Here is a 274,721-nt window from a genome sequence, read left to right as displayed (position 1 = left end):
TGTGTGTGTGTGGCTATATATGTGCGTGTGTGGGTGTGCGTATGTGTGTGTGTGTGTGTGGGGGTATATGTGTGTGCGTGTGGTCGTCGGTCGGGAGTGCGCCTGCATTTCTATGAGCGCATTTCTAGTTTATTTGTTTGTTTGTGTGCGCGATTAGATTTTGAACGGTGTGGGCCCACGTTTGAACACAAGCCGTCGACATGCACTCACACCTCGCACTCCGGCTCATGGCATTTTGGTAAGAGCCCCACCTCCCAGGTTTAGAGAGCTAGTTTGTTTGTTTGATCCTCCTATAATGGGTTTTGGTTGTGTTCTCCTGTATAGAGGGGGAAGTGTCTGGAATGGAGAGGCGATGCCCCCCCCCCCCCCCCCCCCACTGTACACAAGGGGGTCCCGGTGAACCGTGTGGGTGGGCGGGTTGACGTGTGTGTGTGTGTGTGTGTGTGTGTGTGTGTGTGTGTGTGTGTGTGTGTGTGTGTGTGTGTGTGTGTGTGTGTGCAGGGTCCCGGGGATGGGCCTGTCGAGTCGGGAGACTGTCACCGTTCAGAGGGTAGGGGGGGTTGTGGTTGAAGGGTGGTGGTGGTGCTGGTGGTGGTGGTGGTGGTGGTGGTGGGAGGGTGGGGGTGGCACATTATCCTTCTAAGATGAGTCAGAACCAGGCATGGCCCAGCAGGACACTTTCACAGCTTACACACACGGTAGAACGTGTGTGAATAGCACACACACAATCACACAGAACACACACACACAAGAACGCATGCTTGTCTTGAGGTGAGCTGTAGATTGCCCACATGCAAAGTGACAGGTTGCTTATGTGGTTCAACCCCCCTCTCTGAACTCCCCCCCCCCCCACACACACACACACACACACACACACATACACACGTACACACATGCACGTCACACACACCTTCTTATTCACTCAGTATATTTGTCCCACTCTTTTAATCCCCCTTAACTCTGAACGATTCAATTCATTCATTCATTACTCTGTTTATGTTGACGCGATGGGGTGTGTTCAGTGCCTAAAGTGAAGTATTTACATGACATCAAGCACCAGTTTTGCAGCAGCATTGAATGATACAAGCCAAAGATATATTTCTGTTTGGCTGGGGGACATCTATCCAACATGTGAATATTTTGGTCTTCTATCCTTGTCTACTCTAAGTTGTCTGACATCTTCTCCTTTTAGAAAGTGACATCACATCACTGTGTGTGCATATGCAAGTGCGCGTGCCTATTTATGTGTTTGCCTGCACGTGTGTGTGTGTGTGTGTGTGTTTGCATGTGGGTGTGTGTGTGTGTGTGTGTGCGCTTGTGTGTGTGTTTGCATGTGTGCATGTGTGCACAGTGTGCAAACCCAGAGAAGAGGCTGATGAAGAAGCATCAGACATATTAACTGACAGATGGGGGTTGATCCAACTCATTTATTACCCCAGAGGAGAATGCCACAGCGAGATTGGGCTTCATTAATTTCAGATTTAGTTTTCATTTCAAGCTGTTGCGCCCTGAGATAAATAAAATGGCGCATTATGTTTTTGCCAAGATATTTCTTTTTTGTTTTCCTGCAATAGAAGGAGTGAAAGTAGAGAAGGCATAAGTTCTGTGTGGCTGGGGTAGTATATAAATACAGACTCGCCTGGAGGAAAATAACACCTCAATGGTTGATGAGGTGAAATGGGATGACTGTAATTTCTCAGCTCGGCTTTAAAGGCTCCCACACAGATGGCTCATTTGTCCCTGGGAGTCCTCAGGCACACATAGCAGGGAAACTTTTTCTCCAGTTATTCTAACGTACTGTGTTCACCGCCTGCGATTGAACTCATCTCCTCCTTTTCTCCTCTTTGTCTCCCGTTTTTCTCGCAGCCTATTCTCCCGAGGATGGACCTGAGCCCGCTGCAGGTGACGAGGAGGGGAAGGCAGAGGGCCCGGTGCCGGCCCCCCGGGGTGACCCCCCCGTGACTGATGACTTGGTCGAACATGGCAGGGAGGCGACTAAAGAGCCGGGGTGTGACCGTGAATCAGTCGGGACCGCGGAGTACTCTGTTCCCGAGATGGACAGCGACTCGCACGTGAGCGAAGCCAGCGACCGTCTCTCAGACTTTGAAAGCCCCTCCGGTAAGGCCGAGAGCAGCCCGGTGGTGGTGTCCACCAATGGAGCGGCGCCGCTGTCGCTGCCTCCTGTGATCGGCGTGGACACTTTGGAGCAAATGAAGGCCATCTATTCAAGTTTCCTGACCAGCTCCCTGTGGTCACCCCTGAACTTTGTCCCCACGCCGACCCAGGCGCCCCCCACAGTTCCCGTGGAGAAGCAGTCTCGTAGCAACAGCACCAGTAGCAGCAGCAGTTGCAGCAGTAACAGCTATGATTGGCACCAAACCGCCATAGCCAAAACACTTCAGCAGAACACTCTGCAGAGCCGCATCCCAGCCCAGGGCTCTGAAGGCAGCCTGTTCAGCACGGTCCAACTGCACAGACAGAACCCCAGGCTGTTTGGTTCCATCTTCACAGGGGCCAGTAAGTTCCGCTGTAAGGGCTGCAGCGCTGCGTACGACACCCTGGTGGATCTGACGGTGCACATGAACGACACTGGCCACTACCGCGACGACAACCACGACCGGGCTGGGAACGGTTCAAAGCGTTGGTCCAAGCCCCGTAAGCGTTCCCTACTGGAAATGGAAGGCAAGGAGGACGCCCAGAAGGTCCTGAAGTGTATGTACTGCGGCCATTCGTTTGAATCCCTCCAGGACCTCAGTGTCCACATGATCAAGACCAAACACTACCAGAAAGTGCCTCTCAAGGAGCCTGTGGCCCCTGTGGCAGCCAAAATAATCTCCTCAAAGAAAAGGGGATACGTGGGGTTGGATCTCACTGCAGCCCCGCGGTCTAGAGAAGGAACCCCGAAAGGAAAGCACTCACAGGCGGATCACAGCGAGTCAACGCAGAGGGCCTCCCCTTACACTAACACCAACAACCGCCACGGACACCAAAACGGTGCCAGCTATGCTTGGCAGTTTGAGTCTAACAAGGCCCAGATCCTCAAGTGCATGGAGTGTGGCAGCTCCCATAACACGCTGCAAGAGCTGCGGTCACATATGATGGTGACCGGTCACTTTCTGAGGGTGACTAGCTCGGTCGGCAAGAGAGCCAAGCCTTTTGCAGAGTCCACCTCCCCTAGCCCAGCTAGAATTGCCACCCCTACAGAGGAAAGGGTGCAGTCGGTCCCACTCGCACCTTCCACCTTTTCCCCTCCCCCACCCACGACTGCTGGCACTTCCCCTGCCGCCTCTCCCCCTCCTCTCAAAGAGATCAAGAAGGAGGAGGTAGAAGAAGAGTGCACCTCTGATGAGCCTTTCATAAATGAGAAAGAGTCAATTAGGGAGGAGAAGGATTTTGACGGAGAGAAAGAGGAAAAGTTTGACATCACTAAATATAATTATCTCACTGAGGAGGATCTCAAAGGAAGTCCCAAGGGGGGGTTAGACATCCTCAAGTCCCTAGAAAACACTGTAACAACTGCGATTAACAAGGCCCAGAGTGGTAACCCTAGCTGGGGAGGCTACCCTAGCATCCATGCAGCCTACCAGTTCCCCAATGCCCTTAAACTCCCCCATGTCAACACTGACAAGAGTACCCTGATGAAGTATATGTTCACCGGGGAAGGAACCCTTTCCTCCCTAGCGAAGAACCAGCCTCTCATTTCTCCACCCTCAACCCAGTCCTCCCCCCTCCCTAATAACAACTTCCAGGCCATGGAAGAGCTGGTTAAAAAGGTCAGCGAAAAAGTGGCCAAAGTGGAGCAGAGGGTGAGAAGGTCCTCACCGAAGACAGAGCTGCGGCTCTCTCCCTGCAGCAGTGAAACAGCAGAGTCCACAAAGGGAGTGGGAGCTGACTTGCCTCACGACTGGAGATCCGTAACTCCAGCAAACAGTGAAAAGGGAAGCTACGACGACCGTGCCTCCCCGGCAACCGAACCCAAGCGGGACGCGACAGTGAAGTCTCCACCGGCACCCGCCCTGAACAGCAGCACTACTATTATCACTGGTCATCCTCCCCCAGAACAGCCGTTCGTCAACCCTCTAAGTGCACTTCAGTCTGTGATGAACATTCACTTGGGCAAGGCGGCCAAGCCTTCGCTGCCGAACCAAGATCCACTGAGCCTCCTCTCCAGGCTGAGCCAAAGCATGGCTGAAAGGGCAGCTGTGGCAACTCCACAAACCCAGCCCAAAAAGCCTGAATCCATTGTGGACCGTAGCATTTCCAAGCCCAGTGACGACCAACCAATGGATCTGACGAAAGGCAAAAATGACAGAAGCAGCTCCCTGGGTTCCACCCCTCTGACCCCATGTTCAGCCGCCTCTTCCATCTCCCCATGCTCAATAGTGACCCCTGCTAAGCTAACAGTGGTGTCTCCTTACACATCCAGCAGCCCTCTACACGAGAACGCCTTGTCCGACATCTCCGACATGTTGAGAAACCTGACGCAGTCCCAGGATGTGGCTAAGCCACCGTCAAGGTCACGGATCCCGGACAGGGGTCCGGTCGTGGGCTCCACCGCAGAGGATGCGGAGGGGGCTCTGCACGGCCACAAGCGCAAAGGCCGACATTCCAACTGGAATCCCCAGCACCTGCTCCTCCTACAGGCCCAGTTTGCGTCCAGCCTGAAACAGACGGCAGAGGGGAAGTACCTCATCAATGACCTAAGCCCACAGGAGAGGATGCATGTTTCCCGTTTCACAGGCCTATCGATGACTACTATCAGCCACTGGCTGGCTAATGTCAAATACCAGCTGAGAAGAACTGGCAGAACCAAGTTCCTGAAAAACCTGGATTCAGGGCAGCCAGTGTTCTACTGCGGCGACTGCGCCTCACAGATCCGTACCCCAGCAGCATATATATGTCATTTGGAGGCTCACTTGGGTTTTAGAATCAAAGACCTCGCCAAGATGTCCCCCAAACAGACTGTTAGGGACTCCCAGGCTCTGACGGAAAAACTCTTGCCCATGGAGTCTTTCATCCCTCCCCAATCACTGGATGACAGCAGTAGTAATGGGACAGTGTACCATTGCCAGCTCTGTATCCGTAAATTTGCCAGTAAGCACGCTATCAAGCTCCACCTCAGCAAGAGCCATGGGAAGTCCCCAGAGGACCATCTGCTATATGTGTGTGAGCTAGAGAAACACTAATTTACATTCAGCTTTCAAAGTACAAGACATATATGTAGAATAACTGGCAAGCAACACCCCCACCACCACCACCACCACCCACCCACCCAACAGATTATTTGTATGAAAATGCACAACACCATGAACTATTTAGCACAAGGTGTTTATATCCATTGGCCTATTTCAACTTTTTCTTTCTCTACTTTCTTTACACATTTCACATGTGTGTGGCATCATTTCAATGTATGGGTTAAGGATATATTCCGCCTGGAGGGCATTATATCACCAGTGTTTTTTTTATCTCCATTGCTTTGTACACCATTGGTAGGGGAAGACAAAAAGGACAAAAAACTTGACGATAATGGCGACTGTTTTGACTAGAAGGTTGACTAGTTCCTTGATATCGAGTAAACGTATTTATTTAAAAGATTTTGTGTATTTTTCTTTATTTGCTGATAGTCTGCATGTAAAATCAAGGTTCACTGCAAATGTTTTTTTATAGTCTTGTCCACATTATTAAATGTCCTAGGTATTTGAATTTAACATTTTGACACTTAAAAGAACATTCAAATGCCTGGGAAAGCTCTTAAGAAGGATCTGCCAGACAGCAAGATAATTTAATCACCTGTCTATATAGTTTACTTTGTATAGCATTTCATTTTCTTGTTGATTGTAAAGGCTGCCTCATTCTTTAACATTTAGTAAGGGGCAGTGTATCTGGGTCTCTGTAAAATGTACATACAGTATATAAGCTTACAACTTGCTGTTCAATTTATGCATACTTGTTATATTTCCTAATTTAAAAGGACTATGACTATCCACTGGTGCAGAGCCTTTGAAGAAGACAAAAATGACATTGTTTTGCACAATAGTTTTATAAATGTTATTTGATAAAATAGAATACAAATATGTTAATGCCTTGTGCTTCTATGATTAAATGGACTTAACTGCTGCATCAAGCTTCTGTGTTGTATTTTATATTCATTAGTTAAAAAATGTGCTCAGAGTACATATACTGTGGTTTGCGCTGTTTTTAGGAAGATAGGTCAGACAGATTGTGAGTTTGCTGTTTTATCCAGAAAATAATAATTCAAGTGGCACATGCTCAGAGCATATTGATAATCCTCCACTGGGTTTAAAATGATCTCAATGACGCATAACACAATAATATATTCGTATGGATACCTTAAATAGCTCTAGCTCTGGTGAAATGAATATCTCTAGCAATGCTTTGTTCTAAAATGAACAAACCTTTGTTCTAATGCTGATCAAACTACATCTCCACCTCACCAGAAACCATACAACATTAGGGAGGGAAAAACCCATACACCAAGCTCTTTTAAAACCTACTCCCCTCCCTCTTGTAAAGGTAAACCAAGAAATCCTATGAAACAAACGGCAGGCATTTACGTGCATCACAGTAATTAACCCCTAGATTATGTCTGCACCCGACAAACGCCGCTGACCCCGACAAGTGCAGTGTCGCCCATACGTATATATTCTCTGATCTCCGTAATTGTTGGCGCATTGTTACCGCGGTAGCACGGTTCCCCGCTGCCTGTGTATGCCGTCTGGCAGGTGGTGTGTACTGCATGTAAACAACCAGATGTTACTGAAACGAGCCACCAGAGAAAGAGGAGGAGGGAGGGAGGAGGGAGGAGGTGGGAGGAGGAGGAGGCTGCTGCAACAGCAGGTAGTGGGCTGATTACCACAGGGGGCTGGGATGCCACCAGGAGCCCTGGGCACAGACAGCAGCTTCGGATCCCACCTGGACTGCAAGGCTGTCCGATGGAAGAAATAAAAAATAAAAAAAAGCCAATCAAAAAAACTAAGGCAAATCTTATACGAGCGCAATGAGACAAGCTGACTGAAACATGGACAGATGTTATTCGCTCCGTGCGGGCCTTTGAATCTTAACAGTGTGGCTGGCAGGTGACGAGGAGGCAGACTGCATTTATAGCAGGGAACACAAATCAGTTCTATGTTCTACAGTTAACATGGAACAAATCCGTTCTGTGTTAAGACAAGAATTTAATATTAATGATCATTCATAATGAATCAAAGACGATGTTTTGAAACGGGATCGTGCTGCTGGTGGTTTAGGCTCCCCCTAAACACATGCAAACACCCATGCATGTACATGAAAAAGGCTATCGTATACATTTGTCTTATCTAAACACGCCCGGGGACACCATGTTCTTTGTGTTTAATGTTCCTTGGGCCAGCTTGTCATGACTGACTGACTGAGTGACTCGGGGGCTCTCAAGTTATCCGGGGGTTGCTATGGAAACGGCCATTTGCCCAGCCTCTAACCCTGCTCACTCACTCAGTGGAGGACAGCTCGAGAGCAGCGCACCCATTTACTCTCTTAAATCTCATCATCTCGCTTCAGTTCCTCCCACCCGGGAACAGATTAATTAACACACACACACACACTGTGTCCTGACCCCGTCTTCTCACACAAACTCATTACCGCCAGAGACTCGCTCCCGGCCCTCCGTCGTTTAGGATACATTGGCGCAAACGCTTTTGCCAGAACCTAGCGATGACTCACGTGTGACAAGCAGAATAAAGCCTTTAACAAAGGGTGATAATTGAAAGACGTCCAGATTCGGACCGCTAGCCCATGATAATGCCCAGAACCTTTTTTATTCCCCCCCGCCCCTGAATGTCTGGAGTGTCCCTAGACCTCATTGAGTCCGGAGACATATATGCCCCTCTTTATTTCTCAGAGCCGCCTTAACGGCCATTGAGAGGTTGCTGTTGTTTTCTTCTTCTTCTTCTGCTGCTGCTGCTTGGCCCTTTCTTCTTGTGTTGTGTGTTTGGAAGCAACGGTTTCCTAGTGATGGAGCCCGGCAGAGGAGGGAGGGGAGGGGGTGTTAATGAGATGGTTGACACTTTGGGGGTTAATGAGGGGCTGTAGGGAGAGGCCTAAATGATTGGACTTCTGCTTGAATGAGCTTTATAGACACGGCCAGAGGAGAGTAGGAGCAGGAAAAGGAGGCTCGGAATACTGTAGCCAATTATTTAGAATGGAGGGTGGGGGAACGAAATAGGACTCCTCGAGATGGTTGTTTTTGCCGAGATAATAAAGAGGAGATTAGATCGGTTGTCCGTTGTTCTTGTGTCTCCAGCAAAAATCCTCGAGAGCAAAGTAGAGCAGCGATACTCGGAACCACTCCTCAATCGAGGAGACTAAAACAGAACAAAGTCGGCCAAGCAAAGAGCAGAAGAAAGCAGGCGGACAGGACAAGAGGAGAGGGATACGAAGGAGAATAACCCCACCACCACCACCACCACCTTCCCCTCTACCCCCTGCCTCCCTCTCTCCTCCCAATATCCCTACACACCCCCTCCCCCCACACACACACTTCTCCCATCAACTCATGTCACCCCTCTAATGAATATCAGTTAAATTGCTCCGTGGATCTGACGACTTTTGGATGTCAATGTGATTTGTGTGAGTGTGGCGGATGGAGCGGCCCGGACTAATGAAAGGCGAGCCGGGCCTGACAGAGTGATGAGCTTCAAGCCCATCAGAGCCATCACACACAGCGGTGGCTGACAGCGGCCCCACACACACACACACACACACACTCTCACGCACACACGCAGACATACACACACCCACACGGCCAAGCACAGACTGTGTTTAGAAAATGGCCGCCGCCGCTGCGCTACAGTGCTGGTTGATGTCCTGGGAAGACAATGATGAAGACCCTCATTCCAACCGACCCACCCACCACCACCTCCATCTTTATTGTGAGTAATATCGTTTTCTAAACATACAACCCCCTCTGGTACCTTGATGCTTTACTGTGTACCAAACTAGTAGCAGTATTAATATGTGTTTCCCAACCGATAACCTGGTATTTTATTATCCGCAATATCTCTTTAAGGACTTGAGGTTGGACTAAAAAGCGAGGCGTTGCGTGCCTATAGGGTTTAGGAGACGTTGTACTCAGCATTGTCTTGCGTTTGCATTCCTCCCTTTCAAAGATGACGTGATGTCTCCTGACAGATGCAAAGAATTCTCGCCGACTGAACTAAGACCACGCTCCACCATCGGAACCCAGGCCTGCCGTCTCCCTCCGCCACTGTACAGGGGGGAACTGGCTCGGGAGAATCCAGCCATCGTTGCGGTTGTGTTGTTTTGATTCGCTGTACGTGATTGTCATTTGTCAAAGTCCATTAACTTGAGCTGAAGGAGACGGCGTGAAACCTTTTCCTTCAGAAAAATACAGAGAAGGTTGAGTGTGGGGGACAGTCATGGGGGATTTGGGAAGGAGATTGAGGGAGTGAGAGGGAGTGAGAGAGAGGTGGAGAGAGGGAGATTGAGAGAGAGAGAGGCCGCAAGAGAGAGGGAGAAAGAGAGAGGCAGAGAGAGAGAGGCAGAGAGAGAGAGGGAGGCAGAGAGAGGGAGGCAGAGAGAGAGAGGCAGAGAGAGAGAGAGAGAGAGAGAGAGAGAGAAAGAGAGAGAGAAGCAGAGAGAGAGAGGCAGAGAGAGAGAGAGAGATGCGTTTAAGAAGGCCTGATTCCCAAACACGATTTCACTAGTGGGTAAAGGTTTTATGCCAGTGGGCTGCTGCAGCCTGAGATACCTGTCAGAAGCGTTTTGGTGTGATATCTGACAGATTTGCTAAAGACACTCGTCCCAGGGCATTACTCTATATATCGTTAGTTTAATGCACAATGACATGAGCAATTATGGTGGGGCTGGATGCTCAAATAGCATGTCAAAACCTGTGTATCAATCCATTAGATCCTGTCTCGCAGCACATTAAGTGGTACCTTTAGCTATCTGTTCGGCACGTAAAGAAAAATGCTGACGGAATCGGAAATCAGCCTGCGCCGCCACGCACAGTGCAGCTGTCCTTTGAAGGCACGAGGTTCTCTCTTTCTCTCTCTCTCTGGCGTTCTCTCTCTTTATTTCTGTCCCTCCCTCCCTCTCTTTGTCTGTTCCCCCCCTCCTCGCTATATTTTCTTTTAGAAACGATTTCCTCCGGTATCTCTGTGTCTGTGACGGTGGCTGTCCTGGCTCATCCGTGGGCGCCTCAGAGCATGAGAGGTAAACATGAGCAATGCCTCCAGATAATGGCCTGCATTGTTTACTCAGGGCCCCGGAAACGCATTTACGCAAAAACTCTAAAATGCATTTAGGAGGAATCACTCACCCGGGGGTTGGTGGCGGGGGGGAACGGGCGGGGCGGTTCGCGTTGCCGTGGTGTGGTGACGTTGTTTCACTGGTTCTCTCAGACGCAGGGAGGGAGTGTCACAACACCCTCATAGATTACGCTATCACGGGCGATAAGAGCGTGTGATGTATGCAGTGTTTGGAGGAAATACATTGATACCCTCAGAATACACACACGGAAAACACATGGGGTCCGAGCGGACACACACACTCTTTATGGTTTTCTTTCTTTATCTTTTTTTTTCTTTTTCTCTCCCCCCAGCTCGGTATCCACCTGCTTTGTCTGCCGTGTCAGTAGGGGGGCGGTTCTCCGTGATATAGTGGCGCCTGTCCCAACGACCTCTCCTGTCCTTGCGCTGAGAACACAGCGCCTGGGGGCGTTGGCATGGTGGTAGGAGGAGGTGTGTGTTTGTCCGCGCGCGCGCGCGCGTGTGTGTGTGTGTGTGTGTGTGTGTGACTGCCTGGCACATCTCCTGGCACCACGCGTGGCATCGCGTCCGTGCTCTGCCACCACTCGTGATGGATGTGGCTGTCGCTGGTGCCACCTTCATGAAATCACTTTTTGATTTGTTGTCATGTTTTTCCTTCTTCCTTCGTTTGCCCCCCCCCCCCCCCCCCCCCCCCCACAACCTCTTAGTTGGGTTTTTTATGGCTAATAACGGCCTCTGGTCAAGAGTGATTCAATTAACCTTCAATAAATCTGGGGCAATAGCACATCAGCGCAAGTTTGTTGGGTTTATTTATTTGTGTACGTGTGTGTGTGTGTACATGTTATGGATGTGTTTTCGGGTTTTCTTTTGCGTTTGCCTGCATGTTGCTTCTCAAGGGTTGAAGGTGTGTGATTGACGCAGTAACATTGGATGTCCATCTCTGGCTCCATCATATGAAAAACAGATGCCCATAGCTGATAGGATGCTAGATACTAAATGTGTCATTTCGCAGAAAACACACATCAATAAGCAGTGATTATAAATCTGACAAAATGAATTTCATCTGTCATTTCACAAAGCCGCGCACTGGAGTGCTCTGATCACGTTGCATTAGCGCAGAGCTGTTGAATGATTTCAAATCAAATTAAAATCCATTTAACTTTCCTTCTGTTTCACAACCACTTATTATTCCAGAAGAGCCCGAGTCTGGTCAAACAGAAAAGGCGTTTATTTTGTGTGTGGAAAACTCCAGGCGAGGTTAATTTCCCTCTGACTTCAGCGGGTAGCAGATGGCTAGGCTAATGTCAGGCACAAAGCCCAAATCCCACACAATTTACTTTCAACATGGATGCAACAATTTCCAATTAAACAATCCCAGTCTATAAAGTGGAGGAAGACTAAGACTAATTGGAGCTAATTAGTCCCTTTCCTGAAATATGTACTGGCTCCCACGTCCTCCAAGTCAAAAGCCTTGGCACTCGAGTCCAGGGGAAGGGAAAGACAAACTCAGGACATCTGCTTCCTCCGCCTCACCGAGACAGCCTCTCGACACGGCAGACATTTTGACAGAGGTTGTCAGGGCGATCTGACAAGACAAGCCTCATGTTTTATCAAAGCTGTACGGAAAATGTGCCGCCGCAGACGCCGCCGTCGCTCTCGCTCGCGTCTTCCGTATGTCAGTCTGTCTGTCTTCTCCCGGCGCCCGCCGATCCAAGGTGTCAGCCCGGGATCGCCCGGGAAAAGCAGAGGGGGCGAGAGAGAGAGAGAGAAAGAGAGAGAGAGAGAGAGAGAGAGAGAGAGAGAGAGAGAGTGAGAGGGACAGAGAGAGAGAGAGAGAGAGAGAGACAGACAGACAGACGGATATAAACAGACAGACAGACAGACAGACATACATATAGACAATGAGTGAGAAAGACAGAGAGGCGGATTTAAAGAGAGACCGACCGACAGACAGACAGACAGACAGACAGACAGACAGACAGACAGACAGACAGACAGACAGACAGACATATAGGCAGTGAATGAGAAAGAAATAAACAGGGCTTAAAGAGAGGCAGACAGACAGATATTTAGACAGTTAGTGAGAAAGACAGAGACAGGGGATAAGGAGACGGACAGACAGACAGATTGGAATACTGTGAGTGAAAAAGACAGATCAAGACGGAAAGGGAGGGTAAAGAGAGAGCAAGAGAGAGCGAGAAAGACAGATAACAGACATGGAATGAAAGAGACACAGAAGGAGAGACAGGGGCTGAGAGAAAGGGAGGGCGGTGACACAGGGAGAGAGAGAGAGAGCACAAAAGGAGAGAGAGACACAGGGAGAGGGTGAGGGGGAGAGATAGGGAGGGAGAGAGACACACAGGGAGAGACAGAGACACACACAGGGAGAGAGAGGGACACACACACACATACACACGGGGGGAGAGAGAGAGTGACACAATCAAACACAAACAGGGGGAGAGAGAGAGGGAGGGACTCACACAGAGGGAGGGAGGTAGAGAGAGACAAACACAGGGAAAGAGAGAGAGAGAGAGAGAGAGAGAGAGAGAGACACACACACACACACAGGGAGAGAGACAGACCCACACAGTGAGAGAGGAGGTAGACCCGTGACCTCTTCGGCCGTGTGATGCGTCTGAAGCTGGCAGGGGACGCAATTGAGAGTGACACTCCTGGTTGGAGCTGCCAAGCTGCCTCTTCCTGTCCTCTTTATTCACACATAGCGGGAGCCTAAGCTGGACGTTTGAAGAGTACAGAACAGACATGTGTCTCCTCATGCAGCCGTCCTCGCTAAATGTCATTATTGTGGTGGAGAACCGCTCAGTCAAAATCACAGCGGCCCGCATCACTGACAAAAAAAGAAAATGGTCGGGATGTTTATTATAGGAATTACAGGATATTATGAGTTTTGCAATGATTGGGTTTTTCTTGGGTTTAACTGATGGATGCATGTAACTTCCTGTGGTCTCCAGGCGCCTGCTTCTCCCGTTTAGCCCCGGCTGTAGGGGGAGGGAATTCAACATGGCTTGTCACAATTTAATTACTTGTAAAAGGGGTAAAGATTGGAGTCATAATTTTGATGTTTTGTGGGAAATTCGCCTTTAACTTTGTTAGTATCAAGTTTGTCAAGCGTGCTCCTGCCTCTTGCTCCTCTAATGGCCTTGTTTTTCTCCTCACCAGCCTCTCTAATAATACCGCTGGCAGAGACAGGTCCCTTTCACCTATACAAATAAGATTCAAAGTCACATGTCCAGCGTCAGGTTTTTCATTGAATTCCCTTTCTCCCCCCTCAGGTCAAGTTGGTTTTATTTCACAGATATTGCCATCTTTTCTTACCAGTCTCGGTGCTCTCTGTCTCTGTCTCTCTCTCTCTCTCTCTCTCTCTCTCTCTCTCTCTCTCTCTCTCTCTCTCTCTCTCTCTGTCCACCTCTCTCTCTCTCTCTCTCTCTCTCTCTCTCTCTCTCTCTCTCTCTCTCTTGCTCCATCTATCTTTCTCTCCCTCTCTATCTCTCCCTCTCTCTCCCTCTCTCTCCCTCTCTCTCTTTCTCTCTCTCTTTCTCTCTCTCTCTCTCTCTTTCTCTCTCTCTCTGCCCCCCCCTCTCTCTCTCGCTCTCTCTCCATCTCTTATCTCTTTCTCTTTAGCTCACTCCCTCCATTGCTCATTTTGTCTCCTCTTTCTCTTCCTGTTGCTCAGCCTCTCCACATGCGGACATGCACGCACGACCAGGTTCGCTCTCTCTCTCGCTCACACATTATCCTTGGGCCATTACCAGGATAAGTCAATTTGATCCATCCAAGGCAAGACGATGTCATTTTATTCATATATTTTCAAGCCTGGTGACTTTATTAAAGGCTACTGCTTCAATCTATTCTGAATGGATGAATGCCCCGGCTGATGAAACAGTGAGGGAGAAATGAAAGGCCCACACACACACACACACACACACACACACACACACACACACACACACACACACACACACACACACACACACACACACACACACAGTGGGGCGAAGAAAGAACAAAAACAGAATAGAACCAATCAGCACGTCAATTTCAAAACACGATTGTAAATGTTCGACAAATTCCAAAAAGAAAACAGAGCTATGCTGGCTCTTTTCTTGGCAACCATGTTCTCCTCTATTCATCCATGAGCGAAGAGACAGAGGACTGCCCACCCATCTTCCAGCGACAAGGGGACGGCTGTTGAGCCTTCCAGACTGGGGGGTGGGGGGTTGTGTGGTGGTGATGGTGGTGTTACAGTCATTCGAAGCAGGGGAGAGCGCAGTGAAAGTTGGAGCCGGGACAAAAATGTGTCTATTCATGCCAACTGGTGTCCTGACACTCCTCTAGGCGGCCATGGCCGTCTGTCAGGAGAGGGGGGAGTTAAAGGGGCCCCTCACTTCCACTTCTCTCCCCTCGCACTAAGCCAACTCCTTCTGGCATTTCCCTCTCTGTTGCTCCGATATCCACGTTTTTGAAAAGGAATCCCGTCCAAGCGGGACACATTGAGGTGGAATGAAAACAGAAAAAAACGGGAAAAACGAGAAAAAAGAGAGAAAACTGTTGCCTGTCTCTTTAAGGAGGACATGGAGATGGCAGAGTGCAGCCAGCCAACCAACCAGCCGGTGTTCCACAGAAAAGGGGGAAGGTCATAGAGAGTTCACCGCGAGGGTGATGACTGATGTGTGTAGTGTGGAGTAGGGGGGGCTGGTAGGGGGGGCTGGTAGGAGGGGCGGTCGGTGTGTGTTGCTGCACCTCTCTAAGAACCTGGCTGCTTTATTAGCTGTGAGGGGGAGGGGATAATTGTTAGTAGGGGTGTGTGGGGGGAACGAGTTATAGGAATAATAAAGTGAGGAGAGCGGGGAGCAGGGAAGAGACGGAGGCTGCCGTCAGACCCGGGATGATTGACAGCGGCTGAGGGCTGACCCCCTGGGGCCTTACGGTCGCCTTCTAAGTGCCTCGGAGCTCACCGGAACAGATGGAGGAACAGGACGTGAGGACGCACGTAACGGGAGTTGCAGTCAACGCACCGCCCGGACCATGTCCTGGGACCAGCAGTAGAGCTGGGTCCCTCTACACATATCTATATTTAATGGATATAAATAAATATAAAAATAGATACTTTTCTTTTACTTTTGTGCCCTTATGTGTATGCGTGACTTCTCCTCTCACCGATTGGCTGTGGGAAATTTAAATGCAGAGCCTGTTGCCTCCGTATTCCCCCCCCACCAGCCCTCCCCTCCCCTTTACCTCAGCTATCAGAGCTGTATCATTTCCCCCCAAACCTCGGCGGCCACGTTGCTGTCAGGCCCCTCTCTGTGAAGTGGTCGCGGCCATAAAACAACAGTGACGTGAGTGATTGATCCAGCAATGAGGATGGCAATACTCCTCTGCATCAATATGAGGGCAGCCTGCGGGACTGGAGCCTTCTCAGACAGCTCCCTGTTTCTCCTCAAACAGGAAAATCCATACACAATTGATGGCAGTTCAAAGAGAGGCTTTATTGTGGGATATCAAATAAAACATCAGAGAAACACAGCGGCAGGGAGACGGCTTGAAAGAGAGAGAGAGAGTGAGTGAGTGTGTGTGTGTTAGTGTATTCGTGTGTGTGTGTGTGTGTGTGGGTGTGTGTGTGTGTGTGTGTGTGTGTATGTGTGAGTGTGTGCGTAGCACGTGCTTGCCTGCATGTGTGTGTGTGCGTGCGTGTGTGTGTGTGTGTGTGTGTGTGTGTGTGTGTGTGTGTGTGTGTGTGTGTGTGTGCACGAACAAGCGAGCCGTTGAGTGAGTGAGTGAGTGAACGAGTGAGCGAGCGACTGAGAGTGAACGGACTGAGCCAGAGTGGGCGAGAGAGAGAGAGAGCGCTTCCGAGCGAAATAGTGGACGAGTGCGCACTTCTGTTTAGGAACAGAGGCACGCACACCAGGAACGATCCGCATTTCACTTTATCTCGTCTCCCGCGCCTGATTGGATAGGAGGTGGCCTGGGTGACGCCAAGCCAATTGACATCCATCATTTACCAGGAAGAGATAAAAGCAGGAAGTAGAGTCGGAGTGCACCTATGGCACATAACACCAGATATATGACTGCAGCAGAGAGACGTATCCCCATGCAGAAAGCAGGTGATTGTCTGTGAAGAGAGACACTCCAGATAGGGCCTGTATGAGTGTTAAGTATTTATGGGGTTATTTCAGGCTATAGCTGAGCAATATGACTTGGAGGATGGAGGGGGAAGAAAGAAGAAGGAAAAAGGAAGAGAGAGAGGGAGAGGGAAACATCAGTCGTTTCCTGTCTGTTCTCTGCAGCCATGCCTCCAGCCAATCCTGGCATGATTTCATCAGCCCTGCTTCTAATCCAGTTACTTAATGAAATACATAATTAACACAGCTTAATTGTGGTAAGGACAGTTCTGACAGAAATCATTTCCCGTGGCCAGCACCATGGTAATTGAATGGGCTGCTAGCACACCATTTGGGACCTTTGGGTGGAGGCAGAGGTCTGTTGATTGTTCCTTCAACCTGTTATTTCCTCTTGTTTTATTTCATCATTACCAGTCTCTCTCTCTCTCTCCCTCTCTCTCTCTCTCACTGCATCTCTCCCTCTCTCTGTCTCTCCTTCTTTGTCTTTCTCTCTCATTCCCCATTAGCCGTTGTCTTTTTTCTTTCCCTTCTTCCCGCACTCTCTCTGTCTCTCTCTCTCGCTCTCTCACTCTGTCTCTCTGTCCCTCTGTCCCTCCCTCTCTCTCTCCGTCTCTCTCTCTCTATCTCCTTCTCTGTCTCTCTCCCTCGCTCCTTGGCGGTGATTGATGGATGAGTGAGGTGTGATGGGGCGTCATGGTGTCAGAGTGGGTTTGCAGAGGGGGTCACATGACCGCAGCAGATGGCACAGCCGTGCGCCGGTGCAGGTTCACCTGCTGTTTGCTCTCCTGTTTTTACTGCGATCAAACATCACCGGGGGGGGGTTGGGGGTGTAGCCAGGAAGAGAGAGGCAGGGAGAGGGAAATAGAGGAGAGCAGGAGGGAAGATTTGAGAGGAAAAAAGTTGCGGAGATGTAGGAGGAAGTTAGCGGCGTAGCGCGAGTGGAGATCCATTTAATATCGCAACGGACAGATTTATAGAGCGGTCAGGAGAGGGGAGGCGATCAAGGCGAGGGAGAGCGCTCCCCTAAGCAATTAAAGTACAACTTATTACAGAGTGCTAGACTGGTAAAGCAAGATGACCTAATGGCATGCATGTACTCTGCCCCTGACTTCCATGTAATATCCATAATCCATCTTCCCCCCACCCTCCTCCCCTCCCCCCCACTCCTCACTTTTTTCCACTCCTACTAATAAGAAAGAAAGTTGGAGCACGCTAGAGGGATGTCGGGCCGAGAGCCCCTTTTAACAAGACGCCGACCAGACGAGCAGCGAGACTCTGCATGAAGCAGAGTGCCCCCCAATCCCCCACCCCCCACTATGCCCCCAACCCCCCCGCGTAATGATGAGTGATGGTCCAGCCGGGTGACTCCAGGGGACATCCTCCATGTAATTCTCTTAGTGTAGCATAATGTCATTTGTCCCACCAATAGACGTATGACCCCACAGCGGCCGGTGTCACCCAGAGTTCAGGACCCAGGAGTTCACCGGAAGGATACCGCCGCCGATTCGGACTCCCGTGTGTGTAGTATAGTATAGTAGTAACCTCCACACACACACACACACACACACACACACACACACACATACAAACACATACATGCACACACACGGACACGCACCCACACAGATATTCATACAGACACGTATGTACCGAAGTAAACAGGGACAAACACAGATAAACACAGACACACACACACACAGCAACTACACATCTACATAAAGATCAAAATCAAAACACACACATCACAATAATACCCCCCCCCCCCCCCCACACCCATTGAAACACATAGGAACCCCCAGTTCCATACGCTTAACCACCACAGTGCATAAAGCCCATAAGGCGTTTGCTGACTAACGGCGGCACTTTACGCGGCCGGGACACAACGTGAGCAGCGCCTTATCAGTGAAGACTTTTCACCACACCCCGCCCACCGTGACAGCCAGCCTGCGACAGCTTCCTCCGCTCCTATCTGCCCTCTGCAGCCCCCTTGCTCCTCCTGGGCTGGTCGGGAGTGAGTGGCAGGTGCGTGTAAACGCCGGCGCCAATATGTCACAGGCACCAATCTGCAGTCCCCGGAGATGGTGGGCTGGGAGTTCAGCCTGGGTATCACATCGGGAGAGAGGGGGGGGAGGCAAGAGAGAAAACAATTTCTGCTGCCAATAATCCCGCAACAACAGATGAGAAATGTTTTAATATTTGCCCGTCCGCCGTGGCTCTCAGGCTGCTGGCCGTGACAGTGATGGAGGAAATGTCAGCGCTGCTGCAACCTTAAATGCCACTCTTTGTCTCCGCCTGTTTCTTTTCATTGATCTCCGTCACGGAGCCCGGGAATCAATAAGGTCCACCAAAGAGTGTGCTGTCTGAGGAGCCATCTCCGATCTCTCAATCCGCTCAAGGAGAAATCATGTCAGTGTTTACGACATGGTTTCTGTCCCTAATTAGGCTGAGCCCCCCCCAATGCACTCTCAGATCAGGGGGAAGAAAGCACCATGGACAAAAATAGGGGACCTTTCGAATATGTGTGATTTTAACCAGCTATGGTTTCTTCAACTGTCGGTGCTATGTACTATTTAGTATTTTAGCATTTAGATGCTTTCATCCTCAACCGCTTACTATGTTGTTGTTTTTTTGTGTAGATACATGTCCTTAATTAGCAGGTGTGTGTAAGGCATGTTGCTCAAAGATTACCCAATGGAAACCTCGGATATGGGGTTCAAACTCAGAACCAAGTTGGCTGGGTAGCAGCACCCAAAACCACTAGACCGGTACGACTACACTAACTCCCAGGGCTAGGAAATTATGCGGTGTTATGTTTATACACGGTGGAATACCTTCCCATTACCGCAACAAGTTGCCCCGGGAAAGCAGCGACAATAAAAACCACATCACACCATAACACCGACATAATAACCAACTTAATAACTATACTTGCTTTCCCCACTCTCAGCCTTCTTCATAACTCTGCAGATGCCTCATCACTGGGTAAACTGACCCAAACGTGCACTTTGCTTCTGGATGGAAGAGGTGGATGTGGAGGGGGGAGGATGGATGTGGGCAGCTCTATGGGTCAGCATCATCCAGATATGAGACTACACCGCTGCTCAACTGCGCTACCGCGACAACCGCCGTGGCTTTAAATCCATGACAGCAGAAACGCAGTATTTATGACGTTAATTGAATAGTCTGCGACTCTGCGTACGTACAAGAGGGGGGAAACGTGATGAATTTTTAAACAAAATGAAACTACCGGCAAAGTGAAACGGCTCCCAGCACATTTCATGTAAAGCGGCCGCATTCCTTAAACAGTCCCATACATATTTCAACAGGTGAGCGTGAGCCTGAGATCGGCGTTGGCCAACACAAGGTCCATTAAGCAGAATGCCGGATTCAGAGGGCCGGTCACTAGGGGGGAAGTCTGCACCACAGAGAGAGTGATGATGTAATAAAATGCATGGCTTCTTTTAACACGTAGACGGGGCGGACAATTAAAGGTGTGTTCTCACCAGAATACCTCGTAGAAGCATCGGACGTTGGGAACACGTCAAGGCTCTTGGGGGGGGGGGGGGGGGGGGGGGGGGGGGGGGGGGGTGAAAACAACGGCATTGTTTTCTATACGCACACGTAATCGCACATAAATATTCAGAATGTGTCCGCTTAAAATTGCAAACACAATATGGGGTACGTGCCCCACACACACACACACACAAACACACAGATGCATACACACACACGCACGCATTAGTGTTTATAGGCACTCCATCAGGAGCGCACAAACACACTGGAAATGAGTGCGACAATAGATGCACCGCATATACATAGGAACAGACAGCCTATATCTTGCCAGTGATGTTTCATGCTGAAAGGAAACAGATGCACAATGCCTGGAAGAAGCAAAATCTATACGTGCTGCGGGCAGCCAGGAGGTAATGTTTAGAGAAAACATGCCTTTTATAGAGACATATCCTGAACTCTGATAATTTGCATGATGTCCCTATAGGGCCCAAGACAGCTAGATCAATATTTATGAACATGACCAGCTGTGTCCTAAAGCCAGAGATCTGAGAACTTTGTCTGACCTGTGATATTATCCTGATAGACAATTTACAAACAAACAAAATGTAGGCCTGGAGCTCAGCATAAATGCGTATCGACATAATGAGTTGGAGGTTGTATGCGAGATAACTTGTTTCTCCACTGCTGCCCCTTTATAAGCAGATCTATCTCTCTCACTGTCCTTCAGTCCGTCTGCATGTCTGTGTATCCCTCTATCCCTTCGCTTAGCCATCTAGCCGTCTGTCTCTCTAGTTGTCTGTCTGTCTATCTATCTATCTATCTATCTATCTATCTATCTATCTATCTATCTATCTATCTATCTATCTATCTATTTATCTGTGTGTCTCTCTGTCCGTCTGTCCGTCTGTCGTCTGTCCATCTGTCCTTCTGTCTGTCGGTCTATCTATTTTTCTATGTATGTATATATATATTGATCGATATATCTATCCATCTATATGTCTCGCTATCCATCTGTTTATTTATCCATCTAGCTATCTACAGATTGAGCTTATTATCCATCTATGTGTATGCTTCTGTCTGTGCATGTACAGACATTGTATTTAACAGGACTTCATTACGCTTGTATCTCGTACGGATATACAAACAGGCCTGCAAATTGAAAACAATAATATTTCTCTCTCTCTCTCTCTATATATATATATATATATATATATATATATATATATATATATACATGTATAAATATATAATATATATACCACAAACACACACACGCACGCACACACACACACACACACACACACACACACACACACACACAAACCCACACACACACACACACACACACACAAACACACACACACACACACACACACACACACAAACACACACACAGTTAGAGGCCTGATATTACACAACGAGCTAAGAAGCTAACAGTATGATGCAGGCACGAACACATGGCCCTCAGTTCCACGCTTGTGTCTTCAGCAAGACGCTACATCCCGTCACGGCCTACAGGAATTCCCTGCTCGTGGCTGGGAATAACCCAGTAACTTCTCAGGCCATGAGCCAAGCCGGAGCTTTGTGTTGTCTGTCATCACAGTCTGAACGTCTGCTGATGAATCCTCCCCGCATACACGACCACCTGAACCGCATCCCTGCCCTGTGGCCTCCGTTCCACACAACCATCGCCATTGGATGGGTTTCTTAACAGATTCACATCGTCGATTCTTTATATTTACATTAATGGGTCTAGCTTTTATGATTTGATGGGAGCTAGCTTGCTAGCTAGTGTACAGCTAATGAAGATAAAAATGTAAATCTACAATTTAAATGTATATTTATATGGTACATTGATTGAGTGGGGAAGTATTGGGGACTGACATTCTTGTAATTTAGATTAATTGATTCATAAACTCATACACCTTTTTCGAATCTCTATCATTTTGAATACGATAAAAACACTCTTATGGGACAAAACCGCCCTGGTTGATCAAACAATCGTGACCGTCTTTCTTGGCTCATTAAAACACATGTTACTTTTATCATTTGTAAAAAATGACTCTTCTTCTGTAAAAGAGTATTGCACTTTCGTCTCTTGGAATCAATGTACTTTGGTCCGTACAGAGTTTACGGACAGCATAAACTACAAGTATTTTACAAATGTCCACAAATTGCAATAAATTTCCGGCAGGAACGTTTTTAATTTAACTTTAATTGATAAAAAAACGTTTTAGTAAAGCCTGGAGAGTAAGTAACGATGCTCTGATCACCCAGACCAGTATTGTCCTTTAATAGGCCTATTTAAAGATTGTAATTCGTCTTACTATTACACAGTTACCCTTTTATTCCTTTGAGAGAGAGAGAGAGAGAGAGAGAGAGAGAGTGCGAGAGAGAGAGAGAGAGAGAGAATGAGAGAATGAGAGAGAGAGAGAATGAGAGAGCTCGAGAGAGAGAGCGAGAGAGAGAGAGAGCGAGGGAGGGAGAGGGAGGGAGGGAGAGCTAAAGAGCACGAAGGGTGTAGATAAACAGAGGGTGAATGACGTGGGTCTGTCTTCACCGCATGGCTCACTGTTGCTGTAGCCATGAAGACTGCATGAGTGACAAATCCCAGAATGGGCCTGGACATAAAGTGACTCAAATCAACCGCCAGTCATGCAAGCGCGGGAGTTGACAGAGGTATTACACATAAGAAAGAGGTCTTCCAACTGTTATTCACCACAGCTGAGGAGAAAGTATAAAGAAACCCCCCACACGTTTGGCCAGTCGATGATACTGCGGGATACGGCCGGCGTCAAAGTCCTTCCTCCACCATGTGACGTAGAGCTACTCAGCCCTGCGGTTCTGTGTCGGTATCCTGGTGGATGGAGTAAGAACAGCAACCATTGGGCAATCATTTACTCCCAGACTTAACCACCACACGAACCACGTCAGTGATTGCACAGCATTCTTTCCTTCTGCCTTCTGTAAGTTAATCTCTCAATAATACTATTGTATCCGGCTTTGTATGTTTGTGTGTGTGTGTGTGTGTGTGAGTGTGTGTATCTGTGTGTGTGTGTGAGAGTGTGTGTGTGCGTGTGAGCATGAGTATGTGTCTGTGTGTGTGTGTGCTTGTGTGTGTGTGTTTGTATGTGTGTATGTGTGCATGTGTCCCTCTGTGTTAGTGTGTGTGTGTGTGTATCTGTGTGTGTGTGTGTGTGTGTGTGTCAGTGTGTGTGTAAGTGTATGTGTGTGTGTGTGTGTGTGGATGTGTGTGTGTATGTGTGTGTGTGTGTGTGTGTGTGTGTTTGTGTGTATGTGAGCTATTCAACTATGTACACTAAACGTTTTCTTATTCCACATGTCTCTGAAGTTTCTGTGGATTCCTGGCCCTCTAGTTCTGTGTCTCTGTGTCCTCCCTAAGCTCTCTGGGACTGTTTGACCTACAAGACAGTCCCTCTTCTGTGATCCTCCTCAGCCTGTTTGCCTCTGTGGATCAGGTGTCCTTTGTCCACACATAAACAGTAGTTGTTGCCATGGTTACAATGGTGGACACAATGGATCGCGATGATAGACATTTTTTTGCTAGCGTCTTCTCTCATTACAATCACACTATGAATCAGATGCTCGAAAAGATGTATGTTTGTGTTATTATGGATAATATGCTACATGCTTTATCTTCCTATAGCTACGAGCTATGATTCATATGGTTACTGTTTGATTTTTGTGATTGGCCGTTACTGCTGTTCATCCTTTATATTTAGGCATGCAAGGCCCGTGGAGACTGTCAATTTGACCAAGAGCTACATAAACAAAGTTGACTCGAGCAGACATATTTATTCATTGTGAAGATAAATAAATCGCCCGAATTAGACGAACGCTGGAAAGTGGATCACAAGGGCACAAATAGGCACTGTTATAGATTTTGCGTTTGGCAACATTTTTAATCAAGCAGACAACAGCAAAGATTGGATGAAGCACCCATCAATCTCTAAGTCATTTTGCATATCGTCATACTGAGAATATAACTTGACAAATAAGCTGCTTTTGATCTACTGCCACACAGTAAACATTTCGGCAGAATGTTTTATGGTTGTTCATCATTATTTTTCTTGATCATTTTCTGAGCACATTATTTACGATATATTTTCAATGATATGTTTACTTATTGTTGCCATAGACTTAATCGCTGTGGATTGAATTGTTTGATATTTGCAATATTTGCTCGAATAACACAACACATTTAGATCGATAGAAACGGAGCCTCCTCTGTTAAAGTGAGTAAATATTTTTAGGCTTTGAGTCGGATATGCAAAACTGTATTAGTATTAGTACACATTATTCAGAAAATTGCACAAAAAAAACTCACGGCCACCAATGATTGTAACATTTTGTTCAGATAAACAGATTAACGTGTGACTAATGGAGTAGTCATCAAAGACACAGAGTGTCCTCCATCGTAGAACATTGGAAATATAAATTCCCTCATCAAGGTCTGCTCAGAGGAAGAACCACGAGTACCATACAGTACAAACATAAATAAACATGTTGGGCCTTATCCGGATCAGAGGAAGACAATAGCCTCACTCTTCGGCGTCTCCCACGCAGCAGGGGGGTGGGGGGTGGGGGGGTGTAGAATGTCTTCCTTCATGACATCAGCAGGCAGGTGGCAGCTCCAACACCTTCAGACAGTTGGACATATGAGGGAGGGAGGGAGGGAGGGCGAGGGGGGGGGGGGGAGACCGGAATAAAACATAAAGCAGGAAGAAAAGAAGGAATGAAAGAAAGAAAGGAAAACATTATTCATCAAAACGGACAGCGACTCTGTAGCTCAACCCGGATTGGCCGGATCCCTTTGTCCCCACCCATGTGATCCTATTCTTCCAATGTCATTGGATTGCGGGGGGGGGAGGGGGTTGCAAGTCAATGTGTGTGTGTGTGTGTGTGAGTGCGTGAGACACGATGAATGTCACCCTGGCTCCTCTCTCAATCATCCACTTTCAATCCATGGCTGTCCCGTGGTTCCGAGCGACGACGGGCTGACAGCGGGCCGGTGATGCCAGTAAAATAGGATCAATAGCATGGGGAAAAAGCCAGCAGACAATCTCTTACCCCCTTGAACTTCTGTACCTATGATTGATTTGTCCCCTGCCGCCGGGGAGGGGACGTTGGAGACAAAAAACATGTGTGTACTGCTGCCGCTACTGCGTGTTCCTTTGTCCCTGTGTGTGTGTATGTATGTGTGTGCGCGTGCGTGTGTGTGTGTGTGTGTGTGTGTGTGCGCGTGTGTGTGAGTTAGTGTGCACACGTGCACGTAGCGACGACGCTCTGCACATACGCATGACCAATGCTGTTCTGTAGCAGTACATCTGTGTGGTAAACATGTTCTTGTGATCGTTGTGTGTGTTTGTGTGTGTGTGTGTGTGTGCGTGTGTGTGTGTGTGTTTGTGGATGGATGGTGTGTGTGTTTGTGTGTGTGTGTGTGTGTGTCAGGGGGGAGGTGTGTGTGTGTGGGAGTGAGTGTGTGTGTGTGTGTGGGGGGGGGGAGTGTGTGTGTGTGTGCTAGTGTGTGTGTGCGTGTCTGTCCGGTGATTGATGATCTGAAGCACATACACATCATCAGCAAGGCATTTGCGATGTGTGTGAGTCAGGAGCTGTCGTCCCCCTCAGTCTCCCGCAGCAGAGGCCTCAGCCTCTGATTTATAGTTAATCATTAAAATCTGCTTATTATTGCAGCCGCTCATCACCTCCCCCCTCCCTCGGTCCCCATAAGCAGCCCCTCCCCAAAACTCTGCCACACCACTGCAGAGAGAGAGACGGAGAGACAGAGAGAGAGAGGGAGAGACAGAGAGAGAGAGGGAGAGGGCGGGGGAGAGGAGGGGAGCAGAGCATGTCTGGTCAGCTTAAACACTAACCTATGCACGTCCATGTCCCTCTCCCCACCACTAACACACACACACACACACACACACACACACACACACACACACACACACACATTCACACAGGCGCACATACACAAAAACACATACACACACAGACACAAACACACAACCACACACACACAAACTATGTTTCACTGTGCACACACACAAACACACACACGTCATTTTTGACTGCACACAGACACATGCGCGCACACACACACACACACACACACACACACACACACACACACACACACACACACACACACACACACACACACACACACACACACACACACACACACACACACACACACACACACACACACACGCGGTGGGCTGGTTCTGGCACATTAAACACTATTGGATGATATGGGATGCGTTTTTGCACTGCTGCATTTCTCCGTCGGAGGTAGTTCCACACAAAGCCCCATTTTGAAAACATTGATGCATTATCGTAAGGTGTGTCACAAGAAAAGCCCTTAGCATTCTGTGTGGCACGCTGCCAAGCCAGCCTCAAGATTCATATCAGAAGGCATAATGAAAATGGACACACGTTGAGCAGAAATGATGGGAAAAGCCATTTTTCTCATTCACACATGGTGGCACTCACAGACACCTACACACATAAATAAACCTGCATACACACCCAGATAAGCAGAACTCCGCCATGAAGACACACACGGACACACACAAACACACACCCACACACATATACAAACACTAGCACACAGAGAGAGAGAGACATGCAGAACATCTTCTATCTATGGAACTGAAAATGTGATGTGACTTGAACCAATGACAGGTGTGTTTGTCAAGGATGTGGCTGTCACTTCCAATCAGCAAGGAGGACGATCCAGTCGAGCAAAGTTTCCACTTGTAAGGGTTTGACCCGTTACACATTCAGAAGCATGCTTGCTGTAGTGCACTTGTACTTGTTTTGGGCACTGTTGTTTATTATTTGAATTTATTTGAATAAGAAGACACACTTTCAGTGTCATTTGGTTTTAAATTTACGAGTCAAACTTTCCGTAACATTCGTTTTATCCATCTCATAATCATACAAACCTATAGCAACAAAAAAAACGACGTGTTTATACGTTTATTTATCATAGTATCATTAAAAAGTGGGAAAAAAAACGACAGCATATTACACCTTTCCAGTGAATAAATCAAAACCGGAGACCACAGCTTGCCTATTGTCGCTTAGCGGTGTGTGGTTTGTCAAATGTATTTCAATTACATACTTTTACTTAAGGCAAACACATCTCTGTGATGTGATGTTAATGGAGTTTTTGTGGCGGCCCTAATGTTTTATACACAAGACACGGGTCTCAACGGTGACAAGCCGAAACTCCCGTTCAAATAAAATGTGCGTATCTATCTATACGCTTCGAATGGCTGCGCACCGGAGTAACTACTTCACTTACTGAACTACTTTGAACTTGTTTACCCTACAAGATAGAGGACTGGATTCCTCTCAGATGGACGTGCCCAGAATTAAAACAATATGAAATTGTTCATTATTTTAAAATCAAGTGTCTGGCACACTATCCAGAGACGTAACTTATTTCCCTGATGAACCTCTTACTCCCACACACACACACACTAACACACACTCTCCAATCACAGCGTGTGTGACGAGTCTTCACTATCGCTCTATCTTCTTCATCCCTGACGCGTGCTGTTCTGTCTCCTCTATTCTGTCCTCTAAGCCCCTGGTTCTGGGGGGGGCACAGGTGTGTGTGAGAGCAAGGCCTCAGCCTGTTAGTTTCCTGGCACCGGTGCACTTTGGTACCACGCAAAGCCCACTCGGTCCTCACAGATACTCAGGATCCTCACCGCGCCCGCAGTTACACGGCCCCGCCATAATCCCAGTGTTTGTCCGCTGTAATTCTTTTTATATCTCGGCCTTATGTTCCTTGGCATCATTTCAATCCTCGCCTCGGGATGTGCTGTGGCCGGGGCGTCCGTGTGCGTGCCTTGCTCCAGTTAATGCGTGTTATTTTCCGTGGAAGTGTGACTAAACTGGCATGTCTCAGTCGAGGGGGGTAAAAGAGCCGCCTCTGACTGACAGCTCGTGTCTGGATCTGGTGCTTGGGTGTCTGGCGCCGACTTGTCAAACATGCGTTCTTTCAAAGCTTCCTTCACTCTGCTGTCATCCACGGCCGCCGCCGTCGAGAGTGGCTTCACCGCTCTGACCTTATGTCTCCCAAATTACCGTGCATACCGCTACACCGCGTGGGTGTGTGTACGGGGGTACGGGTGTGTAATTATCGGTGAACTGGAATGTGTGTGTGTGCGTGTGCTTGCGTATGCATATGTGTGTCACTGTACTGATTATTTATTTTAATGTCTGCATCAGTGAGTCCACAAAGGCACGTGTGTGTCTGTGAGTGTCTGTGTGTGTTTATCTGTGTGTGTGGGTCTGTGTTTGTGTGATGCCTGTGTGTGTTACTGGGGTAATTGGTGTGTTTGTGTGTGTGTATGTGTGTGTGTGTGTGTGTGTGCATGTGTGTGTGTGTGCATTTGTGTGTGCGTGTGTTCGTGTGTATTTTTGATGTGTGTGTGTGGCTGTGTGTGTGTTTGTGTGTGTGTGTGTGTTTGTGTGTGTGACTGTGTATGTGTGTGTTGTGTGTTTGTGTGTGTGTGTGTTTGTGTGTGTGGCTGTGTATGTATGTGGTGTGTGAGTGAGTGTGACTGTGTATGTCTGTGGTGTGTGTGTGTGTGTGTGAGTGAGTGTGTGTGTGACTGTGTATGCATGTGGTGTGTGAGTGTGTGTGGGAGTGAGTGTGTGTGCGGAGGAGCATTTTATCAGGCAGAACCTCAAAAGTGTGTTTTCTGGCACACCATTAACTCCTTGGAGTATAAAAAACATTCAACATTTCCTTGGCATTCATTTGTAGAGAAGCCGTGCCGCTGATTAGTGTGCATAATTTCCTTTAAAAAATCATATGAGAGAGATTTGGGAAAAAAACAACTTAATCATGTGTGGTGTGTTGATGTATAAAGTCTGCAATAAAAATATGTTCCGTCTGAGGCTTGGGACACCAACAGTCTTAAATATTGTTTTCGCAACTGTGCAAGCTAATTACCTTTAATTTTTCATCTGTGCTCCAAGGGTTGTAAGAGGCTGTGATTAGTGATTCATTACTTCTCATTACCTGGCCTGTCAAAGTGTTTCCTTTACTTATTCACGCTGATTAGCAGTACATGACCCGCCTATTCCGATGAGGCTGAGAAAGACCTCAAGTAAGGTCTTTGGGTAGCCATTTACGGATCATCATCATCATAATAAACACTTTGATAATATTAATAATAATATAGTGTATAGTGAGCCCAGCAGGCCCTGAAGGAGAGTATGCTTGATAAAAAATGATTCATCGCAAGAGAAACTGAGCAAACCGAAGAAACGGCGAGAGATCGGAGAGAAAGCGGAGAGACAGGGGAGAGACACGTGAAGATGGAGTCGAAAGGTGGAGCAGGTCTGAAACAGCCAACGTGCGCATTGTCTTTGCATGCGACTGGCATATGTTACCGGCTTATCAGCCAGAAGCAACTGGCAAACAGCCAGCCGCCGCTCCTGGCTGGATCTCAATCCTGATTGTACTGAATAAACAACCAACGCCCACACCTTTTTACTTCCAATCTGAACACTGTCTATTCACCGGACTCTAGGAGGAGAGAGAGAGCTGCCTCAGGAAGGTGTAAGACGCACCATTGATCCCCAGATAAAGAGACCAGCGTTTCCCTCTTGACAAACAAAGGTCAAGGTGGGAGACCAAGCGCGCTAAATGCTCATTTGACATTTCTCGTGTCTCGCATTACGGACATCGATCACATGCTGGACTAACAACAACCAAAAAAAGGTTTTTCCCGGCCGCCTCCCCCCGGCTTACACACCCTAGAAACACTTGGCGTCTTGAATATAATTGGCACGTGACCGTCGGGGTCACGGCGGGACTGTCAAGTGTCCTTCCCGTACTGTCTTACTCCAAAGCAGGCATGTTACCCTCATGACACCCCCGCCAGAACGCCAAGCAGCCCTTTGGAGACACCGCCAAAAGCCTCCCTCTGCGTGACATTGGCCACGTAGCGGGGACGTCAAGCGGAACATTCGTCACAATTAGGAGTCATTAACACAAACTTCTCCACCTTGAATTAATGGGAGCTGCTCTAAGGAAGAACTGTGCTTAATTAGAGGAAATGGAAATGATCCCTGAATCCAGAGGATTCGAAAAAAAAAATTAAAAAAGGTGGGAATAGAAATCAAAAGCTTGCACTTTGTGAAAAACTTCTCAACGCAGTGCCCTTGGTCATGGGAGAGAGGCCTGCTATCGGTCAGCTCTGCCCTGTCCTGTCTGAGCCGGGGACGAATATATTGGCAGGTATGACAGGCTTCTGATTAGCTAGTCTGCTGGAGGCCGGGCCCCTGTCATATGTCAGGAGCAAAGATTGAGAACACGTGTGTGTGTGTGTGTGTGTCTGTGTGTGTGTCTGTGCATACGTGTGTGCGTGTGTGTGTTCCTGTGTGTGTGTTTGTGCGTGGGTTGTATGCGTACCGCAAGGGCCTGCTCCAAAGAGGCAGAGATGAAATAAAAAGGGGGAAATAAGTGAGAAATAAGGCAGAAGGCAGTGTGGTATGAATGCAATGCTGTTACCGGGGAAGGTATAGATGCATAGGACGCCCGGTGATAGAACAGCAGATTGAGCGGCAGGCACGGGGGTCTCCAGCGGGGGGGGTCCGCCGTGGGCTCCATGACATCCCGAGGACCGCTTGGAGATGACGAATGTAACGCGGAAAAATCGGTGATGGGATGTGGGATTAAGAGGGCCCATTGTCTCCGAGGAGTGAGAGAGAGGTAGGACAGAAAGGAGTGAAGATGGAGAGAGAGAGAGAGAGAGAGAGAGAGAGAGAGAGAGAGAGAGAGAGAGAGAGAGAGAGAGAGAAAGCAGTAAAGGTAAAGCGAAAAAAGCACGGTGGGCAGTAGATACAGAGGGAGATAGACAAAGAGATTGAAAACAGTACTAAAAGAGATGTGTGGAAAGAGAGAGTGGGTAGAGTTGAAAGGAGAGAGAAATAGAGAGAGAGAGAGAGAGAGAGAGAGAGAGAGAGAGAGAGAGAGAGAGAGAGAGAGAGAGAGAGAGAGAGAGAGAGAGAGAGAGAGAGAGAGAGAGAGAGGGTACGTCAGACTGGCCAGGCAGGCAGGCAGGCGGGTGGGCAGGCAGACAGAGTGGGTGAGAGTGGGTGGGCTTTGACAGACACGGCTCACATAGGCTGACAGCTCCGTCAATAGCCCCAGGTTGGCTGTCCTGATTGACAGCTAGCAGGTGGCGCCTGAATGGAGTTGTCACGGCGACTGTCAGTCAGGCTCACATCGCCGTGGCTACAAAGCCCTGACTCCACAAGCACACAGCTGCCCAAGGTGATCTACGGCTTGTACAGGAAGCATATTGGCACAGACCGGCACGTCGGCAGTGGAGCTCAGCCTGTGCTAAAATTACCACATGTGTGCCATGGCAGCACACAATAGCTAAGTCTTTTAAAAAGAAAGACTTTAAAGCCTTTGTTTTTTTATAATATATAGGTGCACTGGGCGATCCAACTCTACGCACGCACATGGGTGCTTTCCCATGAAAGAAACCAAAAAAGTCAACGCTTTACCGATGCCTTTGTACTACAAATGAATCTCCTCAGTATTTTTCCATTTCTCCTGGTTTCCCCTGCCTAATCGCGCATTGTTCCAGCACACACACAGCAGCAGCATGCTGCATAGCAGTTAATGGGCGATAATGATATGTGAGAGAGGCTTTCTCCCTGGAGTGGAATCCACGACGAATGGAAGCTCCGATGTGCAACATTCTACTTCATTACATCTGCCTCGATTAAAGCCCAACATCTGGCAGCGCACCCTGACAGATAGACAGGACTTCTGGACTGGAAGGAGACCCGTGGAAATATTCACAAGGAAATAAAGACAAATACGGTTCTTATAGGCTTGGACGGTCTTTCCCCGTCGAGACGAATGTTGAGCAGATAAAAGTGCGTCAGAGCTCAGTAATGGTTCGATTCCTGTTGTTTCGGGGTTAGAAAATGAATGGCACTAAACACCCTTCTCCGCACTTTTCACGTCACAATAAGCTTTATTATACCGCTTCCTTTCTACAGATAAATACGTACTGCGTCTGCTCAACACTGGAATGTACATTCAACACCTTTTCATTGTTTTGCTCACCTTTAATTCAGCAGTAACCCCCCCCCCCCCCCCCGCCCTGGTCCTCACTCAAACTACAACAACGTCCAACAGTTCGTCTGGCGCGGATTCACTCCGTCTTAGTCTCTGTGTTTCAGTCTCAATATGACGCTGTCGTCGTCGTCGTCCACGCTGTCGTCGTCGTCGTCCACGCGCCGCCATCACGTCCTGCAAAGCGACGCCAGCGTGCTCCCGTGGTCCCTGGCGGGTAGGGCGTGGGTGCCTCCGCCTCCCCCTCCTCCTCCTCCTCCTCCTCCTCCTCCCACGACGCCCACCCGGGCCGGGGGGGGCGGGGGCGAGGGCCGCAGGTGGGCGTGGTGCGAGCGGCGCAGGCGGCGGTCGGGGTAGAGGCTGTTGTCGAAGGGCTTGCGGTGGACGCACACCACATGGGTCTTCAGGTTCCCCTTCTGCGAGGCGCTGTAGGGGCAGAACCTGCACTGGAAGGGCTTCCGCGCTGCGAACACAGTGAGGCAGAGAGTCTCAGTCAGTACCGGGGGCGCGGTGATGGGGTGGTGGTTGTTGTTGTTGTTGTTGTGTGCGTGGAAGTGTCGTCTGTGATTTGCATTCCGGCGTGGCGGGGAGAGAGAGAGATGCAGTGTGTTCTGGGATGTTCTGTGATGTCGTGTTGCCGCGTCCGCGTCGCCACTCCCGTCCCCTATCTTCTAGCGGTAGGCCCTGCCCCCTGGAGCGGGACGCCAGGACGCCCACCTGCTGCACTACGACTGCAAACATTATTTTAGAAGTCTAACCCTAAACGCTGCAGATTAGATTTAAATTCACCACTGCCAGAATTCATCCCGCTTCCTGTTTATATCCATTTGAGCTTGTTTCTTTTGTAGTTCATTTCCTGTTTGTTTTTTTTACACATGCTTCTGTTCTGTGCACTCACACACGCACACACACACACACATGCCGTGATGGTGGGTGCATAGGAGGGACTGAGGGATGACAGGCTGCAGCTGAGAGGCCAGGCTTGTCTCAGTTTCCTGTCGGCTGCTGGCCTTGGCTCTCACTATAAAGCTCCACCACAACTAATAATACAGTCGCATGACACAGAGGAACCACAATATACCCATAAAAGACTAACAACTGATACAAAAGCTTCTTGGTGTGTGTGTGTGTGTGTGTGTGTGTGTGTGTGTGTGTGTGTGTGTGTGTGTGTGTGTGTGTGTGTGTGTGTGTGTGTGTGTGTGTTTCTGTCAAAACATACAAAGGCAATAATAGCCTTACCCCTTTAACAGTTCTGGTCAGTATTATGGTTATGAACAATTGTTTGCATATTATAACATGTAACACTGTTTGTTATCCCAATGATCACTACTTCCTGCCGTTGCCCCCTGCTCTTCTTCCAAAGTCTCAATGATTCACAAGTTACAGTAAACCAGTGAGTGCTGATGTCACCGGAGATCACTTCCCAAAAACCCTGCCGCCCCTCCTCTTCCTCTCCCTCCCCCTTCCAGTTTATTACACACCAGCCATCAGGGTCGGAGGAAGAGGAGGGCGAGCAGAAGACTGAGCATTCTTCCCTTCTCATTTACAAGTAAACTCTTTTTTTAGGAGGGAGGGGGAAATGGAGAAAACTCACAGAAGGTGTGAGCAATAAAAGGTAATGCTCCATCTGTCGGTGTATAATAACCTGATGGCTGTAAATGACATCTGCATACACACACGCGCACGCACACTCACACACACGCACACACACCAAACATAAAAAATTAACACATACCCACAAAATACACAAAATAACTGCTACAGAAAAATGGAGATAGGGGGACCATGAAAAGAGAGAGATAAAAAGAGGGAGAGAGAGGGGGAGGGGGGCTTATCCGTCAGTGGAAGCAGGAAGCTGTCAGAACAAGAGTAAAAGAGAAGCATTGTCTACTGCCAGGTAGCGAGCAGCTTGCATTATGGCCAAACGAACCGCTCCAGCCCTGGCGGCCTGACCAAAGGAAAACCCAGACCAATCATTTATTTTTAAGATTAAACAAAGTTCAAAGTATAAGAGTTCAAGTATTTCATATTAAAGAATGGCAAAGACACAATGATCACAGCTGGTTAGCACCCTGCCACTCCTGTTGTTAAAATACAAATTGTGACTCTGATGGAAAGGATTTGTCTCACGCATGACTCCGATTTCGGTCGAAAAAAAAAACGAACAAAAAAACAAGTGTGCTTTCCTGTAATAAATAATCCGGTGGTGGTCACGCTTTCACTGAACGTACTGAAAGAATGCAAGAAAGACTCAAATCTACAACGGGGCCTGCTGTATGCATTCTCTCTCCCTCTCTCTCTCTCTCTCTCTCTCCCTCTCTCTCTCTCTCTCTCTCTCTCTCCGTCTCTCTCTCCCACTCTATACGTTTCTCCGATTTCTCTGCGGTTCCTCCCCCTCCTCATTGTCCCTTGTCGCCCCCTCCCCCTGTATGAGAGGGGAGGTCCGGCAGAGGGCAGCCTCCAAATAAGTTCCATTAATCACAGGCCAGGTTCTAATGTAACTAATATTTTACAATTAGAGGAGACAGCGGTGGGCTCCACGCCATCCATCTCCCCAACACATGACCATCCCTTCATAGGCCCATGCAGCCAAAGACTCCTCCCACCTGGCTGAACCCCCCCCCCCCCAACTACACACACATTTACACATACTACCCACACACACACACACACACAAACGCACACACCAATGGGAGTGCTGGGTATGTCCACAAATATATGGGAGCTGGAAGTGTATGTTTGTATGCACTGGCAAAACCCCAAGAAAAGCCATTGTCGCAAGATAAAGAATATTGTGCGTTTTGTGCTATGGTGATACGGGGCGTTTGTGTTTACGTGCACCAAACCCCCCACATTGATCCTCCACCTCTTTGTGGAAGTGTGTGTGTGTGTGTGTGTGAGTTCGGGGGGGGGGGGGGGGGGGGGGGGGGGAGGTTTACGAGTGTGTTTTTACTGACGTGAGTGGGCTTTTACGTGTCTGTGTGTGTGTGTGCGAGTGTGTGTTTTTTACGGCTGTGTGTGTGTGTGTGTGTGTGTGTGTGTGTGTGTGCGCAGCGTCTCACAGGCGGAGATAATGACCATGATGACAGTGGCGCGGCCTCGCGGGCCAGAGGAGCTGAATGGTGACGGATGACACCAGCGCCGGAGCTCTGATGGCACACGGACAGTGAGTGATGAGTGCACGTCCTTCCCGGGTGCTCCACCCTTCATTATCTCTATGGGGAGAAACGCGCCACAAAGGCAGGCCGCGCTGCCCTCTCCCTGCCCTCCAACGACATCTGCTCGCAGAGACGTGGGGCCCGGTACTGCTCCTCTTTCACCCCGCAGTCCCGCCATCCATCTCCATCTACGCTCATCTCGCTCTCTCTCTCTCTCTCTCTCTCTCTCTCTCTCCCTCTCCCTCCCTCTCTCTCTCTCTCCCTCTCCCCCTCTCTCTCTCCCTCCCTCTCTCTCTCTCTCGCCCTCTCTCTCTCTCTCTCTCCCTCTCTCTCCCTCGCTCTCTCTCTCCCTCGCTCTCTCTCTCTCCCTCGCTCTCTCTCTCTCTCACACTTTTTTGCCTTCTTCTTTTTCGCTCGCTCTCTGTCACCCCTCCCTGTCAGAGGGGTGTATAGCAGCCCCGGTCAGACAATAATGAGATAATGGCCCAAATCAGGCGGGGGGGGGGGGGGGGGGGGGGGGGGGGGGTGTCTGTCTCTCTCTCTCTCTGGCTATCTCTCTCTCTCTCTCTCTGTCTCTCTCTGTCTATCCGTGTCTCTCATCACACCGCTTTCTTTCATTCTTAATCCGTTCTTTATTGATCTTTTCACGTTCACTTGCTCTCATGTGTCTCTATGAGAGTGGCTCGGTCGGATTTCTACCATATCCGGCTGAGGTGAATTCTCACCAGTCACAATGACTTTTACACAACAGTTCTCCAACACTTTGATTTTTATTTACAATGGCGTCAGTAACCCAGCATTCCTGTTTTTCCCGAAATCACGTGATTCGATCACCAACAGTGCAGACCAGAGCACCGTTTCATCAGGGGCAATTGAAGCGGTATCCGTCGCCATCTAGTGGCCGTGTGCCATAAGTGCAGAAAGCTGCTCTCGGTCTAAAAAACCAAGGGGACGACTCTGAGACTAATGAGCATGCAGACAGGTTCAACCAGGGGTCACCATCTGGCCAATTACCACTACTGGCAAAGTACAGCCGATCTGAGCTGCCATCGCAAACACATCACTCCATGTCCAAAGTGCCCCGCAATATGTCACCGTGCCACGGCGAGTGTGGCACGCTCTACCGAGGCGACGGGGGCGACAGGAGACAAGCCCTTGACAAAGCCACCTGGTCAGCACTGCAGATAAGACAGGCTGGCAGAGTAAGTGTGGTGGTTGGGGAAAAAAAGAAAAGAAAAAATAAGCTGTGACCACCTGCTTTGTTTAGAGGACACTAAGCATACTCTCAATGTCAGTTTACCGTCGCCACTTCTCGAGTCAGATGTTCCTCTCGTCACGAGAGCCGGGAACAACGTTCTCCCTGGAGGGGAACGGAGGCAATTAAAGTACAAAACATAAGAGTTGAGGAGGATAACAGCAGGATGATTATACGACGACAAACTTCACTTGTACTCGAGCACTCAGACACTTCCGAGCTGAGCAGAAAGGCTTGGGGAGTCATCAGGTTGACTTAGATGTTGTTCACGAAAAAAAAGGTGGGGGTTTTGCTCTGCCTAGACTCCTGATTAAAACCTGGAAGTCTTAGCTTTGCTTGATTCGTCCAAGAAACACCACTAACACTTAACATGAAGTATGCGCCGCATTTGGGACTCAGATGTGGGTTGCCACCAGACAAACTTTAAACCCCCTCGCTTTGTGCTCCTTCATCCTGCAAAGGAGTGAAAGGAATCACGCAGTTGAGTAATAGCCGCCAAAATAACAAAAAAAAACAAATGAATCGAAGAGGATGGATCTTTGCCATATTATAATAACCATCTGTACATCTGAATAGGACAACTGCATCTTTCTGGTTGAATCGTAAAAGGGAAGGAGCAGATGTTTGTTGATCTCTAATGGACTTGACAGGCACTTTCCCTGTCTTTCACATGAGCATATTGGGTTTCCCAATAAGAGGGTTGGGGGGGAAGGGGGGGATCAGAGGGAAAGGTGTATCGTGTTGCACTCATAATACATGCATATCAAAGACCCCAGCTGTTGATTCCCCACTCTGGGAGCCGACAGCATTATTAAATCTACACTAGGAGAGCACTCCGCACAACACGCTGTGTGTGTGTGTGTGTGTGTGTGTGTGTGTGTGTGTGTGTGTGTGTGTGTGTGTGTGTGTGTGTGTGTGTGTGTGCGTGCGCGCATGTGCATGTTTGCGTTTGGGTGCCGGTGCGTGCGTGCGTGTATGTGTGTGTGTGTCTGTGTGCGTGTGTTTGCGTGTGTGTGTGTGTGTGAGAGAGTCTAAGGGGGCTGATGTGTAACCCGTCCAATAGGGAGATCACATCATCAGTTAAAGTGTAGAGCGCTCATAAACGCATCGCACCTGCGACTTCATTCCTCCTCGTTTGAGGGGTTTCGTGAGACGGTGTGGTGAAAACAGAACTTTTCTCTTGTTCTAAATCATCTCGATAATTGGTGGGATTTGTTTTGGGGGATCAGATATCCAATGTAATGCCGTGTAATGTCATTGGCTCTGGCCTGCTGTCGATTGTTGTCCGTACGCAGCTGTTGGCTGCTGTCATGACAACCGACCATCAAACACTGGCTATCATATTTGACGCCTTGTTAATGTTATGTTAATGTGACTACACAACATCAACCCTAATTCATCTATGGTTGTGTTATATTCGGATGGTATGGCTGAACACATCCCGACAAGCCATGTAAGAAGGGTCTATGCAGGATCATATTTCTCTCCACTGGGTGGCAGTATTCCCTTTAAAATGCCAACACTGGCTGCGTTCGCATTTCGGCTGTGGATGTGACAATGAAGCAGTGGAGATTACTTTTGGATGGATCTCTTGTTCATTGACATCTCACCTGCTGCCGCTTCTGTCTCCAGGATTCCTTCACCAACAGAGCTGAAGCCGTACCCATTAGTGGCCATGTTCTTTGACCCCCCGGGGCCCCTGAGGGCAGAGAGCAGGCTCCGGTGCTGTGGGAGCAAATGATCGGCCCCAGGGGTGAACTTCTCCAGAGACGCGATGGGGGACTGGGTCTGCTGCTCCCCGCCCCACAGACCCTCCCCTGGCTGGGGAGGCTGAGCGGCCGCTTGGGCCCCCTGGAGATCGGCCTTCCTCTGGCCTCGGTCCTCGGGCTGCACGGCCCCACTGTTCCTCAACATCTTCCACTTTTCAGACTCTGCTTGTTCCCCTGCCTCGTCTCCCTCCTGGTCACTCCCGGGTCGCTCCAACGCGTCCTCCTTGGCCGCCGGTACGAGGAGGTCAGTGTGGTAGGCGGGCATCACTGCCAGGCCCTCGGCGTAGCTCTGCAGCCTGGGCACGGTGCCTGAAGGGAGTCCGTTACCGTGGACCAGAGGGCCGTCTGCGAAGCAACTGCTGCTCTCCGGACGGACAGACAGATCCAAAGGCTCGTTCTGCTGAGGCTTGCCACGGACGCGTCGGAAGTCGTCCGCGAGCTCCAGATCTCCGGCGAGGTGGTCGGGGCGCTTGGCGTGGAGCGGGGGGCTTCCGTCTTGGCCCTCCGGCCCGAGGTGGTGTGCCGGTGCCGGGCTCCAGTTTTCCCTGGACGTGGGTCTGGGCTTGGGCTTTGGGTTGGGGCTGGCGGAGTGCGGGGCGGTAGTGGGCCGCGGTGGGGACTTGAGGTCCCGGCTGTTGGGCCAGTGAGGAAAGGGGTAACGATCCAGGAGGAAGCCCAGCGAGGCCGGCTGTGTGCTAGGGTAGTCGCTTGGGAGCAGACACCTGTAGGCCTTGTCACCTGTCACAGAGAATAATAGCACAGAAAGCATGTGAGAGATTGATTGAACTAGGGGTGTAAGAGTATGCATATGGGGCGGAATGAGAAATTCGTCTTCAAAACTGTGTGTACATTGCAGGGCATATGACTCCTTTCTTCTAAACATGAAAAATGTTGCAATCCCACACAAAGCTGAGTTGAATGATTTAAGCCCTGCCCTGCAGTAAATCAAGCTTGTAATCAGCTTTCTGCTCCAGTGATTCATCATTTTACAGTGTGGACGGCACCATGTGCAATAAATACACTCAAAGATGTTAACAGCAAACAAGATTCTTCCGAAAATAATTATCCAGTCACACTAAGAAAGAAGGCTGCAAAACAGGACCCCATTCCATCAAAACCAATAACATAGTTTTACAGTTGAAAACGGAGTGTTACATGTAAATCGTTGATGAAAAAAAAAAGATGCACCATGTATCTGAGTTTATTTTTTGGTTTCATATTAGAAAAATGGGGTTGGGCTTAATACGCTGGGTCCATTATTCACGTTGTACCGAATGTATCAAAGCAAACGATAAAAAAAGGATTTCAGTCTTTTTTTGTGATGACATTGTTCATTCCGATACAAGACTAGATATTTCAACCCCCGTGTTAACATAATTTTTGCTGTTGCTTATATTCTTACACTTTACCTCCATTTAAATCCTAATAATGGCTTGCAGCGGCAATCTACAGGGTTAAACACACTCTTGGCAACGGTGTCGAGTTAGTGATTGTCTGAGACACCAGCTTTGCACTGTCTTTAAACAGCCCAGCTGTTTCGTCGCTGTTCCAATTACAGTAAAAGTCATCCGATGCCATTAAGCCACAAATATTGGCAGTTTATTGCCCAACACTCTCCTGGCATTTGAAGGTCAGGTCATACATTATACTGTGTCTTTTAGGGACCCGTCTGGGGTAGAGAGATAAACCTACCACCATTAATTTAATTCTGTGCATATTGATGCCTTATTGTTCTTATTTAATAGACTAATATCTGACGCACAACAATGATTCATCCACACTCGAGAAATATCAATTTTGTGTACACCTAAAGACCTGACCCCGAAGTAAATCTAAATCTGTAAAGTGATCTCAAGGGGTGCCTGTTTCTATCAGGAACTCCAAAGTAGCTGCCATATAATGAGACAAATAGTGAAGAATTATTCATGTTTAAATTACACTTCCAAATAGTAACACATATTAATTAAACAGAGCTGAAAACTGATACAAATTATGGAGAAATAACAGCTAAAATGCCAAACCTTTTATAGTGAATGACCTTGAACTTTAGACGTTTGTGTGTGTGTGTGTGTGTGTGTGTGTGTGTGTGTGTGTGTGTGTGTGTGTGTGTGTGTGTGTGTGTGTGTGTGTGTGTGTGCATGCGTGCGTGCAAACATGTGTACGAGTGTGCGTGTGCATGCATGTGTGTGTGCAAATGAGCTTGCATGATTGTGCATGTATGAGTGCAGGAAAGTTGATCTTAACCATGCCACACCCTGGCCTCCACGCAAAAACAAACAACAACAACGCAATAAACAAAACATCTTAATGGAACTCATTCAGTGTCAGGAGTCAGGACACACTCTACATCTCAATTATGATTTGGTGTAAATTACTGTGACATTACCAGCCAGCTCCCAATGCAGTGAAAACACACACACACACACACACACACACACATACACACACACACATCTGACCTCATCCTTCACCGTGGAGCTTCCTAAACCCATTTGCCGGCTTGCTTGTGTGTGTATGTGTGTTTGTATGTGTGTGTTTGTCTGTGTGTGTATGTTTGTGTGTGTGTATGTGCGCGTGTGTGTGTGTGTGTGTGTGTGTGTGTGTGTGTGTGTGTGCGTGCGTGCGTGTGAGCAATAAAGTAACACAAAGACCATAGGCTTTCCCACCCCCCCCCCCCCCTTTTCCTTTCCTTTGGACGTTTGCCATCTTTGTGATTGCCTGCATGGTTCATGCTAATCAGTTTAGGATTTACCTACACTATGGAGGCTCACATTATATGTGGGAGTAATTTTAGATCTCATATCTATCAACCCCAAACTCCAATTACGGCGTCATTACAAACCCCAGCCTTCTCTCACCTACGGCACACAATCTAATGAAGTGATGCCTAGGAGTTAGCCACCCATACTGGATATCCGTGCCGAGACAAATATCAAAATAATGTAATAAATATCCCAAGGAAAATGTATCTATAGGGTGGGGAAGTGGGGGGGAAAACATGCAGCTGGGCAGAGAGACAGAGTCATTTGTATCGTATGGAAATAGCTTTTTTGAGATTTACCGCCATGCATCACAGTCAATGCAATCACCGGCTCACATGCTGTATGCGTATGCCAACATACGCGTGTGGCATGCACGTTGTGGAAGTGCTTAAAGAATGTTCAATGTGGGGTGGAGACTCTTTCCTGTTCATATGGGATGCAGTTGGCAGAATCCAAAATGCTGCTATACCGTGATATATTAGTTTAAGATGAAATCGACTGAAAGAGAGAAAGGGAGAGAGTGAGAGAGAGAGAGAGAGAGAGAGAGAGAGAGAGAGAGAGAGAAAGAGAAAGAGAAAGAGAAAGAGAAAGAGAGAGAGAGTCACATACAAGAGTGCCGAGAAAACAGGGACACCAGATGTTCTTTGATGTTTATAATAGCATATATTATTAATATTAATTAGACCACATAGTCAATGACGCATTTGGGACGCTTCCAAGTCAATTAAGCCAAATGGCATTCAGGAGATGGTGGAACAATATTTCAAGGCAGGTGTTCAGAACTCCCTGGGTAAATCTTTTTATCTCCATGCTAGGAAAACAAGCATTTTGAGCTTAATTTGAGCCTCATATCTGCAATAATAATTAAAAAGAGGATTAAAAAGACACAAGTGAGAAGAAGCTGAGAAGAAGCCAACAGGTAATCCTGTTTAGGCAAACCCATCCAAATGGCTCCTATATCTGTAAATCCCATCTCTGATTGAGAGCGTTATTATTTATGTGAGAAATATATTGCGGCGACTTAGAGAAGTAGTGAGTTTAAGACCGGTTGAGCTTTTTCACTACATACACAAAGACTAATGTCATCATCAATCAGCAGCAGTGATTTCCAATTCATCAGCCAGACTAATGTGAGCGTTTGCAATCTAACAGGGTTTGGTCTTTTTTCTCTTCAACGTGGTTATCGTCCGAAGTTATCGGAGGCTTAGCGGCTACAGTACCCCGAGACGGGAATGGGAGACAAAAGACGAGTGGGGACAACATCATCACATACTGTCTGCTCATTGACCTTGGGGTTAAGAGTGCTGAATGGGACTAATTAATAACTGTCAGGCCGTTTTGTGTTTGTCGGCCGCGTTTGCGTTTTCCGAGCGGAGACCCAGCCGGTCTTATGTAGGTCAGAAGCCCAAAGCACGTTCCACTTTCATGAGTTGATCCTTTTTAAGAAGATGAGTTATTCAAAACCTCATATTAAAATGTCAGTCATCATGGCGAAATAAATAAATAAATGGTATGTCTTAATAAGATGTACAAGGGAGGGGGGGGGGTGGGGAACCATTTCAATACCATCCATCTATTGAACCGACACTCAAGCTCTGATGTTAGGCCTACTTTGTTTACTTTGTGTGTGTGTGTGTGTGTGTGTGTGTGTGTGTGTGTGTGTGTGTGTGTGTGTGTGTGTGTGTGTGTGTGTATTTCGATTTAAAAAATCCAACGCTGTGTGTAAAAGAAGCTGTATCTATCTGTGACGCGGTGTGATTTACCATCCGCGTTGAGTCCATCGATAACTGCTTGACCACCAACGTCTGCCTTAACCATGAATAATGCAGGCGGCTCATACTGGGGCTAATCAATGTTCCTCAAACCACCAACATCTGGCACTGGTTATTCCTCCTCAGCATCCCCTGCTCTCCTGAATTAGAAATTCCTCCATCTCCCAAACCCCCAAACCCCACCGCCCCTCCTTACCATCACCACTCTTTTTCCCCCTCTCTCTCTCTCTCTCTCTCCCTCTCGACCGATTCGGCAGACAGACAGCCTTGATCACCAACACCGCCCCCGCCGCCTCTGCCACCAAAAAAAACCTCCACCCAGCCTCAAACTTATCCCTGTTATTAGAGCCCTCATCAAGTGGTGCGTCGCCGCACTGCGTGTGCGTAGGATTTACCTATCTGTCCCGCCGCAGACCTGCCGTGTTGAGCCCGGGCCAGCAGCGTGTGATTGTGTTAATTAATCTGTCATTGTGAGCACCGAGAGCAGCTGCAGAGGTCTCTGGGATATATTGTCAGAGCTAAACAATGCCGCGCTAAGCCCCCAGAGTGAGTCTACCATTACACAGGACTAAGAACAGAGAGAAGAGACGGCGGAGGGACGGGAGGGAATGGGGGGGAGAGGGGAGGGGAGGGGAGGGGAGGGGAGGGGAGGGGGGTAAAGCTAGAGGAGGACAAGGGGGAGGGGGGGATCCATCATTGACTAAAGCAATGACGCCTGACCTTTACAATGAATTAGCTTCCATGCTTAATATTGACTGAAATTACAGTCTGATACTGAATGTAACATCCCAGAAGATCCCGGAGCTCTTAAACCCTCGGCTATCCGCGGCTATCAGCGAGTGTCGGCTCCATGGCGACACGGTATGGTCTCCGAGATACCGGGAGGAGAGGGGGAAAGTATCAACAACAACAACAACAACAAGAGTTTCCTTTCAAAAAAACGTTTTTTTTCTCTTTTTGACGAGGGGATCCAGTGTGAGGTTTCACATTAGACTGTGAACATTACTATGTAAATACGCAGATACCCATGAGTGTGTACAATATGGAAACAAAAACACATAATGAGATTAGCGCTGATCCATTTATCTCTGGTGCACGGCCATAATTCAAGAGGATACTCGGTCCCACGGGAGTGTCAGCCTAACGGATACACATAGCAACAGACATCCTCTAACCTCCGATGCCGGAGTAATAGCTCTTAAAGAGCAGGCACCAAAAAAGTAAGGCAACCCCGAAAAAGTTTTCTTTTGTTCTTAACGGCACTATTATAACAGCAATTTAGTCTCGTGATAACATGTTAGCAGGGTGCCATGACGAGAGAGGCATTTAGCCAGGGAACGGAACCGCCAGGTGGAGCAGAAGACAATCAATAAAAATACCAGGTGGTAGATCAAATCATAAAAGTCACTGGGTGGTATATATCAAATCATTAAAAGCACCAGATGGCATGCATTAACATCTTGTGCCCCTGTAGGCAAGGGGTGGGGATGTGACTGATATAAAGTAGAGGATACTAATTATGTCTGCACTTCAACACAATGCGGCTTTCTTTATTTAAAAAGGAGCAGAATCAAGTCATGCTAGTTGGGGGTGTCATACGGTATATGTGGAGCTGCGTTATTAGTGGTTCACATCAGACGTGATACTTGAAAACGACATGTTAATTGTTCGCCTTCATATTATTTCTTTATCTGTTTTCCTACATCATAAATAATGATCTAAGTAAATGTTTCTGTCTGATATCAGTCGAGAAACGTGATGCCAAAACAGCATAGGTTGAATATTTGACATCTAATCTACATGATAAGAAGCGCACCTTTTGATTAGTCTTACAATCCTAATAAACTCTTCTCAAAACTCACCTCTTCAAACTTGCTTAATGCCTGTCCCCCCTCCCCTTGCTTGTTTGCTCATCTCTTTGTGTATTTTTGATTAAGTTATTTAGTTTTCTATGTTGCTTCCAACATTGTAAAGTGTCTTTGAATTATTATTATTATTATTGTTATTGATATTAATAAACAGTACAACTCTGTGTTGCGTTAAAAAAACATTGTATTACCTGCGATTGGGGATGAGCACGGTGGATGTTGTTCCTGATCCCTGATAGGATTTGCTGAGTTGGCCTCGGGGGGGACCTCTGTGGCGCCGTGATGCTGGAGGCTACCCGGGCTGGTCGGCCTGCAGAGGGGGGCCCTAGCACCGCTTTCTCTCACACACACTTTCTTCTCCTCCCCAGAAGGACACCTCTCCGCCAAGTAGGAGCACTTGTGCTGCTGTTGCTGTTGCAAAGCTGTTTCATTAGCCGCAAACCCTGGCTCTACTGCCTGGCCTGGTGTGCTCATGACCTGCCAGCCTGGGTATGCGCTGCCGTTGATGGTGTCTGCCTCAGTCATCGCCTTCTGAAGGTATTCCATGCTGCTTAAACCCAACGGTGGGCGCACATGATTCATACCAAGCAGAGATCGCTCCTCTCCCTCGGTGCCTAGGGCTGGCTGTGATGAGGCCATCATTCTCCCGAGCATCTCCCTGACCTTTACCTCGATGCCAGCTGTGGCCAGGATGGGGTTATAGTCCTGCTGCTCCGCTCGGTCTGCAGACAGGAACCTGTTGTGTATGTTGGAGATGTACTGGGTGTACAGGTTGGCGGGGGGCTCTTGCGTTAGGCTACTCAGCTTCGCAGACATCTCGTGGTCGGCAGAGAGCTTGCTCTTGGCTGCCAGCTTGTTGAGGTGGACCTTCATGTGGTTCTTGAGAAACCACGGCTCTTTGAAGCGCCGGCCGCAGATCTGACAGCAGTGTTCGAACGACTCCTTGTGTTTCCTCATGTGACCTTTGAGAAACCAAGCCTGGCTGAAGGTCTGGCCGCACACCTCGCAGGGGAATTCACCTGCGGGTTTCGCCTTGTCACCGCCCCCTACGGCGGGCTTCTGTCCCTGGGCCGAGTCTGCGGTGATGTGAGCCGTCTCCACGTGGCCGATCAGCTCTTCCTCGTGTGTGGCGGCAAACTCGCACAGGGTGCACTTATAGGGTTTGTGTAGGATTCGGATGTGGCGCTCCAGCTCCTGTTGCTTCCTGAACTTGCCTCTGCAGAAAGAGCAGCGGAAGCCGCCGGTTGGGTGGGGCTGCGTGGCCTCAGTGTGGACGCTCGACCCCGTGGTAGGCACGGAGGTGTGAGACAGGCCCTCGCCTGTACCAGAGGGGGTGAGAGAGAGCTGCGGGGATTGTGTAGGGGCATTCTGTGGCAGAGGCTGCTTCTGCAGCTGAGCTAGGAGGGATCCCTGCTGATGGCCAACGTAGCTCCCTCTCATCTGCATGTCCCTAAGTATAGCCCTCTCCTCAAGCTCATGAAGCAACCTATTCTCCTCCCTGATCCGTCCGCGGCCTTTTCCCACAATGCCTTGCTTGTGGGTGCGGAGGTGGATCTTGAGATTGCCCTTCTGCGCGGCCCGGTGGTCACAGTAAGGGCATTTGAAGGGCTTCTCCCCTGTGTGTGTGCGCATATGGAGCGACAGGATGCTGTTGAAGCGAAAGCGCTTCCCACACAGTGGACAGGGGTACTTCCGGTTCTTGTGGGTGTCTTCGTGGCCAGAGCTCACCTGCGTGACTATGCTCTGGTTGGCGACGCGCATGAATTGGGGAAGCTCCACTCTTCCATTCATGCTGCTCAGAATTCTGGCATCCATTATCTGATTGGCCAAAAGCGCCATCTGGCTCTTAATTGGGTGGGTTGCCAGGTTAATGAGGCTCTCCTTTTGAGGATCAGGTAATGTTTCAGTGTGACGGTCAGAAATGGCTATCTGGGACGGGCAGAGGGCTGGAAGTTAACACTATGCTGATTGTTAACAGCTACTTAGATCAGGTAGAATTGGTTTTAGTTTGCTCATCTGCTATATTTCACTGTAGAGATGAGTTCTGACCTAAAAAGAAATAAAAAAGGAGAACAGATCTTAGTAGAGGACAAAGTAAACGTTTCAAAGTATTTTTAACAGAAGTACAGTACATTGATTTGAATGCAAAAGGAAAAAAATGATGATGGTGGTTAATTTTACACAACAATGCTATAAAGATTACCATAACTGGCACTTGCTAACCAGGAAACAAAGAAAGGCAAGGTTTGACTCTCATCCTGTGTTCAGTGCGTCTGTGGTTTTTAGATCATTGTTAGCGATTGAAAAAGTGCTGAATAAGTAGACCTCAAAGACTTCCTTTACAAATATGAGTGTTTTTAAGTGCGTGTTAAAACTGTTGTCTCTTTCACAATGTACTGAAAGACAATACAGAGGCAGCATAAACATCAAAGACTTGCTTCCTCTTGCCCTGACGGTTGCATTTCACAAATTTGTGGAAAAGTATACGTAAAAACCCAATCAAAGTTAAGACTTTGGCAGGCCTCATACGTATTTAAATCAAACCTTTTATCATGGCAAATTATGTCACCAGATTAAACAAACAATTGAATCTAACAATAAAATCAAACCAAAGGGAATGACAATTTAATAAACAGAAAGCTAAAGTATGCCTTACATTTGCAACCAGAGCCAACTCCCTTTAGCAATTCCTCTGTAGCTACAAACAAAGCTTCAAATTCAGAACGCGCTACAATAGCAGAGGTCACATAAGCCAGCCCTGCACGGCTCTAGTGCAACACCAAAGGGCATGGAACAAAGCCTGCACTGTCCACCATGAATTAACACTGGATTACATCATCCTGGACTGCAACCTCAGTCAGTCAGGAAAAATTATGCGTACAAAAACACAGCGATAAAGTGTTAGCCTGTTCGCAGCAATTGGCCGCTCGGGTCACATTTCCATTTATGATGAATGTGCCGATCAGGCATCAGTATAGCTGAAAATGAATAAGTAATCACTTGCATGAACTTTTCTGATATACAAGAGAACAAAACACTGTTTTTATTCCAAGCTTCGTTGGTCTAATGATGTATTAAAGTGTAGGAATACAGCAAGACATGTTCAGCAGTGCGTATGTGTGTGTGTGTGTGTGTGTGTGTGTGTGTGTGTGTGTGTGTGTGTGTGTGTGTGTGTGTGTGTGTGTGTGTGTGTGTGTGTGTGTGTGTGTGTGTGTGTGTGTGTGTGTGTGTGTGATTGTATCGTATGCGGGTGTGTCGGTGTATGTGTGTCAGTGTGTGTGTGTGTGTGTGTTTATGCGATAGCCAGCAGGGTGCATGTGTATGCTTTGAATGTGTATATGAATGTGACTGTATTTCCCTGTATGTCTGATAGTGCCTTAATGAGTGTGAGGGCGCACTCATATGGGTGGTTGTGCACCATGCATGGTTTGCATTGTTGACACATACAAGACTGTCAACGTGTATGAACTGACAGCTGCAGGGGGGGGGAGAGCCGAACACAGTGCAATGCCGTCAAGTGTGTTATCTCCGTCAGATAAAATTAGAGTCTTCCATTTCAACCCGAGATGGAGACTGATTGCGGTAAAGCGTGAAGGTGTCAAGGTAGCTGCCATGTAGGTGTGGTTTGAGGGATGCAATGCATTGCACATGCAACTGATGGTTATGACTGAGTTACAAATATTGGAACCAAGCCTCTTGATCGTTATTGCTGTCAATACAGAACGTGGGTATTATATTAAGAAGTACAATTGATTGTCCTGTCATTCTACTTTCCATTTGAATATATGACTACTATCCTAAATCCAAACTCAAATAATACTGAAGAGACTGTTTCTGTAAAAAAAAAGAGACTATTTTACTTTATTGTCACAGCTGTGTGAGGAGAGAATTCTATCTGGGCCAGAAATGATTTCACCTCATAGCAAATTGCATTCTAAGCTACCACCAATAGTTTCAGTTCACTTCTAATGTGACCTATATACAACATTAACACAAATGTATCTAAATGCCTGTTGCAGTAAATATTCTACAATTGGTATTCAATCTGAACATACCTTAAAACAAGCAGTATTCTATTTCAGATGCGTTCTATATATTTTTGAATATTTGTGTATAACAATGTGCTTGAAAAGCCTTTGGTTTACAACAGACTGATAACAAAAGAAGAATTGATTATTGACCATTCTTGTAGGACTGCCATGCATGCCAGCCACTATGCTACAGCCAAAATACATATTGATAGACCAAAAGACAGACAGGCAGACCAGCATTCCAGTCTATACACTGACCGGTTAAGGTATAGCAGGCAGAGGGTAGAAGCAACATGCTGGTCCACCATGACCCAGAGCCAAAAGATAACACCATACACTTTCAGACAGGCAGATTAATGAAAGGCAATGGTAGAGTTTCTCTGCAGACCCCCCAAAAGCCTGACGGAGACAGAATGGTCTCACCCACTACATTCATTACTGCAGAAGCACAAAAGCACAGAAAGAGCCCACGCAGCACTAACAAACTAGCTCCTTGTGAGTAATAGCTAAAACACTCATAAAGGAATACGTACACATTTGTTGTGGATAAAGTAAATATATGCCACTCTTTTCTTTTTTTTTTCTCATCACGATAAGAATGTGGCTTGATGCTTGTTAAAAAAGAAAAAAGAAAGTCTGGTGAGCACATGAGTGCTCGAGTGATTCACTGTTCCTGGGGAGTCAGCTATTCCCTGTTATATTTTCATGGAGGTCTCCTGATTAAATTTGGTTTTGTTTAGTGCAAGAATGCTTATTACTGGCCTTAAATATAATGAACACTGAGAGAAAATAAATCCTCACGGCCGGAAGGAATATAAAAAAAAAGGAAAAGCTATAGGGCAGTTAGTTTGGAATTAGACTCAAAGGAGCAGGATAGCTTAGTGGTGCCCAGCTGTGTAGACACCAATGGGACTGGGGCTATATTCAGGCTGGAGATAAAACTAGCCCAAAACTGACCGAGCCACCCCAACTCCCAGAAAGCCTCCCCTTCACACACACGTGTCTAAGTAGCCACTGGAGGACCAACAAAAACACCACCAGGATGATTGATTTTTGAATGTCGTTTCTTTTGGTGATCTTCTTCAGATGTACAATATTTTCTATAAGTGGTGGATGGTATGACATACAATCTGAATATTTTATGTCTGATTGGGATTTTCTCAGTTGGAACAAGTCACATATTTTTGTACTACAAATAAATAGTAAAAAGAAAGTCGATCACTGTGTAAAGGAAGTGGACGACATGAACATTGAAATGTGTGTCTTCTCTGGTTCCCTGCTTGTGAATACCGGTACACACTGTTACACTGGAAATAAAGCAGCCGAGGATATATATATGAAATCACTTATGTGTAAACAGTTGCTCTTGTTTGCCAAGACCACCTGTTCTTTCTGGAAGGAAACAAAGCTTGGGCATATTACGGGATCTGTTATCAGTGTGGCGTGCGTTGGGGATGCCTTGCAACGGAAGATGTTTATCCACATGGCGGAGTCAGTCTCAGATGGTTGGACTCTGCAGGAAGGCAGCCATCTCCAATGGAACTCCAACTGATTTCACAGAATGGAGCTATTCCAACATATTGACATATTTCCCTATCTTGCAGTGTACACATATCCAGCTGTGCAAAAACAACCTCCACTGTCAATAAAGTTGTATAGATTTAACTTGCCGTGAAAGTGCAATGTGTAAGATGAAGCCCCTCCCAGTAAGTAGGCGGTAGCAGACTTTTAGAAGTCAGCAACAATGTTCTGACTCTATCTGGCTATGCAAATGCGGGAGATGAACTAGGGTAGCTCTGTGTCTGGGTGCCGTGAGTGGGAGGGGTTTTGTGAGTGTTGATATTCTTGTAAACACAGGTATGGGATCTCTTATTTTTAGCATATATCCATTATAGGATGGGATTTTACTGATAAATTATTGAAATCGCCATCGATCAGCACAGACTACTGACACGTCCATGTTATTTTAGGCTACGAGCAAGTTGAAGTGTTACCCAATGCGACTTTAAATCAGTTTGACAGCATATTATAGGAGGGAGGTGGGGGTGTGCAAATACTATTGTGCATATTACTTTCATATTTTTATCTCAAACACACTCTGAGGCATTAAAACAAAAGTCATTAAACAAGTCATCACAAAATCACAGCAGGAGTTTGGTAATGCCCCTAACAGTATCTCATTAAGCTATGACTTAGAATAAAATCCAAGGCACATTAACTGGGCTGATAATTCAATGAAGTTACTCATTTGGCAGCCATCTTGTTGTTGTGATGATCTTCTTTCAATCCTGCTAGTACAGCATAGGACGATCATACAGTGGCACTGCCCTCACTCTCATATAGAACATGTGATTTATAAGTGTGGATATCTCCCCATCCCCATTCTCCCCATTCATCCTCTAAAAATGTTCTATACATCCATCTCTTTATCTCTGCCCCACTATCTCTCTCTCGCTTCCTCTCTCTCTCTCTCGCTCTCTCAAACACACACTCTCGAAAAACAGCAAAACATCCACCATTAGACAACGGGGTATCAGCGTAATTAGAAAATGACTTCCTTTGCAATCCTAGCTAAGTAGTTTACACACTGTAATTACAGGGACAAAAATCATCTATTAAATCATTTCATTGATTGAGCTCATCAACCCAGTAGGATCCCAGGATTGTGTTCAGGCAAACATCTGGGCTAAAAGAATTAGCCTTTAGTCTCTCAGGCATCACACAGCAGCCAGCACCATGCTGTTGACGCCGGACATGGGAGGAACGACTGTGGGTTCTTCATAGTTATGTCATGAGTCGTACAAAGGCAATGGAACAATCCAACCCTTTCTGTCCCAGTCTCATCTCCACATCAGCTGTGCTACGGCTCGGAGGAAGCAGAGGGCATTGCACCGGCACGATGTCACGTCTTGATAACTCTGAAGACATTGGTCTCTCATCCTATACGACGTATGAGGTCCTCGTACGAGTATATCGAAGCAGTTGTGAAAAACACCTCGATATGTCAACCTGCTTTTTTGTCTAGAGTGGGCTGGTCCCTTGTTGTCCCTGTGACCTCTGCCCTGACTTTCTAACCAACACACGCAAGCGTGCATCTGAGTGTGTGTGTGATTGTGTGTGTGTGCATGGGTGTAGGTGGGTGCCCACAGATGAAGGTGAAGTACTTCGTCTCGTGTGCCGTGAACGCGCCCTGCCACTGTGTGTTGGCAACAGAGGCAAGTGTTTAATGTGGCAGCTGTTGGCCTTGTGGATTCTCACTAATCACTCTCTCCTGATTACTCTGATGAGTGTATGATGCTCTTAAATAATCAACCCGCGATGAAAAAAGATCAATAATTATCGTCATCTCCCTAAGTAGTGCAGCTGCACCCGCCTGCAATAATTACAACTAGAACCAGGGCGCCTTCTCCCGTCACTTAGCACCACTTATTATTAGAGATAGCGCTAATTGGTGCGGTAGTGGCCGACAATACTTTGCAGGGTTCATCATAAAACAGCCATGCCTGGAAGGTTACGACAGATCAGAGACTTGGAGCCAAGGTATGGTATTAAACATTGCATGCTGAGACAAAGAGATGATGTGACGTGGGGGAGCAGTAGACATTCTATCAGCGAGCCCCTCGGATAGCGTTTGCCATGTTTGCCCCCTCGCCATCCTCCCAGCCCCCTCCCACAACCGACCCCCCAACACCCCCACCCCAACCCCCTGCCTCCCCCCCAAACCTCCATCACCACCACCACCACCACCACCACCACCACCACCACCACCACCACCCTTCCTTCCTTTATATCAGCCTGGCAGACACAATTAACATTTTCATAAAAACAATTCCCTGCCTCCGATAGTCCAATGTAATTTGTTTTCCATCTCTGTTCATTAATCATTGTTTAAATCGGTGAGCCATCCGCTCCACTCTGCCATCTGCACTCAGCTGTGCTACAGATATGACACCTTCCCTCTTAATGGGAGCTGACAGGCAGGAGAGGAGGCCCGTGGAAAATAGCTTCCTGCATGTGCGCTGTGTCTCCATCCCACATCCTGCCAGCAGGTGAAAGTAGGCTATTTAATGGGTTCTGATAAATCCCAAAGGCAAACACGATTACAATACAACGCAAGAACGTACACAACCGCTATATACTCTGCTCATGCATCACACACACCGGCGCTATTTTAGCGAAAACAAGCAAGAAGAAGCAGAATGTGAAGCAAGGTTCACACAGAACAACACACAGACATACTTTGCAACAATGGCAATACATTCCACAATTTGTCGAAGCTTTTGGGAGCCCCCCCCCCCCTGCTAGTTAAATTAGTGCAGTGTTCCTACAATATGCTATTGTTTTCCTGGAATTGGGAGCAAGGTTATTAATTATTCACTGTTGTGTTCTCATACGAGGGGGGATATGCTTTTCACTCTATTGCCTCATAGCTCAAACACTTAGGGCCATGGTACCCGGGCAAATTTCACCAGGCAACATCATAGAGATAAAATAATCACAAGGAAGACATTCAAGAGACGAAAAGTTTCCAAGAGTTTTGAATGATATGTTCTGATTTGCTGCCCTCGCCCAAATTGAACATTTCCTAGATTGCCACACACCACACCAAAAATCATTTGAAGGAACTTCCCCCTTGTTATATTTTCAAAATGATTTTAAGCCATTGACAAATAGCTAAGACTTTTTCTGAGAAATCCTATTGCATGTGGTTGTGGGGGTGCCAAAAAGTTCATCTGGTCTGTTGATTTGAGCGTGGATTACAGAAATTAAAATCATGTGTTCCATGTTCAAACAAGTGCTTCCTTCGGGGGAGAAAGTTGCCAAGCAGAGCTTTGTCATGTAAGCCGTGTGACTTTCTTGCAGGATAATGAGAAAAGGGCTGTGGTGCAACATTTGATACAGTTTCATTCACTCACTCTCTCTCACAACAGCTCCCTCTCTCCTTATGGCAGCAATAAATTCAATGGGCCTTTCTATAGCGGCCAAGAAGGATCCTGATTAAATCAGTTAACCTCTTTACAAACGCATATTCACTTCTAAATAGTGTCACTAACTCCCTCCCATAGTTATGAGAAAAAAATCCCGACACACTCAGGGGGCAAGGGTTTTTGGTTCAACAAAAGCAGCCGCTAGTATAGTAAATAACTAGTAGGCTATGTTCAGTATAAACAAAATCTGAATATTTCATGTTGATTGATCGTACTGACTGCCACCCACCTGCTCCTCCTCCTGTCCCACTGGAGCTGGCAAGAGGAGAATTCAGTAATTGAGAAGAGCAGCGCATGGTCTCTTTTTGCTCACATATGACAGATGGGGCATCATCGCTTCAAAGGAGAGCATTTGGAAAAGGAGGAGGGGGGGGGGAGGGGAGCAGAGGATGAGGGGCATGGCTTTGCAGCTAGCTAAAGAACACCGCACAGGTGACCACGATTTAGGGACAGTCGTCTAACACACGTAGTTTTGTAGTTAAGTACAACAACAAAAAAGGCCGATGCCATGCTACATTTAAATTGGCGTACTGAGTAATACACCCATCAACAGCGAGGCAAGCTGTATAAATAGGCACAACGTTATAGGCCTGCAGTTAGACACAGAAACTCCCAATAGGTTGTGTTTTTGTAACAGACTCCCGAATTAATACAGCACTAGAATAGGTGTTACAAAAACCCTAATGCATGTATGCTTCAAAGAACTGAGTTAATTACAGTGATAACGGATTCAATCAAATTTGAGAATAATTTATGAAAACGAGAAGTCAGGATTAGTTGACCAGAAATGTGTGCACTGTGCACCGCTTTATTTAAAACGAAACGAATAATTGGTCACACGCAAAGCCCTCCTCTGAGTTAAGACAACATGACACTATTTGGTTGATATGTTTTGACAATAGGACAAACACCTTCCAACAGTAGAGATTACTTACTTTTAGCAAGAATCAGACAACGGGATGCAAAAACATGCGTGCCTATTCACTCCGAAACTCCGCTCATATCATGAGCAAAAAATACGACTTGTTTGAAACTTATTTACTTCCGCAAATAGCCAAACTAAAAGAAACTGCTCTAAGAGTGAATCTTACCTGGGCAACGCGAGACGTAGAGGACGCGGAGTTGTGACAGCCGGAGTTCAGTGACGAGTGATGAGCTGCATGACTGACTGCTGTACGTACGTATGCATGTGTATTTCTGTGCGTGAGTATGTGTGTGCGTGTGTGTGTGTGTGTGTGTGTATGTGTGTGTGTGTGTGTGTGTGTGAGAGAGTGTTGAGTGTAGGCTCACGCTGGCCAGCCGTGTTCAGATTTCCGCTGTATTCCCTTCACTCAAGCTGCGGGCACGTCCGCGAGACGCAGGCAGTGGCGTGTTTTCTGCAATAATTCCAGTACAAACAAGCGCTAATGAAATTTTCCGACATTTAATTGGGATACTTGGGTGGTGATGTCCTAAAGCGAGATGTCTCCCTCATCTGGCCACAGGTGGAGAGTGAACTGACACCACGCGTGTTAAAGGGACATTAACCGCGTTTTGAAAGTCTCCGGTATTCTTTTTCTTTTTTTTTACGATACATTTAAAGAACTTTTAAGGGAAGTACATTTTAAAAGTGCGATCCTGGACGTTGTCCTCGTTTTTTGTAATTATAAATGTTCATTTAGTGTGCTACTACAAATGTTTTAATATAGGCTACTCTTACATTACCGTTATTTACGAGACGTAGGCTATTACATGTGTGACCTTCGTGCAAACGTCATATTGAATGCTATTTGATGTATTAGTAAGCCTACATGTAAAGTGATGCTGAAGCTATAGGAGCGTATTCATTTCCGAATGTCAATGTACTGATCATTTAGTCAATCATAATTGAATCAACTGTAAAGACATTCCTCACATAAATATAGCCTAATCGATGTAATGTAATAGTCGAAAGAACCTATACAAATATCCAAGGCAGGAATGACAGGTCCCAGACATAGATTTCGATTTTCTGCAATTTATATTTCATTATTAAATAAATATACATATGCCTATATATATAGATCACTGTAAGATACAGCAAAGCACCAACAACTTTTAAACATGTTTGATTTTAACTTGAATTTGAAATTGACTCTACAGCCAGCACACTCATGACCCAAAAATCCCAAAGAAAATACTTAATAGTAAACTAATTGCTCACCTGATGCACTTGTGCATCAGAGACGAAGAGTTAATGTCAAACGATAAGCCACTTCGGATTCATGTTTGTAGTTGGATTTATAACCTGGGTAAGGTGCAGTTTAACAAGTACACAACATGGCTTATCCAGAAGCCTGAGATCAGTAGCCAAGAGTGACTCTCTCTGGCCCTTGCACCTGTCCGGACAACAATACCCGCTTGGATCCTTCATCGCACAGCACTTAAAATCCCCTCTAATCCCTGCATGTAGATTTTCTGTTGTGTTCCAGGCTATTACATCGTTCACATTCTAGGTGTCTTTGAAATCCAAATGGTTCTCCTGTTCCAGTACAGCCCTTCACATCTTAACCCACATTAAGTCTACTGATTTGTGTCTCGACAACCCAATGCTACTAGGTTCAGCATTGGCTAATCTGTCTCATGCTACCTGGATTTTCATATTGGAGGAATAATCCTGATGAGGGAGGAGGTGGGGCAGGGGGAGGCAGTCACCTCAGGACAACTTTCAAAGCTTCTTATCAGAGTTCGCACAAAAAACACTTGATAAAAAAGTGAAAAGATAGTCTTTTAACTTGGTAGCTGCAGCTTTAATTAAAGCTACTTTGAAGAGTGAAGTTGATCTACTTTTATGTGCTCCTTCGCATACACATGTCAAATACAAAACACCTGTCAAGATTCTTGATTTTAAATATTGTCACGCAAGAAGAAACCGCACAGATTACCAAAATTATTTATTTTCTTACTAACTTGAAAACAAGAAATATTTTTTCCATATATAAAGCTGTTCACATCAGTGGACAATACATTCAATCGACATGTCACAAGGAATAATAACCATTCATCACACGATCCTGTGTTATAAAACCAAAAGGAAAACGATGAATCTTAAAGTTGCAAAGCTTTTTTTTTTGCCTCAATATTGCAGACAACATAAGGGATCAAACGAAAAGCGGTTAGAACACGGACATGTCACAACACACGTTAAGGCTCTGCCACAGGAGCGACTACCAACCAGGACAAGCACTAAGGCAGGGGTGACAAGTGTTAAGTGCCATTATAATGCAGAAGCAGGTGATCTAAAGCAAACAAACAAAAACATCTAAAATAATTGCCATATATGAGTTGCCGATTAAAGTGTTTCCCATTAGGAGTTCTACACAACCCCTCCCCCCCCCTGGCCCAGCCCCCCAGAAAAAACAAAGGGTGTTGACGAGCAAAGTATGGATCACCTCAACTTCCTCGTAATGCTTCACCTGTTCTGCCGCCCTGCTTTGAACTTTGAAACCCTCTTGGGGGGCTCCACAGGGGGGGCCGCGTCCGTGGTGCCCTCTTCCTGTTTCCTCTCAAGTATCGTCGGCAAAGCAGGTGGGGCGATGGTGAGGTGAGGAACGCCTGTGGGCATGGGATCCTTCTCCACCACTGTGCCTGAAAAAGCCTGGGGGAAAAAAAAGCTTCTCTGTCACGGAACAGTCGAAAAACACGAATCAAGAAACTGGTGCGAGGGCCAAAGCCGGGACCGGGTCAGACCTCGAAGCGGCTCGGTGTGCGTGGAAGTGCTGTGGGGCTGTCGTCCTCCGTGTGGCCGTCGCTGGTGTCGCTGTGTGGCGCGTCGTCGTGGCTCGCGCTGCGGCAGACCAGCCGCCGCTCGTCAAAGTCGGCGGCGCTGCTCTCGCTGGTGTCGCTGCACACGCTGTTCTCCCGGCTGCGCGACTTCAGGATGGACTTCCTCGGGACGGGCTCCCCGTTCTTCACGTCCACAAAAAGCCTGAAAAAAAAAACACCATATCAACCGGCTTACATCCACAGTAGAGTAGAGATAGCCTTCTTGGTCAGGAATAAGCCAGGAGCGGTCTAAAGCCTAGATGTACTCGCACATTGGTGGGCACAGACAACCTGATATAGATATTCTCACAGTCGATTTCACTCCAAAAAGCTGACGGATCATCAACCGGCAAGCAGTGTCCTGGTTGTTTATCAGGAAATGCTCCCAATTCTATTAACCTTCAACCGTTGTTGGGACCCCTGTGGTACAGTGAAGAGAAGTGTTTGGATGTAATTGGTGGGCCGTGTTGCCGTACCTGTAAATGTCCACCGGCGAGGTGATCTTGTGGAGCTCATGGTGAGAGTGGCCGTTGGTGCCGTTGTTGTTCTTCTTCTTCCTCTTGGAGTGAGTGAGTGAGTGCTCTTTACGCTCGCTGAACTTCAGAGTTGTGTTCTTTCCGGTGCATATTCTCACCTGGGGGGGGGGGGGGGGGGGGAGCAGAAACACTGTGATGGATGGAAGAAGATATTGCTATATACTTGATTTTTTCCGGTAGCTCAAAATACTGTTAAGTCAGATAATGAACCTCCATCGACAGACCTTTTTTGGCTCGACCGTGTGAGAGAAATAGATGGTGGGCAAGCAATCTTCTTCTTCTTCTTCTTCCTCCTGCTGCTCGTCTTGGTCCTTGGTGTCACCGCCGGGCGCCGCCTGGCTGACGAGCAGACCGTTGGTAGGACCGCTGGTGGCCCAGCTAGTCTTTGGACCAGGCTCCTTCTCTGGCTGGCTGCAGTCTGCCTCCTTCTCCTCCTCAGAGGAAGAGGAGGAGGTGGTGTCGTCTCCATTGGTGTCAGACAGTCTGCCCGACAACCACAACCGGACACATTATTCAACCATGATAAATATCCGTCATCCATCATAATAAAACCGCATATTGATGTTGTATGTTTACAAAATAAACGCTGCTAATTTCCGCTTTTCTTATTAAAATGCCTTGAACGAAGCATCAACATGAAGATTTTTTTTTGATATTCTGAATAATGAGCTGCATGAGTTATCCCTTATGACTTGAGGGGAAACAAATTATAGTGTACCATTATAGTGTACCACTGCAGTTATCAGCAGTCTTAGTTGATTCCAGTTATAGAAACATTCGGTGTGTTTACATGCACTTCAAAATTCAGTCAAGCAACCAGAGTAACCCCCTTATGTTTATTTATGATTCATATGGGGGATTTACATACTCATTATCTCGCATACATGGCCACGAAGGTAACCAGGTTACGAAAGCTAGAAAGGGTTAGGGTTCAGTGATGCGCACCAAATCCAAATAATAACTTGACATAATCAATCCGTGATGGGTCAAAGGTTCTTTACTAATAATATTGTGTTGATCTACATCCTTGAGTTGATTTGTAACATTGAATACACTGATGACAGAATGACTGCATTCAACACAATATGGTGAGTACGCGTGTACATGCATAGCTCATTTAGATATTTTTTAGATCCCTGTTGCAGCACCTTTTATTTTTATTTTAGATCCCTCATTTCTAGAATGAAAGACATTTCCTTGTCGCAAACATACCTGCTTCCTCTCACCCCTGACCAATTAAAGTCAATGGCCAAATGGTTGTGATTATGTCAAAAGTAAAAAATCAGTATAGCGGGAGCCAACTTGAAGCTTGTTTTTGTAGTGCATGTGTATGCATGTATGTGTATGTACCGGTCCTCTCCGTCCTGCTGCTCCTCCAGCTTCTCTAGTTGGTCCAGCCTGGCCCAGAGCTCTTTCTCAGATAGTATCTTGCAGTATTCTTCATCGGCCTCTACTCCTTTGCCCTCCTCTTCTACCTCCTCCAAATCCAACACGGTGTCCAACTTTGGCTTAGAGTTGGGTTTATGGGCTACCCTCTGCTTTCCTGTACATAGTGAAAAAAGATTCTTAAAAATATGCAGGAAATATACCCTATGCATGATGATGCTACTTGATTCTAGATATGATCCAATATGACCAAGGGCACCTCATTTTGTAGCAGTGTAATTTGCAGAAGTATTTGAGTCTTTGGTTCTATCTACATGAAGAAAAAGGAAAGGGAAATTACCTTTGGTGACAACCGTTTCTTTGCTGCGAACCTCTTCTCGGATGTCAACGTAGCTTCCTTTGTTCTGAAGGAAAGGCCGGTTAGTAGGTCAGTGCTTGGCTTTATATGTCATGTGGAATCTATTTAAGTTGGGTATAAAAACCCACCGATAGTTCTTTGAGATCCTCTGTGAACCCAACTCTGGCTTCAAAATTCTTCCTAGTCTTGAGCAAGTCGTCGAGTTCACCCTTCACGTCTGTGAAGGGGGTAAGCAAACACACAAAATACACGGGCATCAGAGCTTGCATTCAAATGTTTTGTTCCGTAAATCAAGTGGTCCAAATGCTAATGAAAAGAAAAAGATGAACCACTTTCTGCCCTTTAATTTACATCTTCATACTGTAGGGCAGATGTGGGCTTTGAATATTTCGTGCCAACATACAACTTCGGATCATTACATCTTCACAACAATTAAGGCCTCTATTACTAATGGCAGTGGCACCCCTCCTGCCCTGTTTCTATGGCAATGGCGAGCCTCTCTAGTCAGTGTGTGGACTATGCACAGAGGAAAGGTCAAACGCTGAAGGCCTGACAAGTCAGCCGAGCCCTGACACATCTCGGCCAGCTCTGTTTGATTTGCAGCACTTAGGTTTTAATAGTGGGGTGGGCCGGGTCAGAGAGAAAAAAGAGGAGAAGAGAAAGGGGGGGGGGGGGGGAGGCCGTGGCAGCACATTCATGCTTCACTTAACGCGCTAATAATGTTCATATTAAAAAATCCTTACTTAGGCTCATTTGACTTCATATGAGCTTTTGAAGCCCGAAATGATTGGCCGCCACAGGGAGCATTGTGTGCAGTACAGCAGCGGGTTTATGAAATATGTTGCATGTTTTAGAAGCTCCCCATCCATTTCCTTCGTCTCTGGGCTCGGCTGAAGCTACCAGCAGAAGCCATATATGTATAAATATATAATATATAATGATAAATAACATGGAATTCCCAAGGTGACAGACTTAAATCAACATTATCCCAATTGATTGATCTACTAAAATCATTCAGTGTTAAATGAAAAAAAGTATGTGCCGGATGATGGTACCTGCCTTCTTAAAGGCAAGTTAAAGTTTTTTAACAAACTGTATTTTTTGTTCTGTTTTAATAAAGAGCGTTTTGAGTTTGCAAAGCATTCTCTGTGTCCACACATCCAATTCTTCCATAAATAAACATGCAAACCCCCCTCTAGCTTTGAGATGTCAGTGCCCTCTGCTGGTCAAGGAATGGCAGTATTGAGCAATATAACATTAAGACAGAACTTATGGAGCCCGAATTCAATACAACTTGCACAGCTCTGAACAGCTCTCAATCATAAAAATACACTTGACTGATGGGATGCTTTGATCATTCTCAGCCTCACGTAAAGGATGCTTTGGATAAAATCATCTGCTTAATAAATGCAAATGGTTCGCGCATTTGTTACATTGTAGATTCAATTTAATTCATACTGTGGCAGGCTATATTCCAATATTCAATATTCCAAAACAAACTCACATTTCACCCTGTGATCAACGATTTTCTGAGCCTGCTTGGCAGAGCATTTGGCAAACCAGTTGTCACCAAGCAACACCGTCACCTCATTGGTGTGGACCAGTTTCCCCGGCATGAATGCCAGCGGCCCAAAGGGAACCTGTTGTAGTGGATAATAAAACAAAGTTTAGGAGAAATCAACAGCTACGAGAACAAACCTCTAATTAGTAAGGCATAGGCCACCGATGCAGCGCTAGAGAAAATCATTTTCAAAAGCGAGGCAAAAAATAATAATTTGAGCGTGTCTGTGTGTACAACGTATGATCCTAATGCCGAGTGTCTATTTTGCTTCGCGATCATCAAAGATGATTGGCCTTACCATGACATCATAGGACAGGTGGTCTGGAAGGGTACTCAGTCGGTCCTCCAGGGCCTCATAATCCCCCGATACCTTCTTCCTGTTGGGACATTGTCATGAATTTTGTACCATTATTTGTGACTTAAAAAAAATCCCAATTACTTTCATTGTGGAATCATCACACATTTTTGGCCGTAAACTTATTTATTGTTAAAGTCCTTCACGGATTTTGGGAAATACAACGTTTTTCTTATATCAGAAAAATCTGTCCAAAGTTAAAGAATTAGACAAAATATTTGCTGGATTACTTGCAAGGTAGCACATTGTGAGCATGTTGCTCAGCTGAACAGCCTACTCTGTCAGTTGAAGCTACTGGTAGCCTATCTTGAGTGGGGAGCCCTGTTTGTTCGACCACATGACTTTGCAGGGAAATTCAACCCAAAGGTCAGAATGTGAAATAAGCAAAAACGCTTCTTAAGCGGTCTGAGGGAATGCATTCACATCAGTATAGATTTCACACACAGACACTTTATTTTCTTGCATATCTGTATTATGTGGAAAAGACTCACCAGTGCAGAATTTGCTCATCACAGCCTTTCACAACCTGTGGATGGAAAATATTTATAAATCGATCCATCCTAAATCAGTCAAGTACAATCCAATTCCGTATAAATTGTCCAGGGAACATGTAGTAGAATAACATACGTGGTCATTAGGCAGACTACCAATATTGTGACTCTTGATCAAGGTGAAAAATGTGTTTTAATCAGAGTACGTACCATTAATACAGTCTAGGATGCGTATAACGTATGTTTAACAGTAACCAGTTCAACAAACCTTTCAGGGCTGCACCGTACTACTGTGTTATCTTATGTGATTGGCGGGTAACGTCAACAGCTATGCGTTTGACCAGAGATGGCGCTATGCATTATGTTGATTTAGACGTTCCATTACACACTTTGAAAGTTAAAGTTGGGGTGGATAGTAACCTGAAAACATATATTTTCAATATATGACCTGGGGGGGGGGGGGGGGGGTCGCGCAACGTCCCTTGGTAGAGGTTACATAAAAAATACAATGTAAACAGAAGGGCATGAGCGGATCTACAATCTCCACGTCATCCCCAAAACCTTCATTTTCAGTGTTATTGCACATATATTCTCACAAAAAGAAGACTCTTGTTCTTGATATTATTAAGCTGGGGGGCGGGTCTGTGCTTTAAACAACATGGTTTCCAGTCAGCTACATAAACATGACCTCGACATGTGACTGCAGGAAAGGAAGCTTCTCGAGAACGTGCAACCGTCTCAGGACGACTCACCCGATCCAATGGGAGTCTAATGCACAGCGTCCGGTAAATACACATACAAATAATAACAATTAAGAAACAGTCGTCCATAGTCCACAAAGTCGTGCATCTTGTACACCGAAACCGACTTACAAAAACGCTTGCTGCTCCACCGCGTGCCTACGAGCATGGAAACTGAGTTTGCTGACTGCAGAAGTGCACAGCAATCTTATTGAAACTAATTTACCTGTTCATGTTCCTCTCGAAGCCTATCAACTCTCACTTGAGGATCTATATTCCTTTTACTTTTGTCAGCCATTGTCGTCCCACGCGTAGTGTGCATCAAATGAAAATGAAAGGATATTGCTCCAAAACAATCCTCAAGGGTTGTGAGTCCTAAAGAAGTGTTTATGAATGCAATCACAGATATTCCTGAGACCCGTTCTTGTCGTATTCATCAAGGGGGCAGTGCTGATTATCCACAATTTTAGAAGTGCTATCATTTCACACTCTCATTTCAGGATTTTCGTACGACCACAAAAACATCCACAGAAAGGTATTCCATCCAACGGTCGTCACTGATCCTGCGCCATGTTTCTATGCTTGGACCCCGATGTACTCTGGGTAAATGATATATATATATATAACTTTATTTAAACTCGGACAGGTTTTGATTACAAATGATTTAGTTCAGTTTTATACAAATAACATGTCAATAAAATCGTCGGTATTGATAGTATCAAGTGTAATAGTCGCTTACACTTTTGATTTATGCAATTCTGACAAACACATCTCCCATCAAGCATTGCGACCATGCGCGAGATCAGACATGATAAATGTGAATCCCTCAGTTTTGCAATAAATAGACAACGAACCGGCTGTGGATGATCATACCCTTATCCAGTAGGTGAACCTAGCATGTCTCTTTTTGAATACATCTGTGTTTTACAAATGCTGATGATGTCAATATGACGATCGACTTGCCGAACTGAAGCCTAAAATGTAATTGTTCTTGAAAATTACTTAAAATAAAAGCTCTATATGTTGATCGAGGACGTTTGGTTTTATCTACAGACTTTTTGGACTCTGACTTATGAATTAAAGCAAAGGATGTGTCTTTACTATAAATTATATACTTTAAAGCAAAAATCAAGTAAACAATGTAAACAAAGTAAACAACATCTGTGTTTTACAAATGCTGATGATGTCAATATGAAGATCGATTTGCCGAACTGAAACCGAAAATTTAATTGTTCTTGGAAGGAATTTTAGGAATTTTTATTATGAATTAAAGCAACGGATGTGTCTTTACTATAAATGATATACTATAAAGCAAAAATCAGGTAAACAATGTCGACGCGACAAATTACATGTACTTTTCATATGATTTTACAGAATGGCTCCAATCAACGATGTCATGAAGCTGTGTTGTGAGTTGTCAGCCAATCAGCAAATAAAGACCACAGTTAAGGGCTCAATGAAAGGTTCCGCCGCAGCCGGGGGACTTGCCTTTGCTGGTGGGATGCTTGGAGGTCCCCTTGGTATTGCTGTAGGTATGTAGATCCTTCTTTAAAACGCTTGTCCAGTATAAATGGGGTTTTATTTACTTTGTATTATTCAACATGGAAACAAAGTTGGGATTGCCTGCTAGTTGGAGGGTTAAGATTGAACAAGTGTTGATTATTGTCAGCAGTTATGATTAATTTACTGATACTAAAATTGTAAAAACATTTCCTTGCTTTTCCTTCCATGAAAGGTGGTGCTGTTGGTGGCCTCCTGGGGTGTTGGATGACGAGTGGACAGTTCAAACCACTGCCCCAGATTATTATGGAACTGGCTCCCCAGCAGCAACAGAGACTGTACCAAGATGTCATGGCTATCCTTGGCAACATGCAGTGGACAGACCTAGCCCAGCTAACTGCACTAGTGATGGGCAATTCCACCATGAAGCAGCAGGTTACTGCAGCCCTGCTTGGCTACATCACCAAGGAGCTTCAAGCTGAGGTTCATTATGTAGACTAGACTCTGGGATATTGTAGGATATTATTTATCATCATAGGAAAGAAAGAAAATCCAATCAAAAGGTTGTGGTGTTTGGGTCTTTTTAATTGTTTGAGGTTTGAGAGATGCACTCTTAAATTATGCTTTGGAAAGTGTCAAAGTTAACTGGATGGATCAAATTGATTCCTAAGCGATATACGCAAGGCAGCTGTATTGCAATTTGTTTATGCTGGTGGTAGGGTCACATCTTTGGCTTTCAGGTTAATAAACCACATTTTTTAATCATTTATTCTTTATACAAAATAAAAAAAGGGGAATTTCCTGTGGTATCAAACAAAACATTAAATATTTCTCATCGTAACCTGCCAATGTGTCAAACATATTGGTAGGTTGTCAATGTATATATGTTGGTCCCAATTGCAATGCCCGTAATTCCCTGCATTCTCTTGGTCCAATCCGGCAGAGTACTATATTGTATTACCTGTAGTTCACTAAGTACTAGAGGTAATACATAGTATTCAGTACTGCACTGTTATACCTGTAATTATTAGTACTGCACTATAATATCTAGTTTCATGAGCATACACTTCTGTCCTATCCACTAACATGACTGTTTTCTGTTAATGGATGATTTCCCTGACATTTATGTTAAGCAATGAGGTCACCCCTAATGTTTACACATTTAAATGGTCATAAAGATATGCTTTATGCAAACAAGGGGTATTTGAGTCATACTTCAATCTTGAAATCAAATTGTTAACAGAAGTATTTGCAGTTCTTTGACACCATGAGTAAAAAAAATAAGACTGACTAAACCTTGCGGTAGCATAAATATACTTTTATTAAGGTATATTGGCTGTTTATCCCACCTCAGTTTCCAAGACAGACCCATTTATATACACATAAGGAATGAAGCAGTTAGGGGTCTAACCTAACCCACAACAACTGTGTCTTCGTCAACAAATTCATAAAATGGCACCTCCAGATTAAGAGGGGCAGGGCCCTTCCTAATTCTTCCAGATGCATCATAGTGGGAGCCGTGGCAAGGACAGTAGTAGCCTCCATAGTCTCCTGCGTTGGCAATGGGCACACACCCCAGATGGGTGCACACACCAAGGACAATGACCCATTTGGGGTTTTGCACCCGATCCTTGTCGTGCTGGGGGTCACGCAGCTCTCCCAGGTTCACACCCTCCTCTGTAGCAATCTCCTTTTCCGTGCGATGGCGTACAAACAGGGGTTTTCCTCTCCACTTGAAGGTCATATTCTTGCCCTCGGGAATTTCAGCCAACTTGACTTCGATTTTGGACAAAGCCAAGACATCAGCAGAAGCACTCATAGATGACACAAACTGGCTGACAACCGTTTTGGCAGCATAGACGGTCACCACAGTAGTTGCCCCGGTGACTAGGTAGGAGAACACCTTTCTTGCTTCGCTACTGTCCTGAGAGGACTTATTGGGGTCCTGAACTTCGGGGCGTCGGTAGTCTGAGAAGTCAGGAACCTTGATGTCTGTGTGGGCAAGGCGGATTCCAGTAGCGCCTGTGAATTGAGAACGGAAATAAAATTGTTAAGATAAAAGTGGATCTCGAACAAGCCTAATGATGTGGTTAACACGGCTGATTAGGTGGGGCTAAATCACCATCCACAACCTGACAATAAAACCATAAACAACGATTACGTGGCCAGAAATATAAAGAAGGAAAATTGTTTGACATTCGACGTAGACAAGAAATATAAACTGAATGTAAAGCACTACGTAACTAAAATGGCATAACCCTCTCAACGTGTAGGTTACATAAATACAAAACAATATATTATATAACTTGAAATAGAGAATATACATTCGATTTCGAGACGAAACCCACCACAGGACACACCGAAATAGTTAGCTTGCCGCGACCTTACCATTAGCACTAGCCGCGGGGACGAATTCCTTGACGTGTCGAGAAAACACCGAAGCATTAACCGTGGGTTTTGTGAATTGCAGGCAAGTCCCAATAGCGCTGCGACGAGCAGCGATTGACATCATTTTGAACAAAATAGTTATCGGTTTTTAACCGAGGACACGCCGACCTTTCTAGCGCTTGCTACGAGCGGCTCCCAGCAGCGAACGGTGTGTGTCGCGTTCTGTGGTCCTACTGGATACATGATGCTCGTTACAGGTTCCATAACACGCCCAAAACAAATACATAAGCAGGGGTTCAAGATTGCACCTTAAAATATTTTCTGTTTACTTTAAATGGCGGAAGAAACTTTGAATGAATTATGCTAGAATGCATTTTTAACAAGAGGACAAGTAATCATATAAACCATATAACCCACAAGCAGATACAGGCACATATAGGCCAATCGGGGTCCTCAGGATGTAAACAATAAAGGAAGTGCTTACGCAAAACTAGCAATGAAATCCAAAAGAGGAAATACAAAATGAAAATACCCAAACGAAAATTGTTGCTTTTCATAGTTTTTACATATGTGGGATTTTCGCTCTATGCTGCATACAATGTATTCTTCGGTAGCAAAATAATTTCCCGTGTCCACAGGGTTGTGAAGAAAAATACCGTAGGCCCTCCAGGTAACGTATCGCTAAAAATTAAATTACCATTAAAAATGGTATTGACGTGAATGGATATTTATTTTCGGGCGTTTGCATACCAACTAATACGCATAATCCCTTTTATACAGGCGGTGCAGTTGCACCATTTATTGAAGACGAGGAATGGAACCCATGGGAAGATGAAGAGGTGGAGTACAATTCTGCTCTCAATAGAAAGAGAGAGTCTTTCCAAAAGCATTTGGCACAAATCAACAAGAATAAGCCCAAACGATACAAGGTCCAAATATGGGGGAAAGCCGCCATTGGTAGGTGAACCGACACATATCAAATCCATATTTAGGTTTATGTAAATATATTTTACTTTGGCCATATATATTTATAATGTAAACAGTATGTTGCGCTATACAATTTTTTGCAATCCGATTTTTTTTTTTTTTATTGCCTTCCATGCAACTGTAAAGGCAAATACTTCATACTCCTCTTTTCCTCAGGACTTTACCTGTGGGAACACATACTAGACGGACCGCTGCGTCCTACAGACAAAGTAGCCCAATGGAGGGAAGGGGAGCTTCAGTTAGGGAAAATAGATTTCAGGTGTTTTTACTTATTACATATACCTCAATCCTTCTGTACACACTTACACAGTACACATTATAACTAGATACCTCCTTGACAAACTAACCAGTTCAATTGCATGGACCCTAACTTATACTCCTTTCTTTAGCTTCTACACAGGTCCTGCGGTTGTCCAGGGACATGTTCCTCTTGACATGAACAGCCTAGTTCTGGTTCTTAATGGCCGTGAGCAGCAGAAGATCTCCTACTCCACACGGTGGCTGGAACATGTCCATGCTCTGGTGCAGGCACGCACTGTCTCTCATGTGGCTGTAGTGCTGTTGGGTAATGAGCACTGTGTCAATGATTGGATCAGCCCGTACTTAAAGAGGAACGGGGGCTTTGTGGAGTTGCTGTTTGTGGTGTATGACAGCCCCTGGGTGAATAACATCGATGTCTTCCAATGGCCTCTCGGGGTTGCCACGTATGTTTGCCTTATTGTTACCATTTTGCAATCAGCCCTAAAGAAATTCTTCTAACTTTACTGATTTGTCACTCTACACAATTGTGTCAAACTCTGAAACTCTGATTGTATCTCAACAGATATAGACAGTTCCCCATTATCAGACCCAGTTTGCAGATGGTGACCTCTATCAGACCATACCTCTGCAACTTCCAGGGCACAGTTTACAAAAATTCCTCGAGAGAAATTCTTGTGCAGGTTCTGAAACAAGCTGACATTGAGAAAGACTGTATCACCACTGCAAGGGACAAGTAAGTAATCATTCATTATTGTCAGTTACTGGTGACATCATATGTCATTAGGATGAACATGTTTGTGTCATTGAAATATAAATAATAACGTCACCCCGTGTTTTCTAAAATGGAGTAGAATGAAGAGCTGCAAGAATTGCTAGGTTTACATTGGATGTAGTTTAATGTTCACATCGTTGATGTTTACATTATGTTCTAATAGGCTATCCAATGAAATATGCTTTGCAGATTTTCCAAAGTGGTTTCAGGCTGTTTATATCTGTCCTGTGTCTCAATCTGTCCTTAGGTGGCTTCCTCAGGAGACAGTGGACAGTTTGGGTCGCTACCAGACGGCTCTGTCCCATAGTGATTTGACGCTCTGTCCGGTAGGGATCAACACAGAGTGCTACCGCATCTTTGAGGCGTGTGCTTATGGCTCCGTCCCCGTCGTTGAGGATGTTCAGAATCCTGGTGCCTGTGTCACTGGGCCCAGCTCGCCGCTGCGTCTTCTCAAAGCTGCGGGAGCACCCTTCATCTTTCTCAGGGACTGGAAGGAACTGCCGGCCATTTTGGAGAAGGAAAGGAGGATGGATCAGAATCAAAGGATGGAGCGGAGGAAAAGATTGATAGAATGGTACACTACTTTCCGTCAACAGATGAAAGACAGATTCACTACAGTCATAGAGGAGACCTTCTTTAAAAATGTATAACAAACAAATGTTGAAAATCAACAATTGGTAATCTCCGGCCCGCCACGGTTTTGAGCATTTCAAAAATATTCTCTACTTTTGTGTAACAGATTGTGTGACAAGTCCTGGCACAGTCTTGGTTTGCAGTAGAGTAATGTGCTAATATTGGTAACATGCATTGTTGCTGCTGGTAATGGAGTAACAGTGGAAGCATGTACATAGAATGTAACCTACTTCATGAGAACTGGTGCTTTTTCAGACCCATCTCTATCCACTAATGACATGTTCATGTCATCCTATTCAGGCTATTTAAATATTTAAGTGAAAAGTGTTTACTGTTGCATCCCCTGTTTGTATAAGTTACACAAAGAAAAAAGTAAACACATATTGTTGTTATTTAAGTGTGAAGTACACAGTTGGCAACCGGAAGGCTGTCCATGCATCTATAACAGATTGTTAGTTAAAGATAATGGGAGTCTTACATATGTGAGAGTGTTGTCACATGATAGATTGACTTGTGGCCTTTGTGGAGAAATAGGCTCATGTATTTTGGTGTAATGGTCATTTTTGTATTATTCAACTGTAATGGTGACAATATATTTAACAATATATTTATGAAAGTAGATACTGTATCGATCTGTCAAAGTTTGCCAGTTGACTGCATATTGTTTTTAAATGCTCCAGAAGCCTAATAATCTTGGTAGGCTATTACTATTTATATTATTACAATAAGTGCAGTATCAAGGCAGGGAATGATAGATTGCCTTTAAATGGTGTCACAGTTGTATACATTTAATATACTTTTACACGTATGTTTCTATTATTCATAATTGATATATTGATTTATAGTACACTACTCTTTTAGAAAAAGATAATTGTAGGTTCAAATGAATTGGTATAATTGAGCCAGAGGTATTTTGCTTTGTGTAAAACCTGAATATTTATTTTGTTGCTATATTTCTTCTTATTCAAAACATAACGTTTGTTTGCTTCCTTAATTTTCTATGTTGTAGTGTATGGAAAGCGTGCAATAAAATATTGTCGTTGGTCGGCTTGTCCATTTTTATCCAGCAGATGTCGTTGCAGGTTATTTTATTATCTGTATTGACGTGCATTGGAGGGCTTCAGCTTCTGAAGAACAAATGCAGGATAATAACGTCTGATTAATAACAAATTTGTTATTTGCATCGCCCAGGCAAGAAATTGCGAACTAAATTCTTAACGCAGCAATGTGCCATTGGCCAAACTTGTGTGTGGTCATTTTGGAATTACTCTGCCGTTCCATTTCTGTCCACTCAGTGCGCTACAGTCTCACCAATCCCTATTTTCTCCTGTGAGTCTCCACCAGCTGTGGTGCAGTTGAGTTGACCTGCCCCGTGCCTGCCTGGAAACGTCGAGGGAGAGGACGCACTGGTGGAAGCCTACCTCTGTACTGGGAGCTCCCAACGGGAACTTAATTCCATTCGAGTAACGTTAATGGATGCTAGTTCGTTTTTATTAGGTACAACCTTGCGTTGAACTAGAACCGCGGAAAGTCTGTGGCAAAGACTTTCAAACTTAGTAAGTTGTTTTTTTTAGTAGCGAGCCTTTGCGCCGACTCAAAGCAGCAGAACAGATCGCAGCGGCAGAGCCAATAGTTCAGTGAATTCATTGGTTGGACCAGAATTCCGCAGCGGCGGAATTGAGTTCGTCTTCATCCTCGAGTCCTGGGAAGAAGAACAATGAATGTCTGAATTTTACTTAGCCGAGGGCAGTTTGCTCCCGTGCTTATTGTAAATTAATTTCTATATATTTTTTTTCTACTTAGTTTAAAGAGGCTTACCGTGTGTATGTCGGATGCTACAGGCGTGAGACTGGACATTATTCCATTTGTTGACAAATAGTTTAGAATAACTTTACTGCTCTCAGCAGAAACAAGCCTGAAAATGTCCACGCCGAGGTACAAAAAGGACAAGGAAATCATTGCGGACTATGAAAGTCAAGTAAAAGGTAAGGACAAACATTGAAGGTACAGATGCTTGTAATTGTGTGCAGTACAGTCTTAACCAATATGGAAACCTGTCGCCAGATTCGACTAGTTAAGTCATCGCAATGATTTATGCGATTCAATATTTTTTTGGTATTTCATCTAAAACACACCACAGTGAGGTAACGTGAATCAGTTGACTTAAGTATTGTGATTGCACGTATTCCAGGTTACAGCGAATTGGGTAACGTTTATCGTCAGAAAGCTTTTTAATTGTATTCTTACACCGTTATGGGGAGCAAAACCCTAAGCAATATACAGTAGATTCACATCTCAGTTGTTGTCATGAAAAGTCACTAATCAGACGATAAACCGTATCAAATAGATTATAAACAGGTCCAGACAGTCGTGTGTGTGGTGCGTGCGTATGTGTTTGACGAAGAGACGTTCATTTTCCCGTCTTTCCCTCTTACTCACAATGGTGTGTTCAAGTGAACGTGGGAAGTTTTCCATTTCAGATGAAGGAAATTCCATATGAACAATTATCCAACTCCAAACACATCTATTCGGTGACATTTTTATAAATAGCATTGTGCTAACTAAAAGTGTGTCTAAAAGTAGGGCTGAATTAATTGTCAAAGGAACTGCGCTAGTTCAGTCTATTTTGACTTGATTAACAGCCTAATGCCTGTTGGCAAATCAATTTACTCTCAGCTAGTACGCCTACATTGACACATCTCGCACGATACTTGTAGCAGGTTAGGTTGATCCTCAGCCTTATCATACACTAGCCTTTTTAATTAACATTTTCGATTTTAAACCATTCTTGTACTTGACTTGGTATTTTGATGCAGTTTCTACTCTGAGGTTAATTGCAGCACTATCTGGACGAGCATAATTGCCCTTGGATGGCAAAAAACAGTTATGCCATGTTAAGGCTAGATATTTGGTTTCAGCTGGATAGTTTTAGGTACAACTTATTAATTTAAAAAGTAGTTCAAGGTGTGCCATTGAGCTCCTCCCAGTTAGTAGGCGATAGACTCGGAATTATAAAAAACTACATAACAGTGCTCTGACCACTAACTGGCTATGCAATTGCGTGACGCAAACCAGCACAGATCTACGGGTTGGGTGGGAGGGGTTGTGGGAGTGTCGATGGTACTATTTTTGTAAACAAAGAGAGCCACGGGCCAGCCAGCAATTTTTGTTTGTAGAATAAGTCCGTTATATAATGGGAATTTATTGAAACATTATTCAAATCACTATCGCTCAACATTGACTACGGATATTTTCATGTTGTTTTAAGCTACGGGCTAGTTTAATTATTACACATTGCGACTTTAAGTTGAAGTTTGTCTAGTTTAGATGGCTGTTTGGATTGGTGAAGATCAGGTATTGCACAACATTCTGCACCTACTTTCATGATGGCTTACTTTGCAGCTGAACACATTTCTGTAGTATTCAGAGTAAGAACTATTGAGGCAGTATTGATCTCAAGGTTGAGCAGTTGCATAATAATACTACTGCAGCCTTGTATTCTTCAACCATGGCAGTCCCTCATATGCGGTTTTCTATTTGGATAGTAGGTGCAGAAGTAAACAAAAGTTAGATGCTAACTCTTTTTCGGTACTCTGTTTCCTTTGAGCCCCATAGAAACACCACAGCCATAGTTTATCCTGAGACTGGGTTGAACAGAGAAAAGCAGTTCCTTTCTTCCCATCTGTAACCATAGGGATTTGGCCCTCATCCATATAGTTGAATTCTCCAGTGCTGTAGCACACTAAAATAGCCCCTGTCCTGTGTCCCCATTGCCCAACCCTTAAGACAGATAAAGGGTCAAACTAAGTAAAGGGGTTTAATTCCCAAAATGTCTAGTGTATATCTATCTATCTTGCGTTCTTCAATGATTTCAGACTTTCATTCTTTACTAGACATGTTGCCCCCGCATATGGGGTGCTGAGCAAGAGAGGATTCTGTCATGTCATGCTTTGTTAAGTAGCCTAATACCGTAATCATTTGCAGTTGATTTGTTACTTGTATGGGAATAGATTTAGCAATTTTTTGGCTAAATAAAACATTACTGTGTTTGATACCTCTGACTTGTATTTGAAATTTTCTTTACATGCCCATTTTTTTTAGAATTATTTTTATATATGATTTTTTTCATGGGAAGTAACAGACAGTTATGCAACGCTCCTTTTTGCATTGAAATCTTGTCACTGTGGTTTCATTGCTTATATTACAATTGCAGCTAAAGAATCGTGTGGAAGTGTTGAAGGGCACTAGAATGGCTTATTTGTTGTGTTGCACGTTTTCAGACTTGAATGTTGATCTGCATGCATAGGCAGTTTGACCTTTTTGTTTTCATCAAACATTACGCAGCCAGGTATCAGTCGATGCTTTTGTTGCATGTCCCCATAAGCCAGCATCCCCCTTCTTTCCTAGTGTCTCGTGAATTGTGATGTTGATGGCTGCATTTTTCATTGGTACAGACCAGAGTACCATGAACCATTACCTGTTATTAAGCTTAAACAGTTTTCCGACAACTCACGACTCCAACAACAGGAGCGTGCTGAGTGGGATGATTATTGTAAGCAGGAAACGCAAGATACTGAAATATTTCTTTTGTGTCTGGCTCTCTAGCTGTGGCAGTCTGTCTGACATGAACTCTAGGATGGCTCACCCAAGCCTAATCTGACATTCAGCTGGCAAACAAGAATCCACTTCTTAAGCATCCTCTTACTGCCTTTCCCCCTTTTGCTTTACCACAGATGGAATTTAGGATGGATTTAATTCTCTGCAGCCAATGTCGTAATAATGTCTCTTCTAATAAATGCAACATGGATACGCATTTGTGTCCACTTCTTGCTTACTATCCACCTGAGTTTAATGGTTGGAGGTAATGAAGAAAATCTTATAATAGACCATGAGTTTCAATCCCCCCCTCTCCCATCTGTGATTCTCTCATTTCCTGTTGCCATATGAAATACAGAAAGACAGAAATGTGGTGGATGCATTGGTATTCAGCCCGTGGTCCGTTCCCTGCAAGACCGAAGGAACACAGCTCAGCAACGCTCACTAGTTTTCTCGGTGGCAAACTGTTGGTTTGATGCCTGACCGTGGCTTGGTGTTCGTAGCCTCGGAGGTCATGACTCAGATGGCAGGTCCCCTTAAGCCCCTGACAGGGGTCCCCTCTCAAAGCATCATAAAGGCTGCCCTCTTTGACCTACCCCTTTTAACGTTTGAAATTATACCCCCTTTCGTCAAGAGTAGAGCGATCCCCGGATTATGGGTGAATTTTGCAAGCAGTCAGATGAAAGAGTCGAAACAGACCCAATGCAAGGGTCATTATTTCCATCTTCGATTGGATACACAACATAATTAATGGTCATAGATTGTTTTATTTCAGCCAAAAATAGCAATGATCTGCTTCACCAGATGTGTATAGTTAATGACAGTCAGTCAATATTAGATCATTTTATTAAATCTGTTTAATTGCCGGTTAGGAAGGAAGACAAAAAAACACTGATTTATGATATTGCTCTCTAAGCTCTCCACTTTATTAATTCTGGCTGTACCTGATGGTTATCCTGCTGACTGGACTATTTTCGAGGACGAAAACAATGCAAAGATTTCATAGAACATTACTAAAGTATTCTTGGGAGGAGACATGTGTACAACATGCGAGCCTATTTTGGCCTTCTGTGTTGATCATTGTATATTGCAGCTACACATAGTGCTGTAGCCAGCAAATGTGATGCCAATGTTTCATCACCTTTGCAGACCCTTTCATGGAACACAAGTGACACAGGCCTATTACACAGCAATGAAAAACGTCTCAATGTTACATGTGCCCCGTAGATCAGTACCTGACACCTGTACCCTTTCCCAGAAAGTGTAATGATATGTCACTGAAGGTCCAGTGTGTCTACCGCCATGACACTCATGACAACGAATTAACCCAACACCATGAGATGCTCCTTACATTACAAGATTCCTTGAAATGCAGCAGTGTTTGAAATAATATTCCATTGAACCACACTGAATTGGTAGAAAGGATTGACATTTATGACTAATAACGTTAGAAGGCTAAATAGAAAGAAATGAAATGCACATTCCTTTCTTCTCATGTTTAATGTGTCTGCATAGAGATCTCTGCCTTCTCTTCCTTACGAAAGCCAGCCTGCTTCCTCATTCGTCAGCTGTCTAAGGCCTCTAAAATCGTCACCTTTGCCTCTTCTGTCAGTAAATATTGACTTTGTAATTTGGGGCAAGCTGAAGGGGACTCTGAAGCCATCTGTCATCGTGGCCACCCTGACCTGATGTCATGAAACCCCTACATTTTTAACCCTAAACATGACATTTTTTCATCCGTTATGAAGCGAAAGATGGCATGTATTAAGTTTATGCCTGCTTGTTGTTTTTCCTGTGGTTGTCATTTGTACAGTTACTTTTAAACTGTCACTCTTCATTTGCAGTTATTTAATTTAGTTGAGGCTTCTACCAGTTGTTTAATTATCTTCTAGGGTGTTTAAAGCAGATAAGATCTTTGGAAATGTCAATAGAATCCAAGGTAGGGCTCTCCCCTGGAGCGAGTAGTTAAGGATTATCACATCCATACACCCATCTCACATCGACCTTACTCCACAACCCCGCACCTATGCATGTCTCTAGTATGATGGGTTTGGGGGTTATGCATGGGGCGGATTTGTGCATTAGCCTCATGTATTTAATGTGCATGTATGCATGTCAGCTTATATGTGCGTTGGAGGGTGGTTGGTTATTGATAACACCATCTGTGGCCAACGCCTCTTTCTCTCTTTTAATAAACTGGGTGAAAAGAATGGCCTCGCACTGGCCTACTGGGCTTTTATAGTCCTGGACAAAAGCTTTAGTCTAGGTCAGACATCACTAAAGCCCCCCCAAGTCCCCTTCCCCCAGCCCTCTTTCCTGCACCCCTAAATCACGCCCCCTTCCCCTGCCATACCTCAAACTAATCCGTAAAACCAAGACCTGATTCGGATATGGCATCCTGTGGCCAGATATCGATAGGGTCTGGGACTGATTGCAGTCACTCCTGCCGTGTTGACCTGTGTTGCTACACGCATCTGTCTGACCACTGATCAGATTTCTCTCCTGCCCACCATGCAATTAACTGAGCACAGCAGATCAGCAATGTAATAAAGTTGAAAGTTCCTGAGGTTTGAAAGTATCACAGACATGGTGAATAAGATATTAACACAATAGTTACTTGCAGATTTAATTCCTCTTGGGATATTGTTTTGTATTGTGATTTATTTATAGAATTTAAATCTATAGTTTTCTGTATTCAATTTCTGTAATGCTTAAATTGGCACTTAATTAAATTATTTATGCTCATGCTAGAATTTATGAATGTTGTATCATTCTATAATGTGGCAGAATCTTTTTTTTAAAATAATTAATGCATAACATAATATACATCAGTATGAATAACATATGATTAACAAATGCACCATTTAATGCATACGATTATGGTCAATCACTGTACAGTTATGTTATTTGCAACCAGCCACCATTCCGATGTCTTTTTTAATGGAATCGTAATGCATTAACCTCCTTTTAAACACATTTTTATTGATACTGGCTACTGCCCTTTTCTAAGACAGCCGGAGGCACAACTATACAACCACGATATTGTGAAAGTCAAAGTAAACTATTGATGGCATTGATTAGTGAAATTTATGCAATAGGGATGTTTGTCAAATGTTATCTGGATTGGATTTGGCGCACCTTCAACCAAAATTGACCGGGCTATGCGAGTGGCTATGTAAACACAATGAGTAATGCCAACTGGCTGGCTGTGTAGCTAGTGGCGTGCAGTTGGTAGTGCTACTTCCTGCCACTCAGTGTGGCCGGATTATGTGTAAATCCCTTAAGGAAGGCGATTTAGGGGATGGGAGAGTAAAAGGATGGTTTGAGGTCAATCGCGGGAATATGCAAAGACGGGGGGTTTGTCAGCTTGCGCTGCGCTAACTTGTCTAATCTTTTGGAACTATGTTCAGCCGATTCATCTGGCGGACGTAAGCTGTTTATGTGTTTAATGGTGAGCAAAGCTTTTTAAGATGAGCATAAACATCCTTGTAGTCAGGTCTCTCGCTGCTTCTCATTTCCCCCATTTGCCCAAACAATGTGACATCTGCCACTTGGACCTCCTCTTCTCTGAAGCTCCGCTGACCACATGCACAATCTGGCCCTACAAGCTGTTGCTTGCTATGTGTCCCAGGCAGGTACTCCCCAATTCTATATTGTATAAACCTCAGGTAACAAAAGCAAAATCTCAATCATTTACATACAAAACCCAGGGGGACTACTGTCGCGTAATCCACTGGACCATTGGATGTACAACCCCCCGATCCTTTACTGGTCCGTTTAGCTGCAGAGCCAAGATGCACACAGCCAATAGCACAGCCTGTCCCTCAGCGACTCTTAAGCGTCCTGTCAAGGTTTGTTAAAGAGATTTGTTACTAAAGCATGTAAGCTATGGAGTCATGAAGTCCATCAGATCAATAATTGATGTGCTCAGAGAGGAGCCTTCTAAGTGGATGTCACCGCCAGGAGAGTCCTCACTTGGGACAAAAACTCAATGATGCCCGGGTTTTAGCTTCTTTTTCAGCCTTGTACCAACCTCTTGATTGCACCCCCATTTCAACGTACACCACAAATCAGTAGCTATAAAGGATTTTGTATCCCACAATCCAGTTTCCCATGATTATTTAGGCATACTTCACTACTAGAAGCAATTAACCAAATTTTAAAGTTCAATTACTTCCACAGTACTACTTTATTTGTGTTGACTATTCTGAGAGTAAATGTACTTACAAATAGACTTACTTTAATATAGGCTGTTCATTGCACATATAAAATATGTGCATTCCTGCAATTGCAGTCTGCATGAAGTTGAAGACGCTTGCTCTACAAATACAACACACTGCTCGGCCAGCCACTGGACCTCCTTGCTCCCACTGCTCGTAAAAACCATATGCTGTGATGAAGAGAAGTTTAATTTACTGGTCTTGCCACTCCTCCTTCAGTGCCCTAGCCACGCCTCCTTTCTTCTACCTTGACCTAATGACCGGGACAGCATGGATATTTTAAGCAAGCTGAAATCGTAATCAATAACCAAAGGTCCCAGTGATCATCACCAGACAACCACTTCCAGCCACAGACCTCGGGCCAAACCTGGTGTTCGGAGATGGTCAATGAAATGTCAGCATACGGCCACAGCTCCTTTTGTGCCCTTAAGCCTGATTGATTATAGCTCAAAGCCAATAAGCTATGCTCGTGACACACACACACACACACACACACACACACACACACACACACACACACACACACACACACACACACACACACACACACACACAAAAAACGACAATGCCGTCTCATTGCTGCTCCATTTTATGTGGTCAATCTCTCCCACCACTGAATCCATTGTTCCCCAGTGTCTGTTTATAGTAGTGCACGGACACGTTTCCCATGGTCTATGATTATTGGTCTCCCAGAGAAAGAGAGAAAAAATACCCTCGTTGTGGTCCGTAGGAAGAGAGGGACGTCTGAATTTGCTTTGCCAGCATGGCTGCTGTCAGAGCGGCCCAGGGCAGATCCGTTGCGTCCAGGCCCCAGCCCTCAGTCTTTAGCCCTCAGCCCTCCCTTTTGGTTTTGAAACCCGAGACCCAGACGTGGTACCACTGGGAGATATCTGGTTTGCTTCTGAGTTGGTTGGAAATAAGGAGAGCCAGCGTTGATGTTGTCATTCAAAGCTCTCAATCTTTAAAAAAAAAAAAAAAAAAATTGACAATTTATTTGGGATGAAAAGTGAGTGAGTGGGTTACACAGCTGTGATTTAAATTTATTATGTCTTAATCCAAATCATGAATTAAAAGCACAAAGTTTAAAATGATGGATACAGTATACCTGTTCCTATTATGGAAGAAACGCAGACGCATGCTTAATAGTTACTGGCTGCTCAAGGGAAATAGCAGAAGGGTATTTCTTGTATGTTGATAGTGGTTGGGGACTAGCCCAAAAGTCTGCTGTCTGTTCCCCGTTAAGCACATTTCAACCTGATGATAATAAAATAATTGAGTCTTTGGTAGCTATATTTGAATCTGATCGCCTGTTGATGGCCTCATTTCCGACCGCAACATTTTCAGAGAAGAACTTATTCTCTTTCGCACTCTCCTAATGTCCCACTCTATCCGGCTAATTGGCCTTTGTGATAAAGCCAGTCATCTTTTCATCTGAATCTATTTTGTCAACATTTTGTGAATCTTGGCACAGTTACACTGCAGGCAGGTGAAGCAGACTTACGGATATTCTCGTTATTGACAGTTCTAATTTGGGGAATGAATGTGGGTTAGTGTGAAATAGAGCAGGCTTACAGCAGTTATTTAAAGGTTCCTGACAGGCCATTTTTTTGCTTTGGAATGAGCTGAAATTAAACGTTGGTTTTGCACTGGAGACTCCTAGTCTGGAAATAGAATGTGGGTGACACTGTACTGGTCTGCTCCAGCTAAAGTAGAACAAAATCCGTCCAGCAGCACAAATAGATCTGACCACAAAGAAAGAACCATTCAGTTGTCAACCATTGAGGATAGAGTTTCCTCTCATAATAAACTACCAATTGAGTATGACGGCGAGGGTCGCGACTGAACTAACAACTTTTGACATTGTTTGAATGTAAAACAAACACTAAGGTATTGCATAATACAAAACATATTTTTTTATCCTTCAGCTAAAACAACTGCTCCTATAAAACAAAATTGCTCTGTAAAACCTTAAGCAAAAACCATCCCCCATCCTGAATCCTTCATAGCTTGCTTTTTTATCAAACGCCGGTTAATGGAGGGTCAGATGGAAGGCAACTGGGCTCAGTCGGCTCGGACCGTGCAGGCACCCAGTCCCTCAAATCAAAAAAAGGTTTGGAAGACAGATTGTCATCCAAACTCCAGAGCTTTGAAAAGTGATATATCCCTCCCGTTCTGCCGTCCCCTCTATCCGTCCTCCTCTTTTGCATGCTCCAGGCTGGTTTCCCCTCAGTCTGTCACTTTTGTCCAGTCTGCTGGTCTTAAATTTCACAGTGTAATCTGAAAATATTATGCGGGCTCAAACTGGATATTGGAGACTCTGGACAAAGTGTGTATTCCTTTTCACCTTCCCAGTCTTGTCAGGACTAGTGTGTGGGAATCCGGGAAAAATTACAGCTGGAAGACAGCGATTTAGTTGTAGCTTCCCAGCTGTAAGCCTCAGAATGGTATTTCTGTGTGGTTGAGTCATACAGAGGAGGAACTCCAGGAGTCGGCTCAAGGATAAAGGGAACCAGCCAGTGGAACCCTCCCCCGGGAGTCAGTCGGAGACGAAGATAACAGGACACGGCTCTCTCACTTCCACCATGTTGTCTTCTACTGGTATTATCAGGGAAGGAGGCACGTATGAGTAGGGCTGGGCGATTAATCGAATTTTGATCGCGATTTCGATTTTATCGTCAAACGATCACGAAATTAACAATCAAGTTTTTTTTTAAAATGTTTTATAGAAAGGGCAGAACAGCTGGATACATATCTGTAAATTATTTTAGATTTGAACATTTTCTTTTTGACGATTTTTGTATTTTTTTAAGGCGAATTTTCTAAATTCTCAGTTAAAAAGTTTTTTTTGGGAGAGACATGCTGAATAAATACAACATGTTTTCAAACTCAAAAATAATTGTTTGAATAATCGTGATTTCAATGTTGACCAAATAATCGTGATTATGATTTTTCCCATAATCGAGCAGCCCTACGTATGAGGCCTCCACAACCCCCTCAGATCTGGCCTGCTGTGTTGTTTGTGTGCGCCTTTGTTTACGTGTGTGCGTTTGAAAGAGATGATCAAGTCAGCCTTTTTTTGGGGCTCTCTTGTGCCTGTGGGGAAGTGGTTCCTCACACACCGTTACTTGGCCTTCACAAGGTATGCCGTTTTTAAAACCTTAAATCCAAACAGGTATTCGGGCTACAGTGTCAGGTTTGGCCACAAGCTATCCAAAAAAACAAGAGTGTGAATGGGCTGATATCATTTAAATGGAATCGAGCTATGTTGACCTTTTGGTGGTAGAAGAAAAATCATAATAATAAGTATCCCTTACAAGGGGATGATGGTGTTGATTGACACAGTCAAGAGTAATTGAAATACTGCCAGACAATAATAAACCGTACAGGGGCCTTTTGATGTCTCCTGGGATACCATTGAAGGGCTGATGGTCACAAAGTTCACGCTATCAACTCTCGGAAGGTTTAGGTAGAGGAGTGTGGCGTAAATATTTACCCTTTGCCTGGGGGGAACACACCAACAAACCCTACAACCCAGCCTCACTGCCTGCTGGTGTTCCTTATTAAGGAAAGTTCCACTTTGGAGGAACAGCGTGGGGCAGGCATTGCGTCAGCTATGGCAGTTGGGAGAATGAATTCCGGAGCATAATTGTAGGTGGTGCTGTTTATGTTTTCTGCCTTTTTTAGATGCAGTGTCACGTTGCAGTGGTTGGGTGAAATACGGAGGCTTTTATCATTAGGAGGAAGGGGCTGCGTTTGATGTGTGCATTTGAATTACATGATGATGATAAGCACTTCATGGGTGATGTTCTCCCTGCTCTTTATTTGAGTTTCCCGACTTTCAAATATTAATTAAACATGCATGTATTCATACTTAGATATAAAAAGTGTATAACGGCATAATTGTGTCTCTTTGGTTTGAGATTCTGTGCGCCTTTGAGGTAGCCAGCGGATTTGAATGTTAACCGTCTTCAAAGAGCAGAACTATTCGGGGCCTTCACTTGGGGGAATACCACGGGATGTTTCAGCCAGGTACTCTGAACTGACTCTAATGGACGTTGTACCAGCAGCACCATCATAAAATGATGTGAACGTTTGTTCCATTTGTTCTTTAACCCAATGAGCTTCCTCTACCTGTTTAGCCAAAAGGTTTAATTCACAAATATGGCCTTCCGCAGAAACTCCAGAACATTGTGTCGGTGATCAGACTTTAAATATCCCCAATGTCTGAGAGGTCTCCTCTCTGCAAGTAAAAGCAAGCAAAATATAGACTTTTTATCCAGTCTCCTCATATGCATTCTTCAAATGAGAGCTGTGGAAAACGGCAGCGAGACAGTGTTTTTGTTGGTGAGCCCCGCCCTCTGTCCCTTTTTAACTTGCAGATTTCACCAAGGGTAAAGTTTGTGGCGAGACCAGCTACAGTCTCACAATGCAATCATGGCTCGTTACGGGGCCTTTTTGTCTGCTCTGTGGAGGAAACGTAATCAACTTTGGCACTCTGTGTCTGTGAGTAACGGGCTAGTGTAGTTTACTCAATTAAGCTACATGTTGCAGCCTGAACATTTTGACCAAACATTGAGCATGAGTAATGAGCAGTTATGAGTGGCGTGTTAATAGTAGTAGTACTACAGATAATTGTACTTGTAGTACAATGCAATGTTATGTTAAATACAATGTTATGTTCGATACATTGTGTACTTGACCAATAAATCAGTAACACTGGAAGGTTTAGCGTAAGCTCTGCCCTACCACGAATGACTTGGGTCTATTCTATTAGCATTCATTGTTCAGAAATGACATGACAGGCAGAATCATAATAAAACTGTATCCGGCCTCAAAGTGCTTTCTAATTTAAAGGTTGTTCAGTGGCTATCATTCTTGATGCTTTGCCAGTGTTGGCAGTAGTGTTTGTATAAGTAGAAGTACCATTAACATATTGAAAAGCGCTGACGTAGTGGCTGTGCAGGCGTTGCCCTTGTGCGTGGCATGTTATAAATTAGTATTGATATGAGATGTAACCATTTAGATAAAACCTCAACAAAGGGTTGAATACATGCATGTCGAGAAAAAAAAACGGATTCTGGGCTGATAAACAAGCGACTGCTGTCCTACTTTCACTCATCAGGAACCAATGCGACTCGATGTAACATTTAAAAGCATTGCCCCAGTAATCAATACTGTGCGTGCACACAGAATGTCTGGCTGGTTCAAGGTGTGTGTGTGTGTGTGTGTGTGTGTGTGTGTGTGTGTGTGTGTGTGTGTGTGTGTGTGTGTGTGTGTGTGTGGAGATACAAGTTTCCAGCTGCTGTCTGCCATCAGCCAGCTGCTCCTTTGCAGATAAGCCATTTTTAATCCATCATTTGACCTGGTGCTTCGAAGCGGTCTTGTCCTTTTTTAAACCCAAATTACACACAGCAGCACAGTACAAGATTTCACATTCTTAGTGTCCATTCTGGGCTTCATTCACTACATGTACTTTATACAAAGGAAGTAAAAAAAGAAGAAAAAAAAGTATTTTTTTACGAGTGTAAGCAAAGTAAAGACTAGTGGTGACCTTGATTCTTCGATGATTTGAATCGTTGATAGACATTTAGTCAACTTCATACTTCGAATCGCCATGTTGGTAAAATTGTGCCTGTGTTACAGCGGGAAATTCCATTGGGAAGACGGGGGTGCTAAATGACATAGAGAGGCAGAGATACAGAGTTACCTGGCTTCTTGAAGGAAAAGCCCATAAGTTCAGAACAAATCTGTGGGGTCTTCTGTGTGCAATTTCCTGTGTTGTGGTTTGCTTTCAATAAATGTCCTTATTGTTTGTTTGAAAACCACTTTGTGTAATGGCAGTAGCACTATCCTTCATTACATTTTCTAAGTAGAGCACATTCTAGCCAGCATTTCTAGAAGGATACACAATACAATATCAGGATAAAATTTTCTACAGTTTAGCTGCATTCCGAAACCATTAAAGAGAAGTTAAATTTAAAGTTTGTCAAAAGCAGCTATCATATAATACCACTCGTACAGGTGAAATTGATTCTCTCCATTGGGACCAGGTTGTACATCTGCTCTGTTCTGCTAAATTGATGTTGTCACATTTGTTCTTATGCCTGATGAATGAGATTTGACTATGAACATTCTTCTTCAAGGATACCCCTATTAGAGACACAGAAAAGTATCTTGAAAAGAGAGAAAACAATAAAAAGAGGTAATTCCCAGCATGCACTGGCCTGCTCTAACTTACTGTGGCATATTCATTCTGATGACACATACTGTCCGTTAACAACTGAAACTAAATAATTAATATTTTAACTATTGTGTGTTTATTACATGGCCTTGACCGAACGGTTTGTTTAATAATTTGGTTTGTTGAAGTCTCTGGGGGAGTGACCATTTTATGACCAGTCTTCCACTACCCCACTTCCTCCATCAGAGACTAACAAGGGTTACAACAACCAAGATTGAAACCTAGGTTTGAATATTGGACATTCTGAAAAGCATTTTTCTAGTGTTATTCAAGGAGTATACCCCTGGCTGTCAGAGCAGAACAGAAAATTCAAATTTATTCAAATCATAAACCAAATCATGTAAAGTCGACTGCCAAACTACCAGTTGTAGACAAGCTGTCACCTATCCTCGATAGCTTTTTGCCACAAGCTGCATTGCAACTGAACCCAGCCCTCAACATCAATGTTTCAAGAAGTTGTCATGTCTAGACCATTCAATACATTTATATCATTATAATATTTGAATATCTGTTTGAACTGTTCTTATATCAGCTTATTTATAGTCCCAATAAATACCACCCCAACCCCCATCCGTCTTTTCCTCTATTCTCCCCCTTCCTTGCTCCCCACCTGGTTTCTTTCCCCAGGTCCTGATGTGCCGGCTGGCTCTTGAAAAGCAGGGGCTGTGTGTTTCCTGGGCTGCCCAGCTCCTCTGCTAACCCAGCTCTATCAAAAGGCCCCGGGACCACACATCCTGTGTGGTTTTGTGTGTGTGTGTGTGTGTGTGTGTGGGGGGGGGGGGGGTTTGGTAGAGGAGAGCCACAAAGACTTTTGGGGGTGGGATGGATGAAATGGGTTTTCTATGCTCCTGGTGGATGGTTCCCCTGTGGGATTTCCACCCCATGTGTTCTGTGTCTAAAGTTTAACTTTACACTATGCCAGCCTTCATTCATCAGGGTGAGGTTGGCTGTGGCTCCCTGTCCCTCTCTGGCATGTGTGTTGTTTGGCTGCGTGCTTTTTAAGAGGTGGCATCCATCACATTCTCTCTGCTGGAATGACGGCAAAGAGAAATAGATAACGATTTATTATGAGTGAGTGACTATATTCTTCTCCCCAAGTCACTCACAAGGAGAATTAGTTTAGTCATGGCTGTGTTGTTAAAGTCAATGCTATGACATAAGCTTCTCCTTGGTTAACATACTTTTATGGGGTCAGAACAGTCTCATTAATAATGAATGCACAGAGAAGGATTCACAAATGTATTTTGTGATTTATATATAAATGACTCTCCTCACAAATACATTTCAATGCACACACAAATGGATATCGGTATGTATAAATGTAAAATAATCCATAAACAAAACTAAGTTTCACAAACACATTTCTGATCCATACACAAATGTGTCTTGTTTTAAATAAAAGAAATATAAATCCAAAAATATATTAATTTAAAAAATATTTGCAATTTTCATAAAATATGTATTTGGATGTTGTTACATTTATATACAAAATGTTAAACTTGAATTAACAAGACCTTTTTCATTTGTGAACTTGTTTTCATTTTTGTGTGAACTGGTCTGTATTTATATGTGGATTTTTGAGACTTTCCTGACGTGACTGGATTCACAAATGCATTTCTTTCAACAAGGAACTCTCTGTAGCCAATCAGATGCCTCCCTCGTTTTCAGCCAATCACATGACTGCAGTCCCGACCTTTGAAGAATAAGTCCAGCCTCCGAGCCTCCCGGTTCCTTCGGTCAAATGTCTATGGGAAATAACAGGTTTTTTGAATGATAGTACATAACAATCTCTAGGTGGCGAAGAAGTAAAAGCTGCCTCACATTTTGAACCACACACTTTTTCTATCTAGTTTCGACTGGGTTTGGGATTGTCAGTGCCGTTAAAGTAGGCACCGACAATCTAAAAACCCAGTCACTGCAGTCATGTGATTTGATTGGCTATAGATAGTTCCTTGTTGAAAAAAATGCATTTGTGAATCCAGCCACGTCAGGAGAGTCTCAAAAATCCACATATAAATACAGACCAATGCACACAAATGACAAGTTCACAAATGAAATGCGGCTTGTAAATTCAAGTTTAACAGTTTGTATATAAATGTTACAACATCCAAATACATTTTGATGAAAATTGCAAATATTTTTTAATTCACATATTTATGGATTAATATTCCATTTATTTAAAACAAGACAAATTTGTGTGTGGATCAGAAATGTGTTTGTGAATCTTATTGCTACATGGATTTTTTTTTTTTTGTTTATGGATTTATTTTACATTTATACATACCGATATCCATGTGTGTGTGCATTGAAATGTATTTGTGGGAAGAGTCATTTATATATAAATCACAAAATATGTAAATCCTTCTCTGTGCATTCATTATTAATGAGACTATTCTGACCCCATATACTATAGGCTTCTTTCTTTATTATTTGATTGATCATTTCCTTGTGATGATCATATCAATGGATGTGGCAAGTTATTCACCGGTCCAATCTTCTCGTATTCTGTTTGTTCATTAAGTACACTGTTAGTTGATTGAGATGAATACATGATCACCTCTGGTTTGTTTCTAGTTGCTGGATGCCCGTATAATAGGCAGAAATCATTAGAGGAGACATCCATTAAAGTAACATAAGACAATAGCTGCCTTTCTGAGGAGTCTTGGGGGACACACTGAGACATGCGTTCATGGAGAGGGAGCACATAATAAGAGACTTACGGGAGACCTCTGATTGGTTTAACAGCGTTCCTCAGCCAGAAGGCTATTTGTGTGTTCGCAAGCAACGGCTCCCTGTCTTTTCATCGCAAACCCATCTCACAAATGCGTCATCCAGGGCATCACAATGAGAGTGTGTCCCTTTTGTGTTATTTGCCGATTCTACTGTGTGGCTCTAAACGGCGTGTACAGTCATTCCAGTGGCACCGAATGTCACAAGTAAGTGAGTGTGAAAGTTAAAAACAAGAGACCAACTGAACTCCTCTTTCCCTCTCCTTGTAAGAGCAGGATTAGACCTGTATCCTATTTAGCATCAGCCACTGTTGTAGGTCATATTATTTGAATTAACATCAGAGTGTCCGTCAAACTAAGGACATCTTTTAGTGGAGTTAGAACGATGTACTTTGTGCAAGTCTGAAGGGACGGGGAGAAAACTCAAACACTGCAGTTATGAGCCATCTCATCCTCTCCCTCCCATCGTCTACATCCCTACCCCGGCCCCGTGGTGCCACAGTGTCCCGCCTCTGGGAACACACTGTCCACCCCAGTGTGTGCAGGGATACTCTGGTGGTGAGTGACCCCCCCTCCGCGCGCCTGACACGTGCTTCCGAACTGCCGGATCATGGTGAAACGGGGCAGGCAACCCGGAAAAGGCCAGTGTCAAAGGACACAGGAAGACTCGTATAATGGGGAGTGACAGACAGCAAAGCAGGGAGAAGAGGCATACGGGGAAGCAGTGAGACAAGACTGATTGACAGCGAAAGGCATAGGGACTGACAAGGTGGCGAAAGGCAGTTCGTATTCGGACACGTAGTAAAGTGTCTTAAATGCAGTTGAGCCAAACTGCCAGACAGTGAGACACACGAACCATAGAATAAACAAAAGACTGATGAGAAAAATAGCCAGAAAAACCGACAAACTGTCAACACACTGAGAAGAGGAAAGCAGGGGAGGGGGATGTGTGCTCTCTGAGGCCTGTCGGAGGATGCTGACCAGGCCCTATCTCGGGAAGTGGGCGATTCTGAACTGCTCAACTTGAATACTGTCTAAAGAATGACCACTATGGCCCCTATAATAAAATAGGGCCGGTCTCCCTATTTGTGAATATTATACTGAAGGCAAATAAATGGCAGTAAGAACGATGTTTTCAACAATGCCCAAACTGATGGAAAGGTTTGGTTTGCAAACACTTTCTACATTTATCTACAGCCTGCCCTGATTGTTTTGATTTTCTGTCCGCCTGTGTCGGTCGGTCCTTCCGTGCTCCTTTTTGAGTTAAATAAGCAGATACTCTGCAAAGAATTTGTGGAAACCAAACAGAGTTCAGGGTAGAGACAGTTCAGCCACTCCACTTGTTTATTTTGAAGACCAGTGTTCTAAACATTCCGGCTGATTAAAGCTTCTGCACTACGGGAACTAATGGTTTTCATGGAGCGCCTTCTTTTAAAACTACTCTCCGTATGTCTCCACTTGTTTTCAGTGGGGCGACCATAGCATTTATTCATTGTATAGCCGTTGCCCCTAACAAACGAGTCCCAACTGTATGCAAGCTGCTAGCTTGCCCAGACAGGTCTATGTCCCCGGGTTGGCTTACCAGAAAAAGAGAGGGGGAGAGAGAGAGAGGTGGTCTGACATGACATATGAGCTGTATTCTCTTTATCCTTCCCATCAAAACCTCCAACAAAAGTACAAAGGGCGTTTTGAATGCTACAGGCAAAGTGTCAGTTTTCACCACCAAAAATTGTGAGAAAGATTCTATGTGCGTCAACGCAGTAATTTTCTATACTACAAATCTCGTCGGACGGCAAACTTCAGACACCAGACTTTAAACAATAATACAACCAAGTTTAAGGTGTTTAAATTAAGTGATATGAACTGGGCAATATTGGCCTCTATTATTTGTCAGGTGTCGGTAACGGGGAAGTGTAGCCCATATTTATTGTCACACATGCATTGGGCGTTATATTAAATCAGGTTGATATCATACCATATTTCAGTGCACATAAAGGTGTGCTCGGTCAGTACACACATACACGGAAAGTGTTGAACAAGTGTCCAAGGAAGCAGAACTTGAGAAGGGTGTACAGATCAAACAGATATTACTCTGCAGCTGAATAAACAGCCTTTCTCTCATGTGTACTCGTACCACAATTCAGCTTCTACTGACCCGCCACCCTGTTTGGTTTGGATCATGGCAACAGTCCTTGCAGGCCATCATCCTGACACCACTGATTGATGCGCTCCATCCAGCCCGGGAGCTCTTGGCTGTTGCACGGTTTCCCTAGCAACCAGACCATTTTTTTGTGCAGATGGGCTACTTGGCTGGGCTGTTATTGGAATTAAACATTTCAGTTATTCAATTGGGGATAAAAAAAATATTGCTTTGCAGAGGACAGCATGGTTGATTGTTCATTTCCCCCCCAATGTAGGAGTTGGTTTCTGACATGGCAAAAAAAAAATACAGTATTGTGTGTATTGTATTGAAGTACATATACATATATGTTCATATATATTCTGGTTCAGAAATCACAGATGATTACTAAACACACTTAAATCGCAGGCAAGAATGCTCTGTGTCTCCAACCATGAGTCTATTGAACAGGAAGCCCTAGGCAAACAAACCTGATTCCAATGCTGAATTAAAATAATATTCCTGTTAGTAAAAAACCATGTAGCATACACAGTACTACGTTTTCCTCTCAGTATTAACTTGTATTATTCATGTTCTAAAGCTGTGTGCATGTCTTGGTTTATGTCTCCTAAATTTTCTGTTTGTGTTTGGTTTGCAAGTCAAGTTGCCTTACCTCCTTCCAAAGTAAAACAAAAAAGAAAAACATTCATTGATTGGTGTTAGGCTAAGCACATAAGGCCTATTTATGTTATGCCTTCAGACCTGGCCCGCGGATGTGGGGTCAGTAACAGAGTGGGTCGTTGTTAACCAGGGTGGCAGGACCAAGCCCCGGGTTTAGAACTAACACCTATTTGAAAAGTTTAATTTCTTGCTAATTTGCTCACGTACCTGGCTGACGTGATGGTCTTGTGATTTCTGTGTAAATCATTGGTCTTTTCATTGACTAACATTAACTATCATTTACATTTAGGGCATTTAGGAGACACTTTTATCCAAAGCGACTAACAGTAAGTACATTTGTCAGAAGTAAGAGAAACAAATACATCGCTGTTGGTACAGTGAAGATGTTCACAGAACCAAGTGCCAAGCACAGATGCTAGGTTACCACAAATGCTAGGTTAACCCATTCCTCGTATACACCAAAGATAGTTAGAAAAATACGCTACACAATGCAAAGTACTATTTTTAAGTGCAAGGACGTACAACCATAAATTAGTGCATGAGAGGGCTGTTTTTAGGAAATTGGGGGGTAAGGGAGGAGGCTATGCAAAGTCCAGCTAAACTCTGAACTATCGTAAGGAGTTAAACTCTTATAAGATAGGTTGGCTGTTTTTTTTTAGACTGCAAGAGGCAGCCTTATCCACGTATTTGTTAACAGCCCTGTTTTATCTTCATGTCAGTGACCGCGTGTTTTTAATATTCGACCCAAGGCAATTCTGCTTGTTTTTGAATGGCCTTCACACGTGCATGCACCTTGACTCATCTTAAGCAACCTCATTGCATTCAATGATCGCTACAAAAGGCTGATGAGCAAGACGGGACTATGTTAACATCACACTCCCAAAATGACTCTCCGGAATCTGTATCCATTCCAAGTTTTCCGCCATGACAACAAAACGAACAAGGATGTCCCTTTCTTTTCTCATGTTTGTCTCTTACTAAAGTACGATACTTGAAGTACAGCAAGAAATGTACGTCGCCTCAAGGTTATATACAGAGAGACTCACTATTTGCATTTTCCTGCATAAGCATACATTGAGCATCTTGTGATGCACCTACTTGTGAAGGGCAGTTTCGGTTATTAAACATGTTAATTCTTCGTCTCGGGCCTGCGGGGTACACGGAAGGAAATACACTTGCAAAGGTCATTTGTACAGTCAAACTGAACCTTAACAACCTTAAATTCCTTAAACTAATGTTCAACACCTGCTGCTAATATTATATCATATTACATTATCAAAAATATATTGTAGTAAAAAAAAATCACTGTCATAATCATAAAGTACAACCTTTTGACCTCCACAGCAACTCCACAGTAACTAAGTTCAAGGTTTCTCACTCCGCGAGACCCAAACATAAAACATAAACAAGTAACCTAGCAAAGCACCCCCCCCCCCACGCAGTCGTTACATTCATAATATTTCGGAGTCACACACAGCTTTTGGCCTTTATCATATATTATAATGTTCTCAAATACGAGGCGGAGGCAGTGTCTAGTCCACGGTTTATTCAACCATCAAACTGTATTCAATTCCGAACGGTAGGAATAGTAATGGTAAATTGGCGCGCTTCTCGTGCCGCCATCGAGATATGACTTTTGGTCCATATCGCCCAGCCCTACAAGAGCATAGACCAGAATGGCAACTGTGTAGTACAGTACAGGTCCACTGAATCTGGCCTGTCAGCTTTCTCCATTAGAGCTGCAAACTTTTGAAACATGATCCCCAGCACTATCAGATAATGCTCAACCTTCTCAGTTTTAAATCACTTAACCTAAATCATAACTGGAACATTACTAATCATTTAACCATTAATTGCAAAGTACTAAACATAAGACATAAAACATTTTAAAAAAAGGATGATAATAGTTTTCAATGGGAAGTGCCCCTGTCGTAATTATATCATTTGATGCCATCATTCTCTTGTGGATCTCCCTGCTCACGGACCTCAGATGAAATATAGCAGTCTAGTTAACTGGTACAGTGGAAACATCCACTTTTGACAAAGTGGATCATAATGTTTAAAAACGACTAACTACCTTAGTCATAGCTCTATATTGCATTACATATGATGGGTTACGTTCTGATATTGTTTCTGTCTACAAGGGTGTAACACAGGGTTTGGTATTAGGTCCACTGTTATTCAATACATGCATAAATAATCTTTGATATTGCACGTCAAAATGTTTTTGATTTTAAATTGTTATGCTGATGACACTGTGACATACTACTGTGTCAAGGCCATTGAATTCTCAATGCAGAGAAGACCAAGCTTATCTTGTTAACTCCTCTGTTCACTCTAGGAATAGGCCACAAAGTGTGGCCTATTAACCATTACAACTCACACTTTTCCTGGATCATTTCATTATCCATTTATCAAAAATAGAAATCCAGTGACCCATCTCTCACTGGTATGCATCTCGTTCCAGTTGTATTTGAAAGCTTGTGCTCTGCAGAAAAACCAAGAGCCCATTCCTGATGCTATTTTTCCCATATTGTATCCGGCCTGTCACTGTCGCAATGCCCTGATAAGTAGCCCACGGTGATGGCTGAAAACAATGCTGTATCGTCCATTAAGCTAAACTTTAGATTCTGAGAGGCTACAATGGACTGTGTGCAAAGGCTGTCCTCCGCTTTAAGGTACTCAAGAAAATTGAATTGCAGGTGTAGAATAATATATTGTGATCGATTTGGTGCCATTGGTTATGTGTACGGGCAACATCTGCTCTCATAGGAAAGGTTTGTGGATGTGTGACAGTGGTCCAGTTGGTACAGTTTCCACAGAAGCCCAGAATGTCCCTCAAGAGGTCAACAATGTGGGTCGGCACAGCCTCTCTGCTGACAAAGCACTTCCTGTCACAATAGAATAGCCCTATCTAGCAAATTAAACGTGATTCTGGGTTGCAACTTTGGACATATTTGCCTGCATGAATGGGTTATGGGAAGAGTTTTGTGTGGCCTTCAAAGGAGCAGTTGGACAACATCCAAGCTCGAACAAAAGAGCTTTGGTTCCAACCCATGGCCACAAAGACCTGCGGCCTCCAACGTTGGTCAGTATAGCCACTGTGTCCGTTGGCCGGCTGGCTTTATAGACCTGCCAAAACCCTGCAGACTAATGGCAACACGTTCTGCAGTATGGTTGCTATCTTACAGTATGTATCAGTAGAGACCATAATATAATACAAACCACCAAATACATTCAAAGATCAAAAGTAGTGACGGTGATGTACGGTTTGTTTGACTTCATGTCCAATCACTTCAAGTTGCACAGTGCACAGGTGTATACGCTCCTACGCCTTTAGTTGGGTGGTGCAAGGCAGGGCTTTGATTTGGCAATACTTCGACAGATATCAGGGACTGACTATCCAGATGACCTCACAAGGAATGTGCCATACTCTGTGTAATACATAAAGTAAAGATGTAAAGTCATTAAAGAGTGCATGACTCTAGCGTGCATGCTAGAGTCATAGTCACCTCATGATCTGCAAGAAATGGGCAACTGCCTTTTAGTTTTGAACAATAAAAGTAAAGCCTTGTTTCTGAAGTTGGACATTCTGTGAGCTTCTCTGACAAGTAACTTTTCCTGTGGCTTGAGCTTGGCACTCAGACAGTGTCTGTCTAATGTCTGCCTTTGGAATATTAATGATTTAATGAGTTTCCATGTGCAGTCATGGCTGTAATTGTGTTAAATGATCCGGCCAGCCCCTTGTGTAAACGCAATACCAGCTTTGCTTTAATCCCCACATCCTCATTGACTAGCCGGAGATGGCCGCAATTATAGTTTTGCCCTTAAAGACCAGGTACACTTAAGACAATTCTCCTGCTCCATTCGAACCCTACCCTGCCTGAGCCATCCCTTCACTCATTTAATGAACTTTCAGAAAGAACTTGACAGGCCACTTCCTCTTATCCTTTTGTAACCCCTTCCTGGCGCTGGAAGTGTAATTATTATTTAAGGTTACTATATAAATGTCCAGGACAAACAAATAAAGATAGAACAAATATACATTTATTTGTGCTATATCAAAGTCAGTACTCATGCACTAGAAAACCCTTGAACAAAATAACAAACTGCACGTAAAATGGAATTGTATTTTAAACCACAATAACATATGAACACAAATAACATGAACTGATTTGCCTGCGGTGAACCGGTTCGACCTCTTTAAATGTATCTACTACCAAGCGCTTGGGTTTCTAACCGTTGCGGCCCATAAATTGGTGCACATGGAGAAAAACAATCCTTAGTTGCTTTAAGGAGCAACGACACCCTCCGTCACTCACGTATCCACAGGAATGAACGAGCAGCACGGCAGAGTCAACGAGCTGAGTCGAAAAGCTTGGTTAACAACCAAACGATGAAGGCGAGATAAAAAAAAAATGGTAATCCAGTGTGCAACGCAGTTCCGGTAGCAGAGTCCCTCCTTGGTTAGCTGCAGCAGCTAACCAACGTCTTTTTGTGGGTCCCTACACTTTATATTCCGATGGTTCTGCCTTACCCGCTTTTCTCTTCTTAGTGATCTATTTTTGTTGTTGTGATGTTGTGTATTTATTTACAGTATATTACACCATCGTCTATCTTGGGTTAGCGAGGCTGAGAGTGCTGTATATTTTCCATCTATCAAGATTAAGCGTTGCGGAAATCGCAACCCCCCCCCCCCCTTCCACTTGTTACACTGGAATATTTCTTCCGGAGTGCCAGGGGCAAAGAACTGCCGCTTGGGGATTGCAGAAACCTAATCAACTATATTTAATAGACCTCATCTAAATTGTAAGGTTATTGAGATTGTGGGTTGCGTTTGGTTTAATGCTGATTAATGTTTCAGGGTCATACATGAGGAACACAAGGGTGTACACACACACACACACACACACACACACACGCACACATAGAAATTGCAGCTTTCATTCTTGTCTGACTGGAAGCGTCTTAATTGAATCAGCACTTGATTGGTCATTAGCTAACCTGCCAAACTGCAGTTTATGCTTTCTGCGCATTGACCTGCCAATGGCCTAATAATATTGCCGAAAGTGCTTGTTTCTATTTCTTCCATTTATCAAATGAGTATCCTCAATCCTTTAATTTAACATCTTGGAATATGTCAGCACATGCTTCAATATTTTGGCGTGGATGGCTCAGGTGGGAATCAATGTACACGGCCACATGTTATTAGCAATAAACAGATGTTATTGTCTTTGTCCTTTTTCGCAAATGGATCCTGCGGATTGTACGGGCTAATGATGCAGAAGAAAGTGTGCCTGCTGAAATACTTTGTGTTGTTCTGCAAATGGTAGACGTGCAGAGCTCCTGCTCTGCCGGTGGTCGTGTGGCTTTAAATCACCTTATTAATCTGCTTCCCTTACTGAGGATGTCTGGCCCAGGCCGGCCTCCATTAAGAGAAGTCCATTATACAGCTAGAGCACTTTGCAGGAACGTGTGTGTGTGTGTGTGTGTGTGTGTGTGTGTGTGTGGGTTAAATGTTTAGAAGAGTTTATGCCAGTTTCACAACAGAAAGAGTGGGTGTGTTCGTCTTGAGGTTAGGCTTTGCCTTAATGAAACCCTTGAGAGCGGAGCGATTAACAATATTTTGCTGTAGAACACTTAAGTCTACAATGTCTGGTACAGATGTCTTTACCTGTGGCCATTAGAAAACAATAACGAGCCTTATTGGCGCTTTGTAATGCTGTACTTTGGATCAAATGTGTTGTTTTTCGTTTCTATTTGTTTGAAGAGGGATAATACCAGCGCCTTAGTTACGCGTCTTGTGTGCACATGAACACAACATATTTGACAACATCCACCATCATGCCGTACATATGGCTATTTGAAAAACAATAAGTTTGTAATTTTTCCATATGTTACGGATTCTCCCTGTGTGCAGCAGCCAACCATTTACAGAGGATATACATTCTAACCATGCCCTGTCCTGTGCTCCGTCTCCTCAGAGATCCGGGCCCAGCTGGTGGAGCAGCAGAAATGTCTGGACCAGCAGACGGACATGAGGGTCCAGCTGCTGCAGGACCTCCAGGACTTCTTCCGGAAGAAGTCTGAGATCGAGATGGAATATTCCAGAAACCTGGAGAAACTGGCCGAGCGCTTCATGGCCAAAACGCGAAGCACCAAAGACCACCAGCAGTACAAGTAAGGAGACCTTAGTCCAATTGTCGCTCCTACAAGTGCTCCTAACTTGTTTATCAATGTGTGTTTTGTTTTATAGGGTGCATTTGAATATAGACTTTCGTTATCAGTTTAGTTGCCATATCCTTTCCCTGTATCTTTCTGTCGTCTGGCTTGGCTGTTGTTTAATAGTCAGAGTGCCTTCGGTCCTGGTCTCTGTTTCGCATAAAAGCCTTCTCATTGTCTGTACCGCCCAATTCTTATGAATCCTCTTGCATTGGGGAAGCTAAATAGAATTCACATTTGATGTAATTACATAGATAGGATCTTTCTGCATGGGAAAATACATTTGAATGATTATATTGCTGATGCAATCATTCAGTCTTGGTTTCATATGGAAAGTTGGTGGGGAACAGCGACCTGGACCTTAGGGATGGCCATTTGTTTCTATTGTTTTCCGATAAACACAGATTCCATACATGAGACTTGGCTTCTAGAGACTAGTCTCTTTGCCTTTTCCATTCATTTCCTCCTTGAAACCAGTAGAATCCGAAACCGATGGATAATCCCACTGCATACCAATAATTTGTATAGATAAAAAAAAATCATCAATCATTGTAAGTTATTTGGGGAGTAGTAAAGAAAGTCAATTGAAATATTGAAATTTGATATCTGTATTACACCTGGGGCTGAAGTAATCCCTTGAGTAATGAGTGTAGGCTACATTCAAATATTGTGGGGCAGCTGACAGCCCATCTCTCAGCAACCTGGTTGTGTTTCAGCAAGAAATGGGATTGGGGAGTTTTGGATCTCCCTGGGAGAGACACTGATACCCTCATGCAGGGCTACTTATAACTAGGAGGTCTTCAGTTGTCAAGACCTACAGAGAAACCATATCTCCTGCAGATCTCAGGCAAAAACTCAAAGATTACATTCATTCATTCATTAGTGGATACTATTTTTTTGTTTAATTATTTAACATCAAGTTGCATGTTGTTACCAGAGACCAAATAGTCAGTTTTCTAAATCTTTCACACTGGAACGGTTTGTTATTTTTACTTGAGAAATGACAAAGTAAATCACGAGTCGATTGATAGTGAGTGTATGTCGCTAATCGTTTGAGCGTTGATGAGGGATCCCTTCGTCTTGCTGTCTCTCCCTTTCAGTCCCTCTGTCTGTTCTTGTCTTTTTAATGTTGTATTCCGTGCACCTCGCTCCCTTACTCCAGCGCTCTCCACATGGGGCATCACAGCATGGCTCCGCCATTCCAGGATGTTGATACGCCGTTGAGTCCGCTGCACTTGGCGGCCTCGTTTTGCTGTAGGAGAACGCTCACGGAAAGAGCAGCCATTAGCATATTGTTTGAACATGCGCTGGAGTGAAATTTTCTTTCCTTTTCCTCTACCCAAAGTGTGTGTGAGTGTGTCTTTCTTCCTGAATAGACTGTTGCATTCATGTTCATGCAGTTGTTTTTGTTGGACTCAGTGGTGCATCAAGAGGTATAATTGTATTCATTGTGGCTCTAGCACAAATCCACTGTGTGGTAGGGATGAGAAAAATAATAGATTCTTCAATGCATCGTGATTCTCCCTAGAACGATTCCGTTTTGATGCAGATTAATAATCAGAATTAAAAATAAATATATATATATATTTGTTCGCCTGCTGCAACATTCCGTTTGCCAGAGAGGGATCATTTTAGTAATTTTAAAATTATTTAAATTATCTTCAGTGTGTGTTGGCCAATCTGATTTGTGTTGACATGATTGCGATTCAGCCTACGCATAGCATGCACGCAAACTCACATCCAGACACAAGAACTCCTTTTAATTCAAGAACAGCTTTTTCTTTGATGACATAGAAAAGAAGGATTAGAAAGAAAAGAAAACTTAAACCTATTTTTTTTACATACTTCCATATTGTGTTGTAATGCAAGCTGCATTGATTATTGCATTGTTCCTAGAAAGTCATATTTGTTACAAAAGCTTTTTCTCTAATAAAAGATTAGATAAGTTAATTCATCTGTTGATGTCTTTAATGATCATCCCTAAAGCAGGAAGTGATTAGCAAACTCTGAGTAGCAACATTTTTGAAAATCACGCATGGAAATGTACATAAAAAAAATTGTTGCGTCGATAATCGTTTTACAATCGAATCATTGACCTCATAATCGGAATTGAATCGTGAGGTGCCAAGAGATTCCCACCCCTACTGTGTGGCAAGTAATTTAGACTAAGCTGCATTAATGGGTTAGCATTAAAAAAAAGTGCAGCTAATTCGCTAGCCTATTAACTTAGACTTAATAGCCTTAAATTGGAAGCACCCTGATGGCGGGAACTACCGCTGTAAAGGTTGTATGTTAGCAGTGGGATGTTTTGTTAAGTTTAAGTCTCAGGTTAAACGTGAAAAGCTAAGTATTTCATGTTCTATTATTCGTATAGCATTAAAGCTAAAGTAAATATAGTTATTTTTCCAAACATATCCATGTTTAGTTATAGTGAGACTTTTTTGAGCAAGGAAAGCTGCTGATAGGGCACCGGGGATGGATAAGTAGAAGGTGTGATGGACCAGTTCCTCTTTTGGACATATTCCTCTGGTGACCAAAGCAATGTGGATGCTCTAGGGATTAGTCTTAGGTGTTTTGGGGATACAACAGGAATTGACAGACAAGACAAGACAGACAAGCTTTGTCAGCAAGAGTAACGATGAGCTAACCGCACCATAATAGGTGGTTTTGTGTGTTTATGACTTATATTAACAAAGACATTGTCTTCTGAAGTCCCTCAAATGTTCTTTGCTGAATTCAGCAGGCACAGCAAATGCTGATACTCTATACCCAAAGGTGTTTTTTCTATGTGACCTAACAAAAACAATGCGTTCATGTAATGGATAGCAGGCTATCTATTTGAGGTCAGTGACCAAGGTTGCGTGACCCATTATGGGAAACGTGCACACACAATAGGGATCAAACTCAAATGAGCAGATTGGATTTGGTCACGGTTAAAAAAAGATTTGCCTTAACTGCTCTGGTTATATCGGGATATCCCCATGCCTAGCCCACATTTCATCAGGTCGAACAGCGACACTAATAGTCAAACGTAAAAACTGTTTTTAGTCTATATGAATGAGCTACAATGCTACCTCCTTTTCAAACCTCGCACAAACCACCCAACAAACCTGCAAACGTACCTACGGCTCTTTGAGTTACAGTCCACCCACCCCCAGCCCCCGCCCAATGCCATTGAAGAGAACAACGGCCGAACCCACGAGGCGCACATTTCTCGTCAGTGCTGTTTACTGCACATCACCCAGTGCAACCCGGTGCACAATGGCTTTGCAGCGCTAGCAAAGCAAACACGCTTGCACACAGACGGGCGCATAGTGGACACACACAGTGAGACCTTATGCAGTGTGTTATCCAGAGTTTGTTCAGGGAGGGACAGAAGAATGGCGTGCAGGGGAATAATTCAATTATCGATGTTGTCAAAGCCTGCCCTGGTGGCGTCTTGAATAGACACACTGTTCATCGAGAATAAAGTGTCTGGGTGAAAGACATTCTGTTACCTCCCGAAGGCTGCAGACCAAATCAGGCGCCACAGCCAAAGCCCCCAGTTCAACTGTTCGGGTGAATGAATGAGTTGAACTTTTGGGAGAAACGCATCCCAATGTCACGTGATTGGCCAACACAAACCGGCGTTCAGACCTGAAGACGCCAGTTGGATGTCTACTTGTTTAACGTGTAGCATTAGCATTGTACAGTGTACATTATACCTTCTGCTGTTTACCAAGCAACCCGTGGAGACGGGAGAGGGGCCGGTCGCCGCCGTGTTGTCCTTTCCGGAGCTGTACAACCCTGCCGTGAGGGAGTACACAACATAACGTCACATAAATGGGCCATGAGGTGACCTGGCCCAGCAGTCTGTGCTTAGGGCCGCAACGAGGGATTTGGTCTGAAGGAAGCCCAACGATGTTCATGCACTTGTTTTCAAGATCTAAGACGGATCTCCGGCTAGGCCTACAAAATACCAGATTCCTGCAAAATGCAAGCAGAGTTCTTTTTTGTGTTTGTTGAGAAAAATCCCCTGCACAAATTCGGCTGGAGCTGTATCTAGTTCATACTGAAACACAGTGTAGAATCTTTTATGAAAAATATAGAATCTTCTATTAAGATTATAACCCACATCTGAGACACATGCTACGTTCTTGGTATTAAGGAAACTGAGGAGCATAATGCCATATGTTACTTTTTTAAAGAATCTAACCCACATGCTGGAAGTGATAAAACAGTAGCGTGCGATCAAATGTTATCTGTGAAGCACAAATAGAAAATAGTTGAAAAGGGTTTTTGTTTTTATACACAGCACGCCGAAGAGCTTGTTATCTCGTATTGTGCAATCCTTCAGTTTCAAAGTTTCATCAATATATTTGTGAAAAGGGTTATGGACACGCATAAAACACACTCCCTCGCGCTCGCTCTCCCTCTGTCTCTTGCTCTGTCTCTCTCTCTGTCTCTTGCTCTGTCTCTCTCTCTGTCTCTGTCTACGTCTCCCCCGCCGAGTCCCTATGTGTTCTGACTCTGACGTCTGCTGTCCCGGTGTCCCGGTCCCGCGGTGCTCTGTTGGTGGATCTCTCTGCCTGACACGGTTCTCCTTCTGGCTGCAGAGGAAACGATGACATTGAGAACACTTCCCGTCATTATGATTCCCAGAAGTCATTGTGATCGCAGTGTCGCTCTCCCTTCCACCCCAATAACAAGCCTAGCTCTCTCTCCTTCCTCCTAAACCGCTCTGCTTTCCCCTGGTCCGGTCTAGCAAGGCTTCCTTTTTAATCAGATCACAAAGACTCTGTTGGGACCCACTGGTGTTTATTAGAGGGAATTCTCTGAGAAATCCTCGTATTTCTGCCCAGGGGTTTCTCTCAAGCAGAGAACCTACTCTGGGAAGATGTATTTGGTTCTTCCTTCGAAAGGAGAATGTTATGATTTCCAAGCCACAGGTAGAGTTTTGCAGTCTCAGGCGTTTATTTCTATGTCATCTTAACCTCATGTGACAAAAACCTGAGGACTAAACGTTGTGCAGATTGTCTGGTGTTTTCCTAGCAAGTCAAACAATCAGATGCATTATGTTCTCAGGGCAGTGTCCTGCTTCATTGCTATGCTTGACTCGAGCAGATCATCATCTTCAAATGCTTACTGTAATCACATTGTTTCATTGCCACTGTCCAAAATACAAACAAGAATGAGAGTATCCTCAGTGAACTAAAGATCTATATATTTTTTAGTAGACTTCACATGTCCCTTCTTACTTGGTAGGTCAACCTTATTTTTAATGACCAACTTCATGCACACCTGAATTATTAACTGCAGCATTCTTTATTTACTTGCATACTTACTGACCTATGCTGTCCCTAGGTTAATTCATATCCAGTTGAAGTATTGAGGCGTTAAAGGCTCATGAAAACGGGGCACTGCATCGATGTGCTGTTCAGCTTTTAGACAACATTCCCGGACAATACAAAACATTTCCTAAATACTAGAAACTTCCACCTGCTTGCGTCACGCGAGATTTGCTTCCTGTTTTCGTGTATCATGACTGGCAGGGTGTCTGTCTGTCTGTCTGTCTGTCTGTCTGTCTGTCTGTCTGTCTGTCTGTCTGTCTGTCTGTCTGTCTGTCTGTCTGTCTGTCTGTCTGTTGTCTGTTAGGTTGTTTAGCAGAACACTGTGATCTAGTTCAAGGCTGGGTCACCCGCTCAGAAAGAGTGCAGAGTTTCACCTGTCATGTTGACATGCGTTGCCTGTCTTGGCCAGCTGACCTTGGGACAGATGGAGGGGTGGTGGTGGTGGTTTGTGGGGGGGGGTGGAGGTACAGAGGCAAAGTGTCCAAACGTTTTCCGGCAGCCTCGTCCCAGACCCCATTTCTGAAGCGCAGGCGGGCACACTGACACACGCTCACATATTTGTTGCTTTTTAGCGGGCAGGAGGAATGTTACGGAGCATGCCAGAGGAAGTCGGCCTGCGGGCCTTTTGCTTACTCAGGGCCCCAGCTCGGCTCAGCCCGGCCTGGACAATGTCCTGCAGTCAGCCCAGCCTTCACAATGTCCTACAGTCTGCCCTGCAGCAGCGAGCCCACGGCTCAGGAAGCAGCAGCGACGTGTATCACAGTCTGTTGCTCTGTGTTGTCTTTTTTCTTTCTCTCGCCGCAGTGCTTTCTGCTTATCTCCTTTTTTTTTTAATATATATTTATTTTTGGTTTCATAACACAGTCTCTCTAAAGTTTGCTCCTGAGTTCCTCTGCTATGTACTTAAGGCTGGTGCTCTCAGCTGTTTGCAGGCAGCAAATCATCTCAGGCTTAGAACATTCCTAGAACCGTGCCCCAGAAACGTCACCCGTGCACTGTGTGTGAGCGGTGCACAAGTTGAATATCTGCTCAGAGTAATTCATCTGGACTGTGCTGTAGATCAAGATATTTTAAGGCATAGAGACCGGCAAAATATAGGCCATTTGACAACTAGGGAGTCTTCAGAGGCATAATACGTTTGTGATAGCCACTGATTCACTTTAAGTATTCTAATTGCTCGCCAGGTATGGACTGCTGAGATGATGGCTAGCTCTGGTCGTCACCTCTGTGCTAAGCCGACTTGGATATTGCCGTTTTAGAGCATGAGTGTCCATATTTAGTCCCTGTGCCGTTTGAAAAGCGGACAACCTAATATAGCATCGGCCCTGCTGCCCAAAGCCACCTCTACGTCACCTTGACCCATGGTGCTTTATCTCACTACCTCAACTCCTAGCGGGACTCCTGATGGGACGGCAAAAGGTATATTTTCCTAGTGACCTTAATTGTGGCAGGGGCGGCAGTAGCTCAGGGGGTAGAGCAGGTTGAATGAATGAATGGGTGAATGTCAGGCAATGTTGTAAAGCGCTTTGGATAAAAGCGCTTTATAAATGCAGTCCATTTACCATTTACCAATTGTGTAACAGAGGGAAATGGTTAAACTGACGGCCAAACTCGTCTTGTTTCAGGAAAGACCAGAACCTGCTCTCCCCAGTGAACTGCTGGTACCTGCTGCTGAACCAAGTGAGGAGGGAGAGCAAGGATCACGCCACGCTCAGCGACATCTACCTCAACAACGTCATCATGAGGTTCATGCAGGTCAGCGAGGACTCCACGCGCCTCCTCAAAAAGGTGAGACTGTTTGGCCCGCCTCTTGGTCTTTGCCACTGGGTATTTTAAAGGGATTACTTTGAAGAACATCCAAATACGTAAAATAGACCACGACCAATTTATAGCCTTATAGATATATCGGTATTGGATATATGCGCAGATATGAAGTGGTGGGTTAACCGAGCACATCTACGTAACCACTCCCAACACTAACAGTTTTACATCATGGTGTGAAGGTTAGTAGCTCCTCCCCATACTACAAGTAACTGGTTCCTTTAGCTGATGGTTCTAATGCGATGTCGCTGTGTCCCAAAGCATTGCTGGAGGGAGAGCAGCAAATCCCAAGGAATTGCCCTACCCCCAGGATACAACTTTATATATATATATATACGTACATGTGTGTGTATAAATATTTTAAATATCGGCCGATGTAACAATCTTGGTAAACAATTACTCCCTGCATCGGTCGGGCTCTAACATTAAACAACCATAACACTTCACAAAGGGATGTGTCCTCAACAGACCTGCTGCATATCTTCTCAGGACAATGAGTACTAGTATGTGAGTGGCCGGGCTTATCCACGTGAGAGTACACTAAGCGGTCACCTGCTTGGCTGCATAGCCAGGAGGGAAAATAGAGTCCACCCATTAAAACAGCATTAAGAAATAGAAGGAACTGTAAAAATTGGGCCTCAATTGTCTAGCGGTCCCCGCTTTTCTATTGCCCGGTCTTCCTTCCTAAGTCAAGTGGTTGCTCTAGAAAGGAGGGTATATTTAGAGTTGAGTTGTGACGCATTTCCTCCAAGTCATGTTGCAATCAGATGATGTGGAGGAGCTCACCGCATCTCTGATCACAGCTCCCACCAGTAATGCCTCCACCATACCATCTGAAAGGCTGTGCCCTCGTGACCCAAAGCCAAGACACCGCTGCCGGGTCCGCCACAAAGACGACAACTCCCAAACAGATTATGTGCTCCCACGCACCGCAGGCCCAAATTACAAAGCAACGGCTCCAGAGGATGGCTTCTGCATCCATTTAAGCGAGGCTATGTTTAACTCCTCATTCGTCCACAAGTTTTCCCTCTGTCTTTGTTTCATTTTTCATCTTACATTTTTTTTAATCTAATCTTTCTTCTGGTCCCCCTCCGTACTTTCGTATGTGAAAAAAATAAAAGGCTCATCCTTTTCTTTCATTCCATCTTAAAGACTTATTAACTCATGTCACTTCCAAAGTCTCGCATTTCACTGAACTGATTACCATCTCCTGATAGTTTGTGGTTCTGACTTTTGAGTATTCGGTGAAGAAATGGTCTCCATTACCCCTCACATCCCCACCCCTCCTTACCACACACACACACACACACACACACACACACACACACACACACACACACACACACACACACACACACACACACACACACACACACACACACACACACACACACACACACACACACACACACACACAGGAAGTCCTAGCAATCCTTGCCCTTTGATAGTGGTTGAAGGGTCCTAGTTGTACTAATGAGGCCAGATGTGAAACAGACAGCATCTTTACAGACGTCTTCTGTGACACCAACCCACCCTGTGTTGATGGTCATAATTATAGCCCTGCTTCTCCCTCTCTCGTATGTTTTCCTGCAGTATAGTATTTTCCCTCGTGTTCGCGTATAAATCCTGGTGCTCCACATTCCAGCCGCCCCAACTCCCGCCCATGTATCCATCTTTCCGCCCTTCCCAAGGCAGTGCTATCGTGCCATCTCTGTGACATCCTGCTGCAATCAGACAATGCCCCGAACTCTGCCCTTTTTAAAAGTTACAGCAACTGCCCCCCCCAACGCCCCATGTATCCAGGTGACATTTTGTAGACACACATATTAGCACGATGGGGGGTCCGGGTTCCCAGCGGCCCCCCCACTGAAACACCCCTTACCCTGTAATCACAGCACCGGCGAGCTCTTTGATCTGCACAAAGGCCGCTGTAACGAGAGAAAACAAGATGGTGTCTCCTAATGTTACGTGACTTAGCTCACTACTCGGTTGGGGGGGGGGGGCGCGCCACTCCGTAGTCATGCTTCCAGGGAAATCACACGAAGGAATGCTGTGTTGAACCCCCCCCCCCCCCCCCCTTCCCTTGTTTTTATTCTGACCTCAGCCTGTGTGGTTGGAACCATAGGCGTTGCGGTGGTGAATACAGAATCCCAGCCCAAAGTAGCGCTAATAGCCTACCTGCCGTCGCCTGCCTTCTCCCTCTCAGCCCTCGCATCGTTAAAGATGACACGTTCCTTTTCACGCTTGTTTTCTTCTTGCCAGAATCCAAAAAGTATCTTCTTTTTTTTATGGTCTGAGAGATCTTCTCACATGGATTTAGTTTGTATTATTTATAGGGGCCAGCTTTTTGTTTTATTTATGGCTTTCTGCAGCTACAGCGCCATGGTAGCTTTCCCGAGGCTTAACAGAGCCTTCACTTCCCCTGTCAGACGGAGCACCCGCTTCCTGGTGTTGTGCAGTTCCCGTTGGTCATGATGTCACAGGACGCCAGGGAGGATGCTGGCTAAAGCTAGAACGAAATGGCCCCCATCGGTCAGAGGACGAGCGGGACTTGTTGTCTGGACGATGGCTGGTATTGGGCTTGTCTTTCAAGAGCTCTCTGGCACGTGTTCAGGCAGAGGCACGTGTTTGTATGTTGTTATTGTTGTGTATCGGTCGGATTGTATGCACAAGGATCAGTCCACAAGGACCCCCCCCCCCCCCCGAATTTCCAGTCAAAGAAGAACCGTGCACTTTGTTCCACCCCGCTCCTCTTTGACTTGTCGTATCTGTTAAATGTGGTGAGATGACATGAGCTTCAAAGTGTCTGATCCCAAAAGATCCTCAATGTAATGATATGGTTTCAGGGGAAAAAACGCCCAAACTCGCATGCAAAACCAATACAAATACCAAGTGACATCTTAGGGAATTCTTCAAAATGACACCAAGCGGTGGTTGCACTGCCCAGCATTTAACCGTCAATACACCGCCTCAAGGGGGTTCCGTATGTGTCTTAGAATTGGATGAGCTATGAAAGGAGAGATGCTCTGAAGCAACCACTCCAGTGGACTTTCAGGGCCGTGTCAGTTTTTGTTTTAAGTGTTATCCGCCGAGATGTGTCTTCAATGAGGCACGTCTCCTCCCGTTCTCGGTTCCTCCCTCCTCATTTCTGTCTTCGTATTAGTTAAGCCGTGTCTCCTCGGTGTGTGGTCCGTAAGGGCGGATCCTCAGCGGGCCGGTGACCAGTTCCAAGTGTTCTCCCTGCGAGACGGAGGGGAAAGAGAGAGCTGACAGGCGGTACATCTGACAGTGGGTGGTGTGGGGGGGGGGGGGGGGGGGGGGGGGGCGTCCATATAGAGCTCCCCTCCAGAGCTGGGGGGGGGGCTTAAGTAAATGCCAAACATTAACTTTGTTGCAGCAGTTTCAGTGGAACGTCACACGGCCTCCACAGACCTCCTCTCCAAGTAGTATTCCTCCTCCGATCGGGAGGAGAAGGGATTGCGTATGAGACTAGATTTAAATTGTAGAGCGAAAGATGAAAGGGCTATGCTCGCTAGTAGCGTTGAGCTACGCTTGTTGATCTAAGCTTAAAGGCTTTTCTTGACCTGTGATTAGCCCCTTGATGCTCAGCGGCTAGCCGGCAGCACAGGTGTTGGCAGCAGGGTGCTAAGGATTGCCCAGGCTACCTGTTGTAACCTTGCTCTAATTCGGGAAACCTACCTTGCAGCCATTCACAGAGAACGTAATCCTCTTACCTCTGAATGCGCAAAGGCAGGGCCAACTCTCACCACCTGCCCTTCAGCCCAATTCAGTGATTCACGTCGAACAATTGCTTGGACGGTCGATTTTCCAACCTTGGTGCTTAGTCACATGTTCGGAATAGGATTCTTTGTCAGTGCAGACGGGTTTTGGGATGCAGTGTTCAGAGAGGACAACTCTTTGCAAACCCGGCGCTACTTTTATTATTGTATGAGGCCTCCACTGCTGCACTATGGTTGTTTGTTGTTGCTTTAGTTCACATATGTGAATCCACCTGGATCCGTCAGGTTTGTGACCTCAATAGTGGCGCTTCCTTGTGGCCCACACCCACAGGAAACCACAGCTGTGCAGGGCTTTACGGTCTTGCAAATGCTGCAACTCTCAACTCATAAAAGGCCTTCCCAGACAGAGCGGTGACCACTCAAAATGGATTGTGATTCTGGGCTATTGCATGCATATAATACAATTCTGACGAAGATACTTTGTATATTTAACCTCATCCCATCCATTGTTTTTTTCTTGAACTTGAATGCTTTTACTGGAAATCAGCCAATGACCTTATCTTGCAAACGTATGCACCAGCTGTCTCACTCAGAACAATGAGAAGACCACTTTGGTGAACACTAGAGCGCCTTTGAATTTGGTCTGTTCACAGCATACTGCTGAGAACATGAGTACACCATTCCAAGGATCAGATACAATGGACAATAATTACTTTACAGACAGCCTCTGAGTGCCGATGTTATATTTAATATCATCCAGGATGCACTGTCCACCGATCCAAAAATCCATTGGCCTTTCTCCTAACCTTGTGAACATGTGATATGCAGGTCAGCCTCAGAGAAATATAAGCACTGAACTGTGAAAATGTATATATATCAAGAAAAGTTCAACCTATCATACTGTGTGTTTCGTATTTCATACCACATCATAGGAGTCGTTTAACAAGCTGCCTATCTGATAGTATTACTAAGGTCAGCCTTATAGCACGGCTGACTGAATTAGCATATATCTGGGGTTCACTCACGTGGGGTTGGGCAGATAATGTGTTAAGCACATGCGGGCAATGAAACTTGAGCCCTGTGTGATAATTTCATTGAAAATACCTTTTATGGAACTGGACCACATTTCATATCGCACACAAGTGGTTGGGAACAATCTTTTCCAGTATTCCTGACTACATGACTACATAAAGTAATTGTTGTTCTCGTTGTGCTTGGCTAATGGGTTTTTCTTCCCTTCTTTGTGTTTATTTTACAGACTAAAGAAATCACCTTCCAACTACAGGAGGATTTAATGAAGGTCCTTAATGAGCTTTACACAGTAAGTAGTTGTGGCTTCCTCTATTTTATTTTACTTAATGTACTGCCCTTCCTGCTGATGCTGAAACCTCTATGAATGCTCTGGATCTTGCTCAAATGTTATGTTAAATGTTATGTTAAATGTTAAAATGTTTTGTTCGCCTTATCATTTGAAGCTTCTCTCAAGCCCTCCATACCAGAGTTTTTCTTGATAAACATGGTGATTACCTTCACACTGTCTATTAAAGACTTAACTGGGCTGACCAAAGCCTTATAGGGTAACCAGTTTATATGTTGGCTGTGTTTTAATTCAATGTCCCCTTTGGGCCCTATATCTAGATTTCCATGCAGCATGGAGTTATGTGTCTAGAAATGTATGTATCTATCTAACCATCCATATTATTATCCATTTGATCCCACTGGGTCCGTTTTCAGCATGCGTGCTGTGTTGAACTGGTTTATAGCCCCCTATAGCATTCAGAAGTAGTGGGAGTTGTTCAAAACTCAACAATTGGGCATGTCACATCAGTAGCATATTCAATTGGCATTAACAGTGTGAATGCTAGAAGTGCATCCATTAGTTTGTGCGTCTGGAAGCTGAGCTAGGTGTGGCGGAGGCACAATTAAACCCAACACATTTCCACGTGTTGACCTCTCCATGCATTGAGCTGGTCTCCACAGGGGATATTACAGCAATGATGGGTTTGACAGCTCACCATCACTTGCGGGAGGGAGTGAGTGTAATTTGCCCTTCCTAGAAAGTGTGTGTGTGTGTGTGTGTGTGTGTGTGTGTGTGTGTGTGTGTGTGTGTGTGTGTACAGTCTCAGTTCAGTTTACCTATATAGAGTCACACTAGCAGATGAAAACCCTCGGCCTTCCAGTCTAAAGTTCACCGGCTCCGAGCACGTGTCACTCCCTTAACCGCACCCCCACGCAGATTTGACCTTGTTTGGCCTCTGAAAACACACACACACACGCGTGCCTGGTGCGTGTGAGTCACCATTGCATCAGAAAAGCCACAGGTCCTATGTGGGTCACCCCCAGTTAAAATGCAGCCCTGATCCAGCTCTAAATGTGTCCTTCTAAAACGAGCAAAGCAAACACACGCCGGCCGTCTCCTGCAGACGAGCCGGGGCAGAGTGGACGACAGGCCCCAGGGTCATCCACCCAGAGCTCCACCCACTCGGGGTTTGGTAATGACCCCGGACTGAAGAACGGGACCTTCTCTGAAACAAGTTTGGTTTGATTTTTTCATCCACACAAAAAAAGAGCACTAACCCTAGCCCAACATGAGGGGGGAAATAAGGTTGATGGACGATGAGGTGGGTGGGGTTTGGGGTTTCGTGTAGACGAGTGTGGATTGAAAATAAACAAGAGTGAAGCTGGAATAACCAGGAGTTGGTTCATTCAAGGTTAAACCACCGGCAGACTGGCCTTGCCTGTTTGCGATTGTGTATTTTTGCAGCAGACAAGGTGACTGTACTTGTTCAATGTGTGTTACGTGGGACCGAACGCTGCAAAGCCTTCCCCTATAAGCGCTCAGGAAACAAACGTCAACCCTGCCTGAAACCATCTCACTGCAGCCATTATCTTTTGTTCAAAGTGTGATTTTCGGTGTGTCCTCATACCAAATTGATTTACAGAGCAACACAAGTCCCAGGTTAGGTTGAGCCGTCAGCGGGTGGGTTTTATTATTTTTTGTATTATTCGTCCGACACTTGATAAAATTGTTCAAAAAGTGACCGGTGCAGTGAGTAAGAAACATGGTGTCAATATGTTAAATAGAACAATTTTAGTTCATTAATATAGTGTTAACATATTTTCTAATTGATACTTTTAGAGAACTGTGCCGTTTTAAAACCAATAAACGAATCATTCTCCTATCCTTCCCTTTCCAACGGCCTTAGGTACACTGACTGCTCCAACTTTCTTTGCTTTTCCCATCTTCTCTGTAGGCTTCTCATGTTGTTTTTATTCTGCTGTGTAACTGCCGTTTGCCCGCTAGCCTACCACCACTGGAGCTTACAGATGCATCATCCTGTATTTTTAAAGCCTTGCAGAGTCCTCTTCGCAACAGTTCTGTGTCAAGCCGGGGTCTGTGTGTTCTCTGCCCGGATCGCTGTCCCCTGTTCACTTAATGATTCATCTCTTAACGCACCGGCTCTCCCCCGGTACCTGGCCGCCTTCCATTGGGTTTGTGGCGATAAGCTGGTTTTAGAAGGAGTTTTGAAGCATATTGCTCATTCAAAACTACATTGTTTGCATTGGAAGCTACCTTATATGCGGCGGCTGAGTCACATCGTAATGGTATCATCTACTTTGGGCTAATCACAGACTCTGCTCTCCCCCCACACACACATACACACACACGCGCGCACACACACGCACTTCCCAGACGTGTGTCTAATGATAATGAGTCAATCCTCAGGAAGTCTCCAGAAGCAGCTGATGCATTTCCCCGTAGGCTGCAGTTTCTGTGCCTACTAATGGCCACATTGGCACAGGGAAGCTGGTGTGATGCTGGGAAATCTACTTGAGTAACAAATAGAGAGTTGAGTGACTGTCCCACACATGCGTCTAATACTTATTGAAAGATGTATGCTTCGGAAAGGAGTATTGCCCACATCTCTCACTTAAAATATGTCAATAAATTGGACACCAATTAAAAATAATCTGCTCTTATTGGTCACCAGAGGAGGTGATTGTTTTGTAGTAAAAAGTTCCACCGAAGTCCCTTTTTTGGGGTCTATTTCTGGAGCCTGCATCTCAGTCTTCATCCCATGTGGAAAATTCAACCTCTGTCTCGGAACCCCCTCATTTTAAACCATCCTGCAGACCTACTGGCTCTCCGTGAATCAACTCGGCTTCCCAACAGAGAGAAATGAAAGCAACATGACAAATTTAGCGGCGGTGATTTGTGGCCGCTAGGGCCATGTGACGCCCCCCCCTCCCCCCGGCATTCAAATCAAATGGGAGTGAAAAAAAGCTGTCTTGGGTTGTGGTTGAGGGAGAGAGTGACGGCCGGTGGAGGCAGGGGTCAGACCACTTCACTAACGAGAAGGTGGGGCCCTTTGTTGTGGTTTTTAAAGGGGGAACCGCGACCTCCACATGGGTATGAATGATCAGAGTTCCTGGTATTCTGACCCCCCCCATCGGTTTCCTCGCACTGTAAAGGACCTGAGGTTACATCCTACGGTTTATTTTCATATGGATGAGAGAATATATACCAGTATCACTCTCCTTACCACTTCTTTACAGATCCACTAATTAGATTAGTGGATCTGTAAAGGGGGGGGGGGGGGGGGGGGGCTTATTTAGTAGACCGTATCAGATTACAACACTATTACCATAAATCATCAGAGAGGTTTTTAGGGGGCAAATCTCAGACCGAGACCCGTTCTGAATACCCTGTCTGCGATCACTCCCGAGCTTCTTCTGACAGGCACCTTTTGTAACGTGTCTGTGTAACCCTTCTCAGGTGATGAAGACCTACCACATGTACCACGCCGAGAGCATCAGCTCAGAGGGCAAGCTGAAGGAGGCGGAGAAGCAGGAGGAGAAGCAGATCGGCCGGGGCGACCCGGTGTTCAGCATCCGCATGGAGGACAAGCACCAGCGCCGCAGCTCCGTCAAGAAGATCGAGAAGATGAAGGAGAAGGTAGCCCGCCGCCGTCTCATCAACCTCTGTGTTACACGACACCCCAGCTAGACTCAGGCCTCGTCACTTTGACGTCAAACGTGGGACGCAGGAAGGAACTGCTTTAAACTGCAAACGAGGCATGAAAGTACGAGCGGTCGTTACTGTACTCTAAGGCTCCGTCGGGACGCAGGGATGGGAAACACATTGAGTGCAGTCACGGCCAACTGCTAGGAGGACAGTGGACTGTTTTTTGTTAGAGGTCTGTGACAGATGATTTAATGGAATGATATTGTGTTTTATTTTTTCTCACGATACTTCCTGGAATGCCGTGTGTGTGTGTGTGTGTGTGTGACTCAGTGAATAGTGACTAACCGCCATCTGCTTTTAGGGTTGGGAGGAAGTGTACAATATAAACCGATTCGGCCCGCTAAGGCAGCATCTCAATTTAACTCCAGCGTTTATTTTTTGCCCTTGTTCCATTCTTTACATTCAGTAATAGTGTTGATTGAGCTCATTTCCGATGATTATATTGTTTGAGCTCTCCAATGCAAGACGCAACGTAACCATGAAGGTGTAATCACTTGACATCAAGAATCACTGGCCGATTTAAGTCATTATTTCTCTCTCTCTGTACATGTTGTTAATTCTTTCCCTGCGTCTCTATTTAGCGCCAGGCCAAGTACTCAGAGAACAAGCTGAAGTCCATCAAATCCAGGAACGAGTACCTTCTTACACTCGAAGCCTCCAACTCCTCCGTGTTCAAATACTACATCCACGACTTGTCGGATCTAATCGACGTGAGTACACGCAACCCGAACTCGACTCGCCTCGATCTTGTCGCATTGCTCGAATCTGTGCTACTTCCCTGAGCCGCTGACTACAAAAAGGCTTTGGAAGCTGGCGTTGTGTATAACAACCTCCCTCCACCTCATTAGCAGTCTGTCAGCTAGATTAGCAGCCTCCCCAGTCTTCGTTTCCACATGTGAGGAGAGTGCGCGCACTTTGAAGGAGGCGTGCTAGGGATCTAGCGTACATAAACCAGGCCGCTTGCTGAAGACCCGGCACATTCTCACCACCACCACCACCCAGCTTCTGAATGTTTCTTTTCATCACCTCCCATGCACTTCTCGGGAGCTTTTTATTCCTCTCTCTCTCTCTTGTGCTAAAGGCATCTCCTCACGCCTATTGAGAGCATTTTTTATGGAAACCACGGTCGAGGAGGAATGTGTTGAGTTTAGCAGTGGATGCGAGCAGGGATCAAATACTCCAGACTTTAGGATAGATTTGTAAAGAAAAGGTGATCTTTTTTTCACTTAATCTTTCACATTGTGCCCTCATCAGATTTTTGTAGGCCGTGGTCTCTTAGGTTGTGCGGAAGAAAATAGCACTGAAATTGTGTTACATGTTCCTATATTGTGGGGCCTGTTCATAACCGTTCCTCTTATAACGGGTCTGCTGTGTTTTGAATGGATTCCTGGGGTTTGCATTCCATGTGAGGGTTAGGGAGAAGGAGAGATTCCACCTGCGTTCAAGGTCTTCTTGTGTTTGGAAGTTGGGTTACAGTGGAAGTGATTGGGTTCTTTTTATGTTTGTTGTGTGGACTTGCAGGCACGGCGTACACAGTGGTTTCTTATTGAATGTTGGCCTCAATGGTACAAAAGATGTTTGTGTGTGTGTGTGTGGTTTTATGGAGCGCGTGCTCTGTGCAGTTGTTTTATCACCATTGCATTTGTGCATGTTTTTGTGTGTGTGTGTGTGTGTGTGTGTGTGTTGTTTGTATGAGGGGACTCTGGAGAAGGCCCTAGTTATTAGAAAGGAACTAGAGGTAATATTTGGTTATGTAAGACGGAACACTGTACTACTATTACAGTAGAAGAACACAGTAGGTATCCCTACAGGAAGGTCATTCATTTGAACAATAAAGTCGAAACCCTAATCAATATTGGTAAATCACGGAAATTTCCAATAAGTGAATAATCCAATAAATACAAGTACATGGCTCCCTATCAGACAGCCCGCTGCATCAATTCTAGTTCTCAGATTGTATATATTAAATGCACTGTATATTTTCAGAATACTATCAGTATATATTTGGAGTTTTTATTCCTTTCAATTCGTTTTTTGGGTTTTCCTTTAATTTTCCATCCTGTGGTTTGCTCTCCCCACATTTCCTGTCTGGGACCAATAAACGCTTCTGGTAATCACCACTGTTACTCATCCACGCCTCGCCCCCTCCCCCGCTCAGGGCTGCGACCTAGGCTTCCACGCCAGCCTGAACCGCGCCCTCAGGACCTACCTGTCGGCCGAGTACAACCTGGAGACGTCCCGCCACGAAGGCCTGGACATCATCGAGAACGCCGTGGACAGCCTGGACCCCCGCAGCGACCGCCAGCGCTTCATGGAGATGTTCCCCTCCGCCTTCTGCCCCCCGCCCAAGTTCGAGTTCCAGCCTCACATGGGAGACGAGGTATGAGGGGAGCTCAGCTTCAACCGTGTGTCAGAGTTAATCCTCAGCCTGGGAACCACATGGGTCTGTGTTTTTATTTTCTCTGGCATGTTTGTCTGGCCCCGCTCCTGTTCAGACAGATTCCCATCAGCGCTGGCCCCCGGGTCAGGGCCAATTGCAACCGCTTATCTAATATGGGGCCGCTTTGGTAGGACGTTTGCACATCTGAGCACCCTATGGGAGCACCCAATGGGAGTTTTTCATAAACTACCAAGATATTTTTTAGGTTGCCTTTTGAATTTTGGCAGAGGACAACATATGTAAACTAGCCTCTTAGGCTAACTCTGGCTCACTGACAGTTTGACTGTTGATTAGAGAATAAACGAAGAAATAAATAAAAATAGATGGCCGCCACTGATGTGTCACACGTTCCAATGCTCTTTTTTTGGTCCGCTCCTGTTGACAACGTACTATAGAAGTCTAAATGAAATGAGAGGTTCCGGCCTGATGTGCGTTTTTGAATTGGTCTGCCGTTGTTGGTGAAGTTAATTTTTGTAGTCGAAAAGCGATCGGTTCAATGCTGACTGTTACAACGCTCCACATGCAAAACATTCGCACAAAAGTTTTGAACTTTATGAGACGGTATAAATACGGAGGTTCATGGCTTCATCTGCTGCTGGATTGGTTTTAACAGCGAACCCCTACCCCCGTATCGCTCCAGTCCAACAGCTCAACATGCCATTAAGTCTTTTTCCCTCCCCCGCCAGCTCTGTCAACACTGATGTCATGTAATTGAAGTCATCGCTATTACTCATCACTCTCCCTGCATGTCGATTCAGGTCAGCCCGTTAAAGGTCTGATTCGCTGGTCTGACCTACGGTGACCACATCCAGACCTGTGTCCTTGCGTTTTATCTCTCCTCTGCAGGTGTGTCAGATCTCTTCACAGCCGCCCATCAACGGAGAGCTGATCCTCCGCTTCCAGCAGCTCCAGTCGCGCCTGGCCACCCTCAAGATCGAGAACGAAGAGGTGGGGTGATGCCGTCGCATGTCCTCCGAATGTCTGCATGTTTTAAGGAGGTACGGGCTGTCTTTGAGGAACAGACAACCGGAAGCTTCCCCAGGCTACAGAACCACACGGCTCTCCGCTCACTTGTCGTAAGCGTGCAGCTAGCGACGGCTAATTGCAATCAGCAAGGCCTCCCAGGGTGTACAATCCACAATGTCTGAAGTTTTTTTCTAATATGGATGTACCACTGCTCTGTTCTTGTGACACAACACTCAGTAGTCCTGGACCCATCTGTGTAGGTTACATTTCTCAAGGTTGGTTTTTCACCAATGCATCAGTGGAGGAGGGCAGTGGGGAGGTTGCGTTTGGACGCCACAGTTTTGCCTCCCATCGGGAACACTTCTGGGTCGCACCTTGCCCTGCTTCCAACGTGTGCTTGTCCGCAGTGCATCTCTCTCTCCTCTCTCACTCTGGTCTCTATTTCTCATGCTTGATTGAGCTGCACATGTTGCTGTTTTCTAAGTATTGCCACGTACATGGCTTCGAATACCAAGTAAACGTTAAATACACCTCTATTAACAGCCTACTGTCTTCCAATGAACGTCTGGAGGGTAGTTTTACATATGACATAGCATGGGGTGTATATGAACATGCCTGTATTACAGGGCAGATACTAGGTACTGTGCTCTGGCTGTGGCTGTCACATCCAGTACTCTAGTGTTGACGTTCGAGATACAAGTGTGTAGAGTGTACTCCCTGTACAGTGCCTTCCTGTCCGCCTTGCCTCATTCCTTTGTTTGTTGTGCTCTGGTGCCTTGCGTTTTAGTGCGTTGTTTGGTATTGTATTGTGTTGGGTAGTATATCTTTGGCCCAGATGGTGTCTTCACAGTTACTGCAGACTGCACTGGGCCCCGGCAAATAAAAAACAAGTGTGCGGGGGTGTGGGTGTTGGTGTCCGCGGGTGATGGTTGGTGGGTGTGTGTTTGTTTCATTGTTTATGAGCTTTTTGGTTTGTGTGTGCGTGTGTGATTCAGTCTGTGAGCACGCTTGTCTGTTTTTCTGTGTCTGTGTCTCAATGTGCGTGTCTGCGTTATCGTCTGTTGGTGTGTCTGCACGTGCGTGGGTGTGTGTGCAGTGTGGCCGTGTGGGCGTGCAGGCAGGGCGGTAGGAAGGCGTGCCGGGCTGCTCAGTGTCCTTGTCCGCCTGCCTGTGTGGAGCGGATGTCCTGGAGGGGTCAGAGAGGGAGAGCACTGCTGCTCTGTACCAGCAGCACCAGATGGCTCCCCCTTCCTGGGCCCCGCACACGTACACATCCGCGGAGATAAAGGGGGGGGGGGGGGGGTTTCAAAGGGGCTGGGACGAGGTCCTACGAGCACAAGATCACAATCACGAGCGAACAACGACATTGCTGCAGGAGAATGAATGCCGCATTCAGGAGCGGGCAGGGGACATGGGTCTCTTGTGGGGCACATGTTTGAGTTGGTTTGGTTGGGGTGGGGGGCACTGGAACTCATTCTCCCCTGGGACAAACCCGGTCATGATCACTAAGTACACACTTTTTGTGTTCTTGGTTTATATTTTATGGAGAGAGGGAGTCAACATCTATAGATGGATCATTTCAATAATATTCTAGTTGATGTTTGTCTTCAAATATCCCCAACACAAGCCAGTCGTTTCTCTGAGCAATAGCTGTCAGGAGATGTAACAAGTGAACTTTATGGATGTACTCCAGACTTTCTGCAATAAACGTGATGCAACCAAAGTCAAGCTCCCATCTAGAAAGTGTGTTTTGCCACAGATAAAGTGTGTGTGTGTGTGTGTGTGTGTGGTTGAATATCACTGCGGGGTCTGTTGAATATAAATGGCCAGTTTTTATCATTTCTTATTCGTGCTGAGCCCATCCCCTACATTTTCCTAACAAAATAAATAAGAGTGTTGGATCCATGGCGGGGGGCGGGGGCGGCCGGCTGGGCAGAGCCACACAGTCTGTCTCTTTAAGGAAAGCTCCTGGTTGTCATTAGTCCCCACCGTGAACACTGTTGCCTACTGTCGTCTGCTCAATAATGGATAGGAGAGCAACAGCTTTGTAGCTGGGAGCCCCACTCGGGCTGGCACGGGTCCTCACTCTGTCTCTCCGTACCACAGCAGCTGGCCCCAGTGGGCTGTACTGAACCACCCCCCCCCCCATTTTACTATGAGCGTGTACGTCATCTACATGTAGTCTGATCCGAACCAGAGAGGGGACGGGTTAGTGTTCTAGTAAAGGGGTCTGACTCCCATCTTAAAGGTCACGAGTTCAATCCCCATTGTCTGCATCCAAATCTGTAGGCACACTCTGGTGATGCAACGCTGGGGTAAATATTGTATCTTTGCCCTTGGTGAAGCTCCATAAAGACGCTGCTCTGTGTGCAACTTTTGTCTGAGAGTGTTCCGTGCTGCTCAGAGTTGAAAGGCAAACATCCTCCTGGGTTTTTGTCCTCTCCTTCTTTCACCACAGGTAATCACCACTTGAATACCAACTGTCACTCGGTGACAGGAAGGCAATCATATCCTTTTATGATGTGCGCCGCGGCCCTCTTTAACTGTCATTCGCTGTGTCTTAACTTGTAGCGTGTGTCTTTGTCTCAAGACCGCGGGGGGGGGGGAGGTTCCCCCTACCGCTTTTGGTGTTCAGGTGTCTTGAGCGGGATGAGTCATGGGGTCAGCCAGATGAACAAACACAGCCTAATCCAGTCTTGTCTCAATGCGCGCAGCTGTTAACATGAACCAAAACAAAAGATTATCTCTCTGGCTTTTGTCCTTCATGTGGTCATTGCTGACTCGCTAATGACAAAGAAGAATGCGCCGTCGTTGACTGACACGCTCTCTAACTTACAAACCAATCTTTAGACATAAGATGACTCTAGGAACAAGGTAGGTTAAGCATGGATGGTAAATGTTGTTCCTAGCTGGGGCCTAGTATTGAAAGTGAGCACCTCTTAAAATGTAGATCATACTTAAAATGTAGATCATACTTAAAATGTAGATCATAGTTATCCTATCTACAAACCAACCAACTCACAGTGCAAAGTACACAAATTGTTGTTTGTTTAGAAATTAGGATAATGCAGGGACGTTACCTCCACTGTTTCCGAAGAATCAACAACAAGCCCCTCTTATTGTGGTTAGTACAAGGTACTATGTGAAAGCCGACAAGGATATCCATTACTTCTCTTCTCCCCTGGTTATCCCTCCCAAGCCATCTTCCCTCATATTGAGAAACACATTAGTTTGTTCGCCCTGCTCGTCTGAGACTACTTCTGTAAAAAAAGCCTTTTTGTCTAGCCTTATTATAAGTTGCACAATGCCCCGGCGTGCAGCTTTGGCCCGCACGGTTTCCTCCAAGTAGCGCCGGGGCACGCTTGGCCAGGCCTTGACGTTTCTTTGGTTTTTCTCTGACAGGAGAGTGTGGATGCATGCTAAAAGGCCCGGGGCTGACGCCACCCACTCTGTCCGTGTTCTCTAGTCCCATGTAGAGTTCCGCGGGGGAAAGCCATGTCCTTCTTTAGACTGCTGCATTTTTTTTACCTTTTTAGAGCGCTGGATGCAAGAGTGTAGAGGAGAGGCCTTCATGTTTTAGAGTGCCCTGTGATGGACACTTTAACGACAGGGCTCCCACCCCGGGCTAAGGCTGTGGTATGCTGCGTAACGCTACAGTTCTCTGTCGGGGCTGCAGATGAGGCTGCAGATGTTAAGCCTGGGTACCTTATACAGACATTCATATATATTGTAATTCGATAACGTTTTTATGTTATCAAAATCTGAGTCATTGTTTTTTTACAGAAATGGTGTATACATCATTATTCACTTTTTCAAATGTGTTTGAGGTCTGACCAATGATATCTGATAAGCTAATCCTGAAAGGTTGCAATTAATGTATACAAAGTAATTGAGTTACAACTCTACAATTGCGTCATATGCGTTTTCTTTTATATGCAGTAGGCACTGCAGGCCTTTGAATTTAATCCAATAATACGCTTAATCATGCATGCATCAACACAATCACCACGATTGCTATCGTCTGAACGCCACGGCCCTTGACCCCCCTCGTGTCCCCCCTGGGGTCCTCAGATCAAGAAGACGTCGGAGGCCACCCTGACCACCATCCAGGACCTGGTGACCATCGAGGACTACGACGTGTCCGAGTGCTTCCACCACAGCCGCTCCACCGAGTCGGTCAGGTCGGCGGTGTCGGAGACCTACCTCAGCAAGCCCAGCATCGCCAAGCGGCGGGCCAACCAGCAGGAGACGGAGCAGTTCTACTTCATGGTGGGTGGGAGGTGGTTGACGCGTGGCGCCAGGCGCTCCAGAGAACTGTCCAGGAGCTGATATCTAGAGTCAATCGTGTTTGCGTGTAGGCTCATCAGAGATGATGCATTTGTGAGAGCCCTCCAAATCGTTTTTTTTTTAATGTTTTATTGAATGTATCCGGTTCTTTATATCCCGTTTGGTTAATATCTGTATGTGAAGAAGATACAGGAGCAGTTTTTTTTTGCGCATCTCAGTGAAGAGCGAAAAGAGAGTTCAATTTGAAAACGGGCAAACGTGTGGTCGGGATGTAATGTAATGTATTTCACGTGACCATTAAGTAAGAAGGAAGGTCAATGGGTCGGCGTGCTTGTGGTAGCAAATGGAGGTCAACCAAGGCTGAACATCATCAAATCAATTATGTAGTGCTTTATTTATAAATCACTGAATAACACAGAACAAACAGCATGCCGAAGCTAAGCTCCCCCCAAAATACCTGTGTTTTTCAGGGGCCAAAAATGTGTCCTCTCCGATGATGGAAATTGTCTGGTTGAAAAGAAGAAAAATGAAAAAGGAGGCTTTGATGGGACTCTTGGCAATTCCCTCCCTCGCCGCCGGATGCCTTGTCGCAGATTGCTTTCTTAAAGGCTCGGTCGTCAGACAGCCTCAGCCACTGGTGTAATTACTCTCAACTCTCCACAGAAATTCCGGGAGTTTCTGGAGGGCAGTAATCTCATCTCCAAGCTGCAGGCCAAACATGACCTGCTAAAGAGAACGATTGGAGAAGGTACAGTCACCGTCGCATGCACTTTGCTTCCACAGATACATCTCCTTACCCCCCTCCTCTCTGTTGTAACCTTCCCTTTTATACCCCCCCCCCCCCCTAAAATGTACCTCCTTATCTCTTTTTCTCCTTCGATTTCACTTGACGTTTTCTTGTAAGATTCTTAAATCACAGCCCTGATCATTTCGCTTTTGGGAGAAAGTTGCGGCGGTTTAGTGATTAACATATTCTATGCCTCGGAACAAAGCTCGCGTCTGGTGTGATGAAGGAAAACTCTGAGGAAATAATTATTCAGACGGCGGCTCTCGAAGGGACCGGTCCCAGAAAAAGAAAAGAGGATGCAATCAGATTTTACGAGAAAGCGAGCCAGAGCTGAAGGGGAACGGCGGCGGCGTATTATCCGTCGTACTGATCGATTGCCACCAACTTAATGGACTCCCTGGCATTAGCAGGACCAGCGCTTGTGGCGCCCTCCCCCCCCCCTCCTTGTTCCCCCATCGGCGGGACGGCCTCCAGGGTCGTCAAGGCGGGGGCTAATCCACCGAGTCGACGCCCAGCACCTGTCACATGCGGTCATCGCCACGGTTACGGGACGGGCCCGTAGCCACAGTCTCCACGGTCTCGCAGAGTCCGGGGCCAACAACGTCAAGAGGATACACCCTCCTCGGTTATAGGCTTGGCAACGGGGGCTGGGATGACGCGTTCAGACAGACGGGTCATATCCTGTAGGCCTCACATCTTTGGCACTAGGCCCTGGTCCTAACTTGCGTCGTCCCAACGGTGACTTCCCCTGATCACAATGCGTGCGTGCGTGCCGAGGCCACCCAACTGGGTCAGTGTTGACGGTTGTAAACACACGGCGTGATTCATAATTAACCGTTGCGTTGGTCAGCGTATGAGAGGGCCCGGCTTCATAGTAGTGTGTCTGTGCGCTTGGCTAGCGGCTCACCCAAGAGGACGTGGACAGATGTGGACAGATGGCAGGGCGTGCACTGCTTCCTCAAGTGCGTGCACACCGTGCACCGCGGTGGTCCTCGGGGAGGGGTCCTGGTCTGGGTCCCGGTCCTGCCTTCGAAAGCAAAGCTTGAGCCTCCTCTAACACTGTCCTCTCCTCCTCTCTACAGGTCACAGGGCTGACTACATGACCACAAGGTAAACACGCACATGCGGCACACACAACCCATGCACACGCGGGCGCACATGTGCACATGCACCCATACAGACACACACACACGCACCCGCGCACAGAGGCACACTCATGGAGGCACACGCTGGCTTGTGCCCGCCGGACTAGTTCAGGCACACTGACTAGTGACTAGTTCAGGCACACTGACTAGTGACTAGTTCAGGCACACTGACTAGTGACTAGTTCAGGTACACTGACTAGTGACTAGTTCAGGCACACTGACTAGTTCAGGCACACATAAACACACACGCACTAGTTCATGCACAAACACAAATTCACGCCAAACGCTTACCCAAGCACAGGCCCACGCACAGACAACAATCATGTTTGCATCAAGACCTATTCACATATGTTCTCTGTGTTTGTTCGTGTGGAATAACATTTGGATTGAGCCATGTGAGCTCAGCGATACTAGGCGTCATCATCATCACATCCATTTCTCGTTCACCATTAAAGCAGGGGGCAGTAGCCTCCTTATTGTCCAGTGCTCCCACGTGTTCTCATCATACAGCCCGGCTCTAGCCTTCATGGTGTGCTGTATCTCACAGTCGTCACGGTAGTGCTCAGAGCACAGACGTCAGGGTGGCAGCACCCCACAAAGTTTTATGTGACTTTCAGGTGATCTCCTAAAACTCCCAATGAATAACAATAGCTGGAGCAAGGTGTTCCAGCAAGGTGTTAATGGGGCGTGGGTTGGTGAGAGTGAAGAACAATTGTGTTAACGAAAGCAGCCCACACCCTTTTCAAATAGGAGTCGTCTGGAACAGCGGGCTTCTTTATACGGACTTCCTCAATAGAAAACCAATATGCTTCATCCAGCGCTCCGGCCTTGACCCGCCATTCAAATCCTTACAATGACATGCCATTAAAATAGTTATCCCTGTATCAATCTACAGTATATATTGATTCATATTTCAATGAAGATGCTCTGTATATACAATTCCTTTTACTCACTCACACACACACACACACACACACACACACACACACACACACACACACACACACACACACACACACACACAGACAGACACCAACTTTGATAGGTGAAATTTAGCCCGGATAATCTAAAAGCATACTTAACTATTCGCCTCCAGTAATCTGCTTAATCAGGGCTCAAAGTCTGCGCTGTTGAGCACACAGGGTGCCTTATCGCCTAACGACTACCGCTCCGTCTCCACCACAGGGCCTGGCGTATTGAAAATCCTGCCGCATACTCTGTGCATTTATTAAAGGCTTGATCAATGTTCATCATGTCCAAGCCTCCCAATAACAGCCGCTTTAACCCACGCTCCAGGCCACACAAACACCCGACCGGCAGCCGGCGGCCCAGACCCCACTCTGTGTTTAACGTTAGGTTGTTTAACGGCAACATGGAGTCCTTCATCAAGGTACCGAGCCCCCGTCCCGATCGCATCACTCTACCCCCTCTCTACCCAACCGGCCAATCGTCCGTCTCGTCTCATTCCCCCTTTGGGTTCCCCCCCCTGAAGCATCTCGGCGTCGGGATAGGCCCGCGCCCAGATGGTTTATTCTGGGAGGGGGGGGAACCCCCTCACCTGTGGGTCCGGGTGTCTGGCTGTCTTCCCGCCTTGGGATCGTCTTGTTTAGGTCGGAAAGGGAAAGACGCTGACACAGCGCATCCGGGAATGGCTGCCCCCGGCATGCCAGCGCAGAAGGGCAATGAGGACGGGGGAGGAAGGGAGGGAGAGGAAGGGAGGGATGAGATGGCTGGAGGGAACAGTTTGTCGACTGCAGCCGACCCCTGCTGACAAGGCATCACTGAGCTGCTTTGCACTGCTGAGGAGATTGGGCTCATCCCTCTCTCTCTCCCTCCTCTCTCTCCCACTCATCCTCCTCCCTTTTCCGCCTCTCGATCTGTCTCTCTTCCTCCCCGATCCGTCTCTTCATTCTCCACCGCCCTCTCTCTTCCTCCTCTATCCTTCTCTACTCCTGCTTTCCATCCCTCTCTGTCTCTTCTCTATCAATTTATCTTCCTCCTCTCGATCCCTCTCTCCTCTATCTCTTTCCTCTATTTTCCTCCTCTATCCATTTCTCTTTCTCCTGGCTCCTATCTTTCCTCCTGTGCTCAGAGAGAGAGGTAGAGAGAGAGCAGTAGCAGGTGAAGTCAGCCAGGAGAAGGCATTCTGTACACAGTGTGTACGCTGGGCCAAGTAGCTACGAGTTAACCAAGCTCCTCCCTTCACCCTCCTCCCCGACCCCCTTGCCCGGCTTTGCCGTCTGGGACCGCTGTCAGCTCAAGCTCAAGCCGTCCTGCCTCGTTGCCACCATGGTTCTGGGAGGGCGGGGGGGGGGGTGGTGTGGATAATCTGGGCACCGAGGGGGCCTGAGGTTTTTCGCCCTTTTTTCTTTGGTGTGCTTTGGTGGCTCTAGCTTACAATGCTAACGTTGGTGATGCTTGTTTTTCTCTTCCTCTCACTTCTTCTCCTCTCCCTGTGACTCCATTGTTCTCTCCTCCGTTCTCCTTCTCCTCCTTCTCCTTCCGCTGCCCCCCTCGACCCCCAGCCGCGGACGACGGAACTCCCACGGCCGGCACCAGGTAGACGTCGGGCGCAGAGTGAGGGAGGGGGGGCGGGGGGGTGTACGGTGCTGCTTGTTCCACCGCGTCCCGTGTTGACCCCCCTTTTTGCAATGCCCGCCCGCGTCCCTCTGAAACCCCACCCGCCCCGCTCCGTCACTCACCGCATGTGTAGCAGTGCGCCTGTGACCCCTGACCCCGGAGACCCTCTGTGTGACATCACTCGGACAGACTGACCGGCCTCGGAAAGAAATGATACGCCCGTGACTCACAGGAAAGTGTGTGTGTGTGTGTGTGTGTGTGTGTGTGTGTGTGTGTGTCTGTCTCGCACTCGGAATAGCGTACGAGTCGCCCCTATGTGATCATCGTTGAGCTCAACCTCCCTTCTTCTTTTCTTCAGACTCTGTTTTGAATGACTCACGACATCTAAATGTGTTGTGCAGCCGCCCACCCCCCCCCCGCGGCGATAATATCCGACATGTTCTATGACGTGTCCACCCCCCCTCCCCTTGTTCCACCGCAGCCCTTTGCTTCCTGCCGCAGCAACCGCCCCCTGGTATCGACATGGTGGCTGTAATCAAATCTGCTGTATCATGAGAAGCGTGTGCCAAGCACGCTCTCCCCCTCCCCCCACCCCCCTGCCTCCAGCACTGAGCCACAGCTGGTGCCAAGAGGCCTTCCCCTCACGTCAGGTCGTCCGCCCCCCCCCCCCCCATCTGGAACACTGCGAGGATGGAATGTGTTTTCCAAAGTGACAGCACTTCTCTTTTGATACTATTTTTTTCATCTGGATTCTCAAGTTTTTTTTTTGGTTTTGTTTTTTTTACTTGCGTCACGTCTCCTCACTCGTCGAGGCTCGCAAAGAGGGGCCCGTGATTGTTGGCAGGGTGCTTCGCCGCACACGGTGTATCGTAGCATAGCGTAGTATTTTTGGACGCACTCAAGCTTCCATGTGTAGCTGGAGATGTTGCAAGATTGACTCATTGGGTTTGTGTCAATTTGATGAGCTGCTAACTAAAAGAAAAACCATTAAATCCATGCGAGAACCACTGGGGGTGAAAAAGTCTGTCTGAGTGATGTCTGCACATAGTAACTCTCCAGTCTTCTTCTCTTTCTCCGTCGCCCTGGGACCCACAACACCTGCATGTTGGTGTCAGTATGTTTCAGTGGGGGGGATGAGCTGATTATTTTGTGCATGAAACCAAAACTTGTACTCTTTTGAGTGTTTGTAACCTGTGCTCGTATTTGTTTTCCTCCCATCCACAAAGGATTCTGGACAAGCTATCCCGCGTGTGGTTGAGAGTTGTATTCGTTTTATAAATTTGTACGGTAAGTTAAAAAACGTGCTTCGGTCAATCAAATGAATTGATTTTGCTGTTGAAGACAGAACCCAACCTACAAACGAACAGTAACCCTGCTAACTATTAGTCTTTGAAAAGCTGTCCAATCCAAGTTCAAGAGTGACACACACACTTTTCTCATGCTGTATTTATTTGGGTGTGCACATTGGTGTCTCGTCAAGGAAATGAGTTCCATTTCAGTCACAGCTACGGTGAAAAGCTATCATGTTTATCATTCTGAGGCCCTGTGCCTTCCCAATAGCTACACAGACAAAGAGACACAGACCGACAGGCTTGCTGGGTCACGGGTACTGGGGTGGATGTTTATGGAGCCTTACTGGTAGTCCTGACATGTGTAACGCATGACAGCCTGGCTGTTTTGGTTCTAGTGGCTGAGGAATATAAGCAAGGCAGCCATCTTTGCGTATGGACAGAGAGAGGCTCAGAGTAGAATATGTACAGCAGACTTAATTATGTCCATTCCTGACCTTTCACCTGTACTCCTATTAAACTGTAATCCCTGGCCGTACGAAGGTTGGATAAAACTTGAATTGCAGCATCTCGACTCTCATTAGTTATCTTTTAATTAGGAACGGGACAAGAAGTCCCTTATTTCTGACTAAAGCAAGGTTTTTCTTGTCCTCTGATCCTCTGAATTGAACTCCTAGAAATATGTTTAGTTTAAGTTGATGCATTTTAAATTATAGACGTCCAAAAGTTTCAAGGTTCCTATCATGACAAATCAAAATGGTTGACGGCCTTGTCCAAGTCACTATGCAGACGTTGTGGAAGTGACTTATGTGTTTCTGCCATTTCTGTCTCTCTGCAGGCCTTCAACATCAAGGGATATTCAGAGTGTCTGGGTCCCAGCTCGAAGTCAATGACATCAAGAACTCTTTTGAAAGAGGTATATCCCTCTGAAAGAGTTTTGATTATTTCATATATATTACATTATATATTTTATCACATTCTTGCTTATTATCCGTAATTATCTTGCATTATTAGTTCATCCAAATGACCCCCCTCTCTGTGTCTTGTTTCCTAGGCAACGACCCGCTGACTGATGAGGAGAACAACCATGACATCAACTCTGTGGCGGGCGTTCTCAAACTGTACTTCAGGGGTCTGGAGAACCCCCTCTTCCCCAAGGAGAGGTTCAACGACCTCCTGTCCTGCATCCGTAAGCACCCCAAGCTGTTTCCCTTTCTGGCTCATGTTCTTTCGTTCTTCATAAGAAAAGTGACACTATTAGTGACACACTTTGATGGCAGGACACTATTCTCTGCGCTGCAGTGTCTTTGTTGAGAAGGTGAACGTTTCAGTGGAAGATTCCTTCCTTTTCCATCCATGGAGGTTTCATGATTCTTCTGGTTCTTCTACCGAACCACTGGCTTGTTGTTTTAAAGATTTAGATCTTGATTTCCATCCAATTCATCCAGCCCATCACCTCTTCTGTGGGGTATGCAGTGTATAAATAGGTTGAAATGTAGTCAGGGGTCAATCATTAGTTTAAGCTATAGGTCACCTCGTGAACATTGTGTTCATCCGCCCTACGGTTTTCCAATCGGAAGAATGTGCGAAGACGTATCCTTGTTTACCACCTCAGTCATTTTTGAATGCTGCACTTTGTAGTGTTCAGCTTAGCGTTTAAGAGGGGTATTGTCCATTGTCCATCTCACACAAAGCTGAGATGACAGTCTGCTTTAAACGGCGCATCGCTGGGGCTGAGCGTTTACGTCGACTCATACATCTCCCATTGAAGCACTGCTCAGTACAGTACATTGTTCGCTGACTGGAAGGCTGCCCCCCGTCTCTCGTGCGCGACGGCAGCTCTGTGTGGGGCTTTGTCCGGTTGCGTAAGACGCTGTTCGGGCTATGAAGGCGCACCGAACAAGTCGGTGCCTTTCCTCTTGGACTTTAGGAGTCATAGAGTCACGTGGGCCGTGTATGTGTGTTTGTGTGTGTGATGTGACCTTATTCTGTCTGTGTGTGTGTGTGTGTGTGTTGTGTGTGTGCGTGGGCGTCTACCTTTTTATATTCTTAGGATACGAGGATTCCCTCTTCCGACTCCTCCAGTGAGGGATTCATACTGAATGCCCAGAATCTCCACCCTCCATTAAAAATGCATCACTAATACAATTTTGAAAACTCTTTGAGACAAGCTATAGTGCATCCCACTTCTCAATGCACACCCCGCAAATGGGTCAAACACATCCAGCCTTATATGCGATTATATCACTTCCCTATTATTTTGCTGACTTTATGTCTTGCCCCACCGCAGAAGCGGTCAGGACATGTCTTTCCTGGCTTTGCTTTAAACACGGTCCGTGTGTGTGTGTGTGTGTGTGTGCGTGTGCATATGTGCGTGTTCCCCGAGCCCACAAATATTGGGCCACATGCGTGTGGCAGTCTGAAATAGGGTCGTCTTTAAATAGCGGCTCCAGCCCTGCTCCGAAGCCTCACAGGAGCCTAGTTAGGTACTCAAGTCGGGATGAAATACATGACTGCTATCCCCACCAGTACTAATCCCTAATGGCTCACACTGGTTACAGGAGGAAGGTGACGTCGCTATTTCTGGCCGCAAGTGCAGCTTAAGACCACTTCTACTAAATAAATCACGTGAAATGGGGTGGCAAAACAAGGGTGGAAGGGAGTCAGCATGCCAGAGTCAGTCACTTCAGAAACAAAGTTGGCTCCAATAATAAGAGGAAGCTGACATATTTAGAATGTATTTATTTTTATTATGACGAGCAACCTTTGATGTGTGACTTTGCACATAGGGATAGATTATTAAAAATGTCAATTTCTGCTACCCAACCTTCGTGCGGATGTGAACAAGAATATACGTTACGTCTTTAATGCAGCTGCCAGTGGTAGTCATGTTGCCAGCGTAAAGCGATGAGTCCAGACTTCCTGCCCCACTTCCTGTTCCTGTTCCCTTTGTGGTGACTGTGACAGGAGGGAAACACGCTAGGCTGAAAGATGTTGGCATATAATGGCAAGACCCCCTGTAGGCCAGCCCCACGCTCGGTGTGGTACCATGCCCAGCGGTTAGTTGGAGCTACCAGGCGGCATTGGTAACCCCGTTGAGGGATAATCATACTCGTCATTATCGTGCTAACAATACCACTAACGTCACCAGGTTACGGCAGCTATTTGAATACTGGGTTTACTCCCCGACCTACAGATACAGGTTCTGGTGTTTACATGGCAGTTTAAAAAAAAATGGTTATGCCCTAACTTGTGACAATTATATTTCTGTTTTGTAATTGGAACTTCGGTTTTTTTCCCAATGGAAATGATGCACTTCAGGGCCGATTTACGCATAATTCAATGCTTTATTTTCTTTCATTTCATTTCATTGTAAGAGGTAACTCTCCTATTCATACACTGTTACCTTAATGAAATTGGGTTTAATTATGAAATGGATGATTGAGGTGGTTAAATATGCAAAGCCGCTCTGCGGAGAGGTGGCTGAAGGCTTTCAGAGCAAAGCATGATTGACAAAATGAAACTCATTGTCAGACTATTGAAACCTGACAGGGACATCTACAGATGCTGCTGCCTTGTGGTTCTTATTAATCACTATCCCGCTCTCTCTCTCACTCACACTCACACACACTCACTCACTCACTCACTCACTCATTCATTCACTCACTTCCGAAAACTGGTCAATTTGAAAAATAACTAAAAGTAAAAATACATCCATATATACATTATATTGAAGGCATGTATACATTGGTGCATAGCTGAACTGCACACTGACCTGTGTTCTACTGTTTCTCTTTCAGGAATAGAGAACCTGTACGAGCGCGCGCTGTACCTCCGTAAGATCATCCTGACCGTTCCCCGGTCGGTGCTCATCGTCATGCGCTACCTCTTTGCATTCCTCAACCAGTGAGTCCCCCATCACACACCCAGCCTGCTACGGCTACCCCCCCCCCCCCCCCCCAGTACGATTCAGCCGCGGGTAAAACTATGACGATTTGTGTTTTCATGACAAATTCTAGTCAGGCAGTCTTAAGGCTTAGTTATGGTTCCACGTTGGCGCAACGCAAGGAGGTTTACGGACCCATTGGATCCTTACATGCGTCCGTGGCAAGGGGCTGACGTAGCCTCCCAAAAAGTGTAACCTTGCGTCGAGGCGACGCAGCAGCAAGGGCTGTGATTGGTAAGCTCACTAAAACCCGACGCAGAACCAAAACAGGTTCACGGCTGCGTGGTCCTTGTGTTGCATCAACGTGGGATCACACCGAAGCCTTTAGGACGGAGCCGTGCGGGCCCACGCCCCCCTGAGGGCGTACCGTTCAGGGCGTGGCCGTCCACGGTGATGCCTGAACAGAACCGAGGGAGGAGTTATGTTTGAAGCTCGTTTTCGGACCTCCACCCCATAATCAGGATACTAGAATAATGATAGGCTCGGGTGTCCCTGCCCACAGCCCAGCGTCTGTTCCCCCGGCCGCCCTCGCTGCAGTAATGCACGGGTATCCAAGCCAGCCGGAATGATTAACTGCAAACTTTCATCCTTTCATTTTATTTTGGGTTGTATACAATGTAATGGATTATTAATATGTGATGTGTGAGCCATGTGATGTTTGGATTGTAATCTGCGTTGAACCTATAAAAGCGTGATAGCAGGAGAGTTCAGTTTGGTCCGTTTATTGGTCGTCTGCCGAAGCCCCAACCAGCAAATGTATGGGAACTGGTCTGTGCTGGTGGGCTGGTGTTCTTAAGGTAGTGGTTTTCGTGTTTGTCTAGTACTAGGTTCAAGTACTAGTTTCAAGGCGCTTCTGTCTTCGGCATTCTTGTGTTCTGAATTCATTGGAAGTCTCTTTGGATTCAATCAGTATGCCAAATGGCTACAGGGGTAATCAAGACCTGCAATTAATATTATGTGGAACATCCCTTTTTCACCCCCTGCTGTGATTCCTCTGACAAAATAAAACACGCAATAAATTAAAACCATGTCCTCCTATCTTAAGTCACCATAGGCTTTGTCTCTCGTCTCACCCTGCTCCCATCCCCACGCAGCCTGTCCCAGTACAGTGACGAGAACATGATGGACCCCTACAACCTGGCCATCTGCTTCGGCCCCACGCTGATGCCCACGCCGGACAGCCTTGACCAGGTATCCTGTCAGGCCCACGTCAACGAGATCGTCAAGACCATCATCGTCCACCACGAGACCATCTTCCCCGACGCCAAAGAGCTGGACGGGCCCGTCTACGAGAAGTGCATGGCCGGGGGAGACTACTGGTGAGAGGACGTGTTTGTTAGTCCCACCGGACACACTGGCTATTTGGGGGAAGACCGGGTCACATTTTACAGTCACGGTTGTTTAGCAGACACTTTTATCCAAAGTGGCTTACAATGGTTCATACACGCATTAGATCACACACTTGACGGCGGAGTCAACCATGCTAGGTCGACTGCAAGCATATGGGAAGCAGATAGGTCTAATTGTGTTGCTCAGGAACGCCTGGAATTTGGTTATCAGGGATCGAACTAGCAACCTTCCGGTAATGAGTCAACCTGCTCTACCTCCTGAGCTAAGCCTGGATAGGCTCACTCCGTACGTTAAAGGCTCACTCCCGATGAAAAACGAAAAGGATGCTTGCTGCGTCTTGAGCTAAAAAACAGCATGCCAGAGTGAAAAGACGGAAGGGAACCAACAGATTGGGGGTAATCTCAGTTCCAGGCCCCCTCACCACCCATCCGTAAAGCGTGTGTTGATATTCGGGTCAGCGTGTGGGTCGGAGCTGGTAAACCTCCCAGCTGAGGTCACCGGAAGGACCTCCACAGATGTGGGGGCAGTGAGATGCTAGATGTAGGGGGCGGGGGGGGAGCCGGGGGCATTAGGAAGCTGCACAGCTGGTGGTTCTCTCATTCTGTTCTGTACAGTAATAGAAGTAAAGAGGGGCCATGGCGCAAGCTTCTCTCTTTGGGGGGGCCCGTGTGAGCGCTGCGGGCGTGTGCGGTGGGCCAGAGCGTCAGAGCGTGTGTGAGCGGGGGTAATCAGGGTAATTACCCCACAAACGGGGTGAGCCGTCTGGGGCGGAGGAGCCCATGACGGGGGCTCTCCTGCTAGGAACATGCAGAAACGATCACTAAGTAGGAAAATATGGCAGAGGACTGGGGGGAGCCGTCTAACGGGGGGGGGGGGGGACTGTGCCCACGCTCACGCTGGAGCAGAGCGGCGTCTAGCTTTAGACTTTTTTGGGGGGGGTCAAACGGTTGAGCGCTTTGACAGCTTCCCGATTTGAAGCCAGCGTTTAGAGTACCTCCATTACACGCTCACCACTTTACACTGGGTTGTTTTCTTGATTTCTTTCTTTCCCTCCCTCTGCCCTTCCTATTCTTCTTGGGATGTGTCTCCATCTTTCTTGCACTTTCCAACTCGCCGTTGATCCCCTTTTGACCTTGAATATGGGCACAGAAATGCTAAAAAGGCAGAGCTGATTGCTCCTTCCGGCATGAGAGATTTGACCTCTTGTTTACCCCTCTCCTGCCTGACACCGCCCTCATTTCTGTCTGTACTAGTGCACAGCTATTTTCAAAGGAACATTTAGGGATTTTTCTTATTATCTGATCATTTTGGGTCTAAAGGACTAACGCGAAGAGCAATTTCTGAAATTGGTCCAGTATTGAGCAAGAACGCTGCAGGGGTAATCCACGAGAAACGGCCTGTGATGTAATCCTTTGGGGCAAAGCGTCCTGTCAATGTACGACCAATAAAAGGGCTTGTATTTGGCACTGACTGATTATATTCTAACATTTTGGAAAGGATCCCTAGTGAGAAATACTACTTTCCTCTTTACCTGTCCTTTGATCCCGGTCTGTTTTTGTATTGTGTTGAACCCGGTCTCACTCTGAAATGTCCCTATTATCATCACAGTCTCAACAATCCTTCACCCAAATCTTTTAGATAACACTAGACTACACCTTCTGTAGTCCAACACAACAAACCCTCCACTCTCCAGCTCTATCTCACATTCCCACCATTATCTCTCCGTAACAACTCTCCTCGAGGGAGATGAAGCGAAATGTAAAGAATAATGCTGGAATCCCCTCAGATAATTGGAACAGAATACAAATATTCACCTCCATACCCGTGTGTGTGTGTGTGTGTGTGTGTGTGTGTGTGTTCTCCCCCCCCCCCAGTGAGAGCCCCTACAGTGAGCACGGAGCGCTGGAGGAGGTGGACAATGAGGGGGGCACTGAGACCCAGACCAGCGATGACGGTGAGTCCCCTCACACACTTTAATGCACACTCTGGACACAGTCAGAAGCAGTGACGCAAATAAAATGTGTCTATTATTTATTTATTTTTTGCTATACTAGACTTGAATATGCAATCTTGGAAAAGAAAAACAAATGCAAGGTATAATAAAAAGCTGTGCTCAAACTTCCATATCGAGTTACCTTGGACTTGGGAGTGAGTTTGGAAGGGAGAGTAAATCCAAGTATCACCATGGGTGGCTGATCCTTCTTCTGAGCCTGCTGTGTATATATAAATGTAAACTTAACGTGAAAGGGAACCGCAGGGAGGATGGTGAACTGTCATGGGGACCTCACGCTTCCGCTGTAGTCTTCTACTTCACAATCACCGGCTTCTCTTGGAAGTTCCATCCAGATATTTCAGTTTTTAATTCGGATGGTTCTGAATGGACAAGGCCGCTTGTGATGAAATTACTTTAATCATTTAGTTAACAGCGAATGCGCAGCGAACTCCAGTTCTCTCGGGACGACCGTCCGACGTATACACAAAATAGTCATCAATTAACGCTGCCGTTCGATGTGATTGATGGACTCCATTTTTAATGAAGCGCCTGTCTGGACAGATCCATATCAAAGAGTAGTTGAAAGCAGACACCGAGGTGCAGCCGGGTGATTATCTGCTGGCACAAGGTGAATGTCAGAATAACAAAGCCCTTTTTACTTGAGGCAATAAAGTAGACCAGGCCTCGGCAGACAACGGCAGAATGTGTGGGCCGGCACAGCGCACCTCAAGTTGTGACAGACAAAGCTTCATCACTCGTGAAAAACGTCTGCTTCCCCCTAAAACCTGTTTCCATGGTGATCACAAAAGACCTATTGCATCGCTGTTGCGGTCCGGAAAACAACGTTGGTCTCCTTCAACTCATCGTCACACGCAGCGATAGGTTTGTCCGATAACATAACACTGCGTTAGTGAAATCACACTGTTACAAAGGTTAAACTCACCCACAGTTCAAGTCTAATGGCATAGTAATAGGTTGTATATAATATCACCGTAACACAGTATTCATGGAACATGGTAACAAGTTAGTCTCTCTCACAGGAGTGCCATGGTTGTTCACCACCAGTGAATTTATTTCCAGAGTTTATGGGTGGGGAAGAAGAGCTTGCAGAGAGAGTCTGTTGTCATCATTAACTACTAAAACCCTGTGATCTCATTTAGGAGTTAAGACACCCAAGTAAGCCGTGATTCTCCAAAGGAGCCGTGCTCTTTGTTAATCTGCAACAACGTGGCTGTTGTAATTAGTGGGGATTGAATGCTTTTGGGTTTCTTTCCTTGAGAGAGAGAGAGAGAGAGAGGGAGAGAGAGAGACAGCCCCCCCCAGCAAACGAGGAGAGCCAACAAGGCTTGGCTCTCCTCGATGAGCGTGAGATTATGGCAGCCTATATCCGGCCACTTGACTCCTTTCATTTGTGTGTGTGTGATATGACCGCCTAAAACCGGATAACTGGAGCTGTGTGATTTGTATTTTTGAGCAGCACAACATGCATATCAATACATGGATGTCCCCTCTGCTGTTGGAAACCACAGGAGCTCAGAGGTGAACTAGCTGGCACATTGATTTAATCTCCCATTGCATGGGGGCCCATGTTTGTGAGTTATAGGCCCTGAGTGGATTGTGTGTGAGAGCACTGCATCTCACTGTACACTGTGGCCTGGGTCATTAAAGATCCCAGTGTGGCGTCCCCGGCTCCGGGGGGAGGAGGCTAAGCAGGATATGGGGTTAAAGTTTGTCTGAAGGAGCCAGGGAAGAGAGCGGGTGTAAGCCAGGTCACGGGACTGGGACTGGGACTGGGAGGGAGAGTCAAGAGCTCTTACTTCCTCCTGAATAAGGCTGATCGATTGGCCCCTGAGCTATATGTATTTGTGAATGCGGGCGAATGGCCAGATCACGTCAGGGTAGGGCTTGAGTTTGGCCCTTCCTAATGGAGTGGCCCTCGCTTCAACATCACTCCCCATCTTTAACGTCTGTCCATCTCTGCGGGGATTGTTTAAAAGCTTGGCGTCGGTGTAATGTTTTGTAATGCCTTTAACTGTACAAGCGCGACGGGTCAGCATACGTATGCAATAAGAGACGGATGGACGGATAAACGGAAACGACTCTAAAGCAGAAAGAATAGAGGAGACCCGAACAGAGACGGCATTATCCGGCATCGATTGCGCCGCCGTCATTTTTTATTAACCGCCCCATCTAATTAAATGGGGCTGTAAATTTCCTGTGTCACATCCAATCTCATCACATCAGCATCCATACCATGTCGACGTCGTCCAACCCCACCGGAGCGGGCCGCAGTAGAGCAGGGGTGGGGGGGGGGGTTGGATGGGTGGGGTTGGATGGGTGGGGTTGAAGGGGTGGATGGCATTGTGGGGAGAGATGAGGCAGGAGGAAAGAGAAGTGACAGGCTGGGTGTGTCTCTCCCCCGTCCCCTGGGATCAGGTTGTTTTTACCATCTCTTCTTCTGCTACAGATGGAGGAGTCGGGCTGGGGAGAAGCTGTGTCTGTCACAGGGGGATTCTGCCTTTGACCTGATAGGATCTTTAGTCTGTCTGTCTGTGTGTGTGTGTGTGTGTGTGTGTGTGTGTGTGTGTGTGTGTGTGTGTGTGTGTGTGTGTGTGTGTGTGTGTGTGTGTGTGTGTGTGTGTGTGTGTGTGTGTGTGTGTGTGCGCGCGCGCATGTTTAGGGCTGGGGAGGGGTGTGTTGCGAGGAAGAAAGAGGTATGGGGAGACTGAGGATCAGGGGAGGCTATTTTTAGCTGTGTTGCACTTGTACATGCATATTGATTCAGAGATATTTTGCTGGCACCTTTTCGTAAGGGAGGGTTGTGTTTTGCAAAGCTTATATGAAAACAACAAGTGTGCCCCTGTTTGTTTTTAGCCTGAAACCTATTTGAGACTTTTAGTGTGGTTTGAAACTGATGAGTCAATCAAGAAAACAATCACAATTTACAAAAAATATTAAATGCATTCAGTAAAAGATTGTTATACTTTGTTAATATTTGATACTAATTGTATCTTTGACGAGTCGACTCCCTCTGGAATGAAGTCCACACGACTGACGTGATGTACAGTTGTGCAAATATTGAGTCAATCCCCGCGGGGAATCCTGGCGATTGCGTTCCAAGCCCCTGACTGGTATAGATGCACTCTGAACAGGCTCTATAAATACTCTGGACAGAATCCCCTCAGGGCCTGTTGTTGCTCTGACCTGCTGTTTTGATTCGAGGTTGCTATTGACTACTTCTCAAACAACTCTGTGATGCACATAGACACACGGGTGCCGTCTTTACGCAGGCAAAAAAAACCTTGTTAAAGCTCAAGGTCTTAAAGCTCAAAGCTCGGCATCTCTTCATGTTCATAATGTATACAGGATCAAATAAATGTATAATGTGTATGTAAGTTAAGAAAGTTGGGTTAAAGTCAATTAAACACTCCAATTCAGTTGGAACAACGGGTGACTTGCGTGTGATCGGCGGTGGTGACGCACCACACGGGCGCTGTGCCCCTCCGTCTCTGTTGCCCAATTCTCTAACCCACGCTTCCTGTCCGCAGAGGGCGAGCCCATCGAGGCCATCGCCAAGTTTGACTACGCGGGGCGCTCGGCCCGCGAGCTGTCCTTCAAGAAGGGCGCGTCTCTGCTGCTGTACCAGCGGGCCTCGGAGGACTGGTGGGAGGGCCGGCACAACGGCATCGACGGCCTGGTGCCCCACCAGTACATCGTGGTGCAGGACATGTGAGTACCCTGAACAAGGACCCCCCCGCTCCTTCAAGGCGATGTGAATGAGCGGTGGAATCGAGGCGGGATTAACTGACGGTGGAAGCGACCTTTCATGAGCATGCGAGTATCTATTGATGTATCTATTTATAACCAAGGGAGAAAAGACAGTTTTACCTTGTGCTTTGGGGGTGCTAGGGTCAGGGGGTCGTCATAATAGACGGCCTGTGAAGCCCTTTGAGAGAGATTGGGGGATGGACACAAATGCAATTGACTTGAAATTGAATTGGACATGAGTAGTTTCAACTCAAATGAAACAAGGAAACCTCCTTGCAGTCTGCTCCCTCAGAGACTCCCTTAAGGTTAATGAGCGTGTTTCTCGGGTGCGGTTAGGGAGCATTGTGCGTCCCTGGGGCCCGCCAACCCCCAGCCCCGCTGCCATGACAACCATGCACGCTTCCATCAGGGGTCTTAATTAAACTGTGTCCTTAGAGCCAGAGATCCTATCTCTTCCAGCTCTCTGTGGCCGGCCAGGGAAATCTAGCATTTCTGTTCCCAGCCTTCCCCTCCCCCCCCCCCCCACCTTTCCTTCCTCCTACAACCTCCTCCTCCTTGTTATATGCAGCTGTCCTGTCCGTGTTCCTATCAATAATTCACCCGGATGGGTTTGTTTTCTAAGCTAAACCAAGAGAAGAAGGAACAATTCATGGCCCTCTAGGCGTCCCCCCCGGGGTGGGGAGGTTTCCTTCTGCCCCCTCCTCCCCCCCCCGGGGCCGATCAGGGTGGGCGGTGTAAAGACGCCCCATGTTGACTGCCATGCCGGCCCCGTTTAACATACAAAGATTCAAACAGGCAGCGACGCAGGAAGCACTTCGGCTCCGGCCCTCAGACAGGATGTCCTCCTTCAGGAAGGACGTCTCAGGAATGTGACGTTGCATGCGTCGATGTGTGCGCCCTTTTTATTTTCTGTTGTTCATTTTTAAGGACACCAATTCGGAACACTGCTCCATGTCTACCATTGCCGACGCTCAATAACTCGATACTGATGCTCAAATTAGAAATACTTTCTCTTTGCTGGATATATTTCATTAGCATACATGTTTATTTTATGCTATTGCTAACCAGCTTAGAGTCACCAGCTGCTGCCACCTGACAGCGATCTCCATGGAGTTACTACAGCTCGCTCACACGGATACTCACAGCCTTTGGCCCGTAGCTTTACTGTTATTATTTGTGCTTCTGTGCCGGTTCATCAAACAAACCTTTCAAATCCTTACCAATTCATGATTTCTCCCAGCCACATCCACGAGATAGGAGAGCTAACACACAACGCTCTTGTATCAAATGGGAATTTTTTAGGAAAGGGGCCCAAAGAGTGACTGAGGCGGATGTTTTGTTTTTGGTCCACTCTCTGTCTCTCTCTCTCTCTCTCTCTCTCTCTCTCTCTCTCTCTCTCTCTCTCTCTCTCTCTCTCTCTCTCTCTTTCTTTCGCTGTCTCCGTCTCTCTCTCTCTCTGTCTGTCTGTCTGTCTCTCTCTTTCTATCCCTCTCCCCCTCTGGCTCTCTCGCTCTCATGCGTCTCCTCTCATGTTTTTGTGCTCCAGTGACGACAGCTTCTCCGACACCCTGAGTCAGAAGGCCGACAGCGAGACCAGCAGCGGCCACGGAGCCGAGGACAAGTGCTCCGCCAAGGGCCCGGGCTCCCCCACCGACAGCCGCATCTCGGAGGCCTACATCAGCAGGTAGCGTCTGACCGCCATGCCTTCAAAACGCAGGGAAACGGCCGTCACTCACACAGAGCCTTGATACGTTCCGACGTGGTCGGGACTGTATTACAATAGCTTTTGTCCGATTCGGTTGCCCGTCATGCATATCTCGCCCCGAACAAGGTCAGCCTCTACTCATTATAGGGAACGTAGGCCGTCAAGACATAACATCGGGATTCATGGATCACTGTGCTTTCCCGACTGACTGCATGGCAAACATGGCAAACATGGACACCATCGGAAACACCACCCCACTGTTATGCAAGCGTGCGCTTGTGTACAGAAGAACATGTGTTTTTGTCCAGGATGTCTCTGTTGAACTAGCCCCGTGCAAGCCAGGGCTTTTTGTCTAAGACCAGGGATCTGGAACCCCCCACTTCCTGTGGCCTGCACTGTCTTCCCCCCCCCCCCCCACACCCTGGAGATAAGGCTAAAACCACTCTTCAGTACAGGAGTGATCAATCATGGACTCACTTGACCTAATGGGCTACGGTGTTGTCCTCAACAGGGTCCCCGTTAGCGTGGTGAAGGCAGTACTTAAACTCTAGCCAGAGGAGGCGTTATCCCTTCCCCATCAATGTGTTGGTGGGGAAACGGGTCAACGGACAGGGATCCGCCCTCCCGCTGCAAATGGTTGTCAACACAGCCGCGTGTGGTGCCCTGTTCAGTGGAGATTACATCATGGTAGCTGGTGATCTACATACAAATATGCATATACATATAAGTGTGTGTGGGTGGGTGTACATATCCACACACACACGCATATCCACACACACGCGCACACACACACACACACACACACACACACACACACACACACACACACACACACACACACACACACACACACACACACACACACACACAGAGTGAAGCACCCATCTCTGGCAGGGAATCTGTAGTCTGCTGGTGGGGTGCCAGTATTACGTCTCCCCAACCGCTATTCAGTGCTGCACTCTTCCTTGTACCGGAGCGAGCGACCTTGAAGCGTCTGCTACTGTCGCTCTTACACAACGCTGTTATTGAAGTGGTGTAAAGTGAAACACTGTGTCGATGAGGACTATTGGCACCGCTTGACACAATACCAATCGCAGTCTTTGCGACTTGCGGCTTGAATAAAATATGCTTTAATCTTGGCTTTAGCCTTCCTTCTCTCCCAAGTGTCTCTCCCTCCCTCAGTCTATTTATCGGTCTCTCTCCATCTCTTTCTCTTGCTCTCTCTCTCTCTCTCGCTGCTGTCAGCGATGCCTCTCAGCTGCTGAATCTTTGATATCAAAGCTTTTATTTCAATATTCCCACTGTCCCGTTGATCTTCAACGACGCACTCAACCAAACACACGTATGCCAGCTTGTATCTAATCTCCCTAATTAGATAAACACATACACAAAACAAACTTTGCTTAGCGACACAAGAGAGCTCTACAATAGTATCAATTCATTAAAATTGCAAACATACCATCAAACATCATTGTTTATGAATCATTATCACACCAGAAAAGAGTGGAAGTGCATGAATGTGAATAATATCACATAATTTTGAAGAGCTAACTTGTGTTTTGAGAAAGAACTCATGGAATGTCAAATCGTACACATAATGATTAGCCAAGGCAACAGACAAACAAATGAGCTGTCAAGAGGGGCGATGGCTCCCAAGTTGCTGCGTGCGAAGCTAGGAGGTTGTGTTGTTTTCGCTGGGCTTAGTCCCAAAGGGGACGTTTGATTTAAAAGCAGACTACTCCCCTTGCAGGCCATAACCGGCCACTACACCTGTTTACTTTTCTAGGTTTGGTTTGCAGTCAGGGGGGAAAAACAAATATATCTGACTGCATTGTTGATCTTGGTGAAGTGTTGTTTCTTTTCGATATTGTGTACATTCTTGCCAGAAAAAATATTTTCAGCCGAAATGCAATTGTTAAGCAGGGGAAGTATGCTGAACAAAATTGTGTATGTAAATAAGCTGGATAGGTGTGTTGTTTTGCAAGCTGGCCTCGGGCCAGTCGTACTGGATAAACAATGCAACCAACCCTCGGCGGGTTTCCTCTCCCTCCAGGACTCCGTTTCATGTTCTTGACAAACTCACCATGTTGTTAATTTGAAGCAGTAGGGGCTCAGCAAATGGAGATGCTAAGTAGCTGAGAGGCATAAGGGAGACGCCCCAGCTAAAAATGCAATATCCTGCAGTTTATAGAAGTTATAATGAAATAGGTCATGTTCCTGATTGGGATTAATTTGCTAAATCTATTCTGAAAAGCAACGGAAGAGATGTTTAATGATTTATTTGATTCATAATCTTTCCTGATAATAATCCTTATCTTAATAATTATTGATTTAGTTGATGAAGTCAAGTCTATCTCAGTCAGTTGGTAAGATGGCAGCTCTCTGTACTGCCATCTTACCATAGGGGATGACTGCGCAGTTAGCAAGGCTAGCAAGCAAGTAGGGTAGCTAGCAATCAGGAATCTGCAAGGCTAATGAAGTAATGGTGATGAAGGGCTGCTTCATCAGTTTTATTCATGAAGGAAAGGAACAGGGGAAAGGAGTTTTTTTCTACTAGCTCACTACAGCACATTACATGTGTTTGTGGCTGTTTGAGTGTATTTCTGCGTGTGTGTCTGTCTGTCTACATGCGGCATCGCAGGTTACACTTTGTTTCAGTGTGCGCTCCCGTTCTACCCGGTCCCTCTATGACTGATGTGAGACGAGTACAATGTTCTTAATGATATTTTGGACATCCAGGGTCAGTCCAAGAGCCTTGCAGGCTGACGCCCTCCCCCCGTCCACTGAGCAGCTGCCCCGCATTGTGCCGTTGCCGTAGAGAGGCCATAGGCCTCGGAGACTGAGCGGCCGCGTCTTTCTGTTCCCTAGCAGGCACAGGAAGCGATCGGACCCCCCATCCCGCCGGCCCCCCGCCCGTCCCAACGACATCCACTGCATGGTGCACCCGTCCCACGGCGGCCACGGCAACCACGGCGGGACCCCGGAGATGGGCTCGCCCGTCCTGGGCCACTTCAACCCGCGGGACATGCTGCGCGGGCGCAACCACCTGGCGGCGGACAGCCCCGAGCGCCGGCGCCGCGCCAACCACGGGAGCCTCACCAACATCAACCGCCACGAGTCCCTGAAGAAGATGGAGAGCCCGCCCATCCGGCGCTCCACCTCCTCGGGCCAGTACACCAGCTTCGGGGACCCCCACCGCGGCGGCGGCGGCGGCGGCAAGCCCCTGGACCCGGAGACCATCGCACAGGTCAGCGCGGGACGAGCGGCGCCACACCCCCCACCCACCGGCCACGCCAGCCCCGCCCCTCGTTAACACCTAGTCAGCCCCCCCCCCCCCCCCCCCCAGGGAGGAGTGAATGTCTGAGCTCGGAGCCGAACCCCTGGAGATAGCCCAGGGATGAGGGGAACGTGACCTGGTTTAACTGCAGTCACAGACTCACAGAGAGTAGTGTGCTCATACAGCTGAGCTCACGGAGAACATGTCTTGCCTTGTCTTTGCGCACTGTTGTAGTCTGTGTATCGGTGATGTCGTTGTCGTCTGCCACAAATAAATCGCATGCACCTGAATACAGGCAGAAATAATACACTAACTTTCTGCATGCAAAATATGTTTTTTCCTCTTGCTTATCCTTCTGCCCCTCCATATCCTCGTCTTCCGCCGCCCGTCTCCTCTTTTCTCTACACTCACCTGTTTCACTTTCAATATTTCTCTCTCCTTCCTGTGTGTGTGTCTCTGTGTGTACGTGTGTGTTTGTGTGTGTGTCTCACCATCGTCCTCTGCCCCCCACTGCAGGACATTGAGGAGACTATGAACACGGCTCTAAACGAGCTGCGGGAGCTGGAGAGGCAGAGCTCGGCCAAGCACGCCCCCGACGTGGTGCTGGATACCCTGGAGATGCAGCGGCAGAGCCCCGGCAGCTCCAGCGAGTCGCTCAGCCCCATCCACAACGTCATGCTGCGCTCGGCCGCCAACGCCGACGCCAACATGCGCCGTAGCGCCAGCTCCACCTCCGCCGGCGACGCCGTCAGCAGCTTCAAGCCGGCGGTGGCCCCCCGCATGGGCGTGCAGCTCAAGCCCCCTGCCCTGCGGCCCAAGCCCATGGTCCTGCCCAAGGCCCGGGACCAGGCCGCGGGGCCCCAGCCCCCGGATCCGCCTTCCCCCCAGGACCCCCTGGATAAGTCCTGCACCATGTGAACCCTTTATGAGCTGCCCCCACCAAAATGAGAGGACTGATCTTTAGAGAACAAGAGAGTACAACAAGGGGATAAGTAGTCGTTTGGGCTAGGTCCGAGAAGGTGTGTCGTATGTTGCCTGGACTGTTTAAAAAAACACCCATTTATAGGGCGCAGTCAGAGCTGCAAAGATAACTGAATCGTCCCCAGATTGTTCTGAGTCTAAGGTCTTCTAGCAAGAGTAGAAACCACAGCAAAGATAGGGGGGACACAAACGAAATACATGTATGAGTTGTACAGTTAGCTACTCTGATATGATGCCTAACGTTGATATTATGTAATCTTTATTGACATTTATTCCAAACGACAACAACAAATCACAAACGCTTCCCTCAAGGTTATACACATATTTTAGACTGGTTGTTTTCAAATAATCAGAGAACACTGATGTAGCCCAGCTTTCCACACACAAGAAGCCATCGAGAAGATGTTTTTGAGAGATAGTTAAAACCAGAAGTAAATAATGGCTTTCTAAGGGGTGTACTGACTTTTGGCTTTAACTTTTGATTTGTACATTGATTTAGTTGCCATTACAAAGGTGCTTATATGACTGAGATAAACATGGTTTGATTGAAACGTTTTGAGTTCTGATCTGACAAAAAAAAAAGAACAATATAAGTACCAGTATGTGTTTGCAACTGGTGTGAATGAAGATGTCTTGCAGAGAGCTGTGAATCTGCTGTAAATATACTTCCATCTCAGAACTGTCCAAAAAAAAACCAACCTGTGTTGATTTCTCACATGTTTCAATATAGCCTGGAGGACTGTTGGACACAACCACTAACGAGAAGGATAAACAACAAGAACCCTCTGGAAAGAATCTTTTCTTTTGATTATTCCTGTACAAATGTCAACTTTGGATGCTATATAGAGTGCATTGTGTGCAAAGTGGTCTGTACATATAACTCACGATGACTAATCTCTTCCATGTTTGCAATGCAGTACATGTAACAAAGTAGGGGTGCTGGTCGTCTGTGTATCGCTTAGCTTTATCTACCCAAAGTGTACCATGCGCAAGTTGGTGTGTAGGTCGACTGAACAGCTCCCTGTGTACGACTGCCCCTTTCTGTAGAGACTCAAGGCAGCGCTCTGTTGAAGCATTGCCAGTAGCCATGGACCTAATGACTGTTAGTGTGATAGGCCTCATGTTCTGTGTGTGTGTGTGTGTGTGTGTGTGTGTGTGTGTGTGTGTGTGTGTGTGTGCGCGCTTCAATAGAGCCATTACCACAGTATGTACCAGTGCTCAACATGTGTGACTGTGGCACCCTTGGGTGTCATCTTCGATGTACCTCCCGTAGCGTCAAAATAAAACTGTGGTTTTGCTTGTGGCCATATAGCCTATTAATGCTTACAAAGGATTAGTTTTTATATTTGTAGTATTCTCCTAACAGGTTTACAGTGTCTTTTGACTTGAGAATTGCTGTATTTCGGACACAATATGATTTTTAATTTTGGATTACTAACCGTTTCATTATCTTGTTTTTGTTATTTTATCTTGTTAAAAACATATTGAACTTGTAAAAGAGAAACTTAGACTAAAAGAAACATGGAGGAGTCGTTGCGCCATCTCCAAAGCCAGTCGCAAAGCTGCATTGCGCTGTATTAACACTATATTAACATCCTCGTAACAGTCAGCCATGCCCTGTATGTATGCTGTTCGTTACTCTGTGGTGTCTTATGCACATCCGTACTATGTACTTGTGAAAGTGCCTTTGAAAACAGTTTTTGGAGGAACTTTACGTCACGTCGCGTACTGTTGCATTGCATCTCATTTCAGACCGTGTGTTTGAAGCAAGCCAGTGCAAGGGGGTGAGTGGATGAAAAAGGTAACGATGCCATTTAGTAGAGAATGTTATATCAATGAGAAAATCTGATCAGCTTACCCATTGTGATGTTGCACCTTTCTGTATAGAAATGTAAATATATATGGCATGTAACATCCTACCTTTAGATTTGTTTGCGGGCTTGTCCATCAAAGGATTTCTTTCTAATAAAGGAAATAGTTTGTCGAGATTTGTGTTGTCTTTGTTTTTTATCAACAACTAGTGGTCCTAGCCCTGCTTCTTCTGTTGCATTTAAAGCAATATAAAGTGAATTAACTATATAGGCTATATTCATAATTCATAATATTCAAAATGTATTTGTCTTTTGCTGTAGTTCACATTACTATGTTAAAATTAATTATTCAGGGGGAATTCGGGTGTCACAGCAAATAAAATAAAACACAGAACCAGACTCTTGATATCGTTCTCGATAGTCACTTCTACAGGGAAACAGATACCACTTATTCTGGAGGCCTACTCATCGCTATATTTCTCAAAAAATATTTTATTTTAAACTACTTTGGAACTACACTACAGTACGTTTGACAATCTGAGTCATGGGGGTAAAGTCATTATTGCACGAGTGGCACTGACTAGCGCCAACACAACGCAACTTGCATGCAATTCCTCAGTTTATGGGAGCTGCTGCTGCAGGTTGCGTATGGCTTCAGTGATCAGGATTGGGTCGTGCTACCGATACCTATTTTACGCCGACAACAGGGCCAGCAAGACATACTGCTTTATATTCAGAAGCTCAAGATACTCTCAGTATATCACTAACTGCGTCCACCGTGCTCTTTGATCATGCATGGACTGAATGGGGTCAGCCGAGATCTTCCTTAGGAATGGGCTATAATTATCAAATATTATCATGGAAGAAATGATTGACTATGTAAGTATTATGAATACAGTATGAAACATGAAATCATTTATATACCAAATGGAGTCAAATGTTATGAATTCTATGCTATATATATATATATATATATATATATATATATATATATATATATATATATATATATATATATATATACATGTGTGTGTGTGTGTGTTGAATCGTTATTATGGTTAATTATTAATTATATGATATATTAAGAGAAAACATACCACATGGTCTAAAAATAATTTGACATCAAATGGAACACACATCAATAATCTCGGTAACAGGAAATCCATTAATTAAAACGTGAAGTCAAAATGCAATTAATATACAGAAGACCACATAGAAAACAAACACACACACACACACACACACACACACACACACACACACACACACACACACACACACACACACACACACGCACCTCCAGCTCATGAAAACAAAAGATTCAGTATCTCAGAAAATGTGAATAATGTGTTGTTGACTATGCAGAGTCTGCCACTCAAGGTGAAACTCTAATCAGCTAATTAACTCGAAACACCTGCAATGGTTTCCTGAGCCTTTACATGGTCTTTCAGTCTGATTCAGTATGCTTCACAATCATGGGGAAGACTGCTGACTTGTCAGGTTTCAAGTCAGCCTCTACAAGGAGGTTAAGCCTCAAAAAGTCATTGCTAAAGAAGCTGGCTGTTCACAGGGTGGTGTATCCAAGCATATTCACAGAAGGTTGAGTGGAAGGGGAAAGTGTGATAGGAAAAGGTGCACACGGGGATAAAAGCAACAGGGATAAAGGATTGTCAAGCAAAGGCCATTAAAAAAAATTGGGGAGCTTCAGAAGGAGTGGACAGACTGAGGGAGGAGTCAGAGCCACCGCGCACAGACAGATCCAGGACATGGGCATTCCTCGTGTCAAGCCACTCCTGAACCAGAGACAACGTTAGAAGCGTCTTACCTGGGCTTAGGAGAAAAATACGCACTCGTACGTGTTTATCAGTGGTCTAAAGTCCTCATTTCAGATGTACAGGTTCAGAAGTACATTTTGCATTATATTCCGGAGGAAGGATGGAGAGGCACATAATCCAAGTTGCTTTAAGCCCAGTGCGAAGCTTCCAGTCAGGTCCAGAGATGATTTGGGGGAGCCATGCCATTCTCTGGTGTTGGTCCACTGGGTTTTAGCAATTCCGAAGTTAACGCAACCGTCTACCAGGAATGAGAAGGACAGAAGCAACCTGGGCTTTCATAACAACTCGGCAGTGCCACGGGCTGGTCGACCTCACGCCACACCGCATTGATGCAGTAATTCATGCAAGTAGGAGCCCCAACCAAGTACTGCAAATAGTGCAAATACAAGAACATACTTTCCAGAAGGCCGACATTTCCTTGTTTAAAATACTGAATTTGTTTTTTTTTCGTGAGCTGTAAGCCATAATCATCGAGATTAAAACAAATGAAGGCTTGAAATATTAACTTTGGGTTTAACAATAAGTTTACATTTTTTAATTGAATTATTGAAATTAATTAACTTTTCCACAATATTCAAATTTATTGAGATGCACCTGTAGGTATCCAGTGACACAAATATTAAATTAGGCCTACTCAACAGGCTGAGAGGCTTTAATGGTTTCGACAGGCATGGTAGTGGTTAGGTTGTTTGACTCTCGGCAAAAGGCTCATAACCTGTAGGCATCCAAAAGCAAGAAGACCTACCTGCACCTTAAAGTCGTGTATCCACTGTCACTTTTGACAACAGCTCCTGCTTAAGGAAACAAGAGGAAAATAATATCTCTATCGATCTATCTCCATACACCCAACACACATTGGGTATTTTAAATACAAAAAGAAAAGCAGTGTTATCTAAATCTCTTACCACAGAGACAATTTCATGAATTCAAACTGTTGAAAAAAGAGATGCTGCAATATTTTAATTGGAAACAACACTTTAGAAAACTTAGTCAATTATAACGGACAACATTCATTGTTTCTCATTTCAGTCTTTACCCTCCAACATGCACTGTTTAGACATGCAGAATATTTTCAATAACTCCTTCATATCAAATGAATAGGTCAAACAAATGTTTTGGTGTCTTCTAGGAAAGGCAAAGTATCCACTGAAAATGCCAGCCACAGGCATTTTGCATGCTCAGTGTTTGTAAGGCCATTAACACAGTAAGACTGACATGTAACTGCCGATTGGAAATGGGATTGGAGAATGGGACTAAATGCCAAATCCCATCACATTAATCAGAGTGAAAATCTTGCCAATATAATATTTGCAGTCCAAATGACCTTATGGCAAGTGTTGACAATTCAAATTCAAAATCTAAATATTGGTAATGTCAAGTATTTCTAACTAATGGTTCAGAAATTGGCTTACGTTTTGATGCCTCCGGGTGTTGATATTAAAAAGTCCTCCATTTCACCAATAAATAATGTTAATGAGCAATTGCATGTTTCTCATCATTCTACTACTTTCAGATGTTGACGTTCAGTCATCAAGCCACTATGAATTAATGTAAACCAAGTAAAAAAAACAAAGTATGTACAGCATGTAGACAGAAATGCCCAATAACGAATGAACTTGACCTAGAAATTAAAGTGAACAAAAACTCAAAATGTTATATCTTTGAAGAGAAAAAAAAAGAATAAAAATTTGTTCAAACCGTGAGAAAGGCTTCCCAATAATAAAAAAAAGCTGCTAAACTTTGAAAGACATTATCAAACATAAAATGGCTCAATAATTCAGAGCAGCAGGTGGGTCCCATTAGGAAAACAAGTAGCAATAATGAACCATTTAAAACACACGTAATCAGAAAGCCATTTTAAGGACCCATTTGAACGTTTCTTTTTTAAGGCACGAGAAGAAATTTAAAGTGATGGTGCTGAGCCATGTTTGGTGACACAAGATCCTGGTTGGACATGAAGAGGAACTACAACATATGCATACTGGAAATTCACAGTGATGTCATGTAACTGAGCAGCCTGTGGTTCCTCTGGTCCCGGTAATAGGTAAACCTACTTTCTATTGACAAAAGAGACTAGCAGGAAATTATATTTTACATGTGTTATTTCATAACCCGTGGTCGAACATTATCTTCGAGGGGGAGCCAGCACATGCAAGGTGGGTGGGGATGGGTGAGGAAATAAGTCTCACAGCAAAAGCAATACCAAACAATTTCCTCTGACAGTTTTCAAAGATATTAGAAACAGAAAACTATCTGGTTTCGACTAAGTAGTTGGGTTTCCAACTACTTATAAAAACAGAACTCTATCTGCAACCATTTAGTTTAACTGTGTGAAGAGTTGGGACGTGTTTTGGTACGCAGCAGCTGACAGCAAATGTGAAGGGTCATAAACACCTGTCTGAAATTGGTATTCGAATAAAAAGATAAAACCGAGGACGTCTATGATTAAAAACAGGATTAGACCTCCAGTCTTCAGGCCAAGCTGATTAGCTTTTCAAGTTGTATGCATTTCTTAAAAATAAAAAATAAATAATTAAAAATGGCACTAGCCAAGAACAGGAACAAGAATTGAAAATTCAAAGTGACAAGAGTGAGAGCAGGGAGTCAGTCATGAAACTAAAAATGAGGTCATACATTCATACATATCCCCATCAGATGTAAAATCAGTAAAAAGGACCACATTTCAATACATGCTCACAAAGTAACAAGGTTTAAAGAGACCAGAGCAGACAACCTAAAAAAAAAAAAGTCTCAGTTTCCGGTCTTCACTGCACCACAGCCGCCCATCCAGGGCAATGTTATTTCGAGGCCTTCGGCTTCAGGTCCAGGTCTACTTGAGGCGCTGGATGAGGGAGTGTGTGAGTCCAAGGCTGTGCAGCTGGAGGCTGGAGAGCTGGGGCAGGCGAGGGTAGGCCTTCAGAAGCCGCTCCCAGGTGAGCTCCAGCAGGCTGGGCACCACCAGCCACACCTTGTACAGGGAGCCCGTTCTCCGGTTCTCCGACAGGTTGACCACCCCGCCGTGCACGTACATGCACCCGGCCTGGGGGACGGAGGGGAAAGAGGCGTCCAGGGAGGCGTTACAGAGTGCACGTATTATTGAATCCATATCGAAGCAATTGGATCAATGTCGAATCGAAATCGAATCGAATCAAGACCTAAAGAATCAAATTGAATTGTGAGGTACCTGGCAATACCCAGCCCTACTAACCGGTGTGATTGCAGCACAGTGGAAGTAAGCAGGCTCTGGCATGAGGGCGGGCAGTCTGCTCCACTGGTACGTCTGCAGGCTGATCTTCCACAGGTCTGACAGAATTTGTTCCCCGTTGTACCCTCCACATATAAACACCTCTGTGGGGAAACAGAGCGTGAACTGTGAAGGGCTGGTACCTAATAGTCCCCTCCCCCCCTCCTCCAATCTCTGCACAAGATTATTCAGGCAAACTTGAAACTTATTCTTACATGTTTTATTCTGATTCCAACTTTTTATAACTTGAATTTGAATTGTTTGGGATACAATTTATGAAGGACTGCCGCCCACTGTTCAATTAACTTGAAACATGACGCTGCCCTAACAACATGACTCAATTCTCTTTTTCAAATTCATGGATGTCTAAGGCATGTGTGTGTGATTAATAAAAAATAAATGGACTGAGGGTTTGTGAAGGAAAAGAGTGTAAGGGTTGTAGCAGGCGGATCAAGTGAAGCGAAGGTATTAGCATTATGAGGGATTAGCAGGTGAATCCTCAGTGTGTAAACTACTAGTAGAAGGAGTAGTTAGAGGACAGTCAGGAGTTTCAACTGGTCCTACCGTCTTTGACTTGCACACAGCTGTGACAGCGGCGGGCAGCAGGATATCCTTTTGTTCAGAGGTAAAAATAAACAAGCATGGGGATCAAATATGAGCTTAAAATCTCCTGCAAACTAGAATGCACACACAGACACACACACACACACCTATCTTTTCATGAGGTTTCGTGACGATCCTCTCCCAGCAGTTTGTCTCAAGGTTGTACGCATGAATCTGGCAAAGATTTCAAGTGGCATTAAAATGACTGCAGGACATGTTTTTGTTTATTGGGTTCATCGTTGTTGTTTTTGTGCAGGTAATATCTTTAATACCTTGTCTAGAGGATATGAAGTCCAGGAAGTCCCGCCTCCTAGAATGTAGATCCTCTGTGTGTCGTGAGCGAGCTCATGTCTGTACCTGAGTGGCGGGGGTTAATCAAACATCCTTCAAGGGTTCCGGCAGTAGGAGAACCCATGGTGCTGGCCAGGGATTGGACTCACCTTTCCTCAGGGAGATCTGTGGGTGCATTCTTGGGTTTGAGGTGGACCCAGATGCGTGTGGACAGGTCCAGCCGGTGCAGGTCTGTGCTGTAGAAATAACCCGTCGTTCCTCCAAACACATACAGGTAGCCATTTATAATGACCATGGCCTGGCAGTGGAGGCAGAGTAAGAAGGAGTGACTAAATAGATATAGAATATGAGATAGAAAACACCTAGTCAGCTGGAACGCATCTTTAAAGGGAAAACTGAACCTTGGATTGGGGAATAAACCCTGGGCTAACCTGTCCGTAAATCCGGTTGGGTTTCTGGCCCCTGCAGTTCAGGAGGTTCCATCGCTTGTAGTGGATGTTACAAACATGGACGTCGTTGCCGTTGTTTTCACCGAATGGTATCCCCGTTCCGCCAAACACAAGCAGGTTGTTGCCGTGCATGACCGCTAGGAGACAGGAGAACACAGAGCATCAGAATACCAGGCTCAGGGCTTGGAGCTGCAGGACATCTAACCCGCTATTCAATGCGGGTCTCTCCCTGGTATGGAGGGTAAGGCTGAATTAATGTCCTTCGATCCCCTCTTTTGCAACGATCCACGTTGCGACTGCCGACTGGGATGTTTGCAGCCCTACTTGCGGTCATATTTTCCTATCACGTTAATGTGTACACAAGGGGGCAGTGTAGCCTTTTCCGATACTAAATATACGAATCCCCAGACTCTTCTTGTAAATATGTTGAAAAAATGAATTATGAAAGGATAAGAGAAATATGGTGCACAAATCATTCAAATGCACTGACAAAGGGTTTGTATACTCTGGCAGTCAAAAACTAAACAAAACAATGTTCCTGACCGATTTGTAAAGAGATAACTTGACGTACGCGTTGCTAAGCTGTGGCAGGACTGCAGGTATTTGCATATGCGTAGGTAATCGACTGCCTGGGGGGTGTTCTTTGAGAATGGGGGGTTCCTCTGTCTCTACCTGGTGGGGGAGGTTAGGATAGAAGGCCTGGTTCTCTACCTGGTAGGGGAGGTTAGGAGAGAAGGCCTGGTTCTCTACCTGGGAGGGAAGTTTAGGGGAGAAGGCCTTGGTCTGTACTTGGTAGGGGAGGTTAGGAGAGAAGGCCTTGGTCTGTACTTGGTAGGGGAGGTTAGGAGAGAAGGCCTGGGTCTGTACCTGGTAGGGGAGGTTAGGAGAGAAGGCCTGGGTCTGTACTTGGTATGCAGGGTAGGCCCTGGACTCTACCTGGTATGGAAGGTAGAGTAGGGTAGGGTAGGCCTGGACTAGACCTGGTATGGAGGCTAGGTCTGGCATGGAGGGTAAGAGGGATAGGCCTGGTATGGAGCATTATTGAGGGTAGGTTTGGTCTACCGGGCATGTAGGGTGGGCCTGGCCATGGTCTACTTTGTACGGAAGGGTAGGTCTGGTCTACTTGGTATAGAAGGTTTCTGACGGTAGGTCCAGTCTCCCGGGTAATGGAGGGTCTCTGCCTGGTTTGGAGGGATAGGGGTTTGGGGCCTACCAGACATTGAGGCCAGCTCTGTTGGCATGTAGCCCTCGGTGCGGAGCTGCTGCCAGGTGGCCGTGGCGAAGTGGAACCTCCACAGCTCCCTGAACAGCGGGTAGTCCTCGTTCTCGGAGCCGCCGGCATCATCAAAGTCGGGGTTGTAGCCTCCGAACACATACAGGTTGGCGTTGTCCGCTACACAGCGGTGTCCGCTACGGGCAGGGGGGGCACAATGTCCTGGGGAGGGGGAGGGATGTTCAGCGTGAACATGTAGCTAAACTTCACCCTTGCGCTGTTGTTCACGGCGTAGAATTAACTTGTCACTGAAGGCTTGTCGCTGCATATACTTCTTGGGAATTAGTGATTTGAGCCGTTTAAGATTTTTCTAACATACCCACTTTACTTGACTTTTTTATTTATAATATCACCGGCTAGATGTCTAATATAGTTGGCTACTGGACTGCTGTATTATCCATTGTAAACAATGAAATGAGGCCCATTGTGAAGACCCCAGGGGAAAGGGTACATTTTATTGAAAGACAATTGCAGTTCACCAATTAAAATAACACATTCAGCGCAAGAATGCCTAGGTTTAAACTTAAGGTAAGGGTCTAAATGTTGAATGCAACATTTGTTACTCATCATAATGTTAAATGTGTTCTACTGAGGTATCAAATAGTGGTATGCTACTTAAATACTACCACATATGCGTTTGATTCTCCATCTCTGTTGTGTGTTTTCTAACAGGTTGCACCAACTTTCACATAGGCTTACTTGTTCGTATAAGGTGTATGCATGAGTGCATGTTTGCGAAAGGCGTAGATCACTGTTGTTGGGGGATCAATCTCTTAATAAACGGTCAAATGTCAGAACATTTTACTCCACCTTCTCTCAGAAAACGGTTCGGGATCCGCAGGTTGGGGCATGATGGAGAGAAGATCCGACGAGCCTGAAGCCATCGCACTCTCTTCTTAGAGCCTTCAAACCAATGTATAATAGTTACAGAAATAGCGACCACATCAATGGATGTATAGTTAAGGGTTTTTCTGACTGCAGTCGAGGAGTGTATCAACTGCAGAATGGGACTGCATAAAAAACACAGTCTAATAAAATGTATTGGCTTCCGTAGCAATAGCTAGCTTTACTCGTTTTGCTGCGGTAGTCAAACTTGGCATTGCGGACGCTGCCTAATGCAATGCTGCATCATGCACAACCAGAAATAGATCTACATAACGCTAACGCCATGACGATTCGCCATTAAGTCGATGCATGCTTGACATATATGTGCTCTGCACTTGTGGACCATCTGCTTTTGTTTACAAACCTGGATCACGAATGGACAGCCTCCATGACAGTTTCTCGAATTTATTTAGTTGATTGAGGCCGCAGTTTCCCACACCTTCCACGATCGACATTGTAAACTGAGTGAAAAAGCAAACACTATCGCAGACAGTGCTAGTGCGCCACAGGTATTATGTTATTTTTGAAGCACCAATCAAGTCAAAATAAGTAAAAAACTGCTGCAACTCACACCGTCACAGCCAGCTGTAGTGCTCTGACCAATCCGGAGCAGGGGTGGGCGGTGCGTCGCCGATAAGAGCTGCAGGCGTCAAAGGAGAGCTCCATTTACACAGCATATTGGATTCTATTCCAGACATTGCAACAATGGCAATATCTGGCACAGACGAACTCGCAACGGGTTTTCTCATCAAACGATACATACATACACGAATAGACAGACAGACAGACAGAGAGACAGACAGACAGACAGACAGACAGACAGACACATAATCTGCTGTGTTTGTGTATGCACATACATTCATATATAGGGCTACATCATACGTACACACCAACTTTGCTGTGTTTTTACATGCATACATACATATAACAACATTAAACAGTATAATTGTCTATGTCTTAATTGTTTCCCTATAGCATCCATACATCCAATAGTACATATTCAATTATGTATAACTCATCACTATATAACTGTGTAAAAAAGTATTCCAATTTTTTTGTAGAACAACAAGATAGCAACAGATAACAACAGACAGGAATGAGTATTTGTATAGGCCATATATAAATGACAGTTAAGCACAACTAACGCTTTATATATAAGGAGTTTAAGATAGTGGGTTGTCTTGTTTCTTGATAACAATTGGTGATCAGCCACTAATATAGTTTATATATGTTAAAAGCCAAAGTCTGTAGTTTTCATTTGTAATTTGTAAAATGACTTAACTATATGTACATATACACAAACTACAAGTGCATTGGTGGGTCATTAAACCTCACAGCTATTAACACACAAAATCAGGATGGATTTGGGTCAGCCCTCAAGCACCTCGTCAAACTTGATAAAGATTGTCATGTTAAACTACACAGAGATGATTGCAAAATAGAGAGAATACCATGACAATGTTCTGTGTTTACTCTTGTCAGTTATGCCTGCCTCTGCTGGAGCCCCTCCTCTCCCGACGCTCGTGTCGCTTGACGGTGATGTCACTCGCAGAGGCTGCTCAGGACAGGACAGAACTAGATAGGCAAGGGCTCTCAATGTGAAATATCGCCACGAAAACCATCGTTAAAACAAAGTGAGTGATTTGATTACCATGAGAACCCGTTTATGGACAGACTGGTAAGGCTGCTGGAGTATTCCAGGGTAGTTGCATTGTCAAGCTAAAACTGTTCTTTAGAACCATAGGTTAGCCAGTGTACTTTTGAAAAACAGATTACAAAAATGTCGTCTCCGAGTCCAGGCAAGAGGCGAATGGACACCGACGTGGTGAAACTGTATCCTTTTCACAACGTCCACCAGATCGCCCTGATTGGGAATCCAACTTTTGTCTGTATGCTTCACAGCTGCCAGCTCGATGGTGTTGTTTACGTCGTTGGCAATTGTTTGATTTGAAATGCACCGAGTATATGTGTGTAGCTAGCTGGATTATTCGGGGTTTTATGGTTCTGTGGTAAAACTATAAGCGACGGTTATTTCTGGAACAAGCATCGAGTCCGAGTCGTCTCACGCAATACGTTAGCAAGCCAACTATTTACCTGTTTTGAGCTAAGCTACGGATTTGTTTTAAATGCCTTCACAGCCAACGCTGGGTTTTCGTGTATTACTGGTTAATCTAACTTATACCATAATAAACAGACGTTTCACGTTGTGATTTGTCACATATGGAACCGAGGCCATCGGTAAACGCTGACCTCTGTAACTAAGCTGCAATTCGCGTCAAACATTGTTAGCATTAGCCAGCTAGCAGTAAGTTAGCTTGTTAATCCTCCTTAGTTTGGAGTCAACAAACACCGCGAGACATTGAACAATTTCTGTATTATTTGAAATTGCTTAGGTCGGAAAATGGAGGATTGCTTGAATGTCGGAAATTAAATCATTTTTGGAGGATTCGTGTTCTTTATGTTGGCACTGACAAATTCTCAAATAGCGTCAGCGTTAAACTATTTTCCTACAGATCTTTTGTTGTGTATTTAGTTGCACAATCGTTGGCCTGTTTTTGCCGTCGAACCATAAATTCCCATAATTGTTTTTTAATGGATTGTATTTGTAGTTTGTCAAATTACATGACATTCACCAAACCCAAAGGTAGACGTGCTCTTACGTTAATTACATAATTATCATGGAAATACTTCATCCAAATCGTTTGGTCAAATTTAGTCCATATAAGGATATCATTTAATATCCGACTATTTACTTGAAAATTCACACAACAATATCTTAGTAGTTCGTTGTGGGTTTAAAGACGACGAAACATTTTAACACACAAGTTTGTTGCCATTAAAGGCCCTGGCAGCATGAGCTGAATTGTTTTGTTTTTGTCCTGCAGCTCAATCCTGCATTCTGATTGGTCCGCCTGTTACCATCCGGAACATGGTAGAGGGCGGATCTTAGTGACAGCTGATCGAGGAAAAACAAACGCGCTGTACTGTGTGCACATGCAGTGGTTGGGGGTTGGGCAGAAATCCCCTTTTGTTGACCAGGCTACATGTTATGAAAATAATAAATTAATGTTTAATGATACATTTAAGTGAAAGTGTTTTAGAATAAAGACATAATATAAGTGAAGCAGTAAATCAAACGATCGATGAAATAATTTGGCCTACACTTGATCCTCCATAATATATTTAATAGAATGTAGAAGCCAATATTTAAATGTTGCATGATAATCACAGCTGAATGGCTCTATTTATAGATTTATAGATCTACATGTGATATGTTATGATATTTCTCAAGCCTTTATTTTTCCCGTTACACAGTGAAACTGCTCTCAATTTGTTTGTGGTCTAGTTAAACTAACATTTGCAATGGCTTTAAAGTCATGAAATTTAAGTGCTCTTACTCAGTAGGGCTTTAAGAACTTTGGTATAAGAGCTCTGGATCCGTCGTGTATCGTCAATTCAATGTTTAAGTTGGGCTATTTAAGATTTTTGTAACATTCCCACTTTACTTGACATTTTTGCTATTTATAATTAATAATAATCACCTGCTGCTAGATGTCTATTAGCTTGGCTACTGGGCTGCTGTAGAATCCATTGTTAACAATAGGGTTATGGTTATTGTTTCCAACAATCACCAATTAAAGAACACATTCAGTGTAAGAATGCCTAGGTTTAAAGTTAAGGTTACTGGCCGTAACCCATGTATACATTTTAACACCTAAATTGCTTTGTCAAATGACCAAGAATCATCGGTGAAGCATCAGGCGAGGAAGTTCTCTATTTACAAGTTAACCAGAGACTCCGGTGGTGTTTTTCTGTGATCAAGTTATATCCTGACAGTCGGGTGGGGTTGAACTGAGCTGCAATCTTTTATCAACCAGACATTCGGGTGCTGTTGAAATGAGCGGTGATCTAGTTACAACCAGAGAGGTTGGTGGTGTTGAAATGAGCTGTAATCTAGTTACAACCAGAGAGTTGGGTGGTGTTTAACTGAGCTGTGATCTAGTTACAACCAGACAGTTGGGCTGTGTTAGACTGAGCTTGGTGCTAGCTAAAAGCAGAGTCAGCTTTTGTTTATTTAAAGATCCCCATTAGCGGAGAACGCTGTAATCAGCTACCCCTCCTGAAAATTCTTGTAACAACCAGACAGTTGGTTGGTGTTGAACTGAGCTGTGATCTAGCTACAACCAGATAGTTGTGTGGTGTTTGAAGTAGCTTTGTCAGCTAAATATGCCTTCCTGAAAACAACACATAACACAACATACATATAACATAACAGACTTGTTAAACCTGATACAACCAGAGGGTCCATGTTGTTAAACTGAGTAGATCCACTCCTCGTCTCTGAATTATTGATCTGAATGTCATGAGTCTTGCTACTGGAGCCTGTAGGCTAACCCCGTTTAGGTGTCCAGAGTTCCTCAAACGCTATACACTGTAATTCCCTTTGCTGAATTGTTCTATTTCCGGTTGACCCTTGTCGCTCTGTTATTATGCCCTTTCGTTGTAAAAAAAAAAATGGCGTTTGCAGTTTTTGTTGTTTTGTGTAGTTTCCTTTACAAACCCCACAGCATTGAAAGCAAGCATGAGGTCACCATCCTCAGCGGACTGAACGAGTTTGTGGTGAAGTTTCACGGCCCACCAGGAAGTATGTGCCAGACACCTTCACCCCCTTCTTCCATTTTGATAATTTTTTTTCCGGTTAGCTAACACTGAGTCTTGATGTCGTTGTTTTTCAGCACCGTATGAAGAAGGAGTTTGGAAGGTGCGCGTGGACCTGCCGGATAAGTACCCCTTTAAATCCCCGTCAATAGGTAGGTGTTCAAGTGCCATAGAACCTTTTTAACTTTATTACCCAGCATGTTTTGCATCACAGAGCCTTTTAACATGACCTCTGTGATTAACCTGTGTTCATTTATTTACAGGGTTCATGAATAAAATATTTCACCCCAACATCGATGAGGCGTGAGTAGGACTTCTGACTTTCAGACATGTTTGTAGTGTCTTATCCATGATAAGTCCCACTAACAATGGACTATATGCACTTGAGTTGTGATGTAACCATAATTTCGTATACATTTTATTAAGCCATTATCATGACTGTGCTACATAATGCTTTCTGCAAATATGTTAACTGTAGAACTTGCAGAACAATTTTTCGCTATTCGACTTATCACCTTAATTCAACGTTGCTGACGTGTATGGATGTGGTTCTTTCCAGGTCAGGAACTGTGTGTCTAGATGTCATCAACCAGACTTGGACTGCTCTGTACGGTATGTGATGTATTGCATATATTCAGCCTTTATAATTGCGCTGGTCATTAGAGTATTGGGCTTGTACATCATAACGTCACATCGCAATGGCCTTCGCCGTTTTAGGAACATAAGAGTACCGTACCAGAGTGGTAGTTAGAATATAATTCTCTTTTTGTCATTGCATATAGTACAGTGAAATTTAAATGTCATCCATGCAGTTGTTATGTTGGTAGTAATGATTTGTAGCTTGGTTCTGCCAGTCTATCTTGCAAGGTCTTTTCAGTTCCTTTCACAAGAGGGTCTGACCTTTTGGCTTGCACACTACAGTTGATTTGTAGCTATGGCTTGTCAGACAACACCGTCAGCCAATGAGATTACTGTCACCGACGGAGCAAGTTGATAAAGCTCATTCCAAAACAGGTTGAAAAACGTCATACACATGGCTTATGTCTTACACCACTTTGCTGGCATTGATACGGCTGGAAATATGCTCTCTGCTGCAGTGTCCAAACCTTTCCAAACCATGGCCCCCCTTTTACATTGATTTATTTTCATACGCTGAACCACCCAAACTAAAGAGAATGAACTGTGTGTTTTTCAAACTAAAATAAAAAAGACATCTTTAAATGAACTAACCAGCATGCTAACCCAAGCCTATCGTCCATACTTAAACTAGCTAGCATGCTTACTAAGACTTCCCATCTGTACACTAACAAACAATTATCGTAAATGAGACCACACATGTATACATTAACTCACTAACATGGCAACCGACCATGTATACTTGCTTGCAGGTCACCGTCTCTAAGCATCTACATGTGACAACTGTACTGTACTTTTGTACAACATGCATAAATCTGGGAGTTGCATTTGAAAGGTGGAGACAGTTTAGAGTCCTGAAGGATTTAAAGAATTTAGAAAAATACATTGCTGTTCATTATGTGCACTTGGTGTTTCACTTCTTCAGTGTCCTGAACCTGGCAACCCACGATTCTGGGTTGGAAGGGGCATTATTGGAGACAACTCTCCAATATTTGGAATTACATACACAGTGCCCAACTTAAACTGTGTAAACTTTACATATTGTACCTTTTTAAGGACAGTATAAAACATAATTCCTTGATACATTCCTATGTTAAATATGATCTCAAATTTTATTCATGAGTTAATGTAAGCAGCTTTGTTGAGTCCCCTTTTCCAACATTGGTATATTATAATGGAATCAGTTTGAAGTGGGGGTGATTTCATGGAGTGCAGTGTGCAAGAGACTATTTTTAAATAGTTGAGACATCACACACTCCACAAAGAACTGTTTGTTTGTAAAAATTCTCCCAATTTCATCGTTGAAACAGGACACATTTTGTTTGCTGTATTTACATCTATTTATGTATTATGGGGTGGCAGGATAGTCAGTTATTTATTTAAAGGAGACATATTATGGCGTTTTCACAACAAGTAAACATAGTATTTGAGTTCCAGAAAATATTTTTTTGAAGCTGTTTGCTGGAAATAGCTTTTAGGGAAAAAAAATCTCGCCTACCGCTATTCCCCTCTGTTCTAGTCCCTTCAGAATGCGCTGTTTCTGGTGTCTGTAGCTTTAATGCAAATAAGCTGCTGCCCATTGACCAATGAGCTGTCAGACTGAACCACAGCATGGTGGAGAAGGGATTGTTGCTGTTTGCAGACTCCTGGGCCCCGTTTCCCGAAAGCATCGTTAGCCCAAGTGGATCGTGAAGTGCGTCGTACGAGCATCGTTCAGTTTTCACACCGTTTCCCGAAAGCATCATTGGTAACGAACGTCGTGAAAATGCTCGTAGCTAACGAGGACTCCAGGGGTACTTGTAAGATGCTAAGAGCATCGTTAGCCTACTATAGCCTCAGTGGCGTCACCAGCGGACATTCCGTGTATTGGATGCGTTTTAGTAAAACACATCCAATACGACGGAATGCCCAGCTGGCGCAATTTCGCAACCAAAAACAGTGGTTACCGCCGATATATTACCCACAGACTACTGTTCGATTTAAACAGCAAAGATAGAGACATTTTAGAAGTCGACAACATAATTTATTGTAGCAATTTAAAATTCCAAAAATACATGCGCAGCCGAAATGTACCGATTTAAATGCCATGTCACAAGGCATATAATAACATCAAATGATTCCATTGCTCTTGTGTGGGAGGTCGCTTTCGAGCTGCACTTGCTGTCTCCCTCTGATTTTAATTCAACCATCGTGGTTAAAATTTTAACCACGATTAAAATTTAAAATTTAAAATAAAGTTTTTGTTGCAATTGTTTGCATTAAGCACTGTAGGCTCTTCGGTGAGGCTGTGATGGAGTTCACTTTTTAGGCTTGGACCGTGTCTAGACAGTAACGAACATCCCTGACCATAGTTAATCGCATTTGTAGTCTACACTCAGACCTGAACTCATTATTGCATGCGGGTGTCTTCATTCATAAATAAAGTTAAAACATTCGGGAGTATGCAATAGGCTAATGCAAATTATTCTAAAGAGGTCTAGAATAATTTCTGTGCGCAGCCCCGCCTTCTCCAGTGAACCAAGAAAGCCCGCGCCGTGACGAACGGGGGATTTTAACCCCTCGGTTTTACACATGAAACTTGAGATAATAAGGTGAAATCGCCGGGCGTGCCAAGCTGCGACCGAACAGGCTTGGCAGTGTAAAAAGACCTATAGCCTACATCATCCTGCCCAACAATATTGGCAGGATCTAGACCAAGCTCTCCTAATCGGTTCAGCAATAGCCGTGTGTCAATGCCTACCCTCTGCGTTTGAATGATAATGAATGAATGGAACGTTGCATTTTTAATGTCTCCAAATATTCTAGACTAGAGAGTGCGCACCAATCAATGAAACCTTATGCGGAATCAGATAAAGTCGTCGGAGAAATCGGCACATTAAGATAAATGTTGTCACACAAGCTATTCTTGATTTTTGTAATATGGAATTATTTCAGGGGGGAAAATGCCGTGAGAAAATGTATGCACAGTGCATTCAGGATTAGGACTAATACATGTCGGCCTAGGCCTAATCAATTGTGTTTTAATATCTTTAGCATTCATATTATTGCAGTCTATTCTTTTCATAGGCTACTCTGCTGTTGGCCTTGATATTTTAACCCTTTTTAACCCCATTTTCCTGCGACATTCCTGCGTCTCCCCCTCCTACGGAGCTCATTTCAGCACCGTGTCAGTAGACAGTCCTACGAACATCGTGAGTGCAGTGAGCGCGCGTTCATGTTAACGCAGCTTGGCCACTGCATCCGTCCGTCAACGGACGACGGAAGGCGTGTCTGACGAATGGGGGAGTGGTATTTGCCGACGGAGCCACAATCTGATTGGCTGACGGATCCGTTGCAGCCTGAAAAGTTACACCCCTTGCCCGCTGCACCCGTCCGTTGACGGATCTCATTGACTTCGAATGGGGTGATCCCGAAATGCATTGTGGGTCCGTCTGTTCCGTCGGCTCCGTCTCTTACGTTCAGAAGTTGAGAAAATTTTAACTTTTCAGGTTGCAACGGAGCCGTCAGCCAATCAGATCATGGCTCCGTCGGCAAATACCACTCCCCCATCCGTCGGACACGCCTTCCGTCGTCCATTGACGGCGGATGCAGTGGGCAAGCTGCGTTAGGGCTTGTTCACACTACCTCCGTCCGTCGGCGGATCACATTGACTTTGCATGCGGTGCTCGTGAAATGCATTGTGGGTCCGTCCGTCCATTAGGCTCCGTGGCCTCCGTCAAAAAGTTGAGGAATGTTCAACTTTTCAGGCAGCGGCGGATCCGTCAACCAATCAGATCGCGGTTATGCAAATACACTCTACGCGTTTCCTGGATCCATTTTGCAATAACAAGCAGGAAGAAGCAGGAAAAATCTGTCTGTTGTATTTTTCTTAAAGAAATGTGTAAATGTAGAATGATAGGATTGTTTTTTAGCCACCTGTTTGTGTCATCTTTTGTATTTATATCCACACATCGCCATTGTAGCGGGAAGCGATTTGATTGGCTGCAGTATCCGTCTACAGAGACTAGTCACCTATACGTCAGACACGCCCTCGGTCATCCGTCAACGGACGCATGTAGTGTGAACAAGGCGTTAAAATTTTCTCAACTTCTGAACGCAAGAGACAGCCAACCGAACGGACGGACCCACAATGCATTTCGCGATCGCCCCATGCAAAGTCAATGAGATCCGTCAACGGACGGATGCAATGGGCAAGGGGAGGAGTTTCGGGAAACGATCCAAAGAAATTTACGATGGATCGCAAGATCCATCATGAGAATGATCGTATCGTTATCGGGAAATGGGGCCCAGGAGCTCTATAGCTATATACCGTATTTTCCGCACTATAAGGCGCACTTAAAAGCCGGTAATTTTCTCAAAAAACGACAGTGCGCCTTATATATGGATCAATTGGTTAATTGGTTGATCCATACTGGTTGTAAACGGCGCTCTGTCAAAATGTTTCAGTATGAAAAACCAATAAAAACAATTTAATAATAATAATAAAATGTTTCACTACGACTACGATAAAGCCACACCGCTTGCAGCATTACGGCTATCGTAGTCAGTGCACACAGCATTTTACTGCGCTTACTCACGGAAGGTCACACTATACGATCACAGAGCCAGGAAATCGGGCGGAAGACTGGCCACACTACAAGATTCGAGGGTGTGACGCTCTACTTTGTATCATTCACGTTTGCAAGATATTTAAAAAATCTAAGGTTTGGAACTGCGTAATTGTGTTTTACTTTTTTGTCATAAAGGTTCCAGTTTTATATCTGCTAAATGCAGCAACTCGTCCTCGCAGTTGCGTTGCGGGTGACGAGCTATACAATTAGCACAGCTCCATCTAGTGGATTCATAACGCATCCCCAGTCAAACGTTTGACTGCAGTATCTTCTATGCTATGCGCCTTATAATCCGGTGCGCCCTATTTATGAAAAAAGTTCTAAAATAGGTCATTTATTGAAGGTGCGCCTTATAATCCGGTGCGTGTTATAGTGCGGGAAATACGGTAATATAATATAATATAATAATAATAATAATAATAATAATAATAATAATAATAATAATAATAATAATATTATATATGGGTATTTATATAATATTTTATCTAATATCAAGGACAAAAGCTATGTGTGCCACGGATGATATTATGAATCATAAAGACAGCGTCTGACGTCTCTGGCACTTTCACAACAAGTAAAAACTCGTAGTGGGGGATATCTCGGCCATGGTTGAGAAGAGTTGAGGGAAAGGAACTTTGGCCTTGACTCGCGACATGAAGTCCATGAACAGCGACATGGAGGAGAAAGGGATTGTACTCCGGGAGCTGAGCTGCCGGGGTGTCGGTGGCAGTCCGGCAGCTCCGGCGGTGTACTCCGGGAGCTGAACTGCCGCCGAAGCTTTCCAGCCGCTCCGGCGGGGGGTAGCTCGGCGGCTCCCGGCAGCTCAGCTCCGGGAATACAATCCCTTACTCCTCCTCCGGCGGTAGCCCGGCAGAGAAAGGGAGTGTACTCCCGGAGCTGAGCTGCCGCCGAGTTCGCCCCGCCGGAGCTGCTCGTCTGCTGGTCCACAAAATCGTAGCTATGGTCTGATTGGAGGGGAGTGGGGAAGTGGGAGGTAATATTCTACTGTGCCCCCTTCCTACGTAGGAGGGGGCGGCGAAACCGACTCACTCGTTTGGTAACTGTAGGCGGGCCACTTTCAGAAATGCATATCTCACTCAAGAAATCATATACAGACTTTTTCAAAGTGTGTATGCTTGTGGGAGCACCGGACACCCAAAACAACACCTCAAATCCCAGGAAAAATGTTGTCTTCATAATATGTCTCCTTTAATGATCTGCTGTATGATCTGATCTGCTGTAAGGGTAATAGTCAGAAATGGAATGCAACATCAAATACTATTTACGAAGAGCTACATTCCATGTCTTATTTATATCCTTACTAGTTAACATAAATGTATATCAATTCCATCAGTTCTTCTGCTCAGTGGGATTTTTTTTCTGCCCTCTATTTAATTTATTTTGAGAGTGTCTGAGTATGATTCATTTGCCCAGAGAAAATAAAGTTAAATATTATAATGCACTCTGAAATGCAAATGAACCCAGATGGAGGGTTCATGTCCAAACTCCCTTTCATCTACAGAGGAGCAAACCGTGTAATATAACACCCTACTTGGGTTTTGATATAAACCAGTGAGATAGACCTCTAGTGTTGGATCTAGAAACTGCACATTATTTCTTTGAAGTCCCATACTGTTCAAAGATGAAATAGAAATGCATTCTGGCTTCTGTGATGGGATTTTTTTTTTCTAATGAAACAGGATTTGAGGGTGTGACTAAACATGAGGAACGTGGATTGGTCCTGTAATGATAGATTTATGCCCTGCGACAATGATGTAATCAATATCATTATTGGTTTAATTTGTTGACCTTATTGCCCACACTTTGTGATTTATTCAAGGTAAAAAAAAGTCAATATATTTCCATTCCCTTAATTCTTTAGTCCGACCCGTCCTATTGATGGACTAGCTCTATCCCTTGAGTGTGCATTCTGAATTTGAAGCCAGCCACTGTTCCATTGTGGTCTTCCCATTATGCTATTCGGGCCCGGAATTGTTAAGGTCATCCTCCAGGGGGCTCTCTTGTACAACAAAAGTGTCCAAGCCTAGTAGTGTTTAACTGGCTGTTTGTGGGTGTGCAACCACTTACCAAAAAAAAACAATCTGCAGACCCCAGGTGCTGTTTCCTATATTTACTCTGCACTTGGTTTTTCAGAAACCAGGACTTGCAACACATTTTGTAGCTACTCCGCTATTGATTGTATGCTTCTATTTGTTGTCAGCCTCACAGTGTTGGCACACAATGTAATGTTATTGTTCTGCTGTTCCAACAGACCTCACCAACATCTTTGAGTCGTTTCTGCCCCAGCTGCTGGCCTATCCCAACCCCATTGACCCTCTTAACGGAGACGCAGCCGCCATGTACCTGCACCGGCCCGAGGACTACAAACACAAGATCAAAGGTCAGTTCTTCGTCAGACATACACATATTTAAAACCACAACAGGGCTATGTGGCGGTTCAGACCATAAATGTACACAAACCACAGCACAAGACTGAAAAGTGCAAGATCTGGTCCTCTCTATTAAAAATAGCCCTCCATATATCAATGTAGGGCTGTTCGATATGGCTATATATTTAGTATATTCTCCACGTGAACCTCCTAAGATGGCGCAATTTGATTGGTTCGCTATCTCGGGATATTTGGCAAAATCCCATGATTGAGATGTCAAACTCGGGATATTGTTTTTATTGCAAAATGTCCCGCTTTGCTTGCTAACAAAAACAAAGAAATGCCCTCAGGCTCCGTGAATAGTGGGGAGTAGCCTACTACTCCCCACTATTATATATTATATATAATAGTGTGTGTGTGTGTGTGTGTATATATATATATATATATATATATATATATATATATATATATATATATATATATATATATATATATATATATATATATATATATATATATATATATATATATATATATATATGATATACTAGTTAAATATATCGGAGGGAAAAATGGACGTGCACTGGAGCTCCGTCTGAGCAGCAGATTATTTTGATGTCCGTGTCCCGAGTGAGGGTTCTGCTCAGTATAAATGTGTGGCACGTTTCAAACATTGCTCTTTATTACACTCATACACAACGACGGTACTCAAAAAACATTTCGAAGTTGTCGTGGGTCGTTAGGTGAACGACTGAAAGTAGGGTTCCGATTTTACCGGGTGCAAACAGTTATACTCTCGTCTGGCTGTCCAAAACAAAGCGCTACTCCATCTCCCTGCTCCACCAATAGCAATTACTTGAGGCGAGTCTCCGCACAGGAGATCGATGCATTGCTTACCACGACGAGGACTGCGGGTCTTTGCGTGCGCGTTGACAGCAGAAGGAGCGTGTCCAGGTCTCTGACCAGCGGCGTAGATCTTTGCATACGGGTTAACTCAGAAGTGTAATTTGCAAGGGTCATCTTCTGATTCTAGCCATCCATTGCTAAAGAATGTTTGTTTGCTAGTTCTGTTTGCGATCCTGGTTTCTATGGTGAAGGGAGGGAGGAACTGCATACAGCTGCTGTCCTTGTACATTTGCATATAAAGAGAGAGATATTGGAAGGTATCTCATTTATCAATGCAAAACTCAGTGACTCGCGGTAGAAAACTAACACCAGCTAGCTTATGCTTCAAGACCCTTCTTGGTATCCCATTACTTTATACACTGCAACAGTGTATATGTGTAATTAAACTGCATTACAGATTAAATACATTCATATATCTGAGTTTGTACATCCTCTAAGTCTGAAACTTTGTGTTCATTCAGCTGCATCATTGCTGTAATGTGTACTGTAATTCACGTGTCGCTAAGTCATGCCCCCCGTCGTTATCATGGTGAACTCGGAAAAACAAACCAGACTAGATAACGAAAACATGTGGATAAATGTCAGCTGACAGTATATCAAAGCAGGTTTTCAGGTATCAATCGAAAGGGACTGCATTACGCTACAGAGGGGTAAATTCAACACTCTAAGATACATACAGAAAGTGACCAGCTTAAATGTAGTTGGTATTCTGGGATGCAACACAGTCAGATCCACATTACACACTTTTTCTTTCCCAAGTCCCGTTGTGGCTTGGGAAAAGGGATGAGATGTACCCCATTCTGCAGCCCCTCGAGAGACCGACTGTCCGTGTTACATGTACCCCCAAGCACATCGTTTGACCATGTTTATTTATTTTTTACGCAAACAACTTAAATCCATTAAATTGTTATATTATACCTCCTGCCTGTGGTTTTAAGTGGAGGGTCAATAGAATCCACCCGTTACGTCGACTTGAAGGAATATAAAGAAATCCATGCACATAGACAGAAATTACTTGTGATTCCAATGGATTTGATCCAACATAATTGACTGATGCTTACATACACACCTAAATAAACCTTTGTACCATAATTGTAAGTAAATTATAGATTTGTTTTGTACATCACTTTACGGTTTTAGAGATGAGCTATTTCAGTTCTAGGTTAGATGTAGGATTGGCGTTGTTATGGTCAGTGTAGGACCGGGGTCAGGTCATGGAGATAACCACCGTGTCTGTTCTCCCCCAGAGTACATCCAGAAGTACGCCACAGAGGAGGCGCTGAAGGAGCAGGAGGAGCGAGCCGGGGACTCCTCGTCCGAGAGCTCCATGTCAGACTTCTCCGAAGACGAGGCGCAGGACATGGAGTTGTAGTGGAGAGGAGGAGCCCTTTCTCCTCCTTCTCCCCCCTCCTTCAGACTGTTTTTCCTAAAGACTAACTCTCTCGAGCTGGGACACCTCTCCCCTCCGGATGAGACAATATTTTTTACAATAAAAAAAAAAGAAGAAATTATGGATTTTTATCTCAAACAAGGAGCTGCAGTGTGAAAAACAGCAAGTGGTTATAAAAGCCCACCCCCAGCATTCTGTCCTACCTGCACACACTCAAAACACTGAATGTGCTCCTGTGCACACGCGCCCTCCAGGATACTACAAGCCACAGTAAGGACCGACCCATCCACTGTACACGCTCCTTGCTACGACCCCCCTTGCTAAAACTAGCCCCCAGCTGAGGCTTTCTCCTTGCTTAGGCTACCCCCATGCTATGGCTATAGCCCCTTTGCTAGAGCTAGCCCCTTGCTTAGCCAAGCCACTTGCTAAGGCTAGCCCCTTGCTACGTCTAGCCCCCTGTTAAGGATAGCCTTAACTAAGGCTAGCCCCGTCCGAACAACCACCAGTGTCACCAACCTTCAGTGGGACCACGATAGGTCAGGGAGTTTAGGATGGGAGGAAAACGACCGCCATTTTGAAGCAGACTACATGGCCGCAAGATAGAGAGGCTGACATCTCTGAAAATCCCTCAATGTCTGTTGTTTGAGTTGCCACCCGCTGCTTTGCGTTTAACGTCGGCTCTCCCTCAGAGAGCATGACAATCCACCGGGACTTGCCGTTATCAACGTTAAAAAGTTAAGCTTACAGTTTGTTTAGATCTTGTGCTCTCATGCCCCTCTCGGAGTACGCCGACCACGACGTTCTCTGTAAATCTGGGTTCAGCCCTCTACTAGTAGGGACCATCACCAGACAGCCTATCCCCCTCAAATGTATTTATTTTACCCCAATGGAAAGATTTACCGGCACTTGAACATTTGTGGTGTGTGTGTGTGTGTGTGTGTGTGTGTGTGTGTGTGTGTGTGTGTGTGTGTGTGTGTGTGTGTGTGAAAAGGGGGAGGGGCTCTCTGTTAGGAAACCATTTGTCATTTAACAAGCATTTCTTTAATATATGTTGGCCTGGCGGGACAGTACGGTGGTATAGGACCATACGGAGCCAGCCTTGTACAGAAGGGATGGGTGGGGTTGGTGACGTTAAGGGTTGGGTTTCATTGTTATGGGTGGGGTTGTGATGATTTGGTGTTTGTGCTGTTGCGAGTATGTGGGGCAGGAATGTCCATTGGTCAAACTCTTTGATTCATCCCTATGCCTGTAGCTTGTTTCTATCATAGGTTTTTTGACTTGCATAGGGGTAAGTTGTTTTCAACCTGGGTGAGTTCTCATGATGTATAGTTTAATACTAAGGTCCTAACACAGTAGTGGATAAAAGAAACAAGCATCATGTTTAGATATGACTTTTGGAGCCGGAGGGTCCCATTGTGGCAGCCCTGTGAGTGTTGTTTACCTGTTGCTCTAAGCTCTGCACTTCCCCAATGAGCCATCCCCCCTGCTTCACAAAGTTAGTTCACCTGTCATTTAGAGGAGCTCTTGGTTGCTTGATCACCATCCAGTGTTTGTTTTAGACTAATGGTGAGCATTGATTTGGGCTAACATCTGGAGTAACCAGGCTAACGTCTGGTTAGCATCTGGAGTAACCCTGTTGGCATCTGGTGTAACGCTGTTGACATCTGGATCAACCAGGCTAATGCTTCTGGGTAACATCTGGAGTAACCAGGCTAATATCTGGAGGAACCAGGCTAACATCTGGAGTAACCAGGTTTAAATCTGGGGTAACCATGTACAAATCTGGTTGCCCTCTGGAGTAACCAGGTTAAGATCTGGTTAAACTGGTGAAAAAAAGGTAACATCTTGACGTACCTCTGGAGCAACCAGGCTAACATCTGGCTAACCTCTGGAGTAAGCAGGGTAACGTCTGGTTAACATCTGGAGTAAACAGGCTAACATCTGGACTAACCAAGCTAACATCTGGACTAACCACGTTAAAGCCTGGTGTACATCTGAAGTAACCATGTTACCATCTGGAGCAACCATGTTAACACCTGGAGTAACAAGGTTAACATGGTTAACATGTAAACTGTTAACTGTAAAAATCTAGTTGACCTCTAGAATTACCAAGCAAACATCTGGAATAACCTCTGGATTAACCAGGCTGACATCTTGTTAACATCTGGTGTAACCAGGCTAACACCTGGCTTACCTCTGGAGTAACCAAGTTAACATCTGGACTTACCAGGCTAACGTCTGGTTTACATCTTGAGTTAGCAAGTTCAGGAGGGTCTGAAGGATGGCTCTGAACTACAGTGATCTGAGTTCAATTTAGTGGTTCAGCTGATTCAGAGAACAGCGTAATGGATCTGAGGGATCAGTTGAGGGTGTTGTCTCTTATATGCATGAAAACCGTCTGGAAACAAGGCATTCAAAATGTATTTAGTGTTAATGTTGAGGCTCCCGTGAACTGTTAAAGTATTACAGGCTTAAAGCTTAAGGTTTACATCTTAAATCTCTTGAAGATCAGCTAGAGTGATGCGGTCACTAAGAAAACAAATATCTTATTCTACTTATTTTAATTAATGAACCAAAATAATCCCTTTTGTTTGTAGTTATTGGGTTGTTCCATAAAGAGTATTTCCCTAGAACAAATTAGATGCCCCTGAGCGAAATGTTAATCATTAACGTGTTTAAAGTCTAAATTTATTAGTTTGAATATTTTATGTTGGTAACCAAATAAATAGGGGATGGATCGAGGGACAAGACGCAGGAGAACCTTTTCTTTAAACAAACAGAACCACTGTGCGAGTTTCACCTTGACTAATTATCATATTACCCATTTTATTTTACTAATGTACGGCATACAGTATATTTGCCGAAGATTTGTTTAAATGTTTTTATTTTGTGTTATAACCCTGATGTCAAAGATACAAGTCATGATGGCCCAATATTTTAAAAGCAAAAAAGAATAAATGTGCTTCCCTTGTATCTTGAATAAAATAAACAAATAAAACAAAGGGTGATTTATGTTATTTGTGATTTTGTGTATATGAATGTGTTGGATCCCATGTGGCAGACCTTTACAGTGGAGAGATAGCTTAGCCCGACTCCCAACAAAAGGAACTGACACCTATCAATTATGTCCTGGGGTTGGTGCTTTCTTTTTTGAAAACATATCTTTCATATCTCGTAACCAGGATCTCAGCATATCTTTAAACTTAGTTTGTTTGGTATTGTATAAACAGACTCATTGTGGGTTTGAACCTTATCTGTGGTGGGCGTTTCCACATTTTTTTTTCACGACATTGAGTCATGTCAACGCAGTGAGGAGGCAAGAGAATTAAGACTAAAGCAGTATTTTTTTTAACTTCAGCGAGTTATAGTCTGCAGCTGATCGTGATTTGCTTACAGCTAAGGAACATATTAAATAAACACACTTTAATAAATGAACATTCAAACCGACAGCATAAATACATATTTACAAAGTTGGGAGAGCTGAATTTAGGCTAAGTCAAAAGGACTACCCTTCCCTTCAACCCACTTTGTCAAACGCTCTCACTCATTCATACTCACTCTTAATAATAGAAATCAACATGCTTGGAGTGAGTGTCTGCCGAGGGTCCTGTTGTGTGTGGTCGTATGTCTCCTGCTCTAGGCTTCAGAGCCTCAGCGATCAGAGGGCAGAATCACTTGTAGCTCTCTGACAAGATGGGTGTAACTCAAATCTGTCTGGCGTGTGCCAACTTCCAATAGGTCTCATATTATAATAACCCCAAATAAGGACCCTCTCTTCCGACTTTGAATATGAAGCAACCAATTTATTTATATTTTTAGTCTATGTGAAATGTGAAATAATAGAGTTTAAGCGGAGGCAGGACCATGTCGTAGTGTCGCTGTGGTTTCCCATAGATGGCTCGTCAGAGTCCCACCCCTAAGTCAACTCAGTCGGTGCCTCCGTCACATTCCTGTAGCTGCGGGTTGTAGTCTTATGAACAGCGTCAGCGGACCAACAAGAAAGCTGCCTGAACAATAACACTACATCGGAGCAAATGAGTCGCCCAACAGGCCTCCTCTTCACTTGATAAAGTAACCACTGTGAGTATCGTCTCTTGTTCACACGCAAGTCCTCAAGTGTGCTGTTTGGAATATATTAAACTAGATTGCTAGTCAAATCATCTGTTCAATTCAGTTGTCAGTTTGACTCTGATCTCTTCCTGTACTGTCAGTGCGAACGTATTGTAGCAAAAAGACAATGCTTTTGGCGAAGGAAGTTTCCCAATAGAGAAACACGTTGGCCCTCAAGACGAGGAGGTTACCAGGAAGTTAAATGCAGATGTAGCATTTTTTTTTCCATGTTGTGTGTTGTCCTTTTTAATCCTCGTTTGAATATAAATAACGTGACATTACTGTGGTCAAGTTGGTAAATGGTATTTCATCATGAAAAGGAAATGAATGACAAATATTTTCCAACGCCAAGTGCCACTTGTTTAACTTGAAACACCTGCCACAAAGACCCAGGCTGGAGGAGGTAAACTATAGGTGTGTGACCAACTCTCTGTTTCAACATGTAACATAACTGGATGCACATTGGTTGTTAAGTAATGTTTATGCATATGTGACCGTGATGGAATAGTCTCAACTACTTGAGACCCCTTTAATTTCCCTTTTGTACAAATGTGCAGGTTTGGCACTCGGCCACACTAAAAACTGCTTAGTGGGGTTTTCCCATGCTTAACCTGTATGCATGGTGACAGAAACGTTATATACAGGCTTTGTTATAGTGTAATAATAGACATTGTTAAAAAACATTGTGAGGGAAAAGATTGAAAGAAAGTTGCATGTGTGCATTTCTGTCATTTATTTTTGGTTTGCATGATAGGGAGGGTTTAACTTGTATTTGTGTGTAGTGTTGAACTGACTCATCCAACACGCATTACTGCCTTCCTCAGAAGGCAGTCTTCCAAACCAGTGCCCCCTGAATGCAAACCTGCATATGTGCCACCACCATGCCTGGGTTAAACCAGTCAATATGTCCAGGCCAGCAGAATCATCTCAGCGAACCAAAAACTTAGTTTAATACTGGTCATCATCAGAAGTATGAAACAAGTTTTAGTTCCTGAATCAATAGACCATTGTCAATGTGGCGTAATCGTAAGACAATCAGTGGTGTCACTATCAACTGTAATTATGGGTCTGCTTTTATAAACCAGGGCAGGACCGCCTTGTTTATCAGCATTTATCTTGTATTGTAGGACACACCGTCTCACCTTTTTTAGATGCTGGTGTGTTATTAGCTCAGAGTTGGTCTAAGTTGTTAAAGCTCTCACTCTCTGGGTGACGTTAATGTTTTTTACAAAGTGCGTTTAACTTTGACATTAGATTTTTTTAAATTGGAACTATTGTAATCATCTTCTTAAAGGCACACCATAAGCACATTTTTGGTGTACAACCCTACCATATGTTACACAATGGGTAGTTATGCATGCAAACTGTGACCTAATATATTCAAGGTTTTCCTCAAGACAATGACCTAACTAATCTTTCATTGGACACTAGATTGTTGAAATCGGAGAGTGCCCATTCTTTTCAAACTGGACTCCACGTTCCCCATCTCCTCCAGCCTCTATCTTCCAGCCTCCATCGGATCATTAAAGAGGCGGTTGCTAAGAGATGACGGGCGGTGACATCGTTGAGAGCCCCTGATGTTGAGCAGCCTGAAGCTCCACTCCTGGTTCACTCCACCTAGCTGCCGTGTGACAGAGCTCCGGGGAAGAGGGGGGGGGGGGGGGTGACACTTTCAGACCATGGCCGCCTACATCAAAACCAGTGCAGCCGCCAGCAACAGCACCAACACCACTACCACCACCACCACTACCACCACCCACACCGCTGTGGGGGGGACCGCAGAGCCCAGCCCGGTGAGCGTGGAAGAACCAGCATTCAGGAATGGGGACGCGGCGTCCCCGAACGCCAATACCATCATGGAGAAGACCCAGGAGCTGTTCCAGATGTGTGATGTGGAGGGCAAGGGCTTCGTCACCCGGCGGGACTTGCAGGTAAGGGGGCTCGACGAGGGGGAGAGATCACTGCTGTGGGACTGGAGCTGAAGTGTTAGTATAAAGTTTTCAAGGAAACAGGCACTTATGTTGGACCGTATTTGGATGAAGAAGTGGTTGTTTGTGAATTATTTTTTTGGTTGCAGAAGATGAGCGATATTTGACAGTATTAATGTGTTTTGTTCGATCTAGACTATGACAATGTGAAAATATATTTGTTCTAAAAAGGATTTAGACATCAATAATTGTATCTAATTAATATAACGATTATTTAACTGAATTTCCTTTTTATTATTATATGACTGTTTATATTCTTTGTCCATGAACAAGGACTGGATCATGTTCACCACCAAAGTATAAAATGAACACCTGTAACACATTATTAATATATTTCTTTTGGTTTGCAATAAGGCAGCCGTTTAGATAATATCCGCACGGTTCTGAAGACACTGGGTACACGCCTCCATGTTCAATTCAGACCCGCATGAAAGAGACGGACAGGAAGCCACAGCGCGCACAAGCGCTGAGAAGCGTCGCGGCGGCTTTGTCCTGTGGCTCCTCCAGCCTTATTGTTGTGCAGATACATGCGGCCCCCCGATATTCATCCCCCCGGCATGCTCCTTTTGATGATCCACTTGTGAGCCCACGCGGGGACGAGAATAATCCAAGCTTTGATCTGGGGGTTGGTTGTAATAGTTCTCAAATGCGTGAGGTGGTCCCTAATGGCTCCTCTGCTCACATGATAGACAAGCAAGTGAAAAGTGTTATTTAAATACGCGCTTGGATCCAGCACGTCCTCAACAGCTCTACCCGACCCTGAAATCTCCGTTTAGGTTACGCATGGTTAATGTCATGTGATGTGTTCTGCCCGCAAGAGAGGGTTAAGGTACAATAAATGCAACTGCAAGATATTCAGCTATTCACACACACACACACCCACACACACTTTTAACAATGTTTTCTGTGTTGCCAAAGTTTTATGCCAACCTTGAAAGTCCTTGACCTATACCATAACGTGTGTTTTCTGCGTTGTCTTGAACAGCGGTTAAACGTGGAGGTGCCCCTGAACGCAGACGAGCTGGAGAAGGTGTTCGACACACTGGACACCGACGGAAACGGCTACCTCACACTCGACGAGTTCTCTTCTGGCTTCAGTACGTTCCCACATTGCTCTTTACAGATTTGTTATTCTATATAGGGCTAATTATTTTAATTGTTATTTTTAATTATTTTCCATTCTATTTGTCACTTTATTTTTATATTTAAAAGTTGCACAATCTCTGCAGGCACTGCCACTTTTCATTTCCCTGCATTTCTTGTATATACTGTATGTGTGACTTATAAAACTTTTGAGTCTTGAAACATTGTTCCCCGCCAAGCCAAGCTCTTAAACCCACAGCCTGTCGTTCCTTTAGGTGAGTTCCTGTGTTCCCAGAGGAGCTCGGTGACGGAGGAGGCTAGGAGGCCGGGCAAAGGCAGGTCAGAGGCCATGTCCCAGAGCCAGTGGGAGACCAAGCTAGTGGCCAGCGAGGATGAGGAGGAGAAACACTTCTGCATGCTCATGGAGTCTCTGGGGGCAAGCAATGTGTTTGAAGAGTGAGTTCCTGCATTCACTCTATGAGCGTGCTTTTGTTTCCGTTTGTATTTGCTCACGCTTGTTTTGGCGTTCATGTGTCATTGTGTATATTTGCGCACTCTCTGTTTGTGCTGTTGGGGTTGAAGGTCACCACTATCCCCCCCTCATACCTTAAGTCAACGTGGTGCCATACTGTGAGAGTCACACCCGCTGGGCTAAACAAACCAAACACCTTCCTACTCTGTTTGTCCTTTCTTCTCACGTAACATGCCTCAATATTAAGGAACAAAATCCCTAATACCCTCTTAAGTCTATCATATTGCCGACCATACAAAATGCCGTACCATTTAATCCGATTATCTCCATGGACTAACAATAATATTTCACTTTTCATTTATTTATTTTATCCCGGATATTTGTATCTTCACCTTTTTTAGTAATTTGAATAAGTATCTCAATATGACAAGAGAATCGTCAGGAAATATATGTGAGGTTTCCCTGGAAAAGACTGTACCATATGGTTAAAAATTGTCCGTATGGAATATAAAGGTAAAATGGCATGCAGCCGGTGCATGTACATGTTCGGCAAAATGGTCAAAATAAGGGTTGATCGTGATTAGGCTGATTAATGGCAGGTGTGTAGGAAGGAACCAGACGTGTGCATGATGAGCTCCACTGGGTCCTAGTGCCGACAGTGATCTACATTCATAGATGCCGCACTGACTGCCTTGACCCGATGCTGCGATTCGTCATCAAGCCACCATGTTGGAAAGGCCAAGAGCAACCTGATAGCAAATACAATCAAATAGGAGAGCTGTCGCTTTTCACGAGCACTATCAGGTTTCTCAAACGATTGATAAAAAAATATTTTCTCTTTTCCTTGTATAAAAAACGGCTCATTGAAGTTAGTTGTGAAAGCAAACATTTTAGTGCTTTGTTGTAGTTTTAGAAAGAAAGGTGAACTTGTTGACTTGTATTAGTTTACAGGCCAGCCTTTCGAATATGGTGGCGATGTTGACGTATGATCCAAAGTGCCAATACAGCGTCTGTGTATTTTATATCTTAATGCAAGTGCCGGCCCATCTGTTTTCTTGTGTCAAGGCAGGTCTATCACGCTTGGGCCTCAAATAGGTCTGGCGGCTGCCAATCATAGAGCTGCTGACATTATAATCCTAGCCTATGATTACACGGCTTACTTGGTATGAAGGTGTACGTCAATAACTGTGCCTTCAAGAGGGAGAGAAGAGCATCCTCCAATGCCTGAGTGGACTCACCTTTAGCAAATAACAGGAGCTCAATAAAAGTCAACAGTGAATGAAGTTCTATTGACTTCAGCATGCCTGCCAGCCCAGGCTGTCATTACACAACACATCACTTTTCAGTCATGGTCAGAATAGGATATAGTTATGGGATATTGCCCTCAGTGTTTCATCAAGCGGAACTTGATGAAAACTTTAATGTGGATTTTCAAACCACAATGGCGTGAGTTCACAAAACCAAAAGCCAAAATCGGTCATTCATGTTCCTTTGAGCTTTTTTGTTAATAGCTTCAAGGCCAATGCAATGTTCCTCTGGAGGTAAATGGATGTTGTGGAGAGTGTGTGGACGATGGCTGGTTTGAGCAGCCTCACCCGGCCCCAGAGTCCAATCAGTCTGCCTCGGGGCCAGGTGAGGCTGCTCAAACCAGCCACCCCCCCCACACCCTCCACGTGGGTATTAAATCAGGTCCCTCTGCTGACACATCTGTCAAGTTGTTTCTTCCTCAGTACCAGTTTCCCAACCTTGTGTTTTCTGCCTTCCCCTGTGTCCCATTAGTCCCAGTGAGGTGCGCAGTCTGTGGGCTCAGCTGAGTCGGGACGAGCCCCACCTCCTCTCTAACTTCGAGGAGTTCCTGGCCCGGGTGACCGTGCAGATCAAGGACGCCAACCAGGAGAAGAGGGAGATGGAGAGCGCCATGAGAAGGTCAGCCCGCAGGAGCGGTGTTGATAAGTGTTTTGTGGATCACATCGACAATACGTTTAATACACCGTCCCTATTGGTTTATTCATGAAGGAAAGCGGCCACACACGATGACGAGATCCAGTCCTTGTATGAGGAGATGGAGCAGCAGATTAAAGATGAAAAGGACCGTATCCTCCAGCAGGTATCATGTGTATTGCAAGCTTACGTTGACCCTGACACCGCTCTCTCTCTCTGTCTGTGTGGTTTAACAATTGTGATATAATCCTACTCCGCCTATTCACAGTTATCTCCTTTCTCTGCTCTCTTCACTATTTTTACAAACATTATTATTGAGATGGAAGTCGCGATTTGAAAAGGAGGAATGATTCTTATCATATATATATTTCCCCTCGTATAAACTGGATGTGGTCACTCAGTGTTGGTCTTGCATGTGTTATTGTAGCCAATCGGAGCCTTTAGTCAAGACGGTATTTAATACAGACACAAGGGGAATGTGACGGGTCTCGATAACGGTCCAATGAACTCTGATTCCCCGTGCCCTCCGGCTGCAGGATTCCGAGCAGTTCCTGACTCGCAGCCAGGACCTGGCGGTCCAGCTGTCCAGCAAGGAGAGCGAGCTGGACCAGCTGTTCCAGAAGCAGAGCAGGGTGAGAAAGCCCTACCTTCATCATCTGAAACAGCGTGGTACAGCTTTCTCCTCGCCCCTGAACGGACTGAAAGGCCCACCATGAAAGGGTTAATGCGTGTAAATTTCATGGGATTATTATTATCACTCTATTCAACGCACCAGTGCAGAAGAAACCATTTGGGTAACTGAATATCCTGAATCTTCGCAAATTGACATTGACCCCATGTAATTAAAGTTGTAATTTATAGTTGGAGGCGTGATTCTTTCAGAAAGTGTTCTGTCCACTCAAACTGGCTGTGCAACTGTGTGACTCAAACTAGCGTAGCTCTGCTGGCTTGATGGTGTGAGTGGGAGGGGTTTAGGGAGTGTCTATTTAAATACTTGTATAGAATATATCCTTTTGATAGGATGTGATTTTATTGCTTCGATTAATGAAATCACATTGGATCAGCATGGCCCACAGACGTGTCTGTGTCATTTAAGCCACAAGCTAGACTTCTTTAACCCACTATGACACCCCTGTAAAACTCTACTACTACTCTACTATTTAACATCCTGTTTAAGACATAACACGTGGTGTTCTGAGTGAGGTGAGAAAAACAACATTCTGTCACTGAATGAATCAGAAAAGTCTCTCTCTCTTTGTCTCTCTGTCTCTGTCTCTGTCTCTCTGTCTCTGTCTGTCTCTATGTCTGTGTGTGTCTCTCTGTCTCTGTCTGTCTCTTTGTCTCTGTCTCTCTGTCTGTCTCTATGTCTGTGTCTGTCTCTCTGTCTGTCTCTATGTCTGTGTGTGTCTCTATGTCTCTGTCTGTCTCTCTGTCTCTTTCTGTCTCTATGTCTGTGTGTGTCTCTCTGTCTCTGTCTGTCTCTTTGTCTCTGTCTCTCTGTCTGTCTCTATGTCTGTGTGTGTCTCTCTGTCTCTGTCTGTCTCTCTGTCTCTGTCTGTCTCTCTGTCTCTGTGTCTCTATGTCTCTGTCTGTCTCTATGTCTGTGTGTGTCTCTGTCTCTGTCTGTCTCTATGTCTCTGTCTGTCTCTCTCTCTCCGTCTGTCTGTCTGTCTCTGTGTCTCTATGTCTGTGTGTGTCTCTCTGTCTCTGTCTGTCTCTCTGTCTGTGTCTGTCTCTCTGTCTCTGTGTCTCTATGTCTGTGTCTGTCTCTCTGTCTGTGTCTGTCTCTGTCTCTGTGTCTCTATGTCTGTGTCTGTCTCTCTGTCTGTCTCTCTGTCTCTGTGTCTCTATGTCTGTGTCTGTCTCTCTGTCTCTGTCTGTCTCTCTGTCTCTGTGTCTCTATGTCTGTGTGTGTGTGTCATGTCCAGTTGGAGCGGCAGTGCACGGAGCTGCACAGCGAGCAGCACGTGACCAAAGAGGAGAATGTGAAGCTGAGGCAGACCAACGAGGAGCTGGTGTCGGAGCTGGACCTCACCAACCAGGAGCTGGCGCTGGCCCAGGACCAGCTGGGCCAGCTGCAGGAGCAGTCCTCGCGCCTCCAGCAGCAGAAGGAGATGTGAGTCCTGGCTGCTTTAGTTCCTCCCTTCGAGATACGGGCTGTGGGAGGCCGGCGTCGGATGGGTTAATGACACATTTCCGAAGCTATACAGAAGTGAAGACCTTTGTGTTTGTGGATGTGGATGCATGTGAGAGGACTTTCAAAACAGAAGGGTCAAGTATACGACCTTACCTCACCCGCTACTTGTCGTTTGCCACCAGGGAAATGTACAGGGTCACTGAGGGTATGCAGAGGGAGCAGGCCAGCCTGATTAAACAACTGGACCTGCTGAGGTATGGCGAGCCAGCCGGCCACTAGAGGGAGGACGTTCACTGCGCTGTCGTGTTTTCTTTGCCGTCGCACTGTAGGCTGCACGACATGTTCACCGCTTGATCATCAGTGAGGAGCAACAGCAGAGTGAAAGGACTAAAGCGTCACCTAATCTATAAAACACTTTGAATGGATAGACCGCTGCCATGCTAGAACAATACCATTTCAATTCACTTATACAGTTCTAATCTGTTTTTGATAGCGTTCTGCTGTTCTGCTTGGTCTTAATGTTTTTTTTGTTGTCTAGGGAAATGAACAAACACCTACGGGATGAACGGGACGTGTGCTACCTGGTACTGTTGCATTGGATTCTATTAGATAGAGAATCGGTTTAACTGCATCCATATAAATCATTACATTTAGCTCGGCCACTAAAATAATTGTTTTGTCTTACAGACACCAAAGAACTCTGTGCCAAACCAAAATTGCAGCCAGATGCCGTTTTTAAATACTATGAATCCTACAACAAAGCGGTTCAGGTAAAACCCCTTTTAACTTAACACGGTAATCTATTAGGAAAAATAGGGTGCTTTGGAGAGTAATTCCCCTCATTCACTAGCTGTGTGAAGCTGCCATCTGGGGGATGCATGGTTTCAAGTACGTGCCAAAAATGCTAAACCCACACTAGCTATCATAGTCAAGAGGTGAGGAACTATTATGGAAACAAAATTGGGAAAATCTGTGTGCGGATTTTTTTTTTTTATTTAACCGTTTTTTTTATAAATATTTTTGTTTCTCATAAGAAAAATCTCTTTCTCTGTATTCTCGCAAGTTTATACACTCAGAATGGGGCCTTGTTTTACCTATATTTGTATATCTTTGTTGGTGCATTAAACTAGGCATAAAATAATTCTGTCTGTGATGGCAAGTTACCAGAATGTATTCCTCACTGTGAGTGAGTGCTGGCACTACCATAGAGGGTTTCTTTGCGAATTAACCATTTTGAAGGGAGGGATTTTTGAACACTCTTAATATGCAGAGTCAGTGTCAGCTCTGTACTTGTTGTTATGGAAATGTGATTTCCATAAATGTCAATTTATTGTGTTTTTTTTCAGTGCCAATTTTTTCAGTAGGCTTAAAAGTCTTTGATCGCTGGATAAATGTGCTTGGTATACTTAATACATTTTTATACATCAAACCTGCTAACAGGAGAAAAAAAGGATTTTAATAAAAGAAAATCCCTTTTTATTAAGAGAGCACCAACCTATTGAAACTTCTACCGGTGCTCCGAAGTTTGTGGAAGTCGGGGGCTACGTATCAAGACCTGTTTTCCCACAGTGAGGAGGTCAAAGGGGTCCCCCGCGCATCCAAGAAGGCCCTTCCAGCCAGCAGACCCGCGCCCCCGTGGACCCCCAACCCGGGGGAGGCTGCAGAGGGACGGGCGGCAGGGCGCTCCAGAGGACACCTGCAGAGGATCATCTCCATCGAGGAGGACCCCCTGCCCCATCTGCTGCAGGCCCCGCCCCCGCTGCACACCTGGAGCAGGGTGGAGGAGGAGGAGGAGGAGGAGGAGGAGGAGGAGGGCATGGACTTGGTGATGAGCGATATCCGCTCCCCCGCGCCCCGGGCAGCACGGGACAAAGACGCGCCCACCTCCCCCCGAGGTCAGCCGGTGGGGAAGGAGACCAGCTTTAAGGTGAGCCTGGTGCCGCCGTGGGCGCCGCCTACTCTGGACGAGGCAGCGGATGGGGTCCCCTGGTTGGGCTTCTTGATCATCTCCGGTTATGGGGGGTGTTGTGGGGGGTAGAGGATAGTTTCACCATAGTAACGTGAGAGAGGTCTGGCCTTTTGGTTTCAAAGAGGGTAATCGGTTACATCACTTACAACCTACAGAATGTATAACGTCTCCGACTGCTATATTAAGGATCCTGTGATGCTGAGCCCACCCTTGCCTCTAATGCTGTTCAGGAGGAAGCGGCAATTTTGCCCCCTGACCGCCTGTTCAAGATCATTCTAGTGGGGAACTCCAGCGTCGGGAAGACTTCCCTCCTCAAACGCTTTTGTGACGACTGCTTCTACCCCGGCACCTCGGCTACTGTGGGTATGTAGAGCAGAGACACAGCTGGGCATATATACACAGACTGACAGACAGACAGACAGACAATGCACACGGAGGCAGTGGGCGCATATGATTTCCACTCCTATATATTTCTTCCTGTGAACCGAGATATCCAAACAGCTGACATTGAGGTCAAACTATAAATTCCCAATGCACTTTGGTCACTGTTTCTTACAGAAAGTTGCAAAACAATGTAAAGGAAAGCTGTCGGGGATTGCAATACTGTCTGTGTCCCATCCAAAATAATTCCCCAAACAGTAAAGCATATAATATCTCTGATATGAAAAATTAACACCTTTTAATGTTTATAAGAAGCTAACAAGATGATGATAATGGGACATATTGCAGGACACCCTTATAGTTATGGAACGATAATAACCCAATCCTGCTTCTATTGTTAGGCGTGGACTTCAGTGTGAAGACAATACTGGTGGACAACAGCCAGGTGGCGCTGCAGATGTGGGACACGGCAGGGCAGGAGAGGTGAGGCGTAGTGCCAGCGCGTCTGACCCAGGCCATTACTGAGTCTGGATAGAGGAATTGATGTGGGGGTTCTGAGCTCCCCTGGTTTGGCAGTTTGCTCATTAAATTCACATTGGTTGAAAAAAACCCACATATTCCTGTCCTGTCGTTCCAGGAGACTCTTAAGGCTTAAGAGGGTGGGTGGGTGGGGGGACTAACCTGCAAAGCTAGACTACCCATATTTTCAATTTGTCTGAGTTGTTTCTCGAGGCACCCTTAAAGAGCCAAGAAAGAGACATTTTAAAAACAAAACAATAATTTCGGAAGCCTTTTAGAGTGGGTGCAGACAGACACAGCACAGGGACGTGCACAAGAATCTTTTTGGTAAATGGGAAATAGACTGCATTTATATAGCGCTTTTTTCCAAAGCGCTTTACAATATTGCCGGACTCTCACCCATTCACCACACATTTACACAACGACGGCAGTCAACCATGCAAGCAACCTTGCGGTTACCAGCCAGCCTGCTCTGCATCCTGAGATCCTGCCGCCGTTTTTCCGGCGAAGCGTCAACCATCAGCTTAACAAAAGCGCTGCCGCTCACCTTGTCTCGCCTGCTGTTGGCTCCGCCCCCTCCTGCAGGTACCGCAGCATCACCAAGCAGTTCTTCCGCAAGGTCGACGGCGTGGTGGTTATGTACGACATCACGTCTGAGCTCACTTTCACCGGCGTGAGGCAGTGGTTGAGCAGTGTGCAGGTGAGGCCTGTGTTATTGCTCCCACAAACAGCTGTACAATGGAGGGAAATGCAAATGTGTCCGTATCCATCAGGAGGAAAAGGGTTTTGAGTTAAAAAAAAAAAAAGTGAATTTCAAGAACGATACTGCATTCATGAAGTTCTTAATGACTGTTAATGCACAGTTGAATGGATATGGGAAAAGTAGATGTTGCTATACGATATCTAATTTTTCGGGGTAATATTAAGATCGATATTTGTAGATTAGTAGAAGTAATCTGATACCGTATGGATTGCTGCTCATGTATTATACGGTTTTATTCATATTCTGATGGCGTTAAATGGAGTTTGGAGGTTTTAATAGCCTGTACAAGCCTAATCATCTCATGTGTTTTTATGATTTTCTTTTTATTGTGTGCCTTTAGGAAGATGCAGATGAGGAAATCCCCGTAATGATCCTGGGGAACAAAACAGACAAGGAGAGGGACCGGGAGGTCCAAACTGCAGAGGGGGAGAGACTAGCTAAGGTCGGTCCGTGTGTTTCTCTTGTAAAATAAGCTCTTGGATCAATGCTAATGAGCTGATTCAGTCTACCTTATCTTAATAAGTTAAACGTTAAAGGCTTAATGATTCACAAAAGTTAACCCTATATACATTTAATTTGGTATAATTAGTGCTATTTATGGTTTGCTTCATTATTAATTATTATTCTACCTAAGACAAGTTCATGCTTAATTTCATTACATATTTTTAGTTTGATTTATACTCTATTCCATGTGACCTTTTAGTTCATTAGGTTAATGTACAAAACAGCATTCATGCATACATTGTTATTGGCTCTGGCTTCACCTGAAAAGGAGAAAATGAATTTACATTGTCTGAAGTGAACATAAATGGGCTGTGGACATAACATAGCTACATTTGCATGGTGAGATTAGCTCACACCGCCCTATTCCAGAGGCCTCCCGTCTCCCAGTGAACCCCATTATACACAGGAATCCACACATAATGGTGCTCCATTAGTACAACTGTGCTTGTTTATCATTGTGCTTGTGCAGAAAGCCATTAGTTCAATTTATCCCAATCTCTGATATTATCGTTATTCTCTTCTTTCTGCCTGATCATCAGCGACAAAAAACAGTTGGGTCGCATCCACAGCTTTCTGCATTCGGGCCTTTTCCTTGTTTGTGGATAATTACAGCCATCATGGTCGCTTGTCTCTCTCCTTTCAGGACGGCCAGTTCATTTTCTATGAATGCAGTGCGTGCTCAGGACACAATGTGATGGAGTCCATGGTGCATATGGCAAGGTGAGCATTGTCCCTGTGTAATGGAGAAACCACACTAAACCTTAACAGATATGTAATTATTCATTAATTTTCTCCCTACGAGAGGCACAAAGAACACCAGATTGAAATCAGTCTGTTGGTTTGGGAAACGGAACAGGGAGAATGAGAAGCGCTGCCAATTATATTGTACCATTTGTGTTTCTCAATACGTGAGCTGGATTTATATTTCTGTGCACAGCCCGTGGAAGATGCACATCGCGACTTTGAGCAGAGCCGCCTGCATCACTCTTCTGATTCATCCCTTTAATGTGTACACAAGGGGGCAGTATAGGGCTTTCATCCCCAACAAACGTTTGTTAAACAAAAGTGTGAATCTGGAAACTGAATCATGAGACAAAACTTTTTGCAAAATGTGGGCCTACTGCTGAAAAGCTGTTGGTGTATCGCAACCCACTGAAAATAGATTGTTTTGATCATGCCGGGTGCATTCACTTTGTGTTTGTGTACGGTGTAATTTGGCCCTGTGTAAAAGCAACGGCCCTGACGCACTGCTTCCGTCTGTAGAATACTGAAGGAACAAGAGGACAGAGCCAAGGAGAAGACGGTCCGTCTGGCCGACAGCCCCTCACAGAAGACGCGTGCGTGTTGCTGACCACACACACATGCACACACTGTTCTCCCACTCCCTTTACTGTCAGCTCACAGACCCAATGGTTCAAGCGCACATTCAAGAGCATATTTTAAAGATATTTTATTAAAAATATATAAATGGATATGTGTAAACTGTAAAAAATAGATTAAAATTGTATTTTAGTAGTAGTGTTGTACATAACCCGATGTTATTACTGATGTTCTATTGTTGGACATGTTGTCAAGTGTTATTTATTTATTAAAGATTTTGTGCCAGTCATTGCATTGATTGTATTGGCCACCACACGTATATATTTATCATCAATGTATCTTTAGAAGGCCCCAGATATGAATGGTTAGAGGACTGATGGAAAGACCAAGGATGTACAATGGGTTTTACTGTTTGGCATTGGACTATTGTCACGCTGCACTATGAAACGGTTAATAGCAGAAATCATAACAATACAATCACTTTAATTTCATAGCACCTTTCATTACAATTCACAAAGTGCTTCACATTAACACATGGCAATGACAGTATAATGTAATGGAAAACTGAATAACAAATATGAGCTTAACTGAGTGCCTCATTAACCTACTGTAGTGTCATCGTGGGCATGTGGAATCATTGTTTATTCATGCTAATTGTGGAAATTTGGGCGGCTCATTCAACCAATTAACCTAATGTTTACATTCCCCATTACATTCTTATAGCCATCTGACTATGTGGCCATCGAGACACACCAACATTTTGCCTCATTAGGGAAACTTGTTTTGTCTGCTTTATGAATAGCACACGATTCAGATTTGTACTTCTAATCACCGCAGGGTGTTCCCGACATGTTGTGAGGCACATAACCCTGACATTGGGTCTATATAAAGTGTTGAGCAGGACAATGGGCAGATCTGTCCCAGAGGTGTTTATTGGTGAACTGGATCGATGTCTAGGTGATTTACTGGAGGAGGTAGCGTTCCAAGCACCACCTTGTTAAAGACCTTATTGAGAACAGGCGAACAACATCACTGTCTTTGAAGATCAAGGATCAACACTCATGAGACCCCATTGGAACATGTCTCCACACGTATACGTTTTGTTTAAGTTAACCAGCCAAAGCACTCCAATCCTGACTCAATTATGAATGCAACAAATTAAATATGTAAGCAAAATAAGACACCCATTGCTGGCTGTTAAATCCTCTTCAGAAAGGACCCGTTGGATGCATTTGAGAACAGTGCAAAATTCTGGCCAAACCCTAGGCTGACCAGCAGTATTGTGCAATATAGTGATACCAGATAAATGATACCAATAGTTCAAAGGTCATTTAAAATATGTACGCTATCAGAATCGATTGCAGAGTGAGTAGAACAGCGTGTTCGGAGTGCAGTCAGAGCAGTGAGCTCCCATCTTATCATAAAGCACACAGCACTGAAACGAGGACTCACGGCAGAGACACATCAACTGTTACATGTACTATACACACACACACACACACACACAACTATTCCGTTCACTCACGTGGTGAAGTGCTGCAATTTCCCCGTATTTCAAGCAAATGGATTTAAATTGAAGGGTTTCTCTAACAAAGCGCTTCTCGAATGTATCAACACTTCAGGATGTTGAATGTTATGTTTAAACGGACAGTCAAAACAGACGGTCAACTAGCGGCTACATCACTCACATCTTACACATCAACAACCATCAACATGTATTGTAATGCAACGAGAATGGAAAACATTCGAAGATTCAAGAGGTGTTAACATTCAGAGTTGTCTCAAGTAACAGTCGGTTTGAAGAACCTCACACTCATTTCCTACAAGGTGCCATGGCCGCTGACATGCCATGCCTTCGCTGAAGCATTTATTATATTTTTGACCTGGACTAATCTCCTAGCACCTTCCTTAGTTTTGACCGTATCCCTTTTGTGCTTCTGGTCCGAAGGGGCAGGCGCACCCCTCCTCTCCCTCGGTGTGCTGTTTGGGGCTGACCCCTGACGACATCCTCCCGTACGCCCATCCTAGCGCATCTTGTAGTCGTGGGATATGGCTGCCTCACACAGCTGGCCCTTAAAATCCAGCTCAAAGGTGAAGTCCAAGTCACGCTGCATTGCCAGAGAGAGAAGCAGAGATGGGTGGAGAGAGAGAGGCAGAGAGAGAGAGAGAGAGAGAGAGAGAGAGAAAAAGTAAATGATGGAAAAATAGACAGGTTGAAAGAGAATAGGTGGAGAGAGAGAGAGGGGGAGGGAAGAGAGCAAGAGACGGATGAACCCATTTTGACCGAAACAAGATGAAAGATGATCATAATTCATGAAGCTAGGCTTCAGTGAGCAGGGGGTCAACTTGTGGACAAGAGCACAACATACTTACTCTGAATAAAATACACAGGGGGCATTTGTGTGTGTGTGCGAGTGTGCATGCATGCCTGCGTTTGTGTGTTGCGTGTGTGTGTGAAAGGGGCCGGGGATGGGCTGTTGAAACACGAGCAGCTCGGTTGCCCTGAAGGGTTAGAGGTCACAGAGCGACCAGCTCAGCGGAGGAATGTGTTTGTCTGCAGTGATAACACTAACACACATGCTCACTGCCGTTGAAAGCACAGGGAAGCTGTTCCCTCAGTAAGCTGCATTGATCGGAAAAAAAATCCTCTTGCTGCATTTATTCAAACCCGAAAGGATCCTACGAGATATCCTCATTTTAACTCCGTCATGCACCACACCTAGACGCACGTGCACACATTTGTATTCACAAGGATGCGCGTTGTACGCATTATGCGCACACATTGCAGCACCCCACTCACGTACGTTATTTTTCTCGTTGGGCTGCAGAGCGATGCTACCAGTGATCTCCTCCCCCCTCCTGACGGTCAGGTAGTCCTCCAGGTAGAAGACCGTCTGTTTCCAGTGAGTGTACGGAGCATCTGGAGCTGGGAAAGATAAGACACGACCAGTCCTGACCAGGTCTCCAAAGCCTTGTGGTTTGGGGTTATCGGCAGCAAAAAACAACATCCCATGTCCGTGTGTGTGAGCGTGTGCGTGTGTGTGTGTGTGTGTCTGTGTGGGTCTGCTGGCTGCCAACAGCTGACAGCCTGAAGAGCCGATACACAAACAAGTTTCCAACTTCCTGAACATCCGCTGATTACCCGTGAGGTCGATTCTACTGACAATTGACTTTCTATCCCGAGGCCACTATCTCCCCCCCTCCATCTCTTACCGCATGCCTCCTTTGTGAGCCGCTGACACTGTCGGCTAGTCGTCAGCATCACGGGTGCTGCGGCTGCTGCTAGCGTTAGCCCTGGCTCTGTTAGTGTGTGGCCGGGCGTGGAGACATTGACAGCTCCGCTCTGCTCTGCAATGCTAATTGAATAGGCGAGATGGTATATTGTGTTGTTCTCCTGAGCGGGAAGGAATTCTAATCTCTGGTGGGCCGCACATGGACATTTGCTACACGCACACACACCCGCCCACACACAGACACAGACAGACAGAAAGACAGACAGAGACAAACACACAGACAGAGACTAACACACACACAGAGACCAACACACACACAGAGACCAACACACAGACAGAGACCAACACACACACACAGACCAACACACACACAGAGACCAACACACACACAGAGACCAACACACACACAGAGACCAACACACACACAGAGACCAACACACACACAGAGACCAACACACAGACAGAGACCAACACACAGACAGAGACCAACACACACACAGAGACCAACACACACACACAGACCAACACACAGACAGAGACCAACACACAGACAGAGACCAACACACAGACAGAGACCAACACACACACACAGACCAACACACACACAGAGACCAACACACACACAGAGACCAACACACAGACAGAGACCAACACACACACAGAGACCAACACACACACAGAGACCAACACACAGACAGAGACCAACACACACACAGAGACCAACACACACACAGAGACCAACACACACACACAGACCAACACACAGACAGAGACCAACACACAGACAGAGACCAACACACAGACAGAGACCAACACACAGACAGAGACCAACACACAGACAGAGACCAACACACACACAGAGACCAACACACACACAGAGACCAACACACACACAGAGACCAACACACACACAGAGACCAACACACACACAGAGATAAACACACCCAAGAGACAAACACACCCACACACTCAGACACAAACTAACCAAATCAGAAAGTTTGATTCCCTTCGTTCTCCCAACTGTATTCTAAAGTCAGTTAAGCGTTTGGCAGCGATGGGGGAAAAAACGCTGAGGAAGCAGTTTTTTTAGGCTAGCGATATAGTGTCAGTCAACATATTTCATGGTTGTCTTGTTGGGCACTAAATTACTAATACATCAACAATGCAATAATAAATCAAACATGGAAGTACTTATTACGCTAACTATAAGGGTGATGACTGAGTTATTCTTCAATACCTTATTCATCCACTAGAGGTCAGTCATAGTCCGCATAGCATTAAAAAAAAATACACAACCCGCTGTTCATTGAAAAAACCGCCCTCCGGTTCTTTGGTGACATTTTGTTCTCTGGTCAAGGGGCTTTTAATCAGGAACCTCATTTAAAAGAGACCCTTTATAAATGAAACTCCTTCTGGGCCTTGTGGAAGGATGGCAGAGATCAGAGTGCTGCAACCTGCCTGAGCACATGAGGGCCTGCAGGAGTTGCCGGTCCCTCTAGTCTAACTACACTCTTCCACAAGGGCTAATTATAAAGATGGCCCCTGGTCAGACACGGCTGCACAGTAAGAAGAGTGCTGTACTCTGCAGATAACGCAGTGCTTAACTGTTTGAGAGTGGATAGGGGCTCCTCTGAAACCTCCATCTGTTCAGAGAAGAGAGAGGAACCACTCACCCACTTTAGTGATTTTTAACAAAGGAACTAAGTCCGTTCCATCTGTATATTCCTCTGTGTGTGTGTGTGTGTGTGTGTGTGTGTGTGTGTGTGTGTGTGTGTGTACACCATCACCAGAGTGTTCAGCTCCCCCCCCCCGCATTCCTACAGTCCTACCGGTTGAGAAGCCGGTCTTCTTGTGACACTTGGTGAACTCTATGTTGAAGTAGGTGACCAGGGCGTGGACGTAGTCGTTCCTCTGGATCTGCAGGCAGAAGGCCGAGGTGAAGGACAGGTCCTCGGCCTTCACCGTGTAGATGTCCACCTCCTGCACACACATAGATCAGACGTCAGCAGGACACTCCACACCTCGGGCGATCCCGCCCCTTCAAACATCACAGAGCTGATCCCTGTACGTTCCCATCCATGATGTAAAACACCATTAAGAACACTAGAGCAAAAGGGCATTGATCTGATTTTCATCGATTTATTCATGGACAGACCCACATAAACCCTTTTCTTTTTCTCACGCTACCTGCCTTCTCCATGCGTGCAATCTTCACACCTCCAGTGGCTTATTTCCGTGATATTCCTCCCCTTATTCTGAAGGAAAACACTGTGGATGGGGGGGGGGGAGGGGGAAGGAGAGCAGGAATCTGGATGGGTAATGAGCCCCATATGAAACACTAAAAGCCCCGAGGGCAGGAACCACATGAAACAGCCCGCACCTTGCAACTCACAGCCAACTAAAGGCCAAAGCCATGGCGAGGAAGAGGTGCGGAGGAGTCACTGGGGGGCTTCGAGGACATGAGAATCAAAGTATTCTTTAAGTATTCTCTGGTTTTGAAGGTACTGGTCAAACTTCATCCCTGTGTCTTTATGTTTTATCCGTGTGTATGTATTTTATATTTCAACGTCGTCTGGTTTCGATTCCCTAACCATTTGTGTCCGAGGCCGTCCCGGATGAAATTACCCTGGCGACGCCTGCAGTTGCTGGGGTCATTCCGCCCTGACAGCACGCAGGGTAAACACATTTGGGTTTGTAGCACTATCACACGCTGTTATCTATTCAGCACTCCGGGCGTGACGGGACGCTGCTGACGGATGACATATTTACCGGAGGGGAAACATTTTGCCCATGTTTGTTGGGTAATAAAAATGTAAAATGATGCGCCCGTCAGAATCTTCACATAAAAGCTGCTTTCCACAAAGCCCACACCTCGCAAATCACAATCCAGCTGCAACCATATAATACTATTTATTTGAAAACTTTCAAATTGGAAACTAAGTAAGTTTCAAAGTTTGGTTGCCGCCTCGGCTGAAAGGTGAACGACAAAAACAGGCTCCACCTCAATCAACCCAGACAAAATCACTCTCAGACTGCCAACCCTACAGTCATTCTCTTCGCCTGTTTCCCCAGAAAGGCGGCAGCCTTTGAAAGGATCGGGTTACAATGGAGCTTGCCATTTGTCCTTAAGGCGGCAAATTGATCAAGGCACGCATGATTGCACGCAGCGGGTGGTCTCGCTATTGGTGGGTAAAGATTTTGAGGGAAAATTAAGTAAGGGTAATACATGAAGGTCAATGAGTGCCTCACATGAAGCACAATAACAGCAAAACAACGTCTAGACGGGTGGCATTGGTATGCATTGTTAGTAAGCCCTGGTTCAGTGGTATTAGCGCAGCTAAGGTCACGGACAGAGCAACAGGGAGCGTGTGGCACGATCATCATGTTACACTGGACACACTGTTCCTTGTCCTTTGTTTAGTCATGCCTGATGTAACCGTGTTGAAATGTTGTTGCTTGTGTTGTAGTGACATTCAGGTTCCAACTCGAACCACATGTGCCATTGCAGTCTCACTAGGATGCAGAATGCTGTCCTAATGCAGCAGGTATTTTTGTTTGAGGAGAACATGACGTCTTATTTTGAGAGAGAACATCTTGTGTGTCAAGAGAGCCATGTAGCTACTCTCCTTGCTTCTATCACAGCTAACGATTTGTCAAAATTGAGTGTCCTCTGTGAATAGTCATAATAGTTGGAGTGAGAACAGGTCCTGATTCACAGTGGGTTCAAATGAGTATTGCTTTTATCATGGTTCACCACAGGCTGTGGGACCTTGATGAAACCAGCTGAATGGAATCAAAGTATGGGTGATTAATAAATGAGAGAGAGGTCATTAAAGGGGAATCCAAATATCACTTGTACACTGGTTTGAATTAGCTGACTCCCTCTTTAGGTTAAACGCGCATTAAAGACCTTTTCAGAGAGGCCTAATTGTGAGATAGCCTAAAAACAGGTCTTTCTATGAACTAGGGCACAGGGAATAGACTGAGGCCACGCCCACACGGAGCCGAAACGGGCGAAAACGATCCGGTTTTGTTTTATGCGGTTCAGGAATATCTCCGTAAAGATGGATTCATTGTGAAACCGCATTGAGCTGTAGAAACGCTCTAGTAAATATTCAAGGCGCTGGTTCTCCACAGAAAAAAGTGGAGCGCATCAAGCCTGCGCGCATTAAGGCTGCGCGCTGTATACAAACATTCAGTCACGAGGAGATTCAACCTTTTAAATTGAGCAGAAACACTTAATAATATAATAATAAATACTTTAATGTACAGTTAGTAATTAAATGTATCAAGGGGCTGTATTTAAAGCTACAAAGAGAATACAAATAAAAAAATATATAAAACATTCAACGCAACTCTGACGTCGCCCAGCTGGTGGGGGGACAATGACGTCATCGTTTGCGTTTCAGGCGTCCACACGAATCCTATCCAGATATATTTGAAACCACCCTGGGACATGGTTTCAGAAATGTGCGGTTTGGGGCACCGGATCCGCCGGCTCCGTCTGGACGGTCGGCCGAAACGCACAAGACTTATGCGGTTTCACCGGGGCCTAAACTAGTGAAGATCACACTAATTGACTGTGGAACATGTGCCCTGGTTGTACAGATAATGAGCCAAACCATAATTAGTCTCACGAGCGACACCTGTGTTTGTCCTACGCTGACACTGCCGTGAAAAAGGTCTAGCTCACGCATAATCTGTGATTGGCTGACAACGTTCCCTCGGTTGCCTGCTAATTAAGCGTTGATGCGACACACCTTTTTTAAACCTGAGGGCATTTCTTAGTGGTGCTGCTAAGGGCTCTCCTTTAAAGACAATGTCAGCGTACTAGATTCAAGAAACGTAATTGGCATTGTGCAGCTGTGAGAGAAAACAACACAGTGAAATTAAGATGGCAAAATTATGACACGGAAATGGTGGTGCTCACCTTGACCAGGCAGGAGTTGGTCACCACCTGTTTGCTGTCCACGATGTCCACCAGAGGCTCCCTCATGGCCACGTTGCGTATGCACGTCATGTCGAACCCGTACACGTTCTCCCACCCTGTTTAAAAGACGGCGTCAAGATTTTCAAACCTCTCGGGACTCTCGAGGTAAATTCAGGTTAAGAGAGTTTACGACAGTGTGCTTGATTGTTCGATTTTTTCCAGCACCTCAGCAGCATGATTGTGCAGTTCTAGGATCAGACACCCTGTCAAAGTCACGGTAAGTCACGTCTCATTACACCTCCCCCCCTTGAACCCCCCCACCTCGCTCCGAAGCGATCCCTATTCATGGGTGCTGCATTATTCATGGGCGCTCCTCGAGGTACGGTCGGTGTGGGGTAAGCATTCCTAGTGTCACAACGTACAGAGGCTGCAGGTATTGAAGAGGTCATTACACCCCCCCCCCCCCCCCCCCCCCCCGTGAGGGGAAGTATAATGTGTTGTCTGTGCCACTAAGGCAATGTCCTGCTCAGACGGTCACAAATGACTACAGGACATTTCAGGAGGCTGCTCAGACCTCTGTCTGTAGGGACCAGAGGAACAAGCCCCCTAGTCTCCACCACCCATTCAATCTAACACTTTATGCTCACGCTTTTACCCAGATTCACATTTAATTATAAGAGGAAATATATAACCGGTTTTGGCAAGTGTTTTGCGATTCCCTCTGAAAATCCCTGTTTGATTGCATTGCATTGCTTCATCAGCAAGATTTGGTGGTGGGAACCACAGATAAAAAAATAAGTGGTCTGCTGCCAATTCTCCGTTTGCAGTAACAAGGTCTGAAGCCCAGCCCAGGGCCCTTACTGAGAGAGTGTGAAAAGCCTGTTGACTTAAGCTATTGACCGTAGCCTCCAGTGATGTACCTGTGAAAATGTGTGTGTGTGTGTACGTGTATGTGCTTGTTTGCTGTTTGTAGGTTAGCATAGGTGTTAGTGTGTGTGTGTGTGTGTGTGTGTGTGTGTGTGTCTGTGTGTGTGTGTGTGTGTGTGTGTGTGTGTATCAGAGAGAGAGAGAGAGAGACTTACAGTGTATTTTGAAGTCTTTATACTGCCTGTCCTCTATGGCTACCACATAGAGTGCAGCACGGTCAGGGAACATTAATCCTCCTGGTTTCTGTGTGACGAATGAAGAGCACATAGAAGCCATCAATTACCCCTGGAAAGGAAAGGTCTTCATTCCACCTAAGACGGCATCTCATTTCACAGCCGCTGCCTGGGACACTTAGCTTGAGGTTTTGAATACAAATGGCCATTAAGCTACTTGCAGATTTCCATCATATTTTGTTTATGTGATCACGCGGCAGTTCTATCGTCTTGTTTCTGTTGCAGATTTAGCTACATTTCCATGAAGTGCTTTGACTGAATGAATGGCCCGCGAGTGTTCAAGGTATAAGCCAGACAGACAGATAGACAGAGAGAGAGAGAGAGACTTTACCAGCCACTTGTCCCTGGCGAAGATGACGGTGTTGAGCATAGACTCGTAGAAGAGGCAGTAGCCCATCCACTCTGAGATGATGATGTCCACCTTCTCAACGGGTAACTCCACCTCCTCCACCTTGCCTCGGAAGATGGTGATCACTGACGAAGCATAAACGTTGAGAGAACTTTTACATGCGCATACCCTGCTCATACCCTTATATAAAAAAAAACGGCTTATCCACATTGATGCCATAATGGTACTCTACAAGGAGTGTGTATGTGTGTGCGTGAGTGTGTATTTTCTGCGCATTTTCGCGTGGGTGTAGTAAATGCATACACGTGTTCTGTGATTGGAACAAATCGGCCTGTGCAGCAGATTCATACACATCCCAGCAGCCGTTCCTATTCCTCTAGAGCCAAGCAGCAGACCCACGCCTGGTTTCAGTCTGTCTGTCAGCCTGCCCCCTTGATCCCTGCTCTGAATAGTTTGCCCTGATTCCCCCCAGTTTTGTCCAAATGACTTATGAACCCTGTCACACTAACCAGAAATTGCTTCCCGGCGTATTCTTAGGCCTTGATGTGCTGGGAAAGGCTCGCTGAGCGGGGGGAAAGGCGATGTGTTTATTAGGCACGGGTCTGGAGTGTACAGGTGCACACTTTGCTGACACTCTGTTTATTTATAGACTCATTATTCAGAAGACGCGCCACCGCCAGGTTAGTCTGACAGCATGAATCCGATAATTTCATGTTGTTGCAGGGAAAGCGTGCAGGGAAAGCGTGCTCATAATGTTTCTGTCAATGTCTATTTGAGTTACAAGCCAATATACTTGTTAAAAACAAAAACAACATTAGCAAGACATTAAGCAGGGACGAATTGACAGGGTGAAAAAAGAGAGCTGAACCTCATTCCGCATGTTACGTAAGCTTGGCTAGGGAAACACCCTCACACGTACAGGCTCTCAAACACATTTGTCAATGGGTTCATACATCTATAGTCAGCGGCAACCACATGTCCCCATCACACATATATCTGTCTTTTCTCTCTATTGACAGGGAAAAAGAGAGATGAATCTCATGCTGCATGTTACGTAAGCATTGTTAGGGCATAACGCACACACACACACACAGGCTCTCACACACACTTGTCATCGGGTCATACATCTGTAGTCAGCGGTGACCATATGCCGCCCTTCCCCCTCCCCCCCAGACCCAATACTGTGGGGACGATCTTGCACTGTGTAATGGCTTGTGAAATCGGTAGAGGCAGTGGCCCCTGCAAAGGAAATGGCCCCCCATTGAAGATCTTACCGCTGTCCAGGTGGTTGGACTTGATGATCCTCTCTGAATACTCTGATATGCTGGAACACTCAATCTGGGAGAGAGAGAGAGAGAGAGAGAGAGAGAGAGAGAGAGAGAGAGAGAGAGAGAGAGAGAGAGAGAGAGAGAGAGAGAGAGAGAGAGAGAGAGAGAGAGAGAGAGAGAGAGAGAGAGAGAGAGAGAGAGAGAGGTCATGCTGATGCAAGATAGGAGCCTCGTAAAAGCCAAAGACAAAAATAAAAGAGACATAAAAGCCTATTCCTCCTGAGTTTTGTGCAGCAGACTGGCGAGACCTGAGGCCAACAACAGGCTATTGTCCCTATCACAGCCCTTCAGCCCAGTTAATGAAGTGAGTAGAATCACCGGACGACACCTGCTGAGTCTCAAACCTCTACCTCCTTCAAATGCCCTTCAAGAAATTCCTTCTTTCTTGCCTTACTTCCTTACTATCTGTTTCCATTGCTTCATTCCTTGCAATTTCCTTCTTTCATTACAGGTGTTTGTTTGCTTGTCTTTCTTTCTTTCTTTCTTTCTTTCTTTCTTTCTTTCTTCATACCAGGGACTTGTGACTGTCAGGATTGTTTGAAGTAGGGTGGGAAAACATGTTGCACACTCGTTTCACATCACTACAACTATGCAAGCTGCTCGATTTCCATTTTTGGGTCAGCCCCAACTCCGATTGCAGCGTCCTTGATTCTCAGCGGGAGAACCCATTAAAAGAGACCCTTTTTCCAAGAGAAACAATCCAGGGACTGATTCTAGTGAACAACAAAAGATGTACAGACAGGTTTGGAAAGGTGTGCGGGTAAAATCCTCAACAGTGGTGTTGTGTTTTTCATATTCAGTTTAGACATATACAATGCTCAAGACTGCACGCTGAAACCTGACTTTAGCATAGCTGTGACGATGGCCTTGGATGATCGGCATAAGCCTGCATATGTGTCTAGAAGCATAACCCTATCCAGTAGAATGTGGACACTGCCTATTGGCTGTTGTCTCTGTCTATCAACTGGAGGATTGGCCAACAGCCATGCTGCTTTGTGCGTACCTGTGTCAAGTGTTCACCTGAGTCTGTGAGCATGTATTGGAAATGCGTACGTTTAGTCTCAATGTTTTGCATGAGAGCCATGGGACAGTCCAAGCTCGATTGAATAAAAACAATCATCATGTCATATTCGATTCGCATTTGATCCAAGGGAGAACATTTTCTTTTGTAATTCTAGAGTAATGAAATTTCTAGAGTAATTTATTTTTTTGGCAATCTCCCATGTAAATGTTTCAGGCGAGGAGGTAGTGACGCTGCAGAGCTCTATACAAGCACTCAGGATGGGTGCATCAGCCCCGGTAGCACTCTCTCTCTCCACGCTTCAGCAGAGCTGCTCACCAAGCCGACGTCATTGTGCGAAAGACTGCCACAACACAAAAGGCATGGCTGGTCATGTATGGAATTGATATTTGAAAACGGGACGTATATACCGAGAGGGACAAAGATGTTGAAGAATAACGGGGAGACGAGAGCTGCAGAAAGAGCTGTCATAGCAAACGCATGGGGCATTGATTTTGTCTATTAAACATAAACATTTCAACACGTCCTCTGCGTGTCTGTGCGGTTCTCTCAAGACCCTGGTGTGTGTATCCATCAAGTGTACTTTGGATACCATTTAATGGACAGCTCTGCTTTCTACTCACTCACCACGCCTGAGAAGTGGCAGCTAGGGGAGATCTCAGACTGTCAATCAGTGCGAGAGGGAGGGAGAGACTGTTCAATAAGTCATACCGAGTTAGATGAAGAGCAGAAACACAATGACTCATCGATGTGTTAATGAAAACCGATTGAGTGTGCACGGCTCATGCTGACGTGTGCTCAACTTTGCAACAACGTGCTTTTCTGCTCTCTGTGAATCTGTCTCACTTGCTTACGCTCTCTCTCTCTCTCTCTCTCCCTAACACACACACATGCTCTCTCTGTCTGTGTCAGTCAGTCGGTTAATCGGTCAGTCAATAAGTCAGTCAGTCAATGTCTCGCTTAATCCCCCACTCTCACACACAGATGCTCTCTTTTTCTGTGTGTCCCTCAGTCAGTTAATCAGTGTGTCACTCACTCATTCACTCACTCACTCACTAACACACACAAACGCACATGGCTCTGAGCAGCAGAGTGCAGCCTGTGCGGGGATCCTGATGGAGAGTGACGGTGCCTCTCACCCCGTACACGTGCTTGGCTCCGGCCTTGGCTGCGAACATGGAGAGGATCCCCGTCCCGCTGCCCACATCCAGCACCACCTTGTCCTTGAAGGCATGCTTGTTGTGGTACATGGAGTTCCTGTAGGCCAGGGTCCGGACCTCATCCTTCAGCATTTCCTTATGGGAAAGGCAGGAGGACAGGGAACAATTGAGGTCAGGGGGAAAGACCATAAGGGTAGCATTCATTGTTCAGATAGAGTTGTCTTTATCTCTTTATGGTTGCCAGATGCTGGACCAAGGGTTTGGTGGTTTCACACATGTTTGTAGTTCAAGAGAAAAAAAGTGGGGTCTGTTCAATTCCACTATACTCAGGCTAATTCTTTGCGATTGTAACTTATAAAAAGTTTGTTGCTGAATAAGCTCTACAAGTCTCAATTTCAGCAGTGTGTGTGTGTGTGTGTGTGTGTGTGTTTGTGTGTGTGTGTGAGTGTGTGTAATTGAGAAGCAAAAAGTACTTAAACCCTACTTGACCTACATGGTTAAAATAGAACTATCCTTATCTTACAGATCCCTCTTTAGAGTTGATAAAAGCGGACATTTCTTTGTTCCCCGCTCTCCCCTCTCTATCTATAGTTTCGATCTTTTCATTTCGGTGGGAATTCAAAGTTCAACTTCATTTAAGTCTGTGTAAAATAGTTAGCCACCAGTTGGTCGGGCACGACTCATCCCTTTTGCTACCAATAAATCCATCTCAGTGCCCAGCATATCCATCAGACATGTCCGCTGTACCTCATGGATACCAAAGTGGGCGTAGGAGTCAAAGTAATAGTCTCTCGAGGTCATCTCTTCTGGGTTGAGGAGCTTGGCCATCTTCCCCCTACCAGGAGAGCTGGGCAGGCTGGCCCCATGGGGGCTGTGTGTGGAGTGGGACGGCCGTGCCCCCGGCTGGACGGAGGGCACCGGCCTGGGCAGAGGGCTGGGCTGGGTCGACCGGGACTGGATGATGCGGATTGGCTGCTGCGGTGGAGGCTGTGGTGGCTGCAGGACGGGGATCAGATGAAAGGGATATGGGAAGAGGAAATGAGGAAAGAAGGAAACAAATGAAAAAGAAAAGGAAGAAAGGCGACAAATGCATTAAAACGAAAGTCAGAGCAAATAGAAGCAGCGAAGCAGCAAAAGAAACGACAGAATGACAGAAATAAAGATCCAAAAGTAAATAGAAATAAAGAACAGGAAGAAATGAATGACAGAAAGAAGATAGAACCGAAAGTATAGGCATGACAGAAAGAAAGAAAGAAAGAAAGAAAGAAAGAAAGGAAGAAAGAAAAATATCAAAACACCTTAACTGCTGACAGTGTCTGTTAAAAGTCAAAGCTCCTCTAACGTGGAGGGTATAACATATTTCCTCAGGCGATGTTATGTGTCAGCAAGAGGAAACGAGATCCTTGTCATTCACCTCACACCGGTATATGGACGAAGCCACTGGTGCCTCTCAGGCTTGATATCAATCAGTGTGAAGGACGTCTGAGGACCACCAACACAAATAAAGACCACGAAAGAGAGAATACAGAAAGAAGGTAGGAAGACTAGACAGTGAAAAGCTGCCAAAATGTTCAGATAAAGACATTGTCACATCTGTTCTCTCTGTCTGCAACCTTTGCATCGCCTCATTAACTGCAATTACAGTGCATACCTCTCATATTTTATTGTAGCAAGGGACGATGCTACAGGCCACCTAGGTGGCTGCCACCTTCCATCTAGGGGGTCTTTACTGGGCTCCTCCGAATCAGAGACACAGGGTGTAGATGTTGAAACCAGTTTATTGCTGAGTTTTGATTACAATGGTACACAGAGTAGGCAATCCATGCCGCCATGAAGGAGGTCTCCTGAGTGTGTGCATTGATGGCTGGTTAAAAGGGGACATATTATAGCACACGCCCCAGGTGTGGGCGTGTGCACCTAGATGTGTGCTGGATAGATCAGTCTACCAGCCTACCCAGTGGACTGTATCAAATGTTAGTCATCTATCCGTAATACATCTAGGTGGACAGGCCCCCCTGCGATGTCTTAAGCTGCACATTTTCAAAACGGCTTGTAATGGCTAATCACACTCACACCTGGTGGTATAATATGTCCCCTAACCTGTGTGCATGATTGTCCAATGCCCCACATGTGTGAATCCCACCCAGCCCCAGAGTCCAACAAGAATGTTTCCCCACTACAACTTATATTTGTCATTCTCCCTGCTTTTTCAATCAACCACAAGGGGCCAGTCCTTGATGCACCTGCAGGCATGTTCAATAGAGGTTGTCTTTTTAACATAACAGTATCTGCAGTTTTACCCTTCAGATCCAGATTGGTAAACAATGAAGTGAGAACACAACCGTTTTCCCTGATGTTTAGGTTATTAGCGGAGCGCAGCAGTGCAGAATCTTGTATAGGATAAAGGCTGTGTCAAACAATGTTGGCTCAAGAGATTTTGGATGAGTGCTTGACCTTATATCATTTTAAAGGTGCTCTAGGTACGATTTAAGTTTTATATTTATATGCAATTTGCTAGAAATATCATAGCCATCTGTCAGTGAGGGAAATGCGCCATAGGAATATCTGGCTCGAGTTGACTGCGCCTGACTCTGTATGAGCCAATTTAGTTTGGAAACAGCTCCCGGCTCATTTATGTCCAATCAGGGCATCTCTCTCATGACTATTCCTCATCCGCAATCAAAGATGTGTGAAAGGCAGCACTTCTCAATGGAGGAGAAACGTAGCAAGGGCTCAGAGAGTGAAGTGACTTTCGAAATCTTGCTTTCTTACCTTCTTTTCTGCTCTCTTTTAACAAATCTCCATTCATACCTACAGCAGTTATAAAGGATATCAACTGGCAGACATCATCTTGAAGCAGCATCGATCATAAAAAAAGAAACCATTATTTCTTTCTTCTTTCATTTTCCTAAAACACACTCAAATCCAAAGTGAGAACCCTGATGCCTAAATGTTCACTGCCTGAGACATATCTGTATGAAGGCTTAACCCTAGGACAATGATGTAAAAGTATCCACAGATTGGTAACATAATTGGTTTGAATTGTTACATGACGTATTCAAATAATCTCAAGACATGTATGCTTCCTTGAATATTGCAATTCATATGCAGTTCTTCCTTCTTTCACTCCAAAATTGAAAAAGACTTAACATGGTTAAAAGTCAGTATCACACTCAAGAAGACAATTCTATTTAAAATAAATATATAGTTTGAATAGGCTGGCTGCCAGCCCATAATGCTAGTTATTAATATTGATATGAGAGAGAGAGAGAGAGAGAGAGAGAGAGAAAGAGAGAGAGAGAGATCAGAGGGGAACTGGATACAGGATGATGTATCAGGGCTGAGCAGCTGCAGCCAACGTAAGTGAGAGAAGTCAGTAAAACGAAGAGTGTGGCGAATGCCCTTGTGTCCGACCTGGGAGATGAGTAAACACATTTCAGCTCCTATTCCTGACAGGAGAGGAATCCATTTAGAGTTTGTCGTTTTACCGCACAAGGACTGCTGTCTTGATGTGTTCTGTCTCTGTGTTTGGAATGTCATAGCCTAACCTTGACCATGCACGTGGTTATTTTGGACAAAAATAAGAACATTTGTATTTTTTTAATATAAAATAAATATGCTTATTGTTATTATTATTACATTGAAGCTATTGAATTAGTATGATTTGCTCTTGCTATTATTACTTATGTTGCTGACTGTTTTAGTTGAGTGGTTTTTGGCCATGTATATGGTAGCTACTATGCTGAGAGGACATCTATATTTCATTTGGAAAGCTTCTCTAAGTAACAGTCGGGATTAGAGAGAACCGCTGTAAATGTAGTGTGCTGCCAACATGGCGATTAGGAGGAAGGGGAAGCAGCCGGCGATGTCAACCTGTAATGCATCAGGAGCCTGTGCTGTGTAGCCTCAAACTGAAAGGCTGAAGTTGCGGCTGAGTGTCCAGGAATGTTGGAAGAAGGCTCAGTAGAAATACACAAGCTGTGCAGGAACTTTTTTGCATGGGCATATTTCTGTGTTGAACCAACTTTGCAATTGACGTGCATTGCATGACGGCTGATTCCTCGTCAAGACAAGACTGCATCTTAAAAGCTGCTATTTGACATTGTCTGTGGCTCAAATTGGCTCTGTTTTGCTCGAAGCATCAACTCTCTGTAGCGTCTGGAGTGTGTAGCAACAGGAGTGCTGCAGCACCCTGGACAGCGCATGGTTTCTCGCTGCAGCGAATTCAGCATCAGATAGGCACTTAACATAAACCCGGCTGTCCTACCCCCTTGCCCGGTTAATCTCACATTGTAACAACAGGTCAACGGGACAACGTCCACGAACTACAGCATTCAATCAGCCTCCGCCGTTTATTTGACCGTGTCTGTGCTATCCGTTTAGGGGCATTTACTATTTCAATTCCCCACACTTTATAAATTATGAGATAGACTCCTATCAGCTCATTCGACTCACTACTCTCCAGAACCGTAAGCACAGTTATTAAGCTGCCACGTTTTCCTTTTCCTTTTTCAAATACATAAAGTGCATTTCTCCCACTCACCTCATTGCTGTCCGACTCCGCCATCTTCCTCCGGAGGAGCATGCAGCGGGAGGAGTGCTTCATTCCCATAAGAGCCAACTTACACGCTCCGCTCGATAGAAATAAAAATGGTTAAGCAATGCCTTTCTGTTAGCTTTTACGTGTTCTAAACATGGAGGAAACGTTTCATGAAACGTGACCTGAAGTCTGAAAGACACCTTGAACTACACACAAAGTCCCCCCCCCCCCCCCCCCAACCCGCTTCCAAAAAAATCACAACGGCTGCGAGGAAGTCATCGTAAGTTCACGGTTCAAAAGTTGTCCTGTAGCCTCGGAGGACATGGTGGCATCGTTGTCCTTTATCTCAGAGGACAGAATGTGACAGGCGTTGATGTCCGGCGCTGTTTCATAGCTCGACCAAAGTGTGTGTAGCGATCCGAGGCGGGATTCTGTAGTAAGAAGAGAAGGAGATGTTTATATAGACTTTGATGGATTCTCGTGCAGCAACGTTGTTTCTATAAATAGCCCCGCGCGCTGTCATCGACTGTTACAACCGCTATAGTGGTTTGGCCAACGCATATTTAATGTCTCCGATACTTACAAATACGTTATGTTTGAAGGGTGTTGCGTTGCGGTAAATGTTACCATGATTGCTTTGCCGGTGACTGTCTTGCGTGTGGTTCCATCCCGTCCAGTATGAGATCTTTGTGATGTGCCTCCTCGTTTTACGACAGTGGAGTGTATACAGAGTTAACGCCAGCTCCCAGAAAAAAGTTGAACTTCCCACCTAACCGAGATGAGAGAATGTGGAATCTGTGTTCAGGTTAGTGGCAAAGGACGAGCACCAGTAGAAATGGCAGCAGCACTCCTGACCGTCATAGAGGGCAATGCCTGCTCGATCCCTCCAGGTTTTGTGTGGTCCCAGGCTATCTCCCGTTCTTTCTTTTTTTTTTCCTTCTCCGAGCTGTCATGTTGTAGTCCTAATGCAATATCTGTCTAACGCGACCGTTGTTGTGTTTATAACTGAAGTAGGCCTATGCAGGCTTTATACTGCCATGTCAATCTAGTTGCAATATGGGAATCCTTGCATAATAGAGATGCACGGATATGACCTTGTCACTGATCTATTCCAAGTCCTAAAACTTCTTGCCAATATGGTCCAGAATTTGTAAATGCATAGATGTTTATTTTAATATGTGACATGTTTGAAATGGCTCTGGCCTGGGTTTTACATATATGCAGCTATTAAAACGTACACCATTTTTTTGATGCAAACGTTCATCAGGCTGCATAGGTCAGTAAATATTGATGATCAGATCTGTAATATGTATTCTATATACTAGTAACTAACCCTACATAGTATATTAAATGGTTGCATAGTTCCTGCTTTGTTTCAATTTATATTTCTGCCTGGTTGATATCAAGGCCATTTTTGCTCATGTGTAGCCTTAGATAGCAAAGATACTGCATGGCTTCTAAATATAAAACACAAAAATCAGCTTGCCCTAAAATTCATGAAGTCTATTTTCAGAGAATGTCCTCTTCGCCCACCTAAGCCCTATACTTATACCACTCCCTGCATTATTTAATATAACCAAGCAGGCTGGCTGGCAGACAGAAAGATAGATTGGCTGGCAGACAGACAGGTAGGAGTGCAATTCAAACAGATAGGGAGGCAGGAAGATGAGCAGATAGGCAGAGAGACAGACATATAGGCTGTTAGGCAGGCAGATAGGCACACCGACAGACAGACAGACAGACAGACAGACAGACAGACAGACAGACAGACAGACAGACAGACAGACAGAAAGACAGTTTGGCAGGCATGTAGGCCGATGAACAGATAGGCAATAAGGCTGACAGACAGACAGACAGACGGATAGGCAGTTAGGCAGGCATATAGGCAGATGAACAGATAGGCAGTTAAGCAGAGAAGATAGGCAGACAGACAGGTAGGTAGGCAAACAGAAAGAAGGATTGTCAGTTCAAAAGGCAGACAGGCAGTTTTGCAGGCAGATAGTCAGACAAAGAAGCAGACAGATAGAAAAGCAAGCTATCAGATAAGTCCCAGCCAGTCAAGCAGGAACCAGTGCATCAGTACTAGAACATGATAGGCAGTTATTGTGTTGCATAATGCCCACCAACACACCTGTTATATCCATAGGGCTCCGTGTGTGTCCTGAGCTTCTAGCCACACGCCTGCTCATATGGAACTGAATTCAGGCATGCATGCAAACACGCACGCACACACCACCCTGCACGCACACGCACACAATCACACCCACCCTGCACACACATACACACACACACACACATTATGATCCATTTAATGACAGCAAATTGGTTTTGGTATCAGTAGATCAGATATTTTTGATAAGGTCTCGCCGTGTATTGTATTCTACTTAGAATCTCTGAAAGTGACATTTCTCTTGGAAGGAGAATACCAAAGGGACACGTGTGATTAAGAAGGAGGCTTACATATTCCTCTGTGCATTACTTCAATGACTTACAAATGATTCGCCTTTTCAGCTCCAGAGCTACTTCCCGTTCAAGTGCATCTAAGATGTCTAAGATGCTTGAAAATGAAAATTTACCTCACTCCCCTTTCTTCTGATGTGCTTTTCAGTACATCAATACAGAGTGACAATGCTCTGTCTCTGCTTACTTAGCAACACAGGACAAAAGGGAAGAAAAACTCAATATTTTCTCTTTTGCTCTCTCTGGTTGGGTAGGAGGTAAATGCCTTATATTGTGCTTGCGAGTTTGTGTGTGTGTATGCATGTTTGTGCGTGCACTCATGTGTGCGCTTCTGCATACCTTTGACATATTTTCGCTGATTTTACAATGCAGCCTGCTGCTATAGTTAAATTGGGTCATACTAGTCATTTAGAGGTGAACTTGTATCATGTTTTCTGGAACACCAAGACCCAGATAGAAGGCAGCTTCTGAGCCAGCCAAGAGAAAGTGAATCAGTTCATTAAGGCATGAGCATACGCGAGACCTGAAATCTCTAAGGTTAATGGTGTGGACAGAGTCACTATTGCAATGCTTAAGTTAACACAAACACATTTTCGTTCTTCTTCAGAGTTAGATAAGTATCTGTGATTCCAAGAGTGGACGAATAAAAAATTACTTGTTGCTAATGGTTGTTATGGTCCCTCCCTTGTCTAAATTGCATCTGTTGTGTATCTTTGTTTGCTGCCAATATAGAATTGCTTTCTGTACCCACATTATAACTTGTACATATTCTAGTATCACACTTCCTCTGTGTGTTATACTGCGTGAAAACACATTTGGAATGTAGCTTGCGGATGAAAGTCTCAGTAGAGGGGAGCAAGGGGTAGAATATAAAGGACACCCATTGGCATACAAAACACCACTTCCAATTTGCCATGCCAGAGTGACTCGAAGTGGCACAATAGACAAATTTTTAATCAAAGACAAAAAATGGAGTCTGGCCACCCATACTGATTCAAAGGGATATTAGAAAATTCATGAATCGAGTATTCTTTATCCAGTATTATATCATATGTATCATGTATCATGGCATCATTAACAAACACAGACACACAGACACACACAGAAAGACACACACACACACACACACACACAAGCAGGGATGTGTGCACACCCACACACACACAAACACATTATTGTGATTTTACCTGAAAAATGTTACCAAAAATAGATAGGATTAGCTGTCATAATTGACTGTGTCAAGTTATTGATTGGAGCTATTTCCCAAGATTCAGAAGGGCAAGATTTGCTTGATTGTTATCGCCAAAATTATGTTCGGAGAATGATGAGCAATAGCTTGGCTCAGTGTTAGTCTTTTTCGACTCTCACAAATCAGACATTCAATTAACATATCAAGTCTAATTGCAGAGGAGCTCAAATCTGGGCGAAGGGGGCGTTTCACTTTCTTTCCATTTATATTTATTGCAACCAATCATGCTGCTTGATGAAAAAAGTGAGTCTCAAGGTTTCAATTCAACACTGTAGGCCACTCATTAAAATCTCCTTCTAAAAGCTTAATTTCCTCATGGTTTCTGGTTTTCAACCAAGGTTCTGGGCTGTCTCCCCCCATAGGGTTTGCTATAACACAGCAGGACTGCTGGATCCTAGATTGGTATTTTCTGGCCTCACCTCAAATGCCCTCATTTAGGTCACCGTCTGTAGAGTTTAAATGTCAGTTTGTGATCCTAATCGATGTTGACAAAGGAACAAGGGCTATTTTGGGGGATCTCAAATGTTGGTGTTCTCTCCCGAACACTGCAAATTAACAATAAAAACTATTTCAAATTATTGAACAAGAGATCCAATCACGAGTCTCGCCAAAATAATTCACATTCAAGTGTCAGATGTAGTCGCAGAATCAAGATGTTCCAATCACAGCTGTAACCGAGCCCTCATTCAACTGAAATAAGGGCTTTGTATATATCCGAGTATCCAGGTGGTCCAATGGACGTGGAATGGAGGGCAGACCTGGGAGCTCATGCACACCCACACACACAGCCGGAAAAGGTTGTGTTCATCTCCAGCATACCCTAACATGAGCCTGGTGTGTCTCTGAACCCTTTCCTCACAACCACTGATCATCAATCTTCCCCGGGCGCACAGGGGAGCCTCTCCGGGAAATCTGTTTTCCATTCGGGCCATGTCATGTGGTCGGCTATCGCTCTGTCTGCAACACAAATAGACAGTAAGACACGAATCAACAAATGTGTTTTAAATAATGTCGGCATAACACTGCTTTACCCATTGTAAATTTTGACAGGCCTGTTGCAATGCATTCTGGGTCAAAGGTCAATGTGATGTGCTGGGCTAGGCTGCTTCGTGGAGTGAGACTGCAAGTCCTTGTTCAATACCACTGAGTGAAGACAAAGTGGCTGACAGATCAAACAGTGGCTCGGGCCGGAGGACCATAAGCTGACTTCCCTGTGTATTGTTAGTCCGGTTACCTCACATCATGTCAGCTTGTATCTGGCAGCGTTGGGCGATGGCCTGCAGGCATGAATTGGCCAAAAACCAGGAACATAGATTGGCTTTCTAATAATACATGCTCTGTTGTGTGTGTGTGTGTGTGTGTGTGTGTGTGTGTGTGTGTGTGTGTGTGTGTGTGTGTGTGTGTGTGTGTGTGTGTGTGTGTGTAGCACCTCTATTTACTCCTTTTTTCATTGATTTTACTTGCATAGGGCATGGTAGTCCAGAGGAAATTAATTTTGTTCTCAGTGCAATATCGACCGATCTGGGGAGCATTAGAGCACCAAGTTTGAGTCTCAGCAGAACTGTCTGAATAATAATATGTTTGTTTTGGCTTTGGAGGCAGGGTTGCAGTTTGAACAAGTAGTGGGAGATCCGCCGGAAACATGCACACACACATGCACATATACACATTAGGGCTACACAATAATGAATTATATATATTATATATATTAATCTAAATCACAATATTGGCTTCTGCAATTAGCTAATCGTGAAAATCTAAATTATCATTTTGTACGCCTGCTACATTAAAATCGAATTACAAACTGATAAAACTCAGTAATTGCCCTATTTATATATAATATTTTAGGCACCACAGAATATCAATTGGGTCAGTTAATCACAATGAATAATCACATTCACAATCATTCAGTCATTTTTTTCATTATTGTACCGCCCTACACACACAGACACACTCACACACATACACACACATGCATACATACACATGTATGCACACCCATTTGCAGGCAATGGACAACATTGTCTATACACTAGTTTTTCTATAAGAGACGGAAGGGTAAATATTTTTGGACAGTTGTTTGCTTCAAACCAAGTAGTGTGTGAACCAATGATATGACCGGAGGGTTTGTATACTCAAGACAGGGATGATTAACATTAAATTATCACAAACAAGTATACACAATTTGAATAAAAAAACAAACAAACATTAAACTCCAAACTTCCGAATAGTTAAACAATGCACACCATTTAAACAAGCATATATTTAATAGGCACCGTTGGGAAGGTAGTAAAGTTTAGTCTTTTAAATGTCCCTAGATAGTTTTGTTGACCGCGATCAACCCGGAGGCCCACTGCAGAGTAAACACAAGAGCAAGTGGAAGCTGGCTCATTAACTTAATAGTTCATCATTGTTGGCTATGGTAAGAGCTCGGGCATTAAAGAAATTGTCCTACCTTAGTTTGAACAACAATAAAACTGCAAATCCAAAGGGCTTTGTCAACTTGTCAAAGACCAATAGACAATAGACGCATATTTAATGCAAATACAAAGCACTCACAGGGCTCTCTTGCCATCATAATAAACTATCACAAATTAGATAAATGTCGTGATTGGCCTGACTCGGGCCAGTTAAGTTTGAAATCTGTCTGTACAGTAGGGAGGCCAGACGAACATGCCAGAGCAAATAAACCATTTGTTCCCTGGTTCCCAGGCTAGCTATACCAGTCATATGCTTCCAAGTCGCACACAATAACCCCTGACATACACAAACCTCTCTTCCACTGCAGCTATGCTGCTCCTGCGGGACTAGACACATATTGTATGACCCAGCAGCATCTGCATGAAATGGGCCACCTTGGCATCTATCCAGAAACACACTGGCCTTCAAAAGACTGCAAGACCACAAGGAAAGTTAATAATTCAACAGGGAACGTACTAGTCAGAGAACCATTCGAAATCCGAGCAAGCCCCACTTTCCCACGAACGACACAAGGAATGCTAAACGTAGAGTAGAACAGAACTATCTAACTCATTCAAACAGTAAGAATAAACCCATCCCTGTTGCAGAATGGGTTTTGTATACGTCATCGTAAAACTGCACAGGGCAGAACTTTCCTGTGTTTTTCACTATATGGGGGTTATGTAGAACACCACATTAAAGAGGAAACAACACTGCAATGCAGTCAAAAATGTCCCCCCTGTTGTTCAGGTCCAGAATTGATCAACTGAATCCTGCATAAGAGCTTCAGAAGCCTTGAATCTAAGTTACTTCTAATAATAATAATCTCTTTGGGAGACCACATGTCTACAAATATGGCATGACAAGTGTGTTCCTTTGGATCGCTTAAACGGGCACACAAACACACACACACACACACACACACACACACACACACACACACACACACACACACACACACATACAGACAGAAACACACACTCAAACACATGCACACATATGCAGTCATGCGCACAAACAGGGTACTTATAGACTTAGTAAACACTCAATAAGTGAACTTGATTGTGCAGGAGCAATGTTCCGATGGGATCCCATCACGTGCTACGAAGATACCATGTACCACCACCCATTGGTTAAAGTTGTTCCATCAATGTGTGAACATTGTTGTTTAAAGCAGGCTGTGACATGTGGGTGAAACATGTATTCAGTACATTTTGTTGTGATCTCTACCATCTGGCAGATGGTAGAGATCACAAGCTCTCCCTGTCCTCAGCTTTCCCTAATACAGGAGACATAGGCTACCTATTGACCGCTCTCTAGGTAGCCTGAGCCCTGATCGATTTTGACAGTTAAATATTTATATAAATATATGAATATTGATAGCATTTGTGAGTGTGTGTGTGTGTGTGTGTGTGTGTGTTTGTGTTTGTGTTTGTGCGTGTGTGAGTGTTCTGTTAACTCTTATCTCTCTCTAATGAAAAACAAGACTTAAACGATAGATATCTGTGAATTGCCTTTCGCCTGTCTCACCCAGATTCAGAAGAGCTGTTTCATTCGAATTTCCTCATTGCCGCTTCCATTGACGGACACAATTACAGTAGCTTAGCGCCTGTTAATGGGATAAGAAATCCACTTTTAATTACTTTCCAAAGATGTACAATGTGTCCCGAATAGTCGCTAATTCAAAACCATGTCAGCAACAACCCAACAAGATTGTAGCTTTTTCTGCAAACACACAGGTCATTTGGAAATATCTTTGGCGCTGTGGTTATTAGGCTACCTGTGACGCTTTGCTGACAGGTTACCCTCTGCTAAGGCTACCCAGCAACAAGCAGCTGATTATATAGTTGGACCTGCGGCCGGATCTTTGGCAAGTAATTAAAAGTGTATTCCCCTCACATGAACAGGAGCTAAGTGTACTAATGGTACTGGCATACAAGGCAGTCGATGGAACTGCCCCTGCCTACCTCCAAGCATTAGTAAAGCCACACACCCCAGCTCGATCCCTCTGCTCAACTACCTCAGCTGGACGTCTGGTACCGCCATCGCTAAGAGCAAGCAAAGGTCGATGAGCGAAGTCACAACTTTTCTCTGTTTTGGGACCTCAGTGGTGGAACGAGCTCCCTACCGACGTCAGGATCACAGAGTCGCTCACCAGCTTCCGCAAAAGACTCAAAACTCACCTGTTCAGAGTTCACCTCGACTCTGCATTGAAAACAATGCACAGCCACCATTGAATGTTGTACGTCCTGGCACTTGTACATTGCACTTATTCAAGGTACTTAATTGTGTAGCATCTACAGTAGCTGCTATCATTGCTTTACACGGGGAATGGGTTAGCCTAGCGATTGCAATACTTGCACTTGGTTCTATGAACATCTTTACTGTACCGACAGCGATATATTGTTTCACTTCTTATGAGAAATGTTCTTATTGTAACAAATGCACTTATTGTAAGTCGCTTTGGATAAAAGCGTCTGCTAAATGCCCTAAATGTAAATGTAAATGTAAGCTAAGCTACTTTTACCCAGCGGCTAACAGAATGTTTTTTTATCTTTTGATGTTCAAATCAACCTTGTGGGTTATAAAAACCTGCCTGGTATTTTACACCAGGTTTTAAAAGACCATACAGCTCCCATTTAGCTGGCCGAATAAACACATGCACCTGTATCAAATAGAATCATTCTACAGATAAATCACAGGCTACAAGCTAATTTGTAGCCAACAATGTTTATCATTTAAAAACGATAGGCCCATCCTGGGCTCACTACTCATTGTAAAATGTAACTAACTCAATAATTGGGTGACAGAAATTTTTACCATCAGCCATTAGTCAAATGCTCAGCCACCCAAACGTGCCACCAATGTCTCGCCCTCCAAGATGTCATAACCTTTATTACAGATCTAGATCTGAAGGGCTGAGTTATAAACCTCTAAAGCTGTCTGTGGTCATCATCGTATAAAGTATCGTATAAAGTACGACCAATAAGCCAGCGGCTTATTGGCCTTACTTTTAAAGGCGCATTTCTCTTTGTATGCAGCTGTAAGGACTATCAAATGGCCAATTGCAGCCGACTGCCTCCAGAAACCATTCTGCACAACAGGGCATAAAAAAGGGCATTCAAAGTCATTCATGGTGAAACCACAGATTCATATTCCCCCCCTCACCTGTCAGTGTTACACAAGGCTTCTTTGAGTCTTAATATGTGCAAAACGGTTTCCCGACTTTGCGCATGGGTGTGTGTTCTGTGAGACTTTAAGTATCACTGGTGTCTGAGGACGTCCGATTAGAATAATGGGATTGGTTCTGGGCCGACCTAATCCTAACCCTAGTTCACTGAAAAACCATTTGAGGTTGTAAATGTGATAAAGGGCGATATAAATGAACTTGACTTGTGATATTATTATGAATTGCTGCTTTAATTTTAGCAAAGCTCTCGTAGCGTATTAACGGGTTGCATAAAATAGGGTGCTATTAATTCTCGTTTCATTGATAAATTTACCGCCCAGGAGTATATGAATATCTGCAAATCAGAGGAATGATGGCGCTGTCTTTTATTTAGAGCAACTGTTAATCAGTATGAATGGGAACCAGATATATCAGAATATGAACTCACACACATTTATACACACATGCACACGCACACACACACACACACACACAAACACGCACACGCACACGCACACTCACTCACTCACTCACTCACTCACACACACACACACACACACAGACACAATGCTACATTGATTGTTCATTGGTAAGACTCACAGTCAGGAAGGCAGACAGATAGAGTATTGTTGTGGTCGTGGTGGCTCCGCAGGATGAGCACTGCAGCCAAAACCCAATGTCTCATTTGAAATTCAGAGCAGGCAGATCAGCAGGGATCGCCGCAGTGGGTTTAGTGTGTCAGGGCTCAGCTCTGTCATTTTCTCCAAACACCTTTGTCGATGCGTCAGTCTTTGATAGCTCAGACGCAACGTGGAAGCTTCTGATTGCAATCAGGGAAAATTAGTCGCATTGTTGTTATTGACAGTGTCTATACGGGTCATTATTATTGCAATGGATGCCACCAAACATGAACTACGATCTGCAGAAATATTTGGTCAGGCTGGAATGTCGATGGATGTCCTTAATCTGGTGTTTGACATGGTGGTTGGACGGCCATCGTCACCCTGGCTGGTTGAGGACAACAGATTCCACAAGGAGTCTAATTGCATGTGATTTAAGTTTGACACACTAGAATGAAAAAGCCAACTATTCACGGAAATAGTGGCTTTCATGGAAGAAAAAATACTGCTTGAAGAATCCATTGCGGTATCTTCAAGGACATCTTACCTAAAATATAAAAGAAAAGAATAGTGCTAAGAATAAAAGGTTATTTCCTACATGAAGGGCTTGTGTTGGGATGTGTTTGGCTTGACATTGAAAGGTCAAACGGGTGCAGTCAGCTAATCAGTCTGAAATGCGACAGAGCTGGACAGAAGACCACGGGGAATGAACCGCTCTTGAAGACAATCCAAGACAATTAAAAACAGCCTTCCCACCACACAAAACATTGAAATAGACATTAGATTCAACGTTGTTTTCATGGCACAGTGTAAGCAGAAGAAAATGCATTTCAATCCATTTTGGATTTTTTTCGTCACATGAAAGCCTTCCTGTGATTTCACGCACTTGAAGTGTGCAGATCACTTGATTGACTGTTGTCTGTTTACAACATTGAAGCATGATGAGAATTTCAGAGAATGACAGGATGCGATACTTTGCTTCCTGTCTCAGTAAATGAAGTGAGTGTGGCATTTGTATTTGCTCGGCTTGGGAAGAGTTATTTTCACCCATCCATTCTCTCCATGTCTCAATGGCACAGAGCATATTGTCTCAGAAGGACCCTCTTGGCGCCTGTATTGTTAACAGAGGCAGGCATGTATGTTAAAGCTCTGGGACACACACACACACACACACACACACACACACACACACACACACACACACACACACACACACACACTTCTACTTACAGTTCTCTCTCCATCAGTGCTTTCTAGCTAACCAAAGCTATCTTTTCAGCAGGTTGCCAGTCTGTTTGACTGTCAGCGAGAATGAGAGACATCGCAAGAAGATGGAGCCACTAATGGTGTTCCGCTAAACGCTTCTGCCGGCTTTCCTTGATAGCTGCATTAGGCTTACAGACTTTGTTTCATAACATGATTAAACGTGCAGAGAAAGTGTTGAAAGTGTAATGGAATTCACCCACACAGGCCGAGGAAATGGGATCCTCCTCTTGTAATCGGATTCGGTCTTTCCACCACCGCTAATAATGCTGACACTTGACTTTTTAAGAAGCACTACATCCATATCCCTCAGCGCTAATTATATTATGGTCCGTCAATGTTACGGTAAATAGAGAAGGTTTTGGACAGTCAATATTATTAATGATAAAATCAAAAACAAAACATAGTTTTGCTATTCAAACAGGAGAATTAGACCTGTATTGACCTAGTCTGTATCTATTCAACCTTACAAAAATTGCTTTTGAGGTTCTGGGGGTGAATGCTTGAACAGATGTTGCCAGTTGCAAGAGGAGGGGGCTTGTCACGAGGGCCCCTTCAGTGCTGATGACGCTAATCTAGGCTGTGTCAACTCCATAACGATGCTACATTTGGCACCAGGGAGCCACCGTCTGCTCAGAGCAGACACGGGGCACTGCAGAGAGCCTCTAGATACTCACTTCTGTTCAGGCAAAGGCACGCACGCACATAGTTGACGAGGTGTCCTCATGTGCACACACACACATACACACACACGCGCACACATACATACATTTACGCACACATACTCACACAAATCATGGGGATTATGGTTCTCTGTCATTTATTTAAGGATCAGTAAATCAGAGGGATGGGAAGCAGAGACATCAGGCTTAAAATTTCAAACACACACACACGCACACACATGCACACACACACACACACACACACGCACACACACACACACACACACACACACACACACACACACACACACACACACACACACACATACACACTATATTCCAAAGGCAGCTGTTTAGATAATTCTTTTTTATTATAACAAATCCATCTATCGATGACAGTCAAGTAGCTACAAGACAAGTTCCTGAACAAAGTGCGGTGGCTTATGATGCTGCAGACCATTTCCCCTGTCAAGAGAACAGTCAATACGTTACAGTGCTAGGGCTCTCGCTGCAGGTTGTCTGAAAACACTTTGAAAGGTATTTGTGTCCAATGTTTGAACAAATGTATAAGGTTACTGCTAGTTTCTTTTTCTATTATTCCTTTATTTTACTTTTTTCATTTGCGAGTGGAAACACCCACGCCACTAAACAAAGCCTCCCCGATATATTCAAATCAGTTCGATATAGAACAGGTATATTTGGCAAAAAATGCCATTCACAGAGCTGAAAACAGTCAGTAGCTATAGATGCTATGTTTTATGCGTGTTAATGCTCAACCAGACACCTTCTGTCCTTCATAGACATTGTGCTGATCATTAAGTATTTTTCATATCCAACGACCACCATATATCGCAGTTATTTCCATGAGCTGTCAATACTAACCCAGAGAATATGCAGAGTTTCCAACGTTAAAACCCAATAAATAACTGAAACCAGGGCACTGGAAGAGTGTTGGTACTGCTCTCTGCGGGATAGTGAGGCTTCAGGCATCTGGTATGAAAAACCTCCCAGTTCATCCCTGGATGGGTACCAGGCACGACTGGGACGCACCAGGGAGGGTGGGTTAGACCCGGACCCTGGCCCTGTTGCTCCTGACCCAGGATGGATTGCTTCTCATATCTTCCAGCTGGCCTGGGGTCACTTAGGGATCTTCCAGGAAGAGCTGGAAAAACAAGATGGATGGATGGAGGATTTTTTTCTTCTTCTTATTGGGTTTGATTAAGTTGAACTTAGATTAACTCTTGAGTTTTTTTGGGTATGTGGTTGGCTATTGGCTACAAATACCTCTCCATTCCCTCCAGTTAGCATTGTGTTAGTCTCACATATCAGAATTTCGATTCACATCTAAAGTTTGATGGCAAACAAATGACTTGGTGAACGGGTTTCTTTGGATTAATCATGTTATTTCTCGGCCACTTGAGAAATACACGTATTAAGATCCGTTCTGAAAGGTTCGTCCACAGTGTCGGCTCCCCCCAGATGTTCTGCTGTAACATGGAAGGATGGCTGGATCCGAGATTAGCATTGTGGTGATCCACATTTTCTTCTTTCTGTGTATATTTATGAACCATACATCATCTATCAATCCTGACATTAAAAGAAAAATCTATTTTGAAGACGATAAAACTAATGGATTGCCGGGCACATTCATAGAAGATCTTTAGGTAGGTTACCGCTATAGAGTTTGTGTATTTGTGTGTGTGTGTGTGTGTGTGTGTGTGTGTGTGTGTGTGTGTGTGTGTGTGTGTTTGTCTGTGTGTTTCAACATTCCCATGTTCATGTGTTTCTGCATGCATATGTCGAGCATGCAGCGAACCGTCAGCTCGTTTGAGGGAGAGGCATCATTTATTATCGCTTAGCTTCATTAACCTCAACCGGAGCAGTTGCTCTGTCGCTACCACAACATTCGGTTTGAGACGCAAAAACAAACACATGGCATTCAAAGTGAACACTGCAAAAGTAACATGCCATTTCTGCATTGTTTGATGTACTTTCACTTGACTCGAGTCATCTAGCAAATTATAGATGGATTTCGTATACATAGTTATTTCTGTGTCTATGTCGGCTTGGAGCCTTTATTTTATTGTTCATAATGAATCGATGATTCTTCCTAATCACTTTAGGCTACTTTCCATTTTTTCTTTATTCTATTATTTTATATCAATAGATCAATCAGTCATTGTGTACTTGTACATGTCCTACTTACTACCACTCCATATGAAACCTCTAGTCAGCCTTTTCAAAAAGAACTCGCTATATAGATGAGCCTTGCCTTGTCTTCATGGTCCAGAATGACCCTGTGTTATGTTGTGCATTTGATAAATACAAAACACAGTTGAGCACCGTAGCTTTTAAACAATCAGTGCCACCCTTTTGAGTATAAGTAGTTGTTTTATTAGCAGTAGTAGTTTGTGTGGTGTGTTCCAAAATCAGTCTGAAACACAAGCAGGCCATTGACCTGTGTCCCACTATCATCCAGACTGCTGTGTGGTCTCCTGGGTCAGCCACATTATCACCCCCACATTGCTGGGACCACGGGGGGGGGGCATTACATCGTTTGTCTTGCCTCTGAATGTTTTGCCTCCACCAGAGCCTCTCCTTTAGTTTAGCACCAGATGGAGGATCTCGACCTCTAACGGATCAGACGCTGACCTCTCATTAACGGTCACCTCTGTAGCTGTCTCCAAATGGTACTCAGACCGAACCGTGACGGGGCGGGCTGGGGTGAAGGAGCGGGGGGAGTTAAGACAGGCCGGTGAAAATAAAAGCACCTATGGCTACATTCGCTGCAGGCCCAGGGAGCGAGGTGCAACCACAACGTTGGCTGGTTTGATAAATGAGCTGACAGACTGTCTTCTTCCTCCTGTTATTCATTCCCCTTCCCGTGGGACAGGAGGGAAGGAGAGGGGAAGAAGAGGGGTAGGCCAGTGGAGACGCATCGGAACGGTGGAAGCAAATAAAGAGAGAGTTGACTTTGCAGCATGCTATTTTTAGTAGACCTGTAATGTCCTCTGTTACGTTGAAGCACTGATGGAGAGACAGGGAGAGACAAAGAGAGACAAGGAGCATGAAGGAGGTTAGTGGAGGGCTATTGGAGAAGGATGGCAGCAGGGCAGTAGTGTATGAAAGTAACAGAAAAGATGGAGGGCTTGTTAGGATTTGTATTTGTACCATCAGGTGCTCATGCTCACATGCTCCAACTAATTCCATGGGATGTACTTAATCTACCAAGTCTGTTTAACTACTGCTCCTTAATAGCATTGACAATCAAAAAGTCCACGGAAGGACGTTTTTTTTAAATTATTTCAATATATGTATTGTTCTGATTGTTCTGCGGATGCATATCAACTGGGCCGGGATTGTAGTTACACTATTTTGTATGACACATACAAAGCCAAAGCTAACAGCCATCATTCAGTCAGTGTTTGTTATGGACTGCAGTCTGGGAATAATCTCTTATCGGTGTTCTAATTGAACCAGGGAGAAGACCTTCCAAACACACACTGATTATCTCAGTCCAATATGTGTAGTTTCATTAATTTCTCCTCCAGTGACAGATTAGTGTGTTCATAGTTACCACAGCCATAGCAGAATACGTACCAATCAAGGTTGTGCAAAGAAATCTTGAATGGCCATCTAAAATGTGTGCAGCTTAAATTGACTAGATTGAGTTGCCTCCTTCTTTTGTTACATTGTAAATTGCAATCTATGGCTTAAGTGAAGGAGTAAATCTAAAGTCAGCCGTAATAGCCTCTATTCATCCGGCATTTCAACTGGTAGATATCACAGGGCCTTTTCCCCTGGTCCACGGTAACACTGATGAACTTAATTTCCTTGAGACAAAAACATCCCTCCGGAAAGAATAGGGAGGGAATAATACAAGGCTCACGCTGGTATCGAGTGTACATTAATGTATCTCTCACGACCATCAGGAAAGCTTTTACACACACACACACACACACACACACACACACACACACACACACACACACACACACACACACACACACACAGAGACAGCTCAGATACAGCACGGATAAAGCCCTTTCCTGCGTAAGAGGAGACAGGTTCAGTCTGGTCACGCAGGCCCTGCCTCCCAGTGCCTCCTAACCGCCCGGCCTCTACAAACACTGATCTGTTCATCTTGATTTAGTTTCAGTTAAAGGCAAGAAGAAATTGTATTATATTGTGTGTACAGTGTCCCTCTGAACCAAAACCCACAAAAGATTTCCAGCAGAAGCAACAGATTTCTATCTTCGCTTTTATCATGTGAACGTTTGGCTCCTGCTAAGGATCCGCCCACTGCCATTTGTTATCGTTGGACCACGCGGATCCTCCTCGCATTACAGCGCCTGGGGAGGTTGGTGGGGAATGTGGAGACGATCAGATTATGCAGCGCTCTGCTCTGATTGCCACACCACCACCGTTCAGTGTCCTGTCGGAGCTGCACTAATGAAATCCATAAGAATACTATAACATCCCCCCTCCCTTCTTCCCCTCCATATCCTCCATCCGTCCCTCCCTCCATCCCTCCATCCATCGCTCAATCCCGAAATCCATTCCCTCAATCCCCTCCAGCTATCCATCTATCCCTCCCTCCCTCCCTCCCTCCCTCCCTCCCTCCCTCCTCCCCCTCCCTCCCTCCCTCCCTCCTTCCTCCCTCCCTCCCTCCTCCCTCCCTCCTCCCCCTCCCTCCTCTCCCTCCCTCCCTCCCTCCTCTCCCTCTCTCCCTCCCTCCCTCCCTCCCTCCCTCCCTCCCTCCTCCCCCTCTCTCCCTCCCTCTCTCCCTCCCTCCCTCCCTCCCTCTCTCCCTCCCTCCCTCCCTCCTCCCCCTTCCTCCCTCCCTCCCTCCCTCCTCCCCCTCCCTCCTCCCCCTCCCTCCCTCCCTCCCTCCCTCCCTCCCTCCTCTCCCTCCTCCCCCTCCCTCCCTCCTCCCCCTCTCTCCCTCCCTCTCTCCCTCCCTCCCACCCTCCTTCTGGTTCTGATGAACTCGATGAACACAGGACAAGTTCTACCCTCATTCATCTTCTCTGCAGATGGCATCAGGAGAAGAAGTCTAGGCTGGGATTGTTTTACGGCAGACAGGGGATCGAATGTGTCCCCACGCACACGGTCTGATATAAGATAGATCACGATTTGCTGTATGCGCCGACAAGTACCTCCCAGATTTAATGCTGGTCCAGCTGTCCTTTTCTGACAGCAGGACAGTTCTGTCAGGCTATACAAACAGGTTACATTTCTAAATCTTTAGCAACATCATCTACTTTCCCTAGACCTATTTATCTGAAACATAATCACCGTCATAGGCTATAGCTATACACGTGTAGTAGATTCAAACCATGTCTTAATAGCTCTTGTGTTTGCCACTTTCATTTGTACTGCACTTTGTCTTGACAGCAAGGAAATCCCAAGTATGTAGGTTATGAGAGGACTGAGTTGTTTGGAATGGTTGATACATTGAGTGTATTCCTGTACCACAGTAACACAGGGTCTCCTTGCCTGGCCCACGATTGGAACAAGACAGTGGAAAATCTGGCGAGTGTGTGGGTAAATCAGATTAAGTGTATGACATAAGGGGAGCGGTGTGCATAGGAAAATCACTTAACAGTGATAGAGTCCCATTTTACACACACCACAAACGCATAATACATCAGTAAATACCTATTGTAAACTCAGTTGTTACGTCAACGGTGTGATTTACGGCAATATGAGATTGAGTAAGAGCCAACCCTGCCTCTAGGGTTCTGTCTCTCTCTCTCTCTCTCTCTGCCTCTCTCTGCCTCTCTCTCTCTCTCTCTCTGCCTCTCTCTCCCCGCCTCTCTCTCTCTCTCTCTCTCTCTCTCTCTCTCTCTCTATTCAAATGTTGTCGAGGCGATGTAAAGACATTAAACTCATATCAGATGACAGCTGACCTTTACTAATGATGCATTATTATTTCCATTGGATATGGCTGATGAAGGTTTTAGGCGGAGAGTAAAGCGTGGCAGAAATGTGAAACAGATGGAGTAGAGAAGACACTGCAGACAAACACAAACAGACATTTGCGTCTCCTTAAGCTGCCTATGTTACTGCTGGAGCATAACCCTAACCCAATTTCCTTATTTAAGACAGCCATATTGGATAAGGTCACTTTATTTGTATTTATATTGAAACACACGTTATCTTTTAAATACTTCTTTTGTAGTGACTAAAGCCCGTCCAGAGATTGTTAGTTGGATTTTGCACATGCCTCGGTTGTCTGGTTTGTTTGACAAAGGAACACATGAGAAAGGTCTGCAGTTCTTTGGCACTTGACACAACACACAACATTATTCTGATTGATTCACCCTTGCCTTGCTGCATATTCCTTTGAAAAGTCTGAACTTCAAAAAAAACTGAACAATTCTTTCGAATTTAACTCCTTCGTTGGCCGGGACATCAGCTTGTACATGTTGGCTGTTTAACTGTTTGCCTGCCTGCTGCTTGATACTCATTCCTGCTGGCCTGCTTGCTTGGAAGGTAAGCTGAGAAACCAAGTAAACTTCTATAAAACGTTAGAATTGAGGCACCCCAGGTACATTTAAATGGGTAAAACCTATCCTCGTCACTTCTCTTTTGGGAAGCTGGCCCTGTCAGTCTGCCTAGCCTATCTCCACAACTGTTTAATTGCTGCCTGTCCGACTGACTGTATGTTTAATTTGGAAAGCAGATGAGGAACAAATAACATAACAAATAACAGTCATGTCAAAATAATGGGATTTTATTTCAAGAAAAATAAAATTGTTTCACACAAATCATTTGATTCCTTTCTACCAAAACAATCACATATTTTTTAAGAAAGCCTCCCCTCCAGCTAGCCTGCTCTTAAATTATATTTCTTTCCAAATGATATCTTACACTGTTGAAATGTTTTGATAGAGAGAAAATCTATTTAACTGGCAAACCCACCAAAACAAGGAAGTTCTGTGGGAGTTTGTTTCTGTAAACATTGAATGGTCTTTGGTCGACGCCTTCACTGAAAACAAGGCAGTTAGTAGGTAACCGGAGTTATAACTATTTTTGCTGTATAGCCTCACCGTATATTTTGTCATTACTTGTGTCATTCATTGTTCGACAGTTTATGAGTACTACTAATACAACCTGAAATAGCCCTGTATATATACACTTAAATAAGCACAATCATTTGTGTGTGTGTGTGTGTGTGTGTGTGTGTGTGTGTGTCTGTGTGTGTGTGTGTGTTTATCAGTGTGTATCTGTTTGCACATGCGCACACAGAGAATCCATTAGCGTATCCGCACCTCATGTAATATGCCTCTGAAAGAATAGAGTTGACATGAGCCCTTATTAAAAACCAGACTGAAGGAGAGTCCGTCAGTGTGTGAACCCCTGGCATTCTCATGATATGAAGGTGGCGGTCTTAAAACCAATGAAACATCATAGGGCTGCATGCTGACTCCTGCACAATAAGGGGCTATTCTACTGACTGCAGAGAGCTATGTGCAGTGGGGTAGGTATGTCTATGTGTGACACTGGCGGATGCGTCTGGCTGGGAAAAGTGATACAAGTTAAAAATCGCATGTGGATGTCCGCAAGATGTGGCAAAAAGATAAATCGATCAGAGAGCAAAGCTGGAGTACTAGGAATGCTAAGGACTCGTGGATATAGTTGTACTTGCATGCAATGCAAACACACACACACACACACACACACACACACACACACACACACACACACACACACACACACACACACACACACACACACACACACACACACACACATTTGAATTCTTTATTTGAATCCACCAATCACATTACAAGAGACAAGATTCAAATATATCAGAGATTTGATAGGTATTTTTTCAAGGGTACAAAAAACATCTCCTGCGCCACACTGCCACACTGCCTATCACACACACACACACACACACACACACACACACACACACACACACACACACACACACACACACACAATGAAAATATATTATGGGCCAGTCATTCCAAAGTACTCTTTAGGGATACCTGACACATTGAAAATAACTGTTCTCCTGCATGTTGAAAAGGGATCTGGCAAAAGGTCATAACAATATATTTTTTCTGAATTACCTATACGTATGTGAGGATCAGACTCCTTTTCAGCTGTTATTAGACCCTCAAGGAATAATTTTTCCTTAACGTGTGTGTCGCGTAGTACTTAAACAGTGTAAAATGACGTTTTTAAGTCCCATAATATTGCAGTCAGGTGTGCACTCACCTTGTTTGACACCCTGCACTTTAATCAATCGGATGACTTGATAGAAGTATTGTTTGTTTATATGATCTCTGTATTCTCTGTGCCCTGCCTCGTTTTTTAAAATGCACGTCACAGCCACAGCTGCAGGTAATCTGGGCCACCTGCCACCATGTTGATACTCAAGGCTGAAGAACAATGCAATCCCAAATCTCACAGAATGAATTGTATCTGCTTTTGAGCAAAGGGTCGACGGTAGACGGTAGAGATCCGGAGCCTGTTAAGGTCCCTGAGCGAGACCTCCTTCCACAAAGCCGGTGTGTGATTGGAGAAGGTGATATGAGTCAGACTTAAAGGGGGGAATGGTGGAGAATAAACCTCTGCCAAACTCGCGTCGCCCAAACACTGGGCTACCTGCCACAAACGCTTTCCTCGCTAAGTTCCTGCTGAAAAGAAAGTAATGGGAAACAGTGGAAAAAAAAGGAAAAAGCAAACCGATTCAAAATTGCTTTTTCGGTTGTCATGTCCGCACAGCGCTGTGCACACCGGAGATCGGCATTCATGTGAGAAAATTGGGGAAATCATTCATTGTGACTGACAGGAGACCCGTTTAGACATGGGTTGTTGTTAACGGCCCGTGAACCAAACCCTGGTTCACTCAAAGGCCGCCGTCTCGCCTGATGCCCCTCTAGCCCCTTACAGCCCACCCGGGGATGGTGGTCGTGACCCCAGCCAGGTATAATGGTTTCTATTGGGGGGCTGGGGGAATCAAGGTAGATCCCAATCAAACCAACTTTCCCCCCCAACCTATAGGGTCACACAGTCACAGAAAAGAAGATGTATTCATACATTAAATTTCCCCGCTTGCACACTTTATGTGGCATGTAATACCACATAAATAATAATAATAATAATTTGAAATAAGCCAGTAATTATCACAATAATGGAGGATGCTATAAAGATGCACTAATGATTACCTTTTTGGTCAACACATGGATTCATTTACACACCGCAGCACAGCAGAATTTATAACTCCACATAAAGCTTCAACTGGGCGATCTGTGGATATGTTACATCTTGTCAAACCAACTTTACTCAGAGAGGGGATGGCATCGCCTAGAGTAGAGGTATCAGGTAGATAGCAATAAACCACAAAACTTATATTAGTTGATGTGGGTGGCAGCTACCTGATGAAGTAGTTTAAGATTCCATCAACAGTGTAAGCTAACAGCTTGAGTATCTTTTTCCCAGAGGTAATCTCAGACACACACCAGCACACAGCATCGCTTTCCCAAGCAGATGGGGGCAAGATGGGCTATAGCGGCTCCATTCATTCTACTCCTGTAGCATAAAGACAACTTAATTGGAGTTTAAGGACTAGTAATAAGTGAAACACCAAGTCCTCTGTAACGTTGACGGCTCATATAGAGCATGTGAGGTTTGTTTAGGTTGATTTCAATCCAAGAAAAGTACCCCAGGGAGAATTAGGCTGTGTGTCACCATTGGAAATTAGACTATAGCATGGCTTGGGTTGTTGGAGATCACCTGCAGGTGGAGCCAGGCCTTCTATTCTTTATGTAAGCGTCTTTGATTGTGTTACACTGTTATGATCAGACTCATTCCAAAGGTATACAATTTACTTGGCTGGCATCTGCTTGGAGTAAAGTGTGTAATTTACTATTCACACGCAGAGAAGAGCTACGTAGTTATTGCATTGGAGGACACGGTTATCCTAAATTCAATTCATTTTATTCCATTTTTTGACATTCTGTAGTGTAGACTACTTAATTTTGTTAATAAGTGGAATTTTACTGAATAAAAAAGGAGAGAAAGTAAGAAAAAGTTGCACTGTTGCTTAATAACAGTTGATGGCTGACTTTGTCGACTTTGCAATCGATTCTTCCGAAAGCTAGTAACGAGATTCCCGCTAAACACAATGAGATGGTCGTTAGCGTCATGAAGGGCACTCATCCATTTTTATTTCTTCCCCCCTCCTCCTGTTCCTGGTCTTTATGTCTGTGGCAGCTACCAGAAAGGCTGGAGTGGAGCCGTGACAGCTTGACTGCCCTGTCATTTGTAATGAAATAAGCCAGAGAGGCGCTTTCCCTTTGCGCCTCACCATTGAATCCACTGGGAGGAATCCTTCCTGTCTGCTCCGCTGCTCTCCTCATTAAATCCTAATCGTGTGAATGTCTTTCCACTTTTCCTCATCTTTTATGCAATATGAATACCCCATTACATTACATTACAGAGGAGGCCCTACTGTAGACGATGCATAACTACCATTAAAATGTGATTATGTAATGCTGTCGTCTGTCAAATATATGACGTGCGTTCGATGAAAACTCATGTGCTCGGTGGGCTGCACTGAGACCGAGACCGAACACCTGTACAGGTCGTGACGAGCTACAAAGAAATGATTGTGCTTTATTTTCCGAGTGACCTTGTTAAATTAGGCCACGTAATGAAGCAGATACTTAAGAAGTGTCTCTGACAGATAGAAGAAGAGAACATAATTAGAAAAAGGGCAAAAGTACAACAGAGCAAATAGAGACACACAACTGAGTTTTCCAATCAAACAAATTGGTCATGTTAGTCATTGTGTGATTCAAACCACCTTTTTTTTTAGGACTGGAGACAAGGAATCTTTCTATAAATATATAGCAGTGTTTAGTAATAAAGCACTTTGCGCTTATGATGAATAAAAACATGTGACGTCAATGAGAATTTCTATTTAACAGGTGGCAGGTTATGATTATGCAATGTTGTAGATAAGAGAGTGGAAGTAAAGACCCTTCTAGCATTGTAAGAGGATTTTTACCGAGGCATCTGCCTGTCCGACTGAATGTCAGAGACTTTGACATAACTCAAGCAGGATCCTAAAAACAGAGTGGCCATTGTACCTGACACCATTTACATTTCAAACGGTTCAGGGCTGCAGAATATAGACAACAAGCTATATGCCTGCTATAGCTTCCTTTACATCCTGAGATTGATGTCTTAAGGAAAACACTTCAGTAGCATTACAAGTTTCTGCTGAAACCTTAGCTTCAGTTATGATAAGCGAGGTGAAAAATGAAGGTGTGTGTTAGTACTTGGCTGGATGTTGTTGAGAGCATTGCAAATCTGACAGCCAGGCTTTGCTCCATTGGCCTCAATTCCCTGTGGAGAGATTAACCTTTTTTTTCCCATGTTAAGACACCTGAGGTGTTTTTGGTCGTATTCTTGACAATGCCAATTAAGAAACAACATGGTACAAAACATCACGCTAGCACTAATGAGCCCCAAGGTGAGAGAGACATGCGCTGGCACTGGTAAAGTCAACCTTGACTAGACTGGCATAATTGATCTGGCACGCCCATGTGCATGCTTGTTCGTTTTAAAGTATGATCTCACCATGTAAGTCTGTCAAATGTAGGAATGTCCATCTCTCATTTCCTGTGATTTTTTCCCTTTAGAAAATATCTCCCTGTTCAGCCTCCCATGCCATTTTATTTATGGGAAACGCAATGCATTTGATTAGGATCGTAGGATTATAAATGGATGTTGAGTATGACCTTGTGGTTTTGTTTTCGTTATCTTTATGATACATCGGATAATGAATTATGAGCAGGTCATTGGGACTTGATCCTTTCACTACTTTGAAATAGAGTTCCCAAGGTTGTTCTGTCATCACTTTGGATTGTTAGATTGTGTTGCATCTAAATATGCTGTGTCTCAAAATGAGAGCATAGACTTCCTTTGAATCAAGCAAAGCTGATGACAAGGTTTTATTTGAGCATTTGAACCAGCAGCAGGCTCATACTTATTGCACACATGCATTCAGAGCAATACAAACGGGACAAATTGACATCGCAATTAAAATAAATGACACATGTTTCTGAACTATAAATAGCCTTTGAGGTGATTCTAACATTGCAATTTTATTACATGCATGGAATAGTCTGACTACATAACCATGGACCTGCTAAGACATTTAATTTGGGTAGTATGAACCACAACCACAACCAGGAAATTAACTGGGAAATTCATTAGTACAAAACACAGTGAGTGTGTATGTGTTTGTGTGTTTGTGTGTGATCGCACCTAGGTTGTGGGTAGCACGGTGGACGATTGCTTTAAGTAACTGTTTAGGAACCTCAGCACATTCTCAAGACATTCTACGTTTCCAGATTTCACACCTAATCCACATTTGAATCAACGTTTTTTCAGCTAATATGCTTTACCATTTAAACTCCATGAGGTCATTTTAAGGCATTATTACATTTTATTTGCCCATAGTTTTAACTTTACTTCCAGTCAGACCACACTGGCACGCCAATGCAGCTCATGAACAGATGGTGTTCTCTGATGAGAACCAAATGTGTGCACTGCGGCTGCCGTTAATCTTTTTATTTTTCATAAGGTCCTTGCTGACTTGGTCTATTATAGGTTGGGCCCACTGGGACCCAGGGCCTTGACCGGTTCACCTGGCCTTTCATCATCAGCATCTATAAATTTCTCGCTCCCTGTGTGCTCGTCTTTTTTCCTGTCTTTGCCTGTCTAAACCCTGAATTTCGATTTGCTGAATGTCATTTCATATTTTTGCAGAGCCGAGGCTATTCTGACCTTATTTACTTTTCTCGCTTCTTTGCAAGTAAAAGTATTTTGCGCCAAGTATGAAGTATATTTTTATAATAGCTTTTAAAGTGCCTTCTCACAGTGGGGGGATGTCAGGGGAAGCATAGAGTCTCATTGTTCACCAACAGTGAGATGTTTAAAGCGTGTAGCAGGCTACACGTGTAATCTAATAGGAGCATGGCTATTTAAGACTATATATGAGCTGCCACGTAGTGGTGCCTGTTGAGATCTCTCTAGGTAGTAAAACCCAAGCCCTTACCAACCATATAATCAAACTTGAGCATTAACGCATGGCTCCTGGGTAAATGTCCCCCCAGTCCCTTTTTTCCAGGGCAGACTTCCCGAGGGGGAAACTCTTTGACACAAGAAGTTCTGTACATTTGGAAAGTCTTTTTTCTTACCTTAAAAGTCTCTCTCTACGCTTTGAGATACCTGCTATGAGTCTTTATGCATGCCAGGCTATTGCACATTGAGTGATAGTGGAGCAGACAACTGCTGCACATCCAACAGAATTCCTATTGCCTTTTGTGATAACGGGAATGCTTCACCTCTGAAGGAACCATGCAGGAACATATTTACCTTTATGAACACCCCGCAGTGTTATTCATCTCCGCTGCTAAGCTCTGCCAGAGGTGGGTCTACAAGTCTTTGATCAGTCCCAATGTAAAACCATGAATGCGTTGGTTTATAAAATGAAACTGAAATTTAAGTAAAAACATTGCTCAAGCCCGGGTTGTCAGGGTTTAAGTGTAATGCTGAATGAAGACTCCCCTGATTGGTACATCGGTGCAATATTCTAGTTTTTGCAAGAAAACAACAATTGTATTTATTAATGAGGCACAGCACCCAAGGTTAATTCAGTTGAAAAAAACAACCAACTAATTTGACCCCGCATTAAACGTTGGATGCCATTTGTGCACCCCCCCCCCCCCCCCCCCCCCCCCCCCCCCCCCACACACACACACACACACACACACACACATACAAGTATATTGTAATTGTTGTGAAACCCATCCAATCAGCATGCAGCACACGTCCCGCTTCTTCTGCGCCTCCTAACTCCATCCATTATCCAGGGGGAGGCATGGGTAATTAGTGACAGTTTGGCTGTGTGCCAAGTGCCTCCCATGCCTCCAGTTGAGTCATTAGCCTAGCATAGTCCACCTGCAAACCTCTGTCATGCCAGATAGCTCCCCGGCACCAAGGGTCAACCTCCAATTAGATTCCTAATAAGGCTGCCACTGGGGAGGCTGATGAGACTCCAAAACTGACTTTGAGTGTCAAGATTGCTCACACACAGGTAAACAAAGGACTTCAAAAGAACCCGGCACTTAATTTTTCTTCTAATAATAAGAAAGAAGACTTGAGAGACTGAAGGGTCCTGCCATGCCAGCTGCTATCTGGGAGAATCGAATGTAGTCTGCATTCAATCATTGGCCATATTCTTGCCAGCACCACCTGACCTCTGGGGAATATAGTGGAATTTACATTGCTCAGAAGTAGCATCGTTACACCCTACCCTGGTTGGGAATGTGTGTGTGTGTGTGTGTGTGTGTGTGTGTGTGTGTGTGTGCGTGTGTGCGTGTGTGTGTGTGTGCGTGTGTGTGTGTGTGTGTGCTGCCAGGCAGACGCAGCCTTGCATCTCAGGCCGTGCAAGGTGAGTGAACGGCCTGCCAGCAGGCCATATGATTAATGTGGACGGTTAGGTCCATCCACGGGATAGCTACCGCTGAGAGCACTCGCTGGAGTCTAACTGGGATTTCATTAGGAAGGATTCCAGTAAGATCTTACTTGCGGGCAGAAAGAAGTATTACATATTACACTCATATCACGTTATGTTATACTACATCTGGAGAGCAACGTGGCGCATAATTGCAACACATCCGGTGCGGCAAAACTAACCTTGTAAACTCCTTAGTCACTGACGTTAAATCCCCATTCAGATTGGACTGTTCATATTTTATTGAAACACACACGCTAAGAGGTTTAAGAGGTTAATGAGATACAATAGGATGACACATAAAACTAAATGGTTGTAAACAGAAAAGGCAGTTTAATAAAATACAAGATTTGTAAGTGGCTAATTACTTTTACTTTTAAATGCAGGGTTATACTCATTAAGGCACGTTCAAGTTAGCTTTTTATTAGGATCAGTTCAACATGGCTACTGACAATGTATTCAAGACAAAGACTGTGTGGCTGCAAGATGAGTTAAGATTCCCCGAATTTTTTTTTAGTACTTTTTAGTCAACCGCTGTAACCGTGAATGAAAACAAATGATTCAATTCAAGTATATGTAGTTAAATATTCATTTGTGCTAGGCTACAACATGAAAGTTAATAAAAAATATATTTTTTAACATCAATTAAGTTTGTTAGGCTTACTCCTCTTCTGCCCAGAAAGAAACCACTTTAATAAGTTAACAAAATCTGCTCTTTTCGCTACAGCTTGTTGAACCCTTCAATGTTCTGCCTGTAGGCGTCAGTAAGCGAGTCTCTCTCATCCTGAGTCATTTCCTTCTGGTCCTGGAACAAAATAAGCAACCGGGGTATCAAAGAGAGTTGCCATAAAAAAGTGTACGCCTCTTCATAAGCTTCTTTTAAAAATATATATATATATAAACATAGGCCTATTCATAAATTCAGCTGCCCCAAGCGGAAGGAAGGCGTCTCCCTGTCAAACTTATTTGAGTTCAACTGAATGGAAGTTACGAGGTGATTTGTTTTCTTGTGCTCTCGCTTCTGATCTAACTCCTCCACTGTCTGAGAAGTGGCAGCATTATACCAAGGTGAACTATTGGAAAGTACCTTCGCCAGGTGAGAGATCTCTAGTAAGAACTGCTATGGGTGTTTAAACGTGCGGGTTATCCATCGTATGGTTTATGATAGTGAAGATTGTGTCTCCTTGTCATCTGCCCTCTGTAATGTAACTTTACTGACTACACTTACAAACTATGTCATTGTAGAGAATATTCGGTACACTTCAGTTGTCAAGTCCATAATGATAGACTTAACGACGTGATAGTTATTAATTATGAATGCATTATTGTATTTCAGCCCAATGTAACGCAAATTTTGCGAATAACGAGTGTGTTTTAGGGGTGTCAATATACGGATTAACGCACAGATTTCGCTGTTAAAACAGCTCTGTTTGAGAAATCTTAAAGTAGAGCAGCTTTGTTTTGAGTATTTGTCTGATGTTTTCATATATGCCTTGCAGGTATTTTAAGTGTTGTCAGTGCATCTGGTGTTGATTAAGTACTGACGAGAGGGTCTAATGCTCGCCTATGTTGGCCAAGCTCGTCTTTTTATTTGAACAGAAATTTCCTGATGTTTTAGATTTGGCTTTTACGGCCAATGATACTTTAACACCTACCAATGTCCGTGCAGGTCATAAAGTGTATCATTCATCAATGGAACAAAAACTCTTATACGAATTGTCACTTTTTGAAAGGTTACTTTTTACCAAAGGCATTCAAGTCTGATCTTTTAACACCATAAGATAGCAGCTTTGCACATTGTGTATCATATCTCTACTCCACTGGGGTTTCGAAAGAAGGCTTTTATTGTGAGCTCTTACGGTTTAACTCCCATATCACCTGGTGTTGCCATTTGGGGTCACTGCAAAAGAAGGGTGGATTTTACCAGAAGAATAAGCTGATCAATGTTGTGTATTGTGTTGGTTCAATAGACATTAACATGCAATGCTGAGCTTCGAAGGAAGCAACCTTGGAGTCTAAGTGTTTACTTCCCTACACGGCATTGTCATTGTTTAGAAAAATCTATTTGGACAATAACTTGACTGTACGAAGTACAAAGGTCATTTCCAACATTCTTTCTATAATCTCATCAATCTAAATCTTTGCATTTTGACGTTTTCCCATATTGGTAATCTGTTGCTGACAATAGGAAACAGCCACTCTGTATTGAGACACACACGCACGCACACAAACACACACACAATGTGTTTACGTCTTCCACCGCAGTGGGTGAGCGCTCTGTTCTGGCCTCTTATGAAGGGCCCTATTCTCTGGGACTAGGGGCCTGACTGTACTGTCCCAGGCAGACCTCTCCTAGAATCTCCACAATAGGCAAACTGTGCCCTCCCTGTATCAACATTTTCTTTATCTCTCTGTCACACACACACACACACACACACACACACACACACACACACACACACACACACACACACACACACACATTCTATTTCTGTTTATTTATTTATATTTCTCTCTCTCTCTCTCTCTCTCTCATATATTAGTAGGGAGGGCACAGCCTGGTGTATGTCTTGGTGAGATATCTCTTGGAGTTCGGGGCTGATGACCCAGGCTCCCATAACTCCTCCCCTCGCCCTGACAGAGCGGTTGAACCCTCTGTAGGTGCCTTAACCCTGTTGGAGGGAGGCCCATTAGAATCCCATCTAATGGCCTTGGGCGTCCACCTGCTATGAGGAAGTTTTCTCAAGCTGCATGTGGAAGCAATGCATGACAGACGGGATGTCATGTGATGCCTGCTCTTTCCAGGGCCTGGGCGATAACGTTTTATGTATTATCACGACAATTCTGATTAATTTATCATAACTTTCATAGTGGATGGCCAGATGAATGTAGATCATTAATTGGATCAACTTGAGACTAAAACTAGTTTTTCACATAGCGATGCGACGATGATTTAAGATGATAACCGTTAATAGCGAGTTAACATCCTGACATTCTCTACATAGAAGATCTCGGGCGGGTACACTCTGAGACTATATCTAAGACTACATCCTGACCCCACTATTTGACAGTGTGCGGCTGTTTATAGTCGAGTCTATTTTTGAGCAGGAGTCCAGCATGCTTAGTTTCCCACAGTGCAGTAGCTCCAACCCCGTTGCTCTAGCACTGTATTTATACTCAAATCTCGGTTGTGGAATTTGAGGGGTCGTGTTGCATTAACAGAAGGCGTAGCTTCGACCATGACATTGTTTTTGTGTTAGTGCGCTGATTTTGAGTGTGGTATTTCAACGATTACACACACTATCAAACTCCCTCATAAGTGACATACCAGAGCATAAACAGAATACACACACACACACACACACACACACTATGTCTCACAGACACACACACACACACACACACACACATACACAAACACTAGGCCACACACACACACACACATGCACACACATCTAGAGTTGACGTTAACGGCCAATAAATTATAATATTTTGCAATATTTATTTTCTCTGAAGTCTTTCTTTTGACAGCTGAGGAGAAGTCTTCCTCTCTACCCTGTTATAGCTCGACGGTGGGCCTTCAGCCAGAAACCCGCTTTTAGTTTGAGAACGGTTGTATTTTTGGGATGGGGACAGGATTCCAATCATGTGAGCTTCCTTCTGCAACGTGCCTCCCGTTCCTCCTCTTCCCTTGCGCGATAAAACGTGACACTTTATTGGGTGGCTTGGACGAGATGCTCCTGGAATGCGGGACATGGCTGCTTGACTTGACACTGCTTGGCTCTTGCAGTGCTTCTAAGCATTTTAAAACAAAAAGTCTGGCAAATGCATTGTGTCTGTTTCATATTGGACTGATCTGATCGAAGCCGGAGGCCAGACTCTTAAAACTGGCACTGTTGTAAATTCACATTTAGCCACTTAAGAATGTAATACGACACACTTTAATGAGACCTATTTTTGAAGATCCCACTACCTATCGGAAGTTAGAGATAAGTAAGAGAGTCAGGCTTTAATACTCTGTTGTAGACATTTACCTCTTGCCCACTGCATCCGTCAATGGACGGATCTCATCGACTTTGAATGGGGCGGAGCTGCAATGCATTGTGGATCCATCCGTTCCGTTGGATCCGTCGGCTCCGTCAAGGAAGTTGAAAAATGTTCAACTTTTCAGGCAGCGGCAGATCCGTCATCCAATCAGATCGCGAATGCTCCGGCTTGGCTGGCGTATGCCTCTGCAAAGACTACTCCCCCATCCGTCAGCCACGCCTTCCGCCATCCGTTGACGGACGGTGCAGTGGGTAGACGGTGGAATAGATCCTAATCTAAATCTTTGTCATTTATAATTGCCAAAGTGTAGTTTAAAGATATTGTGTTTTATTTCAGATTTTACGACTGTAACCATTTTGTTTTTGTACAAACATTTTCTTTCTAATGCCTTCACTTTAAGCAACTATAACATTTGTCGATAACTAAAATTACCTTATGGCTTTAACAAATTGATTTCCTAAAAAATGTTTGTCAACAACCCCGACCAGTATTGCCCTGTACAGTATATACCTGCATAAGCAGTTATTGTACGACTACATTTGTACTTCTATGCAAGACAATGATGTTTAAACTATTGTTTTGTTTTTTCTGTTTATGGTTTATGCAGCCATTTTTATTTCAACTGCCACCTTTTTCCTCCCTTTTTGGAAAGCAATAATACAGACATTATGTCTTTCGATCCCACCTAATAATAGATTGTATGTGCATCATATCATTTTTTGTGATAATAGTATAAGCAGAAATGTGGCTAGACTTTCACTATAACTGGCAAAACAGGGAGGTAAGAGGGAGTTCTCTTCTGTCTTTGCCTTTGAGTCATAAAAGAAACCAGTAGCCAAATGTAGCACTAATTCTTAAAGCAATCTGCATCAGGGAGTATCACTGGAAGGCGGCTGCCTTCTCTCATTGTGCTCCCTGCCAACGCTTTAATCAAAGACACCTCTGTGAGTCACATGAGGGCCCGGGGCTTTGTGGAGTGGGACCACCACATCACAGCATGTTCAAGTCTCACACTCAACACGGGCCTTTCTGCCTTAGATCAGCGCTCATCACGGCATCGGCCACATGCTTGAGCAATTTGGGCCCCGTCGCCTCTTTCTGTTACAGTTGAGTGAAGAGTACAGAAAACCAAATGTAATAAGCTGTATTTATGCAACAGTTTCATTCAAAGTATTCTAATTTATTCTGAATGAAACATTATAAACCGACTGACTCTTTGGTTAATGGCAAGAACAAACCTTTCCTTCATTTGTCGGTGGTCACTGTCATCCGTTCCAGCTGTCCGTATCTTTGCCAGTTAATCTAGTCCACCAGTTGTGAGAGAGAGTGTATCAACACATCACTGATTTCCAGTGTAAACCAGATGATACAGATTCTATATACAAGTTACATGTGCAATTATTTTACTGATTTGCCTGTTAATGAAAGGACACGCTTGCTGTGAGGCCCTGGAATATCTATGTCATGGTAAATGAGCTCATTCTCTTCCCCAGTGACTTCAAACTGTGATGGACTAAACTCAAACCTCATGTGTCCTGTGTAAGTACCCTCCCACCTGCGTGTTCTGGTTTCTAACATCAATCCAGTTACCTTGCAAGCCTCACACTTACTATAAGAACAAGCAGGCATCTGGCATCATGCAATCATCATAAGCCTACTGTGTTTACTGCTATATAATGGAGTTCTGGGATAAGGTGACTAGCGCCTTTCCCTGCAATGTAAGGTTTAGATATCGATCATTAAATTGATCTAGATCATTAAATTGAGGACAATTATAGACGAGTATAAACATTAGGATAATCATTCCAAACACTATGAAATTTCAGACAGTTATTAATGTATATATTAACAACTTCCCATATATATGGCAGTGGGGAGATGTTATGGTGAGGTGTTTAGGAAAGCTCATACAACTTGAACCTCACAGCAGGGAACTACTATCGACCTTTTCTAGCTTTTGCTGGCCTTGCAACTTTTAAACCAATTGGCCTTTTCTACTTTTTGCATGAAGGTCACTGGATGACTTGATTGGACAGTGCCAAACAATAGTATCCAATGGGAAGAGACAGCAGTCGTTTGGTGTGGTCCTGCTTGTCCGCTTGAGCTACTGAAAAGAACACTTGAGATTTTGTTCCATGATGGATCCCATCCAGAGCTGCGAGCCCTCCTTACAACTCATTGTGTGTGTGACTGCATCCGTACTCCGTATCGTAATGTGGGGGGAAGAGTAAATATAGGGTGAGGAGGAGGCTTCATGAGAAAACAAAAGATGTCTTCTAGCAGTATGATTATACACACATTATGATTATACTTGTCTTATGCTTGCATACATTTGCTGCCTACTTGTCATTGCTTTCAAGACCTGATGGATAATTAGCAAGCATTATCTATTTAATTAGCCAGAATGCTTGTCTAAGTGTGTTTGTAACTGTCACCATATGAGGGAAAATGTTTAACCCATTCACTTTATTTAGAATACATAATCAAGTTCCACAGGCTATTCTTGGAAGTTGAACTTTCATCTGTCCTGTAGCCAATGACCTTTCAGACAGGAAGTTATATCAGCGGCCAATGAGAGACAGGCAGGGGTGATTGTCTTCAGTAGGTATACTCTACATAACCTTGACATTACAAATGACGTTGAATAGATTTTCCTTGTTTTCCATTGAGAATGCTTCGACTTTATATGGAATTGCTTACTTGATTTTGTGCTTGTTTTCCCTTTTGAAACCACTGCCACAGCATTTGATTATATTTTTTTATAATAGACTGCAAAAACATGGAGACAAAAACATAACCATAAACAACTGTGTGATTGTTGTTTGATCGTTCACAGATGGACTAATTCTTCCGAATACTAAACTAAGCCTGGCATCAGATTACCAAGCTTGTTGTTTTAATGCCTCATTTACATTCAATACCAAGTTGTTAAATAAATGTTAGACAATTATTTTTGGAACAAGACTAAATGTTATATACTGAATAATCTTTTGAAAGAATAATGCTCTAAATTGTATAGATATAGAGTTTATTTTATATTGTGTTTTTTTTTATAATCTGATTTCTCTTCTTACATGATAAATAATATAGTTTATAGCTATAGATAATGCAGATGAACATCTGAAAATGAGCTCTGGACTATGAAAAAATGAAAAGAAGATCCTTGAATTTGTTTTTTTTTGGTAATTAATTCATTGCACACTCTGTGTGAAACAACAAGGTAGAGTATTGATTTTGATAACTTAAACTTCCCATTGTTGGTGTAAAAAAAGACTATTAAAAAGACTACTCGTGTGTACTCAAGGAGAATAATTGAGGAGGATATTAATTAGCTTTATATTAAAGCAAAATAATAATTTAAAAAAAAGGTTAATGTGATATCGTTCTTCTGGCACATTTGCTTGATCGTTGAGTTGTCACTGGAGCATTTTAAGTGCTTTGAATGGGTATGTAAAAAGAGATAAAAAAAATGGAGCATTTAAATATATGAGGCATGACCCAATCCCACAGAGGCTGACGACGTGGGATGCATACAAAAATCTCTTTTCCATCACTGCAATATCATTCATCAGGCATCAATTGCAGTCATGACTAGCCAATGTCTGTAATTGTAGTTTTTAGAGAAGCTCAGGGCACGCATGCAATAAAACATAAGATTGAACCCTTCTGCTAAAGGTCAGAGGAATGATCGGCTTCTCAATAGACCGCCTTCTTGTTAAGCCAAGGCATCCACCTTCCGTAACCTCTTCCCTCCTTTAGCCTTTGTCCTGCTGTCCAAACACTACCAGGGGGGAGGCAACATGAGGCGATTCTCTTGTCCCTTATGTCTTGCATTTCTTTCATTGGCCAAAGCTGTTGGCATGTCTGGAGACGTACCACTTAACATGCAAAACAGATGGACAGTACGTGTCTCTGCCGGGCCCGGTCCTTTACAAAGCGATGTTTAGCAGTGGGTTCATGATCAGTGCTAGTAACTGGAATATATCAGGGAGTGTGAAATGCTACCATTGTGTATTCTGGGACATTTGGCAAACTGTGATATTGATCCCTATTGAAACTATTGTAGCTCTCTCGACGCCTAGCACTCAAAAGGCTGAAAGAAACGATAGCCTGGGAGCCCAGAATCATCAGTATTTTTATTGAGAGTATGATTGTTCTTTTGGGCACCTTGGCGCTGAGGGGGACTTACTACTGGGAGAATGATCTTCTCTGGTTGAGTTTGCAGGAACAGCACATTGCTGTAGGAATTATTCTATTTAACACTGTAGATCAGAGTCTCCACTCCAAATATGACTTCCTTTCACCTGCAGACTTTAGCTCATGGAAAGTGGTGGATGTGCAACACTGGACTGAAGAAGATTTATATCAATTTGATATAATTACAATGTTTATCATCATCATCACGACAGCCTCTCTTTTGCTTCCGCGGCTCTGGGCTGTCCAATGTGCAAGTCATTCCCACAACAACAATACATCAACATAGAGTCTGGTCTGATGTTGAACTAAGACTAGAAAAATCCTAAAGCTAGTTCCAGGAGGGACCTGCTGGGTGCTCATCCCTGGGCTCAGAGAGGGAATGCCACCTCACTAGGATCACACACACACACACACACACACACACACACACACACACACACACACACACACACACACACACACACACACACACACACACACACACACAGCCGTCTGGCATGGCTAATTGGTTATTCGGGGCTTGCGAAATTTTCCAATCATGAATGTGATGCCTGAAAGATGATAATAATTAGGGAAGCAAACGCGTAGTCTTTGATTTCTTCATGGAGATTCTGAAACATGTTAACCAGAAAATGCTTCTTTGTGTTTTGCAGAGAGTGGGAGACGGCTCAGTAGACGTAAGACGATTTGTTTTTTGTTCAAGCGCCTTTTTGCTTTCATACAGACATTCATACAAACTATTTTCAACTTGACAATAAAAATGCAGCACTATAGACTTTCAAACAAAATAGTTAGATTTGTTTTGGAGCAATGTGATGAGGGCCATTCACAAGTTAGTAGCAGTGCTAGAGCCTGGCTTCTTTAGACAACAAAAATCCATTTGAATGTTTTTTTTAACTATTTTCTAGATCAAAGACGTGTTAGATTGTATACTTACCAGTTTTCCCTCACTGGAAAAATCCATGTCGTTGCAATTGATTTAGGACTGGTGGTCTTTAACAATATGTCTTGGCCGATGATGAATCTGTTCAGTGTAGCTGCCAAACGCAGCATATGCTTTTAATCATACCAAGTTATGTTCAGCCTCATGACTCAAACTTCAAACGTTGCACAGTATGACTTACAATGTTTATTTGAAGAGCGCAGAAAATTCACACATGCATCTATTTTTGTGAATTTCTATGCTTGATGAATTCTACCGGGTTGATTTAGCGGTATCGAAACCAACCTCAGATTGCCTCCATGATGTCAAAGATTGTTTTCCAGTCATTTGATGGAGAATGAAAAGTGCATCTCATTTATCGTCTTACTGAACATACTCATTCTTTAGGTTATTACTGAATATCTGTGGTGCATGTTTTGTGATTGGCCATGTTTAACAATGCATGGCCAATCGGTCAATTTTCTTGCCCTACATCACATTCACACGATAATTTCTGCCGTTCTATTATTGGGGCAGGCATAGTTGTTTTTCTTTCCCAGCAGGAGCATAACGGCGCGGGTCAAATAAACGTGGATCTCTCTTTATACAGTCTAAACAGCTTGGATGCTTCCACCACATGGGGGTGAAGTTGAATAGGAACAACGACAACAGCGGCAGCATTGTGAATGTTCGTTCTGGACGGGCACCATGACTACTGGTGTCCAAAGGGAAAATCATCCATTGATGGGGCGATCATCTGAACAGACTGCCGCTGAATGCTGACTAGGGTGCCAGACCGTGACGCCAGTGAATGGTGCTTTTTTTGTTTTTTGTTCAGGTGTACAGCGGAAGCCTGCCATAAAGGGCACCTTGGCATTATGGTGCTGTCACCCACCACTCCGTCTTTAGAGAGCCGTTGACAGAGTTTTGTTCCTTTTTCCGAACCCGACTGTGGCTGGGGAATTAATTATCCATCCTTTTTACACACCTCGTCTTGGCCTTTCCTATTCAGTCCTGCTTTCCTCTGTCTCTCCTCTTGTTCTCTTGATAACTGCCCCCCCCCCCACCCTATGTGCTATACAGCATTCAGTACAAGTTTAGTTGTAATTAAGTGCATTCATTTAATCAGTTGTACATAAAGCATGTGAAGTTTGGAACACACATTTCATAATGAATGCACTTAGGGTTTCGTAATCACCGACTGATGGGGACTTGAATCATCTCGGTGGTTTCTGCGATAGATCACAGCCTGCCATGTGTTTTTGGTGTTCACCCAGAGCTCTCTGGAGCCATTTCCATTTACTAGGAGTGGCATGCGCTATTTGTACACAGTGACAGTGAGGAATTATCGTTCTTCAAGAACCATCAGAATAACAAGCACAACTGAAAAACATCAATGCTTCACGTATCAATGTATTAATGCCCTGGGATCGCTAGGCCCACGCGTGTGCGGATGTCGGGCCAATGCAACACAGAGTGCAAGGACTCTACTGGCTCTTGAGGATATTAATAGAGTTGTATCGCCCCTGACTCTGTTTCCTGTTTAATATGCACACGGCTCCAGCGGACGCAGGGTTAGCTTCATGACAAAGTGGTCTGTCACGGCTGGGCGACAAACCCTTTTGAGTCATCGCAACACCAACCACCCCACACTCGGTGCCAGGCCACGCTAGTCAGGGTAGGTGTACTATAGCGGGGATCATCTTCGACACGCACGCATGCCAAGAGCATATTTAGTTTCTGATATGCAGGGAGTAGAGAAGAAAATAGGACCCAGGCAGGAGGAGCAAGGGATTTGGGGTGCTGAAAGACTGACCGGGAGTTAAACCAAACCCCCCCCCCCCCCCCCATGACAATTTAATTAACATTAACATCCAAGAAAACCGCCCATTTTCTCAAAGTGCCCATCTATTACATCAGCGAGACAGCGTGTGCTATCGATTTCAGTATTTAGTGCGTATTATCTGGTGGTGGTTAAAGTGATAGTAGACATGAACAGAAGCAATCAACAAGCAGAGGCTATTCACCCAATTGAAACCACCGGGGAGCTAATGAAGAGATAAGTGGGAGAGGGTGGTAAGTGTGATCCTGGTGGAGGGAGTGTGGGGAGAGTAGGGAGACCCACCGTGGCCATCCAATGGGAGCATAGAGTTGTAACAAGTCCCATCGGTGTTGCCCCACTGACCTGTGAGCCCTCAGAGCACAGCAACAGGTGTATATTCATGAAGTCTGCTTCCCATTTTGAGCATTATAGGACATTATTAAAATGCAATCAGTGCTTGGTAACCCGATGAACCGCAATTTTGGGGTAATCCCGAAATCTGAAAAGTGGGAGACATCAAATTTCAGAATAGATTTGTCTTCTATGAGATGCTGACCAGGGCCCTCTCCTCATTTTTATGATATACAGCTAAATATATGTTTTTGTTCTTCATTTCAATCTACAAATAAAAGTAGTTCAGGCTTATTGGAGTTCCCTTTTCGAGGCATATTATACATTTTGCAGCCATCTAGCTCGAAGTGATGGCTCTGAAACCAGCATGGCCTTCTCTCTGGGAACAATTTCAGAGCAGAGAAAAGACACAATTGATATGGCACTTGCTGTAGAGCGTAGCAGAAGCAACATACAAATCAAGCCATGGTATTTGCTCTTCTGTCTGGTCTGTCTGTCTGTCAGTCTTTCTGGTCAGTCTGTCCTGTCTGTGAGTCTGATATAAAGTAGCTCATTTACTGTGCTTTTAGAACTTTTGTCGATCCTACTATTCCTATACCCCTTCATCTCATCCAGTACAATATTGTTACCATGAAACCAACTCCAACATGAATAATATTAATGCATAATAACACTTAATGGAGTCTCTTTATTAAGTATCTTCCCTCTTCCCTCTAGGGCTGAATTGCATAAATAAATACTACTTATGCCCCTGAATTCAGTGTGTAATTCAGGGGCATAAGTACACACAACAGAGGGAAAGTAGCCCCCCCACCCCACGACAATTACAGACCAATTTCCCCTGGACTTATTATTCAAGTCAACAAACATTTCCAGCCTCGCTTTTTCCCTTGTTCCCTCCACTTCTGTTGCTCCCTGCTCTCCCCTTAGTACCATGTGACTGAGAGCGGGGGCCCACAGCCAGACACGGCGCTGGCCTCATCTGCCCTGGGTCTGGTCAGACCCGACCCAAGCTTCTGAAGACCCAAAATAAAATAGGGAGAGACAAGTGGAAAGACTTGGCCTTCTGGGGGCATGACTTTGAGCTAGAAGCCAGATGCTGGTAGTGGTACTCAACTGGGACAGGTTAACGTAATATCCCCACAAGGAGACCCAGGAGGCCTGCGTTATTTTGTCACTGTTAGGCATGCAAGGAAGAGGCACTGCCTGGTTAAATTGTGGGTTTGGACCTGTCGCGCCCTTTTTTAGCAACCAGCAATGCTCAGCCAGTCGCGGACGATGGGTCACTCTAGACTTGACTCATGGAGCAGTAATGTTGTGTGGCACGTGTTGGACACGCCCTAATGTAATCATCGTTCTGGTATGTGCTTAATCTTAAAATAGCTGGCAACCAAGCTCACCATCAAGCTCATCTTCACACAGAGCTAATAACGGCCAATGACAGGGCTAGGCTAGACGGTATAAAGCATTTCTTTCCACGTCCTCTCTTTACTTTTTGCCTGGGGACAGGGATATGGTCACTAGACACACACACACACACACACACACACACACTCAAAAGCACACACACACACACACACAGGCCCTTAGCTACACTGCAATTGTGTCAGTACCTTAGTTAGGATGTGATGATGACGACATCGGCAACAATAGCTATGGCCACTTCTGTCTATGCATTGCAGTCACATCGTTGCTCTTTCTCTCATGAATAAGCACCATGTCTACACATTACCTATAAAACTGTACTTCTCATTAATGTTAACCGCTGCCTTTGAATGGCTATGACCCTCACTTAGTCAGAGCCCAGTGGGGGCTACGTGTGCCATTGCATGATTCAAGAGTAATTTCCCTTCCCCCCTTGTCACTGATGTTGATTTCCACCCAATTTATCGGACTGAAACCCTTTTGTTTTTTGGTCTTGTTTCCCTGACAGGCTGACACAGGCACACACCGGATGTCCACGCCAGGCTGCTGTTTCCCACCACATCCAAGCCTGGTAAGAGAGGTGTTGCGTGCTAGTGCCAGGCCCCTGGTATACTTGAAACAGGAAACAGAAATAGTGTGCCTGTACCAGCCAATCAGCTGGTTTGGCTGGAGAGCTATTACAATTCTCCCTACACTCCAATGTTTTTTACACGCTTGGGTATTGGAAATCTTTGGGATTTTTCAACCTGGCCCCTATGTTGACTTTTCACTGGTATTGAGCCATTTGGCAGTGTGATCCTTTGTGGAAATAGCACCCTGTCAATGTATGTCCTCTAAAAATGATTGTTCTTGTCACCTACAGGCTCAGATTGACTCTTTCACTATGAAAAGGAGCCTTACAGAGAAATAAAACTTGTTTCTTTTACCTTTCGCTGGAGCTGGTCTGTTTGTTATTGTGTTCAACCTCGTTCTGAAATCTCGTTGTTGTTGCAGGATATTTCCCCATTGTCTTTACAATCTCAATCCCTCCTTCACCTGATTATTCTAGATAACACGCTTTCTGTAGTACAAAACACAACAACTCTGCTTTCACAAGCTTTCACACTGTTCTCTTCGGGCAACAACTCAACTCTCGTGAGACTTCTCCTTGACGAGTAACAAACAGACCCCGATCAAACCCAATGGAAAGCAAAAGTTTTGTTTCTCTTTAGGGATCTTTCCCATAATGATAGAATACAATCTTAGCCGGTCAGTGGCAAAAACAAGCACTTTAGGTGGACGTACATTGGTGGGGCACTATTGCCCCAAGGATTAAATTGCAGCCAGTTTCAGAGGATTACTGCAGCGTTCTTGCCCAATACTGGACCCATTTCAAATTCAATTCTGAAATGGGAATTGGAAAATAGGGTCCAAGTAGTTATGCAAATGCATATTTTAATGACAATTTTATACATTCTACTGAAGATTGTAGGCTGGTATCGATGCTGTTCATTACAAAGTGTTTATACACCGTAGGAGAGGATTTAGTTGTGCACAATTCAAAGGTGGGTGTTATGATATAATAGGACTTCCAGGAAACACACTCTCCTTAATGACAGGTTTTCCATTGGTGAATTGTCACTCGGGTCTAAGTATTTCCTGACCCCACCTCTTCCTCCATAGTTGTATTGTAAGTAACTACAGGAAATACCATTCTATATGTTTGTACATACACACACACACACACACACACACACACACACACACACACACACACACACACACACACACACACACACACACAACAAACAACATCCTTGCTTGAAAAATATAGATTATTATATTGGCCTACTTAATGCTTATACTAAATGAGCGATAACCCAATCCTTTCCAATAATTTTGAGGCTGGCACGCATGCAGAAACAAACAAAGTGTTTTTTCATGAATTCCTGAATTCGTCCAACAAAATGTCAACACAAATGAATACAATTCAATCGTTTTTTTTAATTGTATCCGCTTGGCCTTTGATTGGTTCTTACTGGGGGATTACATAATATACTCATATCCACCAGATTGAGTTGAACGCATAAAAAGCTGTGCTACCATGGATGGACAAGGGTTTTTCAACAGGGCACAGTGTAACAGTGCCCTCTAGCAGACAGCCGTGGTTCTGCAGGGTTCCTTCAGCAAGCACAAATAATATGACAAAGCAAGAGATGTGGATTAACATAATTGGTTGAACATATTTAGTAATTTTGCGTAACTGAATGCCTTCACCATGGTTTTCATTTGCATGAGAGCGTTCACAATGTAACCGTAGACCATGCGGTTTGAAAATAGGTGAGCCCTTTCTTAACTGGGAGTAATAAATGAGGTAGCTGTTGGTCTTGGCATACCTTATCTAGAGAAGAAAAATAGGGATGATTTGACATCATTAAGTGTTCAATCTAAATCCTGGACAATTTTGTCAACTTTGGACCATTAATTTAGGTTCATTGTTGTTCTTTAATATACCTTTTTAGAGAGAGAGAGAGAGAGAGAGAGAGAGAGAGAGAGAGAGAGAGAATCAGTGGCTTGGTAATGTGCTCTCTATGCAAAAAAGAAAAGTTAAGAAAAAAACCATCAAGGGTGTGCTCCAGTGCACTTGGCAGCAGGGTTCGCTGGCCTCCTGTGTTTGATGGCTGTGTTAGTGCAGCTCACAACACATCGCTCCGTGGGGGTCAAGTGGCTGCAAGCGTGGGGTTCTGGCCCATAACAAAGGACCCGTACGGGGGGGACAGCACCATCGCGCCTTGTCCTTGTTTACAGACTTGTCGACGGCTGCGGCGATGACCAGTTGAACTGGCCGATGATCGTTAATCCATGTGAGATTCTCGCTTGAGCAAACCGCGGCTGAGCAGATACTGTGGATGATGTATCCATAAATAATCTAGTCGTTGAGCCTTCATTTTGCGACTCAAATGTGTCCTTGCAAGCCGGCTGGCATGCCAGTGTGTACGCTACACCGTGCTCTTGAGGAAACAAGTCAATTTGTTTGGGAATTGCTTTTCAGACTGAGCCTTGACCCTTTTGCTGTGCATGTGAAACGTGTCTGGCTGGTCTGGTGGGGTCAGGAGTAGGGGTGTGCATCTCTCCTTTATAGGACGATCCGATACGTATCTAGATACATGCGCTACGATACGATTCAGGGACGATACATTTTAATATGGAACGATTCAAACCGTCAATGTTCAATGTTCTAACGTTCCGGTGCGATTTGACGAGATGTGATTAAATCCAATAAATACAGTTAATATGTGTTGAATGTTAACACATTATTTTTCTATTAATTAAAATAACCCTTCTATAAAAGAGCCATTTCCTACTTTCAAATAGATATATGGTATAGGTACCATGCAATCTTATTTTTCTTTATGGCATGGGGAAAAAAAGGAAGACAAATGTATCAATTTAGAGCGTATTGATGTAGTCGCATCTGTGTTAATCCAACCGGTTAACGATTCATATCGGTGAATTGTTACACCCCTAGTCAAGAGGAATCTCAGTGTAATTGCTCAGTTGTCCACAGCTGTCATTACCACCAAGCACACACACAAACACAAACACATGCACCCAGGCACGCACGCAGGAACACATATACCCCCCCCACTCCCTCACACACACACTCACACTCACACAAACTCACACAAGTAAATGTGTTGTAAAGTTTCCATGATTTCATAAGTTCATCAAGTGAGCGTATTGCGTATCTGTGTCCATGTGTATTTGAAAGTGTGTTGGTCGTGTTTGGAGGGTATAGGAACCAAAGGCGCGTCCGTTGCGGCCGGATCCCTTGCTTGTAGGTGAGCCAAACTCTGGGCACTCTTTGCTCCAGCGGTTGGCTGGCCGGTTAGGGGGTTTGGGGTTATCAGGAGTGCCTTGGAAAGGACACGGCTGAGGAGATTTTAATCTTTTCCAACCCCTTAGGCCAGATTTGCCCTCATTTTGGGCCAGATTATCTGTCCGTTCCCCTCAAGCAGACACGGAACAGACAGGGTTTGACCTTGCGGCACTGCACATGTCATCTTGAAAAGGATTGTGGTATTTAGGGCCAAATTGGCTAAAGCAGGATTGATTAGAAGAGTTATGGGCGAACCAAGCAATTTAATCAACTGGTTTTACGGGATGGAAGGAGGGTCAATTCGATATTACTCACATGACTCGCATGTCAGGGAACGGCAAGAGGTGGTCTTTTCATGCTCTTTCTTTGAGCCAGTTTAAAACCTTTTTTTTTGTCCTTCTCTATTTTTTCCGTACTATTGTCTCTTCTGCGTCGCTCCCATGATCTTGAAGCCCTGTCGTACTTTATTGTTAGTTGCTGTGGGCCTCTTGTCAGTACCTGAGTAGCACAGGAAGGCTTTAAAGGGCTCTTTATAGGAGCTCTCTCTCTTGCTCTCTCTTGCTCTTTCACTCTCTCTCTCTGTCTCTTAATGGCTTACGCTCTCTCACTCTTTCTCTCTCTCAATGGCTTTTGCCTTCTGAATGGCTTTAGCTCCCTCGTTAGTATCGGATGCAGGTAACGTTGTTGTTTGTGCACTGCCACTAGCATCGGTGCGTATGACTTCATCCACCGTTTGTTATGCTAACTGCCTTCATTGGTGCAATGGGTGAAAGCTTTAAAATAAAAGCCATTTGTCTCGGCCAATTATAACCCATCAAATCAACTCCTGCTTATTTCGACCTTAATTGAGCATGATACAGTATTTAATCTGGCATCCCCTCAGGAGCCCAAGTTTGGAGCAGCCAAGGGCTGATCCGGAAGTGGGTGGGCGGTGGGGTGGAGGGCCTCAGTGCGATTAATCACACTGCAGTGAAGATGCTGAGGTAGTGCTCGTGGTTCCTTGATTAAAGGCCATGGGCAGGACGGTTCTCGTGTTACACGCGTACGCCTGGTAACCGGACCCCCTGTGCAGAGAGGAGGCCAGCGGCCCTCGTGACAACCGCCATTAGGCTGTGGATGAATAGATAGAGGGCACGGGGCGGTGGGGGCAAGGTAGGAGGAGGGAGGGGGTCTTCAATCAAAGCTGTGCACCCGGGCGGAGCATCGCGCTCTGACCGGGTTTGCACTGGTTTTCACCCCGTTGCAAAGTTATACAGCCGAGAGCGAAAGTCAGTGTGGGGGTGTGGGGAAGGGAGGAAATGTAGCGAGATCTCACGTAGATAAGCAGCGTTTCATCGGTGCGTTGTCACGCGTCCGCCACCGATCCCGAGAGGAATTATGGAAAAAATCGGCCTGCTAAGGGTCTCTCTCTCTCTCTCTCTCTCTGATGTCCAGCATGGTCCTCTTCCATTTTACTTTATTATATCATAGCTCAACGCTAGCCACTTAGCCCATAAATTCATTTTGTTCGGAAATTATTCGATCCACAAGTTAGACATTCATAATGGTTATTTCGAAAGGCTGATGTCAACTTTTTTCTGAAAGCGGTGACAAAACGGCATGACGGATGAGTAGTGCACTAGATGACTCTGTTTCAACATGAGCTCATATTGAACATGGTGCTGATGATGACGGATGCCACCCTGAGTTCCATCTCCGGCTCAGGTCTTCAGTTTCCAAGGCTACGTTTCATTGGTTTTTGTCCATTGATTTCTTTCAGGGAAGGCTTTTGCTCCTGTCCTGATTATGTCGACTATTTTAAGCTGTGTTGGCCTTGTCCTTTTATCTATGTTGCTGTCTGGGGGGGGGGTGGGTTGTGTGTTGGCATGCTGACGCACCGTTTAAACCCTGGTTTACCACAAACAACATGCAAATTGGAATCTGTACCGAAATTGCGTCTCCCCAAGCTGTTGGTGCAGAGCGGCTGACCGCCGCTTGACCCGTCCCCTGCCGCCGGCAGCCGCGGCTCAGCCCACACTCCTTGTGGCCCGCTCTCTTGTGGACACGGACATTGCAAGCGTAGCATTGGCTACTGTTAAGAAACAGCTGAAGCGTTATAGCCTAGCCTTCCCTAATTAACCGGATAAAAATAAAATCTCAATGGCTCGAGGATGAATACAGACCTCACTGTGAGTTGTTTATTTCTCTCTCCATTTCTTTCTCCCTCTCTCTGTCTTCTGTCTCTATTTCCTCTCTCTATCTCTTCCCCTCTCTCTCTCTCTCTTCCCCTCTCTCTATTTCCTCTCCCTCTCTCTTCCCCTCTCCTTCTCGTACCCTATCACTTCCCCTATCTCTCTCTTCCTCTCTCTATTTTCTCTCTCTCTCTCTCTCTCTTCCTCTCTTTCTCAATTTCCTCTCCCTCTCTCTTCCCCCCTCTCTCTCCTACCCTATCTCTTCCCCTATCTCTCTCCCACCCTATCTCTTCCCCTATCTCTCTCTTCCTCTCTCTCTCTCTCTCTTTCTCTCTCCACCCCCTCCCTCATAAAAAAAACAACTCAATGTAATATCTTATCCTGCCCTCTGGCCTCCCTGTTGACTCAGGGTCGATGTCTCCGTGGCGACTGCGCCGCGCTTCGCTTCAAAGCACTGCCACGGCCGATTTAAGCCCCGACAGAGCGCCACTCCGCCACTCTTCACTATTAGGTGCTCATTTTTTTTATTATGACGGCGGAGGCCTCACCGCACGGATCGATGATGTTCAAATGAAAAATCTCTAAAGGCGTTGGAGGAGTGTTGGGTCTTGAAGTCAGCGAGCACGTCGGTGAGAGCAGGGTGATGCAGAGGGTGTTGGTGTCTAGGGTGGGGGGTGCAGGAGGTAATTGGAAACACAGCGAGGCTGAGTCTGCAGATCAGATCCGGGCGTTGCAAAAACACAATGTTCCCGTCAACCACGTATCCATATCATCTGAGAGCCGCTCCGCCGACCGCCCCGGTGACTTTAAAATCAATTTCTGGTGTAAAATTACACTGAGGACAAATGATCTCTCATTCGTGCCTTTCGATTTTCTCGCTCTGTGCTCACGTTGACACCACTAGAGGTCAGTGTGACCCTTAGCTGCTGTGCCATACGGGTGAGGCGGTTGCGGATTGCGGTGGGTGCGGAGGTCAGGCTGGTGGTGGTGGTGGAGAGAGAGGGCAGATGGTGGTGTTGGTATTTGTGGTGGAGATGGTGGTGGAGGGGGAGGGCAGCTGGTAGTGGAGGTGGTGTTGGGTTGTTAAAGAGTGCTTCCTGTTCATATGGGCAAAGTGGCAACACCTGGCTTACCTCATCAAGATAGCGCCCTTTACCTTCTCCTCTTGTAATTTTCTCCGCTTGTCTTTCCCCTTGCTCCCGTATTCCAACCCCATTCACCAAGGCAGAGAACTGATGGATGCCATTTGCAGGAAAAGGAGAGAGCTCCAAAAAGGTTGTCCCTGCAGCCACTGTCTGTGGAGCACATGGGTGGTGGTGGGGATGGGGGGGGCTGGCTGCTCTAAAGGAATAGCTAATGCCCGCAATGCCCTCATTGACGCATGTCAGTCTATTTCAGGCTCTGCGGTGAGCAGGCCTCATACAAGGCCAAGTAGGAACCGATGAGCTCAGTGATGGATCGTTGTTACAGCGTCGGTCGGGGCCAGTTGGTCAGTCAGGAGCCAGGACCGCCTGCCTGCCTCCGCGGGACCGGCCGACCCGGTCCCGGCCTGGGGTGCCCCGCCTGCTCCCGGGTCACCGTGCGCTCCGATGTCTCGTGCTCATGCACGGCTCGCCGCTGACAGGCTCAAACCCGATTCCTGATGACATGCAAGCAGCGCTTAAAGGTGAGATCCCTTCTGATATGCCAGCAGATACATTCCTTCAATCCTCCTCTCCTTCAGTGTCTCTCTCTCTCTCTCTCTCTCTCTCTCTCTCTCTCTCTCTCTCTCTCTCTCTCTCGCCCTCTGCTCTCTGCTCTCTGCCCATAAAGGGAGCCATCCCTCAGCCCCCCTCCCGTTGCTTCTCCTTATTGATCCCCATTCCTCCCCTAGTTCATTCCGTTCCCTCTGTCACCCACTATCAATCTCACCCCTCTCCCCGGCCGAACGCTCGTTGGCTCTCCGTGGGAAGGAGGGGGCGTGGAGGCCCAGATGGAATGAATGAGACAAGGCTGTGGAGAGGGAGGCGAGGAGGGCTGGATGAAGGGGGGAAGGAGGGTTCAGACGGTGAGGGAGGGATGGCATTAAGCAGGCTGAAGGGTGACTGCGGAGAGAGGCAGGCCCGGTGGAGCCAGCCACAGGCGTGTGGGCTCCGGCTTGCACATGACTCTCCCTGCGTAGGAGGGCATCTGGGGCTGCAGGGGGGGGGAGGAGAGGAGTGTAGGGTAATCGAATCCCAACGTGATGTGCCCGTCCTACTCCCTGGGACAGTTAAAGTGTGACAGGGGAAGAATGGGAAGAGGGGGTTGGCAGGGGGGAGGTTGTGGAGGATGGGTGTGTGTGTGTGTGTGTGTGGGGTGGGGGGGGTGGGGGTTGTAAATTTAGCCACGGCTCCATGCGGGCAGACTGCAATGCGAGGGCCGGGGCAATGCGCAGAGAGAGTGTCCGGAGGCCTTCTTTGGTGACTCCGGAGTCTCTGATCTGATCCAACCCCCCACCCCTCTGGTCGCCAGCCCCTCTCCCCACCGGACCCCTGCGTCCACAAGTGTCAGGCAATCACAATACAAAACACCTTCTGTCCATCCCTGTAGTCGCGAGGGGCCAAATGGCGCGATGGATCACATTGCAGCGTGGCGGTGGCTTGTCAGGAGATAAGTCAGCCACACTTTATTTCTAGGGGTGCAGTAGTAGCATCTGTTCTCTCGCCCCGTTATTGAATTTCAAGCGCAACGGAGGAGGCCTTTAAATGGATGTTCGGCCGGGGCTAACGGCGGATATTCGGTGATTCATACAGTCCTGTCTCTCGCACGGACCATCCGTCCTCCTCCGGAGACACATGCGGCAGTGCGGCCCCCGTCTCTCCGTGTCAGTGGTTCTGTCCTTGAACAAATACTAAATCTCTCTTTAAATTGGGCTTTAGCCGGACCCCTCTCTCTCCCCTCTCTCTCCCCTCTCTCTCCCCTCTCTCCTCCCCTCTGTCCTCCACTCGCATCGCCTACCCTCCCGTGCGTGCGTGTGTCATTAAGCCACATCAGGCCCGCGATCAGACGGAAGGTCGCCAGTCGACAACGTCACGGCTCTTCGGATACAAACGCCAACCTTGGGTGGAGGGGGGGGGGGGGACTCACACAGAAAAGGAAAAAGAGAGCTTTGATTAGACTTTTACATCCATTAGAGCCATTCACGAGGTGACCTTCTGTAAGCCACCTGTCATTGATGTGCGCTGGTGTTTCGCTAATGGTGTCGCCGCTAGTGCCGTAGCGAGGCCATTTTCCCAGATGACGCTAATGGACACATGAAGGCAGAGAGGACTGCGTATTGTTTGGTGGTTTGAGTTGATCAAGTCTGTGTCCAAGTGGGGCTGGCCATTATAAAAAACAGTTTGGTTACGTAAGTAATGACATCAAAAGAGGTTCAGCCGCCCATTAAAACTGATAAACGGCAAAGGCAAGGCTTTCGTATATTTGATTAGATAACTTTCACGTTTTATTAATAGGCTTTATCGCCTGAAGGTGTGTGTCTTGCTGTACCATAAATATAGCGATTATTGGGTTAAGGTCATTCTGTGGTTGCTTTCAGTGTAAAGTGTAGCATCACAATTACAAGTACATTGCTCAAGTATGTCAGGTTAGGTAAGCTCACAATAATTTCCTATCGTGATGTAGTTATCACCCAGAAGGCGATACACATAATCAAATGTCAATCCTATTGTTGGGAAGAGAAACCCTTCCAGAGTTCAACTCTTTGTAAACTTTGCGAAATGCATTTAACATTTGTGTTATAGTCCTCAATACAGGTGGTGGAATAAATCACAAAAAAGTGTATGCTATCCATTTAAAGAAGCTGTTTGTCATCTTTGGTGTGTAATGTAACCTCAAATTGCACTACTATATCATGTATAATAAATGGGAAATGGGAGATTTTAATGATTAAGTAAGCAAAGTGGGAGAGCTATATGGGAGAGCTATATTGTGACAGATTGTATGGCTTTGTGGAGGTTGAACCTTTGAACTTGCCTTAACCCTTTTCTTCCTCCTTTGATTTCATTATTTAGTACCTTCTTTGACTACTTCTTTGCCTTCCCCGTACTCTGCACATTTCCAGCTCACACATCTTTTATGTCTTCGAATAACTAATGCCATTATTTTACTTTCCTTTAGATCTAAAACGTATACCGTCTCAACCTTTGCACATCAAAAGAAGTGAGGGCTTGCCTCTTTAATAGAAAACACCATCTCACCTTGGCTTATGCAAACAGTTTATCGTATTATATGGTTTCCTAATACATTATAATATTATATTATTATTTGCGCATTTAGTAGTCAGAAGTATATACATTATTTAACACAGATGCTCTTTCCATCCTCTCTGACCTTCCAGCGATAACCCGCCATTGATAAATCAACATTGATTCCTGTGTGTGTGAGTTTGTTTGTGTGTGTGTGTGTGTGTGCGTGTTTGCAACTGTGGCCAATCTCACCAACGCAAGCTTCACAAGTGCTCCCCGGTTGCGATAACGTCCGTTCCATTTACCATAAAGTTCCACAACTCATCCACTCCGCTCCCATGTCATTGTTGCCTCTTATCTCTCCAGCTGCCTTGTCGCCCGCTTTTGTCTCTCTCCATCAGCGGTAGATAAGGCTGAGCTAATTCTGCTAATCGCTCGCTGTCTAGACCCACTGCACTGTCATGTGCAATCAGGCCTTCCACAGTGCCAGGCGGGCCCATGTGTTAAAGGGCTCCTTTTTATAGCCGTCTCCGCCGTCACTGCCGTCGGTGACCTCCCCAGTCCACCCCAGGAAAAAGTGCCCCCTTCCTGGGTGGGCCCCCTTCCATGACAGTGGTCAGAAAGCTGTGGCTCCTGGGGAGTGCACACAGACACAATGCTTCTGTGCAGCACAATGTGCCAGCAGGCATCGAAGAACCATTCCTGCTAGAAATGTACGCAATTACAGCAAGGCAGCTGCGGGCCTATCTGAGAGCTTGGTGCAGGACTTAGGATTTATGCTATCAGGCTAGACAGAGAGAGGAAACACACACATAAAACGCTCATAAAACTTTGAAGGGAAGGTCAGACTGCACTCATCATTAAAGTTTTAAGGTCTACTTTGATTTCCGATGATTGCTTTCCTGGCTTGATCACATATTCTAATGGATCTAATGGCGTTCTGTACGAATGGATGTGGTTGTAATTTATGCCGTGTGAGTCCAATAGATTACAAGGAAGTATGTAGTTGACCAAATCACCAGTGATTTAACTCTTTTTCCTTTGCATATGTAGATAAGGCTCAGTATCAACAGCGGGATAATTAGATTATAAAGGGAAACAATCGATACACACACAAACGTCAACGGAATAGCAATCGACCCGTTTAGCTTTGCCCGCTGCGAACCCATTGCTACAGCTTCCCTCCCTTCATTGTATTGGGCCTGGAGCCAGACGACAGAGACCGACGCGCAATGAGGCTCAGGGCACTCAGGTGGGGAAGAGGTAGGAGATGAAGGCTGGCATTTAGCGAGGAGCCGCGGCCCCGGAGGAAGTGGGCAGTGAGGGATGAGGGGCTGCAGCGGCCGTGACACCGGGAGTCGCCCTTTATTCAGTGCTCAGGCCTCTGTCATCGTTGGCACGCGGCTGGCTTTCATCTCTGTCACGCTCGCAATCCAACGACCCCGCCGGCCACGCTGATGGAAATACAGAGCAGGACTGGGCTTCAAAGACTGCGTGCTGGTGCATGCACACACACATGCATGCACACGCGCACGCACATACACACACCTACATACACAAATACACACATACACATACACGTTCACACAACTACACACACAAACACACCAATGTGTGACAGACAGACAGACAGACAGACACACACACACACACACCTGCACACCCGATAGACAGACAGACACACACCTACACGCTTACGCACACACTGACAGACAGACAGACAGACACACCCACCCCTACACACACACACATGTTGAACGCATTTTCACCTGGCCCATTATTATATTTATATCTAATCTAGAACCTGGTGATTTACCCTTAATGTTCTCCGGTGGATGTTGGGAGATATTCAGAGAGGCAGATGGATATGATCAAATTCTTAGTGATCTGGAAAGTTTCGCCTATATTTTTCCCACTTTTTATTTCCTTTGTGATGGCCATAACATTATTTTCCTTCCTATGTGGTCTGGAGAAAGTCAGAGTTATGGGGTTGGGGTCTGGCCTGGCTTAATTTCTTTCCAATAAGAAATACATAAAACACACTCACACTTTCTCTCACGCACACACACACTCACACTTTCTCACACACACACACACACACACACACACACACACACACACACACACACACACACACGTCCCCTTCACACACATGTCCATTTCACACCACTTATGTCACAAAGATTTAAGTATGTACACACACACACACACACACACACACACACACACACACACACACACACACACACACACACACACACACACACACACACACACACACACACACACACACACACACACGTTCATCTGGAAAAGGCGCTGGCTCTCTGGGCCCAGACATCCTGTACAGCATAGTGTGATGTGTCCCTAATGTGTCCCCTGAGGGGCCTCCCAGGGGCCCAGACAGGCATCCTGGTCACCAGGACACCTAGAGGACAAACAGTGGCCGGCTGCCAGCAAGACCACCCGGCGCCAGGATCATCCCAGGCCCAGCACAGGGGCATGACGTACACACACACTGTCCAACACACACACTGTCCAATACATACTCAGTGTCCAATACACACTCAGTGTCCGATTCACACTCAAATTGCTATACCCACAGTGTCCAATATACACTTCTAATGTCCACAGACACACACACACACACACACACACACACACACACACACACACACACAGCAAGACAGCACGACCACCCGGCACCAGGATCAACCCAGGCCCAGCTACTACAAGCACAGGGACCAATGCACACACATCGTGTATGGTACACATAGTGGCCAGTACACACAGTGTCTGCTAAAAACATAGCGTCCAATGAACAAATAGTTGCCATATTATCGACACTATCCTCCGTTTATTTCCTTTGTCTTTCTTTATCTATTTCTGTATCTTCTCCAGCCACCTTTGACAAGATTTTTCTTTTCAACAGGCATACAGCATATCGTTGTAAACGTGATATGCCTTTCATAAGTCCACCTGAGGGCTGTGAAACACTCAAACACCCGAGCGAAACACATAACACTCTTTTACCTGCTCGAGACTTCAGAAGGAGCCACCGTTCTCATGAGGACCAAGCTTTCCCTTGGGCCCACGCACATGAATAACTCACATTTGTCTCATCTCTCTGGTCAGTCGTCTGTCATAACATCTCTCAGACATGCAGCTCCTTCTACTTCTCCTACACCCTCCATCTTTCTTTCCTTCCTCCCTCCATCCGTTCCTCTCGCTGTCCCTGCAGGGAGAAAAGGGGTTGTTGGTCGGGAAGACCCCCCCCCCCCCCACCTCGATCGGTCATGCCGTGTGTGTCTGTCCACCTTGTTGTCAGCTCGGACACAGGAGGAGAGTGGGGGGGGGGGACTTGTCAGTGGGGGGCTTGTCAACACAGGGGCAAGGGGGCGGGCCGACGCTCCGTCCCGCATCGTTCATCGCCCCCCCCCTGATTGTCAGGAGGAGGTGTGGGTCGAGGGGAAACCCCCGCGGAGGATAAGGACCCGTGATTAACGGCCCACAGCATTCTTCCTCCTCCTCCTCCACCTCCAGCTCGCTTTGATCAACATGTCTGAGAATAAACACACAAAAAAGACCTATGATGGCTCCTGCTTTTTACGGCTGTTCCAAAGGGCCCCTGCACGGTTCTCTGTGTCTGTTCTCTCTCTTCCCTGTTTGTATAGGTCCTCTCGGAGGCAGGACATATCCATCCTGAGCTGGTATGTGTGAATGTCTCGGTCACAGCGCTGTCCTTCCCTGCAATATCTCATTGCTACGCCTATCAGCCGTTTGGCCTGATATTTCCGAAATAAGTTTCAAGTTGGGGAGGGGGGGCGGAAATAGACACACAATCTGAATCAGAAAGTGTCAACTGCCTCACTGACTTTGCAGAGAAAAGGAATGTATCCCCTCTTTCCTTATGTCGGGGAAGGAAACCTAACAAATGGCTCCCTCCTGACGAGTTGTGTGTTTGTGTGTGTGTGTGCTTGTGTGTGTGTGTGTGTGTGTGTGTGTGTGTGTGTGTCGACGAGTTGTGTGTGTGTGTGTGTGTGTGTGTGTGGGGCTGGTGAAATTGGAACCCAAGATCCATAGTTTTATTGGACTGAAGCCTTGTTGTGCCCTGCAAAATCCCGTACAGAGTCAACTCTTCCGGGTCTAGGTAATGGCCAGTAAACCGGCCTGTGTCACTGTTCCACGCGGCAGGTAAGCGATCTCCGGAGTTGGCAGCAGTGCGTGTCTCTCAGCCCTTATTTTAAAGGTCACTATATATCCCCCCCCCCCCTCTCCCTGTCCCTGTCCCTCTCCCGATAGAAAGGATTTATACTCTCCTCCTGGCTTCCCTGGGCTCCCACTACTTGCCCTGTGCTTTTTTACAGCAGGTCAATGTCTCTCTCCAAGTTTTGGTTCCCCTGATGATTCTTTAACAACCTCTTCCAATAACCGACACTTTCTCTCTTCTGCGGACCTCTGTATCCCTCTCCCTCGCTCTCCTCTGTTTCTTACCTTTGAGCTTACCTCGTTCGCTCGGCCTTGCAGTGCTGATACTGCAGAGTCTGGGTTTGATTTTTGATTTTTTTTGTCTTTCCTTCTCTCGCTCTCTTGCTCTCTTCCTATTCTCCCTCTCAGCTCTCTTCTCTCTCTCTCTCTGTTCTCTCACCCTCTCTCTGTTCTCTCTCTCTCTCCCTTCTCTCTCTCCCTTCTCTCTCTCTCCCCCCCCCCCCTTCTCCCTCTCTGCCCTCTGTCTCTCTCTCTCGCTCCTTTTTAATTGGCATCATTTTCTGCATATGCTTCATTTCCCCTCCGCCCCTCCCGTACTCCCATGTCTGCTGACACACAGCCAGATCCATGGCCACTGCTCGCTCTGCCTGTTTAGTGGGGCTAAATGCTAAATGGGCTGCCTTTTTAACCGTGGGGACTTTGTAGCCACGAGGGCCGAAAAAAATCACATTATATTCAATGCCTCACAGTTATCCATGCATGCCCATCCGCACACACACACAAGCACAGACACACACACACACACAGGCACACGCACGCGCTGATCCAACAAACACCTCCTTATTGGTTCACCTAGGTGTCCTGTGGGCTCGCATCCGGAGGCTGCTCCAGGAAAGTAGGTTGTGCAGCACTTACTCCTTTAGTGCGCCCCAATAACGGAGCGCATGCTTTGATTGTTGTCAATCTCAATTGCGAATCACTTTGAATAAAAGCGTCTGCTCATCACCGTGTCAGCCAGCTCTGGTTGGCTTTGCTTAGGAGTTGGCTGTCTTCATCAAGGACACCGCAGCACTACAGCAGAAGGAGCTGGCTATCAAACCAACCAGAGTGCGCGTGCGTGCGTGCGTGCGTGCGTGCGTGCGTGCGTGCGTGCGTGCGTGCGTGCGCACAGCACCAATGTTTCTATATCCACGGTTGGTTTCTTTTATTGCTGTTGAAATCTAGTCACTGCAGATGTGACACTTAAACGCACACACACACACGCACGCATGTATTTTGTTTAACATTAAATAAAGATTGAATGGCATGTCTCCTATCAAACAACAGCTCCCTGCTTAACATCTGTGTGTGTCTGTGATTGGTGCGACTGTAACACAGCACACCACGTTCCGTTGAATATTATTATGGTATCTTTTAAGATCAAAATCCAAATCATAGCCATAACAAAGCTACTCTCCGAGAGTGCAGATCAAAGTGTTGGTAAGCAGGCATGTGGAGACTGGCGACGCGGGGCGCCAGATCCATGAGAAAGAGACGGCCGACTGAATTTAAGATCCAGTCACCACTTGCGCTGATTAGCAGGGCTAAGGGGGTGGACATGCTGCTCCGTCAAACATATCGGACAAGGCACAGTAGGGCGCCGAATCCTAGAGATGATTCGTTTTAACGTCTTAGTTTGGATATTATTCCTGAGCACATGTAGACTCCCTCTGAACGTGGCACTTTGCCTCAAGCCTCTTATTTCAGCCCTCACCGAACGTTGAGTGAAAGATATCTTATAAAAAAGTTGCATACTTAGTATAATAATAATAATAATAATAATAATAATAATAATAATAATAATAATAATAATAATAATACTTTTTAGAATCCAAATGATTCAAGGTGGTCCAACAGATTATTTGCAAATTATGTTCAAGACGTGTTGACTGAAAAACACCCGATACTTTCACTGTCCCGTTACACCGAATGTGCACGTGCGCTGGACTATAAACCGAGTGTTTATAGTTTTTATAGAGTTTTTTCTCAGAGTTAAAATCGTCTTAATATTAGGGCTGGAAAAACGTGTTGTCGATCCGGCCTCCAATTGCTAATATAATCCAATTGTCAAGATGTGATCCGAACTGAACTAGGCACAAGCCTAGAACATACACACGCAGGCACACACACCCACACACCCCGACTGACCCTCGCCTTGAATTTCAACACCTATGAGCATTAAGCAGAAGTGGTGCTGGTGGCAGTAAATGGATGGCAGCTCAGCAGCTCTGGAATGTGTTGTTACAGCAAACAGGAGACCTCTCGTCTCCAGTGTGCAGGCCCCTTGTGATCTGGACAAGGAAGATGAAACGGTAATCAGTGTGTTTGTGTGTGTGTGTGTGTGTGTTTGTATGTGTGTGTGTTTCATCCATGTCTCAACATGATGCCAGATGTTGCAACTGTGGGTCAACTTGGGTCTTCTGTCCGTACATAATCTCTCCCGAAGATGTATGGGCTGGCATAGAAGCCAAGCAAGAGCTGTGGTTAGCTGCTTCTGCTTCCCCCTTTTTATCTTCTTCTTCTTCTTCTTCTTCTTCTTCTTCTTCTTCTTCTTCTTCTTCTGTGCTGACAGAGTGTCTGCTTCGCCCCGACAGTCTCAGGGCGGTAGGCATATGACGCACCCCTACCGCTCGAGGGGACCAGGAACATGACGGGGAACAGACGATAATTATGCTTTCAGGCGGCACATATTTCCCCTGTTTTTCGTTCCCTACCCCTGTTCGTGCCTTACATCGAACAGGGCATCATCACCTCCCACACACCGCCCAAACCCTCCCCTGCTTCCAATCCCACGGTTCCTCACCACGGCTTAAAGACTGCAATGTGCACGCAGCGATCAGGGGGTGGGTGAGTTGCCAGTGCCTTGGATTTAAGCTCCTCCAGGAAGCGCGAGAGGCGCTGTTAGACGTGCGATTGCGGCCATATGTCCAGGACGCTGTTACGCAACTAAAACTGGTTGAGCATGGAGGATGCGAGCCGCTAAACCTCAGCCTTGTGTCGGAAAGGCGTGTAGCCTGCAGCCCAGCGGGGAGCCGTCCATCACACGGCATCTGGATGTGAGGAACAATGAAAAAGGGCTCGGAAGGGGATGGCCTCAGAGGTGTCACGTTCAAAGGAGAAAAACTAGAGCTGTCAAGTGATTAAAATATTTAATCATGATTAATCGCATTTATGTCATAGTTAACTCTGATTAATCGCGATTAATCACAAATTCTTTCCTATGCTAAATATCCCTTGATTTCTTTCTCATTTTAATGCTCTTATCAACATGGAGAAGTGCATCAGCTTGCCTTGTGCAAATGTTTCTTTATTGAAAACAACATTGGCATACTGATCAAAAATACAAAAAAAATTACAAAGTGCAAAGGTAAACTAGGACTCAGCCTATAGTGCAATCAAACAAACATACTGCCTTGAACATTGCAGTCAGGCTACTGCTTCTTTCGTGTGCTTGGCCATTAAGTGGTATTTCAGGCTGGACGTGCTGCGATGATAGCTCAGTTCACAATGGCAAATCACACATATTACTTTGTTCTTGTCAATGGAACCATTTGGCAAGTTTTTAAATATAAACTTTCCATTAAGAATCGTTTTGGCGTCCATGTCTGACTTTACATTAGCTTTTGGCCGTGGCTTGCCCCAACCGGTTTGTGTGCGGCGTGCTTAATGTTTTGTTTCCGGTGTAGCTAGATCCGGTATGGTGTAGTTTTTCTAACGTGACTAGTTATTGCTAGAAAGCAGGTGAATAATCTACGTTTGCCAAGGCAAAAAAAAATAATATATAAATATATATTTTGCGTTAATCGTGCATTAAAAAATGTAACGCCGTTAATATTGGTTTGAGTTAACGCCGTTAATAACGCGTTTAACGCACAGCTCTAAGAAAAACAAGTCACTCATTCCTGGAAACGGCTCGCATGTTCAGAAGCCTCAGTGTTTTATTAGGGGAGCCCCAGCCGAGCAGAACATACGTTTTAAGATGAACTCCAACCTCCAAACGGGTGAAGGCTCATATATGCCAATGAATGACACAGTAGGCTTTGCAAGGTCAAGGGTGATGACAGGTCCTTCCCATTGAGATGTATCACTTGTCAACCCAACTTCACCACCAACACCACACCCACCACCACCACCAGCGCTACGCCCGCTCATCCCCAGTGACGGATGATAATTTGTGAGTGTGTGTCCGTGTGTATGTGTATGTGTATGACTGTGTTTTTTCTAATGTGAGTGTGTTTGTATGCATACTCCGATGGATTGCTGCACAGCTGCAGCGCTGCGTGGCAGGAACCCAGCAGATGCTGCCGCTGGGCGGTTTCTCCTTTCTGGGGGAGAATGACGTGTTTGGCTAAGCAGATTCTGCAGATGCCTGCAATGGCATGTTGATTCAGGAGGGACATTGATCCTGGAGGACAGCACAGGGTTGATGGCCAATCCTTGGACACACTTGGAAAGTCTCCTCGAACAGTGGAAGGGCTGTGTGCTTGCTGACCATAACACACATACACACACACACATGCATACCCACACACACATAGACAGACACTCAAAGACATCCATAGATAAAAGAAAAACGCAGTAAAAACACATCTGGTCGCATATAATTGCATTATACACACAGCTGCATGACAACCTGCATATCGGCACTAATTCAAACAATCCCCCGCTGTCTCTCTTCCCTCCTTCATCTCTCCCATCACCAGCAATGATGGTTATGAATACGGTTATTTATCTAGCCAGGGTCAGGATCTCCTATTACCCCTCACCTGGGCCTCGCTCCGCCGGCTTTCATGTGCCCCCGTCGCGAGGTCTGTGATGCTGGGAGCCACTCATGCAATCCATTAAACGGGTAGCAAATAAGGACCCCTGACACCCTGCATTAGCAAACGTTGGAGGTGAGCTCAAAGGCGCTTCTGAAGGAAAAGCCTGAACGTATTTCAAACAAAGCACGGAGCAACGAGACGGTGCACGACTTTTCATCTGATGTAATGAAGCAATTAAAAATAAATACAAAATTCTAATTAGAAAATGACTTCAGAATTCTCAGTCCGCTGGTGATGCACAGCGCCAGTGTTGCTGCTACGTGGCCGGATGATTCGTCTTTCTTAGCCTGTGGCTGCGAATAGGAACACAACAGAGTCTAAAGATGTTTTGTGCAGTCTACCGAGCGAGACGAGTCGGGAAACGGAGTCCGACCGGACCAGGTTCCCCTTGGTCCAACTTCGCCAAACTGACAAAAAAGAAGGGCCATGCTCTGTGGCATGCGTTTGCGCCCTGGCGAACGGGGATCAATGATCTCTGTGTTCAGCAGTCTGCAGACGCCTTCCCTCCCCTGCACCAGATCACAAGGATGGGATGATGACGTTTGTAATCGTACTCGTCCTTAGGATTCGTGACACGGGGGTGGAGTGATGCATTATGGACGGATGTATGTCATGTCTGGAGGATGAGTAAATGGCACGTGAATAGGTTGTGTTCACGTCGGAAAACGGGCTTCACGTTGGAGGAGAGAACGGCATTCAGGGCATTGCAGAGGAGGCTTGTATTGAAAGGTTAGATGTTGCATGTGTATGTTCCGTGTTCTTCCATGTGTGATGGTTCCATGTGTGTATTCTGCACAATGTCCTTGTTGTATTGGACACAACGACTTATCAACTCTGAATTGATTTACCTGTGAAGACCTTGGAAACATTCAAGAAGCATAATAGCATGCCTGATACAACCAAACAGAACAGATACAAAGACCCAAAACGCCTTGGCTTCACAATAAATTAACGTCTTGAAATATGCCTCGGAAAGTGCCGCCAACCCGCAACGCGCTACGAGCGGTCTTGTGTGCTAACTGCCAGACATTTGCCAGACAAGGGAAGACGAGAGTGAAGACGAGAGAGAACCTTGCGGCGGCTGCTTTTGTTTCTACAAACCATTTCATGACAGCACCTTGCTGGAGGCCAATTGAAACACTCACGGGCATTTAGAGATGCCCAATATTTTCCAGCGACTAATCACAGGTAATCACAACAAGCACGCCTGAGGGCTTTTATGTTGAAACTCCTGGTGTATTTTTTCATAATTTTCTTTTCATCCTTGGCGACGTTCATGAGGTCTTACACGGCCCCTGGTGAGAGATGGACTCCTCTGTACTGCAGTCACCACCGGCCTTCTATGTGTCAGCATCCTGTCGCTTTGGGGGACTGGTGCTTTCTCTCTGGGTGTCTGCGTCTGGTCGTCTGGTGCTCTGGGTGGTTCTAGACAGAGTTTGTGGCTTGTGTGGCGTTGGAGTGCGTGTGTGGGTGTGTGAGCGTGACCTTTCCACTGGCCTGGGCCTGCCATGTGGCTTTGGTATTTGGATGATGAGTGTATTTTTGGTAACTTGTGTCGGGTTTTATATTTTTATTCTATGGGAATCGCTTACCCTGGAAAAGTGACCTATAAATGAGGCTTATTACCATTTTATTTGGACTTTGGGAGCGTCAGCGAGCGAACCATCTGTTTCATGGCTATTGTTGTACAGCGGGCAAACATGGTTACGGCTCGGAACCGACATAACAAAACTAACACGAATAAAAACACAGACCGCAAAACATACAGAGACCTGAGGCCATAAAATGACTTGATTTATTCTCTTAACAAAACTGAAGGAAATAGGCTACAAGAGGAATTGCTATAACGCAACCGTTGAACATTTTCAACCAATTTGTCAAACTGGTCAACCATAAAAACATCTCTGTTCTGTTTGCTTTTGTTTCTCCGCCCTTGGGATCCATCCTGCTTTCGTTACTACTGTGTTTGTACATTGTCCAGAATCTTTTAATTGCTTCATTTTAATTTTTATCATGTCTCATGCGGCTTCAACACTCTCCATTACTGCTTGTTTGTTCAAAAAAACACATATTATATTGTTCAGTGCATAATACATTTTCCCCCCACACACATACACTCACACACACATGCACACACATGCACACACACACACACACACGCACACACACACACACACACACACACACACATAAATAGATAATAAAGCATGCCAGATTGTCTACAGGCCAGAAGCCCATATTTCTTTCCATCCCTCTTGGTGGGCTGCTCTATACTGGCATTTGTTGACCCTGAGTGGTAAAGCAGCGAGTATGTGTGTGCGTGTGTGCATTGTGTTTGATGTGTGTTTGTGTGTGTGTTGTGTGATTTGCCAGCATGTTTTTTTTTTTATTGTTTAGTGATAGTGAGGCCTTTACAGATACATGATGGATGACACCAGGGCTGATGAGATAGTAGTAGAGCAGCTATAACTCTTCTCCGGGCTGCCTTCCGTGAACCCTGAACCCACATTAAACAACACACACACATACACTCGCACGCAGGCACGGGCACGTTCTCATAGGAACCGACATTTCATTTCAGATTATAAGAGACAGTCAGATAGGCACGTACCATAGCAAATGTGTAAGGGTGGCATATTGTAAATGAGGACTATTGTAAAACATAATATAACATGAAGCGCAACACAAACGTTGGAAGCCAAGCCACCTAAATACCTCTTTACCACAGAGTAGGCATTGGGAAGACATGGGGAAGATGCAGCTTTATTTTTGTTAAACCAGCGCTTTTAGTTAGTGCACATGATTGATGATGGGGGAAAACAATGAAGTAATAGAAGTCTTCCTTTTGGTCTTCTTCCACCGAAGCCCTTTGGGGATATCTCCCAATCACATCCAAGTACAACGCGCCGGTTGTTAGGCACAGAGCGACAGCTCCGTCGTTGTGAGGAACGAGAGATGAAAGAACGGGCCGAGGAATTGCATTGAAATGTTCACAAGGGCAAGCCAGACAAACGAAATATGAAACAATCGTGTTACAATCGACGGACAGTGAATGTTCCATTATCTCCCAACTACTCTGCTATCAATACCAGGGAATTACGATCAGGGCTACAGTGTGTGCTGTCACATCTTTTTCACCCTCCCGGTGAAGAAAGCAATTGCGGTGGTCACGGTGGCCCATTGATTTTTAGTGCTGTCCTTTCTTTAATGCAGCTCTCGGGCCAGGGACCGGTGGGCGCGACTCATCAGTCAGCAATGCCACTCTGTCTGGCCCGCTGCCAGCGTCTACATTGGCGCACACCCGTCTCCGCACGGACCCTCGTGCACACACACACACACACAAATACACACACACACACACACACACGGGGCTTGAGTTACACAGCAATTTACCCTGATAAGAACCCGGCCCCTAGTCACACCCTCTGGTTTCTGTTGAAAGCAGAGAGATTTTGATTCACAACCGCCTGAGGGAGGTGGGTTTCTGAAGAGTTAAAGCTAACCTAGTTTCTTTAACCCCCCCCCGACACACACACCCTACTACCCTGCAACCAAGATCTAATGGCTGCCTCAACCTTCCCTTCTCCCAGCCTTGAGCTGCTTCCATTCCCCTACTCTCTCCTCACAGCGACGTTGAGGTGCCAGACCGCTGAGTGCATCACAATACATGCACATGCGTGTGTGAGGGGGGGGGGGAGAATGTCGAGAAAGTATTTGTATGTAAGCATTTGTTGAAAGAGGAGCATTAGTGGCACTGAGGCATGCGCTCTCCGTCAGAGAATAAGACCTGTTCAGGGTTTCTCCTCCAGGTTTTCAGCGTGAACCATACCCGGGTGGGATTAAGCCGGGGAAGTCGTTGACATGACTTCACTCTGGTGGAGCCATGTTTAAGAGAAGTGGTTTGGAACAGGAATTCCACTCATGTTTAAGAGTGGAATTTGTGATGAAATGTCTGTGGGACATGAGAAGTCATTTCAGGGTGTTTGTTTGGACAACGCTCACAGCCTACAAAAGAGCTGGTTTCTATTAATAAAAATGTGCTTTGCTGTCTACCTCAGATGCAAATTGCATGCGGGTGCCGCCACATTGACCCTACATAGGGACACGTATCCTTTTTTGATTATGATGTGAATGTCAGTACTCAACCCAGACATGATCAATAGTCTGTCAGAGCCCCAGAACCAGGAGTGATCCCCTTTATGTTGAGGCAGATGGGCTTTGTTCCACATCACATGGTTTCAATTACACTGGGCCCGACCCATCAGTGACGGGAATGGAAATCAAGCACAAAATCTCGCCCTCCTTCCATCCATGCACACCAGCATGTAAATGCCTCCAGTAAAACGCTGTAACTGCAGGGCATGTCATTCATTACTTTCAACCGAAGATTTTAACTCAAGTGGGCTCCTTTCCTTATTAACCTCCTGGTATTCACATCTCTTTTAAAAGGGCTGCTTCTAAACCTCATAAAAGATGCACAGAAGCACAGCGGAATCCATTACTTTTGCTAAAGGCAGAATGCAAACAAACATGTAAAGAAATACATGTAGTTTAGCCTCAGGGCATTATCTCTCTCGCCCCGCAGGGCGGATTAACTCATTGTGGCTAAAAGCCGTCCGTTTTTCCACCTCACCGTCGTTCCGTTTAGGGCACATGCATGCATACAGCGCTTTACGCCACTCTGCTCACAGCTGTGTTCGCTCGGCAGTACGGACAGCTGCAGGCCCGCTTCCTGTTCCCTTGAGACAGATGATACCCCCATTACCGCACGATGCACCGACGCCACGTTTCACCACCTCCTCCACCCCCCCACCCCCACCCCTTCCTTCGCATCCTCCCCTTCTTTCCTTTCACAACCGGGTTAACCATCTTCCTAGCTATAACTCACTGCAAATCCTACAGTCCGACCCTTAAACTCTCCCCTAATGAAATGCAAAAGGCGCCTTCCGTCCCCCGTTGTTAAACGCACAAGTTGCCATTTGGAAGTCTTCTGAACAAAGGTCCATCGCTGGACCAGTGCGTGGGGGGCATGCCAGAGACCCCCTATCCCCTGGTCGGGACCAGTGCGTGGGGGGCATGCCGGAGACCCCCGGTAGCAGCAGTGATAGTAGCGTGGGTATCCTTGGAGTCCTATTTCCTCCCCGTAGCTTAGAGTGCAGAATGTGGTGGAAGCATGTGTTCTATACGTCCCGTTGCCCACACAGATGCGCTGCGAAATCACACACGCGTGCCAATGGCACATTAGCGCACATGCATGCATACATGTAAGCCCTGAGCGTTGCGCGTGCACACCACGGTAAAGGGATACACACGGTTTGAGTATTGCACGGGATGAGTGATTGCGACGGCAGCCAAATTACAGGTTGTTTATAGCTGTAGTGGTTGATGCTGATTAAACAGCCTGGCATTGCATCTCTACATTTACATCTCTACGGCTACATTTCTTTAATTACACCCTGACATTTACGTTGCGAGATTTACATCTTGACATTTACAGCCCGACATGTGCATCTCTACATGTGTGTCTCTACATTTGCCTTTCTACAGTTACATCTCAACGTTAACATCTACGTTTGCATCTCCACATCTAAATCTCTTTAATTACATCCTGACATCTCCAGAAATGCGTCTTTCCATTTACATTTCGACCTGTGCATCTCTACATGTGTGTCTCTAAATTTACATCGCTTCACTGACATCTGACAACGTTTACATCTACAATTGCATCTCGACATGTACATGTACATTTGCATTTCTAAATTTACATCTCAACGTTTACATCTCGGTATTTACGTCTCAACGTTTACATCTTAGGATTTACGTCTCTCCCTTTACATAAACATTAACATACCGACATTTACCTATCCACATTCACGTCTTGATATTTACATCCGTTCATCACATCCATCCACCAATACATGACGCACCAACCCCTGCTTGTTCCGACGTGAAGCTTATACAATTTCAAGTCCCATCCCCAGGGTCCATTATTTTTGCTTCCCGTTCAATCTTAAAATGTTGATAACATTTCATGCATGTAAATATAACCCCCCCCCGCCCCCCCAAAAAAAAAAAAGAAAATGAAAAAGATTCATTGACATTCTGTTGCCTGTATCCTGTTATTGGCTGGTCCTGTTTTGAGCGGGGTAAAATAAAGGGATACTGTAGCTGCCATTTCTCATCATAGGATGGAAATGAAATGCTGCTGCCGCTGCAGTGTCCTCGTGTGTCAGCCAGTGGGGAGGAAAGCAGACTGTCCTCATTCAAGATTGTGGCTTTAAATCAGCTGTCGGGCGTGTTCTGCTGCTTCTCTCATCTGGAGGTGCCGCTGAAGGACCATCCTTCAAGCCGCCAGCCGACCCGCCTTACTTTGAAATTCTTTGGAAGTGCTTCACGTAGGTATCTGCTTTTTGAATGTTGTGGTGCATGTGTGTTGGCCGCTGTGCAGTTGTCCATTTGTTCTGTTGTCATCGTGGTGTGTTTTTTTTGGACAGCAGGGAGAAAGAAATTGGGCAGGGCCCGCCCCGCCTCCTTCATTTTCAACACGTAGCCCTTCCTGTTTGCCTCGCTTGCTTTCTGATGCACTGCGCAAGGTCTCTCTCTCTCTCTCTCTCTCTCTCTCTCTCTCTCTCTCTCTGCTCAGTTATTATGCGAGACCAAACAAAGCCGGGGCCGGGCTGCTCTGCATCTCAGTGTCAGTGTGTTGTGTACACACACTAATGAACTGTGGTCTGGATGCTCTTCAAATTGTAATGATCACTGCACAGGAGGGATGCATGGCAGAGTATTATTGACCTCCTTTTCCTTGCTGTTTCCTCATTCATTAATATGAAGCGGGAAAGGGGCGATCACCGCTCAGATCCAAGGAATCCACAACATTGCCAAATAATCACATGACTAATTACAGAAATGTAGAAAAAAAAGTTAAAAAGGAAAGAATTGTTCAGTTGTTTAAGGAAATGGGGGCCTAGTCGTGTTGGACAATTGGAAAATAAGCGGTATAATTGTAAAGTTTTAATTTCCAAATCAGTCTGGAAAGGAATTCGAGACTGAGGAATTCTGTTTTGGGCATAGTTATCTTATGACAATAATTCAAACACTTCTGGAACTTACACTATGCAATCTCCACCATGCATGTACAGGATATATCATCACTGCAGCCCAGAACTTTAGAAGGAAAAGAAAAGTACAAACATCTCATACAGAATTAAAAGGGAGCATTTGCATACAATCTCAGCTGTGCGCTAACCTCATTTCATTTCCAAAGATCCCTGTAGGATACAGATCCTTCTGAATGCACAGAGCACAACGAGCCAGGTGAAATCTGTACGGTTCGCTGGCCTCTGGCTAAGCAGGTGTGATTTGCTTTTTAGGTCAAACTAGAACAAAGGGTGAGAGGCTTGGGTGATGTGGTCCATGTAGCTATACTGGGAATACCACAGGCTTAAGTCTGCAGCTTCTCAACTAGCACTGACTAACTCCCTGTTTTTTCCCTTCTTTCAGCTCTCTAGGGTTTCCCGCTCTTGTGAGTGACAAGCAGACTTTGGCTCCACACTCTCTGCCCCCTGACTGATCCCCCCCCCGATCCACCTTCCAGGGCCACAGGTAAGACATCCTGCCTCCATCACCCCCCCCCCCCCCCCCCCCATCTGCTGCAGCAATCTGCTGGCCTGCCTGCAAGATAGCTCCCAGAATGTATGCGCACCCAAGATTCCCCGGTGGACCGCTGTCCATCGAGGCTTTGTGGTTCTCCCTCCCTCCCGACGTTCTGTTTATCCAACAAGTTGCCTCCGATTAAGTGAGGAATTGAGCCAGCTTGTAGAGCTTCTCCAGGCTGCTGCTGCCCCTACACCTGGAACCATGAGTCTATTAGGCCCCCGGCTGTAGCACAGCGGGGAACACCGTGCTACGGGATAACAGCCCGGCGGCACTGAAGAGCCCCTTCCCTCAGAGCGCGTAGCGGCCCCCCTCTGGTTCGGCCTCTGCTGCGCCGCTCCGGCGGGCAGCAGACTTTCAAAGTGAAGCGCGGCGAAAATGAGGGGCTAAAATAAGCCGGGACAGGCAGATAACCTAGGCCTCGAGATCAAAGCGGGCCACTGAATCGCCCCCGGCCCCTCCACTGACGGCCGGCTAGCGGCGGCTGCGGAGGCTGTCGGTAGAGAGAGGTATGTAGAATGTGTGAGAGAGAGAGAGAGAGAGAGGGAGGGAGGGAGACGGGAAGTCGGGGCATAGCCGCTGCTATGCTTTCCATGTGAATGGTGGGCGGAGGCCCCCCTGGCACGGTGTCGGTTCCGCGGCTGGGGAGCCTTGAGGGGCTTTGGGGGAGAAGGGTGAGGTGTGTGTGTGTGTGTGTGTGTGTGGGGGGGGGGGGGGGGGTGGAAGGCGTGTGGGGAGGAGGTTCATATTTATTGTCGCGCCCGTTGTACTGTGAGACCATTCGCTGGACTGGATCCCGGTCCGATAGTCCCCGGTGAAACACTCTCTGTCTGCGTGTGGGTGAGGGGGTTTACGATGTTCTGGTGTGGTTGATGATGATCATATTTGATAAGGGTATGTGTGCTTCTAAAGGTGTTAGCTGATGACGTCACAGAGTCCTCATGTAGTGAATGAGGAGGACATGACATGAATGCTTGTGGTACAGGATCAAGCTCGTTCAAGCACACGCACACGCAAAGGCACACACACCTTGCAGGCCCATTCCCTGAGGCCGATCAAAACTGGGAAAAAATGCTGAAACGGGGTGTCAGAGAGAGAGAGAGAGTGTGTGTGTGTGTGTGTGTGTGTGTGTGCGTGTGTGCCCTCAGCCTTTCACCCCTGTCTCTTGCTGATGTTTCCTGTCCATTGCATCGATTCTTGCATACTTGATTCCTTTGGCACCCGGTGCCCTGCCGGTCTCTGCAGGCCGCAGATACCTTGTGTTTAATTGGCTATTGATCGACCCCACTGTGGTAGCAGCAGCACAGTGAATTATACGTCATGTTAGAGAGAGAGAGAGAGAGAGCGAGAGAGAGAGAGAGAGAGAGAGAGTCCTGGCCTTTCACAATTTAGGTGTTCGGTCCGTTTACATCAAGCCTTTGATCGTTTCCCAACGATAGTACGGTTTGTTTGTTTTTTTGCCTGCTTGAGAACCGGGGTATTGGTCAGCTTCAAAGTCAATTCTGGTACGCTTCGCTTTAGGTGTGAACGTGATCCGACTCAACTAACAGAAGTGAACCAAGGAACACAAGGCATTGTGGGTTGAATTTACTCTTTTTGCCACAAACTGGGAATAATAAACATAATCAGCCAGATATATGTGAACTTTCCCTGGATACAATAAGTCACGGTTGGACGTGGTGCAATTAGTTTGTACTTACACCAAAGTGAAATGAACAAAACCCAAGACCACACAAAGTTGTTGCTCCATTATTGTTGTACAAGGAGGCATTATGAGTTTTCCCCATGGGTTTCCTGGCCAAGAGAAGAGCGACAACGGGACATATGTTTACAATGGCTAACCGGTCGCTTGACAAAGACCTCTGTGAACGCTAACCCAACCAAATGCAACAGCCTGAAACCAACCAAATCCTCCAAATTCAGGTGTGAAAATGATCTCTCTCCATAAACTAACACACACATATACATGCAGGTACACATGCATTCACACGTGCACACATGAATGCACACACGCACATAGACAAGCACACACACGCACACATGCGGGCACACACACGCACACATGCGGGCACACATAGATACACACGTGCACGTGCGTCCGCAGATACACACACACACAGAACAACACACACAGCTTTTCAGTCTTTTGTAGGTCACAGTGCGAACACTGTCCCTGTTTGGACAGATATAGTGAGGCGTGTAAGGAGGAATCTTTGGTTTGCAAAGGGCAAAGAATTCAATTTGTGTCCCTGAATGCCTGCCTTTGACATGAAATTGCTTTCTCTATCTCCAACATGGTCCCCACAAGTACCGCCTCATTATATCTGCATGGATGTGTATTTGTTATTGTGCATTATTGTGTGTGGTATTGACTGGAATTCCAATCACCGTGCTAGGCATGATCATGTCATCATTATTATGATAATCATATCGTTCCTTCACATGATCTGTGTCTGGCGACAGATGTCTTCCAAACAAGTGTGCACTTCAATTTGATTTCAGGGTAACTGAAGAGCCCTACTCTCTCTCTCACTCTATGTCCTTCGCTCCTTCCTTTTTACAAACACACACACACAAACACACATATTTCGCTCACTTCTCTCTTTCTTTCAGATAATTTCTCCTTCTATTCTCTCTCTCCCTCTCTCTCTTTAATTACAGCCCAGTTGTGCTTGAGTGCAGGGCTGATGGCTTCGTATGAGGTACTGGTTGTAAGCCCCTCAGGTGCTGGTTGGAAGCCCCTCAGGTGCTGGTTGGAAGCCTATCAGGTGCTGGTTGTAAGCCCCTCAGGTGCTGGTTGGAAGCCCCGCAGGTGCTGGTTGGAAGCCTATCAGGTGCCCCAGACCGGAGAATCACTGTTGGACCACAGTACCTCGTCTCACCCAACCCCACCTTCCAGCCATCGACTGGACGCAGTGTGCCTCCTGTGTGGGCAGAAGAGACCTCCGTAGAATGAGGCTTGATGCGATGCCTATTTGTGCATCAGTTAAAAGATTGGTGGGAGGCTAGGTAGGCGGGAAGGGGGTCGGGGGTGAGCAATTGATTTGGGAATCGGATTATCCACAGTGCTTTCCCCGCATTGCTGCTGCTCTAAATATGACATCACTTCAGTAGTTGAAAACTCAGACCCAAAAAGTCTTCTCAGCACCGTGGCGCCAATGTCTGAATGGTTTAGGGCCTGGAATGTAATAGTGGATTAATTCAATTTTCTGTGGTCTCAAAAGATTTATTTGTAATTTAAGCTGTAGCATGGTATCGTGTATTATCTCGAATAGCAGTGTAGCGTCTTATTGCCAGCTCAATGAAGTTCAATGGGACATGGCATGGGTTTAGTCGTCTGAAAAGTATTGTAAAATGCCTTTTCAGCAAACAAGAAGTTAGTTAAGCATATCTTTGGTTAATTTATGATCGCTTTGATTGTGCTTCAAATGCGAGTCATATAATTTATTTTGGAAAAATACAGCTATTTCAACCGTGTTTCTTTTATGAAGGAAATTCAATTTGGTGATGTTAACTGAAACTTTTATTTATTTTGATAAGGTACAGTGATTCCATTTTTGGGAAAATGTGAAGGTTTCTGGCTGTTTCTAGAAATGGAAGCATGCCGTACATCATGGTTTCCAAGGGCTTAACAGCTGCACCATATGTGCTTGCTAAAAAGGTGACAATAAATCTGAATTAAGGGTTTTCCGATCAGCCACCTATCATTATCGGCCAATAACCGTTCTAAATAATTGGATAGGTGGTCCGATCATGTTGCCCACCGTGATGGAGGAGCCATTCCATTGACTGTAACAGATGAGGGTGGGTTAACGCATACACACATACATTATTTCCTGATCTATTTTTGGTACCTTGTTAGTACTGTGTGCAGAAATTGCTATGGTTACGCTCGTTGGAACAGTTACCAGTCGATTACCACACAATATGTATTTGACCTTTCTGCAGTGGGCGGTTAACAAAAATATCAACATATAACTTATCTTCAAAGTGTATAGCGTATCTCTCTCTCGCTCACTCTACTCCTCGCCATGTAAATGCTGATCTGATAAAGTTAGCCTTGATATTGGGGTTGAATCTGTTGATTGTTCCTTTTTTTTTATTTGTAGGGAAATTAGGTTTGGGTTATGGTTATATATCGAGGTTCATATTAGTTATGAAGGTAATCCAATACAATGTGAATGGAAAGGGAGTGACACACTCCAGGTCATGCGTTTCGTGGGACTGAGCCGTTAGAGTTAGATATTCAGGTTTATATTAGTTATAAAGCTAATCAACCTGCTCTCATTGAGGTTAAAGTAGAGTTTGGTGTTTGAGTTGTCGTGGTTACAACTGTGGAAGCTCTTCCAAAACGTCCAGAGGTGTGGAAGTAAATCTTAAGAGTAACTTTGTAAATATTTTTCTTGTCACTTTCGCTTACCACCAGGATTCCTGTGGATATCGTTGACAGTTCCATAATTTTGAAAGAGTGAAACCCAGACTTTATCACACCTGCCAATAAACAAACAGCTGCCAGCTCATGATACTTTCTCATTTCATCATTTAATACATAATATACAATTTTGTTAAGAATATTTAAATAAATAAATAACGCTATACGATAAACACACAAATAGAACCTGTGTTCCCTCATCGGCCGCAAAAAAAACCTTAGTGGCGCACTCACAGTGTGAGTATTTAAATAGTGCAGTCATCAAGGATTCAAATGAATGCATTCCTTCAATAACACAGAACATACCCAATACCCTTAGGACGGAAACAAACAACCCAGCAGGACCCTGGTCCTTTCACGAGCCACATCTGTATCCAAGTCAAGCGGAAAAATCCAACGCACTGTTTACCGGCACCGGATTATTATTTATTTATACTTCTGGCAGTGATATAAGACTGAATAACATGCAATCAATCTTACATCCACCGGAGACTGACACACACACACACACACACACACACACACACACACACACACACACACACACACACACACACACACACACACACACACACACACACACACACACACACACATGAACAGCCAGACTCCCTCAGACACTTCCTCATTGTCTCTTCAACCTGTCTTTTGGGGTATTTTTTGCATCGAGCCGGCCTGTCTATCCCTCTGCCCGATTGACCGGAGGAAGAATGGAGCGTATACTGAGAACCATTCCAGAGGCTATGTCATGTCCCAGCCCTGCGGCCCCCGTCAGCCTGGGAACCGTCCCAGGCATGTGCCCTACTGCTGGGCTGGGCTGGTCCAGGTCCTGTTGCTGACATTCCAGCCAGATCAGATCGGCTTTGATGCTTCCCTGCACGTGTACAACTCTGTGCATTTTTGTGTGTGTGTGTGTGTGTGTGTGTGTGTGTGTGCGTGTATGTGGGCATTTGCTTATCTAAGCAATTTGTCTGCATGCACCTGTGTGTGTGTGTGTGTGTGTGTGTGTGTGTGTGTGTGTGTGTGTTGGTTTGTCGGTGTCGGTGTCGTTGTGTCGGTGTCTGTGTCTGTGTGTGTGTGTCGTGTCGGTGTCTGTTTGTGTGTTTTTGTGTGTGTGTGTGTGTGTGTGTGTGTGTGTGTGTGTGTGTGTGTGTTGGTTTGTCGGTGTCGATGTCTGTGTCTGTGTGTGTGTGTCGTGTCGGTGTCTGTTTGTGTGTGTCTGTGTGTGTGTGTGCGTGCCTGTGTGTGTGTGTGTGTGTGTGTGTGTGTGTGTGTGTGTGTGTCTGTGTGTGTGTGTGTTTGGTAGGTATTGATTATGGATCTTGGGCTGTTCTAAGAAAGGCCGAAAGGGCACAGTGTATCATCTGTCTGTACCAAGGAAGGCGTTACAGCAGCCCTGATCTTAGATCACATAGTCAGAGCCAGAACCTGAGAACAAGCTGGGAAGAAAGACATAAACACACACACACACACACACACACACACACACACACACACACACACACACACAGACAATGTCACAGAGAAGGTCAGATAACAGGAGAAAT

General features: G+C 45.3%; 11 protein-coding genes across 21 annotated transcripts in view; 6 read left to right on the top strand and 5 right to left on the bottom strand.

Moving 5' to 3' along the window:
* tshz3a (teashirt zinc finger homeobox 3a) overlaps nt 1-6,120 on the top strand; it is an 18,276-nt gene extending 12,156 nt beyond the window's left edge. The window contains exon 2 of the mRNA XM_079744061.1: nt 1,867-6,120. Within this exon, the coding sequence (XP_079600187.1) occupies nt 1,867-5,186 (3,320 nt within the window). The 3' untranslated portion in view covers nt 5,187-6,120. The remainder of the gene's footprint in view (nt 1-1,866) is intronic.
* A 26,146-nt stretch (nt 6,121-32,266) lies between these two features.
* On the bottom strand, nt 32,267-46,519 carry LOC307080197 (uncharacterized protein; the record flags this gene model as incomplete). The annotated part of the gene is made up of 3 exons (XM_079742835.1): nt 32,267-32,559; nt 38,120-39,016; nt 44,872-46,519. 3 exons carry the CDS (start codon nt 46,517-46,519, stop codon nt 32,267-32,269), a joined length of 2,838 nt encoding a protein of 945 aa, XP_079598961.1.
* Nucleotides 46,520-56,610: 10,091 nt separating this feature from the next.
* On the bottom strand, nt 56,611-63,488 carry uri1 (URI1 prefoldin like chaperone). The gene is made up of 11 exons (XM_079743717.1): nt 63,136-63,488; nt 62,170-62,204; nt 61,622-61,700; nt 61,267-61,402; nt 59,891-59,979; nt 59,745-59,808; nt 59,369-59,561; nt 58,243-58,501; nt 57,959-58,116; nt 57,408-57,645; nt 56,611-57,315 (listed from the first exon to the last, which is right to left on the bottom strand). Exons 1-11 carry the CDS (start codon nt 63,229-63,231, stop codon nt 57,130-57,132), a joined length of 1,533 nt encoding a protein of 510 aa, XP_079599843.1. The 5' UTR covers nt 63,232-63,488; the 3' UTR covers nt 56,611-57,129.
* Nucleotides 63,489-63,700: 212 nt separating this feature from the next.
* Nucleotides 63,701-65,578, top strand: LOC307080237 (protein C19orf12 homolog). Its single transcript, XM_079742874.1, has 3 exons — nt 63,701-63,791; nt 64,284-64,441; nt 64,645-65,578. Exons 2-3 carry the CDS (start codon nt 64,285-64,287, stop codon nt 64,908-64,910), a joined length of 423 nt encoding a protein of 140 aa, XP_079599000.1. The 5' UTR covers nt 63,701-63,791; nt 64,284; the 3' UTR covers nt 64,911-65,578.
* A 128-nt stretch (nt 65,579-65,706) lies between these two features.
* Nucleotides 65,707-67,016, bottom strand: uqcrfs1 (ubiquinol-cytochrome c reductase, Rieske iron-sulfur polypeptide 1). Its single transcript, XM_079742873.1, has 2 exons — nt 66,798-67,016; nt 65,707-66,431 (listed from the first exon to the last, which is right to left on the bottom strand). Exons 1-2 carry the CDS (start codon nt 66,919-66,921, stop codon nt 65,821-65,823), a joined length of 735 nt encoding a protein of 244 aa, XP_079598999.1. The 5' UTR covers nt 66,922-67,016; the 3' UTR covers nt 65,707-65,820.
* A 259-nt stretch (nt 67,017-67,275) lies between these two features.
* On the top strand, nt 67,276-70,493 carry rxylt1 (ribitol xylosyltransferase 1). 2 transcript variants are annotated; one of them, XM_079743195.1, is made up of 6 exons: nt 67,276-67,467; nt 67,578-67,754; nt 67,941-68,043; nt 68,174-68,488; nt 68,608-68,778; nt 69,065-70,493. In XM_079743195.1, the coding sequence occupies exons 1-6, from the start codon at nt 67,320-67,322 to the stop codon at nt 69,465-69,467; spliced, it is 1,317 nt and encodes a 438-aa protein (XP_079599321.1). In that variant the 5' UTR covers nt 67,276-67,319; the 3' UTR covers nt 69,468-70,493. The 2 variants fall into 2 exon arrangements, with proteins under 2 accessions (XP_079599321.1, XP_079599322.1); XM_079743196.1 differs by lacking the exons at nt 67,276-67,467; nt 67,941-68,043 and having other exon boundaries at nt 67,601-67,754.
* A 353-nt stretch (nt 70,494-70,846) lies between these two features.
* srgap1a (SLIT-ROBO Rho GTPase activating protein 1a) lies at nt 70,847-144,621 on the top strand. 4 transcript variants are annotated; one of them, XM_079743190.1, is made up of 23 exons: nt 70,847-71,006; nt 71,358-71,435; nt 96,021-96,216; nt 103,214-103,376; nt 108,408-108,470; nt 111,927-112,106; nt 112,757-112,885; nt 114,334-114,555; nt 115,462-115,563; nt 119,653-119,850; nt 120,532-120,616; nt 121,738-121,765; nt 123,097-123,190; nt 125,607-125,667; nt 126,508-126,585; nt 126,724-126,858; nt 129,470-129,575; nt 130,710-130,934; nt 132,840-132,919; nt 136,507-136,687; nt 138,273-138,410; nt 141,300-141,678; nt 142,225-144,621. In XM_079743190.1, the coding sequence occupies exons 2-23, from the start codon at nt 71,372-71,374 to the stop codon at nt 142,624-142,626; spliced, it is 3,309 nt and encodes a 1,102-aa protein (XP_079599316.1). In that variant the 5' UTR covers nt 70,847-71,006; nt 71,358-71,371; the 3' UTR covers nt 142,627-144,621. The 4 variants fall into 4 exon arrangements, with proteins under 4 accessions (XP_079599316.1, XP_079599318.1, XP_079599315.1 ...); XM_079743192.1 differs by lacking the exon at nt 123,097-123,190 and adding an exon at nt 124,326-124,359 and having other exon boundaries at nt 70,847-71,435; XM_079743189.1 differs by having other exon boundaries at nt 70,847-71,435.
* Nucleotides 144,622-147,342: 2,721 nt separating this feature from the next.
* On the bottom strand, nt 147,343-153,614 carry LOC307080519 (kelch domain-containing protein 10-like). Of its 2 annotated transcripts, none has more exons than XM_079743247.1 (10): nt 153,445-153,614; nt 153,006-153,098; nt 152,136-152,357; nt 150,905-151,059; nt 150,623-150,771; nt 150,455-150,539; nt 150,290-150,356; nt 150,144-150,191; nt 149,520-149,683; nt 147,343-149,375 (listed from the first exon to the last, which is right to left on the bottom strand). In XM_079743247.1, exons 1-10 carry the CDS (start codon nt 153,533-153,535, stop codon nt 149,166-149,168), a joined length of 1,284 nt encoding a protein of 427 aa, XP_079599373.1. In that variant the 5' UTR covers nt 153,536-153,614; the 3' UTR covers nt 147,343-149,165. The 2 variants fall into 2 exon arrangements, with proteins under 2 accessions (XP_079599373.1, XP_079599374.1); XM_079743248.1 differs by having other exon boundaries at nt 149,544-149,683.
* A 1,024-nt stretch (nt 153,615-154,638) lies between these two features.
* Nucleotides 154,639-168,802, top strand: LOC307080399 (ubiquitin-conjugating enzyme E2 H-like). Its single transcript, XM_079743086.1, has 7 exons — nt 154,639-154,913; nt 157,649-157,725; nt 157,817-157,891; nt 158,003-158,042; nt 158,299-158,351; nt 165,258-165,386; nt 167,529-168,802. The coding sequence occupies exons 1-7, from the start codon at nt 154,861-154,863 to the stop codon at nt 167,651-167,653; spliced, it is 552 nt and encodes a 183-aa protein (XP_079599212.1). The 5' UTR covers nt 154,639-154,860; the 3' UTR covers nt 167,654-168,802.
* Nucleotides 168,803-173,413: 4,611 nt separating this feature from the next.
* Nucleotides 173,414-185,147, top strand: cracr2aa (calcium release activated channel regulator 2Aa). Of its 3 annotated transcripts, none has more exons than XM_079743327.1 (17): nt 173,414-173,712; nt 174,755-174,866; nt 175,128-175,308; nt 177,104-177,250; nt 177,341-177,431; nt 177,802-177,897; nt 179,194-179,381; nt 179,585-179,656; nt 179,941-179,986; nt 180,090-180,172; nt 180,972-181,329; nt 181,641-181,734; nt 182,154-182,235; nt 182,857-182,971; nt 183,375-183,476; nt 184,182-184,258; nt 184,802-185,147. In XM_079743327.1, exons 1-17 carry the CDS (start codon nt 173,461-173,463, stop codon nt 184,887-184,889), a joined length of 2,184 nt encoding a protein of 727 aa, XP_079599453.1. In that variant the 5' UTR covers nt 173,414-173,460; the 3' UTR covers nt 184,890-185,147. The 3 variants fall into 3 exon arrangements, with proteins under 3 accessions (XP_079599453.1, XP_079599454.1, XP_079599452.1); XM_079743326.1 differs by having other exon boundaries at nt 173,415-173,712; nt 181,602-181,734; XM_079743328.1 differs by lacking the exon at nt 179,585-179,656 and having other exon boundaries at nt 181,602-181,734.
* Nucleotides 185,148-186,882: 1,735 nt separating this feature from the next.
* Nucleotides 186,883-202,651, bottom strand: LOC307080026 (protein arginine N-methyltransferase 8-B; the record flags this gene model as incomplete). Of its 4 annotated transcripts, none has more annotated exons than XM_079742589.1 (10): nt 186,883-186,966; nt 187,663-187,784; nt 189,921-190,071; nt 193,022-193,137; nt 194,104-194,191; nt 194,513-194,655; nt 195,805-195,868; nt 198,019-198,174; nt 198,787-199,035; nt 202,583-202,651. In XM_079742589.1, the coding sequence occupies 10 exons, from the start codon at nt 202,649-202,651 to the stop codon at nt 186,883-186,885; spliced, it is 1,242 nt and encodes a 413-aa protein (XP_079598715.1). The 4 variants fall into 4 exon arrangements, with proteins under 4 accessions (XP_079598715.1, XP_079598716.1, XP_079598717.1 ...); XM_079742590.1 differs by having other exon boundaries at nt 198,787-199,026; XM_079742591.1 differs by having other exon boundaries at nt 198,787-199,017.
* Nucleotides 202,652-274,721: the final 72,070 nt, after the last annotated feature.

The sequence above is a fragment of the Pollachius pollachius genome (genome assembly GCF_949987615.1).
Source record: "Pollachius pollachius genome assembly, chromosome: 9".
Classification (NCBI taxonomy): Eukaryota; Metazoa; Chordata; class Actinopteri; order Gadiformes; family Gadidae; genus Pollachius; species Pollachius pollachius.
Note: the sequence above shows the minus strand (reverse complement) of the source record. Positions and strands in the feature narration are given on the sequence as shown.

Excerpts from the sequence above, each read along its gene's own strand:
- srgap1a (XM_079743190.1), top strand. The coding sequence starts at position 71,372 with ATGTCCACGCCGAGGTACAAAAAGGACAAGGAAATCATTGCGGACTAT. Across the intron at positions 125,668-126,507 it reads TCGTTTTATAAATTTGTACG|GCCTTCAACATCAAGGGATA; the intron begins GTAAGTTAAAAA and ends GTCTCTCTGCAG. Across the intron at positions 126,586-126,723 it reads CAAGAACTCTTTTGAAAGAG|GCAACGACCCGCTGACTGAT; the intron begins GTATATCCCTCT and ends CTTGTTTCCTAG.
- LOC307080519 (XM_079743247.1), bottom strand. The coding sequence starts at position 153,535 with ATGTCGATCGTGGAAGGTGTGGGAAACTGCGGCCTCAATCAACTAAAT. Across the intron at positions 150,357-150,454 it reads CTTCATATCCTCTAGACAAG|ATTCATGCGTACAACCTTGA; the intron begins GTATTAAAGATA and ends AATCTTTGCCAG. Across the intron at positions 149,376-149,519 it reads GTAGGGCTGGGTATTGCCAG|GCCGGGTGCATGTACGTGCA; the intron begins GTACCTCACAAT and ends TCCGTCCCCCAG.
- rxylt1 (XM_079743195.1), top strand. The coding sequence starts at position 67,320 with ATGAAAATACCCAAACGAAAATTGTTGCTTTTCATAGTTTTTACATAT. Across the intron at positions 67,468-67,577 it reads AAATACCGTAGGCCCTCCAG|GCGGTGCAGTTGCACCATTT; the intron begins GTAACGTATCGC and ends CCTTTTATACAG. Across the intron at positions 68,779-69,064 it reads ATCACCACTGCAAGGGACAA|GTGGCTTCCTCAGGAGACAG; the intron begins GTAAGTAATCAT and ends ATCTGTCCTTAG.
- cracr2aa (XM_079743326.1), top strand. The coding sequence starts at position 173,461 with ATGGCCGCCTACATCAAAACCAGTGCAGCCGCCAGCAACAGCACCAAC. Across the intron at positions 174,867-175,127 it reads CGAGTTCTCTTCTGGCTTCA|GTGAGTTCCTGTGTTCCCAG; the intron begins GTACGTTCCCAC and ends TCGTTCCTTTAG. Across the intron at positions 182,236-182,856 it reads GACACGGCAGGGCAGGAGAG|GTACCGCAGCATCACCAAGC; the intron begins GTGAGGCGTAGT and ends CCCCTCCTGCAG.
- LOC307080399 (XM_079743086.1), top strand. The coding sequence starts at position 154,861 with ATGTCGTCTCCGAGTCCAGGCAAGAGGCGAATGGACACCGACGTGGTG. Across the intron at positions 157,726-157,816 it reads GTTTCACGGCCCACCAGGAA|CACCGTATGAAGAAGGAGTT; the intron begins GTATGTGCCAGA and ends GTTGTTTTTCAG. Across the intron at positions 158,352-165,257 it reads GACTTGGACTGCTCTGTACG|ACCTCACCAACATCTTTGAG; the intron begins GTATGTGATGTA and ends CTGTTCCAACAG.
- uqcrfs1 (XM_079742873.1), bottom strand. The coding sequence starts at position 66,921 with ATGATGTCAATCGCTGCTCGTCGCAGCGCTATTGGGACTTGCCTGCAA. Across the intron at positions 66,432-66,797 it reads CCCCGCGGCTAGTGCTAATG|GCGCTACTGGAATCCGCCTT; the intron begins GTAAGGTCGCGG and ends CTCAATTCACAG.
- uri1 (XM_079743717.1), bottom strand. The coding sequence starts at position 63,231 with ATGCACACTACGCGTGGGACGACAATGGCTGACAAAAGTAAAAGGAAT. Across the intron at positions 58,502-59,368 it reads CAGCAGGACGGAGAGGACCG|ACTGTCTGACACCAATGGAG; the intron begins GTACATACACAT and ends GTTGTCGGGCAG. Across the intron at positions 57,646-57,958 it reads TCGCCGGTGGACATTTACAG|GCTTTTTGTGGACGTGAAGA; the intron begins GTACGGCAACAC and ends TTTTTTTTTCAG.
- LOC307080237 (XM_079742874.1), top strand. The coding sequence starts at position 64,285 with ATGGCTCCAATCAACGATGTCATGAAGCTGTGTTGTGAGTTGTCAGCC. Across the intron at positions 64,442-64,644 it reads TCCCCTTGGTATTGCTGTAG|GTGGTGCTGTTGGTGGCCTC; the intron begins GTATGTAGATCC and ends CTTCCATGAAAG.